The following is a 288,358-nucleotide window of genomic DNA, read 5'->3' on the forward strand; positions in this document are numbered from 1 at the left end:
CAATATTTGGCTGCTGGAATTGTCAGCAAACGATCATTTAACAAGATTGGAACTGTAATACAATGTACAGAACTAAATGCTATGCAGGAGTCTGAAATGTACCTGCACAAAAGTTAGCATTGTATATCTGTTCTTGGAAATGATTAAGGGTGGCTCAAATGAAAAATGGTATGAAGATTATATCATCTCAGACAGTATCAATTCATGTGTGAGAAGGCTTTGCTTTCATCATACTTTCTAAAGACTATGCTGATCCTGGAAGAAAATGTAACTTGTATTCCTTTGAGTAGTTCAAGATTTGAAGCAGGAACAAAGATGAATGTCCAGTCCAATACTCATTTGTTCCTAAATTATGTGAAGTGATGGGCCAATTGGTTTCAGCACATTTTTGAAGATCCCAGCCTTCTAATGGTGTGGAGTATTTCTGGCAACAGATGAAAGGTAATATGTTTATCTGGGATGAATTGGAGGACCAGCTGTTGTACTGATGTGAAGATAATGCATTTTGGAGATGCATCGGGCAGGGAGAGGGGAGGGACAGCGTCTTCTTCAGCCTGGAGCCCACATGTTGATTGAACTAAGAAGGATGGAAATTACTAGTTCACTCTTGCGAAAGTTAAAATCTTCTGTAATATCCATTTCAATCACTGTCTAAAATACTGTTTAAGAGGCTCTGATTGTTTTTGTAGCATTTATTCATTATCAAATATCCCCACCCTCTAGTGAGAGTTAAGTGAATTAGGTTGCTATTTCCTTATAGATAAGCATTAAGAGCTGTTTTCATTTCAGAAGCAGAAATTGCAGGTGTTTTCCATAGAATTTTCTGCACAAGCTTGTCTTAATTTATCCTACACTTGCCTTAAGGGTGTGACATTCTGCATTGCGGTCCAAAACAGAGTTATACTCTTCTCAACTAATTGATTTCAATGAGCTTTGAAGGGATGCCTCTTCTTCAGATGGCACTGCTGTAGACTTAAGAGATGTCTTCATGCAGCTTACTTCACACTCTGCTTGAGTAACTGGATTAAATGGAGATTTAGTTACATTGGACTTTACTACTGGGACTAAACTCCCACTACAACAGAAGAAAACAATAAGTTACAACTTTTTTGGGACAATAAGACTTTCTGGGGCAAGAATTTAACAAGTCTGCCACCTTTCAGTATCCAACAACCCAATTTACACAAAGGATTATTATACTCTTTTTCTGGCTACAAGGATAAAGACATGGATATAGTATGAAATCAACCTAGTCAGAATTTACCCCAAATTAGAATATGCATTTTTACTTAAACAAGAGAGACTTTATTAAATACTCAGAACATAAAGCTGCAGATAGAGAAATAAAATGCCAAACATTGTTTGTAATTTAACAGTTGCCAGTGTCATCATTCCTAATAGTAAAGTGTTTGGCCCAATTTTGGTCAATAATGCTGCAGAACCACGCTACCCACAAACAAGGTGGGGTTTCTACACACTCAAGTGATTCTCCCTGAAGGCAGATAAATATGACTTTGAAAAATAAGAAAAAGGAAAAAAAGAATCACAAGAACAGGCCTGAATGAGGACTGAATTTGCTCCAGGAGGACAATTACCGTAGTCTGTTCAAGCCCCTTACATCATGCAGAATCTTCAAGGGAATGATTTGGGGGACTGAGTAGCATTTTCAAATTGTTTTGTCCATTCCACAATTCTTTGCAGTTTTTCAGTTTGTACTTTCTAATAATAAATTGGCTCCTGTACCAACCATGAAAGGAGACGCAATGGCTGCACACTTATAGAACAATCTGGCTATTAACCAACTGCAGGGTGCAATGCAGCACCGGATGGTAAAATTCAATCAGGTGAGTTCAGGCATGTCAGGGCAACTAACACACATACAAATTGTTTTTCTACTGTCTGAGGTTCACTGAAACAATGGGGCAGGAAGAGACAGCTTACCTTATGAACCAGCTGTTAGGATCAGGCATTAGCTATGTGCCATCTGGCTGCTTCAGTCATGGAGGTGGTTTGGTTCATTGGAAACTTAACAAAAGACAGCATTTAACTCATATAAAATGAGTACATATTCCAAACTCTACTTTACCAAGCCATATGTTGAGAACTTAATTTTAAAACCTCTTAACTTTAGATGTAGTAATCAATAAATGTTGCATTGAGTTTTGGATCAGTTTTTAATAGTGATTCCGATATCCATCCAAGGAGATTAAGGGTAGTGTGCATAGTTATCTCTATGCCCATTGTATCATTACAGTTTTCTGAAGTAGCTTAAACTGAGTGAGTGACAGGCCCAAGGTCATCCTCTGAGCTTCATGGCTGAGCATGGCTTTGAACAAAGTCTCTCCAGTTCAACATTGGGCTTTTATGCTTGTATAGTTTCCTTTACATTGAGCGTACATTCCCTTCAGGTTTGATTCTTGGTTATGCAAACATTTTCCCCTCTTCGGCAGTCAACCTGTCATCAGATCAGAGAATCCTGGTGGTTTCTGAAACCTCTTCAAGTGAAGCTTTTTATCTCCCTTTGCAAGGAAAGTGAAGAAGATCCACATGCATTAGGCTTTTTTTTATTTTTTTGTTCCTCCCCAGCTCCCACACCCACACCATAGCAGTTCTTCCCACTCTTCAAACCATTTCAAAATCATCAGAAGGACTTTTAAAATTTTAACATTAAAGGTAATTGCTGGAGGGATAGACCATGTGAAATTGACATGATCAAAGTCTGCACACATAAACAAAGGTGACAGGCAACCTCCCAAAATGGAGGTTGCACAGAAAGGATAAGTAAGTGGCAGGCGAGCAAAGGACACTGTGGGAGAAAAATCCCCGCTCACCTTTTAAAACATGTGGTCAGCACCAAGAAAGTTGATGGGAACTCCTGGTACACAGCATGATATTCCTTTTGATCTCCCTCCCCAAATTCCACTTTCCCCAGGCACCACCTGCAAATTCCCAGGAATTTCCTAAGCTGGAGCTAGCATCTCAACCCTGCAAGTAAACTGGTAAACCCATTTACTTTAAACACACTGATAAACACACTTCATTTCATTTTGAAAAGGCAACTTAGATTTTGCTGGCTAGGCAGGTCCATGATAAAGCTATGCTGTCAATATTCTGTTGTGAAAAGTCGAATGCAAATTGTCCTCCTGTTTCTAAATGCAAATCAAAATGAAACTTACCAGTCGAGGAGTGTAGAGATACTTCACACCCACAGAGACAGCATGCACTCATTTTTGTAAGAAGGGTTAGAACAGGAGGATCACATTGTACCGCTAAGGTCCTGCAAAAGCAATCTCCATATGACTGTATGCAAAGCGTGTTTTTAAACCTCACGACCACACAGCATTTTAACTGCTTATTAATAAGGCCAGTTTTCACTTTTTTAATATACCCTTCCACCTTTTCAAATTTGCTGACTGCTTAGAAAACAAATTCTTTCTAATTAGTTCAAATATAAATGCATGGTTTTAAAAAAGGTTTTAGGTGACTTTCAAATGTATAGAAATGTATAATGAGAAAAACTAATAAGGGCCAGGGCCAGTTAAGTTATTTATACACAAAGGTTCCTGGGGCTAGCTGCTTGGCTTCCTTTTTGAATTGCCCACTGAGTACATAAGACAAGGGGATAAACTGAAGCAAGACAAGATGGGGAAGGGGCATGGCTCAATGGTACAGTATTTGCTTTGTTAAAGGATCAGGTAGTAGGTTATGTTAAAGACCTCTGCTTGAGACACAGAATAGCTACTGGCTGCTTGTGAAGACAATACTGACCTTGATGAATCAGTGGTATGATTCAGTATAAAGAAGAAGAGGAGGAATAGGAGTTTGGATTTATACCCCACCTTTCTCTCCTGTAAGGAGACTCAAAGTGGCCTAAAAACTCCTTTCCCAACAATAGACACCTGAGGTAGGGGGGGCTGAGAGTTCTGAAGAACTGTGACTAGCCCAAGGTTATCCAGCAGGGATGTAGGACTGCATAAACACATCTGGTTCACCAGATAAGCCTCTGTCACTTGTGCGGAGCAGTGGGGATTCAAAACCAGTTCTCCAAATTAGAATCCACCTTCTCTTAACCACACTGGCAGTTTTATGTGTTCATGATAAAAGAGTAGTGAGAATAAAGGAGAAGCATGAGAGTTCCTTCATCAGTTTTCTTGATACTGCTTTAAAGGACACCTCACTAGAGGCTAATGGATGCCAAAGATGGGTAGTCCCTTCTTTATATGCATGAACAGTGAATTGTTAGATCTTAAATCTTAACTTACTCTTAGGGTGAATGGGTCATGCAGTTGGATACATTATTCCCACTGCACTCTTGAATCCTTACCATATGACCGATTACACATAATGTGCTTGCTGCGTGATGGGGGTGAATGTCCATCAAGATTTCTTGTACAGACCTGTTTCCCCAATCCCCACCTTCACTTTCCATTATCTCCGCAGCAAGGGATACCACTTTTAGCACGACTTTTAAACTGCTTTGCTGCCAGAGCAGGGAAATTTGCCAGTTAGATAGCTTTGCCCTGGATATCTACTTTCCACCCACAGCCAGACTTCCTTTTCCTTCACGCTGCATGGCACACCTTTCCCCATGGCCCCCCTTCCATGTTTCCAGCTGCTTCAAGTAACAGAAAACAACCTCAATATCAATATAAAGAGAACTTGAAGATAACAAGCTCTTGTCCTCTGACTGAAGCAGCACCAACAGCAGGAAGTGTTATGAGGAGGGGAGGGAAGAGGGGAAGAATATCTGCTCTAGGGTGGTCCTGTTCTTTATCAACCTGTGGTCCAGTGAATTGGTTTGCCTCTTTCATTTGGTAGGGGTGGGGGGAGGATTTGTTTTGGAATGGTAATATCAACATAAGTGCAGCTTAAAGGGCTAAACCAGCAGTCTTGACTACCGGGTGTAATGAGATATGTGTCTTTAAGAATCACTTGATGGGCAGAGGCAAGAGAACCAGGTCTGGACAGCTCTCTGCAGAAAAACTCTGGAAACAGAAGAAAGTGCCTTCTCATGTATCAACAGAGAAATGCAAGGAGAGCCCTCTGCAAGCCCACTGTGCAGAGAAGAGTCCTGAGGTAAGCATTCCATGCATAATAGGCTGAAGTCTCTTTACACAAATAAAACTTGGAAGCTCCTTGTCTGCCTTGTTTATGGTAAAAATGGCTTGGTTTCATCTGTACAATGAGGTTATAGATAGGCCCATTCCACACAACACAAATAAAATGTTGTGAGGCTGATATACAAAACATTTTCAGCTCGAATTCTGCACAGCTTTTCCTGCAAACATTTGGAAGACATTTTATTTCCCCCCCTCAAACTAGTCCTTTGAGCAGCTACGATTCTCATATGGTGTTGTTGTAGCTATGCAGACACCTCAAAACAAAAAAGAACAACGACATTGCACAGTATCACCAGGGAAAACTAATGTTATTCATGTACTTTCAAAACAGAAATAGCAAGCTGATGAGCTGCTAGCAGAGAAAACCTCCAGGGGAAACCTTCAGCAAATGGAGACAGGCATGGACAATCTCTACAGCATGCACAACAAAAATGAAAGTAAGAGCTGGAGAGGGGTGAGGAGAGAGGCAGGAAAAATAACTGTTTTGGCTTTCAATGCTTTTATTTCGCCTGTGCTATGAATGAGAAAGAAGCCAAAACGGTTCTTTTTAAAATGTCTGCAAGACATTTTAATTCCTTCATGCAGAATGGACCACAACTAATCCTTCCTAAAAAATAAAGCATAAAAATGTCTATCTTGTATAGACAAAGACTTACTAAGCCTGTATGTTGCTTACATTAAAAATACAAGCTTTTGTGAGACCTGCGGGAACAGGCATATTAAGAGGTATCTGTAATCCCTGTGCAATATTTTACTGGAGGTGCTCTTTACATACAGAGGGCTGTATTCAGCCACCTTTTTTTACTGGTGAAAAGGAGAGGAGAGGGACTTCTTTTACCACCAAAAAAATTGGCTACACTGGAGATCATTGGACAAAAGCTATGTGGAACAGGGGCTTTAGGCGAAAAAACAGTTGAATCCTATCAATTGGTTGCTATTTTCCTTGTTTAATAATGCTGTCAATTTATTCACAGTTTTGTCCTCAGTCATGAACTCCAGCAGGTTTTGCCGGTGATCTGAGAGAAACATGCTTTGGCTTTTCCAAAGCAACAAAATCAACAGCTGCTGGGCCACTGAAGCCTGATATTGCTGGTTATAATTTTCATTGCCTTTTGACTAGAATGTGTTTTATGAAACATCTTCTGAAGCTTACAATGACCCTTGGACATAACTCTCCAGCACAAGAGAATTTCCTTGCCAAGTAATGAACTATGATTTATGATGGCAGTGGTTAATCTAAAGTGTGCATGTATGTGCATGTTTTTAAAAAATCAGCAATTGTTCTGTAGAATATCGGCCTCTAATGTGCATCATTTGGCACATTTATGATGACGGTGCTCTGGTTTTCTTAACTCCACAGTTCTGCCCTGGCAGTTTTTCAAATTTTTGAGACAGATGTTTCAATGAATTTAAGAGGACAGAGAAATTCTTTTAAAACATCATACAGAGTTGAGTATCTCAATATGAAAAGGAACATTATTTCTTTAACAGTTCTGATAGGAAGAGATGCCACATGGCCCATCCTGCTTTAGATCTGCTTCCAGATTATAGAAACAGCAAATGTGGGAAGTGTTCCATTGTATTAGCACACAGGGAGACATGTAGGTTTTGCTGGTGTAAAAAATAAGTGAACTTTTCTTATTTGGATAGCAATTACTAAAATGGCTAATCACTTTATCTCTGCAAAGTGATTTTCAGGTGTGTAGAATTGTGTAGAATTGTCATATACTATGCTTAAATGCATTTAGCTCATCCATTCCCTTAAGTGTGTCTTCTGTGAAGGAATTTCATAAACTCTGAAGCACCTCTCTTTGTTTGCATATTAGAGGGGAAAAAAAGCCAAGAATCAAGGTCAAGGTACCCAGATCAGTACCCAGGTGAAGTACTTAGGTGGATTCCACATGGGCATAATACAGTGCTCCGAGGTGGTAAAAATGTTGCCCCTAGAGTGCTGTTTGCACAGCTGCCGCCTCCATGTGGCAGTGCTGTGCTTACCTCTCCCCACCCCCCACGGGTGGAAACAAGGCTTTTGGGAAATGAGCAAAGTTTTTGGGAGGCTTTTCGGCGTCTCCATTTTTCTCCACACTTACCTTCTCTCCCTGCAGAGCTCTGCAGGGAGAGAAAGAAAATGTGGGGAAACAAAACAGAGGTACCTCCGCAGGCCGTGGCCACTCTGGGGCTGGTCGCACCTCAGCGTGCAAACGGCCCCGGGGCTCCACTGGCATCATATATACCGGTGAGAAGTCACTGTAGTGGCCCATGTGGAATCTGCCTTAGAATATGAACCTTTGCCCGACGTCTGAGTGACCCTGTTAATGACTATCATGATTACTCTGTACCACAAAGAAACAATGGCATATATCTGAAGGACAAGGGGGAAAATCCATGGCTCATTCCGCACACGCAAAATAATGCACTTTCAAGCTGCTTTCACAACTGTTTTTGCCATTCCGCACAGCTTCAAAGAGCCCTGAAAGCAGCTTGAAAGTGCATTATTCTGCGTGTGCGGAATGAGCCCATGTGTCTGAAGAAGTGATTCATATCACCTACAAGTGAAAGTCAGTCAACACTGGATTTGTGTCCTCAGAGTTCCAGTAGTTGAACTGTGACAGTAGTTGGATAGCCTAACTAAATAAGCTCTCTTAACAACTTTGAATGAGTATCAACATTCTGAAATGGTTTCTTATTGTAAGAATCCAAAATGGTACTGTGTATTTTCAGACAGAAATTAAACATACTACATGTATAAAAAGCCCCCTGAATCCCATGATGGTCCATCTGAAGTCAAAGTCGCTAGCCAAGATGACTCAAGAACAGGAATATAGCTAAAGAACTTGAGATTTTTTTGGTACAGGAATTATGTTCCATCGATTTAGAATCAGTTTGCTTTCCAAGAATGACATATAATCTCTCATCTTGCAAATGTGAACATTATTCAAAACTTTTCAACAATTCATAGTTTGGATCCTCTACCTTGTTTCTTCTTGTAGTCCTCTGTCCATTGTAGAAGTGGTGCTGTGCTGTGGAGGTTGCATTCCTCTGGTGCTAGGCACTTCTGCTCATGCAAGAGCAGTATCTTTCATGGAACTGAAGAGTGTCTATAGCAAGAGGAACACCTTCCACAGCAGAGGAATGACTTCACAGTTCACATAAGAGCAGTAGATACCAAAACAAAGTAAAGGCCCATGACACATGGAACACTTACGTCGAGCCTGTTCTCTGTGCAGTGGGCTCTCCTTGCATTTCTGTGTACATGTGAGGAGGCAGCCCACAGCCTGCAGCACAGTTTGTCTGCTGAGCTCTGCTAGGTGTCTCCTTCTCCCAGTTCCCTTAACTCTGCCCATCAACAGCCTTACAGGCACAGAGCTGATATTCTCTCCCCCAATCCTTTCCCTTCGCACTCATGCACTCTCTCTACCACTGTCCCAAGGGAAGAGACTTGTTTTAAAACCGAGTCGACTGAAATAATGTTTTAAAAGCCCTCTCAGCCATCAGCAGAAGCAAAGCAGGGGAGGTGGGGCAGAGCCAAAAAGATGCCTGCTTGCACTGTTCCTTGCAAAGCCCTCTTTGTTGTTACTTTGTAGTGAAAGATCGATCTCTCAATCAGTGCACTTTAGAGAAACAGGAAGGAGTCAGTAACATGGAGAAAGGAGTGAGGAGGAAGTCTCCAGGTACCTGGCAACTAAGGCTGTGCTGGTGGAGGAGATACTGAACACAGATGTTAAACAGAGAGGAGGAGGGTTCTCCCCACCACTATACATATAGGAGATCAATCTATCAATCTCTTGATCAGAGCACTTAGGGAAGCAGGAAGGAGCCAACAGCATGGGAGGTGTGTGTGGGGTAGGTGTGCCAAGTGCTGTGAGGGAGTGAGAAGGCTGGCCAAGGGCAGAAAGAAATGGTCCAGGGCAAAGTTGTGCCCACTGACAAATCTGTCCTGCTCAGGCAGCCAAACAAGATGTAAATCATGCTATAAGTGGTTTTGCTTGCCCCAAAGAGAGTGGAAAGTGAAAATGGAGCTGCAGAAAATACATCTGTACATAATCAGCCATAGGTTCCAAGCCTATGCATTTGGCCCAAGGAAAATTAATTGGACATCCAGGAGCCACCAATTGTTTGTATAAGAAAATCATTAAAGACATTGGTAAAGCAATGAACATTTTATATTTAATTTACATTTTGACATTTTGCACATAAATAACAATGTAAACCAGTACGTAAACATAAGATAGTTTGTTCTAGCAAAGTAAAAAGCCTGTTAACTTTGGTCAGAGCCTCTTCAAAAAACACTGATTGTTGCTACATTCACATGTTAAAGGTCCTAAATGGGGAGAAGATTGGACAGAAAAGGAGCAAAACTCTTAAAGCTGCATATAAATCTTTGTAAAATTTGTATCAAATACAAGAAAGCACTACAGGCAATTAATAAAAGCAAGTGTGTGTCCAGTGTTAAGAGTAGTGGTACTTTGATTAATCCTACAGTTAAGTACTACATTTATGAAACGTCGCTACATTTAAAAATGCTTGCCTCACAATTTACGGGAGCAGAAATGTAATGAACTGTAGTTCTTCCTTCAAAAGTTATATTTAACGTTGTTACTGAGTTATTTTTAGGCCATGGATATGTTTGGTGTTTTAAATAAGGAGGCATTAGACTGAGATCATTTCTGAAGCAGTCTAATCCCTTAAGACTATAATGAGATAGGAATATATACACACAATGGTAAAGAGTATAACAGTGTTGGTTCTTTTCTCTGCTATGTACATGTGATCATGCAGCTTTTAAAGAGGCAGAGAAAATGATAGTACTCTTCTCCAAACCCTTTAAATAGCTCATTCTACTTTTTACCAGTTTGTATCATATTTATACCATATATAGGTGGGTGAGATTTGAGGCGAAGGGTTGCCCCAGCCTAGATTTTCGGTTGTTGCTTTGTTTCAAAGCAAGAACTAAGGGGATAAAAGACTCAGCCATACAACCTTCAAAGAATTCTTTGCGTCTACTATATAGATAAAAGTATTCATATTGACATCAGCTTGCAGGATCAAACCTCAGGTAAAATACTGTGCACAATATTGACAAATGATGAATTCCTTAGCATGTATTATGATTTAGTGACTGATAATTCAGCCCTTTGTAGGGTGAAGCTGGTTATGTAAAATAGGTTTTATTACAGAGTTCGGCTCACAAACTTAAGTAGTATAAAATACACATACACACATGGACATTCACACATATATGGTATATTGGTATAAATATCTATAAATACACATGTATTCTTTGCTACACCTTGTATGCCAACATGATATCTTTGGGCTTAGCAACACAAAAAAGATTTAAAAAGTAAAGAATGTGCATTCTGTCTTCTCCACTGCACATTTTGGTTTGTTCTCTAACGTAGCACAGCATTAGATAAAACAGCATTTTCTGCACCACTGGACACACTCAATGAGGTAACTGTTGTTCAGCAACTTTGCAATGCCCTTTTAATCTTTAATTAAATTAACCACAAAATGTACTAATACAAATACTGAGAGAAATCTTGAGTCATACAGGAAAACAAACAAACAAAAAACTGGTACGCCAATTACCAGTTACCAACTTCTTTCCAAGGAAAGTGGCAGACAGATGTGGGGAAAATCCATCACATTTTCTTCCCCTGAGAATCCATACATCAGATTCTCTCATAAGACTTCATTGGTAAAAGCCTTAGCAACAACTTCCTTCACAGGAAGCATCTTTGGGGTCTTTGTACACATACTTGGGAGGGGGGAAATAAGTTTTTCCCCCTTGTAATACTATTGCTCAAAACTTCGTGATGTACAATTACTTCTTTCAGAAGTATTCTTTCTGGCAGAGCTTGAGAGAAAACACCTCTCAACTTTCTGTCTCTGCCTATACCAGTATGACATTCCCTCTCTGGGGATAATTTTATGCTCCAGTTCATTCTTTCTGGTTACCTAGCAGTGTTCCAACTAAAGGGATTCTTGGATTTTCCTTTGGCAAAACAAAAACTTCATTCTTGAAACAGGTACCCCCACCCCCTGCCAATCTTGAGTTTTTTTAAACAGATGTGCAGGAAAAAAAACTACAAAGAATGGCCATAAGACAAAATAAAAACACATATTCAAAATTACAATGAATTTTCCTATCATGGTAATTACTTTTTTGCTATTGCTTTGGAATGGTAAATTGCATAATAAATTAGGAAGTACTATTACTGACAAATGATTATGGGACAGAGATTGTCCTAATTTTTTCAAAGAAGCTGGGAAGGCAATATACAGTCTTTGCCTATTTTTATACCCTGAGAATAACAACTTTGGAGTTCCTTCTTTCAAATGACCTTTAGAGAAACGACCGTAAGCCAAGATTGCTTTGCAGCATTGACACTATATACAAGCAACTGCTACAGGCACCCTGACTTGCCAAGTCATAAATTAAAAAAAATCATTCATTTGCCATGCATACAAGCACATGTATAAACATGTGCACAGACACACAAACCCACACACAGAGTTTAAGGGTCCATTGGTTCAACTGTTTCTTGCTTGACCTTTATAGGTATCCGAGGTAGAGGATGACCATGAGGCAACTTCACAATATCTGATGATTCATAAAGATTGCATCCGGAGGCGATCAGTCCATTTCCCAGGTTCCTCTGCAATGAGGCTTTAAGACTGGCTCCTTCCATCTCTCTTCTGAGCACAGCCAATATTTCTTTTTCAACTACGGATGCCATGTCAACATTGTCTTCAACATCGTCTAACCTGTCCGCACTGTCACTGATGTCAAATTTCTCTATTTCTTCATTGATCCGATTCAGGTCCTCTGTGGAAAGATTAGATGCAGGGACAACTGGGCAGTTGCCCTTGAGGTGGACTTTGAGGCTACAGCGGTGGATGTAGCTCTTATGGCAGTGGATGCACTTATGCGGGCGCTCCCTGGTGTGGAGACGTTTGTGCAACTTCAGATGCACGAACTGGGTGAATTTAGCAGGGCAGAGTTTGCACTGATAAGGCTTCTCTCCAGAGTGGAGCCGCAGATGTGTCTTCAGGTTGCTTGTGCTGCTGAATCGTTTATGGCAAACCTAATGAGAGAGAAGCAATCAAGGATGTGAGAAACAGGAATGGAATGTATGTGTATTTTTAAAAGGCAATTTAAACAGGAAAGCATAAGGGACTGAATTTTTTTAAACGCCATTTAGTCTTTGCCCTCATTTAATGGCACACCCACTTCCCACTTGCTTTTTATCTCTGATGAATACTATATAGTGCTATGGTTGTTTACGATGTCACATCAGCCAGCCTTCTAAATAGCCAGGGGTTAAAGCAGGACTCATGACCAAAAAAAGCAATCTGTGTATATATGGCAGGGCAGTGCATATACCAGAACTTTCTCAGATATTCTTGCTGCTACAGTGGCTGCCGCCAAACACAAAATAAAATTTTGTTCAGCTGTAATAATCTCTATGGAAATATTAAATATCAAATACCCCAACTCAGTGCAGTTCAGCTCAAATAAAATAATACTCCCACTCAGCACAGTTCAATTCTGCTTCATGTGCCAGTGCATATTCACCACCAGGGCAGATTTTGCATGGCCCAAAAACAGCAGTGTGAAAACAGTGTAAACCCTTTTACGCTGTTTTTGGCCAATGCAGAATCTGCCTTGGTCTAACCCAGGGGTCTGCAACTTGCGGCTCTCCAGATGTTCATGGACTACAATTCCCATCAGCCCCTGCCAGCATGGCCAATTTGTAGTCCATGAACATCTGGAGAGCTGCAGGTTACAGACCCCTGGTCTAGCCATAATTTCCGCACAGAAACTGCTACATACCTGACACTCATGGGGCTTTTCTCCTGTGTGTACCAGATAGTGCTTTTGGAGGTGAGCCAGCTGAGTAAATCCTTTATTACATGTAGTACATTTAAATGGTCTTTCTCCACTATGTACTCGGAGGTGAACCTTTAGGGAAAAAACAAATATTCATTCAAGCCTTACAACAATTTTAAGACTGTATGCTAAATAACAATATCATTTACTAGTTGAGAGTTCAAAATGCCAAACACTACAATAATGACTAAAGTAGCTATATTTAATATACTATAATCTAACTATAGACTAAGCTATAAACTAAACTATAAATTAAGCAGGCTTTTAAAAAGTTAAAATACAATTTTTTAAAAGCAATAACAATACCGTTTTCCAAACATTCTACACACATTTTGTGTTTTTATTTTACTGATGTTCAATAATCAACTGTGTGTGTGCTGTCAAATCACACCTGACAAGGTGACCCTTCCCCTACCCCACCAGGGTTTTCAGTGCAAGAGATATTCAGAGGTGGTTTGCCATTGCCTGCCTTCACATTCTTTGGAGGTTGCCCATCAAAATACTCACCAGGGCCAACCCTGCTTAGCTTCTGAGATCTGATGGGATCAGGGAAGCCTGAGGCTATACATTAACCAGGTTTGGGCCAACTTGTGCAAAACAATTGGAGCTGTAATACAGCTTCTTGGGCAGCCCCATTCAATGGGCTGGGCGCCTAGTCATGGTGCTGCAACCGCACCAGCTCACCACTCCCATGAAGGCTTCCTAGCTTGAAATGCAAAAAAGCCTCCCTGCCATAGGGAAGCCTCCATTGGGCTTAATGGACTTACACCACCTTTTTGGTCCTGGCTGCCAGCACAATGGGGGCAATGGTTGGTAGGAATCTAACATTGGTTCCTCCCCTAGCCATGTCCCTGGACCACCCCACTATGCAGAGGTGCAGGGATGCTGGTGCAGCATCTAGTGCTATATCCCACCCCCCCTTGAGAGAGGACTGGTCACCAAAACAATGGAAACAATTGCTGGGTGAATGCTTGCATGAACTGAGTCAGCACAGTTTAAGAACAAAGCCTGTGTGGTTCATAGTGCCCACTACCAGAACAAGTGATGAAATTAACGGCCTGTGGTAAATGATTCTGGCCAGTATGTAGTTTCAGAACTCCATCTACATTCTGCTTCTGCTCCACATTTGCCTTGGTCACTGCTTAGACCCAGTGGCCTCTTCCTACATTCTACCCAGTATTTCACAATTATTAAATAGGTGCTGGCAAACTAATAGCCCAGCCCCAGCCTGAGATCACTACAGGTTGGAAGCTAAGCAGGGACATGGTAAGTACTTTGATAGGAGATCTTCAAGCAAAACTGGGATACCTATGCAAAGGAAGGCAATAACAAACAACCTGTGCTTGCCTCTTGTCTGGAACATCCTGCGGATGGGTTCACCATGTGACTCAATTGCACGTTTTTCTGCTAAAAAGATGCTGAGTATTATCACCAAAACATATGTGCCACGTGATTATTTCAAATCTGAATTATTTATGCTATGCGGTTGTCCACTTCCTCACAAAAGCTAATCAAGAGAGACTTGAAAGCAATTTAAGTTGAAAGTGAACAACATTATGGTTCCCTCCTTATTTTTAGTACTTTACTCAGTGACTGCGGAAAATTGCATACGAAATCAGTTTTGGCAAGCAAGCTATTGTTTCTTGACCCATTTCAAATGGTTAAGCAAAATGAGTGGTCTCATCTGTTCTGTCCAGAAATAAGATGTTTCACTTTTAAAACCTACTTTTAAATTAGAGAGCTGGCCAAAGGTTTTGGAGCAGACGTTGCATTCGTACTTTATCTTCCCATTCTGTTTCTTCAGTGGATATGGAAGTGTTTTGTAACCAGTCATATTTCGCTTGCTCTTGATGAGATTGATGGCTTCCTCACTGCTGGTGGCAGCCAACCCCGCTGAGGTAGGTTTAGGTTGTATAATATGTTCTGAAGTGGCTGCTGTGCCAGCTGTGGGTGATCCACTGGTTGGGCTGCATGGCTTGTCTTTCATGCTGGCAGCAGCTCCTGTGATGGAGAAGGCACTATTATGTGCAGGGATAAGGAAGTCCCGTCGATGGTCAGATGGTAACAGCTGACGTCTCCCATCAGATGGCAATGAACTTGGAAGGGAAGATGGATTCAGCATATGATTAGAAAGGCTTCCTCCATTGAATAAGTTGCTGTAGAAAGGATACATCCTTGGCAGAAGGTTGAAGTTGTTGATGCTGTTCAAAGTACTGAGGCTGCCACAGCTCATGTTGTAGGGTGGTAAGAGGAATTTATGATAGGGGGAATTGTAGGGTATAAAGGCTTGTGAGAGATGGTTCGAGGTTGCATAACCAGTATATGACCCTAAGCCTTCTGAGCTATAAGGTCCATTCAAGTAAGGATAAGGTTCTCTGTGCTCTTGAGACATAGGAGCCAGGGGCGAAACTGTAATCCTTGGGCTGCTGTGAGGGCTTGAGCTTTTCAAACTTTGGTCTGGGCTACTTCTTGCTGAAGGGCTTGGTGTGGTAGAAGCCTGGACGGGAGAGTGGGCAATGTAACTAGGCCTCTCCATCCCATAAGATAGAGAAGCTTTCAGGTAATCTTCTGGAATATGAGGTCGAATTGGATAGACAACACGTGGGTAGAAAGGCCTTTCAGGGCTACAGTTTTTTCTTAAGCCTTCAAAGTCTTTTTCTTGAATATGTGGTGAAATGTGGGTGAGAAGTAAATCCTTTCCTTTAGGATGGCTGGAATCATTTTTCAGGATTTCCTTCACACTGTGCTCTCTTTTGGGGACGTTTTTCTGATGAAATCCATCTTTGCTATTTGTTTGCTGCTTTGGGCTTGCATGACTGTGTGCTGAAATACAGTAAGACAATAGATTTTTCATTACCAATGCAAAATCTATTTTTATTCTATTAATTTATGAATTTGCATTGGGAGAAGGAACAGCACCAGGTTAAACTAAATGGGAACAAGACATATTACTACCTATCAAATACAAAAATGATTATTCCAGACTTTTGGGACTCTTATTTTTTTTTAAAAAGCCTTTCAAGCATATCGAGGGTGCTTATTGGAAAACTTTCAGAAACGTTGAGTTTCAAACAGAGGCGTAGCTAGACCAGAGTGCACCCGGGGTACACTCTGGCTTTTGTGCCCCCTGCCCCCCCCTCCACGACGCCCTCTCCCCACGCACACCACCCCAGTTACTTTTAGGAAAGGCGCAGGCCAGAGAAGAAGGCCGGAAGCCTGCCTGCGTTGCCTGGGCCTGGTGGGAATACATTTCCCCTGGGAGCCCCTGGGAAATCTAGTTCCCACCAGGCCCAGGCAACGCAGGCAGGCTTCCGGCTTGCTGCATTCCTAAATATCATACAGATATATTAAAACAGTTAAAAATCATTACTAAAAAGACTTGGTTTAGAATCGCAAATTCCAGCCAGTTTACAATGGATGCTAGTTTTGTTCTTTATAACTTTGTACAGTACACTGAGCTTGAAGATTTGAGTCTTCAACTAACATCAATTAGTTTTGATGTCTGAGTACAGGTGCCTTTGCGAACTGAGGCTTATTTTCTTTCTGGTAACTGGGATTCTTAACTATAGTTAAATCCTGATTAAGTATCTGAATTACTGGGAGAAAGCAAATTTCAAGCAGGAAAAGCTAAAGAGTCTGGGATTTTTCAGTTTAGAAAAAACAACAACTAAGGTGGAACTTTATAGAAGTTTATAAAATTATGCAAGAGGAAAAATAAGCTTTTTCTCCTATGATACTAGAATTTAGGGGTACCCAGTGAGGTTGATGGACAATAGGTACAGGACAAACAAAAGTAAATGCTACTTTATTCAATGAGTAATTCAATTTACTGCCAGTAGATGTAGTGATGACCACAAGCATGCCTTCCAAAGAGTCCTATAGGTCCAAGAACTGCTACTAGCCTTGCTAGGGAACTTCTGAATACCAGTGCTAGGAAAAAACTTCTTTGTCCTGTTTGCTGACCCTGAAGAGCAACTGGCTAGCTGATATTTGAAAAAGAATGCTGGACTTGATGGACCACACTAGTCTGATCCAGATACAATTTTATGTTCCTAACTGAATTTTGAAGAACTGTCTCCTACGTTGCCTGTCTACTAGCAGCCTGAGAGATTTTTATTCTATTTCTTTCCCCTGAGACCTTGAAAAATAACTGTGGGTGTGCAAAGTCATTTCGGAAGTAAATGCTGCTGAACATTTTGAATGATGAATATTAATAATGCTGATTCATATTTCTGATCTAAATAAGACATGTATTTTGCTAGTAGAAAGAGAACCTAGAAGTTCTGAGGTAGGCAAAAAAAATTCCACATAAGCTAGAAATAGAGACTAAGATTTACCATGACTTCATAATCGCTTTTCTAAATGGGTCATGAGTAGCCTGTCCACTTCGTAACCTAATTATGTTGATGTCATTGTCCCTGATTCAGAAGAACCACAGGTACTTTTGGAGCCAGGCTGCTAGTTATGACACATTAAAATCACAATAAAAGCTTTAATATTCCATAGTGAAGCAAGATAAATCCTGGTTTTGCTATGTATGGCCAAGGTTTGCTGGTAGTGTAGACTTTGGCTAAAGGTTTGGTTCCACTGAAGTTAATGTGATTAAAATAAGTTTAATTTACAATATGTCTAATTTTAATTGGTTTCCAAATCTTGTTGTATAGCACTACCACAGGCCAGTACCACTGGGCAACTTCTATTGATTGCAATGATTGCTGAATTGTCATTCCTCTAGAAAGCATAGACTGACATTTTAGTGTCAACAATATATGAAGGTAGTCTAAGAGAGAAATTCCCTCCATCCTAAGCATATAGCCATCTAAACCCTGAACTTAGGACAGCACTGGTAGAGTGTTTCATACCCAAGCAGTGATCTGTGACTGGATTTCCTTCATAAGCAACTAATTCTCCAGTTACCCCACAATAATGAAACAGGCACTGGGGTGTGTTTTGCCACATTGGAGAATTGCTATAGTAAGATACAATGCATGACTGATCAGTACTAGCTTTTAACCATTTCTACATATTTTTTAAATCCTCCATTTCACTGACTGGGCAAATTCCACATAATAAACTGTCACTGTGAATAGCTCTTTAATATAGAATGACTACATTTAGTCTCTACTTGGATGCCCTTTTCCCACAGGGAGAAACATATACTATATAAAATGAGAATCTTCATACTTTCTTAGGCTCATTCCGCACATGCAGAATAATGCACTTTCAAACTGCTTTCAATGCTCTTTGAAGCTGTGCGGAATGGCAAAACCCACTTGCAAACAGTTGTGAAAGTGATTTGAAAACGCATTATTTAGCGTGTGCGGAAGGGGCCTTAGATTATATACACATTTTGTATGTCAATATATTTTATGAGCATAAGATTTACTATCTCAAGGATAAAAAATGCCCATAATACAAACTTCCTTGGTTCATAATATTTTTTTTTCTTATGAGCCAGTCCTATTTTTTCCTCTGATAACAATTATCAATTACATGGCTTGGTGAAGGTAGCCCATATAGTCACTAGAAATGGGTTACTCTTCTACCAGGCAGAACAACTGCAGCAGTCAAGCCATGTCATAGGGGGATAGGGCTGTATAAAAAACGAAGAAATAAATAAATAAAATAAAATGTGCAGCAACTAGCAACTTTGCTGCCATTCAAGCTACTGCCTCATCATCCTCATAAAGGGATCAATTCAGGTAAATAAAAGTAATATCAGTCAGAGGGAAAAGAATCATCATGTAAAACATACAATGAAGGAAAGGGGATGGGATCATGGTTTCCCCTTATCATAGTGTTTTCTCTTAAACTAGAATTCCCAAGGGGCAGTAAGGAAGCATATATATGTAAACTATTCACAAGCCAAACTGAAACTAATTTTTCAACAAGCTAATTTTACAGCATTCAGATGCCATTGGCAACCCAATTGCGCTGCAAGCAGAGGCAAATTCACATATTACTAATCTTTACGTGTATTTCCAAATCATAGGCTACTATTATTATTCAAGATCTCAGAGAAGTCCATAACCCATTAGTCTGGAAATAATATATTCATATTATATATTCAGTCTGGAAATAATATAGTCATGATTCCTAAGCAAATCCCTGTGGCAAACATGTTGGCATGGGCTGTGCTCTACTGTACTATAAATATTTAGATTTGATTTTTATCAAATATTTTTAAGATTACAGTCTAATAAGCATTTGAATTCTTATAGCCTGATGTCTCACCAATCAGGATGTTCAGGATAAGTTCTGAAACAGCCATAACAATGCCAAGTCACAAACAGGATGTTTTGCTGGCTCCGTTCCAGTGTTTGGCTGGCACTAGAAGCTGATGTGCCAGTACACGTACCAAAGCTTATGGTACCAAACTGTGTTGTTTTTAATCAGAATTCTTTAAAAAAATATACTGCATGACATACCTGTTTTACCAATAACGATGAGTCACTTGTAATTATCCACATATATTCGATTCCACATGTGAGAACATCTCTCCCCATATGAACCAACTGGACATCCCTAGCCCAAAAAGTGTCTGGCTGTGCCAGGAAAGAAACATATCTCACTATGACATGCCTCTCAAGATGCCACCATTGATGAAGGTGAAATGATAAGAGCAAAAGAAAACCCACAACAGTGTGTCCACTTGTCCTCAACATAGCCAGAGCCTTTTCTGTCCTGGCTCTGGCCTGGAAGGATGCTCTGTCTAGTGAGACCTGGGTCCCGGAGAACTTAATTCCATAGGGCCTGTAAGTTGGAGTGTTCTGCCAGGCCCATGGTTAAAAACAGCAACAGTTTTTTCCAACTTAGCTAGCCTCCCTTTGCTCACTCATCCTCTCCATTTTGTTATGGATTGATAATTGTATGGGGATATGGGGAGAATGCCACAATATTGAAATTAGAATAGTTTAGTTGTTTACACTCATGGGAATTGTTTTTAAGGCAACAAGTTTTATTGCTATGTTGTTTTATTCTTTACCGTATTGTTTACTGTCATATTTTGTATGGTGTGATATATATTTTATTGATATGTATATACACTGATGTCAGCTGCTCTGGGCTGGTCGTGACAGCCAGAGCAGCACAGAAATTAAATGAAGGAATGAATGAATGAAAGAAAGAATAAATAAAGATGCCTTTTTTGTATGTATGTTATTTATAAATCCACTTACTGATATTCATCACCAGGTCTCCAGTAGAAGGATAATGCAACCTATCTGCAAAGTCCCGGCAATACCACACAAGTAATTCCTGGTTGGAGGGGATGGGTTTGATGGTGTAGAAGTAAATGTTCATTCCATTCTGACAAGCAGCCAGATTCTGCTCCTGAACAGAATGAGCTGGGTTTACATAGCGCATCCAATTGCTTTTTTCTTCATTAAATCCATCAATGAAGTGGTGAAGCTCACCACCATCGGAATATATCTATGGAAAAAGAGGACATTATTAATGGTACAATGTAAAACAAAGATAAGAGCCTTTTAAGGAAATTAAATGAAATACATCAATAAATAAAAATGTCACCACCACTCCCTTTTGAAGTAGGAGATGCTTACAATTGCAAGGATGAGAAACACAATAAAATATGCTCCATAACCTTTTGATTTCTTTGTATTTAATGATAAGATTTACTACAGGGCATGAATACAAATGCGGGGCATGAAGTTCAACAGTGTTTCTCAGAATCCTCTTCAAGCCTGTTGGTCAACAAGGGGAGCAATTACCAACTTAATGTCTGTGCTCATGAGAATATAATGAATCACTTTTGCAAGACTCAAGGTAGCCTTTATTGGCATACAAAACAGAACAAAATGTCAAAGCAAAAAGGATTTAAAAACACAACTGAAATTACTAATTTCCAGAATAAAATTTGCAAGACTCTATTATGTTACAACCAAATCTCCTTCTCTTCTATAGCCTCTATACTTGGTAGTTTCCAGATCTCTCCACACCTATCTAAATGTTAAAGTTAAGCAAACACCCCCGCCCCACAAATCCTAAAGTAACACTTGTTTATACTTGGAATCGAGTCCTTTTGTTGAAATACTGGGCAGGATAATGTGAACGAATATAAGTTATAGCTAATTGGAGATTTGAAAGGGGGATGGGTCTTGACAGTGTGAAAGATGCCTATGTCTTTCTCAACTGATACATTCAAGCAAATAGGACTTTCCAGCAGCTGGTTACAGAAAAGCGAACAGTATAGTAATTGAAAATATCTTTGGTTTCTAAAATGTTAGAAATATGAAAAAATAGAATTAGGCTGAAAGGCTACATATAGACAGTAATGTAAAATGAACATTCTTTTTCTCTGACAGAACACTCTTCAGTTTACCACAAGAACTGCATAATTTAACTGTTAGCAACTATAAAAATATTTACTGCAAAAATTATTATCAAATAGGGTTTTATCCAAATGTTCAAAGCAAGTGGCAATATACATTCTTGTTTCTGGTTGAGATTTCCATAAAGTTGCCCTATAAACTTCAAAACGAAGAAGGCATTTGAGAACTTTGTTGTCCTCTTTCTTCATGCCATACTGGGAAATTCTGCTGTGGGCTTCTTCACATTCATCTTTAATTTCATAATGATTGAAATAAGAATTGACTGAGGACCCTTTTTTATAGGAAAAAAAAGGCAGCAACAGCAAGTTGGCCTTTTAACACAGGCAGTAAACACCAGAATCACTTTCTTACTTCCTGTCATTTGAGGAGGAGGAAATACATGTGGCTTCATCAAAGAGGTTTAAAAGATTTTGCGGTGTATTTGTTATGAGAATGATGGAACAAAGCCTAAAAAATTATGCTCTCAACATGAGTTTTTAAGTTTGTTAACACCAATCTGCAAACATCCAGGAACTTGGAGTTCCATTACTCTGCACTTCTATTACTGACAGAAGTTTGATTGAGTGACTTCCAGTTACCTTTCCTTCTCTTAACACAATTTACTATATGCTTTCTTCAAAACAGGTATGTACCCTACTAAAGTGAGGTCACAAATCTTCACACAGCCTTATTTTAACACACCAGATTTCCATATAACACAAAGATTATAAAAATGCCAAGTCACACTGTGGTAATTACAAGAAATGACATCACCCTAGAGTTTGCAAAGCGTATTCATGCTTTCGCCTTTTTGAGGGTGTAATTTGAATGGAACATTTATGACCACATACAACAAATAGTTCTGTTCCTGACAGCCAAATCAGGATGTCGTTTATGTAACATGTGGGAAATGATCTTCCAGAATCTCCTTTGCATGTGCAAGACTGTTTTTAGACCCTCAGAAAATAATCTATTCTACTTGATGCTGTGTGAGTCAAATAATCACTACTGGCAGACTGAAAGGCTTTTCAGAAAACAAGTAATGCATCTACAATGTTAGCTCTTGGAATTAGTTTGGAATAAAATCCTGTGGCAATCAAAATTATCCCCCTAGGTACTTCAGTTCTCTAATTCTCACCAGATAACAGGCAAGCTTTTTCTTGGCTCAATGTTAGCAGCAGTGTGAAAAGAGAATTTAGGTTTTTGTGTAAAACTTCATGGTTAGTAGTTAACTCCAGCAAAACATGACTAAGCATTATAATAAAGAAAAACAAGACAAAGAATACTGGTGTTTGTAATGAAACATGATACAGGAATGATCAGATGCAAGGCTGACACTTAATAGGCTAGCTTTGAGAAATCTTGCCAATTACACATTTGAGGTGGCTTCTGACTGCTTTTAAGTAGACACTTGTGTCCTTGCAGTCCCAAGTGTATCTTAAAAACATGAATAGAGAAGTGTCCTACTGCTATTTCTCATCAATGAAGCATCTTGTAAATCTGCTAAACCCTTTACAATCTTTATTGCATTCTCCCTTATACAATGAAATATGCCATGATTATTCCAAAGGGACAACAGAAGAGGAGAGGTGACCGAGACATTAAAGTTTCCATGACCAATACAGTTCTTGAATCTACATCTGAAATTCCAGACCAGGGACTACACTACCTCTCAGAAATGTTAAGATCAGTCTTGAAAGTAAAATTAATATGGGGAAATAGTAGCTAATTTTTGTAGCAAATATAAGCAAGAATTATCTATGGTTGTTTGAGACAATTTTTATGAATCCAGCCAGTCCAATCTAGAGAGGGCGGCTAATCCCCATCAGAAGTCAGCACACCCTTGTGCCAGTGGAAATGCCATTTCTGCCAGGCCAAATGTACTAGCAGGGAGACTATTTACTCAGTTGCGCAGGCGCCGTGCGGCTCCTCAGTGCCTGACCTGAAAGCTGCCTGTCCTGCCCAGGCCCACTGGTGCAAAACGCTGCACTAGTGAGGCGTATCTTTGCTTTCCTCTATAGGGGATTCCTGGAATTTTTTTTGAGCTTTCCACATTGCGGGAAAGCCCTTTGGAAGGGTTGGGGTGCCGTCCCTGCCCTCCAGCCCATTCTGGATTGGGCTGAATAGGTAATAAGCTCAGAGTACACATGCTAACTTTAATTGCACAACAGAGGAAAAGCCTCATTTGCACGTAGCTTCAGTATGTTTACTTCAGACATCATAGAGTGCAGCAGTGTGCTTTGGGCTCACTTTGGGCTCACTTGTTCTTTATCACATATGGAATCTTTATGGGAGCTGAGCATTTGTAGTGAGAACAACCAAAGAATGCATTCATCTTTGAACACTCTTTCACATAAATATCTAGAAAGTTATGCTAGAGCTCCTCTCTCTGACATGATATTTTTCCATGCCATGAAATTTCATTTAGTATGGATAAGCATTCTAAAACTTGTAGTTTGACAGATGGTATAGCAAATACTTTCATAGCTCATACTGTGTAGGTTGGATTTTACTTTTAGAAAGGAACCAATTTCAAGTTGCATGAGACCTTAAACTGCATATGTGCCACTGGATGTTATTTTTCCCAGTAATATTTGTGCCCCACTTTTTCTCCAAAGAAAAGGCAGAAACATTTTTGTCTTCAAGCAAGGTAGGTTAGGCTGAGAGACTTGCTCATTGAGTGAACATTAAATCTAACACTCTAGGCATAAAATGTTACCGGTATTCCTTTTGCCACCACTATTGCTATGCACTGAATCCATTATAAGATAGAAGGATAGGCAACATAAAAAAAAACTTTAGTAATTTCTGTAACTGAAATTGGACATGAGATAGACAGTCTACTGTAATAGTTCTGAACTTTTAAATGCAATTAGTAATTTAATTAAATACAGATGGAGAGGTTAAGCAATAGAACTAATTAGTTGTGCAAACTTTATAGAATAAGAGTCACTGCAGCAAAATAAAAGACACAGCATAGAATGATTGGCACTGTACAGAAATGTATATCAACGGGTTTTTTTAAAAAAAATCTCATCTATTTCTGTGGAAAAATAAAGCTCATGTACAGTTGCCATTCTTAGTCCATTAGTCTTTTATTTAAATTACCATACTATACCAGTGTTGTGTAAAGAATTTTTCCACAACCCATTCCCAGCACTCCAGCAGGTTTCAAAATGCAAGTGTGATGGCATTTCTTAAGTGCTTATACTTCATTTTATTTTTGGTACAACTACTGACACTCCTGGTTTAGATCCAGCCCAAGCACTGAAATTTGTTGGGATGGGCTCTATGTGAGTTGGGTGTTTATGCATTTTTAAGGGTGGGGCGAAGCTAGGGTGGTGGATGGGGATGGTTGATTAAGGAGTTTTTAGGATGGTCTTATAATAAACCTAGTTATGTGTGTGTGAGGGGGTGTTGGTGTTTTTATGATTGTATTCCGCCAAGGGTCTCTGCTGATAGATGAGAAATAAATCAACAGAAAATAAATACTTGGCAATTTATTTGCACAAAACTGGTTTTTTTCTTACCCGCCAAAAATATTTTCTGCTTGCGTTTTTAGGAACAGTGTCAGTGGTATAGATCTCTCCAACCAGAGGTCCAAAACGTGTTCCTTTAGGGATATATTCTTTGCTAATAACTCCAATAACCTGAAAGAAGAGCACAAGACTTGTCAATTACAGTGTTTTATATATTTTAAATTATATGTTGAGAGTTCAAGCATTTAGAAAAAATGATATAAACAGCAATCATACATAGTGTCCTGGGGGAGGGGGAGGCATTCGATGTACCATTGGGAAAAAATAGAATTAAAAGCAGGAGATTCCTCCCTCCCCCACACCTTTTCTTCAGAGAGGCACATAATTTGGCATGAAGATTAGCAGCGTTCATTTTTACATGCTACGTTCTTGTGATAATAACTAGGAAAAGCAGCAGTTAACAAATAACATGACCAAACAACAATACGTTCAAACACATCTGAACAACTATGTCAACATGACCTTATAGGTGGACATGTATCACAAGTGGACATACAAACAGTTTGAAATAAAGAGGTATTGGTAATCAACGGCTTCATAGCCTAATTTTGTTCTGTTTAAATAGAAGTCTCCATGACAAAAAACCCTTAGAAAGAACTGGCCTGGTACTATGTGGAGATAACTGAAAAAGCAAGCACAAACTTGACCTATGGAAATAAAAGCCAATGGGAGTAGGGATATGACCAGTATAGTCGTGTACTTAGTCTGCTTTACTAGCAACATACACATGTACTCATGGTTTACATGTGGTCCTTGTGCTACCAAATATGACGAGATGAATATAATTTAATATCTAGACATTTTTCATCATAGATGCCTAGAGACTTTTCACAAAAGCACGCTCACTTCTTATATTTGAACACAGACCTTTAACTTGCTGATCTGTAGATCTGATCATGGAAATTCAGGGACTGTGTATGATATACTGGCATGTCCAAGTGTAAACTATATTGGTTACCAAGCCTCCCCCTTTCCATTAATTATGTAACTGACCACAAATTAGGAATCAATTTACTGTTTGTCAGGGGAGGATGCCTGTGAAAGACTCTTGCCCCCACTTCCACTAAGTCTGCTATATTTTAAATTGTTCTAAATAATGTATGATAAACAGAGCAACTGAGCTAACCAGGAAACATGAATAAACACTTTAAAAGGATGGGTGTCTGCTGCTTAAATGGAAAGTGGGGGGTGGGATGATGAGAAGACATTTGTTCCACAGAATTACTAAGCATTCAAGGCAAAGCTAATGAGTCATGTTCCTCTCACACTAGTGACTGGTTTCATTATGCCTGCCAAAATAATGACTACAAATGAATGATAGATTCGTTGTTCTAACTCTGATCATAAGAATGTTAACTAAAATACTATTGTACAGCAGCTTGATTATGAGTGAGTGTAATATCTTTAGTGGATATCACAATATTAACACATTTTGCTGCACAATACTTAGCCATATTGACCTTTTTAGGCCTTAGAGAGTAATTTTTTTAAAAAAGGACCACGAATTGAATCTAAGAGCTTATTGTTTGCAGTCTGAGGACTGTATTTAATTCTGTTAGAATTTTAATTCCCCCCCCCCAAAATTCAGCCTCTGTGGCTTTTAGAAAGAAAAGAATGGTATTAGGGAAAGGGGGCTCTTTGCCTTTTTCCTCCCCTGCCAATTTCCTGATTTTGAAAAACAACCCTGAGCCATTTCCCTCTTGTTTAAAAACAGATAAGAGCATTTTAAATCAGAAGGTATTTTAAAGGTAGTTTAAAAGCCCCCCCCAAACAACAACAACAACAACAAAAAGTAGTACCAGAAGTCGCTTTTGGAAACGTCTTACCAATTGCTGGATGGTAAGTTACATTTAATTCTGTCTCAAGACAATTGTTTCTTATGTGTCTGAAACCTTAACAAAACCTAATGAAGTGTGCATCTGCACCGATGGCAAAATGAGCAGGGACTTTCAAAAACCTAAATCAGAACAAATATGCCCATTGATTGTGTTTATTTTTGTAACTCTTGCACATTTTTCATAGAGAGGTGAAAGAGGCAGATGTTCTTTAGCTTTCCCCATCCACCTTCATTTACATTCTTCTAAACTTTCAAGAAAAGTTCACAGTTAGTATATAAAATGTGCTTGCAGTTTGACCATAAGGTAGGTTAGGCTCTTGTGTACTTAAATAAGCACACACAGAGAGATATTTTAGTTTTAATTCAAACTTATGGTGAAGTTCTCAGAACATCTAGGAATCAGTATTACTCGGAACATGTCAAACAGAAACACTTAGGGGCTTTTTAGCACAATCATTCAAAGTGTGCCCCAACAGTATTTTATTCTTGAGCAACAGTCTCTCAATGCCCTTTACAGGAACAGTAGTATGATATTCTATCCCATGAAGTACTACAGAGATATGAAAATGGCGGTGGGGGAAAACGTAGGATATGCCAATCTGGGGAGATGGGATAGGAAATAATACTTGTAATATTTCACCATAAGTCTCAATATACATACCAGTTTCAACTACGTTTCTTGGTTGAAAGAAAAGTTCATAGCTTTCCAATATATATTTTTTTCAAAATACTTTTACAGAAAAATTAATTGGAGGAAATATTATTGCTTTGGGAGTGGGTTGAAAAGAGATGGAAAGGAGTATGTTGGAAAGTGGTATTCTGCACTTCAGTTGTTTTTAAAAGACAGTCAGATGAATGTTCCTAGACTAACTGGTCTTGCATAATGGGAGAGCAGGGACTTTTAAAAAATGAATGAAAACAATGACAATTTCGAAAAATGATGTCTCCAAAGAGCACAGACATAAGGGAGCACAGAAAAGGATTTGTTAATAATCTCATAGCCAGCAACCAACAGCAGCTGCATAATATTTGGCAAGGAAATCACAATAGCAATGGGGACTCCACTGGCAGACAGCCACTCAGGCAGCTTAGCAAAGGAGAATGAGCATATGCATTTACAAGGTCCTTTAAATCAGTATGCCAGGTATAATTGTCATCTGATCCTTCCCCTCTAAGACTCTAGTGGTGGCTAGCCATGATCCAGCTTAGCAGGAAAAAGGGAAGTGAGGCATAACTGCTACCTGCTCTTCCTGAGGGGGAGGCGAGACAGAGACTTTAACCAGTATGGCACTGTCTACTGGTACTATTTTAATCACTTTATATCCAATACTGGATGGATATTTATATTTTTTTATTGTATTCTACCTTCTATATTATGTCTCCAATACTAGGGAAATATGCCACAGAACTGCATGGTTATTGCACTGAAACTGCTCATCTGGGAATGTCCTCAGGAGAATGGCCTCTATGATACAATACTACTCTGATACTGTAAACACAACTTAACTGTTGCATAATAAGTAAGGTATTACTGTAGTTCAGCAATCAGTAATTAAGCAGATGCTTAAACATTCCAAAATGTTAATCTCTAAATTATGCTTCCAGGGCAAAACAAATGCTGTATTTATCGTAGGAAGACACTCCTGAATGTAAGATGACCCCCTTCAAATCTAATGTAGAAAAAATACATTACTGGACATAACTGTAACTTGTATGGGAATTCTCCTTTGCTAAGTGGCCTGAGTGGCCCCTTTTAATGGCATACCTGTAAAAAACTTCATCTTGTACTTGAGACAGTAATATTAGACAGATTTAGAATATTACAGAAATACAACTTTTAGTCTCAAACTAAGGTAAAGAGGTTGGTAGGAGTTCACAAACAAGACCAAACAAGATCAAAGGTTAATTAGCTGCATTTTAATACTGAGGTTGTTTTTGTGAACAACCAGACAGGCATTAGGCTTAACATAAATACTACAATAACAAAAAGCCCAGTAAGGGAAGGGGTTTTTTGCCAATAAGTGACAGCTGACTTATAACAACCCTGTAGGGTTTTCAAGGCAAGAGACATTCAGAGTTAGTTTGCCCACCTCCGCTTCATGATCCTGGTATTCCTTGGAGGTCTCCCATTCAAATACTAGCCAGTGCTGATCCTGTAAGATCCAACATGATCATGCTAGCCTAGACTATTCAGGTCAGAGCTAAAGGAAGCTAGTTAGGCCTTACTTTCTAATGAAATTGGAACAGAACAGATATTTCAAACTTGTCCACAAGGTGTCATTAAACACACTTCTACTTTGTAATGATGCTCTATCGAAATACATCTTGCTAACACATTATGATGAACTCTGTAAACGCAAATGGAAATTAAGATTTTCTCTTTAACATTATAATCCCTGGTGAAATTATATTCTTTAAGAAAAAGAGGTTGCTAGAAATGACATGTTAAAAATACTCTAAAATGATAATGCATCATCACATATCCTTTATTTTCTCTAAGACACAGTAATATAAAAATATTTAATACGGGAAAACCCATTCCACCTATTTTTCCATGGCAATAATACTCCTGCAGTTGCTGCTATCAATTCTCTCCCTAATACTTAGAAACATACATATGCCAAATACATGATTCCATATCACAAGAAGTTTATATTCCAATATTCCTTGCCAAGCAAAACACAGTCATGTACCACAGAACAGCATAAATACTGTGAATTCATCTTATCACAAACTGTTGAAAGCCAGTTACAATGCAGGAAACAAGGAGAGTATTTTCCTTTGCAAAAAGGATCCGAAGTAGAAATAAAAAGATCTGAAGTCTCCCCATTCACTTCTGTTCATATAGAGACTATTGCCATGTTTTGACTGGCATTTCATGTGTTGAAGCTACAGAACTGTTTTTCTACTACTGTGTTTGAACTTAAGTGGTGCTTAAAATGCCATCTAAAAGTTAGCACACCTACCAAACCCAGGAAGAAAGTAACTGCTGGAACTGACCAAGGTCCTTATGAATTACTGCTGGAGTAATGCTACTATGGGCCTTCTATAAACACTTCAGCAAGCAGCTGAAAAGGTTCAGCACTGTCATGCTTCGTCTGCCCCTACAGAAGCCATTTCCCTGGATGCTTTATGGACATCACTGACCTTTCTGCCATTTCACCACATCCATCTCTGTCAGCAGACTCTGTCACAGAGCACATCCTGACAAGCTGGGACCTCAGGACAAGAAACAGCACTCTTCGGTTTTCTCTACTAAGTATTTTTTTAAAAAGAGAATATGCACACCAGGGGCCAGGGCATCATTATTCTTTAAAAATAACTTTCATTAGACACAGAATGGATCGATCTAAATGTACATGGCATTACTTCTTTTAGTGGGACTATCATAATACCAATCCAAACTGAGCAAGTAGCAGCTGGATCAATGACCAGGTGTCCTGAAGCAGGAATGATTTAATTTTAGTTCCTTGGTATTTTAACCTTCACTTCCCCAATAAAACATGATGACTAGTTTGCTTAGCATTCTGTTTTGAACAATGCAAGCTTTTCCTCCCCGTTCCACTAAACTGACTAAAAGAATGATACGGCTGAACAGAAGAGCCTGCATCCTATAATGTATTCTTTTTTTAAAAGGTGGAGTAAGAGGAAATGTTTTTATCTTACATGTACACAACTACAAAATTAGTCTCTGCCTTTTATATTTAAGGCAGATGTGCAAGTGAAAGAGTTTTATAGCTTATAGGTCAACATAATATTGTCTTATATCCAAAAGTTATTTGTTGCTGGACACTTTCTACCAGTGGAAGGAGACGTTTTTCATCTTCCCACTGTAGACGCCTAAATTGTGCCCAGTGCTGTCTCAGATTTCTCCTAAACATCAAGGGCATATCAGAGGAGTGTTAAAAGAATCCCCAACTCTAGGTGCTCAGTACATGGTTCCTGTTGGATATAAAACATCATGCTTAAATGTTGGTACTGATTTTCTGTGAGATTCCTTCATCTTCCCATTGGTTGGAATGGTGGTTTATACAGTCCAAACTGAATATTTATTTATTTATTTATTTATTATTTATTTTTTTCGATTTATTATACCGCCCCATCCCCGTAGGGCTCTGCATCCTATATATAATTACTGTGGAAAATTATTTCAGTCAATCTCAAGGAACTAAAGCTATTTACAATATAGAAGTCTACTCTTAGCTGAACTTCTTCTAGTTAAAAGAAAATGTTTAACTTTAAAAACTAAAAAAAAGAGCTGAACGTAAAATATAACGAACATTGTCACAGAGAGGAAAAAACCCAAATATTAAGAATTGAGTCCAGTAATTTAAAGAAGCCAATACATAACAAAAATAGTCTTTAAATAATCTCTAACAATGGCCAGTTGTGGGATGATATGGACTTTCCCCCCACTTCTAAAAAAGGATGGAACTATGGGATTAATAAAGCAACGAGTGCTAAATAAAAACAATACCCAACATACACAAATGTACACACAAGAAATAGGAATCTCTCTAGTCTTCTGAATATTATTCTAAACACACTGCTAATGATAACATTAATATTTCATGTATGCTTTTCTACAAAGAAAACAACCTATGTGTTGACCTTCTAGTCATTCCCCAAAATGTGTAAGGAGACAGTGCTCACTTATCACTATCAGCAGATGTTTCAAACCCACACAGACTAAAGTTTCAGTTCTCAAGACACAGCTCTGAAGACACCCTCCCCCCATGGAAGGGAAAAACCAGTTTCAAATCTAGACCAGTGAACTGAGTGCTGGAATGGGCCTACACCTTGGATCCAAATATTGCCTCAGCTATGAACTATCATTTGGCAAACCACAGTTTCAGTCCTACTCCTATCAAATGGCAATTCACAGTGATCTGGCCTCTTTCTAAGGCTCTGGTGATAATGAAATAATGTATAAAGCACAGTGTATCTTGAACAAAGCAACAGTGACCAGAATGGAAAATGAATGGAGGATACCATCTATTTAAAGTCATCACTGGTAAAGGATCCAGGAATTAGACAATTTATGAGAAACAGCTAGAACCGTGGTGGCGAACCTTTGGCATTCCAGATGTTATGGACTACAATTCCCAATTGGCCATGCTGGCAGGGGCTGATGGGAATTGTAGTCCATAACATCTGGAGTGCCAAAGGTTCGCCACCACTGAGCTAGAGCTTGCTTTGTCTCAAACTTAAGCAAAATAAATCCCAGGCATATTGTTTGATTGCTACTGCTTTTTATTCTGCCCTGACCTGGATGGCCGAGTCTAGCCCATCTTGTCAGAGTTAAGATACAGCTTCAGCCCTGGTTAGTACCTAGATTTGAGACCATCAAGGCAGTCCAGGGTTGCTTTGCAGAGGCAGGCAAGAGCAAACTGCTTCTATTCATCTCTTGCCTTGAAAACCCTATGGGGTTGCCATAGGTTGACTGTATTTTCCACCAACACTTTTTATTCCCTAGCTTGTGATTATACTGCTTGCATTTAAACTCTTTTAGCTCTACTTTATTATTCTAACCTGTGTTTCACTATCCGCTGCTGCTTTTAATAGGAGATTGTGTAAGTTATTTATTGCTGGTAAACCTTATTTTAGGGTTTTTTAAAATCTTATTTTTATTAATGTGTTATTTTAAGGATATTTTTGTGAACTGCCTTGGGTGTTTTTAATAAAATGTGGAATTCCAATATTTCACATGAAAAGTGAAATTTAAATATTTCCAAATAACTCCAAAGTTTTAAATAAATATATACACCAAGAACAAGCACATTTAAAAATATATTTTTCAGTATGAAATATAGTAATGGAAATTAAAAGTGGAACATGTAAACTGATGTTAGAGGGGTTGCTATATTGCAGTCCAGAGGTGAATCAGTATAAAGTGTATGACGTTACAACTTTACCACCCAAATCAGGAGCGCTGTATGAACCAGGAAAAAAAATTAACGCTTATATTTCTTTCAGTTACTGGAGGGGAGGAAGGAGAGGGGCAAGGAATTTAGTTAAGATGAGTTTCCTATTCGTTTTCTGGGCATTCTAACAACAGTGCTATTTGGTGCTACTTTATGCTGCTGTTCACAAACCTTTCTGTGATGTTTGTTTTAGGAGGATCCTTTTAATAACTAGAAAGGAATGAATTTACACCCTTCTTTAGCTCTGTGGTCAGTTCATTAGCTACAGTAGAAGCACAGGTTATGGCTGTTCCACCACAAGCTGCAGGACAGGGACAAAAATGATGGGCTGTCCCTACCATTATAGCCAGCTGAACATCACGCCTAGTTATAATAGCTACTCTATATGAAGGAATAAACAGGCAGCCAATTGCTCATCCAGCCTAATTTTTCCCAGCCCTTCTGAAACAACAACAAAGAATGTACTCACTCCAGAGACAAGGACTGAATACACCTGTGTCCAACTACAAATAAAAGTATATTGCCCTAAATAAACAGGTCACATAAACACAGGATACTAATTCAATGAACTTGGCATAATGTTATCCTTTCTTCTCAGAACATCCCCCGTCCCAGTGTAATAGTGTATGAAAAAGGCAAACCTATTTCCAATACAGTTTAAACTATGGTTCTTCGGACCCAGATACTACTAAGAAATTAAGAGATAGGATCGCCCTGTTCACTGTCTTGCATTTCATGCAAAAACTATTGTTCTGAGTTGGCTGCAATGGAAGATTATGGAACAAAGCTTTCTCGTCTGCCCCCACTAGTCGTGGTCCTCCTTCTAAGCTCTCCAAAATGTGGGAATGGGGCAGGAAAGCCTCAAGAATAGTAAACAGAAAAAAATTGAGATTTGCAGTGGGAAGAAAGAATCAGTATAAATAGTCCCCTCTCGGTCAGTGGAAAATGACTTTTGGGTCCAACGCTTTATTATTTTAAATACCTGAAGTACTTCAGGAGTACCTGAATGCTTGATAATATGTAATTTATCTGTGCTCTCTACTGAACTGAAGCAGAGTCACACTCATATAAGCCCATTGACATTAATGGGCTTGTAAGGTATAACTTGATTTCAGATTGCTCTGAAAATCACTCAGGGACAGTCTGCATTTTCCCATGAAGGATAAATATAATATGTTCATATTAATACCTGGAATATTTCCACAATATTGGCTTCAATATAAAAATTAATGGTGCTTAGGCATATTTACAATTGAAATCAAAAGGACATTCACACTTTTGACAGAAATGAGATTTGACAGTCAGGCTTTTAACCATACTTTGACACACATCTTACCTCTTTGCAATTTCCAGCATATTTGAAAATCAAGTTCCTTGGCAAGGAAGACTCAGCCTGGGTTATGGTGCCACTTTCAGTACTGGAATCCGCAGGGTGATCATTTACAATATATGTACACTTCTCTTCAAATTCAGCCTCTGTCCATAGAGTCATGTCAGCGTCCTCCATGTCCATTTTCATTATCAACGTCCCTTTTCCCAGAGCTCCGTGATTTATAATATGTGAACTACACAATTGGGCAGCCTGGAAAAGAAAATCACATTTACTTCTTATTTTAATATTAAGACAAATATGACTGAAATGGCAATCTAGTGGCATTTTTGATAGAAATGTTTGGCTAGTTGGGATTACTTGGAGATGCAGAATTAACTGAGCTGTTTTCACTGAAGCACTGGTTCAAAGGCTGGACTTTAGGGAGAAAAGTCATCAAAAATAATGGGAAACAAACTACATTTTCTATTGGAAGGGTTTTTTAGATCTTGCCTCCATACCTGATGGGGGTAAGAGATACAAACAACAAGCTCAGGGTGTATATATAGGAAAGCTTAGGGTCACAGCTACAAGACCACTTATTGCCTGTGGAAAAGTTGCTTTCAAAAAAGAGTCATAAACAACGAAAGGAAAAGGAAGGAACTGCAGTCTGCGTCTGAATGAGCTAAAAATGGAAAGTGCATGTTGGTAGGCCGGAATCCAGCCTTGTCTTTTCCAAATGGGGAAGGCTGAACTTTCCCACCAGCTTCTAATACATAAACAACTTTCAAAAACAACCCCACTCCCCGTATTGACATCCTTTGGCATGGAAAGCACTGGAAAGCTGTATCCTGCCCGCACTGCTTCCCAAACAGCCTGCCTCAAATTACTAGAAATAATGACAGCAAGAAAAGGTGAAGCTTTCTATGGCTTCTTACAGATTTAAGACAAACCACTCGAGCAAAAGTGATTATCCATCAGAGGAAGCTAGACTAGGACTACACTGGAACTGCTGTAGGGTAGCAACTACTCAATATGAGCCAGGAAGTTCCTTATTCAAATCTTAGTTATGTACTCACTAGGCATCCTCAGGCAACCCACAGTGTTGTGTCAGTGCTCCATCTCCACTATGGGAGCCATAATACTGACCTACCCTACAGGTTATTATTATTATTGCTTATTATTATCAGAATCATGAATGCTCTATTTGAAGCACTGGTATTAAAGTTTAAAATGGAGAGGAGTGTTCACATTTTGTGAAAAATACAAGCCTAAAGAAAACAGCCTCCAGTCACTTCAACTACTGTCTTATTCCAGCGTCAGGAACTTGCCCATTAAAAAATCCAATCATCATGTTGTTTTCTCTGGTGTAGAATTACTGGATAAACACCAGCTTCCCCCAAACAAAGATCTGTGGCACTAGCATTGTACTGCTAATCCTACTACTATTTTTATCTGGATTGGAATAACCAATTCAAATAAATGTTTTGTACACAGCAAAGATCTACAAAAAGACATTACCTTAACTCCAGAGTTCCTCAGATTTTTTTTCTTCTTTTAAAATTACTTCCTCTTACAATCCTTATGAGCTTGTTAAAATTGCATTTCCCACTCGTACAAGTACATTAATCCTCTAGAAGACAGACTAATACTGAAACTCCATGAACTGGCAGTTGCCACTATCAGCAAAAGAATTAATCATCAAAAGGTTCCTTGAACTGAAGAGAAAGCCTTCAATGAGAAGTTTTGCCACTGACAACGTGCTCATAATGCCATATTCATTCAGAAAAACAAACAAACCTAGAATGTTTTTCTCTTCTGGATTCAAAAGAAGGAAGGAAGCTGCTTACCAAGGTACAGTCCACAGATATTTCCAGGTGGCAGCTCGGCGTTTCAGGTAAGCCTCACACATAGCTAAAGAGTAAACATTTCTTCTTGCTGGGTTAACACTGACTCATGCGTAGAGCCTCCTTTTGCTTCTCTCGCTCTCTCTTTCTGTCAGACAGGTGCTGCTGCACTTACTCCTTTAACCTCTTTGAAAGACTGCAGGGCTGAATGTTACAATCTATGTTAACCAAACAGGTTTCCTACCAGCCACTCAACTCTTTTACTCAGAGTCACTGCTGCCAATAGTGGGGTGGAGCTTTACCTGCAACTCACACACAGATTATCCAATGAAACTCTGATCTAGTCAGAAGGAATTTCTCTTTTCTACCTAAGTCACACCAATGCAGCTTTTCCTGCCAACACACACAGCTGTAAGAACCGTGCTGGAACACAAATTCCACGGAATTTAAATTCCCTGGAAGAGAAAATGTGATGTGATCTTTGACTTCTAAAATCCCATTACCGTACTATAAGACTTAAGCTACAATAATATGATGCTTCTATCTGATCCTAAAGTCTATCTTTATTAGGCATTTTTAAAAGTCCACGCCGGTTTACTTCCAAAAACAAACATAACACTTGTTCTAATTTTCCATGTGTTAGTTTGTGTGCATTATTTCTCACAATACTCATAAGAACTGACTTCTTATTTTGTTTCAGTTACTTTTAAAAATATCATTTTAAAAAATCAGTGAAGTTTTCCCCTGCTGGTGTCTTTTTAGAGAATGGTTCACATGTTACTTAGTATGGAGAGGAAAGCTACATAATTAAAACTTTTATTAGACATGATCACTTCAACAGCATATTGCTAATGAAAGAAGTATTAGCAAGTAGTAATTAGTGGGATATGCACTCTTGCCATTTATTTTTCCTCCTTCCAAGTTAGTGTGCTGCCTTGAAGGAAGGACATCCTGTGATGATGGCATACAATGTCCTGTTTGTTTATTATTAAGCACACAGACCTTGCATTCCTACTTCTTATTACCAAACAAATCAGATGCCTAACTTCCTTCAGTGGTCCTGGCCCTTCATTGAGGAATCCTTCTGCTAGCAACAGCTACGATGATGCATAGCTCCATTTATAGTCACTCACAATGTTACAAACACCAGTCGAGTCAGTTCACCAAAGGACAAGTCTCCTACTTTTCCTTTTTACATCACATCTGCAGACATGTTTTTTATCATGCCTTTCCTCTTACGCAGGCAGAAACTTGTTTTGACTTTGTATAAAAACACAAACAAAAGAACTTGCTTTTGTGTGGGAGGGGTTATATCATTTAGATAAATGATCACTCCCTTTAAAAGTTAAAAATCATTCTCTTTGACATACATGTTATACTGTTTTCCTCTTGAAGTTCTTATGGAAGGAGGTGAAAGGGATTATTTGTCATTCTAGGCGACACAGTACTGAGAATAGCACATATCTGTGTAAAGACCTTGGCATCTTCTAATGAAGAAGTACTCATGCTGTTGGACATAAGTAGGACAACAGCACCAAACAAATGTCCTGGCTTAACTGTTACTTGTACGTAATTCCACAAGAAAGGTGGCAAGGGCATCACACTGATGGGTATAAAGGTAATTGGATATGCAGTTGGAAGAAATATTCATTCAAAGGAGAGAAATCCAGCCACCTTGACTTGGGCAATTAACATGCTGAAGGCAGAATCCAATGACTGCTAACCATACAGGGGTTGCTTAAAAATGTACTCTGTGTTGGCACAGTCACCTGGATATGTGGCAACCCAAGTATTATCATGTTCTTGCAATAACTTAGAAGTGAGGTACCTTAATAAAGTTTTTCATGCCAGTGTGGTGTAGTAGTTAAGAATGGTGGACTCGTATTCAGAGAACCAGATTTAATTCTGTACTCCTCCACAGTCAGCAGTGGACACTTATCTGATGAACATGATTTGTTTCTCTGCTCCTCCACATGAAGCCTGCTGAGTGACCTTGGGCTAGTCACAGTTCTTCGGAACTCGCTCAGCCCCACCTACCTCACAAGGTGTCATGGAGAGAGGAGGGAAAAGGAGTTTGCAAAGGCAAATCATCTCTGAATGTTTCTTGCCTTGAAAACCCCACAGGGTCTCTAAAGTCAGCTATGATGGCTCTTTCCACCATCACTATTTTGCTTATGGTTTCAACATGTTTGACAGTTGACTGACATGGTTACTTGGTCCCCAGTGGCAAGACTGGATGCAGGGATATGCAGATGGGATGAACCTAGTATGGGAAGTAACCATATCAGCTACTCAACCGTATATGATTACTTCCTACTAATGTTGCTGCTGGGAAGCTGCCATATGGAAGCAGTAAACATGAACAGGCTCTGAGTCATTTCATGTGAGGTGAAACACAATGCAGTCATGCTGAAGCTGGCTCTTTTGCCCTACAGACATAATCACACACATACACACACACACAAAACCCCAAACCCTTTGACATAAAAAAGTCTCATGGCACAACCAGATGTTATAAGTGTCCATGGTTCTGACCCAATGAGACCCCATTTTGTAGCCGAATTTGGGCCATTTAAAAATTCTGCAAATTCAACAATAAAATGACAGCTATGTCCACAGGTAGAAACCATGGATGCTATAATGTATAGTTGAGCCCTATGATCTTTCAAGTTCCTTGTTCATTTAGAAACGCATATTCCAATGATAGCAATGGTAAATTTGATGAACAATATGATCCTTCTCAATGTTTACTCAATCAAATATCACAAGTGTAGGGGAATAGTGTTAGTAGTAATTTTTTGTCAATCATACAGCTGGCAGTTTTGTTTACAGAGATGGAAGTAACTTCAGGCACAAACACTATTAAAAGAGTAAATACTGCTGGTTGACCATTAATGGAAACCAAATCCTAATGGCTCTGGACATGGATGATATAAACCAGTGGTAACACTGCATACATTTCCATTTTTTAGCACAGTTGCAATTCCTGATCATATATATACATATATAGTTGGGAGGAATAAAAAAAGACTCCTAGTGCTATTGCTGTTTGAAAACATCCTATAAAGTTGTGACAATAATGACAAGAGGACATGCGGCCACATTTAGACATCACTATGAATTCCTACTTATCTGGGACAAGGACAAACCCAGCTTGTTCTCATGTGGTCCTACCCACTTTTCTCTCCTCTAGATGTATGTAAAGCTGAAAGTGTTTTTGTTTGGGAAGCCTCAATCGGAACCCTATTTTTTCTGTGATATCTGAATGCAAGCAACTATTACAGCCTGTCTATTCCTCATAAACCAGGATTCTAAGTCCAAACTGCATCCCTGCATTTGGAGCCATAGTGGAAGTTGACTGGAGGTCTCCCAAAGAAGCTGACCATTTCCAGGTAGGGCCTGGAGATCTTCCAGAATTACAACTGATCTCCAGACTAGAAAGATCAGTTCCCCTTAAGAAAACGGCAACTTTTTACGATGAACTCAATGCATATTATTTATTTATAAGTATTTTTAGCCTGCCCTAAACCTAAAAGTCTCAGGGTAGATTACAACGTAAGATAAAAGTCATAAAATATTGATAAACCTAAAAACAATTACAAGGTACACAAGAGTGAAACTTATTTAAAATCCATAAAACCTCTTAAAACCTATTGAAATGTATAACACTTATTAAAATTCACAAAACCTATTTAAAAACTCATGTTACCAGAAAGGGGAATCTTAATTATACCATGTTGAGCTTCCCCTCCCTCCCCAAATGTCCCTCTCCCCAGGTTCTACCCACAGTTCTCCAGGAATATCCCAGCATGGGGCTGGCAACTCTATGTGCCCAAACTAGGAGGCTTGCAGTAATGTTCCATGTGGCATGGAAATACTGATATACCAACAGACTTTCTGAATGTTTTACATGTTTTATTACTTAAACATGTGCATGTCTCTGCTTATAGCAATATCTCTCTAGCTTACCTGTCTCTACTTGAGTGGCAGTTTTTGCCTTTGCATACGATTCTCTCATAGTAATAAGGGCTTTCATCTGGAATTTGCAGTCTCAGTGTTATTCATTTCAGAAAAAGTCCTTTTTAATCATGTTTTTATTTTTCCTCTTTGCTCACAGAAAACCTCAATTGCCTTATTAGTCAGCATTTCTCAAACACGTCTCTCAGAGCAGCAGCGTAGCCCTCAGCAGCAAGTCATGAATGGCTCTAACAGCCCTGATGTCAGAAACTCTCCCTCTTTCATGCACACACGTTCCACTTCCTCTGATGCTATCACCACTTGAGCACAACAGAAAGTTAATTCTATCCCAGCAGCAGTAGCAGCCGCCTTCTGTGCATGTGTGTCATGTACAAAGGGGCTGTGGATGGGAGGAAAGGAGCAATGAATCTGAGAGGCTAGCCTTCTTCTGAGGGGTGTTAAAGTGAACAGATTAAAGTGCAACCATTTCCCCCTCCTTACACAAACAAGGTCAGAGATGGCCTGACCACATCAATTGCAGCAATGATCCTTTCATGTCCCTCTTTCTCCATGAAGGCATCTTAATCTTCAAACATTTGAAGCACAACAGTGATCATGATGCTAATAATTATGCTTCAGGATTCTATTGCTGAATGCTTTACATATGAAAGAAATTTTGCCCGATTTCTAAATGTTACTAACCTAAGCTGACTCTAAGATAGTTAAAAAGAGAAAGAGAACTTTTATATAATTATTTTGTGGCCTTCTCCCCTGACATCTGTTTGAAACAGCTTATGTCCATTCAAGACACAAAGTAAAATAATAAAATCAGCAGCTAGAGAAGCAATATAATACAGAAAATATTCTAAGTCCAGAAAAAGATTGCAGGAACACATCAAAACAGACAACAGCCAAAACTAAAAATAATATAAATTAGCCATGTAGTAAGAGAAAAATCCATCAGATAATTGCCAACTTCACACATTCTCAGAATGATCTGATCTTCAAACTTCAAAAGTTATCTCAGGAATGTTGGTGCTTCAACATTACCAGACTAAGCAAAGTTATATCCTTCTAAATCTATTAAAGTAAAAAAGTTTTGAAGGGTATGGGTGTTTACAATTAACCTGATTTTGTTTCTTTTTAAAAAAAGCAAACAAGAAAATATCGGAATGATTGCATTTCATAGCTACAGGGGCGTAATGCCCATTGGGCAAGGTGGGCAACTGCCCAGGGCACCACCTTGTGGGGGGCATCAAAATGCAGGGTTTGTTTTGGGGCATTTGTAGTGGTTTTCCATTTTTGGCCTGCAGGGGGCACAGTTTTTAGGCTAGTTATGGACCCTCAAAAGGGTAGCCCCCATCTCCTTTGAGGGTCCATAACTTTGGGTCCCCTAAACCAAACTTCACCAAACTTGGGGGGTCCCATCAGGACAGTCTCCAGATGATACCCTGAAATTTTGGTGCCGACAGATCAAAAAATGCGCCCCCTGGAGGAATATCCCAGAATTTTTGCCAAGAATCTTTGTTCTGCATTGAGTTTTCTGCATTGCTGTCAATGGGGGTTGCAGGCTGGGGGGGCACATTTCTGAAGGCACAGTCTCAAAACTTTCAGGGTCTCATCAGGAGACTGCCCTGATGATACCCCCAGGTTTGGTGTGTAGCTCCCATCTCCTATTAGCTCCCATTGGAAACAATGGGGGATGGGGCACCCCCTTTGGGAGTTCATAACTTTGGACTCCTTGAACCAAACCTCACCAAACCTGGCGGGTAGCATAAGAACAGTCTCCTGATGATATGCTGAAATTTTGGTGCTGATATGTCTAAAAGTGCACCCCCTGCAGGTACCAATGTCCTGGTGCAAAAATTTTTTGGTCATGGTGGAGTGGCCGCACATGGGGGGGGGGCTCCAACTCAGGTTTTGCCCAGGGTTCCGGTTTGTCTCGTTACGCCCCTGCATAGCTATGACATTTCTGACAATATATTCAACTTCCAGAGCCTGCCTTTAATTGCTAAACACAGATTCACAACACTTCTAAATACCTTAGTATTTATTTTTGGCTTACCTGCATAATAACAAGTACAACTGTATCAGAAATAGTCTCAAATAGCACCATTCTAAAGTTCAAAAAAGTGCTCATAGTGCCAATTTATCTCAAAATTTATCTCATTACACCATGGACTACTTGCCATAGGATCTAGCTCATCATGCAGTGGACTCCACTCAGGAGATTGGGTTTGATTTCTCACTTTTCCATATGAATCCTGCTGGGTGACCTTGTGCTAGTCACAGTTCTCTCAAAACTCTCTGTCCCCCCTACCTTACAAGATGTCTGTCGTGGGAAGAGGAAGGGAAGGAATTTGTAAGCTGCTTTGATAATTCTTATGGTTGAGGAAAGTGGGGTATAAATCCAACTTTTTCTTTTTTAAATTCAGTTCTGTTCTAATGACCTTTGCAATATCCTTTAAAATACATCAATACTTAACAGAATCAGCTTTTTTTGCACTGTTACTAGTGATTCCAGCATCAGGATCTGTTAGCTCAATCACTAGATTTAACAAGGCAGTAAGATGCAGAAATGAGACACATGTACTGCTGAGAATGGTATTTGCCAATGTCTGACAGATCACACCTGAAATGCCATACTCTTTAGTTAATGTCTGTTCAGTTTCAGCTCCATAGCATATGTATAGATTACCTGATGCCTTTACCATAATAGAGTATTGCAAGGAAAACAGGCAGTAAATTAGAAACCTGAATAAAGAGATGTTCTACCTAGCCATGAACGTTGGTGCTAGCTGATACAATTTCTACTTAAAGATGATCCAATCTGGATTTCTAGTGTGGCCACAAACTTGTATTGGTTTTCTATCAATTTTAACAAGTCTGTCAAAGAATCCTGAGAATGGTCCAATGCAGATAAAAATTTCCTGTTAGAGTTGTGTAGTCTACAGTTGCTAGGATTCCTAGAGGGAAGGGGATTACCATAAAACCCACATAAATTTGTAATGTACATGTGCACATATAGAGAAATCCTAAGTGTGTCTACTTGGAATTCTACTTAAATCTTATTTACTCTCCAAACACTGTTATTAGTGTGGGATGTTCCAACACACAACAATACATGGAACACTTATTTAGAGCTAAGTGCTCATAAATGAGAAGAGAGAATGGTGAGTTTCAGTTGACAGCACTACACCAAAAGCAAACTAGCAGTTCAGTGCAAAAACAGCTGATTATCGTGAGTATTAGTATATACTGCAAAGTATGAAACTGATTTTTTAAAAGTTTCAGCAGGCATAATGAACCTAGACCCTCCTACTTTTGGGTATTTAATAATATGAAAAATAGCTATAAGAATATAGTAATAATAATTACTATTTTCCATAATATTGATTAAAATACCTCTAAATGTGTTAAAAGTACAGGTTGTTCCAATAGTCAGCTGTGTCCACTTTACAGATCCTGGATTAAGGCTGAAAAACAGCTAGCTGCTGCCTCCATGGATAAACAAGCACCATGGATAATTTCAACTCAGGCCAAAGTTCACTTCTCTGTTCACTGTACTGACTTTTAATTTCATGATGGTGCTCTGATACTTTATATCCTAGTTTTTTTTTAAAAAAAGTTTGCAATATAGAGTCAGAAGTAAATGTGGCATGATAGTTGCAGAGGTGTTAGATGAGTAACATTTAAAGAAAAGTAAAAGTAGAAAAGAGAAAGGCTATTGGTTTTTACATAAGTATATGCCTTCATGCTCCTTGATATAATATTCTAAAGTCCTTGGGAGAAAGAATTCTTCATTGATTTTAACAGATGTTTGCCTAAACTACTAAGCCTTTCTTCTTATTTCTCTGGACATTTTGTAACTTCTTACTTATATGGCAGTAACGATTCCATCTCCTTTCACCCACGGAAATTTGGCATATATAAAGAAGATAAATTCATCTGTACTCATTAAATAGCTGACACCTTTTGAATACTGTCAATGTTTGCTTTGCAAAATCTAGGAAAGCTTTCTAGCTTTGCAAAATCCAGGAACAAAAAAGGAGCTGAGAGATCCCCCTTAAAACTATGCACCCTTGCTTATCTACTCCTTTATCAACGGGCCATTGTTTTTCCCAATAAGGCTTATTGTGGAAGGCTGACCAAAAAAGGTTAATGTTCAAATAGGTGTCTCACAGTTCCACTAAAGGAATACAGGTTGCTGACAGAAAAGCATCTCAGAGTCTTCACCTACTTCCTGAGGAAGCCAACATGTCAAAGGAGGAGAATGTGTTCCTGTAGGTGATTGAAGAATACTTAAGTATTGAAGCTGCTTTTATTTTCATTTTTTCTTTCCTTCTTTTTTCTTTGCATCTCCCAGAACAACAACTTTTAAAGAAAGACACTGTCCCCTGGAAGGGATAATCCCACAATGGAGAGTCCATTAAACGTATTAAGGCACTGCCAGCAGCCTGATCTATAAGAGCAGCTCTGTCCTGACAATAGACAATTAAAGCTGATAAATCTGCACTACTTGTTGCCATTCTAATTCCTTGTAATTGTGTGCTGCTTGTCCCTGCCTCCCGCACACAGGGATGAAGCATGCTTCTTTAATCTCCAGAGTACCTGACCTAGTTCCTATGTGGTCTTTTCAGGACCTGTTTTCTTCCCATCTGGACCTCTTTCCTCCTGTTCCAAAGCACTGAGGAGGGACAGTGCCGAAAATAAGAAAAAACATCAGAACTCTGTACCCTGATCAATATTTCTGAAACTCAAACAATACATTAGTCTCTAAACAGACAGTCATGTTCAATTTGACGCACTAGTGACTAACAGTACTTTTCATTATTAAACACTCAACAAATGGAGCATAAACACAATAAGACAATTAATGTATCAATATTGGCTGTCGCTAGCATATGCTATTTATTTAACTTCGATTAATAAGATCATTATGAAACTACACTGAATACTTTTCCTTGAATGTATTATTTTTTCAAATTAGTAGTCAATGGTCTCATATTTCCAAAATAAATTAAAATAAATAATCTATTTATCACTCTCAAGCTGTACAAACTGCTAAATAAAATTCTGGGGTTTTTTTCCATAAAATTTAACCAGGACAGGTAATTATTTGTATCTGCTAAAGTACATAATCATAGAGGAAACTTTGCAAGTCTGGGATTCCTAGATTGAAAACAGGATATTTAATCCTCTTGTTGAGCCTGGTTAATAATTTCAGAATGCTTGGATTGGCTGCATGGCAGATTAATAAAAGATGATCATAACAATGTCATTTGGCCTCAAAAATCTATCAAATTATTTGAACAATAAATTTGTAACTATTCTCACAGACCCATCTTGCCAAGCTAGAGGTGCTTTTTCTTAGACTGTTATTGCCATATGCTCCTTATTCTGCCACAACTGAAAACCAATTGTTAAAACGCCATACAATGAGTCAGTATCTATTGTTTTAGACGTAACATGGCACAACTTATTGTGGAATCTTAATTGTAAAAAAAAAAAACCCACTAAAAACTTTGCTCATAATTTTGCCACAAAATGCTCAGTAACTGAACTATTCTCTTTCCCCTCCCACCCCACCTCAAATGTTTAGTTCAATTGTCCAAGTCAGTTTGACTGTCCTCTGATAATGTTTTCAGTAAATTTTGTGTATTTTCTGTAAGTTCAAACAAAATAAGTTAGTAGGGTATTCCTGTTGCCAGCATTTTTTAGGACACCCCCTCCCCCCCGAGTTCTGATTAGGCCTCCTATTTCACTTGCAATTTTATTGCAGCCTGGAAAAAAAGAACCCTACCAACAACTTTCCATCTGAAAAATTAACCTCTTTAACAAAAGGAAGATATTTGGAGGACACTACAAATGAGACTGCAGTTATTATTTTAGTACATGCAGCTATAGCTAGTTAAGAGTGCTTGCAAACAAAAAAGGCAGAACAGACTGTAATAGCTAATGCCCTGGATCTTTTGTTTCCACAATGGATAACAACTGGGCTTTGCAAAGAAAAGGCAACAGTCAGTTTATACTTCAGGCTAAACTGGACCTACCAACTGCTAGTTAGAATATTGCAAATAATTTACTTTCCATGATAAAAGCAAAGACAAGCAGCACCCAGCAGGGGCCAAGCTGATAAAACTGTATCAAACTCAAACCATTTGTCAAGTGGGAAGAAAAGGAGCAAGCTGAAAGATGGACTCAGGAAGCAGATTTATCTGGCACAGCACATTAACTAGTATAAATAACAGGGGGGGGGGGGGGGAAGTAAACACATTTCCTCAGCAGTGCCTTCAACTAGCCAGGAAGTATTGCCAATGAAACTCACTTGTCCACACCACCCAAACAGTCATTGGTCACGGAACAGGAACATTCCCTCCCCCTAGGCATTTAGCTGTAGTGCCAGTTAACGAATAGCACTGAATAATTTTAGCAACACATACACAAAAGTAATTAGCCAAAGTAAGAAGTAAAGCAAAACATTTAGTTTCCCAGCACTGAAATCCTTTGGTCATAAAACACATGAAGTAATTTCTTCTAAATCACCACCCATATTGTACAGGTTTGTTAGCTGATACTGTCATTCCACTAAAAACTAATGTAAAGGATGATGCCAAAGAGGAGCAATGCGATGCATTGGGCATAATATACCAGTGCGGTCCAACTATGCCAGGCCCATAGAATATTGACAAACATGTCCATGGCATTTAAAAAAGGCTGACCCTTTTCTTTATAAACACTTCCGATTCCTTTAGTTCCCTGCTCCCACCCCCCACCCCCACACCACACACAATAGTGTCCGTTGTAAAACTATATTGTGGTGGTAGAAAACAAACAAATATGGGATATCAAAAGAGAATGAAAAGTATAAGCAAGAGGTTTCTGCTCCTTTAAAAATAATTCTTACAACAAAGTAATATCTAAAGATGTCATGATAAACAGCATACGCAATATTGTGACAGCAAGTTAATACAAAAGTGGAAAAACAGTGCATTATTTTGTTAATCTGTACCTTTGTTTAGCCATATAGGTTTGCTCTTCAATCTCCAGATCATGCATCCCAAGGCTTTAGTCCGTACTGAGTGTTTTTCTCTTGTCTCTCAAACCACACATTCATGCATGCATCACTCACACACTGTAAACACACACCACACATGCTCCGTCTTGCTCTCTCTAACTCTCTTACTGAGACATTCTCAGCTAACCCTGCCTGGAACTGAGACCTGGATTTTAGAATTTCCTCTTGTGAAAGGCTTTACCCCTCCCCTTTCCTTCTGCTCCACCCCCATGCAGTAATTAGGCTTAACAGCAATTAACAAAATAAACGTTCCTTAGGCTAGTGGCCTAATAATTATGACTGTCAAAACATCTGGAAAAAAATCAGTTAACTGTTCCAGTTGGGGGGGAAAGGTAGTCTGTAACAATTATCTATCCGATAGCACCTTTTATTATATAACAAAACACTTAAACACAGTTTTTTTGCAATCTTTCTGAGATTTGTAAAATAGATAATTTTACATATATAATTGTATTGTTCATTTATGTATTTTTGTTTACCAATATAAAAACAGACTCAGACAATACTCATATCTCATATTCATAATAAAAACAAAAAATCAAAACAGAGTGCCCCTTTGAAACTACTTAAGTACAATTTCAAATTAAGTACAATTTCAAATTTCAAAGCCTTGGGATGCCCATAACTGTTGAAATTAATTGTGAAGATTATTGTTTTGAGAGGGAAAAAAAACTGGGATCACAAAGGTTTGTTTTTAAAAATAAATTACTGATGATATATCAGTAAACAGCTATTGTAGACAGATGGAAAAGCACAGATGTAAAAATACCCTAGTACATAGTACCTTCCTTCTTTTTAAGCTTTTTCTAATGCAGTAGTAAGCAGAGTTATAACCTTCTAAGCCCACTGATTTCAAGGGTTTAGAAGGGTGTACCTCTACTTAGAATTCCACTGTTAGTCAGTGAGCACACCCAACAATCTGGCAATTCTTCGGTAATCTTTTATATATGCATCCCACATTTTAAAACTTCTGTATTGCTCACAAGCCCTGCAACATGCACACAACCTTCTACTTTTCTGATCATGCTCTGGATTGTTGTATTATGCATCAGGTAAAACACACTGAAGAACAGTATGTTTCACTTCACACATATATCCACACACACGGGGCGGGGCGGGGGGGAGAGAATGCCCCTGTTTGGGAGTAGAAGTAGTTTCTGTTGATGACTTCCCCTTCAGACAGAGGTGTATCATGGGGGAGGGGAGGGGGAACAGGAGGAAGCATTCTTCCCAGGCACCATTTGGTTGGGTCATGTGGGGGATGCATTTTGGCCACCTGCCCTTTCCCCCACACAGGCCAGGTCAGGCCAGGCCAAAACAAGCAGCTGCTAAAACTCCTCTTCCCTCCACCAAACAAAACTGAGTGGCACTGTGCTCTACCTGGTGCATGCAGAAGAAGAAACAAGGCCCCAGCAGGAGAGCAGCACCTTTGAGGTGAAGAAACTGGGATTGCACTAGGCGACCCGCAGCTCTATGGGCTTGTTGCTCTGGTCAGCTTGAGAGGTGGATGCGCGGAGCACACTGTGAGGTGACCATGAACCACCCATAGCTGGGCTAAGAAGGACCAACCCAGAAATTCTGCCCCCCCCCCCGCAACTGGATTGACAAACTCTCTACTGTGGTTGAGGGCACCCTTTCCCTTTGCCCGTACCCAGGAGTTGCAATTTTGAGGGGAGGGCACCAATTGTCCTTGGTGCCATTTTCTGTGGTATGCCGCCGCCTTCAGGTAGGGTGGCTGGGAAACACTTGGAGATTTGGAGGGTGAAGTCTGAGGGGTTGTGATTTGGGGGGAGGGAATTCAATGGTGTATAATGCCATAGAGGTCACCCTCCAAAGTGACCATTTTTTCCCAGTAAACTGATCTATGTCACCTGGAGATCAGCTATAATCCCAGGAGCTCTCCAGCTACCACCAGAAGGTTAGCAGCCCTAACTTCATGGCATGCAAGAAGGCTGAGGAAATTTGTTCATAGTGCTGTTTTCTGTGATCACTTATATATTAAAAATATTCATATCCCACATTTCCACAAGACGGTTCAGAACAGAGTGCCAGAAAGAATAACAACACCTTCCCATCATATCCACCTCACTTCCAAAAGACTAGACCTACATTTATAAACAACAACAAAAACCTCGGAGAATAGAATAGTTTTGCACAGACTAACACTGCAGGGGTTCAAACCTTCTCTACCTTCAACTTCACTGCAGGGGTTCAAACCTCAAAGCTTCAACTTCACTTGTTCGGTGGGGGGGGGGAGGAGAAGAAGAATTTGAAATTTGGAAAGGAGGACAAGACTCCGATCATAATAAGATAATTTTACAAAGCGCTTTGAATTCTGAGAATGCAATCTAAACACTTTGAAAATAATAACTTACCCCATCCAGTACCAGGATAATACTATACAATGAGGGGTCCATCCCCTAACTGTTGTAGGGTCAGTCTCAGAAAACACACCACACCCACAAACAGCTGGTACATGAATTGGTTAATTTTGAATGCAAACTGCATTATAAACTGGTACTGTTTCCCTACTGCCTGCCAGAGTCCTTCAGAGCACTTCACAGGTCTGGGCAGCAAAAGTGTCAGGCTAGGTGGGGTCTGTTCCTGCCCTGACTTTCTTCCCCATCTGTCTCCTTTTCCTCTTCCTTGATCTGTTGGCACTTCAGGCACTCACAGTAAGAATACTCAATAAGAATCTTCTTGGGTTATATGCAATGTACAAGCTGCCCCTTGCCAGCTTTTTGGCCACTCACCAAAGAAACTCCTGTGGTTTCTTCCACAGAACCGGTAATCTACAGCTGTGTCTATCTCCTCCAGTCCCCAGAAATTCAGCACCAGCTTCAGTAAGAAGTACTCACTTCCACCCTGGGCTATGCCTCTTAGTTTCAGGGCTGGGCCTTCTCTTATCTTCGGGACCGCATCACCCCACACGTCCCAACACGGCCTCTTCGCTCAGCAGAGGCCAATCTACTGGTGGTCCCTGGCCCCTTGATGATATGGCTGGCCTCCAAGCGGGCCAGGGCCTTTACAGCCCTGGCCCCAGCCTGGTGGAACGCTCTTCCACCAGCTGTCCAGGTCCTGCGGGACCTTATGGAATTTCGCAGGGGCCACCCTGTAAAGGGCCGAGGCTGTTCAGCCCGGGCTTTTGGAGGGGTACCAGCCGTTGATGGTTACCCTATAGCCCATACATCTGGGCCTTATCTCATCTTGGGATTGCTGTCCTTCCCTCCGGCAAGAGGGTTTGAAATTGAGACTGCCGACGCCATTCTATGAATTAGTTTAACTATTATAGTTAGTTTCCTATTTTACTGCTGCTTTTAAAGGTTTTTTTAGTTGTTTTTTTAGCTACCGCGGTGGATTTGCACTGTGATTGTACACACCTTAGAGCCCCTAGGGGATGGGGGCGGTCCTAAAAAGAAAATCTAGAAAAAAATAAATAAATAAAATAAATAAATAAAGCTAGCTCCCAAAAAACTATTTCATACTGGGACAGGTTGCCAATTTACTCCCTTTTTGCACTGCCTTCCAAAGTGGTCCCTTCCAAAGTGGACAGACAAGCATTCCAATTCCCAAAGGAGAACCTCACATCTCACATAATGCCTCTTTTTCCTTACCCTGCTTCCCCAAAGGACGTTTAGAAAAGTTTCAGAGAAACTCAAGTTCTTGACGTCACCACTGAAGTACCTTTGAATCTGAGCCATGTAAGACATGTGGTTTCTCACTGACTGTCAAGAGATAGCCACACGATCACCATTGATTTTTTTTTAAAAAAATCTATACTTTTGAGAGGCTTTTTAAAATTAATACTAATAAAAATAATAACATTTTCATTTGAGTTTGCACATAATTCTGCCTTATACTGATTTACACCACTGGTCTATCAAAGTATTGCCTACTGAGTGGAAATTAGGGATGGGATGAAGCTGTAAAGGAGGGGAGTGGCCAGCGAAACCTGCCCCTCATATAGCTTACTCAAGTGGTGCCCAGGATTCCAGCACCCTCATATCCTTCCCTCATTACACCACCGTTTCCAGAGAAATATAAGAAGAGCAGCTTAACAATTATCCTGACTCCCTGACTCTTCATGACAGCCACCTTGTGAAGTAGGTGGAACTGAGAGAGTTTTAAGAGAATGATGACTGGCTCAAGTTTACCCAGTAGGCTGCAAGTGAAGGAGTAGGGAATCTAATCTGGTTCTCCAGGTTAGAGTCCGCAACCTATGTGGAGAAATGGGGAATCAAACCCCACTTGCTCTAAACCATTGCACTATGAGCTAATAGCTTTTAACCACTACATTATGCTAGAAATGGACTTCAGTCCACTTTAGGAATCACTTGAAACTCTATGGTTTTTACCATAGTTTCTAATGATTCTTAGAGAGGTATGGCATAACTTCCAGATTTTCCCAACCTGATGGTAGTTCAACAGGTCCTCATCATGTTCCCAGTTTCCTAAACTCCCACCAGATGCCAGTCAGAGGCATTTCACAGTGCTGGCCACCTTATATCCAGAACTTCTGAAAAGAGTCAAAGGGTAACAGTATAATTTAATATTTTCTGACAAAAAAAGTGGTGGGGAGGGACACACAAATCTTCAGTTAACGAGAAGAGAGGAAGGTTATGGCTACAAATCAGAATATACTATGAGGAATCAGATTATATGTGGTAAAATGAAGACATTTTTATTTATTTAAAAAACAAACCAAAAATCTAAGGTATGCTATGTCACTGTTCTTCCTAACTGATTACTTGTGGCATGAATTTATTTAGGCAAGAACCTACATTGTGATATGCCCAAATAGATAAAGCTTTTGTACACAGCTCTGAAATTTAGGTTGTACATGTGGCAGGATACAGAAATTAGCTCATATTGAATGTGAAATGGAGCAGACACACATTCTACACAATTAAATCCCAGTCACACAATCCATCGACTGCAACAACAAAAGGATGGCTATATCATGTGAAAGGGGTATTTGCATGTGTGAAAGAGGAACAGGTCCTCATTATGGGTGGGGAGTTTGCATGGTTAAACTATGTTTAATTTGTTCCAAGGAGCATTTTTCTAAAGGAATGATGTTAATAGTTTCAATGTCTGTGAAAAATCTTACACAATAATCATTACATTATTTATTATATGTATTAAACTTATCCTCTATTCTTGTAGTTCCATTTGAATGAATTGTTTGTATAGACTATACTGTTTTCTTGCATTTTTTCTTAATTGTATAATCCACCTTGAGTCTCAGTGAGGTGGACTGTAGGTCATGTAAGTAAATAAAGTCTGCACCCAATGATATTGATGTTTTTTCTCATAAGGACAGGTTTTTGCAGTTTCTCCACTGTTGCTGTGGCTGATAATACAGTGCAGCAGCTATAGGGCTTCCACATAGCTAGTCAGGGCACACATTCAATTCAATAAATTCATGGAAGTTAGGTCCATCAGTGGCTAATAGCCATCATGACTAAATGGGGCTACTTGTTCAGAGGTAGAAAATCTCTGAATATCAAAGTTAGGAGACTATATCAGCCTTAGCTTCTATGCCCTGTTGATGGCCTTCCAAAATAACCTTTTGGCCTCTGTATGAGACAGGATGCTGGACTAGATGGACCACTGGTCTGATCCACTGGGATTCTTCTTATGTCCCTATCTTCTACATACATACTAGGGACGCTCCTGCATGGGCCAAAAAAGCCAGTAAAAGGACAATAAAAACAGCATTATGGGTGGGGAGTTTGCATGGCCATCACTGCAGAAACTATGCTGCAGCAATGTGGCAATGCTCCAGTGGGCCCACAACAGATTATTTGAAAATCGCTCACTGAGCGTGTCTTTTCAACAACAGTGCACCGCAGTCGGCGTCATGCAATGCACCCACCAAGAATCGGTGCTACAGAGCCCGCCCCCCACAATGGCGGCCCACACTGGCCAATCCTGGTGCTGAAGGCCTGTGACGTCTACTCTGGGGGGGGGGGGAAACGCCGTTTGCAAAGTGCAGTCATGCAAAGCACCAGGGTTAAGCTGATGCGCTATTTGTCTACAGAGTGCCCGCCCATACGAATGCTCCATTGCTGCAGCATTGCCAATAACACCGACAGCACAATGCTGTAATTGGCTGTGCAGAAATGGCCTAGGATTAAGCACCGGTAGACACTACAAGTAAATTTTGGGTTTCCATTCTTTTAACTTTGAAATGTTTGAATTCTTCTCTCCCTTTCATGGGGGGAAAATGGTGGGGGAAGAGAACTGTTCCTGCTGGTGGTTCTCAAGCTTGCATGCAGGATCTGACCTGTTCTCCCCCGCTTGTCCAAGCCCTGAAGGGTTTAGAAAGCAGAGACAAGGAGGATTTTGCATGTGGGTCTTCTCAACCCCACATGTAAGATAAGACCAATTATCCCCCTGTTCCTACTGTCCAAGCCTTGAAGAGCTTGGACAGCAGAGATGGGGGTGGGGGGGTAATTTTGCATTTTGGGCTACTTAGAATTGGGCCATTTCACCCCCACCCTTCTACTGTCCAAGCTTGAAGAACTTGAACAGCAGAGGTACATGTGTGTGTGTGTGTGTGTGTGTGTGTGTAGGTGATCTTGCATGTGGGGCTGCTCAGTTCTGCATGCAATATTGAGCTATTTCTCTCCCCGCCTCTGCTGTCCAAACCCTGAAGGCGATCTTGTAATGGGTAATTGCTGTCTCTCCCCCTCCCCACGTCTCTGTAGACAGAGATAGTGGAGAGATCTGATCTTAGTCCTGCAGAGCATTCAGATTTCTCCCTCCCCATCATCCCACTTCAAAGGCAATAAAGCCGAATCATTGGCCACGAGGCTATTTGGATCTGCTGTTGTTTTGGTGAATTAAAAACTTTTTCCCCAGGTTTTTGGGTGATTCAGATTTACCAAATCACCAAGCCTAATACATATGCCATTACAAACTGGTTTCAAAAGTTATAGGGCAGGAGAAGTAAAAAGAGCAAAGTTAAAGAGTAAGACACAATCCCCAAACATTGCAGAATTGTTTACACAGTATCCTAGACTGTAGCCAGTGTCTTGTAATGTTACACTGCTATAAAACAACAGTCCTGTAAGCATTTATATGCTTGCATAGAAAGCCGTATGACTGAGCTGTTAACGTTTAAGCATCTCAGGACAAATTTTGTTTCAGAATAGTTAATAACACATATCGTAAGATCTCGGGAAACACAGCTGTAAGAAGAACTGATACAGCAGTGAGACGAATGCAACATTAACAAAATAGTCTTACCCATAGCCATAGACCCATGGCTTCTCTAAGGTACACATTGGGTCCCCAATTGAAAAAATCCTAAACTATGTGTTAGGAAATATGTTAGGAACAGTGATGACTTCACAAACTGAGAGCCATGTTGCTCCTAAATGGTCAGGCCGTTTCCGCACGGTGGCTGAAACGGCTGGGTCGGCGCTTCTTGCGCCGACCCGAAGACGCTGGGACCGTCCGCACGGACAGTCCTGAGAAGAGGCGGGCAGCCGGCGCCGCGGAGCGCTGGCGCCCGCACGACCCGGCTTGCCCCTGGGCCTCCGGCCTGTCGCCGAAGCCTGGGGACACGCCCCCCTGGCCCTGCACGCCTGCTTGAGCTGATTGCAGGGCAGGGGGGCGTGTCCCTAGGCCGCGGCTGGCGCGCCGGAGAGCCAGGGACAAGATTTCGTGAGTCTGCCGAGGGTCAGGGAGGTGCGCATTGAAGCTGCTGCCGTTCGGCAGCAGCGACTTCACGGCGGCGTATTCAAAGAAGCACGCTTCTTCGTGTTCACCGAATGCGCCGGCTGCGAACAACCGGAAGCGGCGGCGAGGCGTAGCGGCTGCGCTGCACCTTTCGCCACCGATCGCGAATGGCAGCCTGGAGATGGCGTTTTTACCATCTCCAGGCCGTCATTTTCCGCCCGTGCGGAAACAGCCTCAGTTTTAAGATTCAGTTTGTAATAAAAACCTTAGGGTATAGCCTCATAGAATGTAATTGGACCATACAACTGATTAACCAGATTCTGTCAAAGTCTGACAGCATATTGCAGAAGATTTTAAGAATCATTTCCAAAACATGAACAGACTCCCACCCAGGAACCTTCTATGTCTTCATTAAACTCAGTTACTATTGAACAATCTACAAACTTCTATTATTTGATAGGTTCTCAAATGGTTGATACATACAAATATTAAGGAAGAACTGGGACTGTTTTTTTAAAAAGCCTACAGTGCTTTCAATTACATTATTTTCACCAATCAGTCTTAGGAAACTAACACTTCTATTAATCATTTCAATTAACTGCAAACTCCACATGACACCAGCACCAGTAGCCCATATGTTGTGTTCCAATCACCAAATATTAAAGCCTTTTTAATTGATTTATCTAAAGAACATTCAACAGATTCAAGGTGGCAGACAGCCAGGAAATCCTAAAAGAAGATGACAAAAATGTAGGGGTGCTAAACCAGTTTCCCAATTTGTTTTTCCTCTTCCTCCATGGTTCACTGTTAATCCAATCATGGTCCATAAGGCTCCTTTTTAATAAAATAAATAAATAGGTAGATCAGGGAACACACATGTTGGCTCTTTCTTTCCTTGCGGGAGTCCCCTCTGATACAGTCATACAGTTCCCCATTTTAAAGAGTGCTGCTTACAACAGACATTTTTATCCAGCAGAAATATTTAGCTTGGCTACCTGCCAAGGAATGCTGGAAGAAGAGAATGAATTAGGGGATTTACCTTCCACGTGTTTGGCACGCGTCACTGAAAGCTCTGAAGTGCTTGTCTCTTTTTCTCTCCCTCCCCCCTTATCCAATATCTACTATAATAAAGATGAATAAACTGTAAGCGGAGTAGATATTTTAACTGCATTTTGTCAATGTGACACTACTCTGCTTAAGGAGAAGACTTAAAGCCTACAGTTAACTGATTTATCATGTGTGGGCACACACAGACTATATATATAAAAATCACCTTGTACTGCAAGGCATTTATTCACTTCATACAGAGGTTCCCTGCATCAAAAAAGATTATGATTTACAATATGTATCCACAAGACATTAATATACTAAATTTAGCAGTGAAGATATAAACAAGGTAGATCGTTCTGTCCCATGACTTCAGTGTGTTTATATAGGCATTTCCTGATCTCTCGATAGGACTGATTTATTTATATTACCTAAGAGGAACAGTGTTCACAAAAGACTTCTAGTCCATGTAGCACCCTACATTGCGTAGCAGGTTTTAATTTGAGCAGCTAAGATGATATTTTAATAGTTGAACAGATGGTGCTACCATACATATTTTACAGAGGCAAAAGAGGGCTTCACCAGCATTAAAAAGGAGAGCCGTTAACCAGATAGATTTAATTCAATACATTGCATATGTCCCTCCTGTGTTTGCTTTTCATGCTGTCTAATATTTGGAAAAAACACGGATATATGTTGAATTAAGAGAGAATAGGTAGAATAATAAACAAGCGAACTATTTTAGGAAATGCAAAGCAGAGAGAGGAATCAAAACCCTGATCATTCAGAATTCTACTTAGGTCTATTCAATTATGCTGATTCCTGGGAGGTTTCTTAGGACTACAAGTGCCCAACTAATGTCCAACAATTTTGCATTCATTTTTTAAATGGGTCTCTCCCCACCTTTTTTTTTTAAAAAAAAGAATTCTGTGAGGTGGGTTGGCATGAGAAAGAATCACTAGCCCAATGTAACCCAGTGAACTTTATTGCTGAGTGGAGTTTTGAATCTGATACTTTAGATCTCAGTCTTATACCACTACACAACACTTGCTCTCCGGATTATCCCAGCCACTGAAAATCCCTAATTAGAAGACTGCTAAAGTGTGGCATAAATTTGGTATAAGGATATGATGTCATGTTGCAATTGAATGCAATAGTTTTGTCCCACTTGACTAATTCAGAATGCTGCCATATCAATATCTATTTCCTTGGAACCCAACAAGCATTATAAGTAGGATGCTACAGTAATTCAGTAAATTTAATTCATGACTTCAAAATTGCAATTCAATTGATATGAACAAATACCAAAATCACTTTCAATTCATGTGAGCAAATTCATGAACTAACCAAGAATATAACACAAAGCCCTGCTGGAGAGATCCTATGAGTGCACATCCCTCTGAAGAAACAGACAGCATTCACAATACAGTGCACATCTAATTTATGATCTCAGTTCCTAAAAACAAGCAATGTACAGACACTAAGTGGGACCCTAAGCAGAGTGAAATCCATGGAGTTAGAATTCTTCATTTTACCTTTCCTTCCTGCTGCAGCTGACTGAGCCCTCTGAAATTCTGCTCTTGGGGGTCAAGGAAAAAACAGCATGGATGGACAAAGTAAGAGTCTGAATAGGGTTTCAAAAATCCCTCATATGTCAATGGAAGTGATATTACAGCAGCAGAACAGCACCTGAGGATCCAATCCATTCTGCAGAGTGTGGATATCCAAGATTTGGGGTTAGGTCTATTCTTGATGCTGCATCGTAGCACTGGTATCCAGAGGTTTGCTGCCTCTTAGTATGAAGATACCTATATCCATATAATTAAACTTCCCTGTACATTGGAACACGTTATTCTGCACCCTATAAATGATATAATCTAAGCTTGAGCACAAATATAATCTAAGCTTGAGCACAAATATTGGGATAACCATATTGAAATAATTGGATCAGGCCATAAATCAGGCAATACCACCATTAAAAATGCACTGAGATGCATACTGTTACCAAATCCTGGCAAATCCTGTTTTGACGGTTTGATGTTTCTACTAATTTCTAATGATTCTGCTTATATCATTTTTGCACCTCACTATTGGATCTGTGAGGAATTTTGTAGTAATACCGGTACCTGATCTCCCAATTATTTACAATCAGACTTTACAGAATTCATTCCCACCTCCAATTTAACGTATTTAAGATAAGATGCTACAATACTGATCTTTATAAGTTAATTGACACAACATGGAGTGTTACATTCAATCAGCATCAGCAGCATCTGTGGATAATACACCATTTTTTAAAGTTGTCAGATACCCCCACCCAATTATTAAGTGGATTGTTTTTTATGTGCATTAAAGATTGACCTATTGCAATAATAAGCATGTTATATAACATCCAACACAGTACCACTGAGGATGCATTGTATTATAATAATGATACATTCTAGCGTCTTTATTTAATGATAGCACACATTTTGCTCATCACTCAAGGCTACATCTCTGCGCAAAAGACCTGCAGTGCATAATAAGGTTACTACCCTTCAGATAGGGCCTGGAAATCTCCCAGAATCACAGCTGATCTCTAGAGTACTGAGATCAATTCCCCTAAAACAGTGTTTCCCAACCTTTTTTTCACTCACGTACTCCTTGGCAACCCAATTTCCCAAAATTATACTTCCATGCCAGCCAAACCAATATGTATTTTTTCTGCATACACCCAAACTCTCTGGTACGTACCCCAGGTTGGGAACCATTGCCCTGGAAGACACAGCTGCTTTGGAGGGTGGATTCTACAATATTATACCACACTAAGGTTCCTCAAAGCCCACCCTCCCCAGGCTCTACCCCCAGATCTTCACGAATTTCCCCATTCAGAGATGATGACCCTAGTTCTGGCCAGGTAAAACCTCAATTCCTCTCCCCACTACCCAGCTTTGTTTGCCAATGCAACAACAACATCTTCATAGATAAAGACTGCAGGTTTTTTGGTACTGGTGGCAAAAAGGTTGCCTGTGCCCAATATAAACATAAGCAGATAGAGTGTATGCAATCCCTGCATCTTTGTGGAACGCAAAATCCGTATAAAGGCCATGTATACAGTGGAATATATTCTTCTGAGCCTGTATTAATAACAATAGCCTGAGTCCAAACATATACTAAGTTGCAAAACTTAAGTTTCTTTGGGCATGTTTGTGTGACTTTTCTTGATTCCTCTTCTTGCAGCCCGCTGAGCCCCTCCGTAATTTCATTCCTGGGGAGGTCAGTAGAAAGGAGAATTGGCAGAAATCTGTATCTTTTAAAGAAAAGTTAAGGGCCTGTAAATCTTCAGAACATGGCTGAATGCACGTTTCTTGGTATCAAACAAGGTATGAGATTAGGGAATTTCTACCAACTTTGTCTCTGAAATGGCGACAAATTAAATTGTTATACTGATAGTCAAAAAAATTCAAAAAAAAGGTCTGCTTTGCCATAGTAGTAAAAACAATAGTACAGTTCAACTGCTCCCAGTCAGATGTTATTTTTAAATATATTACTTGAAATGTGATTACTGCCTTCTGTATTTTAGAAACCAATATAATCTAAGCTTTTTATTTCTTTCAACCTAATTTGCAGGTTTACCTATAAACATCTAAAAAAAAATCAAATATGCTTTATTCTGCAGCAGCTTAATATTCCCCTCTGCAGGAACAGGAATTAAGAAAACCCTGTTTTCTCATGGAAGTTATTGAATCACAATGCAGTAAATTGTCCTTCTCCGAACCTGCTTTCTTCATTAAAATCTTATTTGCTTGGTAATCCCCTTTGATCGCTAAAGTTATAAGACGCTCCCTCCTCTTCTTTTGATACTATCAGTGTAGCTTTTGACCAGGGAGCGTGATGAATTAAATGTATGACAGATATGACAGGTGAGGAGTGCTCGAAGGGGGCTTAAACAGCAGGGATAAGACAAAGCCCCCATTTAAGAACAAACCCCCCACCCGATGACTAGTCCATTAATGACCAGCCATAAAATCGCTCTGTTTGCCATGTTGGATGAGGAGCAAGCTGATACTACAAACAAAGCTTTGTTAGCCACAAGGCAGTTGTTCAATCAGGCCACAGAGCCAACTAATTGAAAAGGCTATTCCCTCCCCCCACTCCCTTGGTATTTGATATACTGGACATCCACAGGTAAACCGCTTCCTTCCTGCAATGTTGTATTAAGTCAGCCACCACAAGTTTATGGCTGGACTAAGTGGTATTACAGTTTATAAACCTGAAAATCTATCTGCAGGGGACCCAGATAAGCCCCAGAAAGAAACAAGTCCAGCATTACAAATCCAAGGAATTTTGGAAGTCAATCCATTAGGATTATTGGGCCCAAGCCTCTGATTTTGGAAGTCACGGGCTCAAAAATACAGAGGCAATGAACTCTTTCAATCACCCATTATTGTAACCTCTTATCCAAAGGCTTATTGACTTATTTTTCCCCACTATAGATGAAGTTATAATAATTTGCAGTGATATTTGCAAGAGATTATTGCTCAAGAAGACACAGTTTTGGATATCCAACAATTCTGTTCAGATCAAAAACTTTCAGTAACTGACCATATTGCTCATCAAACTGTGATGATCTTTAAAAGCTCATTTCAGATATAAAAAGCCCTTTAAAGTATACATCAGTAACTGTTTTGCTGGGTGTTAATCATTGATAACTTTATTGTATGGATTTATTGCATGAGCTACCTCAAACAAGTGTCTGGAAAGTAGAATGCCAGCAAATGGCTGCATTTATGCATATTTTAATTTATATCCTGCTTTTCTCCTCAGCTAGGATTCAAAGAGGTTTAGAACATTCATCTCCCTGCCTCCTTCCTGACAACAACAACCTGTGATGTAAGCCAGGCTGAGAGTCTGTCATAGGCCCAAGGTGAGCTTCCATCATAGAAGTGGGGATTTGAACCTGGGTTGCCCAGAGTACTAGTTTACCATTCTATCTGCTATACTGCACTGACTGGAACCTAGCAGGAGTTGAGTGGATGGGGACCTGGGGCCTGACACTTGCAGCATGATGTCATTTCCAGGGAAAATCCAGAAGTGAAATCACACCTGCTTACAAATTGCTGGAAACTCTATGATAACAACCATAGAGTGATTCTTAGAATGATATGATGTTACTTCATATCGTCACAAAAGTGATGTCCTGCCATTATGCCACCAGTAATTTTGTGATAATTTTGGCAGCTGAGTGGAAACTGGGGGTTGCTAACAGAATGTCTTCTGCTACAGAGAGACATCTGGCAACCCTACAAAATGTAGCATATATAAACAAAATATCATCATAAGTAAATGTAACATATGCCTAAGGAAAGCGATAAATAGGACCTTGGGGACTATGAACACTACCACTATCTGTCCTAATTACTGAAATACTGCAGGAAGCATATTAAGTTCATTATAAATCAATTGCTGATTCCGGATGTTCTTCCTCAGTTGCTAAAGGAAGTGGTTATTCTTCCATTACTTAAAAAAATTGAAATGGAGAAGAAGATTGTAGCCAATTATCACCCAGTCTCTTATCTGTCTTTCTGGGCAAGATATCTATTGAAGGGAGTGGTGATGAAACATCTGTTGTAGACCTTTTTCAATCACTCTTCAGGCCAGGCTATGGGACTAATGCTGATTTCTACCTAAATGCTGACAAAGGCTGTGCCCCTTGGTTGTTATTACTGAACTTAACAGCAGCCTTTGAAATGGTGGACCATGACATCATTGAGAGATTTAGAGGTTTAGATTGGTTCAAATAATTATTTATGGTTTGGAGTCATGGGATTGCTATTGGAGACATTGGAAGGATTTAAATCCCCTTTTTATGCTGGTCTATGACTGTGATAAAGGGAATTGATGTTTCCTTTTTTCCTCTAAAAGGGACAAAAAAGCTTACAAGTAAAACAAAACAGTCAGGAGTTCGTGTCTGACAGGGATAGCTTCACCAAGATCTGCCATGCTGGTTAGCCTTGACACAGGATAAACCATTTGATTAGCTGTTGCAGAATGTGGCCCTAACAAAGTCAACTTGGAGTAGGCCATCCGGGAGGCATCTGGCAGGTTCTTGGCTGCAAAGCCAGCAACAGATGTCAGCCCTGCTGAGCCAAGGCAGAGCCAAATGAGGTCCCTGTTAGTGGCTAGGCACAAATACCCAACCACTAGAGGGCCAGACAGGTTCACAGCAGCAACAGGCAAGGGTGGGGGAACAAAGGGAAGCCAAAACAACAGAGTTGGGGGCAGTGTCAAGCTCTAGGACCCTGGGAGGCCCTAATAGAGAGGTTGGTGGGACAGGCAGCCCTGATCCTTTAAAAGCTTATGAGGCAGTATAGGCAGCCCTTTAAAGAGGTCTGGGGAAACAACAGGCAGAATTGCTGGCCCAGGAGGGAGAGCCATTGGTCCTGGGACCCATCACTTCTCATGACCCGATAGGGGAAAGAATTGGCAGCTCCTGGTGTTGTACCTCTCCTGGGCAAATGTTTAAGAGGTGTGCCCTGGTCTGGCTGGGGAAGACAAGTCAGACCCATTCCCAAGCAGATGGGAAAAGGGACTTAACAGAGTGTGAGAACCAGGTGAAGAGGACCCCCTCTTGCTCTGTTTTCAGGCTTCCCCTGGGAGTTGGTTGTTACCAATATGACAAACCCCAAATCTCTCTCTCTCACACACACACAAACACATGCACACACACACACTCTTACAGCTTAGCAATAGACAATATGAATTATACACAGCAGTATGTTCCACAGTCTCCAATCCACCACTTTAGGTCTCTCTCTGAGCTGCTACGTTACCGTTGTAAAAAGCCCTCTTGAATAATTCAGCTTTGCATAACTTGTGGAAAGCCAGGGAAGTAAGAACCTTCCTGACCTCACCAAGCAGATCATTCTACAAGGCAGGGACCAAAACAGGGAATAGATGAGCATGGGAAGTTTTTGATTTTGCCCATTTGAAGGGTATTACCCAGAGAAGGCTCTGCTCAGATGAGCGGTGCTGTCATGGTGGAGCAGAGGGGGAAGCAGTGTTGTAGTATGCAAGATCATGGGGGGCAGGGCGGTGGACTCTGTATAGGATAGTAATTGAGCCCAGAAAATGATGGGCAGTCAGTGCAATGACTGCTGAATGTGAGTAATATGCATGCCCCATCTAGCTCCCAATAATAACTGAGCTGTGGCATTGTGTGCCCACTCGAGTTTCCAGATTAATTTTGACAAGAGATGTATGTAGAGTTTGTTACAGTAGTGTAGTCTCAATGTTCCTGTGGCATGGATCCAGGTGGGCAGATCATCCATATAAAAATAATTGTATTTATACAAACTTCAGTCAACAATAACGACTAGTTTAAGTATCTGTTATGAGAAAACGTAATCTTATATATTACTAAGAGACTGAAAAGAAGAAAACATAGCAGATGGCAGTTGTGAAAGCCTTCCTGAAAATGCCCTCACTGGGCACAAATGATTCAAACAGCTACTAACTACTAGTAAAAGTCTAATTTTGGGAACAAGACACCTAGCAACCATTGACTCCAAATTTCCAGGCTTTCATGAATGAGGAATTATCTGGACACATTTCAGTTGGACTTCTAGGAAGACTTTAAAACTAAAGAGCTGTTGTTGCCCTGATTGATACTTTGCTAGCAGTCCAATCCTTGGGGGATGGGCAGAGAGACGGGTTCAGGAACCACGCCAGCAGAGAGAGCAAACTTGCTGGTGGGCAGGAGATGCACAGCTTTGCAGCACCCAACCCTGGAAGGATCCACCATTCCAAAGCATCGGAGAGCATGCCAGTGCAGCAAGGGGTGAAGTCGGGAGTGTTCCCCGAGGTGAAGTCAACTTTAGGCGGCTTGCACGGGCTTTCAGGTTAGGAATGCCCCTTTCTCCAGGCATAGACTTACACCAGTCAAAAGTGTGGCTTCAGTCCTTATTGTCCAGTGTGTGGTTTTCGGGCAGCTGGAGGTTTTCTTGCTTTTTCCTCCACTTCCCATGCCACCTGAAATCCCCTTGGAGGCAATACAGTGGTGCAGCAGCAGCACTGTCCATAGCTGCCACAACCTTTAGATTGGGCTGTAGGTAACAGGACTGACAGAAGTACTGTATTCTTGTTGATATTCCTCAGTGGCTTTTGATACAGGCCAAGTCAAATTCTTTATTGCACTCAAAGACCAGCACATAATAATACAAACTGAGAAGTGCACTTATACACAGTCGATGACTGTTTACTAAAAGGTCAACTCACGAAAAAGCAAGTAATAGGTAAAATACATTTGATTATGACAAAAGATTAAAAAGTTAATATAACTACACTTATAAAGTGCCTGTGCAGTCTTGCTAAAAGGCTTTTGATACCATTAATCATGGCATTCTTTAGCCTGACTGACTGAACGGGTACCAGGTGCTCCAGTGGTTCAGGATCTGATGGCCTGGTTATAGATGGTGATGTTCAATGTTCTGGCAATGTGGTACAAAGTCCATTACCCCACTGCACAGATGGCTACAGAAACAAGATGGTAGGTAATTTTCACCAGTTCCTATTTTGTGCAACAGTCCGAAATATACCTTGAAATGCTCCTCCTGGGGGAAGGAAACATCGTTCTCCCAGGTATAATTTAAGGATCAGAGATCTCTTGTGAGAAACAGGATCAGCAAAAGCTGCCCTCTCCTTTGATTGTGGCTGTAGCATTTTACATTTTTTCTAGTTTTACTAGTCATTCTTTTTAAATGACAAATTACCTAAAGAACTATTGGTTAATGCATTTTAAAATAATTAAGAAAATTAAGTTCTGTTTAATTGCTGGATTTCACAAAATTTATGGATAAGAATGAATGACTTTTTTATTCGAAGTCGCAGATGGATGAACAATTATTATGAAATATCCAGCAGTTTCTTTTAAAGAGACAATCTGTCTTTTCTTGTATGCTCATGTGGCACTCCTGTTCAAAAACTTGATTGAAATAAACTTTTTCCCCTAAGGTAAAAGTCTTTTTACACACTAGCTAGCTGTTATGCTCTGACTGTTATAGAAGTAAATGCTACTCCCTAATTTGAGCCACTTGTCTCTTGTGATCTTCACCTCTTTACTATAGATCTGCAGTCAGAGATGTGAAATGGCTAGTATCCAAAACATAGCCACAAAGTAGTACTCACTGCTCCAAAAGCTGTCAATATGCCTGGACTCTGTCTATCCACAGCTCTGGATTGATGGAGGACATCTGACAAAAGGGCAAGGAAGACATCCAGGAAAACCTCTTTCAGATCTTATCTGAACAACAATACTTAACTTTCACCACCTAGGTATGGCTTTCTAGCAGAAAACAATAATATGCATTGTTTCTTTCTGGACAATGATTCGTAAACAAGCTTCCAGCTGATGCTAAATTATTTTTTTTAAGCCTGTTTTTACTGATGAAATTATTCCCTCATCTGTGAGTAACATACTACCCTTTTCCTCAGTACCACAAAGCAACATAAGTATGGTTAATATAATGCAAACATTAGAAAAATGGGCATTATGACTTTTGCAAACTATTGTGAACTCAACATTTTAAATTTTATATCAAACCTAAATAAAATTGTTCAGTTATTTTTTTTTAATCAGCATGGACACTAAAATTATATTTTCTAAAAAGAAGAAAGATAATGGATAATAATTCCATGAAACTCTTACTTTCCTATCTTCTGCCAATAAAATCTAAGATTAATTTTAAGACATCATGTGAAACTTTTTTCTTTTTAATACAATAGGTTTTTTTAATTCCTTCAGTTGAGGATAAATTGTTATCTTTCACTCATGAGGATGATAACCAATTTGTATCTCTTAGATTATTTTTATTGCTGTTGTAATGATAAAAAATAAATTATTTTTAAAATTTATTTATGCATTTATTTATTTTGGTGACTTCTATCCCGCCCATCCGAAAAAGGGCTTAGGGCGGCGATATTAAGTACTATATGTAAAAAAAGTTTATTATGGTTTTGGAGACAAAGTATGAAAATTATTCTAATGCTTCCTGGAAGGCATGTGTGCGTGTTTGTGTGTGTGTGAGGGGAGGGGATGGTTTACTGACCAGTGCCTTGGCTATTGGTCTGTAGAGGTCTTCAGGGTTCTCTTTTGTCCTCCATTTTGTTTAATGGGAGAGAACATCTGCAGATTTGGAGTGAGCTGTTACCAGTTTGCTAATGATACCCTTTCTCCTTCCCATCTAATTTTAGGGAGATAGTAGAAATGCTAAACCAGTGCCATGCAGCTGTGAAGGACTAAATGAGGGTTAACAAAACCTTCTTCTAGACAAAACAGAAATGTTTTGATTGACACAGAAATAGCAGTACAACAGCAGGCTTGCCATTTCTGGTTCTTCCTAGAGTTTTTTGTCCCTAGATAAAAAGTTGATGAAGGTGAGAAGAAGAAGAAGAAGAAGAAGAAGCAGCAGCAGCAGCAGCAGCAGCAGCAGCAGCAGCAGCAGCAGCAGCAGCAGCAGCATTGGATTTATATCCCCCCTTTCCTGTAGGAAACTCAGAAATGCAATTCTGAAAATACTTTCTGGAGAGCACCACGGAATGAAACTGGTCTGACGACTAACGGACCTGCTTAGGAGTACTTCCTAGGCATGCTTCTTATCAGCTTATCTATGCAAAAAAAAAGGTATTTCTGGCATGGTCACACATCCTATAGTATCCAGACAGTACTACTGTAACATGGTGGGACTGCCTTTGAACACTGTTCAAAAACAATAATTGATTCAAAATGTTGTTACCAGAATGCTTACTGGAGCTTGATGCCATAAACATGTCACGTTATTACTCTTACAACTGCTTTGGCATTCAGATTTGTTTCCAAACTAATTTTAAATTACTGGTTTGAAGATTTCAAGCTCTAATGAGCTTGGATCCCAAATACTGCATGGATCACGTCTACTCATATGCTCCTAAAACTTACAATATTTTTGTTCTAAAACACACACTGCTGGGTTTGCCAGCTTTCGAAAGAGAAACTGAGGGGCAGGGAGAAGGATCTAGCATGAAACTGGAAATGATGTAACTATTTTGGGATGCTGCTCTAGGCTGAATTCTATAACATCATGCCAACGTGATAATGTCATGCCTGGTTTAAAGGCAGAATGAACTTGAACCCTTTCCCTATTTTCCTCTCACTGCCCTATTCAGTATTGGGAAACATTGATCCTGGCAGGAGGTCTCCATAACAACCAGTGAGAGGGCTGGAGTGGGGACATGGGGAGTGCAATGTTGGCTATGCTGCTATGTCACCTATGGGGAAAAACCTGGAAGCAAGGACGTAGGTAATGGGGGGGTTCTCGGGTTCAACCCCCCATTGCATCTCCGAAGCTCCACCCCCCGTTTGTGGTTTCTTGTATTTTTAAAGTGTTTTTTGGTTTTTGGCCTGCAGGGGGCACGGTTTTTAGGTTAGTGGCACCAAAATTTCAGGCTGTCATCAGGTTCAGGGGATCCAAAGTTATGGGTCCCCAAAAGGGGTGCCTCCATCCCCCATTGTTTCCAATGGGAGCTAATAGTAGATGGGGCTACCCTTTTGAGGGTCCATATCTGTGGACTCCCTGAATCAACCTTCACTAAACCTACGTGGTATCATCAGGATAGTTTGCTGCTGATACCACCCAGGTCTGGTGAAGGTTGGTTCAGTGGGTCCAAAGTTATGGACTTCCAAAGGGGGTGCCATCCCCCATTGTTTCCAATGGGAGCGAATAGAAGATGGGGGCCACACCTTTGAAGGTCCATAACTTTGGACCCCCAAATCAAACTTCACCAAACTTGGGTAGTATCATCAGGAGAGTCTCCTAAATATACCCTATACCCTGAAAGTTTGGTGCTGCTAGCTTAACATTTGTACCCCTGACAGCAGGCATCCCCTAAATTTCCTCAGATTCTCTTTCTAAATCCACCCCCTTCGGAATGGATTTAAAGGGAGAATCTGAGGTTCCCAGTTAAAACAACATTGAAAGTGATGCTGTTTGGGGGTGGGGGAGAATCCACCCCAAAGCAGCATCACTTTCAATGTTGTTTTAACTGGGAACCGCAGATTCTACCTTTAAGATGAATTTAAAAGGAGAATCTGGGCTCCCTAATTTAAACACTACTGAAATTGATGCTGTTTGGGGGTGGATTCCAGCATCACAACAGCCGCCCGTGGGGGGGGGGGGCATTGCGCAAACCTCAGATTTTGCACTGGGCTCCATTTTCCCTAGCTACCCCTCTGCCTGGAGGGAAGGGAGAAGGGACTGCCAGCTGTCAGCTGGGAGCCCAGCCAGTGGGGGGGCGGGGCAGGGAAGTCTGCCATCCCTTGCCTCAGAGAGCTGCTTTTATAAGCACTGAGGGCAGGGGCGGGGCTTGGAGAGGTGTGGCCATATCCCCAGGGGCGAGTGGGGATGTGGCCTTGCCCTTGAACCCCCCCTAAAAAATCTATACCTACGTCACTGCCTGGAAGTGACATAATGTAGCCCTAGAAAATACCATAGAGTAAACCACATAGTTGCCAGAGATTTCTAGAGCTACCCCACATCACTTACAGGTTCTTCCCAGAAGTGATGTAGCAGCATACCAGGAGACCTGGCAAACCTATTCCTAACACTGTTACAAATATGTTTAGCTGTAATCCAGGCAAATGCCCTACTACCACAAACTGAATCATTTCTAAGGATATTCAATTAGCACCTTCATTGCAGACCTTCTAACACGTCTAGTAGAGGCTCTTAGATTTTATCTCATTACTGTAATTTTGTAAGTGTAGATTTTAGCACGTACTCACAGGCATACACCAATTTGTAAATTTTATGAAAGCAAATATACTGTGTAGGGACAACTCTTCAGAGGCAAAGCAAAGTTTAGCATTTTGTTTCCTAGGCATCTTTCTCTTGTCTTCATCAAAGCTGGTGTGTTCAATTTACAATGACCTCTGACTGACCTACAGTTTTTAAAAGTCTCTGCCAGCCAGAATCAGGAAGTGCTCCTCTGGAAATGACCTTTGAAAAACACCACAAAGAAAAGCAGCAGTCAAAATGACCCAGCAGACAGTACCCCATCCTTGTCCAACGTAAGACAGGACCCCCCCCCTCGCTCTTAGGTTTATCCATCTTCATTTGCTTTTTCTTCCTGTCGTTTCCTCAGACTTCTCAAATACAGAACAGGGACATCTACTCTTTGTCTTCCATTGATCTTAGTACTCACTTATAGAGCAAGTAGCTGAATCAGTTCCAGGAGTTTACATTTTATTGTATCCACAATTTCTTCAAAGCATCTGTGACTAACAGTTACATAACAGCCCGAAATTTAGCTGGTAAAGAGGCTCACATCTGAGAGAAATGTTCATTTTTGAGTTTCTGCTAGACATGCAGTTGTTAAAGCACAGGAGCCCTACAAAAAAAGGGGGGGAGAAGCCAATGTTGCTTAGCATCAAGGCAGATCCTGATGGGTAGGATTCCACATGGGTAGACTTGTCAATCTCCAGGTGATGGCTGGAGTTCTCACACTATTACAACTTATCTCCAGGAGACATAAATCAGTTCACCTGGAGAAAATGGCTGCTTTGGAAGGTGGGACTCTATGGTTTTATACCCCATCAAAGTACCTCCCCACACCAAACTCCATCTCCCTCCGGTTCCATTCTGAAAATCTCCAGCTATTTCCTGACTCGGAGCTGGCATCCTACACATGGGTTTTCAGAAGAAGAAGAAGAAGAGTTTGGATTTATATCCCTCCTTTCTCTCCTACAGGAGACTCAAAGGGGCTTACAATCTCCTTGCCCTTCCCCCCTCACAACAAACAGCCTGTCAATAATAAAACCTGTCAAAAAAGGGAGCAAAGAAATATAACTCATCCACATCCAAAGACGTGCATCTTCCTAGCTACGTGCTTTGAGCACCCAAAAAATAAAAAGAAAAGGAAATGGGGCCATTCCTCATGGCCCCATTTGCTATGAATCCGTTCCCTTACACATTTGGATGAAATTGTGCTCACAGTCACTGTCATGGGGGGGGGGGGGAATGTGCTTGGGGGATGTTTCCGAAATGGTGGATGGTCACACAGTCAGTAGCTCAGCAGAAATGAAATTGACATGACGTAAGGTGGGAGAAAGGGTGGCAGAGTGAGAAAAATAAAATGGTTGGGCACCTGTGCTATTCCCCTGGGAGCGCATTCAACCTGGGATTTTTTTAAAAAATCGCAGTTTTGTCAATTTTTTAAAAAGTTGGGTTGAGGGAAATAACATGACAATCCCACTTTGGGGAGGGGACCCATGTGAAGTTCTTTCCCAAACTGAGAAATTTCCCTTCGTCTACCGGTTATATTTCTATCATGCAGAATCCACCACAGATACACACTTAGCAGGTCCAGCAAGTGGTACAAGAACCCAGCAGCAACATAAAAATAGCAGCCCCATGACACCTTAAAGACTAACAAAATGTATTATAGCATCAGATGAAGCGAACTCTGACACATGGAAGTTTTTCATGGAATACACACACGCACACATATGTGCCTGCACTAGGATAAGAAGTTATGATATTTAAGAGTTCTTTGTTTACAGTATTGTTGCAGATGCTTCATTAAATTTTGGCTTAGTTTACCCCATAACTTGTCTCCTGTCTTCCTTCCGGGGGGAAGGGAAATTGATGTCTCAGCATACTTGTCTGACCAAACATTGAAAATTATAGAGAAGTTCCAAAAAACAAACCCTGGATAATTATAAAGTAAATAAACTATATTCTCAGTATCAGGATAATCTTTAAACAATTTCTCACACTCCTGAATACATTCATCTTATGTAAAACAGATGTGTGTCTTTGGGGTAGACTTTGTCTTTCATTCATGCACTGTAAAATCCCATGTAATTATAAAAGGAAATACAAATTTCCTTGTCTGGTACTAAGAGTAAATCCTATAGAAAGCATGGGAAAAAGAATGGGAGTTTTTCCTGTGAGTTCTCCTGTTTTTTCACCAGACACCCAAAAAGGGAAACTTTGAAATGTGGAGGGACATTAAGGTTGCCAGCCTCTGGGTGGTAGCTAGAAGTTTCCTGGAATTACAACTGACAACAGAGGCGACCAAAATCAGTTTCCCTGGCGGCTTCAGAAGGTAGACTCTATGGAATGATGAGTTCTCTGCCCTCCTCAAATGCTACTTTCCCCCAATCTTCAGGAATTTCAGGAGGAAGTTGGGACCCCCTCCCCCCCCCACAAAATCTGAATAATGAGTGAAATGCTATCTAAAGCAGTGCTTTAAAATATTATTGTTGTAGCCAGCTCAGACTGTGGCTGAGATCCAAGATTAGGTTTGCCAGTCTCAAACTGGTGGCTGGAGAATTACAACTGGTCTCCAGGTTACAGATATCAGTTCCCCTGAAGAACATGACTGCTTTGGAAGGTGGATTCTATGGCATTATACTCCACTGAGGAGTATAATATACCACAAATAATTTTCACACCTGTCAAACTCAGGATTAATATCCCTGCTAATTGTTAGTTAGCTGCAGCCAATTTAATCTAGTTAAAAAGCTTCCACAGCGAAGGGAATGGCCTAGCATCAACACCAGTACTTGTTGTTACAATGCGTAGATTAAGTGGAATGCAACTCACACAGTTATACAATATAGCAATAATTCATTCTCCTAGACCTTTTTAATGATTATGGGGAATGAAGCACAAGTCTTATAGGAAGGAAAAATTCCAACAGCAAGGCACTACTTTTTTAAAAAGTATCATTTTCCAATCACATATATATCCTCTGTTAAAAAAGGAAAGAAAAAATTCCTTTGACAATATATATAAGTTTGTTAGTGGGGGAAAAACAAGTCAGCAGTTATGCTGATTTTTAAAAACTAGGATTAAGCAAAGTTCTGAGTCTGACCTTGACTACTGACAACTGAAGTGTCAATACCACCTATGGAACTTCTAAAAAATAAAAGTCAGGGCCCAAGGGTTATTCCCATGATGCGTTAGTAAACATAGCTGGAAGGTTAGTTAATAAACACCAACTAAGCCCTTCAATGACAGCAATAAATTGTTCAATTGGTTAAATGTCCACATTTTTTTGTTACAAACTCTATGGTGAACTGTTTAATCAGCAAACTGTTGCATCACTCAGCAAACAGATATTGGCAGCCTCCCTGAGACACAAGAGGGCCCTTCAAGAATTAGTCCTTGGTTGGCCAGGCTATTTACTCTCTTCACAACTTGAAACTGGAAAAAAAAAGCTTTCATTAAAATAAAAGCAAATGAACTTCATGTTCTTTGCTCTCCTAATCACAATTACTTTCTTCAAAAAGTCAAGCTGACATTAATGGGTTGTATCCATTCAACACTTTGAGGAAGGTGCTATTGACCATGAACTTGTCCTGTTTCCCCTCCACATAGCATTTTCTTTAGATCCCAGGAAAAGAATGCTGAGAGTCACAGGATTTATGTGGACAATTGGGTGGCCAGGCCATGCCAATTAAAGGAGGTTTCGGGATGGGAACATGGGAAGCCCTTAATGACATGTCCACCACTGCAACATTTACAAGGCAAACCTAGAAGTGATATGGGAAAGCTCTAAGAATCACCAGAAATAGAGATTCCCAGAGTTACCCTATGTCACTTCTGGATTTCTCCAAAAATCACATAGAACACAGTATGTCAGTATTTTTTTTTTATTTGGACCCCTTGGAGAGCTTTAAAGCCCTAAACACCTAAGACCACTGTACCTGTGGGACTGTCCCCCATTATACTTCCACAAGACCGCTGCACTTAACCGGAACAAAACTTATGGTGATCTCTGGCTTAAAATATGTCCAGTTGTCTTTGACCAGGGCCAGGGCCTTTTCAGCCTTTGGCCTTGACCTGGTGGAACTCTCTGTTGAGACCCAGGCCCTGAGAGACTTGACTCAGTTCTGTAGTGCCTACAGGTGAGAGATATCCTCCTGGTCTACTGATGAGAACAGCAACAGTTCATCAGTTGGCCTTCCCTGCTGGACCCTCTGAGGATCTGTATCCCCAATTGTTTCTGCTGTCTCATGCCACTCACCTACATGATGGCTGGAATTTCTTTCTTTTTAAAATGCCATTTGTTAAGGTATGATGTTAATGGTTTTATGTTAAGTATATTTAATGAATATCTGAGTTTCAGAGGTTAGTTGTCTCAAACCCGACCATGGTCGGGAAAGGATGGGATAAAAACGGAACAAATAAAAAAATTAAAATTCTCCCACTGCTGCTTGGAGCAGTGGTGGGCTAGAATGGCTGCCATGACATAGTGGAATGTCTGGCAGCCTGAATGCATAACAATTCATTGGGGGGGGGGAGCAGCTGAGAGGAGGGGGGAATCTGATTTAATAATACTAATACTACTACTACTACTACTACTACTAATAATAATAATAATAATAATAATAATTTTAAAAAATCGATTTGATAAACCGCTCTACTCCCGAAGGGCTTTATTGCTTCCTTGTGCTTCCATTTGGTAGACTCTGCTTGCAGAGAAAGAATGATTTTGCCCAGTTCCTCCTCCTCCTCCTCCTCCCTCTAGCCCCCAAGTCCAGGGGTGTACCTGCCAGAGTACATGTGGTGTCACATGTCCACGGGCACCACCCTTTTAATCATGTGGGGGCGAAAAATCTCTCCCCACACCTCTCTGGTGGAGAGGCGCCCCTGCCTGGTGCTCCCCCCTCCGGCAGTCACAGTGGCCCCTTCAGACTCTCCTGGCCTGTAGCGACCTTCCCGGCTTCGGCAGAGGAGGAGGCATGGCGAGGGACCATGCTGCTGCCTAGCCTCCTGCAGCCGCCAATGGTAAAAGTCCTTATTGGTGAATGGCCACAACACCATGGTGCATGCTGCCCACAGACCCTGCTCCAGCACTGCCCTTGGCCCACCCCACACTGGCCAGAGAGGCTCCCTCCCTCCCTCCTGGCCCCAGACCTTCACCTGGCTGAGTGCCTGGTGGCCCAGCACAGGATGAGAGGGAAGAGAAAGAGGGGAGGCTGGTGGCCCGCAGACAGGGAGGCACTGTCTGGCAGGGGCAGGGGATGGGGGGTGCAACGGAGCTGTGCAGCTGGACCCAGAGCCAGGATCAGGGTGGCGGGGAGAGGAGTAGAGGCAGATACCCAAGTTGAGAGTGCAGAACTTGTGCGAAGGAGCCTGGAAGGGTCCCCAGTGTAGAAGGGACAAGAATCGCACAGGGGCATCTTGATGCAGAACATGATGCGCAGGGCAAGTGTAGCCCCTATGTTCAGAATGAGTTGACCCAGAAAGGGGTGGAGACTCAAAGCAGCAGAAGGCTGCAAAAACTCATGAAGTTTGAGGAAGCAAGGCTACCAGGCTGGGACCTTGATTTATTTCTTTATAAGCTCTTAACACCTTGTTTAAGGTAACTGCAATGTTGTTGGGAACTAGTGGGAAGGGAGTTGTTTATTTTTGCTATATTGCAAATGTTAGAATGTATTGATTCAGGGCTTTCTGTGTATGTAGTTGATGGGAGTTCTTTTCGGGACCTTCATTATCTTGAATCCAGTTCACCAAGCCTCTGAAGTCTTCATAAGCCAACCACCAGCAGGAAGAATTGGACTTGGCATTACAAGACTGTAAATAGAAGGACTTGAAATGCAACTCAACAGGACTGTGAAGTGTTAATGTTAAATATTAATGTTTAATAAGTGTTATTTGTTAAGAAAAGTAAGAACATAAGAACAAGCCAGCTGGATCAGACCAGAGTCCATCTAGTCCAGCTCTTTGCTATTCACAGTGGCCCACCAAGCGCCTTTGGGATCTCACATGCAGGATGTGAAAGCAATGGCCTTCTGCGGCTGTTGCTCCTGAGCACCTGGTCTATTAAGGCATTTGCAATCTCAGATCAAGGAGGATCAAGATTGGTAACCATAGATCGACTTCTCCTCCATAAATCTCTCCATAGATCGACTTCTCCTCCATAGATCGACTTCTCCTCCATAAATCTGTCCAAGCCCTTTTTAAAGCTATCCAGGTGAGTGGCCATCACCACCTCCTGTGGCAGCATATTCCAAACACCAGTCACACGTTGTGTGAAAAAAATGTTTCCTTTTATTTGTCCTAATTCTTCCCCCCAGCACTTTCAATGGATGCCCCCTGGTTCTAAACAAAAGTAAACCATTTTGTTTAAAATTTAGTTGATGCAACTCCTTCCAAGTTCTGCCCCGCAGAACTCACAGTTAGAGGTTACACAAGCTTGCCAATGGTGCCTCCCCACAAACTTCCGACATCGCTGTGTACCTTGTTGAACTCCCTGTGTACCTCCCAATCCTAAAGCAGGTTTGTCCTGCGACATTTCCCTCATCCCAGGTTTTTCAAAAACCACTAAAATGTTGACCTTTTCCCCAAAACCTTTTCCCCAAAAAATTGAATCACTTCCGTGTGAAGGCCACAGGAGCAAAACTGATTTATTTTCCTTGTCCCCCCACCTAGGCTCCCTGCCTTACATGATGCTCACTGTGTTTCAGCTCACTCTCGCCAAGCGGCTAACAGCTAGCCCTGTCCTGCAGCTTCCAGCTCACATTCCCAGAAGGGGAGGGGTGGGGAAGTGCCTGCCTGGCAGGATGTTCTCATTCTGTGACAGCCCCAAAGACCAGTCAAATGTTATTTGGTATATCATGTGTGTGTGTGTGTGTGTGTGTGTGTGTGTGTGTGTGTGTGTGTGTGTGTGTGAGAGAGAGAGAGAGAGAGAGAGAGAGAGAGAGAGTCTCATGCTGTGGTTTCCTTTAAATGTGGATGGGACATAGTGCTCTGTCCAGTATTGGTCAAAAGTTTTTACTTTGTCCAGCACAACGTGCTTGCCATGTCACTCACTGCACCAGCTCCTTTCTAAAGCTAGAGAAAAGTGGGGGGGGGTGTCCTGCTTGGTTTTCCTGCTGTTGCTGTGGATCTGTCAATCAGAAGCACTGGGAGGGGGGAAGAGCCAATCACAATGCAGCACACTATGGATGTGTGCTGTACTTATGTTGTAAAAACAAAAAAAGTTGGGCTCGTGCGAAAGAAATCAGAGTATTTCCTTACAGTCTTAACTCGACTCCTTCACAGAAACAGGATAAAACAGACCCAAATTTTTAAATACCGAATGTAACCTGGTATAATTATGCTGTGTGGAATCAACCATAAGTGTGTTGCAGAATTGCCTCGTTTAACTTGGGACGGGGGCACATTCAATAAGAGACCATCTTTAGGTTTAACACACACATCTAGGAGAGAAGGGATTTCACTTTTCAACACAGGCAAGGCACTGCAAATATTTGAAACCACCATGTAATTGATAAAATTGTGGTAACAGTAGAGAAAAAACCTTTTTTCCCTTCCAATGATTATCATGATAAATGTAAGACTTTGTTCTTTGCAATCAAAAGTAGAATATTTCTTACATGGCAGATTGTTTGAGATTCTTTAAACTCATGAATAATAAAAAACTGTTCTTAGATATTCAAAATATCACAAACGTTTAAAACCAAACTTAATAAGTTACTCCAGTTTTAAATAAAATATGGCTAGGTAAAGCAACTCAGAACAAATTTGCAAATGGAATTCAGTGCAGAAGGCTGTTTATTGTTACATTAGACTTGTAATTCTTTTCTCTTAAAAAGTCCAACTTTATTCCATGGAATAAAGAGTTTCATGATTGTAGTTTAAGACCAGTCCCCAAAGAACAGCAACATTCATTCTACAGGCTAAAGGATGCTTATGTTTCTTGAATATCAGCCTTATTCTTTACACTGCAAATTATTGCCTTTCATTTTTATGCTGCATCTTATGCTTATGTGACATGAAAGGGAGAAATCACCGTGATTTAGAGTTCATTTAAAAGCCACTTTAAATATTTAAAAATCTGGAATAATTATTAATTTTTTATAAGTTTTTAAAATAAAACTGTTGGAAATATTATATTTACCTGTTAACTATTTCTGAGAATCAACAGTTAGCATTTTCATGGGATGATTTCTGCTCAACCCCTCAACTGTGCTCCAAGCTTCAAACATCCCTGGGAGATGGGGGACCTCCACTTCATGATGCACCCAGGGGTACTACAGGTGGAGGGAGATGAGAGATTTCTTCCTTGAGAGGTGCTCCACTGGACCTAAATGAATACAGTGATTGATTTATTTTTTGCTGTCACAGTTGATTTACGGCGACCCAAAGGGTTTTCAAGGCAAGAGATGTTGGAAGATGGTTTTCTATTGCCTGCCTTCGTGTCACAACTCTGGTATTCCTTGGACGTCTCCAACCCAAATACTAGGCAGGGTCAGGGCTGAGAGCGTATGATTGGTCCAAAGTCACTCAGCAAGCTTCCAAGGCAAGAATGGGGATTTTAAACTAGCTTTCCCAGGTCCTAGTCTGACACCTGAACCACTACACCATATTGACTTTCATACAGTGAATTAATATCCTAAATCATTTAACATATTGTGTTAGTTGACAGCAGTTATCATTTACCACTGTCTAGGAATTTGCAAATGAGATATTTACAATTCCAGCTAACCTCAATGTAATTATGTTTTGCAAAAGTTTATTTGTATGGAATATACTCTCTCTCATTTTATATGTATATATAGTTGTGCTTATATAAATATTAAAGACTTCAGCAAGTGTGTATCAAATGGCTAGTTATTTTCAAAGCTGACAACATAACTGCTTTTAAGCATGTTTCAGATACCTTCAACTCCCCCGACCTGTAATTTAAAAAATCTTCTATAAAGAAAGTGTGGCATTCCAACACCATACCAGTCCTTCACTCACTGACATCTCCAGTGATTCTCTACACAAAGCATGTACCTGAGGACCACCCCCTTCCCTTTCCCCTTGAAATGTGAAAACAGAGGCATGCAAACTATCCTGAGAAGCTTCATACTGCATCAGCACCTGCTCAGGCAGTGGTCAGTTAAACAAGCAAAACAACAGCTGAGTAAGTCAGGTCAGCTACCCTATGAACTTCAAGGCACACACTCTGGAGGCCTCTCCACATCACCCTTACTTATTTGAAAATAGCAATACTTAGTAATGTGATGCCTCCTGTATGTGTTTGAAGGGGCAGTAAAAGGCTTTTTGATACACTGCTGCTGTTTTGTCTCTCTTTCAAAAGAGGACACACAGTCTCCCAGCTGCATTGTCTGCAAGGAACAACACAACTCATTCTATCCCACTCTAGTAATGTTTGCTTAAGAAGCACAGGTTCAAGAGAAAACAGTAACCATTAACACTACAGAAGCCCATTAACACTATAGAAGCCCATTAGCACTATAGAAGCTCAATTTCTTTTGCCACACACACTTGTTAACAAGTTTATAAACTCCTGTGCAGTTTCACAGTAAGCAGCCAGTTCTCCCTTCAAACATCTTTAGAATGCTGGCATAGTACATTTTTAACATATTAATATATTAAATGTTAGAAATAAAACTTCAGTGAACTGTATGCTAAACACAAATACCAGCCTCTCTATGAGGTACCTAATTTGGTGCATTCAAAATAAGTATCATAGATATAAAAAAAACTGAAGTCTGTTTATCAACCAATATTGCCTCATGAATACAACTGTTCTAATCATAGTTGCACCACTACAGGGTTTTTCTGCCACTTCAGTATAAGTAATAGCTACAAATAACAGGAACGGATATATCCATTTCTTGCTTATGAACTTTCCAGTACAAGGCTAGATGGACCTTGACCTGTTCAACAAGTCAATTCTGATGAAGAATTTGCAGACTGAGGGGAAGGGAACCTATCCTCCCCACACCTTGCTTGCTCAAGCTCACACCACCTTCAAGGCCCTCTTTTTCACTTTTCCTGCCTGTTCTGCCAATATATCCCTCTGTTCTCTTGCTTCTTTGCTGTAATCCCCTCCATTCTGTCAGGGGTTCCTGCTATCCCTCCATCCTTATCTTCCTCCTCTTCTTTTCCACTGCCACCCACCTTCAGACTCTCTTCTCAGAGGTAGGAGCAGTAGCTAATGCTCGTCATTTTTTGGTCTGCTACCTCTAGTGTTTTCCACTCCCCCATCACCTACCTGACTTGCCTAACTGTAGCATCATTTCCCTGAATGCAGTGGGAGCAGAGTGGCAACTCCCTCTACTCCTTCCCACACATCTTCAGTACTGCTACCTTAGTGGTAACCGATTACATGACCAGCTCCTTGCCTGTCCACCATGGGCCTGGGACACACTTGCTGCACAGGTGCAGACAACTGTAAGTCATTCCGTTTTAAAAAAATCTGCCCTCCTTTCAAGGTTATTTTCTGCAAAATTGGATGTCTTCCCAAGTTCATAGGAAAATTTCCTTCCACACTATACAACCCAAATCTGGAATTAGATATATTGACAAAGGGGACACCTGCAAAGATCTGTAGGAGAAGAAAATCATTTACTTCTCCCCCACTACTTTCCCTTCCCTGGCAGCCCCCACAACTTCTTACTCTCTTGTTTCTTACTGATCTTCCCTCCCATTAGCCAACTTACTTTTACTTGCCCCTATCTTTAGCTTTTTTTTTTACTCCTACAGCCTCGACCTCTGAAAACTGGCAGATGCTCAGTGTGACTCCCAGTCAGGGGAGGAACGAGGGGGAACTGCGCCCAGTGCACGCTTGCGCCCTGTGCCCCTGCCACGCCCCATCCCGCAACGCCCCTGCAACTCCCCCACCATGTCCCCGCAGGGGTACACACAGTGGATTCAAATAATTTAACAACTGGTTCTGGTGATGGGATTCAAATAATTTAACAACTGGTTGTTTACAAGCACCATTTTAACAACCGGTTCTGCCAAAGTGGTGTGAACCTGCTGAATCCCACCACTGGGCGCGCGCCTGGTGCATCACGCAACCCCTTCCCCTTGGTGCTACGCCACTGCTCTCAGTTGTTCAGTGGGAAAACCACAAGGTCTTGTGAGGGGCACTTAATTTACCCCTACACCCCATTTTCACATTATTTCTTCCTTCCTTCATCCTGGAAGCTTCCATAGCTTCACTTTTCCCTGTTTCTCTTTTTACTTTCCACCCACAAACCTACTTTTTATCTGCTCCTCATCTTCCGCTATATTAACTTATTTTCATCATTTCTCCACAATGGCAACTGAATCAGAGTAGCGTCAATATTCTCGTTTCCATTTTATCATAATAACCTGGTAACATGGCTTTGACTGGGAATGTGTGAGTGGTACAGGGTCACTCAGTCAGTCCCATGGTAAACTGGGGATTTGAACCAGTGTTTCCCAGATCCTAGTTTGGAAGTCTAACCACTACATATTCTCACTTTTGTAGAGGGCTGCTGCTGTACAGCAACAGGTAGCCATTCCTAGATAAATTATGTATGTTGTATAGTATCAAGTTGAATGGTAGTTGCTGATAGGCAACTTCTTCTCTTCAGGGCCGAGACAGGCCTGGAAGGGACCTTCTGCCTCTCTCTGCCTTTTACTAATAAGAAACCAAGGCTTGAAGCCTGGCAATACAGATGTGGTTATCTAGAAAGCCCCACAATGGCTACTGCAGAGGATATTTGTTTCTTAGAAGTACAGGTTTACCACCCCCCCTCCGACACCACCACCACACACACACACTTTTTTAAAAATTAGGTTTTTCTATAAACCTAGGGTTTTATCCAGTTTGTAGAAAGTTCTGTCTTGTCGGTTCATAGTTCAAGTTTCCAGATTGAAGTATTCAAACATTAAGCCACATTAGGATTGCCAGTCTCCGGGTAGGCCTGGAATTCGACAATAATAACTGATCTCCAGACTACAGATACCAGTTCTGCTGAAGAAAACAATGGCATTATACCCTGAGGAGATCCCTTCCTTCCCCAAACTCTGCCTTCCCAGTATCTACCCCCCAAATCTCAAGGAATTGCCAACCCAAGGTTGGCTACCCTAGGTCAATTTTGCAAACCCCTTAGATCTACAAATCCCTTTTGTTAAATATCCCACAGAAAAATATCTAATGAAAGTGTCAGGAGTTTAAACTCTTGTGCTAATATGTTTTCAGAAGACATAAAATGTGTGCTTAGTGTACCTTTAAAAAAAGCTAACCCCCCAAAAAAGCTAGACCCCAAAAATGGGTCTAGTTCACAGGAAGGAATACTTTGTCAGATAATCCTCCATCAAAGGCTTTGTTTTGAAGTTCTCTGAACACTATGCTGAGCCAGATGCCTTAGAGAATGCAGACAATTCTGGTCTTGAAAAAGCACTTCAACTGAAGTGCATGTTTAGGTGGTTCTCTAGATGAAACTCAACTATTTGGCATATAGAGTCAAAGTCTGTACTGACAATGAATACAACTTGTGGGGGAAAATGAACTATATACTACATCAGAACTGGGACTGGATGTTAGCGCTCAGGAATATTTGTATGCAGGCACCTGGACTGATTCTTACTTAAATGGATAGTGTAACAAAGCATCATCTCTCACAGACTATTCATTTCCATATAAAGAACAGTGTGGCATCTGCAACTCACTTCATTGCATACTACTGGTTGTCCTAAGTGAGTTTTGAGATAACTGCATCACCATGTAACCAGGATGAAGAAGGAATTGACAAGATATCTAGTTATATCCCTTCAGCTTAAGCATAAATACGGGAAATGGAAATTTTGAAAGAAAACAATAGTGAAATATATTGGCATTAGTATCCTGGATGTGGTATGTGATTCAAACATCTGCTTTTCAGGGAATATGTGGGACTGATTCAGTTTTTGATGTGGAGTCACTAGTTTTAGATACAAACCTATACCAGTAATCATAGCTGGTTCTTTATTAAATGTAGGTCTGGACCCTAGGTTACTTAATTATAAAAGAGACAGGAATTCTGTACCAAATTCAGAGAAGGATTTCCCAATTATCACTTGACAAAGTATTTTTTCAGTGCAAATAGCTCTTCTACAGGCCGCTTCCGGGCATCGGCAAAATAATATGACGCCGCCGCGAACGGAAAAAAAAGAAGCCAGAGCTGCAGAGCTGCTCGCGAGGTGCGAGTATCGCCACTTGCCACAAAAACGCTAAACCGGGCGCTTAAGACGTAGACGATTCAGAAAACGCTTTTAAACCACTCTTTTTTCCCCATGTGACGCGATCGACGCCAAGACTGGTAAGCAACAGAAATGCCACGGAGCTGTCGCTGCCACAAATGTATGCTGGCCGGGCAACTGCATCGGCCGCGAAGTGCGCAGGTTAACGCCGCTGAGATCGGCTCAAGAGCAGCCCGCGCTAACCGGTCATTTTCGCGGCTGCTATGGCTATCACAGCCCTTCGTCTGTGTGAACGCTTTTTTTTTGGGATAAGCTAAGCCGGGCACTTTCATGCACGCCACATCGCTAAGTCCGCTGCTTTTTTTTGGCCGCATGGAAACGGCCTTATACAAAGTATTTTCTGGCACATTTGTGAAACAGCATGCTTTGACTTCTGCCAGATCAGAATTTGTGGGAAGATTACTATACCCTATTAAGGTCAACAATAAAATGCCTGCTGATTTTAATAGAGCTCTACTGTACTCACTTGGCATAATCTTAAAAACGTTAAGGTGTGCCAAAATTTTAATGAAATTAATGAGACTTAAATATGCAGATAAGTGTTAAGATCCCATTGATTTCAAATCAACTTATGCAGTCCTTTGTGGATTGCACACAGCATGTCTCTTGATTAAGAATAGGATTTTGCTAATTAAGAACATGTGTAACCATTCTTAGTATAACCTTAATATGGAGTAATTAGTTCTAAATCATATTAGCAGCATTATATGTTTGAGCTTGGATATTTGTGCCTTTAGGGCAGAAGTCTGAATCATAACACAGGGCAAAGGAGATTTTGAATTACCTCCAGAGATATACTTTTAAGAAGTCAGCATTTTTCTAACCAAACAGATTTGCTGATGGAGACAATAGTTTAAAATATTGAAGCTGATATGGTCCATTCCCCCCTCCCACCTCCAGTTCTGCCCCACAGACTAATGCCCTCCCACTGCTAAAGAAATAACTACTAGTGAGTTTGGATGACAAACTCACCTGACAATTTCTCCACATATCATCATGGTCAAGATCTGAAAGAAGGTAAACAGGAAAAATGGAAACCTACACAATGTTTTAAAATCCCAAACAATCTGCTCATTCATACAGGGTAACCCCTTGTGTTCGCATACAGCTAATTGGAGGAAGTAAATACAGAAGGATTTCAAAAAAGGGGGGAAAGGTTCTGAAAACACAACAGGTAAACCTTGCATATCCTTACTGCTCCCCACATACTATGCCAACGATACGTTTGTTAATAGCCTTATTTTGTTATACTTTTGCCTCCACTACCCTTCTGACCCTTCAGCATTCAATAAAACATGTTTCTTTAGTGATAAAACTCTATACTGACCAAACATACCCTTTTACAGCTGGGTTCACTGTTCAAACTAAAGACACCTTGTCTGCTTCAAGGATATCTATATCAGCTCAACTAAAACTGCCATAAAGTTGAGAAGTTAGGAAGATAGATATCCTGAATGTGAGGTGTGGAAATATTCTTGTTTTGCTACAGCAGATATTGATTTGGATCCAACGAAATGATGTGTACACATGTTCTGTATAGATTGAGCTGGAGATGGAAGGAGTTTCAAAGCTTGTTCAGTCCTGGAGGATCTACATAAAGTTCCTGAAAAGAGATACTCCTGTTTAGGTTTTAAACCAGTTCTACATACTACTAAAGGAAAGGGCACATTTTCTTGGATTATAAAATGATGTACACACATGTTGCACTGAACATCATCTTACTTATTTTATTTAAAACATTTCTATGCCTGTCTTTCTTCTGAGTGTCACAGTCTTAGATTAAGCATTCCTCCTGACTGCAAGAAAGAGATGAGAATGCCTCTTCCAATTACTGCTACAATTTGTTGTACATTCTTGTATTATTTTAAATGCTACTGCATAATTAATCATGGATACTGTTTCAGTTAATCAAATGATATTTATTTGATTAATCCAGCTGATTAATTCACAATGTTGAAGCCCTAATGGCTAGCCCTATTGTAATTATATTAATTATATGCTCACAGAAATGTGCCACATAAAAATCAAAGGCCAGAATTTGCAAAGTTAAGAATATTTAAGTACCAAAGCTCTGACAAACATTTCCACATATAAATTACTGTAATAAAGTAGTGGATTAGCAAAGGATTCAGAACAGAAAGTTGTACTAATCGACTATATACAGAGATCTACAGTGGGAATGTGCCTGGTAGGCCTTCAGGTCCTTGTTCAATGCAGAAGATCTAAAGCCAAAGCATTCTCAACAAATGGTTCCCCAGTTTCTTCCTGAAATCCTCCAGTGAGATAGAGCACCCTCTTTATCAGTAATGTGTTTCATTGTCAACCTGCTCTTACTGTTAGAAAGGTTCTCCTGAAGAAGCTTCTTCTGCTCTGAAGAAGTCAAATGAAATCTTTCCTCCTGTAACTTTAGGCCATTACATCTTTACATTAGTCTGGTGACAGACATTTAGGTACCTGAGGAGCACAACTATCATGTCTCCAGCCTTCTCATTCAGGTTAAACCTACCTACTTCAACCTTTCCTCTTAAGATTTCCCAAACCTCAATAATTTTTGTTGCACTCCTCTGAATATGTTCAGTATGTCTACATTTTTCTTGAAGTGTGGCACCTACAACTAGACACGGTACTCTACATGAGGTCTAACTAGTGTGGAGTACAGTTCTGAAGACTTGGATATTATTTTTATTAACGCAACCTAACACTGTTATCATACTGCTGATTTACATTCAACTTGTGACTGCAACCTAAGATATTTTTCTCATGTGTTCTTCTCCCAACTCAAGTAATGTCCACCCTACACCCTACATATTTGATTCCTTTTTTGCTGAATGCCTCTGTTGCATTTCATTTTGTTAGTTTCAGCTGAACCTGAACTGCATTTGCATTTTCTAAGACAATAGCTATCCCTTCCAGTTCTGTGTTAGTCACTAATTGATAAAATTCCTTCTATCCCTTATCCAAGTTACTGAGGAAAATATGGAGGAGTATTAAGCCTTTGGCACCTTATGCAAGTCCTTCCTCCTGATAGTGTTATTGATAAGCATTCAAGAACAGTTATTTAGCCAACTGTAAACTCACTCAACAGTGCTATCATCTAAACTAACCTAACCAGTTTTCTAACCAAAATATCATAAACATCCTTGTTAAATTCCTTGCTGAAATCTAGATCACAGAATTCACAGAATTGGTTCATGAATATAATTTGAAATGGATAATAAGACTAGATTGCCATTGTTTAATTCTTCAAAGTCAATATCTTGAAATATGGTGAACTATTGTTTTGTTACAGTAGTAATCTATTGCCAAACAATATGTTTAGGTTATTCAATGACATTTAGTTAAAATGTGTTTATAGTATTAATTTTAATATACTGACTATGTAGCTCTATGGTGTAGTGGTTAAGTGTTGGACTAGTTAGTATCTGGGAGAGTTGCATCCAAATCCCCACTTGTGCCATGAAAGCTAGCTGGGTGACCTTGGGCCTATCACACTTTCCCAAGCTAGCCTACCTCACAGGGTTGTTGAGGATAAAATGGAGGAGAATGATGCAAGCTGCCTTGGTCCCCACTGAGGAGAAAGGCAAGGTACAATTGAAGTAAATAAAGTAAATAAAACAAAAAGAAAACAAATTCATTTTTTGGGTTTTTATTGCATTTACCTAACTTACATTTTCCATAAAAACACCCTATCATTCCATAAAAACACCCTATCATTGTTAGCATTACTGTATAGTATATATTTACAATATAGTATATACCACATATACACACACACTTATTCAAATACTAAGGAATGCTAAGCTTCAAAACAATTATGCATGCAAATATGTACAAGAAAGATAAATAACCCTGATGTACATTAAAAAAACACGTTTCAGTAGTAAGCATATCCTATAAAACATAAAATTTAAAAATTATTTATATTCTACCATTATAGTCTAAATTTCAGCTGAAATATCTTCAGTCCATAGTAGGATTAAAAAACTGCCCCTACTCCCCCCCATGTTCTGTTCTAGTACTTCCTCCTAATATTAATAAAGTTGCTGTTTTATGAACAAGGATCATATAATATTTTTTAAAACAGAACTATACTTTTTCAAAAGTATCTTTGAAATATTTTCCATAACCCCCTTCCCATGTCTCCTCATTTTTAAAGATTATGGATACTTTATAGAAACCAGAACCATTGAAAAATAACGCATACTGATTTAATATCTATTTGTTTCGTAACTTAAGGTGGAAAGCAATGTAAAGGTGCTGTGTTAAAGAAATCAATCAAAGCAGCAGGAAGTTGTCAATCTGTCTCACTCTGTCAAATTAAGTAGAGTAGTCACTGTTCTTCTCTCTTCCCTTTCTTCTGAAGTGTAGAAAATGCTGCTAACAGACTTACATAAATAATTACTGAAAATATACTCACTTTCCCCCTTCAGAATAGCATTTGAAGCAGTTCATGGAGGACTGTACACTTGAGCAATGCTTCCCCCTTCACAGCACAGTGGCCACTTGCTGTTCTGCCTCTCTAGAATGTAGATCCTATAGTCTCCTGTGTCAATAGATGTATCAGGAGGTGTCACATGGCACGGCCTTTTGTCTCTGTCCTGACAGTGTGTCAGTGGTCATGGCCAATGATTAAGACAGAAGAATCCTTCGCAAAGCAATGAAAAATGTTGATCTCGACTCTAACTATCAAAGCAGCAAGACAGCTTGTGCCAATATTTTGTTTAGTCATAACCAGAGTTAAATTCTTGTTCAGATACACTGTACAGGGCTATGGGATAATCATAATGGCAAAACCATCACTCATTTCAAGGGCAATGGAAAAAAACAACAGCAGCAATGTGTGAATTTACCCCTGAGTAGTCTTTCAAATATCACTGCAACCACTCCATGCTTTTAGTTTCTCGTTTGCTGAACAGTACTTGGGAAACCCTTGGAGAACCGCAAACAGTCCATGTTCATAAAAAACTATACCACATTTACTTCTTCCATTTAGGCCTTCTATCAACTTAGCAAGTTCTAAGTAAATTAAATATGCTTCTGAAAAGACTTCATTAAACCTTCATTCCAACTGAGGAATCACTTGTGTACATAGCAACAATCCAAGCACTCATATAATATAAATCAGCCCATAATTAATGAGAAACATATATGTTCTGACATTAGAAGTGGCAGCTGTACAGTATTACTCAGACCACCTGTGCAGTATTACTGAGATTACTCAATGCTTTAGACTTCCAAGATCAGTAAAGATTGCTTTATTTTCTATACTTTAAAACTGTCCCTTAATTCTACATAAGCAACCAATTACATTTCCTGTCCTAACCATACACTAAGGTGTGCAGGAAAAAAACACAACCAAACAAATGGACTGGCCTCAAACCAGAATTTCCAACTGTTTCATTCTTGGCTATCTGTTCCAGTAGAATCACACTTAACAATGATTTATATAGTTTATATTGGTGATGATAATGTCTCAGTTGATAACTGTACTTACTCATCTCAGATTGGCACCTGTTCCTATGCAAACAGCAGCCTTTAAATTTATCTGATTAAAAAGCTAAGCTGATATTGGGAACTTGCAGAGAAGTGTAAAAGCAGCAATGAGATAGATTAATGAATAAACAGCACAAGAAATAAATGCATTATGAGTTGTAAGCAAAGATCTTCCTATGTGAATGAATGGCACTTTCGTTAAGAGACAGGCTATATGTCACTGATTTTCTCACTGGCTGCAGTCCTCTATACCCCCTAAAAAGATTTTCCAGAAGGGCAGAGGACCCTCTGATGCAGTGTACAACACAGTATGGGAAGCTGCAAATGTGGGGGAAGCAGTGAAAGTGCCTGGCGGGATGATAAAAAAAGAAAAGAAAAAATACATTACATTACATTAAAAAGAAAAAAGTGAGACATAGAGGTCTGAAAAAGATTTTGGTGTGCCTGACCTTCATATTCCCTCTCCCCTTTCATTAACTGTCTGCTTTAGTGATCTGGCCTGTCACAGAATTGCTCGATAAATTAAGGACTGCTGCAAATAATTTATAGCTACCAAGGTCTTGGCTGATTAAATCTTCCAGACTTGAGAGTAATCTCAGCGTCCACTCTCTTTTATTTAACTCACAATCCGCATCAGGCCAAATGATTAGGGGTGGTGGTGGATAAGGCAGCTTAGCACTTTTTCCTTTAAATTATCACACGATTTGATCAGTGCTATCTTCCTTTCATTTTGATTGGTAAGCAAATAAATGTTAAGAGAAGTGAAATAAGTTTTAAAGTTACTCCATATATACACAAAAGACAATTACCAGAGCCAGCCTAGGGAGTTTGTACCTTGAAAAACTAGAAACTTCCAAAAGTTTTCAGCTTTCTATTTAATTTTGCATGTCTATGAAGTCACTATGTTTTTAAACACTGAAACAATTTTCTATAAGTAACTGTATTATTTAGGGCCATATTTTTTTTTTACTGTCCTTGGGCAAAATTCTGTGGTGGAAAAAATTACAAGAATCGCTGATGCATGGTTAAACGTCCATGATCGTCTACAAATGCTGCTACAATATTTATTTATTTTATTTTAAATATTTCCCTACTGCTTTCCCATCCAATTCAGGTTTCCTAAGGTGGCAAACATTAAAACATTTCAAACATTAAAAAGCATTTAAATACAAATATGTATAGAATTTTTAAAATAAATCATTGTGGCATTTCCCCTAGCTGCCTGGTGCCCTCAGGCGGGTGTGCCATCCCTCCTTCCCTGACCTGGGGGTTTGCCTCCCCAGCTGATGTTCCTTCCACTTGGCCCGGATCTCACCCACAGGGCTGCATAAGGGAGCGCCCCTGACACTCTCCCCGCACCCTGGCCTCGGGGGCAGGGTATCTGCCTGGCAGAGCTTCCGGCACTCTAGGCTCTCCCTCACCCTGTTACTTCACAGAGCGGGGGCTCTTTGGCCATCAAGGCTCTCTCCCCGCTTCCCTGTTAGACCCTCACAGGGGTGGGGCAGGCTATTGGCAGGTATGGAGCCGTGGGTCCCCCAGCCTGTTTCACCACACAGCTGGGCTACAGCCCCCTTTCCTCTGTCCCTGCCTGTCTGTGCATGCTCTCTTTCCCTTCTCCTCCTCTCCAACCCTTGCTCCCGCCTCCCTTACACAGCCAACGCCCTCCCCCAGCATTCTCTTCCACCCTCTCGTATCCCTTTCCACCCCTCATTCCCCTTCCTTGCCCCAGTTGCTGCCCTTCATGCCCCTCTGAATTCCCTTCTACTGGGGCTGGGCGAGCCTGGCCGGGCACATGGCTCCGCCCCCTCCCCGCCTCCACATCCCGCGGATGCATCTGCTTTTCCTCCTTGCGAGGAAGGCCACCGGAGTTGGAAGGAAGACTGCCGGGGCCGTGCGGTGCACTGCCCATCCCAGCCAGCCAGCTCAGCCCCACCTTCCCCCGGGGATTGGCTGCTGCTGTCGTTGCCACTTGAGCCGGGGCTGTCCCCGTCTCTGCCGTCGCTGCTGCTTGGGCTGGGGCTGCCCCCGCCTCAACGAAGCAGGACGGCCCAAGTCCGGGCGCTGCGCTGAGGCCCGAGCCTGGACAATCATATAAACACAAACACATACATAGACAAACAGGAATTAAGGCTAGTAAGAATTAATGAAGGAATACCAAACAAACAAAAATGTCTTCACTGACTGGTAGAAGACAATGAGAGAGGGAGATACATGTCACCCCAGGGAATAGAACTCCAAAGTTCTGGCACCATGACTGAGAAGGCCCTTTCTTGAATTGTCACTATTTAGTCCACAGGTTGCTGCCTCTGGGAGAACCAAAGTAGGTCATCTGAAGATGACCAGAGTGCTCTGGTAGGTTCATAAATGAGTTGGTGGTCTTTGAGGAATGCTGGTCCAAAGTTGTAAAACTTTAAAGATCAATACTAACACCTTGAATTAGGCCTGGAAACAAAGTGGGAGTCAGTATAGACAAAACAAGATTATTATGATATAGTTACTGTGACCCAATCCAGTCAACAGACCACAGTGACAAAATATTTTCTGCCAAGGACCACCCACAGCTGGCTCCAACCAAAGCTGGTAAAAGGTGCCCTAGCGACTGCTACACCTGTTTATCCGACAGAAGGCTCAGGTCCAGCAGCACATCCAAGTTGTGAACTGCTCCTGTAAGGTGAATGTAATGGCATCCAGAAAAGGGGACATTCCCAGTTCCTGGTTAGACCTCCCTCACCTGTTCAAGTTTTCCTGGAATTAGGTTTGGCTGCTTATTCTTACACATCCCAGACAGGATCCAAGACCACTATACCTTCCAGGTCCTTCTTTCTGTCATCCATACCTCATGATTTCTGTCAGCCATGTTGCAGAATTCAGACAGGAAGGGAGTCTCTTGGACTTTCTCTGTGTGTCCAGCAGTCTCTCCCTGACTGACATGGAACAGGCCTTCCCCTTTAGCCTTCCCTGGGCTAACCTAATAAAGGACTGTTTTGGGGTAGATTGATCCTGGACTCTTTTTTCTGGTGTAGGTCCTTGGTGATAGGGTTGCAGGGCCTGGAGAGCTCCTGGAAATAGAACTGATCTCCAAGCAACAGAGATCAGTTACCTTGGACAAAATGGCCTTACAGTAGTTGGTCTCATTTCTCCATGGTCGGGGATAGCCGGTGGGACTTGGGAAAGGATGTCCCAGTGTCACCCTTTGCCTTGTGGGGTACCACAGGGGACAGTCCACTCACCAGTGTTACTTAACATCTACATGTGACCCTTGGTTTGTCCAGAGCTTTGGGTGGCATTGATGACTGCATTGTCATCAATATGCTTATGATACCCAGCTTTTTCTGTTGATGGAGGACCAGCCAGCTGCTGGCCCTGATACTTTGGCCAGGTGCATGGAAGTCATGGTTGAATGGAAGAAAAAAAGCAGATGCTGAAATTAGAGCAGTGATAAAACACACACACCCTTCCCAATTAGAGCAGTGATAAAACACACACACCCTTCCCAATCAAAAGCCTGGGTGTGATCCTGGAGCCCTCACTCTCTATGGACTTCCAGGTCACATACATGGCCAAAATAGTTTTTCCCCATCTCTACTAGGCTAGGCAGCTGGTCCCTTACCTGTCACACTCAGATCTAGCCATAGTGATCCATGAAATTGTCATCTCCATGTTGGACTACTGTAAATCACTTTATGCTGGCCTGTTCAGAAGCTACAACTGGTTCAGAATGCAGTGGCAAGAGCCCTTACAGGGACTCCGGTAAGAGCACACATTCAACCTGTGCTTCATTAGCAACACTGGTTACCGGTTGAATTCTGGGTCATGTTCAAGGTTTTGATGTTAACCTTAAAGGCTTTGAACAGTCTGGGACCATTTTATCCGTGGATCACCTCTCCCCATATTGCCCCAGAGAGCATTTCACTCTCCTGGAAGTAACCTTTTTCGGCTCTGGCCCTGGTCTTATGGAACTCTCTGTCAGCTGAGACCAGAGCCGTGCAGGACTTAGTTCAGTTCCGCAGGGTCTGTAAGATGGAGATGTTCCTCCAGGCCTTTGGTTGAGACAGCTATGGGGTTTTCAACTTGCTGGCCTCCCAATCTGCCCCTTCTCCTCCTCCTCCTTGCCCCCTCTCCACTGTTATATACTTGAACCAGATTGGGGCAGGAGTAAATCAGATAGTGATGGGGTTTTCCCCTATTGACACTTTGATAAACTGTTTGCCATCAAGAACTGATAATTTAATTTTATTGCTATTTTCAGTTTTAATTGTTGAATGTTTATAGATGATGTTTTATTCTTACATGTTAAACCCCTCTGAGCCCAATGTTTGCTAGGAAGAGTGAGAGAATTAAACCAAATAAATAAAAATAAATAAATTTTGAGAGTAGACTGTATGACATTACACCCCACTGGGGTCCCTCCCCAGGGACCACAAAATCTCCATGGATTTCCCAATTCAGAGTTGGCACCCCTATCATTGAAGAGAATCTGGGCCACTGGCATCCCTGGCTGGGCCATCCTTTTGTTCTTCCCTGCCCTTCCCATAAAGTTTCCAGAAGCTAGTCCAGAAGTCTTGCTTCCTTCACTAGCCTATTCCCAAGTGCAGCCTGAGCCACATTCCTTATCTGTACTGGGCCTGCCAGACTCTGCTCCTAGTGCATTTCTGGGCAAGGCAACATCTTTGCTCTTCTTCCCCACAGGCTCCTGTTGCACTGTCTACCTCAGTGGTTCCTGGGCAAAGCTGTCCCTTGCCAAAGTCTCTTCATACCACCTCTATGCAGTCAGCAGCAAGTGGGACTGAGGTGCAGAGACAGTAGTCACAGTTTCTATACACATATTACTCAATGCCAGCCCCACCTCCCTCTGCTTCCTGCTTGTCAGGCTTCACTTAACAAACTTGCTAGCCCCCTATAATTTGGAACCCTCCCCTCCAACCAACAGCTGATCTTGAGTTGAAGTATATGTGCATGTGTATATTTTGTTAAGAGAGCCAGCATGATATAGTGGTTAAGAGTGGTAGACTCTAATCTGGAGAACCAGGTTTGATTCCCCACCCATTTCTCCACAAAAAGCTGCTAGGCTAGTCACAGTTCTCTCAGATGTTCTCAGCCCCACCTACTTTATAAGGTGACTCTTATGGGTGGCGGGGAGGGGAAAGGATTGTAAGCTGCTTTGAGGCTCCATAAAGATTGAAAAAAAGGCAGGTGATAAAAACCAACTCTTCTTCTTAAAGCCCTAATAAAAGGCTAAAAGGGAACGGAAACACCAGAGCTGAACAATATAATTTTGAAGACCGCAAAAAGCTCCACAACCATCTCTGGACTGACTGTATGCAGGATAGCTTTCATGTGGAAGTTCTGACTGATGCCTCTCTCTCTCTCTCTCTCTCTCTCTCTCTGTTAAGTGCTGTGAAACCCCACAATCCTTTACCTAGGAGTAAGCTTGGTTGCTGGCAATGGGGCTTGCTTCTGAGTAAACCCTCCTAGGGTCGTGATTCACCCATTGGAAGAGTTGCACGGTTGCTTCAAAGCAAAACCACTGACTACCACCAAGCTTACTCCCAAGTAACGCATGCGGAGCCAACCATTTTTCTAAACTAAAACCTCAGTATTCGGGTTAAATTGCCGTGTTGGCACTTTGCAATAAATAAGTGGCGTTTGGGTTGCAATTTGGGCACTCAGTCTCGAGAAGGTTCACCATCACTGATATACACCATAGAAGTTTCCAACTCCACTGGCACCTTAGACTAAACTAAATAAACAGGGGCACTACTTGGTAATGAAAGGAAGACTGCCTCTAGGGGGATTCTCAAAGGGACAGGGTCTAACTAAAGTTCCCTCCCTTAGAACACTATACAAAAAGAGTGAAACCCATTGTAACTAAAGGAACAACTGAGACTTAATAAGAAAATAATACGAGCTTCTCTGGGGGCATGACAGTTGCTGATAGCCATCCAAAGCACTATAAATGTTCTTTTATCAAAGTGCTGTGTTTAACATTACAAAGGACAATGGTTTTGATGAAGCCTGTGCTTCAATACGATCCTTTGGTCTTAAGAGAGAATCAGGAGAGAGGGGAAGGCAAGCACTAGGACCCTGGTGGAGCAATCCTCCAGAAAAAAGGTCCAGGAAAATATGGCATATTAATTCACACATTTCTTGTTATCTTTTTGTGGAAAACAGTATAGCATAGCATATTCCGGTAATCTTTTTTCAGCACAGGAAACTTTACAAATCAGACCGTTAATGAAAATTTGAATACTGTTCAAGTAAGAAATTTTAATGTTGACAGAAAGTACATAAAAATCCCCTCTTCCTTTCGGTTAACCTCCCCCCCCCCCCAATCCTGAGTTCTTTAATCAAGGATCAAGAAATGTTTTGATTTGAAGTGTACTTTTGAAGACAAAGAAACTGAATGTTAGCCTAATTAAAAACTACCAAGAGTTTGTTTAATCCTATTCTGATAGCCACTTGAGCAGAACAGAATTCTTATTATGCATCAGTCATTCAAATCAGTCATTCAAATTCAAAAAAGCACTGCAGGATAGTAGAAGTTAACAGTTATTATTATTTTATTTCAAAATGAAGTGCTAGGATTCCATTTAAAATTAAGACATGATGAATACAATATTTAATTAATATAAACATGGAAATAAAGTTACCAGTTATATAAGTATTAAATATTTTCATGGCCAAAATATTATATGTTTTGCATTCTTTGTATGTTTGTGTGCAACATTAAAGTAGCCCTAAGTATAAAATGAAATGTTTTGTATCTCAAATGCATTCAGATGTTTTAATTTCCATGATGGATTCTATTCTTTTTTGCAAGGACATTTATACCTCATCAATATAGAAAGACTACCTTAAATCATATACATGACTTCAGAAAGAAAACAACATCTGTAAAATTAGAAGTGTGCTGTCAAAAAACCGTGACATTCATTTTCCATAGCTTAATCTCTACAATGAAAACAAACCATGAACCACACCTTCTGCATAAGTCAAAACAGAGGCCGCTAACTGATCAGCAGTTACCAAAGGTGTGAATAAGGGCACAGCACTTTCTCGCTGAGCTGCCTGCAAAGGGATGAGAGTCTTTATCTAGTGAGAAAGTAGAACAGAAGCAAAGGGCACATCTTTTAAGCAGGATGATTCCGAGCCTCTTCAATCCTTTTACCAGACACATAAATGCAACTCGACTAACTTTAAAAAAAACTACTAGTTAGAAAAATCCAAGAAAGGGGTGGAGTAAGAGAGACCAGCCTACCAGGTCGCCTTTTTGCCACCTATGGCATCACCTTGCTGCCCTGATTCCTTCATTAATACACTGGAACTGAAAACAATAGGCCTGCCATTAAGAATCACATAGTCCAAGATAAGAAAGTCCTAAGCAGATAATAATCAGTGCATTTCACTGGATTTTAAAACATTCAGCTGCTTAATCATTTCTTCCTCAATCCATGCTGCTGCCAAAACATACAGGGAATACTTTGGATGCCTTAGGCTATGGAAAGGGGGCAGGGAAGAATAAAGAGTTTGAGAATGGGGTGGAGGGGGAGGAAATTTCATTGACAATCCTCTCCAAGGGAAATGAAAACATTACTTTAATTGCCATAAAAGCAATATGCTAAATGCAGGCTTAGTAAGCTTTTAACAACAAGCAAACTGATGAGAAGAAATGGCAGCAGAAGCAAATTTATTTCTATCATACAACAGAGCGTATTCTAGCCTTTTTAACAACTGGGTTTAGCTTATTCTTGAATCACTAGGCAAGTGCCTATGATGTCACTGTTTTAAGTTTTCAATCACTGTCCAAATGCCGGAACATGGGCACATCCCCAAGTTACAGTGGTTTCTTCAGTTTCAAAAGCAAAAACTCAAAACTGCAGGTTATACTGACAATGGCTGGTATAGAAGGCACGGTGCACAATTTTTCTCAGCTTTGTAGACATTTAATAAGCATGTGTATAAAGTGTCATCAATTAGCAACTGACTGACGCTAAGCCCACAAGGGGCTTTCAAGATAAGTGAGGTGGTTCCCCATTGCCTTCCTCTGCAGGGTCTTCCTTGGTCGTCTTCCTGCCAAGTATTGACCCTACTTAGCAGCCAAGGTACGATGAGATTGGGGCATACCATTCAGCCTTCTGCCTCCACATTAAATATAACCAGAAGTAATAACGTAAGAAGAAAGGTGATGCAACCTTCTCCACAATATGATGCTGTTTCTCTAACACGTCTGCTGTGTATAAAGAGAAATTCTATCCGCTAGACTGATAGCATGTTTAGGAAAACTGCAAGGAAGTTGGAAAATTCCTGTCATTTTCTTTGCCACACTTACACATGTATGTACCTGCATGGTTTTATCATCAAAATAAAGCTAGACATAAAAATAGCTGTTTTATTGCATCTTAACCTAACATCACGATTTTACAAGATTACTGACATCCATACATCTTTGTCTCAGGAATTCGGATGCAATAATGCTAGATTATCCCATTATTTTTTGTCCTAATGATTATTTTTAACAGGGTGAGGGGCAGTTGGGTTATTTAATTTAAGCTCCTATTCCTAATTTCTGATTGAACATGACCACTTCCATAACTGGACAAATTATTAGGACTAGAATAGAATAGAATAGAATAGAATAGAATCTTTATTGGCCAAGTGTGATTGGACACACAAGGAATTTGTCTCCGGTGCATATGCTCTCAGTGTACATAAAAGAAAAATACATTTGTCAAGAATCATAAGGTACAGCACTTAATCATAAGGTACAGCACTTAATGATTGTCATATAGGTCTAGTAAGCAATCAGGAAACAATCAGTAGTAATGAAACATAAAATGTAAAATCATAAAATAAAATAAAATAAAATAAAATGTCAGCACAGGCTATAGTCATACAGTCATAAGTGGGAGGAGATGGGTAATAGGAATGATGAAAAAAGTAGTGCAGTAATTATATAATAAGTATATAATAAATAGTTTAACATTATCGAGGGAATTATTTGTTTAACAGAGTGATGGCATTCGGGAAAAAACTGTTCTTATGTCTAGTTGTCTTGGTGTGCAGTGCTCTGTAGCGACGTTTAGAGGGTAAGAGTTGAAACAGTTTATGTCCAGGATGCGAGGGGTCAGTAAATATTTTCACAGCCCTTTTTTTGACCCGTGCAGTATACAGGTCCTCAATGAAAGGCAGGTTAGCAGCAATTGTTTTGAGTTTAGCAATTGACTAAACTCAAGCAGTGATTTTTCTCAGACACTTTGTATTACAGTTTAGACTTGATCATCTAATTTCAGCTGCCATTCTTTGCATTTTAAAATGAGAATGCCTACATCCAGCTTAAATTGTTAGTATTTTAATTGTCATCTAATATTAAAACGTCAGCATTAAAGATAGCCTTCTCCCTAAAAAAAAAAACAACCCTGGTGGATTCTGCACAGCTTAAATATAATATCTTTCGGACATTATAAAGAGCATTTTGGGGAAGAACTTTACACAGCTCTCTTCCCCAAAACAACTTCAACTCATTTTATTTCTCTCAACCCAGGTTTTTTTAAAATCACTAACCAGTGATTTCCCACCCACCCACCCCACACACACCTCAAGCTGAAGATGTTTCCTGACTGCCTAGTGAACACAAAGCAGGCGGGAAATGCTTTATTTCTCCTGCCCAAACCTGTTACTTTCACTATTGCTGCTTTCACCTGTCCTTTGTGCTGCAGGAGATTCTCTGTGAAGATTCCCGCAAACTGTGTTTTGCCTAGCAATCCCAGGCAAGTGTCATTTTTCCTTTTGTGTGTTTCCTCAAACAAACAAACAAAAAAACAGACATATGCACAGGATCAAAAGACAAAACAAACTTTACTCATACACTTTTTACAGAGAAATCACGTGTGGATGAGCTGCAAGCACAGGAAATCTCTGTGGGGAATCTACATGGAGTATCAGCTGCAACATATAAAATGGCGACACAACTGTGAAACAGACAATAGCTCTGTGCAACATGTGGCAAAAAAAGATCTGTTCTTGTGTTCTCCCATGCTGTGGGAACACAAAATGGATTTTTTATAACGTCCTAAAGATGTTATATTTATGCTGTGCAGAATCCACCTCTGTCTACTTTACATCATTTATACCCCACCTTCCTTGCCAAGAGAGACCAATAGTGGCTTACAATGTTCTCTCTTCCTCCATTTTATCCTCACAAAAACCTTGTTTAATAAATACAGAAAAATTTGTAACTGTTGTTGAGAAGCATTTTTGCTAGATCTACAAAGGACAGCTTCATGGGAGCCACTGCTGTATTGCAAACAGGGTGTGCATATGTGAACAACTCACAAATTCTACACTGCAACCATAAATCAATCCAAATTTTAAGGGGAGTCACATGCCTTTATAATTCTTCTCTCATATTTTTTTAATATCCTGACAGTGAAACAAGAGATAGCATCTTTGTTATACAGGGATGTTCCATCCTCAATGTTCCATCCTCAGTATTTTGAGTTACCGTGTATCTGAAAATATATTTAGCAAATTGTAACTTACTGAAGGAATTAGAGAAATGGAGGAGGAGATTACTATCATGATAAAAATGCACTCTTCTGGAAAACAAGTTTGTCTAAATTAATTACTCATAAAATTGTTTGCTTGCTGTTGCTTGCTGTTTATCAACAGCACAGAACATATACAGTCTGGTAATTATGTTTTTAAACCACAGTGAGTGATTCATGACAGAATGGACCAGTTTCTTCCATGAGCCTATTTTCTTCCAGCAGATGAACTCTGTTGAATCAGCATAAACAAAACACTTCAGCGTTTCATAATCCATAAAATATTGATCATGCTAATTTAAATGAGCAACTTTATTTTAAAGACTGCTAATACAGTTTTTCTTCTCAACTTTTTACCAATAAAGTTAGTTCAAGATTGTATTACTTTAAAGAATTAATATAAATCTTACTCTGTGCTTTAAAGGAAGAAAATCTCTCAGTCACCATAAACCTTTCAAACTTTCATCCTCGCTCCCTGCCCAATTTGCATGGAGGAGTCTATTTTACAGCTTTATCCATGTAATGGTCCCACAGGCCTCTTCTTCATGCCAAAAATCCTCTTTGAAGTTTGCCCTCCCATTAGTGCTTCAGTGTAGGTATTCAAACTGATCACACAAGCACAGCAAAACTCCAGAACTGTCCACGTTCTGTCGGATACAGTTGTTTCATGTTGCCTTTGATTTACAATCTTAATTATTGCTCAGAAGAAGAAGAGCACATCTTTGGTAGAACTTCCCCCTCCCTTTTTCTTTCTTTCTTTCTTTTTTTTTACAAAACAGGGCTCTCGGGGTTTTGTTGGACATTGTGCAGGATGTCTTTTTGCCAAGCCGAATGGAGCACACTTAATACTTCTCCTTTATAACCTTAGTAATAAATCAGCTGCCACTCCATTTGCACAAGTGCAGCCATTAGTGTCCTGTCCCCTCCTCCCCAGCACTTCTCGAATGTTAAACAAAGTAGGAATAAACTGAAGTTGAGCAGAGTCCATGAGTCCAGTAAATCAGTTTAATGAGAACTGAAATTATTGCAAGAAATCCATTTCTGAACACAGGAGGCTCACCTGGAGCTTTTGGAAATCTGTTGGAGGGATATTGGTAAATCATTTGTAATTTAGTTGCAACGCATTTCGGCCATGAAGACTGTGCTATCTGAAGTTAGTTTAACTAGAGAGAGCTGTATACAGTATAGATTCAATTGCTTGGTTATATTTTCATGCTCCTATCTTTTTCACAGGTTATGTCAATTTGGCAAAAAGATCATCAGTTTAAAAAGGTGAATTTAAAATTTTCTTGACAGAACAACAAATTAATCTGCTTTGAGTATCAGTGAGAATAGCAGACTCAAAACAGTAAAGAAAGAAATAATGTGATATATATCAATGGCCTGGCACATTTTTCTGCTGTTACATTTTTAAAGCACCCTTCCTCCAAGAAACTCAGGTTAGTCACATGGTTTTCCATACTTCTGTTTTGATACTCAAGCAAACTCTATGGGATAGGCTAGGTGGAGAAAGTGTGACTAACCTGAGAAAGTCCAGAATCATTTGGTGAGCTTCACAGCTGAGCTGGGACTGTCAAATCCCAGTCCATTCTAATTGGAGTACTACACTAGTTCTCTATTTTGGGGGGTATTCCCTGATATATATTTAATTATTGCTCCTTTGTAGAATAAATCACAAGTGCTGGAGATATAAGAACTATTGCTGTCCATTCCCTAATTCAAAATATTTGGTTCTTTTTCTTTGCAGTAATCAAATTTAGTCACATGCAGGACATATTAGTATAAACTATAATTCGAGATCAAATTAGCAGGCATTTAGAGGAACAAAACCTGCTGATGGAAAATCAGTATGGCTTCTGCAAGAGAAATCCTGCCTCACCAACCTTTTGGACTTTGAAAAAGTGAGCATACAGCAGGGGCGTAACAAGGCAGCCCTGGGCAAACTGTAGCCCTAGGCAAAACCTGAGTTGGATGCCCCCCCCCATGGGCGGCCACTCCACCACGACCAATTTTTTTTACACCAGGACATTGGTGCCTGCAGGGGGTGCATTTTTAGACATATCAGCACCAAACTTTCAGTATATCATCAGGAAACTGTCCTTATGCTACTCGCCAGGTTTGGTGCAGTTTGGTTCAGGGGGGCCATAGTTATGGACCCTCAAAACTGTAGCCCCCATCTCCTATTAGCTCCCATTGGAAACAATGGGGGATAGGGGCACCCCCTCTGGGAGTCCATAACTTTGGACTCCCTGAACCAAACCTCACCAAACTTGGGGGGTATCATAAGGACAGTCTTCTGATGATACGCTGAAATTTTGGTGTCGATATCCTAAAAACTGCACCTCCTGCAGGCCAAAAATGGAAAACCACTAAAAATACTTAAAAACAAACCCAGCATTTTGATGCCCCCCACAAGGTGATGCCCTGGGCAGCTGCCCACATTGCCCAATGGGCATTACGCCAGTGGCATACAGAAGTCACGCTGATTTTCTGTCTCTTTCCCAGCAGACACTGAATGCTTGGACTTACAAAAGACTTTTAACAAGATATCTCACCAAAGACTCCTCAGTAATCTGAGAAGTCAGGAATAAGAAGTTGGCTCATTTTATGGATTAAGAATTGGCTACATGAAGGAAAGACAAGAACAGGAATAAATTAGGCATGAGCACCTTCTGACCAATAAATGTCAGGTTTAGATTTGTTTAACCCAGAAATTTTTGGTAAAATAAAATAAGGTTGATATCAATTGGCTTTTATTTGGCTATTACTGAAAATTTGGGGGATAAAAAACCTTAATTTTTTCAGCCCTCCCCCCATTCCCAAGGCATTTTCCAAGTTCTCTCTCTACATCCCCTGCCAGTGCCTTCCAAGCCCCTGAAGCTCTGGAAGGTGAGAGAAAATTATATGATGCACTGTGCAAGCCCAGAGGCCTTGGAAAGGATTGGTGAAGGACATAACTCCATGCCATTCTGAGCTTGCCAGTTGCGTATCTACCTAGGGACAAGGGGTACCCCTTGTCCCCGGGCGCCACTCTTCTGGTCACGTGGGGGGCGCAAAATTGGCCCCCGTGACCAGGAAGTCCTGCTGCCTCGTCGTTTTCATGTGCCTCAACCTATCCGTGTCAGTCGAGGCACGCAAAAACAATGAGGCAGCAGGACTTCCTGCTGCCTCCAAGAACCCTCAACCCCCCCTGGACTCCCCCTCCCTTCCTTCCTCCCCTCCCCAGTCAGAAGAGACTGCAGGCTGCTGGCTGGGAGCCCAGCCGGCAGGGGGAGGGGAGGTGGGCACCCTAGACCTTGCCCATGTCCATGGTGACATGGGCGGGGTCAAGGTCAGTGGGGGGTAGAGCCTGGGGGCATCAGGGTGCAGAGCCTGGGGGGCATCCTGGAGACAATTTGTCTCCAGGCGCCATTTACCCATGGTGCGCCTCTGGAGCTTGCCCAGTGTGTACAAAGTTCTCTCCCTTCCTCCACTGACTCTCAAGTCTACTTGGGCTTGGGAAATGGTGGCAAAGTGGGAAAAGATTTAAAAGCTGAAAAAGTCAGGCTCAGGTATATTCGGATTTTTGGATATATGCGGGTTTTTAATCAGAAAATGAAAAAACACAAAAAGCAGTTATGGCTTTTTTGCGTTTTTCTGTGATTTGGGTTTACTGAATCATAAATGACCTGGAACTTAAAGTGAGCAGATTAGTGTTCAAGTTTGTAGATGACACAAAAATTACTCAAGGTGATGAAAACCAAGGCCAACTATGAAAAACTTCAAAAGGATTTCCACAAATTGAGTAAGTGAATAACAATGTAACAAATAATACTGAATATAGGTAAGTGTAAGATGGTACACATTGGAACAAAAAATTCCAACTTTAAGTCTGAACTTGCAAAAATGGTGAGTGACAGAGACTGTGTAAAAGAGACTGTGTGGAAAACGTCAATCCAGCGTGCTGTAGTACTTAAAAAGGGAAAACTCAGGGCTATGGATTATTTGGAAAGGGGGTGAATATACAAGAGCCAATGTTCTCATGCTTCTGTATAGCTCAATGATGCAGCCTTTTGGAATACTTTTGGGGCATTCTGGTCACCAGTAGGACATTACAGAGATGAAAAAAGTTCAAGGGCAACTAAGGGCAACTAAGATCACCAGTGGGTTAAAGCACCTTTTTTTATGAGGAAAGGCTGAAGTGTTTGTGACTTCTCCATTTAGAAAAGAGACAACAAAGGGAGGGACATGATAGAAGTTTACAAAATTATGCATGGGGTACAGATAGTGGCTGAAAGAACTTATCCTTCCTTTCCCAAAATATTAGAATTTGAGGGCATTGAATAAAGTTGATGACTAGAAAATGCAGTGATGGCCACAAGAATGGATGACTTTAAAATACAAATAGAAAGATTTGTGGAGGTGATTTGTGGAGGTGATCAATCAGTGGTGATTGGCCATGGTGACTAAGTAGAATCTTTATATTTAGAGGCAGTAAACATCTGAATACCAATGCTAGGAGAAAACACTGAGGAAAAGCCTCACTCCTCCAGAGTTACTGGTTGGCGGCTATGTGAAACATGATGCTAGACTAGAGACAGATCACAGGTTTGATCCAGCAGAGCTCTTACATTGTTATTATCCACAGGCTCCTGACAAAATTCTGACAATCTAGGTTTTCTAAGAACTTTTCTAAAAAGCAAAATAAAATTGACTATTTTGGCTCATATAAACAAGTCATATTGAGTTCAGAGTCCCACCCTCTACCAATTATATTTTGAAATAAAAAGAAGGACCATAGCTCAGTAGTGGCTCAAATACTTTGCATAAAGATAGCACCAGGCTCAATCCTTAAAACCATCTCAGATAGCAAGACGTTTACCTCAGACCTTGGCCAGATCACTACCAGTCAACATGTAGGTGGCACGGAACTATGACATGATAATATTTATAGTCAGTAGAGAGTCAGTGCAGTGTAGTGATTAGAGTGCCACACAGGATATGGGACACCAAGGTGTCAATCTACATTCCATGGAATTTCATACCATGAAATTACATATCATGGAAGTTCACTGGGTGACCATAGGTTAGTCACTCTCTCTTGGCCTCTCCTACCTTACAGAATTATTGTGAGAAAGGGAGGGAAAAAGAGTGATGGATGGATTGATAGATAGATGGATGGATAGGAGCTTTCCTCTCTAATCCTGGAAGGTCTAAGTGATATGGGAGGGACCTATAACAACTCTTTTCCACCCAAGTGTTACTCCAAATCTTGGCAAGAGCCACACACTGTTGTTGAAAGAAGCCTTGTTGTTAAATCCAACTCTGATTTAAGTTGTAATATCAGACTCTGATTTAATTTGTAATATCAGAAATTGAACTCTTTATTAGAAAAATAAAATTTCATGGGCAACCCCATTCAAACGGGAGGCAGTGGACCACAGCACCAATTTACTAATCCATTCTTCTATTCAAATAGGAGCACTGCTGTAAATATTGTCATGAAAAAGTCACCTTTGAAATTAGAACTTCAAAATATAGATGGGAAACTGTATGAAAGTATCCCTACATCAAGATCTCTCTGCTTGTGGAAATCAGATATGGGGGAAGAGGTTACACCAAAAAGCCTCTTCCCTGACTTATAAGACTGCCTGATTATATGTGATTTGATGGGGGTCACTTTGAAAGAAATTGTGTTACATTCTTGCTACTGCTGCATTAGATAGATATTGTTTTGGACTTGTGAAAAGCCACTGATTATCAGAATACCTATTTATGTACATGAACCCTTAACATTTGCACACTGGGGGTGGGGGTGGGAATAGCATCTGCCTCTCCTTGGTGAATCCTTAGTCACTTCTGAATTTTACTGTTCCCAAGTCCTTAACACTAGTTCAAGTACCAAAAGACAAAGGCTGTTTCCGCACGGCCAGGATGCGCCCCCACGCCGCCAAGAGTTCTGGCGGCGTGGGGGCGCAAGCCCGTTCGCATGAACGGGTGAAGCGGAGGCCGGCCACCCTCCCCCCCCCCCATCCACCCCCATCCACACCCCCCAACCCTCAGCCCCCCCCCCCCCCCCCCCCCCCCAAGCGCCCCCACCCCCCCCCCCCCCCAACCACCCCCCCCCCAACCTCCCCCCCCCCTTCCCCCCTGCACCATCCCACCCACCCCCCGCCCCACCCCCCTCCCCCCCCCCACCCTCCCCCCCCCCCACCCCCCCCCCCCCCCACCCCCCCCCCCCCCCACCCCCCCCCCCCCCCACCCCCCCCCCCCCCCACCCCCCCCCCCCCCCACCCCCCCCCCCCCCCACCCCCCCCCCCCCCCACCCCCCCCCCCCCCCACCCCCCCCCCCCCCCACCCCCCCCCCCCCCCACCCCCCCCCCCCCCCACCCCCCCCCCCCCCCACCCCCCCCCCCCCCCACCCCCCCCCCCCCCCACCCCCCCCCCCCCCCACCCCCCCCCCCCCCCACCCCCCCCCCCCCCCACCCCCCCCCCCCCCCACCCCCCCCCCCCCCCACCCCCCCCCCCCCCCACCCCCCCCCCCCCCCACCCCCCCCCCCCCCCACCCCCCCCCCCCCCCACCCCCCCCCCCCCCCACCCCCCCCCCCCCCCACCCCCCCCCCCCCCCACCCCCCCCCCCCCCCACCCCCCCCCCCCCCCACCCCCCCCCCCCCCCACCCCCCCCCCCCCCCACCCCCCCCCCCCCCCACCCCCCCCCCCCCCCACCCCCCCCCCCCCCCACCCCCCCCCCCCCCCACCCCCCCCCCCCCCCACCCCCCCCCCCCCCCACCCCCCCCCCCCCCCACCCCCCCCCCCCCCCACCCCCCCCCCCCCCCACCCCCCCCCCCCCCCACCCCCCCCCCCCCCCACCCCCCCCCCCCCCCACCCCCCCCCCCCCCCACCCCCCCCCCCCCCCACCCCCCCCCCCCCCCACCCCCCCCCCCCCCCACCCCCCCCCCCCCCCACCCCCCCCCCCCCCCACCCCCCCCCCCCCCCACCCCCCCCCCCCCCCACCCCCCCCCCCCCCCACCCCCCCCCCCCCCCACCCCCCCCCCCCCCCACCCCCCCCCCCCCCCACCCCCCCCCCCCCCCACCCCCCCCCCCCCCCACCCCCCCCCCCCCCCACCCCCCCCCCCCCCCACCCCCCCCCCCCCCCACCCCCCCCCCCCCCCACCCCCCCCCCCCCCCACCCCCCCCCCCCCCCACCCCCCCCCCCCCCCACCCCCCCCCCCCCCCACCCCCCCCCCCCCCCACCCCCCCCCCCCCCCACCCCCCCCCCCCCCCACCCCCCCCCCCCCCCACCCCCCCCCCCCCCCACCCCCCCCCCCCCCCACCCCCCCCCCCCCCCACCCCCCCCCCCCCCCACCCCCCCCCCCCCCCACCCCCCCCCCCCCCCACCCCCCCCCCCCCCCACCCCCCCCCCCCCCCACCCCCCCCCCCCCCCACCCCCCCCCCCCCCCACCCCCCCCCCCCCCCACCCCCCCCCCCCCCCACCCCCCCCCCCCCCCACCCCCCCCCCCCCCCACCCCCCCCCCCCCCCACCCCCCCCCCCCCCCACCCCCCCCCCCCCCCACCCCCCCCCCCCCCCACCCCCCCCCCCCCCCACCCCCCCCCCCCCCCACCCCCCCCCCCCCCCACCCCCCCCCCCCCCCACCCCCCCCCCCCCCCACCCCCCCCCCCCCCCACCCCCCCCCCCCCCCACCCCCCCCCCCCCCCACCCCCCCCCCCCCCCACCCCCCCCCCCCCCCACCCCCCCCCCCCCCCACCCCCCCCCCCCCCCACCCCCCCCCCCCCCCACCCCCCCCCCCCCCCACCCCCCCCCCCCCCCACCCCCCCCCCCCCCCACCCCCCCCCCCCCCCACCCCCCCCCCCCCCCACCCCCCCCCCCCCCCACCCCCCCCCCCCCCCACCCCCCCCCCCCCCCACCCCCCCCCCCCCCCACCCCCCCCCCCCCCCACCCCCCCCCCCCCCCACCCCCCCCCCCCCCCACCCCCCCCCCCCCCCACCCCCCCCCCCCCCCACCCCCCCCCCCCCCCACCCCCCCCCCCCCCCACCCCCCCCCCCCCCCACCCCCCCCCCCCCCCACCCCCCCCCCCCCCCACCCCCCCCCCCCCCCACCCCCCCCCCCCCCCACCCCCCCCCCCCCCCACCCCCCCCCCCCCCCACCCCCCCCCCCCCCCACCCCCCCCCCCCCCCACCCCCCCCCCCCCCCACCCCCCCCCCCCCCCACCCCCCCCCCCCCCCACCCCCCCCCCCCCCCACCCCCCCCCCCCCCCACCCCCCCCCCCCCCCACCCCCCCCCCCCCCCACCCCCCCCCCCCCCCACCCCCCCCCCCCCCCACCCCCCCCCCCCCCCACCCCCCCCCCCCCCCACCCCCCCCCCCCCCCACCCCCCCCCCCCCCCACCCCCCCCCCCCCCCACCCCCCCCCCCCCCCACCCCCCCCCCCCCCCACCCCCCCCCCCCCCCACCCCCCCCCCCCCCCACCCCCCCCCCCCCCCACCCCCCCCCCCCCCCACCCCCCCCCCCCCCCACCCCCCCCCCCCCCCACCCCCCCCCCCCCCCACCCCCCCCCCCCCCCACCCCCCCCCCCCCCCACCCCCCCCCCCCCCCACCCCCCCCCCCCCCCACCCCCCCCCCCCCCCACCCCCCCCCCCCCCCACCCCCCCCCCCCCCCACCCCCCCCCCCCCCCACCCCCCCCCCCCCCCACCCCCCCCCCCCCCCACCCCCCCCCCCCCCCACCCCCCCCCCCCCCCACCCCCCCCCCCCCCCACCCCCCCCCCCCCCCACCCCCCCCCCCCCCCACCCCCCCCCCCCCCCACCCCCCCCCCCCCCCACCCCCCCCCCCCCCCACCCCCCCCCCCCCCCACCCCCCCCCCCCCCCACCCCCCCCCCCCCCCACCCCCCCCCCCCCCCACCCCCCCCCCCCCCCACCCCCCCCCCCCCCCACCCCCCCCCCCCCCCACCCCCCCCCCCCCCCACCCCCCCCCCCCCCCACCCCCCCCCCCCCCCACCCCCCCCCCCCCCCACCCCCCCCCCCCCCCACCCCCCCCCCCCCCCACCCCCCCCCCCCCCCACCCCCCCCCCCCCCCACCCCCCCCCCCCCCCACCCCCCCCCCCCCCCACCCCCCCCCCCCCCCACCCCCCCCCCCCCCCACCCCCCCCCCCCCCCACCCCCCCCCCCCCCCACCCCCCCCCCCCCCCACCCCCCCCCCCCCCCACCCCCCCCCCCCCCCACCCCCCCCCCCCCCCACCCCCCCCCCCCCCCACCCCCCCCCCCCCCCACCCCCCCCCCCCCCCACCCCCCCCCCCCCCCACCCCCCCCCCCCCCCACCCCCCCCCCCCCCCACCCCCCCCCCCCCCCACCCCCCCCCCCCCCCACCCCCCCCCCCCCCCACCCCCCCCCCCCCCCACCCCCCCCCCCCCCCACCCCCCCCCCCCCCCACCCCCCCCCCCCCCCACCCCCCCCCCCCCCCACCCCCCCCCCCCCCCACCCCCCCCCCCCCCCACCCCCCCCCCCCCCCACCCCCCCCCCCCCCCACCCCCCCCCCCCCCCACCCCCCCCCCCCCCCACCCCCCCCCCCCCCCACCCCCCCCCCCCCCCACCCCCCCCCCCCCCCACCCCCCCCCCCCCCCACCCCCCCCCCCCCCCACCCCCCCCCCCCCCCACCCCCCCCCCCCCCCACCCCCCCCCCCCCCCACCCCCCCCCCCCCCCACCCCCCCCCCCCCCCACCCCCCCCCCCCCCCACCCCCCCCCCCCCCCACCCCCCCCCCCCCCCACCCCCCCCCCCCCCCACCCCCCCCCCCCCCCACCCCCCCCCCCCCCCACCCCCCCCCCCCCCCACCCCCCCCCCCCCCCACCCCCCCCCCCCCCCACCCCCCCCCCCCCCCACCCCCCCCCCCCCCCACCCCCCCCCCCCCCCACCCCCCCCCCCCCCCACCCCCCCCCCCCCCCACCCCCCCCCCCCCCCACCCCCCCCCCCCCCCACCCCCCCCCCCCCCCACCCCCCCCCCCCCCCACCCCCCCCCCCCCCCACCCCCCCCCCCCCCCACCCCCCCCCCCCCCCACCCCCCCCCCCCCCCACCCCCCCCCCCCCCCACCCCCCCCCCCCCCCACCCCCCCCCCCCCCCACCCCCCCCCCCCCCCACCCCCCCCCCCCCCCACCCCCCCCCCCCCCCACCCCCCCCCCCCCCCACCCCCCCCCCCCCCCACCCCCCCCCCCCCCCACCCCCCCCCCCCCCCACCCCCCCCCCCCCCCACCCCCCCCCCCCCCCACCCCCCCCCCCCCCCACCCCCCCCCCCCCCCACCCCCCCCCCCCCCCACCCCCCCCCCCCCCCACCCCCCCCCCCCCCCACCCCCCCCCCCCCCCACCCCCCCCCCCCCCCACCCCCCCCCCCCCCCACCCCCCCCCCCCCCCACCCCCCCCCCCCCCCACCCCCCCCCCCCCCCACCCCCCCCCCCCCCCACCCCCCCCCCCCCCCACCCCCCCCCCCCCCCACCCCCCCCCCCCCCCACCCCCCCCCCCCCCCACCCCCCCCCCCCCCCACCCCCCCCCCCCCCCACCCCCCCCCCCCCCCACCCCCCCCCCCCCCCACCCCCCCCCCCCCCCACCCCCCCCCCCCCCCACCCCCCCCCCCCCCCACCCCCCCCCCCCCCCACCCCCCCCCCCCCCCACCCCCCCCCCCCCCCACCCCCCCCCCCCCCCACCCCCCCCCCCCCCCACCCCCCCCCCCCCCCACCCCCCCCCCCCCCCACCCCCCCCCCCCCCCACCCCCCCACCCCCCCACCCCCCCCCACCCCCACCTCCCCCACCCCCCACCCCACTCCCCCCCCCCGACCCCCCCCCCCCCCCACCCCCCCCCCCCCCCACACCCCCCCCCCCATCACCCCACCACCCCCCCCCCCCCCCCCCCCCCCCCACCCCCACCCCCCACCCCCCCCCACCCCCACCACCCACCCCCACCCCCCCCCCCCCCCCCCCCCCCCCCCACCCCCCACCCCCCCCCTCCCCCCCCCCCCCCCACCCCCCATCCTGAATGCCATCACTCTGTTAAACAAATAATTCCCCCGATAATGTTAAACTATTTATTATATACTTATTATATAATTACTGCACTACTTTTTTCATCATTCCTATTACCCATCTCCTCCCACTTATGACTGTATGACTATAGCCTGTGCTGACATTTTATTTTATTTTATTTTATGATTTTACATTTTATGTTTTCATTACTACTGATTGTTTCCTGATTGCTTACTAGACCTATATGACAATCATTAAGTGCTGTACCTTATGATTCTTGACAAATGTATTTTTCTTTTATGTACACTGAGAGCATATGCACCGGAGACAAATTCCTTGTGTGTCCAATCACACTTGGCCAATAAAGATTCTATTCTATTCTATTCTATTCTATTCTATTCTATTCTATTCTATTCTATTCTATTCTATTCTAGACTGCTGTCATGATACAGCAGGAAGCCTCAATATTACAGTATTTGCAGTTTGGATGGCATTGTTCCCCAAGAGTGGCCCTACTAACTCCAGTTGCATGTAAATGCTTCTAGGACAATCTAAAGCCCACTGCCTGATAGATTATCTATTCTACTTCTTAAATGCTACTACTAACTTCCTGCTCATAGCTTTAACCTGCTTTCCATACCTTTTATATCCACTGTATACACTAGACTGATTATAGCGATGTGTGATCATTCTGAAAAAAGACAACAGTACATTCTCTCATCTATAGCTGACCATAAATTTGTGCTGCTATAAATATTGTTTTATTATGCTATTACATCTCTTTCAGCTGCGTCACTGTGAAGTCACTTTTTGACCTAAGAAGAATTTACTGTAAAGTAATCGTGAATTAAGATGTTAAGAGTCTAATTATTCTGTTAATGTAATCTTTACTTTCATATGAATAAAATATAATTAATAGTATATAATTCAGGGCACTTCTCACCCCAAGGATCTCTGGAATTGATTGAGGGAGCATGTTAAACTTGCAGGAGGCAGTAGCGGATTTGGTCTTGGGGTTCTTTCTTGCAGACTATGGACCTAGTATCTTCTATGACAGCACTGGGACTCTCTTAATTTGTCTTGAGTCCCAGATATTGAGCAGGCCACATACTGGATCTGATGTTTGGATAGATGTGAATTGTCTCCATTGATAGCTTGCCATGGTCAGACCACTTTGCCCTGAAGAACCATTTGGGTATTCTGGCCCTCCCTACATAGGAAATGAACTAATTTATGCTCACTCACAGAGACTTATTGACTTGGTTTCCAGAATGTTTTGAAGGATCTGATATGTCCGGTGGCTTCTTGGATGTGCTGGTGGAAGACTGGCAAAGCCATCAACATGATTGCTCCCTTATATTTTCTTCACTCCTAATCCAAACTAACCCCATGGTATACTGCAGCGCCACAAAGGAGAAAGTAGGAGATTAGTGACATAACTAGACGGAATTGGTGACATAATCAATACTCAGCCACAAGTGATAGGACGCTTATCCTATAAAATAATGATGAAAAATGCTAAAAGGGATTATTATGCGGCCTTCATTGCATCCACCAGCTCTCTCCCAGTGCCATTTTCTAGAATAATTTGATACTTAACTCTCTCACGGGGAATTTTCAAAGTGATAGTGGTTCAGAAATTAGCTGTGTGGATTTTGTGACCTTTTGCAGATAAAATTTTGTTGCTCTGTTAGAATCTACCCACCAATATAGTGAGAGAACTGGAGAGCCAGTGTGGTATTGTGATAAAGAGTGGCAGACTCTAATCTGGAGAACTGAGTTTTATTCTTACTCCTTAACATGAGCAACAAAGTCTTATCTGATGAACCAGATTTCTTTTCCCACTGTTCCACAAGAAGTCTGCTGGGTGACCTTGGCCTAGTCACAGTTCTCTCAGCCTCACCTACCTCACAAGGTGTCTGTTGTGGGAGAGGAAGGGAAGGAGTTTGCAAGCTGCTTTGAGAAAGGCAGGCTCATTCCGCACATGCAGAATAATGCACTTTCAAACTGCTTTCAGTGCTCTTTGACGATGTGCGGAATAGCAAAATCCACTTGCAAACAGTTGTGAAAGTGGTTTGAAAACGCATTATTTTGCGTGTGCGGAAGGGGCCGCAGAGAAAGAAGAGGGAAAGGTAGGGTATAAATCCAAAATCATCTTCTTCAGATCCCATGTTGGACCAGTTCAGCTGACTCTCCTAGGTTGATGTTGGCAGGAACCTGGCGGCTGTGAATCCTATCACTTGCACCATGGGCCTGTATCCACTGTGGCTGGTGAAAGTTAGTGGTGATGGGATACAGCCCCCGCTTGGAAGACATAAGTTTGGGGGTGTTTGCTGGGGTTGAAAGAGGCAATGGTAAGACCTCTCTTTAAAAAGCCATCTTTGGATCCTACTGATCCATCTAACTCAGTGGTTCTCAACCTTCTTAATGCTGTGACCCTTTAATACAGTTCCTCATGTTGTGGTGACCCCCAACCATAAAATTGGTATATATAACATATAAAAAGACCGTTTTCTGATGGTCTTAGGTGACCCCAGTGAAAGGGTCATTCGACCCTCAAAGGGGATGCAACCCCCAGGTTGAAAACCACTGATCTAACTACTGCCCAGTGTCAGATCCTCCATTCCTGAATAAAGTAGTTCAGAGAATGGCAGCAGACCAGTATCAGGCATTCCTGGAGAACACATCAGCACAGCATTTCCATCTGGTTTCTGAATTGTACATGGGATGGAGGCGGTGCTGGTTGCCCTAACAGACAATCTCCATAGACAGCTGGATCAAGACAGGTCAGCATTGCAGCTACTAGTTGGTCTGACAGCAGCATTTGACACAGTTGATCATGATTTATTGGCCCACAACCATTCTGACTCTGGTACATGTGGAACAGCCTAGTCTCATTTCTCCAAGGTCAGGAACAGAGGGTAGTACAAGGAGAGAGGATGTCATCATGGCACCCTTTGCTGTGTGCAGTCCCTCAGGAGGCAACCCTCTCCTTTTAATATCGATATGTGCCCCCTCAACTAGTCTGGAGTTTCAGGCTAGGTTATCAGTATGCAGATGAAACACAGCTATATCTGCTGATAGACGGCTGGCCAGATATCAGTCAGGTGATACTGGCCAGATGTTTGGAAGCTGTGGAGAAATGGCTGAGAGCAAGTCAACTGAAATTGAATCCATCATAGATGGAGGTCCTGTGGCTGGGTCATAGAGATTTAGGATTTACAACTCTTGATAGTATGCAACTAACACCAGAATCGACTGCCAGGAGTTTGAGAGTAAAACTGGATGCCTCCCAATCAATGGAGGTACAGATCACAAATTAGCCAGAGTGGCACTTTTTCACCTTACCAGGTATGGCAACTGGTCCCTTTCCTGCTTTGCTCTGACTTAGCCACTAAGACCCATGCAATGGTCACCTCCAGGTTAGGCTACTGTAACTTGCTCTACCCTTGAGACTGCTCCAGAAATTACAGCTGGTCCAGAATACATTGATGCAGATCTGCACATGGTGCATATTCAACCAGTGTTCCACCAACTGCACTGGCTCCAGGTGAAGTACCAGATCAGGTTCAAGGTTTTGGTATTGACCTTTAAAGTCATAAACAGCCTGGGAGTGTTGTACCTGCGAGACTGCCTCTCCTGATATACCCCCAAAAGAGCACTACACTCAGCAAAAAATAACATACTGGTGGTCCCTGGCTCTGGCCCCAGTCCGATTACACTCTGTATCTAGTGAGACATGGGCCCTACAGGATCTGTTGCAATTTTACAAGGCCTGTAACACAGAAACATTCAGCAGGCCTGTGGTTAATGACATCAATGGTTTCCATCTAGCTGGCCTCCCTGTCCGCCCGTCCCACCTCCCTCTTCCCTCACCTAATTATTACTAAATTCATGTTTACTTTCCTTTTTCTCTCTGGAGTTTAGTTGTTCTTATTTCTTCCCATAGTTCTGTTATTGTATATGTTTTATGGTGCCATCATAATTTTTAGCATTGAGAAACATTGAGGATTTTAAATGCAAATGTGTAATTTAAATTGCTTTGTATGCCACCCTGAGCCTGACTTGCTCTGGAAAGGGCAGGTTAAAAATTAAATAAATAATTAATTTCATCTAATCCTCCTCTAATACAGCCAAAATGACCTTCTTGTGGAAAGAAAAGAAAAGTTTTGACTGCTTTTAAGAAGTGAATGTAAAATTATTTATTAATTAAATCCTGCTTTCTCCCCTCCCCCTGAATTTTCTGACTTTACTTCTCAAAACTGTGGCAGTTTACATGATCCTCACCTAAATTGGGAGAGTTCAATAAAAGTTTTATTAGCTAATTCGAGTAATATTATTAAATCAAACATTTATTCAGAATACATTGCTCCAAAAGGTTGTTTATATTAAAAAAAAATAGTTCCAACCCAACTCTAGTGGGGTTATATTACTATACATGCTATTTCTATAGGTATCCTGTATTACATATTCCCAACAATGATTTTGATCTCCCTGAGTTTTTCCATAGGCAGAAGAATTTCATTCACACTTCTTCGCCTTCTCCCTTTTCAGAAAGTATTTCAGGTGGGGGTGGGGAGTAGGTGATGAGACTGCTCCATGGAAAATCTCTAGGGTATCTAAACTGATGAGTAAAAACTAAGGGAACATCTGATTCCAAATATCTTAGTGCTGCCAAAATATGTTGAAGCAAGATAGGCACTAGTGATGGCACTACCATAACTTATAGAAGTTTATGGGCTTCTTTTCTTGTGTAACTACTACCACTAATCAACAGGAGCATCTGATGTCCTGCCAGTTTTCTCATATTCACCAAAAAAAACCCATCAAAAGAAATAATCCCTTATTAAAAGTCATTTTATACATGAAGCCTTAGAAATATCTTCCCCACTCGTGTAATTCTGGCTAATTACAATGTTTACCCCAATGATAGATATTGACAGACTGTATATAATGGAGCGGAGAAAGTGCATTTCAGGATTCCATATACAAGAGGTGCCAGGAGAGCAAAAGGAGAAAGAAATCACTTTAAATCAAACAGTTAACTTAATGGCTCCACTAATTACAGGCCACTCCTGCTCCTGCTGAGCCGAAGAAGGTGGAGAGACTTGTTGTCAAGCAGACAGATTATCCACTGTTAACCATTAAGACCACCATTTGAGTGTAGACAGAGACACAGAAGAAAACATTAAAAAGCAGCATGTGCATAACCAAACAGGCATCTGTAGTGAAAAGAAACCCCCTTAAGCCACTTTCTGGCTCATTAGCACATGAACACAAGGTAATTGAACACTTCATTCTCCATCAAGAGTCAAGATCCATCATTTATGGAAATTAAGTTTTGATAAGGTGGACTGCTGAAAAATGGTGAAAAGATATCTTCAATTATGCCAGTCAAATTACCCAGAAAGATATATACTGTCATAGTTTGAATGAATGAACACATAATATATGCACTGACTCTGTATCATCACAAACTCCTTAAGGATACAAACATTTAAGGGAAATGAATAAATGTGGAGCTTAATGCGAAAGATATTCTGATTCTAGAAATTCTGTTTCAAAGGATTTCACATCTATTTAACTTGAGAAGCTCCTACTTGGCTCTTATATTCTTATCTGTATTTTTTGCCTGATGGACAAAATATCACTGAAAGTAGGGGGATGGGAATAGGGTGAGAAATCTTTTTTTTTTTCAAAATCAGGATTGTAGGAAATAATGGGCATAATCATATGACACTCAATATCACATTATCTCAAGAATAAAAGAACTGAAATATGAAAACTGTCACTGTGAGTAAATAAATTTTATACCAAGACTACTTCCGTACAAAAGGATCAGCAAGAATGAATTGACAAAACAAACACTGCTAGTACTTTAAAATACCAGTTGTTCCAATAAAAAGTTTTGTCTCATTTTCAAAGACAAAAGGAAATAACTCATGGTCTCTAATAACTTCTGAAGGTTCTTTTTGTCTCATAGTAAAATTACAGACTGTTCCTCACTCTCTTGCATTAAATTAACAAATTAAAAGTTTATGCTTATATTGCTGATGAAAAATTGCAAATAGGTATGAAACCTTTAAAAGAAGGAAGTAAGGCAGTTGGCTGGGGGAAAGAAGGCAAAGGCTGGCAGATTTTCGTTTATGCTAACAGTATTGTGGGAAATTACTGAACTTAGGTGATAGACAATAGAGATCAGTGAATTCTACATGTTGCATCCAGCAAGTTATGTCCAAGCTGATACATGACTAAGCAGATGCAGTAAGCAATAAAAATGTGATTTCTAAATATGCACTTATTGTGAACTGGGCTCAATGCAGGTGGATTACACAACAGTTTACCACAATATTCCACACAATACAGAATCCAGTAGTTACTAAATAGAACATACCAAGAAAGGGTGGAAGATTCTGGGCAGTAACACTTTTGGCCTGGGCAGTAGCACTTTAGGGTAGAGATACACAGTTTAGTATTTAAGGATTCTTGTCTTGTATATTTTCTAGATAAAATCCCCCTCCTCACAAAAAAGCTTGAAATGAGGACTAGAATCATTCATGAAGGAATGATGGGAAACCTTGGGAATGTGATGTGGTAATATTGTGATGTGGTAATATTACTCGAACTGGAACCCAGAAGTTACATGGTTGCCAAAGGGTACAATTCTCTAACCATCTCAGATTCTAGAGTTTTGGGTGAATGGTAAAGTGATACATGTCACAATGATGTCAATTCCAGGATGCAACAGAAGAGATATCATAGCGCCAGTAGAATCACTCCTTACATGAACACCCTCAACACACACACAAGCACACAACATTTTTCTCTTACTGCTCAGCAGAAAAATAGCAAGGAGAACTGATGGTGTCTCCCTGGGTTCCCTCAAAGTGAGGGAACGGAAGATGGTTATGGCCATTTCCATATGCACAGTTTACCACAGATTTTCCCAGTGGTGAAACCTGGTGTCTTGGAAATGTTTTCTATGAAATTATTCTGTACGCTTCCTGTCCGTCTGTTGTTTTGTATATTCCCCCCCCTTGTCTCTTCAGTTGCTTTTATTCCACACGCTACTTCTGAAAACATGTTATTTTGATCATGAAGCATTGTCATCCACAATACAGAAGAACAACCCTCCCTAGTTTTTTCTTTTCTTTTGCATAGAGGCACTCTAGCATTACTAAACAGTTACATCGCCAAGCAGCAATGTAAAAATGTCTCAGGCTCCATTTCTACTATTATGAACTACCAACCCAAAATGGAAGCCAAAACAAATCCCAGTGCAGGCACCATTACCTAAACGTACAGAAACACATAGCCCACCCTCCCCACAGATTTAATCTGAAGCAACACACAATCATTACTGCAGCAGTCCCCAATTACATGCAGTGATTATTTCTATTACTCTTTTTAATTGTCCCCAGGCTCAAAATCTCTCTCTGTCCTAACATTACATCGGTAGTTTGATATGAAATTGACAAAGGTGATCCAATCAACCATACTAGTTTGTATCTCTGACTGAACTATTGGTTGATATCTTCAGTGTCTAGAAAGTATTTACTCTTTACCTTTAACTACAATTATTTTCTAAAGCTCTGATTTTTACTTTTTTCCAACAGAGCTACTTTTTCAGGTGACAGAATGGCAGAGGAGGAATATTCTAAACTTTTCTAATGCTGCTTTCTCCCCTTAGTTGCTTGTACTTATATTGAAGAAAAAAATATCAGGACCCATAAATTTTCTCTGGTGGAAGTAAACAGCAGCTGGGTGGAGGGGGTTCAGCAAGAAAATAAGCAGGGTTAAAAGTTAAATAGCCCCCAACCCCATCCTACTTCACCCCCCATCAAAATGAGTCCTGAAGACTAGTTTAGTCCTGGAGAACATTTTAAAAGTATTTGTAAAAGGGGGGGGGGGCTGCAGTAGATTAAACTGCTTTTTAAAATAGCCATGAATCCTATGTTGTTTACACTCATTTGTGTGTATGCCATATCCACAAGTTGAAAATTATAATTAGCTACTTTTTTGTTTCATTCAGCATCCTCTCAGTTATTCTTCCTTCCTAATGTTTAGTTTTTATGGCTTTGGATGTGTACTTTAGCTCTAGTTGTAATTGTTTTTGTTAGTTTTAGTGGTTTAAGATATGATTTCATTATGTATGTTTTTGGAACCCCCTTGGTGACCCATATGAAAGCAAAAAGTAAAGACGTATATTTGTAAATACATACATAAATAATAATAATTACAACACGGCATAGAATGCTCAAAATTATCTCAATCACTTGCAATATTTGCTCTTTCTCTTGAAGAAAGCTGTAAATTAATAACTGTAAATTAATTAGATTTTACCTGAGCAATTTGCTTTTACTCAACTTGTTTTAAATCCTTAAAACCATATATACTAGTTAAAATCATGGGCTTGTCAGTACGGTTAATTTTGATTGTAACTTCAGTGCCCCAGGAAGTATCAACAGGTACTGCTGAAAGATTTCTGAATGCAATTATAAATGCTTATTTCTACTTTCTCTTTTCTTCGCTTCTCTTAATTCCTATCACACTTCAGTTTGCTACATCCTGAAAAGATTAAACACCCTATAATGCAGTCTCCAAAAAAGGGAGAAATGATGTGTCTGGTTTCTGCTTATGACCAGCTTTTACTGAACATGTTCTAACCATGAGCAAAATTGAAAGGTCAGAGTAGTTAAACTGTGCAGCCCCTTTCCCTTTCCCTTGCAAACAACAGTCGCCAGACTTTTGCTCTAACTGTTGGTGGTAGAATATGCAAACAGCCACTCCTGTTCTTAAAACAATGACTTTCAATTTAGTTAAAATGTATCGTTAAAAAAGAAACTATTTCCTTCTCATATCATAACAAAATTGAGATTATTCCCTTCTCATACCACAGCAACTATGAATAATTATAAGAATGATTTATAATATTCTCTACAATTTATATACAGCTTGAATTTACAGCCAATTAGTGGCAACCCTGTAGGATTTTCCAGGGAAGAGACATTCAGAGAAGGTTTGCTATTGCCCTGCTTCTGCATTGCTTCCCTGGACTTCCTTGGTAATCTCCCATCCAAGTACTAACCAGGGCTGAACCTGATTAGCTTCCAAGATCTGATAACACTGAGTAGTCTGGGCCATTCATGTGAGGGTACTCTCTGTATTACACTGAAATAATTTTAGAAAACTTTTTTTTAAATTCCAAAAATATTCCATATATTTGGCAAAGAAAAGTGATATTGGTCACAGACACTACCTAGCAAATGCTGATGGCAATATTTCCTAACCTTTCCTACTGAACTCTGAAGTATGGGCTTGTTTTGACTTTTCTGAGGTAAAGCTTGAAACACCATGAAAAAATTTAAAACAAAAGATCACAGAGAGTCACCAAAATGATTGCATGCATTGAGACAACTGCAGCTCTTCAACATTCTATTTGAACTAAATAAAAACTACATAATCTACATCCTATCTTAAATGCCAAGGACAAGCTGGTATATTGTAAATGCACCATCAACATGTGGTAGAATCAATGTATCCCACATACCATTATCCAATGTTATTGCATTATAAAATGGCTGAGTACAAAAAATTGAACACAAACCTGTCTTTGGCTCATTCCGCACATGCAGAATAATGCACTTTCAAACTGCTTTCAATGCTCTTTGAAGCTGTGCAGAATGGCAAAATCCACTTGCAAACAGTTGTGAAAGTGGTTTGAAAACGCATTATTTTGCATGTGCGGAAGGGGCCTCAGTTAGCATTGCACCATGTCTTTAGGCTAAGCACATGAACTGGAAACAGGGGTCACTACTGACAGTTATGAACAAAGCAGCCTAGCATCAAGTCTCAGAATGGTCACTATTTGAATGAAGAAGAAGAAGAAGAAGAAGAAGAAGAAGAAGAAGAAGAAGAAGAAGAAGAAGAAGAAGAAGAAGAAGAAGAAGAAGAAGAAGAAGAAGAAGAAGAAGAAGAAGAAGAAGAAGAAGAAGAAGAAGAAGAAGAAGAAGAAGAAGAAGAAGAAGAGCAGGAGCAGGAGGAGCAGGAGTTTGGTTTCATACCCCCTTCTTTCCTGTAAGGAAACTCAAAGTGGCTCACAAACTAATTTCCTTCCTCTCCCCACAACAGATAAAAGTCCACCACTCATATGGAGGAGCAGGGAATCAAACCTGGTTCTCCAGATTTGAGTCCAGCTGCTCTTACCTGCTATACCATGGTCCTGCTTGGCAAGAAGCAACATGAGGCAGTTATTATGAATATATATAGTATCATCAATATTCATGGTGCTTCACAAAGTAGCAGCATCAGACTTTAAAGAAAGTGTCATATTCCTATTCCAACTTCAGTAGTTTAATTTAAAAGAAATTATCCATTATCCATAACAAAATATTTTGTCCCATCTCTTTCCTTCCCTTACTTAATCCAACACTTGATCCTTGATTCATGCAGTCTCTGCTAAAATTCCAAATCCAAAATCTTAATAATCTGTACCCAAACTTTGCTGAGTTGCTGTTGCTCTGAAAACCCATTTTGCAATAACACTCAGATTACAGCACAAAATAAATTATTGTGCACCATGAGGAAATGAAGTAGACTTACTATGATTAGTGTTATGTATTAAGAAAATACTGTAACAGTCTGATACGCAACACACACCTCTTATTTCTACAGATTTATACATTATGAGTTTGAATGCACAACATTTGCAAATGGAAATCTTTAGTCAGAGTTACCACAAAATAGTTACACAATCCCAATCCCTGTTTCAATTAACTAGAAAGATCATTAGAAGCTACTTCCCCTGTAAAACAATCTTGTCCAGTAAAATCCTCATTTCTATGCAACATCATAGAGAGAGAACTATTTTTTTAAAAAAGAAAACATCATACTGCATATTTTCTAAGACTCATGCAAAATGTCTGCTACTTGAAGCAATGGATATTTTATATAAATCACGTAAAACAAAACGTCAAAATTTTGACATTTTAGGAATGAGACAGTGCTCTCACCCTTTTCTTAAAATTATTTTAGAATTTTATTGTTAGTTAAGAAGTAAATTATCCTCACCTCAGATCTTAAAAGCTACGCAGGGTTGACCCTGGTTGGCACTTGGATGGGAGACCACCAAGCAACATCAGAGTTGTTATGCAGAGGGATGCAGTCGCAAATCACCTCTGTTAGTTACTTGCCTTGAAAACGCTATGGGATCACCATGAGTTGATTGTGACTTGATGGCACTTCACACACAAGGATCAAATTTTAAAAAGCAAAAATAGGTAAAGCAGACATCTCCATTTCTAAATTTGTTACATTGGCTATAAATCTACACAAATATATTTACTTTCACTTTCACGAATGAAAGGCAACATATATAGTTATTTACATTTTGATTATTTTAAAGGTTTAAAGGCACCTATTGTTCTACTAAAGAAAACAGTTTCATTTAAAAGCTAGCATAGATCCACAAATAATCTGCTCATGTTTGAAGAAAAAAATGAAGTTAGGACAGAAGCTCTTCATTCCAAACTATGCCTATGGTTTTCTGTACTTCTGAATAATAAAAACAGGGCCGAGAAGCTATTAAGGGGTTATAACCAGAATTTCTCTTCATAGTCATTGGGAAAGTTTATCCAATGATTTTAAATCAGTTTAGGATTTAAATGCATTTATAAACTCAGACACTTAAACCACATATAACATTTCAGTTGAAGTTAAATTTTCTAGAACATCTGAAAAAAAAATCAAACCAAGTCCAAAAACAGCCTGGGGGCAGGGAATATATTGGCTGAATTCAACCATGGTTTAGGTATGTCCAGTCAAATTTTTGATGTATAGCGTTTGGGGGGAATCACCAGATGCAGAGGTGGGATCCAACCAGTTCTCACCACTTTAGAAGTGGTTACTAATTTTTTCTGAGTGCTGAGAAGGAATTTATTTATTTGTTTGTTTGTTTGTTTGTTTGTTTGTCTTATATACCGCCCTCCCCTTGAGGGTTCAGGGCGGTTCACAACAAGGTTAAAACATACCTTAAAACATAATTTAAATATCAGTTACATAAAAACAGAACCCATGTAAAAATGTGGATGGCGTCCGGCTGCCCCCCTCCCCCCTTTTTGTGCCCACGGGAGGCCAGATGACATGGTAGATATAGGGACTGGAGGTGTGTGTGTGCGGCGACGCCACTGTTTGAATCTCACCACCATCAGAACCTGTTATTAAAATTTTTGGATCCCACCACTGACCAGATGCCTTTTTAATATCACCTTCATTTCGAAGTAGTTTATTGAATGGAAAGAAAAGTAGGAAGTGGTGAACTGCTGCTTGAGACATTCAACCCCAAACTGTATTTGCAATACTGTCATTCTTTGGACTCCATTCAAAACTATTAACAATAAGATCTTGTGCACTTTTTCTGAATTTAACCTGGTGTCCAAAACTAACATGTTGGAACAAAGTTTATCCAATATTTTCATTATTTTTGAATATTTTTAAAATATTTAAAATATTTTAAAATATAACGGGAAACATTCAGCCAGCATGATGCGAATTAAAGTCTGACTAGGATTTGGGAGACCCAGGTTCAAATCCCCCCTCTGCCATGGAAGCTGTCTATCATTCTCCCCCTGTGTAGCCTACAGCAATCTACAGAGTTGCTGTAGGTGAAAAAGGAAAAGGGGAGAATGCTGTAAGTGGTTTTGGATACTCACTAGGCAGAACTGCCTAACAAAAATTAATATAAAAAGAAACTTGATTCTTTACAAGTTGGCATTACATCAACATGACATACTGATTTTTGCCAGTTTATTTGCCTACTCCCTGCATTAATCAAGATCCCCTACCAATCTGCAGTGGGACAAAATAGGCCATGGAATAAAAACCACAAAGGTTGGGCTGCAAAAAGTAATATCCCGCATTCTTGATTTAGAGATCATCACATGAGATTCTGTCTCCATGCACTACTTAGCAATGTCTGATAAATATAACAGTTTTCCATGTGTGTTTGCCAAGCAACACAGCATATCCATATACTAGCGCATATAGCTTGTCCTCACCGCATCAGGTCTCATGTGCACAACATGGAGTTTTAAATTAATATTTTTTGAAAATAAGTAATAATCTGGAATGCAGTATTTTAAACATTATTTTTAAATTGTGCAGTACTTGTATTTCTACAGTCAACTTCACATTTTAAAAGGCCTATATAGCTGATCAAAATAGTATCAAACAAACTTTTTTGGTTGTACAAAGGCATACAAATTTGCAATAAAAACCACCTCTGTTGTTCTATCTTCTGGTAATTTTATTGCAAGAAAAGAATTTATAAATAAAAACTTCTTTTCACCCTTCTCTAAAAGCAAAACCTTGACTTCTCTAGAACAAAGCCTTGACGCTTTGAAAGGGCCAGGCATTGCAAGTGGTTTACATTCACTGTCCAATTACATTTGCATTTTCAAACAGTTGCAGTCAAATGACAGAATGGCAAGCAAATCACCATGCCACTGTAGCTTAAAATTATTCTTATATTGTCTCCTCTAATCAATTTAAAAAAGAGAAAAGAAAGGAAAGACAAGGATAGTTCACAAAACTATTTGTGGATTTTTCAAACAAATGCTCTTTACTGCAATCATATTAGTCTAAATAAAATCCAAGGAATGATGCTGATTATGGGTAAGATCTTGAAGGGATCCCAGGTTTATTAAGAAAAAGCCCATGTGGTGATGAGTTTGACTTTTCAGACATTCAGAAAGTCTGTCTTGTCTCTTCTCCTTCACTAAGGGAAATTTATGTACCTCAGCAAGTACAAGCAGAGCACTTTCTCCCAGAGTTTAGAAAGCACTATACATTCAGCCAAGATCCACCAACCAGAAACCCCAGAAACTAGTCTATGAACTTTTGCTATTTGAAGTTTTCATGTAGGTATCAAAGGATAAGATTCACCCAAGCATTCTCCTAACCCTACATTTGTTCTTAAAAGAGATCATATACTGATTATGCTTATAATTAATGAATCTCTTTTCTGCCACACCAAAATGGATGCTTGCATTAAACAACATAAAATGTAAGCCCTGTTTTCATTTACATAGACCAGTAACAGCAATTTAAACCCAAAGAATCATATAAGGAAAGTGCAAGCAGCGCAGGTAAATAAATTAGCAAGTCAAGTCCAGTATTACCTACCTGACTTGAATCTTGCTCTGACCAACACAGCTATCTACCTAACACTAATAAAGTATGTTGTTGTTATTAACCAATATTTTAGACTTTGAAAGTCAGTATCATCAGCATTTAACAGGTGTCTATGTGCTACAAGCCATAAAACAATCAGAATAGCATAAGTATGCTAAGCATTTTTTCTAAAAAAAAACTTAAATAACATTGGTATTTTTAGACTTAATTGATATCTAGGAACAATGACAGTACCAATACATTATTATCTGTTATATATATTTTCTTTCCACAGTTTTCTTTGAAAACATTGTACGAATCCATTATTGTAACTATACATTCATATTCCATTGTTTTTGTTTACTCTTGGTAAAATGGATTTTTTTAAAAAAATCAGCTTGCAATCAATTGCTTTCAGAAAAAGTACGTGTAACCTGTCATCTCAGATAATCAGTCCTTAAAACACATTACTTTCTTTCTAACTACCATTGTAGGTAGTTTTCAAAGTATATCATGGGACAGCAGAACCTGTTACTAGATTGCCAGAATTGAAGTGCTTTTCACAAGTCCTTAAAGATAACAGAAATCCTAGTGGTTTTTTATTCTTCTTTGTGTGGAAGGTTTACAAATTCAAAATTGTTATTTATTATAACAACAAAGCATGCAACAGTTCAGGACATGTAACTAACACAGATCTAAGACTGGCAAGGGGAAGGCTTATGTGCAGAGCTGCCTTGAAAATCCTTTACATCAAACAAGGTGATAATAAGAGGGCTGCCAACACAAATGTTCAGGAACCTTTCATCACAACCACAGCATCATCAGGAAGCCACTTATAATATACCTACATCTGGTAAACTAGAGAAGGTTGGAATCTCTCTCTCTTGTATGTGTGTGTGTGTGTGTGTGTGTGTGTGTGTGTGTGTGTGTGTGTGTGTGTGTGTGTGTATATATATATATATATATATATATATATATATATATATATATATATGTATATATATATATATGACTCCAAGGTGTAAGTCTTCCTTTAGGAGAATGATAGAAAGTATGGCTGATTCCGCACGGGCCAAAAACAGAAGTGTGAAAATGGTGTGAAAACAGTATAAACCCCTTTACGCCTTTTAAAATCCTTTTACACCATTTTCACACTGTTTTCACACTGCTGTTTTTGACACTTGTGGAATCAGCCCAAGAATAACAAAATATACATTTTAGTCATTAAAAATAGTTCTCTTAGGCCGTTTCCGCACGGCCGCCATGCGCCCCCACGCCGCCAAGAGTTCTGCCGGCGTGGGGGCGCAAGCCTGTTCACACGCAAGCGTGCGAGCAGGCCAAGCAGAGGCCCCCGCAGGAGAGGCGGCTCCGCACGGAGCCGCCTCTTCCCCCTTCGCCGCCCCACTCAGGATGTCGCCGTCGTCGCCTGCTGGCCGTGGAAGCCCCGCCCATGCTGCCCTCCGACCCCTGGAGGTCGGAGGACAGTGTGGGCGGGGCTTCCACGGCCAGCAGGCGACGACGGAGACATCGTGAGTGGGGCGGCGAAGGGAGACAGCGTCTTCCCGGCGGCACGGTTTGCACCGCGCCGCCGGGAAGACGCTTCCCCCCCAACAACAACCCTTTAAAGGGTTGTTGTTTAGGGCGGCCTGACACCGCCCTGGGGGGAAGGAAGCGCAGTCAGGTCTGTGCGAACGGCGGCCTGGGGGCGGCGTTTTTACTGTCCCCAGGCCGTCGTTTTTGGGCCGTGCGGAAACGGCCTTAGTAATTCTCTTCACTCTACATACATGGCTTTTGTCTATGTAGGTCCCACCACTATCAGTGATCAAAATAAACCTCTCTCCCACTTTCCCCAGTGAGAATATGGGAAAACACAATCCAATATTTTCACAATTATCTCTGCCACTTGAATTATGATTCATAAAACATTTTTTTTAAAAATAAGTTAGTATATATCTTTTACCAGAAACTCTGGAGAGCAACTAAGTACCAGCTACAATCAGTATTTTTCATCCTCACATTCTAGTCCTTTCTGGCATTCAGTCATATTCAGGTATTTGCTATGAGTTACTACAAGGCTGATGAACTGTGCCATAGCAAAGTCATGAGCACATGTTTAAACAAGTGTTTAAACACACACTAGCCCCTTCCTATGAAGAATTCATATACTAGTATGATTCTCCTGCAGGCTACCTATCACTGGTACATGAACAGCCCATCCAAAAGTAGCCAAGAGGACACAAGAGTACTTTAGATGGGCCACACAGAACTCTGACATTTTGCACCTCCCCCCTCTCTCCTGCCCCAATCTCTGATGTAGACTGGCATTACCTCTGTGTTTAGTCAGTGGAACATTCAGAATTTTTGACAGTAAATTTTATTTTGGAACTTAGAAGTGTTTAAAAAGAAGCTTGTAACGTGACAAGGAAGGTACAATAATATTCTAATAATAATAAAACAAGGTATTGGGGCAGCAATTACACAATTACTTCAAAATATATTCAACTAAAATATTTTGATTTACTTCCATGTAAACATGATTATGCTTGTGGTGTAAGAAGTGTAGCAACAATTTCTTAGTTACCACTGAAGTGCCTATCTGGTTTCATGCTCAGGCACATGCCCTCCAGATTGAAAAGACAATCCAAGCACTGAATAATTGGAGAAGCAAACATTTGTCTACCATTCAAACCCAGAAGAAAAAAGCATCAATTGTAAAGACAGCTGAGATGGCCGCCAGCAACAAGGGAGGTTGGAATATAAAACAGTAATCACTGTTTGACTTTAAAGCCAGAGATCAATGATAGCTATTTACCACATGGTTTACTTAAGCCAGAAAATCATTGACATAATATTTAAATCCTCCAGTGCCAAGAAAATAATGTTGATTTACAGCACTCCCATGTATAGTTATCAGATATTTATATTTCTATCAGATGGAATCACTTAGGGAGCAGCCCACCGACCACTTCCACCACACAAACTTCTGTTTAGAAGAGATTTACAGAGAGGCCATGTCAAAAATCAGATGGATTGCACCTCTTAATCTGTAGCACCAGGAACTGAAAAAAATACTTCTGACATACAAACCAATTACAATTCCCTGTGCAGTAGCAGATTTTTCCCCCATACAAAATTCTGTTTCAGTGCTAAGTACTTCAGACTCTGTTCAGACATTTTTAGAAAGCTAATGTTTAAATTCTTCTTGCCTTGGGAAGTAATGATCAGCCTTAGATAGAGCTACTATACTTGCCTTCCTGTATGTACACTTAGTTAAGAAGTTACAAAGGTTATGCTTTGATTGCTGTTACATAGAGTGTCAAGTGATTGACCACAAGAATAGTTGAGTTTAGCTGCTTTGTCACATCATTAATTAATAATGGATGATCTCAGTATGATTTTATAATGTAGTTTTCCGGATAATCTATGAAATCAGTGCACACTTATAAACTATACTGTAAATCTACTGAGTTATTCAAGGAAATAGTTATGGGATAATTATTGGGGGGGGGGATGTACAGTGCAGTCCTAAGCAGAGTTGTATCCTTTTATGTCCAAAGAAATCAATTTAGAATTATACTGTTACAGTGTTAATAGTGAATGTATGTCCAGAAACAAAGCTGAATAATCTAGGGGCAGGTGGTCAGGAACAGGATTAATTTGTCAGTAAGAGTTAACATTTAGAAGGTCAATCATAGCCTGATCCTATCCACTTTTGTTTGGAAAGAAGTCTATCAGTGTTTAATGGAGTTTATTCTCAAATAAGTGTGATGGGACTGCAGTCTCCTTTTCTTAAAGCCAACTACTGTGTGATAAGAATTGCCTTGAACTGTTTGCAGAAGCTAGATGACTAAACTGAGGCTATCATACTTTGGTCACATTATGAGAATACAAGACTCACTGGAAATGACAACAATGTTAAGAAAAACTGAATGCAGCAGGAAAAGGAAAAGACCCAACATGAGATGGATTGATTCTATAAAGAAAGCCTTCAATTTACATGACTTGCACAAAGCTGTTAATGATAGGACATTTTCAAGAATATGGACTCATAGGATTGCCGTGAATCAAAGCAACTTTACGGCACTTAACACACAAATGCTACTATATATGTCATTTAAAATAGGCGTTATGCCCATGCTTTCAGTCATATACAAACAAGTTCAGCTGTCACTTGCAGATGACTACATGAAACCACATTGAGAAAAAATACCAAAATGAACAAGAACTAACTGTAGGGCGAACAAAACATGATAGCTCATTTTTATAGTACATATGGAGAACAAATACTGTTCATTGTGCTCTTTTAGATTACAACACAATGAAACTGGCATATTAACTTACTGAAAACTATTTTTCCGCCTTGGACTGTAGTGCTGTGCACAGTCACCCTGGACCAAGCTGGTCTCCAGACTTCAATTTCTTGTCAGGCCCAGTTATATTAAGTAGACTAATTCTGAAATGCGCTCATTCAAAATAAAAGGAAAGCCTTTATTATACCATACAGAAAAATTGTAGGGATTTGTAGAGTGGTCATGACGATATTTACTATTTAAATTCACACCACAACTAAAGTGGAAGTTATTTTAGTCCAACTTTTGACATGCCCATTTCTTTAATGACACACACCCATTTACAACTCTTTTCATTACAGTTATCAGTAATCTTTAAAAACAAAGAGTGAAAGGACTTTTAATGGACATCCACAGAATGGATACCATGATTTAAGATGGAAAAAGCAAATAAACTATATAAATAAACATTATAGCTAATTTGTTCTCATGAAATGTGTGTTCCCACTCAAGAGGATTTCAGCTAAACAAATACAGAAATCTTACAGGGATGGTATCTAAACAGCCACATGGCATAACCTTGATTTTTAATCTTAAATTAAAGCATGTCTTACCTTTCCCAGATCTTCTTCAGTGCTTTCAAATGGCTGATCTATGGAAGAAAACAGACTCCAAATGGAATATAATATAACTTGCCTTTGGCCCCTCTTTCCCAATATATTTTCTTTCACTTCAGAGAAGTTAGTTAGCTTTTTGAACCTCACAAACAGCCACCTTTTTTCCTGACATTATTTTTACTGCACAACAATAAAAAGTTCCATCAGATGTCAAATCACGGCCACTGTAATTTGCATCAGCTTGGAGGGAAGATGTATAAAAATAAAAAACAAATAAAGGACTGGAGAAGATTCAAGCTCATTTATAAATTCACCGTTAAGGTTAATAGTTAACCTCCTTGTCTCTTCTATATGCACTACCATCCCCCATGAATGGAGACTCTCTTAAAGGAATTAAATGTTTTGTTCTCTTTTCACCCAGGGCCAGACAGAACTGTCACCATCTCTGCATTTATTTACAGGTTGAGCAACAGCAGTTCCTCAAACATTACCACTTTTTTTTACTCCTATGTTAATCCTGGAGATAATCCACTTCTCTAAAAGTAATAGACCTGACTACCTCAATGTAACTTATTTAAATCAAGGAGTCTTGTAAAAACGAAGTTTCAGATAGTCTTTGCCAATAATTAAAAGGAAAATCCCCCAAAATTTCACGTTTCCTTTCTCTATAGCCAACTTTAAATCCGGAAATTCTCCCACCTGCTCCAAAATCCAATAGGATTCCAAGAAAGAAAGAAAATCTTCCCAGTAGATCCTTTTCTGATCCTTTCTTTTGCTTTCAGTCTTGGGAGGTTTATACCTGAAAAACAAACATCTCTATTCAATTCAGAGTAAGCTGGGGTGGGGGGGGGGTGAGTTAATTCTCCATCAGACAGCAAGTCTCAGTGTCTGGTTACACAAACATACCTTCAGTCAGGTTGGAAAGAGATTCCTTAGAGGAGGGGGAACCTAGCCTGAAACAGAGGGAGATGGAGCAAAGAACAGGCTGGAATAAGAGAGTACTGAAGGAATAAGAAAGTGTTTCAAGAGCAGATGCAGAAGTAAATAGTCCAGAAACCAAAGGGGTCGAGGGGAGACGGTGACCCTACTCCTGAACAACGGGAAGTAAGTTTCATTGAAAGCTGTGGTATTTACTTTTTCAAGAAAAAGGACTGGAGCAGAAGCTAGGAAAAGCAAAAGGAAAAACGAGAATCAAGATTTTAAAAAGTGTTCTACAGAAGTCCTAGATCGATCCGTACATATTGCGTTGATTCGCCGCCACTGTATCTTAAATACATGTCCGTAGTCTTGCATATTCAAACGTGCACTTTTCTCACGTGCCATTCCTCCCTCCCTTCCCCCCCCCCCCGAAACAGGGAAGAGTTAAAGCTTCCTTCCCCACCTTGTCAAATAAATGTATCCGTACGTGAGCGACGGGCTCAACTTACCTGGATCTTCCTACCAGGCTGCGTGGCAGGGCTCCCACGAGCAAGAAGCCCCCCGCCTCATCTCACGGGACAACTGCGACATCGCACAAAGGATCACACAACTGCTGCCCAGCCGCGGCGCAGCCAAAGGCGCAACGACGGCGGGCTGCGCGGGAGCCCACCGTGCAGAGAGGACGGGGTGGAAAGTGGGGAAAGTTCGGCTCCGTGGGAACAGCAGAACTTTGAAAAGCGGCGCAGAACAAACGGGGAGTGGGGCTGGGATCGGCACTTCGTCAGTCTCCGAGGCAATGTTGCAGAAAACAAGAACTCAGAGAAAAGGGGCAGTGCCTTTTCCTTTCCGAGGCGCCCAGGGAGTATCTGCGAGGAGACCCACTGGGGGACTCAGCCTGGAGGGGAAAGAGGGAGGCGGGCGACGAACGCGGCCAGGAAAATGCAGTTGGCGTCCCCTTGCCTGTTGCGCGCGTGTGAAGATAGGGACAGGCGGGGGTGGGAAAGAGGTCAGATTTGGTGGACAGCGGCGTCCGGGGGCGCAGCCGCGAGAGGGGTGCGCTCTAACGAGCACGCACGCAGAACCCACGCGCCGAGTTTTTGCCCCGGCGAAACTTCATTGACAGGGTTTTAATGTTTCAAAAACTCTCTCCTCCGGGTTTCCCTGAGGCCCACCTCTGATTGGGCAGTTTCCCGGCCGTCACGTGCCAACCACCCCCGGTCCTTCCACCACCACCACCCCCTCCTTTTCAGAGCTGCCAAGTTCACTCACTTTCACTTTGGTCCCTCAGGCTGGATCCTGAGGGAGCGTAAAGGGGAAAGGGTTAGGGCTAAAGGGAGGTGGGAAGCGAGATGTTCTCGTCTGGGAAAGTGACGCTGCATTTTTCTTGGAAAAGGCCGGGTGTGGCAAGGAGCGCAGTTTACATAATAAGCTTCGGTAGAGTTGCATGTTTTATATAGGGAACTGAACTTAAACTTTCAAGAGTGTGGCGACTGTTAGTCTGCGCACTATGTGCCCCCCACCAAAACGCAGCTCACGATTCATGTAGCTTGCCATATGCCTACAGTTGCAAGCGAGCGGGGGAGGGAAGCTTTATAGAAGTCCCAGGACACAGCTATTTATTAACAGTAGGAGCTGCGAAGGATTTCAGAAGACTCAAGCCTACTCTAAACTCCTTCCTCTCTATGGCTCATTCCGCACATGCAGAATAATGCACTTTCAAACTGCTTTCAGTGCTCTTTGAAGCTGTGCAGAATAGCAAAATCCACTTGCAAACAGTTGTGAAAGTGGTTTGAAAACACATTATTTTGCGTGTGCGGAAGGGGCCTATGTGTAGTCTACTGAGTCCCAGGGCATGAAAGTACTGGCAATGCTTTGCTTGGAACCAAGGCTTGATTTCAGGGCCAAGCCTTGACCATGGAATAAAGGAGTAAGTCTGTGCACCGCCATTATCAGTTCTTCTGTAAGAAATATGTGTACAGCCAGTATCTCTATTATCTTTTGGTTAAGATAGGACAAACATCAACTGAAAGATTGGTTGTGGTGGGCTTTCCGGGCTGTGTGGCCATGGTCTGGTGGATCTTGTTCCTAACATTTTGCCTGCATCTGTGGCTGGCATCTTCAGAGGTGTATCACAGAGGGAAGTCTGTTAAACACACTTTGGGGCTGGGGATCACCAGAAGATTGCATGGGGAGATGCAGTCCTGCAGGTATGATGGTCCTTCCATTCAAGGCCTTAAAGGTTAGTTAAAAAACCTTGAAAATTATCTGGAATTCAATCTGCAACCAGTGCAGGTGATAGAGAACAGATCCTATGTGTTTCTCCAGAGGCATACCGTGGGAAAATGGTGCACGGAGACATCTGTGTTCTGGGCGGCCCCCCGCTATGCCTCGGGCGGGGCCCACCCCCTGGCCCCACCCCCTCCTGGATGCCAGCTCCAAGCTGGCAGCTGGCAGTCCCTTCTTGCACTCCACTCTGGGGAGGACCGAAGCAATGGAAGGCTCTGTGCTGGGGCTTTGCTGGGAGGGGGTTTGGGGGAGCCAGCAGCCAGAAGGGAAGCGAGGCTTGGAGGGGTCCTCTGACTTACTTGACCCCACCCATGTCGATGATTACATGGGCGGGGTCAAGGGCACCAGAAGATGACAAGGCAGCAGGATTTCCTGCTGCCTTGTCATCTTCCTGGCCATAAGGAGGGCAGATTTTGCGCCCCTCCACGTGACCCGATCAGTGGTGCCCAAGGACAGAGGATACCCCCTGTCCCTAGGCAAATACGCCACTGGTTCTCTCACTGGTGTACCACATTCTGGACCAACTGCAGTTTCCAAAGCAGTCTCAAGGGCAGGCTAGCACAGAGTGAGTTACAGTAAACTAGTCTTGAGGCTGCTGTCACATGGATCAGGGTGGTGAGGTCAGCGTGAGACAGGTAAACCTGGTGAAGATGGAAACAAAGCCAGCTTGGGTGTGTGTTGACATAGGCCTCCATAGATAGGGAGGAATCCAGGATCACACTCAGGCTTTTGACAGAAGAGGCCTCCCCACCCTACACTGGCAGCTGAAACCCCCACTTTGAAACACCCCAACCCAGCCATAGGACCTCCATCAATAGATTTATTTTCAGCCTGCTGTAATATAGCCATCCCACCACAGCCTCTAAATTCCAGGCCAAAATATTGGGGGGGGGGGGGTCTGCCAGCCAACCCTCCATCAACAGAAAAACCTCCAAATAAGCGTAGCCAGGGGTTGCATATAGATGTTAAATAATATTGTGGAAAGTTTTGCACTCTGTGGCACCCTACAAACAAGAGGGCACCGGCAGGACATCCTCTCCATAATGCTTTCAACTGTCAAGGTCAGCCATTTTAAGGTCGTCCCCTGCACCCTGATAAAAGTCGTAACTGATTGTGCCAAATGCTGCAGTGAGGTCTAAAAGCACCAGCAGCCCTGACCCTCTTTGATCCAGCTGGACGGAACTTGTCTGTGATGGCAACCATCATGGTCTTCATGCTGTGGCTAGGGCAACAACCAGATTGGAATGGGCCTAGGGCTGATATGTTATCCAGGAATGCCAGCAGCTGCTCCGCAACTGCTCTCTCAACTACCTTGCCAGAAATGGTAAATTCAAGACTGGTTGGTAGTTGTATGGATTCTAAAGGATCCAAGGATGGTTTCTTTAAGAGCTTTATCATCACTTCCTCCTTCAGCCCAGTGGCATATTTGCCTAGGGCTCCACTCTTTTGGTCATGTAGGGGGTGCAGAATCGGCCCCATATGTGACCAGGAAGATGGCAGTGGGGGCAGAGCCAGGCACCCTTGACCCTGCCCATGTCGATGACAACATGAGTGGGGTCAAGGACACTCAAAGATGATGAGGAAGCAGTACTCAAAGGGGCAGATGATGAGCTTCACAGCCATCAGCATCTTGTTCACATCAACCTCAGAGAGCAGGTACATGCATGGAGCTTCCTTTTTTCAAGTAGGGGTAACAAAACAGCTGCTGGAAACTGGAGACACAGTAATTTGCAGTACAACCTTGAACAGGTTTACCTGGAACTAAGTCCAATTGCATAGTGAGCCTTGACCTGAATTAATTGTGCATAGGATTGCAGACCCTGACAAATAATGGTTAGTGAAGAGTTGCAAAGGTAAAATTTGCATTTTTAAAAAAGGGTGCAGCAGAAGGGAAGGTTTAATTAACTCTTCTAAGACTGAAGAGCTGAAGAGTAGTGCATTATACTCCCATTACATCTATAAGTCTTTTTTCTCTCTTAGTGAGTGTTTTATCATTCTTTATACTGGTGGGGGTAGAGGGAGTGATCTGCAAATTATGTATTTTGCTAGATTATCTGAAATAATGTTCAATAGAAGTGCATCTATGTGACTGTTGATGGTTTCCTGCTATGGGAAATGCCTTCTAGTGTAGCACACTTGTAAGCAAATTCCATGATCCATATATAGAAGAAATAATCTTATGTAACAATTTTGAGGTACTATATGTGCATATGGATCATCTATTCTACCATGTGTATTTTAGGAGACTATACCAAATTATGTTTGGGTCTTTATACTCGAGAGCTCCTGCAAGATAAGCATGTTGTATTGTTTGCTGGATCTCTAGGATCCAGTGGCTGAAGCTGGTTGCAAAACGGCTCATGCCAATCACAGTTATCTACTGGGATCTGCCAATTCAGATACAAATTCACACCTGAATTTCTATGCATGAACTGCTGTGCAATGACCTGGTGACAGGCAATTAATGAATGCCACCGTTTTATGAAAGAGGAATATTGAGGCTAAATTATAATTAACCTTTCTTATTGACAATTTTAAAATATGAATTTATGCTGATATTCATATGTGTGACTTTACTGTGGAAGTGAATCTGCAATGTTGCCAAGGAAAGAAATCCTGAAAAACAGAATGGGGAAAAAAGGGCTCAGAACATTTCACTGAGCACCCCACTTCTCATTTGTTACACATAAGGATAGTATTACAAATAGGAAAACTGAGGCAGAAGGAGGGGTTTTCCAAAGGGTATGCTTGTTGTAATTAGAACCCATGGCAACTCAGCACTGGGATTGTTCCTAGTGCAATGCAATAATGTTAAGAATGTCATAAGTCATATGAATAAGCCTGTGCTTTCTGGCATTCTGTTAGGAAAGGCCAGGCATAGCATCTCTCACGTTCCTTGCCTTTATTTCAATGGCGTGCAGTTACACACATTCCCCAGGGATCTCATAATAAACACAGCAGTTACAGTCAGCACAGCCTGCGTCATTTCTTGCTAAGCATGGGATATGCATGTTGCAAAAGAACTCTGAGAGGCTCCATTAAGGATGGCTCTTCCCCCACCGCACTCCCTTAACACCACTGAATGAGGCATCTCTGAGATTTTGTACGTAAGAGAGCTATAAACGTCTTGGCATTCAAAGGGGCAAAGGAGAGTCACACCTTTAATGATAACTGCTGGTAAAAGTGCTTCCGGTAACGTATAAAAAAACCCCTCAGTATATGTTTTGCAATGCTTTTACTGAAGATGAATTATTTCCTGACCAGGCTTAGACTGGCATCATGAAGCATGAAAGCCTTCAATTATATTCTGTAGTTATTGAAACAGCAGTAAAAGTCTTGCCCATAAATGTTAATTTCTTTTTGATTCTATAGTGCTTCAATAGTCTCCTGTGGTAGGGAGTGCCACACAATAATGATGTCTTGCATGAACAAGAATTTCCTTTAAACTGTTAATTTGTCCATAAATGTGAACATTCTCTAATGTCTTTTTGTTATGCAAAAGTGTTCTTAAATACCTACTAGGCCTGCTTGATGATGTCTCGTTTGCCATTATATCTTCCTTGATTTTTCTCATCTTACTGTTCAGATTCAGCAAACTTAATCGCTATTAGGTATCATAGATTTAAAGGAGAAGAAGGAAAGATTCCACCAAATGCTCAATTCTGCCACTGCAGACCCTGAGACACCAAAACCTTTTGGGCCAGATGGAGTGCGTGATGTGACACATCCTCTGAAATCTGTGAATCATCGTGAATCAATGGATCATGAATCATCACAGAATAAGGGTCTTTCCAGGGAACAAAACAAAAAAAAAAGGGGGAGGGGAAGCCCTGTGCTTCTTGGCTAGTCTATATTTGTCACAGTGAGTATACACTGCTGGTAATACAGAACTTTCTCTCCCCTCCCCACCTTCCCACAAGAGAATGAAAAAGCAGATTTGTATGTGTAGCTGTATTTGTTTCATTGCAGAAGCATTGATCATTTTCATTGAGGAGGTTCTGTTGTGGCAAACATAAATAAATGAATATATTTGCATTTCAGAAGTACCTACAGACTCTAGTCTTTGCATTCTTGTTCCTCAATTTTGTAGAATTTGCTTTTGAGAGGTGCTATGACCATGGGTTTCGTTTACACCAAAGATGTAGAAGTAAAATGTTGTTTCACTAGAAATATAAATATATAACTCTCAATAGAAATTTATGTTTATAAAGTATTTGCTTTATTTACTTACTTTATGTAAAGCTTTGTGTGGGATTAAGATCTGTTTTCATGATAGCCCAAAGTTTTTGTCAGGCGAGTAGAAATTCTTTTAACTTTTCCCTTTGAATAATAGTCCTTGATGCTGTATCACCAAATACATTTGTAATTCCCATCCTCTTCAAAAAATAATTTGCCAAGTGGCACAGGAATATTAAGTTTGGATAAAAAACAAAAAGTAAGATTTTCCTCGGGTGTATGCCTTTGGATCCTATCTGTAATATTAGTCTATGATAGGAGCACTGCCAGACTACTTTTGTCTCTGATCTATAGACAGGTTAAGGCAAAGAACGTGGTTTTAAGACCATTTAAGTTCAGTTTCCATTGACTTTACTGTCACTAAATCCCAGGCTGTTCGTTGTTCTGTCTGAACCTATCTATGTACTGCTTACTAAGAAAAAAAAGTCGTCATCTCCACCCTTGTGTATGATGACTGCTTTGGTAAGTAAAACAATGCACACTGCTGTAAAGCACATTCTAATAAACTTCTCCCATGCTCTTATTCAGCATTAATCTATTTTTCCTGGGCTACAAACAAGTAAATTCTAATATTTTCCCAGTTGAAATGTAGAAACATCCTTTTTCTCTTATCAGCCTTCAATTATATTCTGTAGTTATAATTTACTGAATGGTGCAAAGATAAGGCTTTGTGTTCTCTGCTTTCCTGTCTCCGGAACTGCTGACTGTGCCAAGACAATGTTCAAACACTGCAATATCAAATAATATAACCCAGAATTCTCTATTGTTTTAACCAGGTGTCCATTCTCTTGAAAGTCACTCCTCATTATGTTTTGTGAAAGAGAACTCTTTAATCATTACCATGTGGAAAGCTCTGATCAAGGTTTTTAAAATCTATTGCATAAATAATAGTCCTTTCCTTATCCTTTGTACTAAGTGCATTCACTACAAAACTTGACATAATGCCTTTTAAAGAGCGTTAAGGACTTTATTATTGCAGGTGTTAGTTTTTTGGTAAATAAAGGAATTATTCCAATAGGCAGATATTTATGTTAGGAGAAATTCCAACATATGAAGGAACTTAACATGTAGTCTTATGAATTCACCCTGGCCCTCATGATGTTAAGGATCTGTATTTCGTTGGGATCTGAAAATAATATCCTCCCTTATTACAGCTTCCATCTACACATATCTCAAACTCCTGCACTGACAAACAGACAATGTCCACATTGTTCATAAGACCTGTCCTGTACTAATTTTAGTTGGTAGCAAAACTCAAGGACAGAAAACAGCACCTCTCTCTCTTTTGTGAGTCCAATTACGACAATGCTGATGTCATTTCAGTATATTATGTAATCCTATCAGTGGAGTAGAATTTTCAAGACAAATCTTTTCTCATATTCAAAACATACATACAAAGAAAGATTATTTTATTCCCAGTGTAATAGTAAGTATAAAATCACTAATGATTTAGATAATCCGTGTTGGGGAAATACGGGTCCAGTCCACTAAGTCATGAATATTACTGGGCAATATTCTTGAGCCACTCACTCTCCAAGTAACATTTTTGTGAGAATAAAAGAAAGAAAAAGATGTGTGCTGCTCTGAGCTTCTTGGAAGAGGGCAGAACAAAATGGTACTAAATATGCAATGTCTTAGCCACACCAAAATACACACATATACACACAGACTGTGGTGGAAGAGACCATTCATAGATCTCTTCAGGGGGAAAAATCTTGCCCAAAATAAAATGTCTTGGTGGAAGCAAGCTCTATTTCTCCCAGAGCTTGCATTTTTTTTAACTAGCAAGGACAACTTGCTGGTAAATTTATCTATAAGGGAGCATTGCAACTATAGATTTTCTTAACATAGAATTTATGTTGCTTTATGTGAGGTTTCAGGTTGAATGTGACAGGAAGAAAGAAGTGTCTAAATATCTGAAATGTCATCTCTTTCCATCCTATCCAGCTCCTCTCAAGCCCTGCTCTCCACTTTCAGAGGTGATGGTTGTGGTGACTAGAGACAAGGTATTTTCTGTGGGGCTCCCTTGCCTTTGAATCTCCCTTTTCCTTGAGGCTTGCTTGGCAGCTGCTTAACAATCTTTTTAAGTGTCAGATTAAAACACATATTTTTACCTAGTTTTTTAATGAGGGATTTTGTCTTACCCGCTTTTGAATGGTCTGCTTCTTTTTTTCACCCTCTATCCAAGATGAAAACTATGGCACAGATGCACAGTGGGGAACCTGCAAGGACTTAACTTCTCCATGCTATTTGTTCTTTCTTTCCACCTATCCTGCCCTTCACAGCTTCAGTCACCAGATTCAAGTATCCTCAGATTTAGTCGACTTGCCTATTAAAATATACAAGTGGGGACGTGCAAGAAACTTGCAGAGAGGGTGTATCCCTTCCTCAATATTTGCCCACCTACCCATCACTCTTTAAGCTATACAAACCTACCCTACTCTTGAAGTTCTTTCCCCATGTATCCACCTACCCACCCACCTTTGGTGCAGCATCTTCCTCTGCCCCCTTCCAGCACATCTGCACTCAGAGTGGTTGCCTCCGTCTCTTGCCAGTCTAGTGGCTGGTCATGCTTTGCTCAGCCATGCCAGTAGGGAATGGAGGCAGCCACTCTGAGCCTTGCCACATCATTGGGTTGGAGGCAGCTGCTCTGAGCCCAGCATTGACTCTAGGTTGCACCACACTTGCTGGGCTCCTCTGACATCAACAACTGCCTAAGTACACAGAGAACACTTTTTTATTTAGGGGGTTTAACCCTCCCTCCCTTTTTTTAAGCCAGATTTTTCTGCAAACCTAGGTTGCCCCTGAAGTTGCAGAGGCGTCTATTTGGGGTAAGCGTGGCCCTGACCTTCAGATTTAGTAGACAGAGATGGTGGGCACATTTGGAAATTAGATGTATAGATATGATTTCCTCAGATCCTTTCATCTAAAAAGTTGACTCTAGTTCATGAAAGTTCATGCTGAAAATAAAATTAATACAATTAATGGTTTAAGGTCCATTAAACTCCAGTATATTTTGTGCAACAGAATAACGTATCCACTTTTCTGGAACTGCAAGCTCTTGTTTACATATACATCTTTTTACATGTGCAAGTAAAATGTATCAATCCATTATGGCAGATGCCCCAGCCATTTGAGCCTGCAGGCACATTTTGTAGCTAGAATTCTGACATGACATAGTAGATACCACAATAAAATGGCTGCCACAAAATGACTGCCATAGGAAGCAGGGGCAAAATGATTGCCACAGTTAGACTCCAGTAAGACAATGTAGATCCTTGTGCTGTTGTGGCAGCAGCTGCTAAAACAACATTTTTTAAAATCTGCACAGCCAATAAGAAGCTCTGCCGGTCAAAAGGCCTATCTGGCCCCACCCCACTTCCTAAAAGCACTTGGTGTGCTCCAGAAAAGATCTGGGCAAGTGCCATGGCACCCCCAGGCAGTACGTTGGGGACCCCTCTATTAAGTTATGTTTAGGAACCATACAGTTCAAGGTGGTCCAGTTTTGCAGTCGATCTCAAAGGTCTCAGGCGGAGAGAATCTTTGCCCACTTCTTGGATCTTTTACATGGAGATACCAGAGCCTGAGACTAGAGCATTCTTAATGAAAAGCAGGTGTCCTATCATTGAACCTACCACTTAACCACAGGCCTTCTCCAATTGTGTTACTTCTATTACATTTTTACCAAGGATTTACTGAGGCCAAAGTTATTACTAGAGAAAAAAGCTGCTGTTTGTACTGTTAACTTCTTAAGTTAGAGTAGACTGATTACTGTTTGTAACGTAAAAGAAGCTCAGTATTAAAGATGAACCTGTCACCTTCCTGTCTATGAGTATCATACATTTATTTCTTCTGATGTAGGTAATGCCCAAACACCTTCTTCTGCTTTGGGAATTCTTGATATAGATATTGTAGGCACCTTCCCTCTGTATTAGTGTTAAAGTGAGAAACATTGTTTAAAGGCTAATAAAAAATCAATAATGTGTTTTCAAAGTAAATATGGTTTTCCCATGGAGTGCTGAGCTGTTAGTGCAATATGTGACAGCTTGTTAAAAAAAAAGCAAGCTTTTTCCGAGGATCAAGAACAGGTCGAGGAAAAGCACAAGGAAAAATGTCTAATAAAGTAATCAAGGCAAGCTGAGCTATCTGTTTCTCATATTTAAGGTGTTGCATCAACATGTACAGTGTCCTTAGAGTGTGAGAATGTGCAGCAAAATGGTAATAAAATACACTTTTGTAAGAGAAGACAGGAAATAGTTCTTGCATATATTCCGAAACAGTTGTCCCATCTGGCAAAATAAAACAAGACAGACATCTCAACTGCCCTCCCAAAAGCTGGCTCTCACTGCAAGCACCTCTTAAGGGAATGTGTAGGAATCTGTGTGTGCACTTATGGCCATTAAGATGTTATATATCGCACATAACAGTGTGGATAGGGAAAAACGTGCAACTCTAAGGATCTGTGGTTCCCTACATAAGCTGTAGGTTAGCAGGTTAAAACAAAACAAAACAAGTTTAATCTTCCTTTGTCAAAGTGGCCAAGCTAAGCTTATAGCTTAGAAGGTCACTTACCTTCACTCCGAGGAAACACATTTGCTGTTTTAACACTTCCCTTAGGGTTTATGGCAAGGATGATGGTATTTTCAGGAGTGATAAATGAAACTCTAACTTTTCTGTATATTTTAAGGGGAAATCTGGAAGAAGGAACATTGGAAAAGTATAAACATCGCCCCAGGCATAGATCTGCCAGGCTGTTATTGATAAATACCTTTATTATTAAATGGTGCCAGAGTACTTCTGTGTAAATTAACATGGTCATAGTTGAAGGTAACATTTTTTTAAAGTCAGATGAAATTGGCATTTGCAAATGAGTTAACAGCCGATGTACCTACAGATTTCTAGAAAAGTATGTTAAATGTACTGCACTCTGTTGCCTGACAAAGTCATTTGCTTATGCTGTGGTTATTTTGTGCTGTTCTTTAAATCAGGCACTCATTTCAGACTGCAACGACAGCAGGAGAGGACTCCTACTAGACTGAATTAGCTTTGTGAAGTTTTCACTTGTGATGTTCCTTCTCAAGCAATATTACAAGTAGGATAGGAGGATCTAGTCATCCTTAACTGAAGTAGCTGGTCAATATAACTTTGTAATATGTGTGATTGAAGATGATGGTTGGCAGATATTTGTAATACAATGAAGAAAGCAGAGACCTTTTTTAAGTGGTTGATAACGGATCTTGCCAGAACCAAAAGCCAGAACCTGCTTTTCAACCCCCTTGTGCAGCTCAGTGTTTTGACCTGTTTGCCAGTGACCAGAGCAGATCTGTTTTGACAACTAAACTCTCCAGCGGACTCTCAAAAAGGACGTGCTTGGATGACTCCCTGCTGCCTGTGTACTTTAAAATACCCCCAGGTGCTACTACTTTTTGGAAGACATGAAAGGGATTAAAACAAAACCCCAGGAGGAAAAGATTCCTTCTGTAACTCTTTCCCGAAACCGATCTCTGAGTGTTTATCTTAGCCATAGAAACTGCTTGATTCACTAGCCAGGGCAAGGCAGCAATTCTTCTGCGGTTTGCCATGGCCAGCCGTAAAAGCATAAAGTCTCGCAGGATACCTAAGCTCCACCACAGCCGTCAAATTAGTGTGCAATGGAGGAAACCCGCTACCGAACCAGCCTTTGATGGGAAAACGGCGCCAGTTACAGCTGCTGCCGTGAATAGCTGTGTGAGTAGAAGCAGCGGCGGCGTTTGCTAAAACCCCAAAGGACAATTATTCGAGCATCCCCCGTGTTCAGTTGTAAACGTGGCTTGGGTGGTAAAGTCCCAATTGAAGCCAATCCAAGTACGTCGGTTGAGGAGGGAGTTCCTGGAGTCATATGCGAAACGCCGGCATCTCAATCCCAAAAGGTGTTTGGAGGCGTGCAGCGGGGCTTCTTTTCAACTGAGTGCCCTCAGGGGTTTTGTCAAAACGGCCTTGAAGGCGATTCTGTTGTAATTGGAAAAAGACCCTCCCCAGCACAGAAAAAAAAGCCCCACAGTTTTATGGGGGCCACGGGCTTTCTTCTCCCGCATGTTTTAACCTGCACGCATATATTTCTGCAGATGGGCACGCACGCGCATCATGCTACTCTTGCGCTACTCTTGCCTGCTCAAGGTCTGGTGCTGAACTTTCCCGCCGCCCCTCCATGGCCGTCTGTTCCATACGCGCGTCTGCTGCGTCCTCTCATTTTGTTTGGGGGGGGGGGGACTGCCCTGCTGCCCCCACATTAAACGCCCTGCATTTTCTATTGAAAGGCCGTCATCCCTCCCCAGATGCCTGCTACTAATGTCACGACTGGATCCTTTTCAGGGCCGAGCTCTCCGTAGCCCCCAAGGGGAGCTGGTTTCGCAGGCATCTTAATAGCCAGCACCAGTCAGGATCGTTCCGCTTTCCTCCGCCGGCCAGTTAAAAATAGTGGCTCGGTCTGTTCTCACAACTGTCTTCAGCTGGGTTAAAGCGGCCTGCCTGTGCCTGCATAGACGGACGGAGTTGCGGAGGGAATTTCTTTTGCCTATTATTTCTTCGGTTTCTTATTGAGGTTTATTTCTCCGCGAAAGGACCACGTTGCACCCAGCAAGCGCCCTCTCTTTCTGACATTCACACCTAAGGTTCTTTCCCTGGTTAGATCCCACTGATTTCAATGGGGTTTTAAGCGGGCTAAAACCTGCTCCTTCTTCCTGCCCCTCAAAGTCCGCTTTCCAGAGAGCCTGAGTCGTTCCAGTCTTTCGCCCAGTGGACCCATCGCGTTAACCAAATCCACCTTTCTCGTTTGGACTATGGGACCAGGCCGACAGCTGCGCCTCAGCGTTTGCGGCAGTTTCAACTTGGAGACATCTGGCTCATTTCAAGAGGTTGAACTCTATTATGAATCTCTGAAACCCATCAAACTGGACGACTGCCCCCCTTTTTTTCTCCCCACCCCCCCTTTCTGCTGATCCTATAAAAAAGCGGATTCATTTTGAGTGCCTTAAAAAGGCCTTGTAACAGGAGCAGTCCTGAAAACGGCGAGATTGTACAATGTGTAAACGGGGCTTTGAATTTGTCCCTCTCTCTTGCAAGTCTCTCGCGGTCTTGCCCCCTCCTGTTCATATTTACCTGTGAAAGTAAATCCCGCTGATTTTCACCGAGTTTCGCCTAAAGGTTGTTCAAACAGATAGGCTTAACATAGTACATTTCAATATAGATCCCACAGAAGCTATAGATAGGCACAATCCCTGCCCCAGACTTGGTGTAGCTGTGGTGCTGTTAATGAGGGGATGACAGAACACGGCTACCTAACCCCCAGATTGCTGGTTGGTTGATTTCACACTTTAAACATCTGCGGGAATTCTAACACACTTCTGCCAGGAAAGGTGCGGGATACAAGTCTAATAAAATGAAATAATAAATGAAGCAGCCCACATCCTCTGTAAAGTATTTATTTCCTCACGATATGCTATAAAAATAGGACGCGTGATTATATTAACGCCCTTTACAAATATTGTGGAATATATATTTTCCAGGTTTCTTTTCCGCCTACTTGTGCCTTCCAATAGGTACAGAAGTATTTAGCAGTCTGCATTTCCAGACTTCTTCCTAACAGCAGTTCAGACTTAAATAAAGACCCAACACCACTTGTTGGGTTTGATTCTCTTTCCCACTTGTGATTTGTTTAAAATTCTTACTTTTTACACAATTTTTGTTGCTTTCTCAAACGGTTTTTTTGTGTGTTTAAGATTCAGGAGGATAGGTCTTTTGGGTTGACTGGTCAGATCAGAGAAAGGGTGCTTTGGTTCTCGAAAGCTTATACCCGAAAATCTCATTGGCCTCTCAGGTGCTGATGGATTTGAATCTAGCTTTTCCTCAGGTTAACCCAGGAGAACTAGGTCACGTCCTTCTACACCAGGGGTCTGCAACCTACGGCTCTCCAGATGTTCATGGACTACAAATCCCATCAGCCCCTGCCAGCATGGCCAATTGAAGAACTATCATGGCCCTGGTTACTCAGAGTGGCTAAAGCAGGTTAGAACCGTCCCTGGTGGGTCACCTTTCAAAAAGGTAGAATTCCCTTCTGATTTAAGCCTCTTGAAAGTCAGCAAGAAAAGATGATTAAAATGATGACTAAATAGATTAATCTGTTGTAAAGGATCCTAGCTACAAACCTGGGAAAAGTTGTGGTGGGGCATTTTTCACGGACCACATTTTTACCTGGCATAGATGCACATATTGTCAAGTTCCACAGAACTATTGTTTATGTTTAAGTGCCGTCAAGTCGCTTCTGGCTCATGGCGACCCTATGAATCAACATCCTTCCAAATGTCCTATTAATAACAGCCTTGCTTGGGTCTTGCAAGCTGAACAGATTTTTTTCCCAGTGAGATGCATTTCAACTGTTCTAGGTAGATGGTTGGATGGATACTTCAGGGGAAAAAACTGTGCTCCATATTTTTTTCTAGAATAAATGGCTTTAAATGAATAAATAAAATAGAGCAAATCTATTGAACAGCGTTGTGCCATCCCAAAGTCCAGGAAATTATAATGCCTCCTAGGAATATATCATTTTGTCTGCGAAAAGAAGGAAGCGATTGCCAGTTTCTGTCAATTGCACAGGACATATATACTGAAAAATTCTGATTAGTATCAGACAGTGTCTGATGCAAGATAGGGAGAGAACAGAACGCGACATTCTTTGTCAAGCGATATTTTCTTCTAGGATGCCAAAGCAACTTAATAGGTGCCGCGATAAATATAGCAAAATAACGAGTAACTCGTCGGGAACAAGAACCGAGCTGAAACACTTCTCGATTTCAGCGGGGAAAGTTAAGCACCTGCTAGAAATCTCTCCCACTGAAATCAACGGGAGAGGAAAGTTGGAGGCTGTGGGTGGTTCCTCAATGTGAAGTGTCATTCCACCTCCCACCCCCTTTTTTCCCTAGAGAAAAACGATCACCACAAATGAAAGGCTAATTAAACATCAATGAAACAGGAGGCGTTCAATAAACATGTCGGCATACACCAGACGTCGCTGAAATCCAGGGAACACCGACGATCGTAATGAAAATGTCAATATTTCGGAGGGCGGTGGGGTGTCCGAGCATTTAACCGATGCCAAACATCCTTTCGTGGATGGCATCTACCAGAAACGGGACGAAACACCACTTTTTGACAAATAAATAAATGCCTTTTGCAGGAGTAGTTACTACCCCATAGTAAGTGATTCAGGCGGGAGGGAGGATTCCCCGGTCCAGGTGCGCCCTAGGATTGAACGGGATGGGGGCAGGGAACCAACTCCAACTCGCTTGAAAAGGAGGGCGAAACAGTCAGTCCGAAGAGGATCCCGCCGAGTTCTGTTCCCCTGTCCTGTACACCCAGCCCAACCGCCCCTGGGCACCCCCACCCCCCTTTTGTTTCCCTTTAGGCGGGCTGGAGTCGGAATCATGCAACGAGCTTCAAGGCAATGACTGGGGAATAGAGCCGAGTTCTTCTCCTTCCCATCCAGGCGCTGGACTCCTTTCACTACGTCGGCGATTCATTCAGCATCAATAACTCTTCGATGTCCCCTGTGGGATGCGCGCTCATTCCTCGGCAGCGGCTGCTGTCCCTAAGAGGCGTCAACGACACCACGCCGGGTTGGCAGCCTTTCCGCGGGAGAATATGAAACCCCGGGCTAAACCACCAACAACGACGTCGCGGGACCATTGGAACGCCTCGAGGCCGCCCTTTATAAATACACACACCATAAAATCCACCCTGATGATTAGGTCTGGGAAACGTGAAAACTCTCACGCTGTTTACTGTCTTTTTGGGTTAGTCTGATCAAAGGTTTTGCGCATTTATCTGCATCATTTATAGTCCGCCTTTTCTCCCAGATGGATTACACAGCGCCAAAACATTTCAATCATCAGGAAGGGGACAGGCATCCAAGGAACCTCATTTATAAACCAGCATCAATAACCCTTCGAATGTCCCTTAACACAAGTTGCGCAGTCCTCGACGGGGCGCCTGCCCAGAAGCGATCTGTCGCCTATTTCTACCCAAGAAACAACTTTAGCCTTAGGGGTATATTCGTTGTTTTTTTTTTAATGAAGGGATCAAATTACTGGCTATATAGCTCAGTTCCATTTGTTTCGACACTCTTCGTCCCTTCTAACCCCGGGGTACGTCTCCCCTGCACTCCCAAACGGTCCCCCCCCCCCCAAGGTCTTTGGCAAAATTGAAAGGGAGCAGCAACATCAATTTGCTCAGGGAAGGTGAAAAGATCATCTACTGCGGGGGGGCTGCGGGGGGGGGACAAAATAAGGAAAACAGCCACCGTGCAAAAATACAAGTTCCAGTGATGCGTGTCCCCACCACCTCCCTCCCTCGGTAGCCGACCTAAGTAGAAGCAGAGTAGCTTTTTGGAAGCCCTCCTCACAAACCCACGAGCCCTTTGGGTTTCCATGGGAGGCTGCCTAAAGTGGTCTGGCTCAGCGGGAAACCGAGACTAAAGAGCGAATGTGTTTCCGTTGAGGGAGGGGGACAGAGCGAGACCACGAGCGAAGCCGCTGATCTCCAAGGAAGGGGCGAGGGCGACAACGCAGCCGGTATAAGACGCGGCTGCGTGCCTCCTGGACTGTTGCCTCATAACAGCTCGAAAAGCAATGAGGGGCGTGCACGGTTGCAACCTTCCTTAGGCTCAGGAGAACAATTCCCTCCCCCGCCCAAGACAAGACGTGAATCGTGTGGGGACTCGCTTGCCGTCGGCGAATAAAGTGTTGAATTTGCACGCCAGCGGAGGTTCCTCCTTTTGCTGGTTAAAGAACAGGAAGCATATACTGTTCCCCCTCCCCCAACACTATTAAAGTCCAAACAGAGAGCATGCTATTAGTTACACAATATAGAACCATGGAAAGACAACGTTAATTTACTAGTACCCACCTAGCTGTTTTATCTACACTACATTGACAAATCGGTTCTTGACTTCTGCATATGCAGAATAATGCACTTTCAATCCACTTTTACAATTGTTTGCAAGTGGATTTTGCTATTCCGCACAGCTGCAAAGTGCATTGAAAGTACATTATTCTGCATGTGTGAAAGGGGCTTGACTGAGTGTGTTTTAAAATAGATGGATTTTTTTGGCACCTAGCTGTTTTATCTACACTTAAGTTCTGGATGAAGTGTGTTTTAAAATAGATGAATTTGGCACACATGATCACAATACAGTTTTATATTCTCCCTCCCCCAGCCCTTCAGCTATCCAGGATAAATACAGATTATAGTTTACTACAGTATTCATTCAACCACTTGGTAAAACAGTAAACTTTATTGCCCCATTTACTAAAATAGTGATGAGCTTCTTAGTGTCCTGTTCCTCCTTTGGATTTCTCACCAATGTGGAGATTTTCCTTATAATTTGATAGGTCAACAGTGTTAAATGGTTTACCAAGAGGCACAGAGCTATCAAGCGTATTATACCTTAGCAAAATAGTCAGTTTCAGTTCTCAAGTGCTTTGCTTGTGGGCTTTGGATTTTGCCATCAATTGTATTGACCTTCAGTTTTAGGGGAAAACTGAGACAAATGAAAGTTAGCTATTAAAGGAAAAAGTAAGAAGATGGATACAATACTGAAATTTTTTAATTGAAATAATGACTGAGGCTCCAAAAGAAAACAACCTAGAGGTGGAAAAGTCCAGGAGACTGTTTTTCTACCACCTCACACTGTGAGATAGAAAAATCTGTCTACCAACTTCCAGCTATTAGCTGATAGTCCAGAGACCAAAACACACCAAAATCAGAGAGCAGGTGCATTCTGAAAGAACCTTATCAAGCAAATAGAGAAGATAGATTTTTATTCCAACAACGAACTGCTGAATAGTTATTGAGAATCCTGAAATGCTTAATCTACATTTTCCTAATAAGGAAGGCTCAGAAAGCACAAGTCACATAAATGGGAACTGCCACTATCACAATATACTCCTGACATTTTATTGTTGTGAATCTGGTATTGCCTTCAAGGATATAAAGATACAGTAAGACAAAGAAAGAAACACAGACAGTTCCATTTATTCAGAAGGAAATCCACCTTGCCTCTGATTACTCTATTCAGGGAATACAATATGTCCCTGTGTCTTTGCCCTGCTCAGCTTGGGGGTGAACAGAAGAACAAGGACTCGGCAGGTGAAAGGTTACTGGGCCTCTGGCAAGCCACTTCTCTTTTCAAGGTGCTTATTAAACTGGTATGCCCTGGAAGTAATTGGCAGTGGGCAATATCCTTGTGAATGTTACAAATGTTTCAGCCTATAACAGGTGACGATGAGAGAGCTGGCAGATCAGGACATTTCAGCACTTCGGGAATCTGCATTTCATCATGGTTAAAAAGGATTTTGTTATCTGAGGTCATAGAACTGCTAATAAAGAAGCGTCTGAGGAATTACTTTTATAGTATAAGATTGGATTGTTTTCTGAGCAGCATCAAGTTTACATATTCATTTTAAAATACTTCATTTCCAGAATAGAATACCCTAGAATTATATATAAACACTATGTCCAATAACAATTGCTGTTACATTCTGAGGCAAAGAAAAAATATATATTTATAATATGCTGAGCAATGAACTATAAAGGATGACAACAGTTACGTACAGTAAATTGTAATAAAATAATGGGCACTAAATAGTGACAATTATAATAATCTTAACAGAAATCATAAAATATCTCATATAATACTGACAGACCAATCCAGAGCTGTGAGGTGGGAGGGGACTTTGGCAACATTCCGTCTGCTTCAAAGGGCTTTCCCATAGCATAGGAAAACCAAAAATGGTAAAAAAGAACTCATCTCAACCCCCCAACCCCCACCCCCATGGGGCAAATTGAGATATACCATGAAAATCTTGGCATATCTCTGCCAGCGTATCCACCAGCGCATAGGGCCGATCAGGCTCTGGAGACCTACTAGGGTTGACCCTGCACTCCCGGAACATCCCATAGTACTAATGCAGCTGGGGGCAGTGTAGAAGTGCCAATGTGGGGCAGGGCACCACAGCCAGACATCATATGCCGCAGCAACATGCCACCAGTAGATTTGTTCCTCTGCTGGGGTAAGTGCCCAGGGAGGGCATTTCCCTCGCTGTAAGTCTGCATTGCCTCTAGAGGGGAATATGCCTCCCTCTGGATTGGGGCGTGAGTAAACACTACACAGTGGCGTAGTGGCTAAGAGCAGTGGCTAAGAGCAGGTGCATTCTGATCTGGAGGAATCGGGTTCGATTCCCTGCCAGGGACGTAGGTATAGATTTTTATGGGGGGGGGGTTCGGGGGGGGCCACACCCCCATCCACCCCTAGGGCATGGCCACGCCTTTCCAAGCCCCGCCTCCGGCCTAGCGCTTATAAAAGCAGCTCTCCAAGGCCGGGGACAACAGACTCCCCCGCCCTGCCCTCCCCTGCCCCCCACCAGCTGGGTTCCCAGCCAGCAGCTGGCAGTTTCTTCTGCCTGCCCCTCTGGGCAGAGGCATAGAGGGAAAATGGAGCCCGGTGCAAAATCTGAGTTTTGCGTCCCGTTTCCCCTCCCCCCCCGGCAGCTGCTGTGATGCTGGAATCCACCCCCAAACAGCATCACTTTTAATGGTGTTTAAACTAGAGAGCCCAAATTCTCCTTTTAAATCCACCTTAAAGGGAGAATCAGGATTCCCCAATTAAACAACATTGAAAATGATGCTGTTTTGGGGTGGATTATCACTCACCGTGAAACAGCATCACTTTCAATGTGGCGTAGTGGTTAAGAGCAGGTGCATTCTAATCTGGAGGAACCGGGTTTGATTCCCAGCTCTGCCGCTTGAGCTGTGGAGGCTTATCTGGGGAATTCAGATTAGCCTGTACACTCCCACACACGCCAGCTGGGTGACCTTGGGCTAGTCACAGCTTTTCAGAGCTCTCTCAGCCCCACCCACCTCACAGGGGGCTTGTTGTGAGGGGGGGAAGGACAAGGAGATTGTAAGTCGCTTTGAGTCTCCTACAGGAGAGAAAGGGGGGATATAAATCCAAACTCTTCTTCTACTACTACTAATGTTAAACAATATTGTCCATTGTAATAAAATAGTATAGATTAAAAATTGTCGTGGCAATTTTTATTATTAACTAGCGGGGCCCAGCCATGCGTTGCTGTGGCAATTGCCCTTCTCATCACAGTCCGCAACCCACACAGAAGTCCATGCAGGTCCAATGATCCCCAGCATAGTCTTTTGGGGTGGTGAAATAGAATCCCTCTTTCCCTTTTCAATTCACAATGTTATATGGTGGTGTCTTGGTTTTTTAGTATAAGGTAACCCTTTCCATTTTAGTATAAGGTAACCCTTTCCTATTGTATAATCACCCACAGATCTTTGTAAGTATCTTCAACCCCATCCACAGGAGGGGGGCTGAATCCACTTTTTGGTGATGTAAGTCCATTAGGCCCAATGGGGGCTTTCTGGCAGCAGGAGGGCTTTTTGTGTTTTCTGCCTCCCACACCACTTGAAAGCCCCCTTGGGAATGGTGAGACAGAGCAGTTGCAATGTCATGTCCAGGCACCCAGCACTTTGGATGGGGTATTCGTATACCATATAATTGTGTCCAGTCAATGTATTGTTGAAGGCTCTCACGGCCAGATTCAACTGGTTGTTGTGGGTTTTCCAGGCTGTGTGGCCGTGGTCTGGTAGGTCTTGTTCCTAATGTTTCACCTGCATCTGTGGCTGGCATATTCAGAGGTGTATCACATAGAGAAGACTGTTACACACTAGATTTTCCCTCATGGGCTCAGGGCAAATCTGATAAAGGTGAAGTTTCCTCTTCAGTTGTGTCCGACCCTGGGGTACCCTTGCAAGCAGTGATTTCATAGGCAAGCCATTTTTGTGGGGTAGTTTGCCATTGCTTTCCCCGGCTATTCTTTACTCCCTAGCTATGAGGTACGTACTCATTTACTGACGAAGGAATGGATGGATGGCTGAGTTGACCATGAGCCAGTTGCCCGGATATCTGACCCACAGGGGTCTCGAACTCCTGACCGTGTGAGTGGCAGTGCAAGCACTTAACCACTACGCCACGCGGCTCCTAGGGCATCTGAATCCAACCCCAAATCTGAATCCAACATCTTGGAGATGTTAAATCAAAGCCTGTTTAGTAGTGTTGGTATCTAAAGGATCGAGCATGTATGTTTATTACAATGGTGTTTGAGAAATATTTGTGACATTGACAATTTTATATTACAAATGGTTAGTTTTGTGACAAAGGTCAAGAGTAATATGACAAACTAGAATGTAGAATGAAACTAAATTTTACCCCCTCCCAAAGCAAATGGATTGACCATCTGATCAACCATGTTACGTGGAATATTTCTAAATGTAGTCTATCCACTTAGTCTATCCCAGGTTGGCAACCCGTGGCTCCGGAGCTGCATGCAGCTCTTTCAGGCTTATACTGCGGCTTTGCGAGGCCTGGAGGTTGGAGGGTAGCATGGGTGCATCCCTCCAGCCCTCCAGAGCAGCGCTGGAAGGAAAGGTGAGGTGAGAGGCCAAACCGGAGGTGGCTCCATGCGGAAGGGCGCTGCTTTTTGCATCCCCTCCACTTACCTTTCCTTCCAGTGCTGCTCTGGAGGGCTGGAGGGACATGCCCACATGGAGCCACCTCTGGAGGTCAGAGGGTAGCATGGGTGTGTCTCTCCAGAGCAGCTGCCATCCCCCCTCTGCCATCCCTGCAGCCGCCATCCCCTCTCTGCCCCAGGCTCTCTGTCCCACGCAGCCGCCTGCTCCATTGGGCAGAGGGGGTTTCCCTGCCCGGTTCCTCCGTCTCCCTGCACTGGAAGGAAAGGTGAGTGGAGGGGCCGAACCAGAGGTGGCTCCATGTGGAGCCGCCTCTCCGGCTTGGTAGATCTTTGGGGCCATGGAAAACTGGTCCAAATGGCTTTTTGGGTGGTAAAGTTTGCCGACCCCTGGTCTATCCATACAGCATGGAATTTTCTAGCCTTGATTTGTAATAGTGGTTTATATGTAGTACTGCAAGATGATGCAAAAGGTCACATATTATATGTAACTGTCATAATGGGAAAGTAAGTTAGTAGCTTTGATATCAGGATGTTGCATATTTATAGCCAGGCACTATGGTAAATCACGGAGATGACTTACTGGATAGCAGATTCTCTGAAAAGACTTTCAAACTCCACATCTGAGGACTAATCATTAGTCCCTATAAATGAATCCAGGTCAGACACTTGCCAAAGCATTATACTTTATTACTTCCAGCCTCCTCTCTCAGAAAAAGGGAGGTGATCTGGGGAAGAGAGAGGGTAGGAAATAAACAGAATAAGCAAAATTTATGGAGGAGCTTTCTGCAGTCTTAAAAATTGACAAAAGTGGTCAAAAGTCATTACCAAGTAAATGATGGATTCATTGGTACAATTACATATTTTTAGACCCAGCTTTAATAATTTCGTGATCTTCCATGCAACATGGATTCCACCCACTAACTGGCTAAAATTTATAGTCTGCAAGCTTATGCAACATACAGTGCAATTGTAAAAATACTTTCCTGCAAGTAAACCCCATTGAATAGATCTTAGTATCGTGAGTAGACCTGCTTTAAATGGCACTGCCACTTATGAGTGAACAGACATAAATTTTGCTGTGTAAGGCTGTAAACTGAATGTTAGAAGATTCAAAAGGAAGATTTAAACAATATGACAAATGAAGATTTTACTGTTTAAAAATATAAAAACTGATGCTGTTTAGTGACTGTAATCCAGAATTCAATGTCCCTTACCATGGAATCACAGCTAATTCCCTTTATCTGGGATTAAGGCAAAAGGTCCCAAACCATGATGGTGTGATCTCAGAGCAAACAAAGTCTTCACACAACACATAATTAACATCAAGATGTAGTGACAGACCCTAAGGTAGGAAGAGGGCTTTACAAAAAGGATTAGATACATTCACAGAGTGTATTCAGGGTTATTAAGTGTTATATAGAACTTCCATGGTCAGTGCCAGTATACCAGATGTTTAGGAAAAACAAGGAAAACCAAACATAATAGCCCTGGGGCAGAGGGAAAGATAATTGGGGAGGGGGGGTTGCATTGATGTACTGCAGAAAGTTCTATTGCAGTTCTAATATTGGGAAACAGGGAAGACTAAAAACTAATTAAGCAAATATAATGTTTTAAATAAGTAAATAAATAACAGCTAACAAGGGGGGAGAAGGAACTCTGCTTTTTAAAAGAAAGGCTTTTAACATATTGTCAAAACATGTAGCTGAAAGGGTGTTCAGTGCCCGCCCTCCCCCGCCATCCCCCAAAGGGACTTGCATGTTCCTGATTCTCAGTGGCTTACTGTAACGTTTCCTGTAAGTTGAATGGTGAGTCTACCCCTACGGTCCAGTCATTGCAGTGCCTCAGGCTGGTCTTGTCTGTCTGCAGTATAAAGTTCATATCACTTGAAATTATCAGGCAAATGATTCCCAGAATACTTCTATTGTTTCGTATATAATCCCACTCTTCCACATCCTTTTAGTTTGAAAGAGACAATACTCTGCAATACTTAGCAGACTGTTGCCAGACATTCCTGGTGAAGAAAGAGATCAACAAATAAGTATTCAGTCCTCTATGCTAATTTTTCAGGCCCTGGTCATTATAAGTCACAATGACTGTTTTTGGAAATTAGTAGTAGCAAGCATGTTGCAGTCTTATGTCTTACATTTATGTACAGCCTTATTAGCCCTCATTACTGGTATTGTCATGTTTTTCTTGTGGTACTATTCTGAAGAGCAAGCAGCATAACACACTTGTTTTAATAACACACACACCCCAGAATAAAGGCTGTGATTCAAAAAGCTGCTTAGATTCATCCAAGACGCTTGCACTAGGCCAGTAGAATGTTGTTGTTCTTTGAAATGCTGATCTGTTCACAAGTAAAGCCTGTATTTCATTTCCAGATTTCTTAAACCTCAAATTCATATATGGTTAGGTAAATACACCACTGAATAATGTATTTTGTATGTAATTTTAATGTAATTGTTTTTGGTATACCAGTTATGTCCTATACAATTGCTTGTGAAATTTCCCTTAACAGCAAAAGAAGTTTGGTATGTGCAGTGGTAGAAAAACAAGCCCGAAGTCCACTGGGACCTATGGTATGAATGTCATTGAGTATTTGCGGGGGAGGATCCTAGCAATAGTAAATTCAACTGTAAATAGTGGTAGTGAGCTATTGCGGACATTTAATATTTCAGAAGTTAATACTTTTGCCATACTATGTTTTCATTTCAGACGTAAGACCCAATATAACATTTACAAATAATACTTAATCTAACCATTGAAAGTGTGAGTTAAAACACCACAGCAAAGGTGGTCTGATCCTGGAAACCTTTTAAATGAATAGCCTGACATGCAGTAATTGCTTTTGTTAAAGTAAGAAGATTATTCCACTATCATCAGGTAATTGATTTAAAAGTGTTTCACCTTCTGTTTATTCTCAGCAGGAATTGGTGCTTCAAAAGATTTAATCATTTAATAGCATTAATCATTTAACAAAACCTGATGGTCATTGCACTACACTCCCTTCTAAACAACAACTTAATCAGTTCTTTCGGAGAGATTATATCTTATTTGCAATGTACAGGGCATTCATTATGTGAAAACTGTTCTACTTGCTATAAATTTAATTGTGGGATGTTGGACAGTGTGTGTGTGTGCGTGTGTAAATATACAAAAGTACACAAAATATGTTTTATTGCCTGAATCACCTTTTAATATGTTGCTATATCTTCTTGCTTTTTATATGGTATTAAAAATGTATGTTATTTATAGTTCACCTTTTTCAATAGAACTCAAGGCCAATTGCACGGAGTGAGTCAATGCAATCAACAGGGTGGGGCATTCAATAAACTATGCATAGGTTTAGGGTTGTAGAACCAACCAGAAATCTAATAACAGGAATGAAACAAAACCTAAATATTAACACAACACATTAAATGACGCACAGGTAACAGTAGGATCCTTCTTACAGCAAACTATGCTCATTATTATAGATCACAGTCTTTAACAATTTATCCAAATAATTTTGCGATTAATTTTGTACAGTGCAAACCTATTTACTGCATAGAAAAGCCCTCTTGAAGTAATTCAATTTTGCGTAGTTTGCAGAAAGCCTGGAGAGTGAGAGCCTTCCTGACCTCCTGAGGAAGGTCATCCCACAAAGTGAGGCCTCAACAGAGGAGGCACGTATACAGGTGGTTGTTGATTTTGCGCCTTTGCAGGTAGGCAACAACAAAAGGCCCTGGTCATACAACTGCAGTGGTTGTGGCAGAGTGTAGGGAGACAGGTAGATCAAAGGCCATGAAGGGCTTGTCTTCTGATAGCCAATACCTTAAATTGAGCTCTGTAACTGATGGGCAGACAGTAGATGGCACCTTTGATATCATTTATTTATTCAGAGAGTAATGATTATATTCTTGAAAGATTATATTCTGATTATATTCACCAGGAGAATATGTTAGAATAACCAAAATAATATTCCTGATTCAGGACATCTTTGTTTCAGGTTTTGATTAGTTAATATTTGAATGTGCATCCCTAATATTTACTTCATCATTTCCACCTTTCCAGCTGATACTTGTATGGGTTTAAGCTCATAGCATGATTGTGATCTGGGAGACTGTGTCAAGACACTATGTGATACATTACTATAAGGACACAACAATATGTTCAGGAACATCTATATGAAATTGATTCCCCTCAACCTTTCAAGGTCAAGAGTTTCCCTATATTTGTCATTTCACCTTTCTCCCAAAGAGAAGGGCGACTCTCAGAACTTCATATGGTTTACGTTTGTTTTAGAAGTCATCTTCCGCTTTCTGCGGACTGTAGCAAATATGTTTCTGTAATGTTTATGTAATAGTTACAATTTGGCTAGGATTAAAATCAGATTGGCCTTTAGCAGGGATCTGAGTAAATAAACATTTCAAGAGGAGAAATTATCAGACTTTAAGAGTGGGACTAAGGGGAGCAAATCTTGTTTGTTGGACTAATGAGACCGACGAGGCCTTTTAAATCAATTAGATGAGCTGTACCATTTAACTTCTAGTAAGAGAGATTTATGGTGATGTTCAGAAACCGGGGAATGTCTAGAGAAAATGAAGTGTTGAGCTCCTTTGAGCATATAAAATCCTTTATAGGAGTGAAGAGCATTTTGATTTAATCTGAGTAACATCTGTCCATTTCAAACCTGGAAACAGCCTAATGTTCACCTAATAGTCTTAGTGCATCTTGTAATGAAACTAATTAAGCAAAACAGCTTGGCTAGTGCCTCCCATGCCTCCCTTACAGTGGAAATGGAACAGTCTCGTATGTTCAAGGAATAGCTAAAAAGCCTAGTTTTACAAGTATTTTCCTCCCCTGTTAAACTTTCAGAATTGGAAACTTCATCATGAGGCAATTGTGCTTGACATGTTATAGCAAAGAATGGGAAAGGGATGGGGGAGCGAGATGGAGCTTTAAACCTCTCTGGGGAAAGAAAGTTTTTGATCTTACCAAACTTCACTTCCCCCTGCTCTTTGTTTCCAACATCTATAAAAGGCTTCTAGGCAAAATTAACTTTCAAGTCTATAAAGTTGTGATATATCATTTAATTCATGACTTTTATGGCATCTGTTTTTATTGCTGGAAAGGGGAAACCTATGAAATGGTGTGAAAGCATCCTAAGCTTTGAAGATGGCAAAAGCATTTCCAGTGCGTACAGTTATTAACATAGAATTAAAAGTGCTTGTGTGAGGATCACAAAAGCTGCTTAGAATCAGGAAAAGAGGCTTGCAATAGCTCAGTAGAATTTTTAACATTTTTCTTCAAACAGCTGAGCCCCTTCCCAGGTAGCACAGCTTGCTATGAAGTACAGGCGAAGGGGCTGCTGTCCATAAATAGTATATCTATTGCTTTTTGGGCTCATGGAATTAGATCATGGTTGTTTGAATTATGCCCTCATTTAATGAGATCTTCAATCTTTGAAGACCAAGCTAAGGACCTCATTATCTGAATTCCCGCTGAATGATGTAGTACGTATAGTGTCAGTATGTGCATCAAGGTGCTTCAGGGAATTACCATTGGCATCCTACCATGTGGAAATCAAAATGAAAAAAAAAGTGTACATCTCTTACACATGGTATTTATTATGGAGGTAGACAATATAACTATATTGTACCCAGAAATTCCACAAGTTAGGTGATCCTGAGCTACGTACAAGTGAAGTATTCAAGGAACAATCATTGCAACTAATATTCATCCTGTATTTTTAATAGCATCACTTTCTTTGTTCCATGTAAGTATTTTATGGACTATTTTTTCTACGGCATCAGAGCTCAACTCTGTTTCAAAATATCACTTAAAAAGTGATTGAGCAAGGTCACTCAGTGAGTTTTGTAGCAAAGATATTTTGTACATTACTTTATACAGTAGTACGGAGATAGTAGTCTGTCTTTCTTCCCTACTGGGATTGAGAGGGCGGAATAGACACTGGCAATATTTTTCCCTCATGTTGTGCATCTTCAAGCTATCTTCAGAGTGACACTCTAACCATTACATAACATTAATTCTACAGTTCTGACTAAGGCTGTCAGCTCCAGATTGGGAAATATCTGGGGTTTTGGGGGGTGGAGGCTTAAGAGGGTAGGGCTTGGGGAGGAGAGGGACTTCAATGGGGTATAATCTCTGAGGGTTCTAATACTTTTTGTAACAATGCTATTCATAGATGCTATGACAAGGGAAATATATTTCTTGTGTGATAGCAAACAAACACACAAACAAATAACCTCAAAACTGTATTGAGGTCAATCAGTTTAAGAAATGCTTATAGTAAAGGCTCCTTAGATTGGCTATTGTGGGTTTTCTGGGTTGTGTGGCTGTGGTCTGGTAGATTTTGCTTCTAATGTTTTGCTCACATCTATGGCTGGCATATGGCTCCTTAGACTGTAGGGAGGCTTCTGTCTTTGCTGAACAGAGTGGCTGATATGTCCCATTTACACCATTTAGAAAAGGTTTTGGATCCATCTCATTAAACCTTGCTAGTTGGATATGTTGTGTAGAGCTAACATTTTTTTAAAAAACTGGTATTGGATCCAAACTATTGTCAGCAGAGCTTTGCCAAGAGAATGGAACTGCCCCCACCCCTCCACAGCTCCCTTGAAATTCTGCTCCTGAGAGACAAGGGCATCATGGGGTCTTCAGTGGTAAGGTGGAATCAGTGAAAATCCCCTGGCATAGGGTCTTTATGCCATCAGAACCCACAAGTGTCTTTTAAATAGATGATGGCCATCATTCTTTGGAAAACACTGAATTCAGGTTTTAATATACAAAGTTTATCTGAAGTCATGTCTGAAGTCATGTCTGAAGTCAAAACCTTGATTTCAAGAAATAAAGATGAGATGCAGAGATCTGTTACTTGATCTCCTGCTGTATTTATGTGTGTGTGTGTGTGTATGTTTGCTGTGTAGAAGGAAAATTTCCTTTATGGAGAAACACCAGTAAATCAATGCAACATGCCACTTCAATGTACAACTGAATAAGTTGACATTTTTATAAGGACAAATATTTCATTTGCAGTATACATAGCTAATGCACTAATACCAACTGATGTGAAACTCTGGTAGCATGTTAGTTTCCCTTAATTAAAAATAAATGGAATGTAAAAATTAGGCAGCGGACTATTTAGAACATGACCGTAATACCAAATCTGATGTTTTCTTGGGCTGCCTATAACCTAATATCGAAAATGTTCCAGTCTTCTACTCCAGTTTTATATTTGTAATGTAGCCAGATATAGTCACTAGAATCTCTTGCATTTAGATGGCAACATCTTTTGCTGTTGTTCTTCTCTGAATACTCTCCTAGATTCAGATGCTCACTGAATCCTTCATCCAGGTTAGAATGTAATCTATTTGAAGGTTTCTTCCAGATGTCACTACAATAGCAACCGCTCTAAAGAGTTAATGCCGAAATTAAATAGGGTTCATCCTAGTATTACCATCCAGCCATATGTCTCTGTTTTTTCAAAAACTAAGAATGACTTGATGTTGCATTTCAAATATCTTATATATATATATATCACATTTAAAAATGGTTTGGTGAATATGCCAAGGAATTCTTTAAAATGGACACATTTTATGGCAAGCAGGTCCTTACTTTATTTCATTAATTACATATTATCACATCCCTCCTTTGAAGAGGTCAGAGAAGCATATATTGAGTTATAAAATTAGACTCTCATAACCATATGAGGTACGTAGGCTAAAATAAGAGAAAGTAATTTGCCTGTGGTTACCCAGTGAAACTTTTGGCTGGCTAGAGATCTGAATGCAGGTATTGCCAGCATAGACACAAAGCTCTCTATCATTGGATATTGTCATACAAATTGCTCTCTTCCAGCCTTTGTTTTCCATTAGTTAAACAGGGATAACAACAGTGATGGTGTACCCATATTGTTCTGTTGTAACAGTCAAACCAAAGACAATATTTTGGAGACTATTAACTGGATACTAAAAGTAATGACATTCATATCATTAAAACAAAAAATTACTACTTTCAAATGAGAAACATTATATTAGATACTGAACATAATAAAAAATGTTAACAAGCACACTACAAATATGGGAACTGATGTGAAAACTGTAATCCTAAGTATATTTTCCTGGAAGTAACTACATTTTCCTGGGAGTAAGCCCCATTGACAAGGCCTGAATGGGATTCTGAATAGACCTGCTTAAGATAGTGGGCTCTGAAGACACTGGGTGGAAAAAATGCTCTAATTCGAGCTTAGTTCTCCTTCCTTTTGCTGAGACAACGGTGGTTTCTGCCCAGCCCAAATATAATGGGCTGAGGAAACTATTTATCCCATCTTGGGGAAGAACTGCTTTTTGGAGAACCTGGGTAGAAGCAAACAGCCAGAAGTGGCTTCCGTTTTTCTTTTCTCACCCATTGCTTGATTTTTGCCTCTCCCTGCAATGGCCCACACACTTCTTTTGTTTCTGCAGCTGTCTGTCATTGCAGGTGATTCTGCCCACCCCTTTTATTCCCACAGTTCACAAAGCAAGGTGTTGGGGATTCTCTGACTGAGCTCCCTTTAATGTCCCATTTTTTTGGGGGGGGGGATTCTTGTTTATTTTTAATTTTGGATTTAACCAATACGTAGCCACAGAGATACATGGAGGATTTTTACCCCAGTAGCTACATATTCCTTACGGGCAGGGGGCAGGGGGGAGTGTTCTCATGCAAAGGAGTTATAGCAACCTGTTTGCAGCCACATCCTGGAGGGGTGAAATCTCCAGTGCAAAGGCAAACAGGGGAAAATAGGTTCATTAATAACAAGTTACATTATTAATGTGCTATGCTGAAACGACCATAGTCTGTCTTTATTCCTTTTACGTAGTATAAACATTAAGTAATACCTAAACTTTGTTATGGTTTGATATTACACCATTTCTTCAATTTGCATTAAGGTGATGTTTCACTTAACTGAAATGCAGTGTGGGGAAATCCCATAGGGCAAAAGCAATGATTTTTCAGTGAATGTTTTTTTTAAAAAACAAAGCCAATTCTCACATATAACATTAAAAATCACATTTGACTCTCTTTCACATATTATATATGGCACATATTGTTAATTTTAAAGAAATATGGAAAAACCCCACCAAAATACACATTCAAGCCAATGTATGCACAGCATACCAAAAAATTTAAGCATTGCACATACAAATAAATTAGATTTCTAAAATTTGTCTGACAGAAGAAAACACAAAGACTGTTTAATCAAAGGTAATCTCCCTAGTCCATGGATGCAAAAATGTTATAGAATTATATTCCAATTATGTATGACTACTAGGGTTGCCAACATCTGGGTGGGACCAGGAGTTGCCAAAGAGTTACAAGAGATCTCCAGGTTACAGAGATCAGTTCCCTTGGAGAAAATGGCAGCTGCAGAGAGTACCCATTGAGTTTCCTCCCCTCCTAAGTTCAGCACACACCAGGCATTGCCTACAAATCTCCATGATGATTCAAAACCATTACGACTTACATGATTTACTGTAAGTCCTTTCAATCCTTCTTTCATGTGTTAAAAAATAGCTACTTGCTAATTGTCACCTTTTTTTCTGACAGGATTTCTTGCCTTCGCCATAGGAATTTACAATTTTAATCCCTGTCCAATTGATCAGTCTTGGTACTTTGCACATAGGAACAGAGACTACTTCTCAATGTATAATGTATCAGAAGCCTTCCTATTTGCTGTCCTAGGTGCTACTGCTTTTCAACAGGGTCATATTCTCTAAAACTCTTGGAGGAAAAACTGGATGCTACCATAAGCAAATTCTTTCTCATAATGGAGGACCATGAAAACAAGCATCTGGAATAAGTATAGTAATGACACCAGTTCATCTAGAGAAAGATTACCAGATAGTTTTCATTGCAGGCACAATGTATGCACCCTCTGGACAGAATGTACTGTTAAATTATTAAGAAAATTACCAGCGGACTACTATCTTGAATGGCCACTGGTTGCCAGGATGAAGTTCGTCAGAAGAGTGGAGAACATAGTTTAGATCTGGCCAGTGTTAGCAACAATGGGGCTCACCTGTCACTGCCTCTTCCAACTCTACCTGCCAACTGTACCTGCCAGGGGAAAACTCATGTTGAAATAAATTTTGTTAGTCTTTGGGGTGCCACTGGATCCTTGTTTTATTCGGCTCAGGTCCTGAAAATAGCAGCATGTGAGAAGGTCACAGGACAGCATTTCTTATTAACATCACGATCAGCTATGCCCAAGATGAGCAGCCCTGCGCAAAGGCTGCTTCACTTGGTTTGGCTTGCTGCTGTGCTACTTGAATGGCCTAACACACCTCTGATTGGCTGGACCAGCCTGACCCAATCTCATAAGACCTTGGTTTAGTACTTGAATGGGAGACCATGTCTGTTCATCCCTTGCCTTGAAAACCCAAATGTTTTGCCTTGAAAACTCAAAGGGTTGCCATAGGTCATTTGATGGCACTTTCCACCACCACCACTGTTGTTGTTTATCAAATAATTTGCAAGATACAGTTATTTATTGTGCTTTTTTTGTCCTTCCTGTGCCCTTTTAGATACAGGGATTGAGATGATTGATGCATGATATATACAGTCGAAATTTGACCATTTAGTTCAGCTCTTTCAGATCCAAGGCCAAATCTAAAACAGGAGTCCAGTGGCACCCTAAAGATTAACATAATTTATTCCAATATAAGAGGAGGAGGAGTTTAAACACTGCCAGTTGGGAGTATTTGTACCATTTTGGAGCAGTGCATGCAGTATTTCATGCACAGGATGTGCCTTGTTAGGTTTGACTCATTAGAAGAGGTAATATGCAGTGTGACCCACTGTTACTAAATGTTTTTAGTTAAGATTAGATATTATTATGAAGGAAAGAAGTGCTGACTTCACTCTAATTGCACTCTGATGCATTTTGCTTTTTGCATAATCCTTGCAATCCCCATATAACAATACTACAAGCATTTACAAAAATTGTTATTTCTGACTTTCACATTTTCTCTGATCAAACAAATGGTTAATATGAGCAGGAAATGCAGGTGTAATCATGAAAGTTAAGTTTCTCATTGTGTCCACCATGATGGAAATGTTAAAAAACCGTACTCTATGGAATCTTCTATTTCCTAAAAAAAAGCATTTCTTACATATTGGCTTTTTAAAAAAAGGAAAATAACAGTTGTCTAACCATACAAATGCAGTAAAATCTGTTTAAAAGCTACTTTACATAGGCCACCTGTAAGAGAAGTGTGTAGCATAGTTGCCTGAAATGTATATGCAAAGGAAGGTGAGCCTTTTAGAGTTGTTAAAAACTTTTGCTAAGCCAGGGGCTTAAAAAGCTTCACGTTTGTGCTCCAGGGTATCATGGTACAGTGAAAGCAAGCTGATGGGGGTCCATTAGCATGAATGATGGCTTCCTTTTACACACTAGTCAATTTGCAGGTAAAGAGTTTCACATTGTCAAGAGATAAAGAAAGCTTTCCTGAAAATGTCCTGGAGCTGATCTTGGGGCAAAGGAGGGTCTCACTTAAGTCAAAGCAAATGTTTATTTACATTGATCAGTCCTTTTCATCCCCAAACTGCTGAGGTATTTTTTCAGGGTGACAAATTAATAAGTGGATTCCCAGGTCATCTGTGGTTTGACATTTTAAACTCTTGAGACAGGCAGCTAAGTTTTTAAACATTTCAGTATATAAACATTTTGGTCATGCTATGTAAGCTAATATTTTATTCTATTTTAGGCTTTAGCAGTTTTAAGAATGAATCTTTAATACTATAGAAGCAGTTTGATGTTTGCTATTCAGCTCCTGGAAAGAAGGTTGTGTTAATTGAGGAATATAGTATTATTTGTTTTTGTCAGGCTCAGTAGTAAGCATGCCAGAAAATAAAATCATTTAATTATCAAATATTTTTTAATCAATTGTTATTAAAAAATTTAAAACAGAGAAAATAATTCTGCAACGAGAATACATGTCAAGAATACATTATCCAAAGCAACTTTGCCTATGTACAATTGCTAAAATGATATTTAACATCTATAATGAAAAGGGATGTGCACAGTAAGAATAAAAATTCTAGGAATTAGGCTGCAGTCCAGATTGTTCCTGGAAAAGGATGCCAGATTTGGAATTCCATCAGCTAGCTCAATTACACTAGCATAATTTATCCAGTAATATTGCTGGTATCCAGTAATATGTTGGTATCCAGCATTGCTGGTATCTATGCTAACACCATGCCAATATAAATCCTACACCAGCATAATCTTGGTAGCATCAGGATTTGCTTTTGACAGTGTGGGACTTAGGCCCTTTTCGCACCACAATGATGCGGGGGTGTGTAGGCATAAACAATGCCGATGCACCCCCCCCCCCGGGACCGTTTACATGGACGGACTCTTGTCTCCTGGCTTCCAGCTTGTCGCAGAAGCCAGGGGACACGTCCCCGCAGCCTGGAGCGACAGCTCTGGAGTCGCAGGCTAGGGGGGCGTGTCCCCTGGCCTCTGCGACAAGCCAGAAGCCAGGAGACAAGGTAGGCGTTCAAGAAAGGGGGGGAATGGTGCCTTTCAGACACTGCCGTTCGCACGGCAGCGGTTGGAAGCCCCTGTTTCTGAAATACCTCACCCAGGGAGTGAGATTTGGAAACAGTGGCTTCGCACCGCTTGGGGGTTGTGAGGCCTCTCCCGCCGCGATGCAGCGAACCCCTTCCCAGGGTCGCTGTTTTTAGCATCCCTGGGTTGCTGTATTCCGCCCATGCGGAAACAGCCTTAGCTTCCTAAATTACTCCAGTCTCTGGCAAACCCTGGCATAGCTCAATTTGATCCTCTAGGCTGCAGACTTAATTGGTATTCTAAACTGTGCTGGTGTTCAAACAAGAAATAACAAATGCCAACTAAGTTGTCCTACCCTGCCATCGAACCCCAGCTAAGTTTTCAGTCTTCATAGTTGTTCATATTAGCCAATCACCACCAGATTAGCCAATCACCCCCGCCAGATTTCAAGGATGCTAATTTTAATTGTAAGTTATACATTTTAGTTAAAAGATCAGCAGCTTCACTGTAACTCTTATTGGAATGCCGTACATGTCTGAAAGTTTATCAATTTTAAAAGTACTAGTTAGTTTGAATTTTTTTTGAACTATTGGTACATTCTTGAGAACCAAACTCTGAGTCATAAATTACTTGGAAAGGAGAACATTCAAGAAAATTGGTAGAAACTTCTTCTTTGATTTATATGCACTCCTGAACTTTCTCTAGGCTTGAAAAACACCTTTGGGGCTGTGAAAAAAGCTATTTGTTGGTTCTTATGTTCTAAGCAGAATGTATATACTTATTTCTGTTGCCACAGCAGTGGGGGAGGAGGATCTCTGTCTTTTATTTTTTGCTAAATCCTCTAACACTGAAGTTGGTACTAATTCCTAATGGGAAGTCAAATTTATTTGATTTTTTTTAAAAAAATCCTTTCTTATTTACAGGGAGTTCTCAGTGGCATACTATCCCCTCTTCCCATTTTACTTTCAGAACAACCAGGAGGAACAGAGGTAAGAAATAATGACTAGTCCAAAGTCAGGGTTGGAGTTGAACCTCAAGAAGAATATTGTTTCACATATATGATACAAGGCCACCACTGCTATTAGTTCCTCCATAAGAAATATATGCACAGCCAGTATCTCCGTCTATTATCTTTTGATTAAGATAGCATGAACATCAACTGAAAAGTTGTTTTCTAACAATTTGCGGTATTTTCTGTTAACACAAATAGAAGATTAAATGATAAACCAAAATAATAATAACTCAGTAGACTGGGCCTGCCCTGCCCTGGATGGCCCAAGCTAGTCTGATATCATCAAATCTTGGAAACTCGGTAGGGTTGGCCTGGGTCATATTTGGATGTGAGACTAGGCAGGCAGTGACAAACCACCTCTGAACCTCTCTTGAAAACTACCGTGAAGGCACTTTACACACATTTTACATGGTCAACCTGAGCCTACTGATGGGGCTATACATAAATTTTCCTATCAGGACAAACAGCACACTCATTAAGTTCTGGTAACTGCTTTGAGTTTGCAGATTTTTTGCTTTGGCCAAGCCTTTCACTGTTTTTTGGTTATTCCCTTTACCCATCTGGGTGACCCCCACCCCCTCCCCGGACTCGCTCCCCGACCCACGGTCTGCGGGCGGGGCCCCAGCAATGCGGAGCGCCGGAGAGGAGGCCTGTCGTGGGGTCAACGATGGGCTCGACCGATGCTCTGCTCTTCCTCCGGGGGCTGTGACGGGCAGCGTCTCTGGCGACGGAGGGAGGCACGTCGTTCCTTCGGCGGAGGAATGAAGCCCCGTGAGCCCCGTCGCCGCGTCAGCTGGAGGAGGGGTGAATCGGGGGAGGCTGGACAGCTGAGCCCTGTTGGGCTGAAGACGGGAGCCGGAAGTGGGTGCGGAGGAACAGGGGCGGGGTTTTCAACCCCTCAGCTGGCCCAGGAAGGGATAAAAGGGGAAAACCCCAGGAAGGATGGGGAGAAGAACGAGGAGGGGGGAAGGGGGGAGAGCATGTGGGAGAGCATGGGAGTGAAGCAGAAAAGGGAGGAAGACCAAGAGAGACAGGGAGGGGACCAACAGAGGGAGTGTTTGAAGCGAGGAGGGCAGAGGACAAAGGGAGTGACGGCCCTGGAGAGGGAGAAGAGCGGGGCTCAGACAGAGGGGACACGTGCTGGGAGGAAGGGGGAAACCACTAGCTGAGAAGGCTGAGAAGGAGGCTTCCCTATTCACCCTTCCTAACGTGTTGTGGGCCCTATGGCAGTTGTGGGCAGCCGGGCCATCCTGTGGCTAAAACGGCTGTCCCACTTAGTCCACTCCCCGGAGAATGGGAGTGAGGCTGGTAGTACCAGCGGCCGGGCAGGGGAAGGCGGGTTAGCAACCGGGATCCCAGCGGGGACCCCGCCCCGGGCGCACGACACCATCTAAGAACTTTGCTTTCCAGAACCACAAATAGAGTGTGGTTTAGATGCTATATGTCACACTGGGAACCAGACAGCCATGGAAGTCATGGCTGTATACGTGCCATGAAGCTATTAATGGAGTATGACTTACAGTTCAGTCCTATGAGTTAACACTTCAGCAAATACTCTCCTGTCACAAATTGGCATATCTTTGTTATCTCCTTACTGTTCTCGATGTATAGCACGCTTTATAAATGACCCATTAGGAAAAGACAATATCTGCTGGCATGTCAAGGGGAAATAAATAAGTTTTTTTTAAAAAAAATTGTGATCCAAAGAAACTACTAAAGGTTAGATGGATCCAAACAAATTACTTGTTCAAATAACAATTCTTAGAAAAGATTGCTTTGAAGAGTGCAGTAATCCATGTCACTATATTTTATAAGTGTTATATTTTAATAATACTTATTTGCCTATTCTAAATAAAGGACATGTCCAGTTGCTCATGATTTTACTATTTTATTTTAGGAACTTGTGTTTTTGAAAGAAAAATAATTTTAGCACAAGAGTTTGAACAATTTTAATTTAGTAAACTATGTATCCATTCAACTTACAGGCTAATGGGGGAAGACAATATTCATTTTAGCACTGTTGCAGGCAAGAAGATAATGCCATGATCTCTCCCTAAACTACTGTTATCCAAACCAACCAAAAGTCTGTTTTCCTTGTCTTACCCTATTGGATGTTCAACTGCCCCAGTCATAAGTCTTTTACTTGGAAGGCAATAAGCACAAACAGAAGTGGTTTCTTTAGCATAGCATCTATTTTTGATGATCTCTCATTCAAGTACCACCCCTGGTTAGTTTTCTAGCTCTAGGGATCAGACTTATCTGGGCTGTTGACCATAGTACAGTGGAACCTCAGTTTTCATTGCCTTTGGTTTTCATCGGTTTTGGTTTTCATTGTTTTTTTCAGTGAAAAATTTGTCTTGGTTTTCATCAATTTGCCTCAGTTTTCATCAATTTGCAGTAAGGTGCAGGGGGTTGTGGAGAAAAATCACCTGAACAAAGCTGTTGCAGCCTGTGTCTGCAACTTGTTTCATGACAATGTCTTGCCCCATTTCAGACAAATCTTAAAGAGGCGTCAGAAACTGACCTCTTTGGACAGCTTTCTGGTGCGACATTGGTCCACTGGCTCTGAAGCTGGTCCTAGTGTTATCGTTTGTTACTGTTGTCAGCATTAAACACTATGTTTATTCACCAAAAATGTGTTTTTGGTATGTTTTTGGAGTGCCTAGAACAGATTAATTGGATTTACGTTGATTCCTATGGAAAAGTTTGCCTCGGTTTTCATCGGTTTCGGTTTTCACCGATTCTTTTTGGTCGGATTACCAACAAAAACTGAGGTTCCACTGTATCCCCAATCCGGTATTACTTTTCCTCTGAAGTTTGTATTTACATGTGAGTAACAGAGATTGATAGGTATCTTCCATTTAATAAGGCACTCTACTGGCATCCACATTCCTTAAACTTAAATGTAAAATTGAGTTATTCAGATTAAAGTCCCATTGAAATCAGTGAAGCTAACTTGTAAACAAACATGTCCAGCTAGATTCTTAGAAAGCAAGGAGGATGGTTAATGATTATAGGGAAAATGAAAAGACAGATCTTCATGAAGAGCAAGTAATGGAATTAGGACATTTTCCAGATGGAGTTTTTAAGGATTAGGTTCTAAGGCCCTAGTTAGCTAGACTGGCTTTGGGGGCTAAGCTTTCAAATAAGCTATCAGTGTTTTGTTTTTGAAAAAAGCTACAATTCTCTCTCTTCCCCTCCTAAGCAACTGTTGTTAGTTGAAAGTGCAATTTCATTTATGGAATTTATTTTCAAACAAGTTTCAATTATTTCGTAACAGGAAAAATATGCTGCAGTGGCAGTTAGCAGTTCAAATGTCATGGGACTAGGAAGAATGTATTCAGTTCAAACTTAGAAATCACTTTACATTTTATGATTGGTCTGTTTAAGCAGCATTGTACTGTCCATTGAAATCAACATGCCCAGGAGGGTGTAACTATTTCGGATTGCACTGTAAGGGAACATGACTTTGATGTTATTCAATAGTGCTTACTCCCAGGAAAGTGTCTTTTAGGACTATAGCCTTAACAGGAAAAAAGACACTTAAAACAACAACATTATAATACCTTTTTATTAGATCAATTAAAAATAATCACAAAGTAAACAAGCTTTTGAGCTTCCAAGAACACTTCATCTGGTTGGATGTTCTGTTCCATAAAAAAAGTAGAAAACAATATGCTGCTGAAGAAAATACAAAAACTTCAAACGTGCAATTTGTGGTACATTGAAATGGAAAACAGGGTGGGCCAGTATGTTTAATGTGGAGCCACTGGTGGGGCCTATTTCCTGACACCTTGCACATCAGTCTGTTTACTGACAACAGTTGAACTTCTTGGAAGTCTACTGGGAGGTGATTTAGAAGAGTGCCTGACCATTCCGTCATCCTGAAATGGAGGTTTTGTGAAAGACATCGTTATAACTTTTGTTATAACTTTTGTTTGCATATGTGAGGCCTGAATGTGTTGATTTGAAGAGGAAAGTGGCCTTAGGGATACCATGACACTTATTATTTTTGACACTTGCAAGGATGAGTTTTGAAATAAGGATTTGCTTGTGTGACTGGTTTGCTGATATCATCTTGTGGTTTTGTTTAGTTTAGGGAAGTGCACAGCTTAAGTGTACGAAGGCTGCCTTTTGAGACTCAAATCCTTTCTACATTTGCTGTCTGCTGTACTCCATCCATAAAGGAAAGTGGTTTTTCTGTGTGAAATGAAACTTTACCAATCAGCACTTTCTTAAAAAGTGGAAGGTGAAAGTGTTGTTGATGTCAGCTGATACAGGCAGCGTCTGGGAACCAAGCTTTAGTTGTATCAGACTGGAGTTTTCTCGATAGCTGCCACTAAGCACATTTCATGATAAGGCCTGATTGTCTGGCACAAGGAAATATTGCTCCAAACATTGCTCCAAATATTGCTCCAAACCAGCGAGCTGGCTGTTAGAGTGTTGAAACTATGTGGGAAGTCTTAAAATGCAGCAAGTTATGTGGTCTATGTATCAATTAATCTATCTCTTTTCATTCTTTATTGTGGAATTTAAGACAGCATACAAAGGGTTTCCAGGCACTCAATAGATCAAGACTGGGTTAACTCCATTTCCTGCATTATGTGCATTCCAACACCAACCTGGGACTCTGATTATCTTGATGGAGATCTTCATGTTCTGTTAGAATTCCTGGTACATTTTATTGCTCAACATTATTTGAAAGAGTATAGAGATTCAAAAGTTCAAAACATTTTTACTTAAGCACAGTACTGAAAACAAGACCAGCACACATGCATATGCGGTGAGAGAAGAACGCATGAAAAAGAAAAACAGCTACAAAGCACTTTACTCTGTCATTTGGAGCCCAACATGGTTTGAATATGGCAAGTGGATAACTAAAGTTGTCCTAGGATTTTATCTTGCTATTCATTGGTTTTAATGCTTTGAAAATAACAAAGGATACTAGGTAGATTGGTGGCTGGGGAGAGAAGCTGAGCAAGTGGGCCTATAAACAAATATTCTGGTAGAACTAGTAAAGGTAGATTAGGATTGAGGCTTAACTAGGACAATTCATTAAATTTAAGATTACATCTGTTGCATATTTCCTGCAACTTAAAAAAACATTCTAAAACATTGTGCGCATCTGGAATTCTGCTGTGATTTTGTCAGATTTGGCTAAACTATGAGTAGTAGAACATGGTCCTGTTCCTTGATACCTGGACCTGATGCGGTATATAAGGCTGTAGGTGCTGCATACCTACAACCTTATATACTGCATACAAATAATACATGCAGTTCCAGTATCCTGTGAAACTCTTTTGTTGATATATATAACTACAGAGGAAATTTACATTTCCAAAAGAACATTTTATAGTACACATCCACACCTCAAATAAATGTCTGCTTTTCCCCTTGTATGTTCACAAATTGCCAAAAGCATCGTCCTTGAAACAGGGGTCATTTATGCATGTGCAGTCTCTTTCTTCTTACACCTGCATTCCCTTTGGTTAGATCAGTGGTTCTCAACCTTCCTAATGCCGCGACCCTTTAATACAGTTCCTCATGTTGTGGGGACCCCCAACCCTAACATTTATCCATTTTACAGATGGAGAACACTGATGCAGAGAGTCTTAAGCGACCCCTGTGAAAGGGTCGTTCGACCCCCCCCAGGGGTCCCGCCCCCCAGGTTGAGAACCACTGGGTTAGATTTTCATTTGGGCACTCATTTTCCCGTGTTCACTGAGCCCACATTTGGATCCCAGAATCCTCATATTTTCCTGATCCTCTTTAAACAGGACTTTTTTCCCTTCTAAGAGAAAGCAAAGGAGATCACTGAAGATAAACGTTTCCTAAGATTTTTCCTTTCCACACCCCCCCCCCCGCATCTTCACCCACCCACCTCACTGCCCACCTATTTTCTACCTGCTCCCTCCATTGTGTGAAGATCAGCAAGGCTGGGAGGTTTAGTGCAGTGAACCAAGTGAAATCAACAAGGCCCAGCTAGTCATGAAAGTGCACATGAGCCTCCTGACCACAATGTTTCACTGAAAAATATACTAAAAGGGGAGGAGGAGGAAGTGGGGAGCTTTTTCCATTGAATGCAAGGCCAATTGCACTGGCATCACCTGCTGCTGCAGCCAGCCATTTGGCCTACTCACACCTTCACTATCACATAATATTGAAAGCTACACCCTCTGTGCTTTTTTCCCACTGGTCACAAACTATTGAAAAACCGGTGAGCCAAAACAGTTTTTTTTAACAGGCAGGGAACTTTCCATCATGCACAGGGACAAATCAGGCTAGCAGGCAAAATGGTGGATTAGACCAGAGATGGACACTTTGGGATACAGAAACCAGTGGAAACAGAAAATCTGGGTGGGGGGGGCTGTGCAAACAGAAAAACCTCACTATGAGGCAAAGATTGAACTGACTGAGAGTCAGCAGGGTGTAGTGGTTAAGAGCAGGTGGATTCAAATCTGGAAAACCAGGTTTGATTCCCCACTCCTTCACATGAGTGGCAGAGGCTTATCTGGTGAACCAGATGTGTTTCCGCACTCCTACATTCCTGCTGGGTGATCTTGGACACAGTTCTTCAGAACTCTCTCAGCCCCACCTACCTCACAAGGTGTCTGTTGTGGGGAGAGGAAGGGAAAGGAGCTTGTAGGCCACCTTGAGTCTCATAAGAGAGAAAGGAAGGGTATAAGTCAAAACTCTTCTTCTTATGAGCCATGTAGTAACTGGTAAGTACACAAGTGGTAAGTGAACAAGAGGACAATATTGGGTGATACATGCACTCAAAAGAAGTCAGTCATAATACAGACTTAAAATGTGCCAAGGAGACAATCCACAGACAGTTTATACTGAAATAAGTCACTGTTGTCAGATATTAGACATCTGTGAGATGATTCATGGAATTATTCCCATAGCATTCAAGATTTGTCATAATCATAACTTGGTCAGAGATGATTTCATGAACTGTGGCTGCCCAGAAATCCACACTCATGGACTCATCTATAAGAAAGTTGAATTGATAGGTGACTTGAGTGAATTACAGCACAATTCAGTTTGAGAAGGGGGAGCATTGCAGCAGCCGGAGTCAGCATGGTATGGGCAGCACCATGCTACCTCCAAAGGGACTTCCAGCAGCCCAGAAAGGAGAGAAACTCAAAATGCCATCCACTGTCAGAATAACCCCATTAGCAATGGTTTATGTCACATTTTTATTCCACATACCAGTAAGTCTAAAGGTCTGTGGGCCAGTGTTCCTGGACTGGAACACTGGTGGAAGCTATCTGACATCGGCTCCACCCCCAGGAGCACCCCAGCTGGCCCCCCCAAGCACAGGTGTCTGAGTGGACACTGGCATTGCTCCGTGGTGCCCTGGGCATCCAGGTTTTATCATTGCAGAAGTGCACTGGATGTTAGTGGCTCTGCTCCCTCCACCAGCGGGGGTGCCCTTCTTTCTGGTGGAGTGTGACGTTCCCTGCCATTCCCTGTGGCCAACTGGCTCCTCCATCTAGATTGGGCTGCCCATTTCATTTGTATGTATGGGATTCTCAGAGTCACCTTATGCCAGAATTGCACAATAACATTTAGTAATCTGTGAATTGCCAACCTAGTATAATAAGAAAAGAACAGTGGGAGCTGGAAACTGTGCAAGGTATAGAGACCCTGACAAATGAAGATACATTAAAACGAATTAAACACCATCATTCTTTACTGCTTATTCTGCTGCTTTCAAGTTGGGAACTTGATTAAAAGACTGAATGCAATGTGCCATCTAATTACAAGCAGCTGTCAGCCTAGTTTATCCAAATGTTTTTAATTCCCCTTTAGATAGGAATAAGGTTGCGGGGGGGGGGGGGGATTTTGTACTGTACTGTACATGAACTTGTCCTGTGCTTTTTCCAGGAAGTCTCAAAGTGTAAAGTCAAGCTGAGAAAATCCATCTGAATTGACTGCAGGTTTGTCATGATGCAATCACAAACATTACCAGAATACATAAGAAAAGGGCAGACACATTGTGGTAGATCAAATCCTATTTTTGTCAGCTTGACAAAACCATTTCGTATAAACCTTTCTCACAGCCAGAGGAGAAAGTGGTTTGAAGCAAATGGCAGGCCATTTCCAATTATAATAGAATCCCATGAACAACTGGTAGAAGGCAGTTTGGGGGAAAAAAGGCAATGGGTGAAGAGAATGCCGTCTTGGGAATAAATGGTTGACGTGGAAAATATTGCAGTCTGTGGGGGTTTTAGAAGTATGCTTCCTGTAAATCTCAAAATCTGTTCTGTATTATATAAATGCTTTTGGGAAGCCCAAAAGGGTTTTGTAATGTGCGTTCAACCAAGCTTCCATTCCCATGACATTATTGTCTTGTGCTATATTTGTTTTTTAAAGACAGGTGCAACCATTAGATTTTTTGGAGGTTTAAAACCAACATCATTGAAGAAAAGAATGGTTCTTAATATTTTTCTTTCTTGACTGGGGTCAGAGCCTTCAGCCACTAGGCCTCAGTTCCTGGAGCCCAGTGAACAGGGGCTTGGTTAAACCAACAAGGCTAACCCTGATTTTTAATGGGAGAGTTCAGTAGAGGATTTTTTAAAAGGGAGGCCCATAGATCTGTTTCTGTCCTATTTGAGACTACTAATGATCAGGGAATTTCTGCTTTCACTTGTAACAGCTGTAGTATGTTTGTTTTTTTGCTGGAGGATGTAGGCAGCTATACCTGCAGCAAGTGCAAGTTGGTTGTTCTATTGGAAGAGAAGGTCCATCAGCTTGAGGCACAAGTATCTGCTTTTCAGATAATTAAGAAGATTGAGGATTTCCTGGACAGAGTGGAGCAGATAGTACAGGATGGGGTATACACCAGGGATATATCTGAGGAGGACAGCGGCTCTCAAACAGAGGCAACTGGAGGAATGTGACACACAGAGGTAGAGGGACCAGACACCATTCTGTGGGTTTGAAGCTACAGAATCAATTTGAAGTTTTCTCACCGGTGAGGATAAGCGACAGGCACAGGAGCAAACGAGTAAGCCGCTGGAGAATGTACAAGTGACAGAAGATTCAGCCCATGGAATGACCCCTGCAATACCCTAGAGATGACCTGTGGTGGTGGTAGGGGACTCCCTGCAGAGGGGAACAGAAGCAGTGATTTGCTTCTGACAAGATGCTTACAGGGGACAGAGAAAAGGCAAAACTACCGAACACCTTTTCCCAAAAGGAAAACAGTACTCAATCAGGGGAAAATGGAACAGAAGGTACAGTAGGGGGAATTCACCTACTGAAGTAGTACAGGAATATCTGGATACTTCAAATATCCAGGGCCTGATGAACTACATCCCATAGTGTTTAAAGATTTCACAGAATCTTAGAACCACTTACTATAATATTTAAGAACTCATTGAGAATAGGAGAAGTCCCAGGGGACTGGAGGGGGCTAATGTTGTCCCCATTTTCAAAAAAGGGAAAAAAGAGGACCCAAACAGTTACCACCCAGTCAGCCTGACATCAATACCAGGAAAGATTCTAGAGCAGATCATTAAACAGACAGTCTGTAAGTACTTGGAAGGGAATACTGTAAATACTAAAAGTCAACATGGGGTTCTCAAAAACAAGTCATACCAGACTAATCTTATCTCTCTTTTTTTGATAGCCTGAAAAGCTTGGTAGACAAAGGAAATGCTGGGGACATAGCACACCTTGATTTTAGTAAGATCTTTGACAAGGAGCCCATGATATCTTGCAAGAAAGCTAGTAAAATGTGGGCTAGACAATGCTACTGTTGGATTTGTTAGCTGATGGAATAGAGGGCATGCAAATCAAATTTACAGATGACACCAAATTAGGAGGGGTAGTTAATACCCTAGAGAACCTGGTCAGAATTCAAAAATGACCTGGACAGATTAGAGAGCTGGGCCAAAATTAACAACATGAATTTCAACAGAGATAAATGTAAGATACTACACTTAGGCAGAAAAAATGAAATGCACAGATATAGGATGGGTGACACCTGGCTTGACAACAGTACATGTGAAAGGGATCTGGGAGTCTTAGTGGACCACAAACTGAACTTGAGTCAGCAGTGTGATGCAGCAGCCAAGAAAACAATGCAATTCTGGGATGCATCAATAGGAATATAGTGTCTACATTAAGGGACATAATAGTACCTCTCTATTCTGCTGTGGTCAGACCTCACCTGTCCAGTTCTGGCCACCACAATTCAAGAAGGATATTGACAAGCTGGAATGGGTCCAGAGGAGGGTGACCAAAATGGTAAAAGGTCTGGAATCCATGCCCTATGAGGAGATACTTAGGAAGTGGGTATGTTTATCGATTTAATTAATTGTATATGTGAATGTTGTACACCGCCCAGAGCCCCCAGGGGATAGGGCGGTTTATAAATCGAAACAATAAATAAATAAATAAATAAATAAATAAATAAATCTGGAAAAGAGAATGTTAAGGGGTGTCATGATAGCTATGTTTGCATATTTGAAGGGATGTCATGTTGAAGAGAGGTCAAGTTTGTTTTCTGCTGCTCCAGAGACTAGGAAAAGGTGTAGGAATAGAGATTCCATCTAAACATTAGGAAGAACTTTCTGAAAGTAAGGGCTGTTTGACAGTGGAATACACTGCCTTAGAGTGTGGTGGAGTCTCCTTCTTCGAAGGTTTTTAAACAGAGGCTGGATGAGCATCTATCAGGAGTGCTTTGACTGTGTATGCCTGCATGGCAAGGGTTGGCCTTGATGGCCCTTGTGGTCTCTTCCAACTCTATCATTCTATGAGAACCTGTTTTTTCATGACTAGTGACATGGTTAGAATTTCAGTAGACCAATCAAATTGTGAGGCTATTGAAGGCTCACTGGACATGATGAATTTATGGTGTAGTTTCTGGGAGTAGGTGGAGTTGGAGGGCATGGTGGTATCGTGGGCTTTTTCAATTTACTCAAACAGTGGAAAGGCTGACTCCAAAAGCCTCAGATCTAAAGCACTAGATTCAAACTGCCCTTATACATGGACAATGTAAATGGATAGTTGATATGATAGTTCTAGAATCCATTTAGAGGGAGCATGGATCATGTTGACCCAGTGCTATTTACAAAGCTTTTCCAATTAGCATAGTTAACATACTGTGTTTGTATTATCAAATCTTTTGATAATTCTTGTGAGACTCTACAGTTTTCTCAATGGAGGAATACACATGGAAAATGTTACTTTGGAAAGATCCAAAACTTGAAATTATTTCATTATGCAGGAAAAATCTTGGACAAGAACCTGGTATTCCATTTGCACCTCTTTCTTGGAAACTCTGTTCATGAAGAATGACCCTCCCCACAAACACATTTTCCTCTACAGTCTTCCTGTGTTAAGTAAAACATTGTACATTTTTACTAGCTCACACTGTAATAGGATTGTTTTGTATTTAATTTAGAATAATATCAATGATAATAATTGGTTTTGACAGGGGTTAAGCCACATAGGTGGAAAGAAACATTATGAATATGTTGGGCAGAGGTTGGTTTTATAAAGAACTTACATTTTAGGCTGCTTACTGCAATAATAATGGATTGGACCCAAAGTTTAATTTCAATTAATGAAAGGCACTTTGTCAGTGGAATGCAGAATTTCTGCTTCTCCTTTCCTCTTACTGCCCTCTGAGCTATCTAAAATGCCCTGGCCTTGCATAAGCAATATTTCAGGGAATGAGCAGTGCAATCCTGAGGGAGGAGATACTTATGGCATTCCTGGAGATGACGTAGCCAGCAAGCAACGAAGATGCTCTCCTGACCCCTGTGAAGTCCTCCTATGCAGTAGAAAGGGCTGTGCCTATCTTTTTGCCAGCATAATCGTGAGATAGCAAATGGCAGTGTTCCCAAGCAGAAAGGGCTCAGAAGGCCAACTAAAGCTGGCTCCACCACCGCGAACATCCCTTTCAATGCTAGCATGGGCGTCTATGTTAGAAAAGTGCTGGCCCCGTAGCTACATTGGTACCTGTTGGTTCCCCAACACCAGCATCAGTGCCCTTGTGCTGGTGTAATGCCGGCTTCAGGTTACCTCCTCAGCACTTTGGAGCCTGCAGTTCAAATATCTGCATTCCAGGTACAATAAAAAAGTTTGGTCTACCTGACATCCTGGAAAATTAGCTGCCAAACAGAAGAGACAGTACTGAGTTAGATGCACCAATGATCAGTGTTAGAATAAAGCAGTTCCATATGTTTCACATTTTCAGGCGTATTTATCTTATTGGAAAAAATAGTTCAGATTAATCTATTTTTTAAATTGGAAAATAAAACTTGTTGCAGCCTTATATTAAAAGATACTCATCTTTCACCTCTTATTCTTGTTTATTCTTAACATTTTGACATCCGAGGTCTATTAGGAAGATATCAAAGCCAGTGATATTCCATTTGCACACTGATCTGAACGACCACCAGACAACAAAACCGGGACAATAAATTAGCCAAGACAGGAAACAACTACAGCATAAACACATTCTCTGGTAAAAAATTAAACAACATATAATAGTGTATACAAAATGTGCAAAATACTATATTTAAAGTGTGAGGAAGATAATAGAGTTTTGCCTCCTTAAACTGGCATAAGTGAAAGATCAGGGCTACAGTTTCATGCAGGATCCTACTTCTAAGGTATGCTAGAACAGCACATTCCAGAAAGTTCAGTTACACTACTTACATCTTAGATGAGGCCTCAAAACAAGGACAAAGTCTTCCAAAGGGCAAATATTAGGAAAAGATAAGTGAGGAGCGAGAGCTATTTAGATTTAACAGCTTTTAACAGCTTATACTTGGCGCAGAGCTCAATACAATGGAGGAGGGGAAAGTGGCAAAGCTTCTGATTCCCTGTTCAATTGGGGCTACTAGGTGCTTTCATCAGTGTTCTGGTGTGGGCAGCTAATTGCCTGTGTGAGTGTGCCTGTGGCACACTAGGACCCCAAAACTAGTTTCTGTCTCTACCTTGATACCTCTTCACCCAATTGCAGGGTAGTTCTGTGATTAAGGTTGCTTCCCTGACATTGCCACACACTTTTCACATGAACCTTCACTGGTGTAGTTGCTACCTTTTACAGATATGTGTAGAGATTTTTGCCCACACAATTCAGCGCAAGCTTTGTTTTGAATGAATGGTACCTAGGGAGCCAATCATCCTGGGATAAGTCTTTGTATGTGTCCAGATTGATTCAGAAGCAACCATGAGCATTGTGATAACCATATTGTAAGGTCTTCAGAAGAACTCTTCTGGATCAGAACAAAGGTTGGTGTAGTCCACATTCTGTTTCCATAACTGATGATTTGGATGCCTCTGGGAAGCTTACAAGCAAACCACAATGATACTAGGATCTAATATTCAGCGGATATAATGCCTCCACATATGAAAGTTCCATTTATCTGTCTTGTCTAATAGCCTGACTGAATGATCTAGGATAACTAGTGTTAGACTGACCCTTACTTTGCTTGGAGTAACACCAAAACACTTTCCAAACCTTCATAATCCTTGTCCCTTTGCTGCTTCATATTACACTATGTAGTGCAAACCTCCAAAGAGCTGCCAGCAGTTTGCATGAGAACATTGTCTGCCCTCCCCCCACTTCCTTGCCAGCTACAGCCAAGCATTATTAGTTCCTTAAATACCAGAGGACAGTGCTTTGAGAAGACAGGAAACCAAACTTTCTGTTTTCTTGCCAAACAGCCTCATCAATTTCATATGTGGATGAAGGGGTAAGCTAACCTCAGGGCACTAGTGTCTTTATGTGAGTGATTATGCTTGGACACATTTTCATCTAAGGAAACCACAGGATAAATATCAGGAAAGGATATCAAGAGAAGAGGCACCAAAACTCCTACCCAAGTCCATTTCAAGGGCATTTCTTCTGATTTCTCAAGGGCTGCTTCAAAGTCTGCCCTGGATATAAATTCTATCTGTTCTACTTCCAGTGCACTGGAGTTGCTACAGTATCCAGTAGAAATATTAATAATACCTGTGATGACAATTTCAGAGATGTCTGATAAAATACGATAGCTATTATAATCTATTAGTAGCAAAGCCCATTGTGGGGGAGATGCAATGGACCCTAGCTAAAGGTCGAAGAGGAAGCATCTCCCCTGCAATAGGCTTTAGTGGGGCTGCAGCATCCCTGCTCACCTCCCCCACTCCCAGAATGACACCTACTGGTTTCTGGGTCTGCAGCTCATTAGAGGGCTTGGTTGGATGGGTTCTGGAGGGAGGGAAGGTAGGGAAGGCTCTGCAGCCTGGCAATAGCCAATGGGAGTGCAGGACTCACAGGATTGGGAAAATTGGCTAAAGCGTCATTGTCGTTTAATTTGAACCCTTCATTTGAGCCTTACATAACATGAGCCAGCAATGGCTTTCTTTAGAAAAGCAAACCTAGGAGATTAGTAGATGTTTTTATATCATACTTTGGACTGCGGGAACAGCTTTCTGTCCAATTGACTCAACACACCCCCTTTGATACCTACTACAGGCTCCAAGCATCTCAACAAGATGGTATGATCTGCCAGTGTGGTATGGTGGTTAAGCGTGGTGGACTTTTATCTGGAGAACCTGCTTTAATTCCCCACTCTTCCATATGAGCAGTGAATTCAGCTCTGGAGAACCAAATTTGTTTCCCCACTCCTCCACATGAAGCCTGCTGGGTGACATTGGGCTAGTCACAGTTTTCTCAGAACTCTCTCAGCCCCACCTACCTCACAAGCTATCTGTCGTGGGGAAGGAAAGGAAAACAACTGTAAGCCACTTTCAAGGCAAAAAACAGCTGGATATAAAACCAACTCTTCTTCTTCTGGGTTCTTAACTTTTTAAAATTATTGTCATAAATCATCCAGGGCAAAGGACAGCAAAAAGAAGGAAATTTAAAACATCATGGAACTGGAAGGTGACCAACAAATATTCTTGTCTCTGGAAGTTCTGATGTGTATGACTGATCCACATTAGTGTATGATACATCTCTGGCAAAGCAGCCTGAGAATGTTCCAGGCATTGCTAAGCATGCTGTGCCTGTGTGCAGGCATCTGACAGGTCAAACAGTCTTGCACCAAGCCATACAATGCACTGAAATTTTAACAAAGTGACTAGTCTGGGATGTCCTTTGAAGCCTGGAACAGACTCTCCAGATTGAGATCTAGCAGATTTACAGAGAAATCTATGCATTTAGACTGGTGTAACTCTGCATAGCATGGCACTACAAAATATGGTTTAGAAATAATAGTTCTGGAATGGAAAAAGCAAGTCCACTAATCTGGGTTTTTTTGCCAAGGAACCAGTGCCTCAACAATACCAGTGATATCTACCCATGCTTACTCAAAAGTAAGTTCCATTAAATTCAGTGGAACTTTGCCTACAATACTTAGGATTGCAACCTTAGAGGAATGTGCAAGTGCATTTCCCCCTCCCCACCAAAGTTCACACAATATATTTGAGTGTATTTTACCTTTACACTGGCAGGACTCCACAGGGGTAAAAACTGGACAAATGGCAACATGGAAGGAATGAGTGAAAGCAAAATGTTATACCTGAAAAACAGGGGCCCTCTCCCACTGAGGTCAAGTGAAAGACACTAGATAGGTTCCCGTCCTGCTCTTGCCCCAGCCACAGCCAAAGATGGGGCTTAATGCACTTTGCTAGCCCATTATGGGACACTGTTGTGGAATGTGTGGAGCAAGATGTGTGGCACAGAGAAAATTTCCAGAGATAAGGAAAGGGAATCATTGAAAAGGTGAGGGACCCTCATCTTCCTTGCTGTCATTGAGTTTCCAAATGTAGTTAAGCTCTCACCATGCTCTGATGAAGGCATTGGAGAGTGAACCCAAAGCATACCATTTCACTAATTGACAGACCTTGCCAAAAACTCATGATCCATTGTTCCTTGCAGCATAAGGACATGCACATAGAGCAGAACCGACACTCCCAACCATGGACAACAACTATTGTTGTAATAACTTAATTATCTTTCCCAACGGCTAAATCTCCAAACAAAAAAATGTATCAGCAGAATTGCCAATGGGAGAGTGGAAGGCATTCCAAGGCATGTGGAATGAGGATGGACACACCCTTTCTCAATTACTCATTCAATATACCTAATGAGCACCAGTCACTGGTCCTTATCTGCTGCATCAGCTACTTGTTATTCACTCTCATGCTTCTCTTGCCTCCTCACGGTCAGGTACTTCTTGAATTCAGATACAAGGATGTTTTCTACCCACTTTGTCATGCATGCCACCAGCTAGACTTAAAACAACAATGTGAAACAAAATGAAATCACCCATGCCTCTGTGGGTTGCCACACTTATCCTTTTAAGGCTCCTGTGTCATTCCAGAGTGCATAATGAACAGTAGTGCAATAAGGGCAGTATTATTCAGACTGGAACGCAATAATGGGAATAGCTGTCCCTGTTGGTTCTGTTTGTCATGCACCATTCATAATGACAGCTTGGGCCCAAAAGCTTTCTTAGCCTGGCACCGACCTTTAAATATTTTGATGCTAGACACATGTAAGGAAGAGTATTCCTAAAATGAGGCACCACAACAGAAAAGTCCCTGTCATTCATGGCTACCTACCTCATCTTGGAAGGCATGAGGTACAGAGTCCAGGATCAGCCCTAGTACTTTTGCACCCTAGGTAGTGACCTTTTCACACTGTGGGGAGTCACCACTCCCCTCCTCTCCCCCTGAATCCCAAGACACAGTGACTAGATGCCACCACTTCTGCCACAATGCAGCAGAAAGCCGTTATAACGCCGATATAACGTCAATATAACGCCGATATAATGCCGCCATTACGTCGCCATAACGCCGTTATAACGCCGATATAACGCCGATATAACACCGTTATAACGCCGCTATAACATCGTTATAACGTCGATATAACGCCGCTATAACGCCATTATAATGCCGATATAACGCCGCCATAACGCCGCCATAACGCCGCCATAACGCCGCTATAACGCTGTATAAAGCGGTTATAACGCCATTATAGCAGCGTTATAATGGCGTTAAAACGGCATTACAATGGCGTTTCAACTGCATTAAAACTCCGCTATAAAGCCGCTATAACGCCGTTATAACGCTGATATAATGCCGTTATAACACTGATATGCCGATATAACGCCGCCATAAAGCCGATATAACGCTGATATAATGCTGTATAAAGAGGTTATAACGCCATTATAGCAGCTTTATAACCGCGTTATAATGGGGTTAAAACGGCATTACAACGGCGTTACAACGGCGTTACAACTGCATTAAAACGCCGTTATAACCCCGCTATAACCCCATTATAACGCCGATATAACGCCGTTATAATGCCGATATAATGCTAATATAATGCCAATATAATGCCAATATAACGCCGTTATAACGCCTTTATAACGCCGTTATAACGCCGATATAACGCAGTTTTAACGCCGTTATAATGCCGCCATTACGCCGTTATAACGCCGCCATAACGCCACCATAACGCCACCATAACGCCCTAAACTCTGTCTGACTGCAGAAGTGGTGCCCATCTATGAAAAAGGGGGTCAGTTCAGATCCTTCTAATTTTCGCCCTATCAGCCTGCTCTCAGTAATCGGGAAGGTCTATGCCATGCTTCTTCTACAGAAACTTCAGAATTGGGCCTTACAATCACGAATAATCGGGATTGAACAAATTGACCATGCAATAGTCTTGGCACATTTAGCCACCAAATATTCATGCAGGCCACAAAGCAGACTTTACGCTGCCGTTATCGTTAACTGCATTAAAACGCCGATATAACGCCGCTACCTCCTCCCTGTTATTTCCACTGTGAAGGCATTCTCCTCCTGCAAAGTGTCCCTAGCTGAGCCGAGCTGCCATTTTGCCTGCCTGCCATTTCCTTGCTGTTTCCATGTAACCTTCATTTGGATAGGTTGCATACCACTTTTTTCCCCTGCTGTTTTTGGTCTAGCAACTAATTGCAAACTAATGCTAGACCATGTCAATTTTCTGTCACTTTCACTGGATCTTTCACTCCAGCAACAGACCTTCAGCATGGAAATATAAAAAAGAAAGCCCTGCTGATCTTTCTGAAATAATGGCCTAAAGAGTGGGATTGCTACTGTGGTAAAGCAAGGAAAGGTAGGGCAGAGTGAGAAAACCCAAAAAAGCTAGAGAAATGCTGATCTCCTTCACTTTCCTTGCAAATGGAAAGGAAAGTCACACTTACAGAGCTTTTGGAAACTGTGGGGATTCTCTATCTGAAAGCGGGGTAACTACCAAAGAGCAGGAAATTGTGAATCACACTCAAGGGGAATGCATGTCAATGTGAAGGAGACCACAAGTACATAAATGGCTTTGGACCCCAGTGAAGAAAGGCAGGTGATAGGGCTGGTTGGTGCCCCTGTACCTCTGGAGGCGTGACGCACAATGGTGCCTTGGATGATGGTGCTGATATAGTTTCCATTATTTACATGCCACTGTCTTGCTTGCAAAAAGCTCATCCACTCTAACAGAGATAGCAGCGCAAATTTGCTGTGTGCATTACTGAAGAAATTGTCTGCATGGAGGAATTATTCTCACAGTGGAACCCAAACCTTCCCCTTGCCTTGAAAGGCTTTTCCCCCTTCCAGTACAGGACTTCAGTTAGCAGTTGTACTGTAGGATGATATGGTCTCTTTGCAGCTGCATGGTTGTATGTGTCTGGGTGTGGAGGATGTATAAGTTTCAGCCTGGGTGATGTCATTAGGTCATTTAGCTATCATTATGCATTATTCAACTCTATCACCGTGTGTGGCTAATGTGAGGGTGTTGCTAATGAGCAGCACTGTGATTGGTGGGTGACACTGGACCTTCCAGGGACTCTGTGGGAGTAGTGTTGTTGCAAATATTAGCAACTGTTATTTGACACTATTTATTATTACTACTATGAATGCATAAGGTTATGTCAAACTATCATATGTCTTGGGAGAGAAGGACTATGGGACGCTCAACTCATGTGTGAAGTACAATGGAAACTAAACATGATGATCATGATTATCTATGTTCTTTCTTTCCAGTATATGGCTGTGCACTGCCTTTTGCACAGATGCATTACCTTCCACAAGACAACAGAGACAGAGTAACTCTTGCTGGGTGGGGCTCATATTTATAAAGGAGTGTACTATTCTTAGCTTATTCAACTGCATAAGACTTGCAAATGAAATGATAGCTCAGTTTAGAGATACAAATGAACTTTGTTTTAAACTATTTCCAGATACTCAAGTTTCCTATTTTTACTGATCGTGTAATCAGATTAAAAGGTACTAAGCAAAGGCCTTAAATTACACCTGCAACTTTATGCTATGGAGTTCCAACGTGGCTCTATCTTATCCACCACACTTGCTAACTTCTACATGGCACTTCTGCCTCCATCTGTCATTCAGTGTGTGAAGACTTATTCATTTTGTTTGGTGTTCCCTCATTTTTCATTATTAGTCCTCCTCCCTATTTGCATGTTTTTATATTTGGGTTATGTTTTATTTAATTGTTTTAAATATTTTATGCATATTTATATTTAAAATGCTGTTAAATATTTTAATATTTGGCATGTTTTATCTGGGGGGAGGGGGAATCACCTCCTAGATTGGGCACAGGCTTGCACTGGTGGATTTGCCCTTTGCAGGGCACTTACCATGGCAGAAAGGCAAAAGTGCTGGCAGAAAGATGCTGTTGCCTTCCAGGATGTCTGAACATAGCACTGAGTGCCATGTTGGTGCTCATGTGCTGCAGCCAACCGTGTCGGTGCAGCAGGAGCAGGCCAGAGATGTTCCTGGGAGTGGAGCTTACTGTAGTTCCACCCAGCCTTTAGATCATCATTCTTAATTAAGGGCCAGTGACGGGGTGATCAGATATTTTGAATGAGTAATTGAGAAAAGGTGTATCCATCCTCATTCTGTGTGCCTTGGAATGCCTTCTACTCTCCTGCTAGCAATTCTGCTGATATTTTTGTTTGGAGATTTATTTGTTGGGAAAGATAATTAAGTTATTACAACAATAGCTGTTGTCCATTGTAGGGAGTGTCTGTTCTGCTCCACGTGTATGGCTTTATGCTGCAAAAAACAATGGCAAGCTCTATAAGTGAAATGGTATGCCTAGGGTTCACTCTCCATTGCCAAAAGGGTGGCATAATTCCGTTCAGTCCTATGAAGGACTTTTAGGTGGCTGGATAGCCACCTAAATGAGTCAAATATATATATTTGACTGCATCCCCATGCTGCCTGAAAACCTGGTGGGAGGGAGGCTGGGAGACCTGTCACTTTTCTGCCAGGCCAGGGTTACTTGCTGGGGCAGGGGGAGGGAGGCTGGGAGACCTGTCAGCAGGATGGCTTGGTGCCATCCTTTTGAGCATGTCAATGCACACTCAACCAATGGGTGCAGCTGCGCCCACTGGGTGAGGGTTCATCATCCTGACATTAGCAAATTATATAGGGTAAGATATTTTACCTTTCTTCTTATCAAGAAATGTGAACTATTTAATTATTTCATTTATAGTCCACCTTTCTCACTTAGGCCCCTTCCGCACACGCAAAATAATGCGTTTTCAAACCACTTTCACAACTGTTTGCAAGAGGATTTTGCCATTCTGCACAGCTTCAAAGAGCACTGAAAGCAGTTTGAAAGTGCATTATTCTGCATGTGCAGAATGAGCCTCTGACTCGAGGTGGATTATACAAAGTGAGTCAATACAATTGATAGGATGGGGTATTCAATAATCAATATAGTAAGATTAGGGTTGTAGAACTAATCTGCCAGCTAAAAACAGAACTGAAACCAAACATAAGTCTTAACATGGCGCATTAAATGATTCAATCTTACATAGTAGGATCCTCATTTTAGCAAGCTAAACACACAGTTCCTAATAATTTATCTAGGTACCTCTGTGAATCATTTAGTGCAGTGCAACTCCATTGCCTATGTAGAAAAAGTTGTCTTGAATCATTCAGTTTTGCATAGTTTATAGAAAGCCAAGAGAGGGGAAACCTTCCTGACCTCCTCAAGCAGGTTATTCCATAAGATGAGGACCACGACAGAGAAAGCACATGTACAGGCAGTTGTTGATTTTGTCCTTTGCAGGTTGGTACTTGCAGAAGACCCTGCTCAGATGAGTGAAGCTGCCATGGCAGTGCATGGGGGAGAGATGGTCTTGCAAATATGACGCTCCAAAACCATGAAAAGCTTTGTATTCCAATTCCTTAACTTGAGCATGGAAAATGATGAGAGTAAGTTGAGTGGGCATAATATGTGTGTTTTACCTAGCTCCTGAAAGAGCCAAGCTGCAGCATTCTGCACCAATTTCTGAATTTATTTTGAAAGGATGCCATGTCAAGGTAAGGGGCCCTCTTACAGACTAGCCTGAGTTGGAAGCAGACATGTAGTACCAAGGGGGTGGCCACATGGGGCATGGCCGGAGCATTCTGGGGTGTAGCATGGCAGGGGGTGCAGGGTGCACGCACGCCCTGAGTGCAGTTCCCCCTTGTTCTGACCCTGATTGGAAGAAAACCTTCTTTTTGTAGCAGTGTTAATAGTAATAACACTGGGTCCAGTATAACCCCAAGGCTCTTAATTCAGTCAACAAGGGTCAAAAGTAGGGAGCAGAATGTCCTTTAAGATCTATGCTTTCCCAATCCCAACCAACCTTGCCTCTGTCTTTTCAGGGTTAAGTTTTAGTTTGTTTGCTTTTAGCTAATTTACCACAGTAACCAGGAAACAATTTAGGACTTTTAAATTGGATAAGGATATATAGGCAACATGGATACGGATATATAGAGTTGGGTATCATCTACATATTGATGACAATCAACCCCTTAGCTATGAATTACCTGATCTAAAGCCAAGGGGGATAGAACTGCACCCTGTGGAAGCCTACAGGATAGATCCCACACTTATAATATTTGGTTTCCAACAGCAACCCTTTGATCTGTCAGGAATGATTAAAACCAGTCCAACATGCACCTTCTGATACCTACCTCTGGCTCCAAGCATCTCAATAAGATTGTATGATCTACTGTGTCAAAGGCAGCAGATAAATTCAATAAGAGCAACAAAGAAGCATGGCCTTTGTCTAAACTCAGGCCCTTTCCACACAGCAAATATATAGCGGGTTGCAGCCATGATAAAGGATAATTCCTGTTTTCGTATTCACATGCATCTGTGCAGGCAGCAGTTGGAACCACAGAAACAATCTGGGTTGCTGTCGTGCCTTTGCACTGAGATGCATCTATTTTTTTAATTACTTCCCACACATGTGTAGCTATGCAGGCATACACAAATGAATCCCCACAGCCATGCCGATGTCCCACAATATGACCAGCTGCACCTGCATAGCTACTCAGATGCAAACCACAATTTTTTTAAAAAAAGAAAAGGGAGGCAAATAAAGTGCCTCCTGCCTGGTCATTCTCTCAGGATTGCTTGTTTAGCGATTTTCAAAAAAACCCAGGTTGGGGGAAATAACATGGGCAGACTCATTTTGGGGATGGGATCTGGCAAAGTCCCCCCTCAAATAGGTTATTTAGCATCCTATACCAGTGTTTATTGGCCTGTGTGGAAGGGGTCTCAGACAGAGGCCATCAGCTAAAGCTAGGTGAACCATCGCTGTCTCACAGTACTGCCTGATACCAGACCGAAAAAGGTCTATAGCAGAAGGAGTCTGCCTGCTACTGCTCTCTCAAACACTTTCTCCAGAAATGACAGGTTAGGGACTGGTCAATAATTGGTTACATCATTTTTCTGGAGGGATTTTTTTTCAAAAGTAGTGGACAATCTTTGAGTGGCTGACAGAAGGCAACAACCCTTTTTTTCTGTAATATCTGGGCACATGCATCTTGAAGTGAAGGAACTGGTGCCCCTAATTGGTGGCAACAAATAAATTAATAAAACATGGAATATTTGCCTTATTAGGATATCCTTATCCAAGCATCACTACTTTTGACACAAAATGTCTAAAGATTTTTTTTCAGAAAAGAAGGAAGTTGAAAAGAACAAAAGCTTGCATGCAAGCAAGCAGTCTGAGACAGTGACTCATTAAGTTCCTTGTAAATTATGGCTGTGAAGACCATACAAATCATTTCTCACAGTTTCAAACTGTGACACAGCGACTAAGGAGGAGCATCCAGAAATATTGGCTTTTTGCAATAATCATTGTTTGACAGACATTCTCATTTAAAGATCCCTATCTCTGCAAGAGCAGCTTAATTTGCATGCTGTGGTAAAAACCCTAAAGCAAACCAAGAATGTTTGCCCCCTTCCATACACTAAACACACGACATATACCTCAGGATCACATGCATAAACTGACCAGTTCTACTGCAGTGAAGGAATTTGCTCCAATAATCATTTGCAATCAGTGGGAAATTTTCACTATTGTGAGATATGATGCAAATAATTGCATTGAGCTCAATAGGACAGCTGTGTGCATAGCTTATCCCTGGTTTGCATCACTGGTTTCCAGTGGTTCTGAGGGGGACTTCAATGAGCAACTGATATACATGCTGGCCTGCTCTTCAGACCATATTTGTTCCTGACTAGCAACAACAGCTACCTTTGATATATTTTCTGCAGACAGACATTGTTGGTTTTTCCCATGTTTGTATTTTGTCCCATTGCAAGCAGTGGCCAGTGGATTATACTGCCTATTTTTCTTCCTCTTATGACCATGACTTGGAGAAGCTAGATGCTGTGTTTAGGATCAACTATAAAGACCTTCCTACAGTTAGCTTCCTCTTTCTCTCCCATCTGCCTAGGATCACACTCTTTCCACTGACAAGTAAGTCTGATGACTTATAAAAAGGGGAAAATTTCTACTATTTTGGGAATGCTTTTATCCTACTGCTAAATTCAATGTTAATCTTCACCCTTGAAATGACATTGTTTTCATTGACTTCACTAAAAAAAACTGCAGTTAAACACAAAGGTATAATTTGATTTAATCATGGATTATTTGCTGCATTTATATGATTCTATTTACGATCAGGTTGGGAGAGCACTAAGGCTACAAGAACTATATCACTAGGGCACACCAAAGTCCATCTAGTCCAGTATGATGTCAGGCATTATGGAACTGAAACTTTGGCTCATTCTGCACATACAAAATAATGCACTTTCAAACTGCTTTCAGTGCTCTTTGAAGCTGTGCGGAATAGCAAAATTCACTTGCAAACAGTTGCGAAAGCGGTTTGAAAACACATTATTTTGCGTGTGCGGAAAGGGCCTCTGAGTCAGAGACTTCAGGGGCTTGTCCACCATGGTATAAGAATTATGGGCAAAAAGCAAAAGTGGCTCTTCCAGTTTCTTTAGTCCACAGAACTATCTCTTTTTGTCATCTATCTTACTCCTAGCTTTTTGCCATTTTATATAAACTTATTTGTTTCTACCATTCTTTCAAGGTTTTTCCCCCCTGGTATATAGATTGCTAACATTTGAAATAGAAAATTTAATTTTGGCAATACATTGATTTTTATTGTAGAGATTCTTCCTAGTCATGAAATTTTTAGTTTAGACCACCTCTGCAGGTCCCCTTGTATCTTCACCCACATTGTTTTACAAATGTCTTTAAAGAGTGTATTCTCATGTCTGTTTAGGTTTATTCACAAATTATTTGACTGGATTTGTGGTTAACACACATCCTGTAGTTTTTCCTGCTATCTTCTCGTTCTTGCTTTGCTAAATTTTTTAACATTATTTTTGTTTAATTCTACTGCTTTTATAGTCCAAAAACGATTTATCAAAGGTTCTTTCTACAATTTCATGCTGTCACTGTGCATTTCAAAGAATGATGCTAGTAAGCACAGAAGATAGAAAGAGTTACTGCCTGTTTTGTTGTACCAGGACAGTCTTGGTATTTCAGTTTTGCTTAATTCAGCTATTACATCAAGCTAACATAAAGTCTGAATTGCTGAGCCTTTCAATGGGGACCTAAACTCAGGCCAACATGGATATTTTCAAGACTAACAGGCTTGTGCCCTTACATCACTCTTTACCCTTTCATACACAGTATGACTGGGGGCCAAATTCTACATTATGTTTGCCTCATAGTCATTACAAAGCCTTGCATCAGGATGCCAGCTGCAAGTTCCCCACTGGTGTGGGGCAAAGGGTTCTTCTTCTTCAAAATAATGGTTCCAGTGGCTGCATTTGGGACAGCAAAAATCATTTTGAAACTATCTATGAACTAGATGTAACATGTAATGCTACCTTAATGTTAGAAGAATTATAACAACAGGGATCAGTGGAAAGGAGTAAGAGCAGTGGTGGGATTAAAATAATTTACCGGTAACAACTAGTTGTTTACAAGCACCATTTTAACAACTGGTTTTGCTGAAGTGGTGCGAACCTGCTGAATCCCACCACTGAGTAAGTGGTCTCCTGAGGACTGCCTTGGGACTAATATCATCTATAAATTCATAAAATCGCTGGAGTCAGTGATAAATACAGACATGGTCAAATTTCAGCATGGTGTTAAGAGCTCTAAAAGGATCTTTTCAGTGGGAAACAGAATGATGAACAAGGCCCTGTGTAAATAAATGTAAAATAATGAGCACTGGGCTAAAAATCTTAAGCATATGCACATACAGTAAAGGAATCTAAACTGGCAGTGACTAATCAGAAAAAAAGAGATGTTGGGATCTTGACTCAACATGCAATGTCTATGAAAAAGGTAAATTCCACATGAGATATTATTAGAAAAGGAATTGAGAATAAAAATTTCCACATCATAATGCCTTATAGAAGTCGGGTGCAGTTGCTTCTGGAACAAAGTTCTGTTAACCCCCAACTCAAAAATTCTATCATCAAGCTGGAAAAAGTAACACCCACCGCCCCCAATAAGGGCAGACACAATTGGCTGGAGCATCTTCGTGTAACTATGTATTGATTAGCTGATTGGGAAAAATAAAGCATTTGGGACTTTTTATTTTCGGGAAAATAAGATGATACAAGCAGAGTGCAAATTTTACCTTAAAAATTAGAGAGAATTTTCATTTTCTTTATGAGCACATTGGAAAAATGTGTAGGAGGATGTGATGCTGCTATATGCCAAGTCACAGACTTATTTAATCCAGCCCAATATTGTTTAGTCTGACAGGTATTCTGACTCTCAAAGGTCTGAAGCAGATGTCTTTCTCAGAGTTATTACCCAAAGTCCTTTTAACTGCAGATGCCAGGGAGTGAATGTGGGCCCTTACCAAAGAGCCAGTAACCACAGTACATTCACAGGGAAGCAAATACAAAGACAAGAAAAGCAAAGAATGACAGTGATTAATTTGGTTTGTTGGGTGGGGACTGTACAATAAATTATACGCTCCCCCTAAAGATGTGGGTGTTTGTTTTTAAAGGTGGTAGAGAACAATAGCACTCCTATGCAAGGGACTTTTGAAGCAGAAAAAAATATCCAGGAAATTAGCACTGCCTCTATTTCACCTGTATTGACTTTGTAAAACTTGAGCAAGTGTAAGCTTGTGAAAGAGACAGCACATTTGATGCATACACAACAGTGTCATTCAATTCATTACTGAAAATCTTTCCAATATTTTACATACTACAGAATACTACATACTAGCACCCAATATTAAAATCAAAGTGGGAAAAATTGTGTATTTTCATATTCCTGATTTAGGTTTCAGCATTATTTTCCCTGTGATGAACACTTCAGCCACAATCAGCTGGAATTTACATTTTGCTTCATTTGCTTTGTCAGTTTATACTAAAACAGAATCAGATGTTTCTTTCCTCTGCTGTGGCTCATGTGATGTGAGGCAGCCAACCACAAGTTACACAAACAAGTTAATCACCATGACTTTATGAATAGCAAACTGCAACTTCAAAAACAGTGAACATCAGATTGCTATTTCTTTTATAATTAATATGTAGAATATGCTATAACACTGAAGGGAACCTTGAATACAAATTTTGCAAGATAGAAAAAATAATGTAATTGGTTGAATGTGTGGTTTGCTGCTAATACCAGTTAGAAATTGGTTGGCCAAAAATTTTAATCACACGAAAAAGATTTTATTTATTTAAAATATTTATTAGTCACCTTTCTACCTCACAGAACTCAAGGCAGGTTACAATATACATAAGGCAAGCAAGTCACACAGGGGCATTTTAAAAGTAACCTCCAATTTGGCTGTTTTGGAAAGCTGTGGGGAAAAGGGAAAATGATGGTGCAACGCAGGGCCAGACTCAGAATTTTCAGGATCTATTTTGATTGTGTTCAAGCCTGGGCAGGAAGGAGGCTTTGCTGTGGGGGTTCATTTGTTCATGCCTGCATAGCTATGCATGGGTGGGAAGTAATTTAAAAAATTGATGCGTCTCTTTGCGACGGCGCAGCAGCAACCTGGATTGTTTCCGTGGGATTCAATTGCTGCCTGCATAGATGCATGTGAATGCGAAAACAGGAAAATGGGTTCTTTTATTCCAACTGCAACCTGTTATACATTTGCTGTGTGGAAGGGACCTGAGTTTTTAAATTTTCTAGTTACTACCGTCATGCCTGAGAAGATGGACTTGAACAACTGTATGCAACACAAGTGGAAATCCAGAAGCCAGAGAGAAGAAACTGGAGTTCCAGTTGATAGTGGTATTATGGAATTTGCAGCAGTTGCTTTAGGGCATCTTTACAGCAGTTTGTAATGATAACAGTCCCTCCCTAAGTAGAGATACATCCTTAAACGTTCATTGAAGTAACTGGGCTTAGAAGGGTGTAACTCTGATTAGGATGGCACTGTGAGTTGGCCGAAACAGATGCCTTTCTTGGGTGCTGTGTGGTTTCCGGGCTGTATGGCCGTGTTCTGCTAGAACACGGCCATACAGCCCAGAAACCACACAGCACCCAAGTGATTCCGGCCGTGAAAGCCTTCGACAATACAGATGCCTTTCTATTTCATTGGCTGGTGAGTATGCTAGGACCCCAATCAAGCATTTCATAAACATACTGTAAGTTTTGCCTTGCAAATGGCTTCTTTGGATGGTAAATACTTTCTAGTTAATTACAAAAGTATCCCTTGTTGTTCTGTTCTCACAACACGGTAGAGAAGCAGGGCAAACTTTTAACATACCCTTCCCCCAAATCCCATCCGTGCAATCTCTTACATCATGACAGAAACAAATGTCTCTTTTATTTGTGAAATAATACAAATAGACCATATTGGCCTTCAATATGAAGCCTGAGCTGCCGGGGGGGGGGGGGGGGGAAGGTCTCCTGAATCCTGATCAGATTTTTCAGTCTGTCTGAGCTTTGCTCATGGTTGGAGTTTCACTGCCCTGCCCTTCCTGAGGGCCAGCAGTAGAAAAATAAATTTTGTCTGTTAACATTTCGCTTTTTGTATACATTTTCTACAGGTGCATTTTGCTTTCTATACATATTTTCTACAGGAGATAGAAATCAGTTTTTCTAAATGCAGGTTTTTAACGATGTCGGTAATGGAATACACACCTGATGTTAGTATAATCATAACAGAGTTTCATGTACTGAGATTTCCAAATCACGCTAGGGCAGAGAAGTGAAATCATCCTCGGAAGAAGGGAAACCAGTTCCACCAGTTATTTTGGTGTCACAACAGGTCAGTCAGGCTGCAATTTCATATAATGACAGTACCCCAAATTATACTGTTCTTCCCATACAGGCACCTGTACACTTACAAAGGTGTGAAATTCTTATCAGAGCCTGAGCTACATATTTTTGAAGAGGGCAAAAGTACAAAATGATGTCACCCATATATTATATACATATTTTTGTTATACATATGTATTTAATCAATATACATGATATACAAATACAATCAACAAATGCAATCAAATACATGATATACAAATACAGTCTTTTACACAATAGAACTCAACAAACAGAAGCAGGAAAAAATAGTCAGCTCTCATCTATGGCTACATAGTTTAGATTTCAGATGTATTTCAGAGTAGATCTACAGGGGAAAAGCTAATGGGAAGGAAAACAGGAGTGTAGAGACAAGGAGAACAAAAGTGATGTGTAGTCAACTCTTTTAGAATGTGACAAAGAAGAGGGAAGAAAATTGTTTACCAAATTTCTTGGAGATGAGGCAAGCAGCACAAAATGGATCAGACTAAGCAGTTGAAAGATCCATCCCATTCAGCTTCTTCGAGGAAAAGCCAGGGAGTAAAACAGTGGGCTTGGAATAGGGCTGTCACTCTCAGGTAGAGGCTGAAGCTCTCCTGGAATTACCACTCATCTCCACACAACAGAGATCAGTTTCCCTGGAGAAAATCACCGTTCCAAAGGGTATCAATGGTATACAATAGAATCTTGGGAAAAGGAATCCCCGTATCTCCAGGAATTTCCCAAGCCATAGTTGGCAACCTTAGTTTGGAAGTCTGGTTTTGAGAGAAGGGCTCTAGAAGAACACTCTCTTCATGTCAAACTGCAGCAAGGTTGTTTTAAACAAACAAACAAACAAACAAACAAACAAACAGAGGAACCTGCTTCTACCATAGATTGGACTAGACCCAGGGCTCCCTCTTTATCTGGGGTGTGTGTGTGTGTGTGTGATGATGATGATGATGATGATGTATGATGATGATGTGAAAGAGAGAGAAAACATGATTTGTGTGAGCAGTTCAGTGATGGGGCCAATTTTGAAAGAGGCTTCCCTGACTAAAGACTGAGAAGTAGGCTTCTACCTGGGCGATCTGGGCATGGCTCTTCCGTGAGCTTTAGGAATATGCAAGTTGTATATGTGGTGCTATGATGCTCAGTATGCATGTGTTATAGAAATATGGAGAGGCCATGGGTCAATGGTAGAACATCTGCTTGATATGCAGAAGGTCCTGGGTTCAGTTCATAGCATCTCCAGGTAAAGGATATAGCAGTAGGGAAAGATGTGTGCCTGACTCTCTAGAGCAGTAGTAGATGATGTCGCCTTTGAATCAGACCAAGGGCAACCTCATGTGTTCATGTGTATTTTGTGTGGTGGTGTTGTATGGGGGCGGGGAAGGAAGAAACATGTTTGTTAGGAGGGGTCTCTCTTTTTTACATGCAACAAGTTCCCCATATCTACTTCATCTCCTTCTATCTCCTCAAAATCTATGGCCCATTATACATGGAACACCTTGGGGCTTTTCAGTATTCAGTGGGCTTGTAGTGCATTTCTCTTTGTGTTTCTCTGTTTACACAGGAGGAGGCACTCACTCCTGCTTCACAGTTTTTCTGCAGAGACCTTGCCTTGGTTGTTTTTCCACTTTTGAATTCCCCTGTGTTATATCTGGGAGCACAGTTGCCATGGCGCTCTTTACCCTGCTGTTGACTTTGCACTGCTCCCCGGCTCTCCTCCATTTGCACCGTCAGGTCTTCGGCAATGTCTTCTACAAATCTCCCCCCTGTTCCCTCCCAACTCACTTTCACCAATTTAGTTGACTCTGCACAAAACAGGTGCTGGGAATCAGCACACTCGCCCCCCCTCTAAAATCCCTGCATGTGTGAGGAAATCACGGTACTCTAACCCCCCACCTTTGTCTAAACTCCGTGTGTGTGCAAGGGAATTGTTGTCCTGTTCGCAGCGCCTTTACACATTGCTTCTTTGCAAGGTTTCTCACATTTTTGCAAGGTTTTACAAGGTTTCTTCCTCAATGTTTTTAATTCCACTGCAGGGGGGGGAGGTGCCCATTCATTGGAGAGGCGGGCCAGAGCAGTGGTAAAAGGTAAAGTTTCCCCTTCAGTCATGTCCAACCCTGGGGTACTACTGCGAGCAGTGATTTTATAGGCAAGCCTCTTTTGTGGGATAGTTTGCCATTGCTTTCCCCGTTCATTCCTCTGCCCATTCATTGGAGGGGCGGGCCAGAGCAGTGAGGAAGGAAAAATAGCCTTGTTCTGCTGCCGAGGAGGTTTTTCGGCAGCAGAAGCCACCAGAGCCAAAGGTGGATTATAACAGCAGTGTATTCATACTAATACACTCCTTCACCAGTGGGTGGGGGATATACGGTTTGTTACTTAAGTGCATTTTCTTTTAAGTCTTTTTTATGTGTACTGTCAAAATTTCAATAAATATATTTGAAAAAAATAAAAGGTCCCCAATCTTTGCAGTTCTGTTGCTGTGGGGTAGCGCTGGGGCAACAGCGTGCCAGACATGCTGCAGCACAGGATGCTGTGGGGAACTCCCCATTGCACCAGGGCATTCCCTGTGCCAACAATGGAGCACATTTAACGTGCAAAAATCAGCCCTTGGCCTCTGCTTCTGCTGGTTCTTTTAACTCTGCCAATCAACTCCCTCTTAAAAGCACAGATCTCATCACATCTAAGTTCTTTAAATTACAGTTAGACCAATATACGTGGGATTGCAATTATATTAACATTGTAGCCCCTTCCCAAAAATACCCCCCCTCCATGGAAGAGGCAAAGCAATTTCCTGGACTAAACACTGCTCAGGAAGGGGACTATATTTTAGTGAGATTGTTAATGTTTGGGACATGTTAAGCAACTTACAAATACCTGTACTATGAGCTGAGAATGGGTAAGAGTGTCAACCCAATGCATGTTTACTGTCAAGTCAACTCTGCTTTATTTAATAGGGTTATGTGAGAGTATGCATGCATATATCAGTGCTGCAATTCAATTCTTGCTTGTACCACCAACACCTTCTGTGACCTTAGGCAAGCGACTCTCAGCTCTCTCCCCCTTCCCAATATGATGATAATACTGTCCTATATTGCAATACTTAGAAAAAGAAGAAGAGTTTGGATTTATACCCCTCTTTCTCTCCTATAAGGAGACTCAAAGGGGCTGACAATCTCCTTCCCCCCCTCTGCCCACAACAAACACCTGTGAGGTAGGTGAGGTTGAGAGAGCTCAGAAGAACTGTGACTAGCCCAAGGTCATCCAGCTGGCATGTGTTGGAGTGCACAGACTAAGAGGCTTCCCCAGATAAGCCTCCACAGCTCAAGCGGCAGAACGGGGAATCAAACCTGCTTCCTTCAGATTAGAGTACACTTGCTCTTAACCACTATGCCACTGCTGCTCCTTACATGTTCCTTACGCTAAAATATGGTGGGGAGGGGTGCTGAAGTAGCCTCATGTGTAGACTCCTCTTCCCCTTCCCCTCAAACTCCTCACATTCTCTAGATTTGGAGAATGAAAACCAAAAGCATCAGAAAAATATTTTGGGAAACAAATTTTGACAAGTATGTACTTCCTAGTAATAACTATGATATATATATAAAAGAAAATGGAATATAAATGTGCACACATAATGGACTGATAGAGATCTTTACACTCATCAAACCATCAACTTCTCGAAACTAATTTCACTGTGTGCAGTGATTGTCATATGAAGTATACAATTTTGATCTTTAATTTTAATGAGGTTAATTATATCTTTAGCCGAAAGATAAGGGACATAAAAGAGCCCAAAGCAACATGGTCACTGGCTTTCAAGTGATATGCAAATCTTGTTTGTAACTGCCTTTTTGCACACTATGAAATCTGACCATGCCATGCTACACCTACACAGTAGAGGGCCAGATATAGTGCTGGCTGTTATCTTGCTTTATCCCCATATAGATTCCTTAGTGCTGGTTTATATATGGTATTACTCTGTTCAGCTCCCATTTATTTCAGTTGAACTGGTACAGGAGAACTTATATGATGCTGTCTTATATAAACTCAGATTATTGGTCCATCTAATTCAGTATTGGTTAATCTGACTAATAGGCAGGGGAATGTCTTTCCCAAGAGATGCTGTCAATGACTGAATCTACGACTTTCTGTGTGGAACATATGTGCCCTACCAGTGGCTTTTCTGAATATCATAGAATATGCACATAAATACAGGAACATGGATAAAGATGGAAGAGGAGAGACATTAAGTCAGAGCAAAAATATAAGTCATTTTTTTCCATTGGCAGTTTTCATTCTGAACATAAGAAAGAGCCTTGCTGGATCAGACCAGAGTCCATCTAGTTCATCACTCTGCTACTTGCAGTGGCCCACTAGGTGCCTTTGGGAGCTCACATGCAGGATGTGAAAGCAGTGGCGTGCTGCTGCTGTTGCTCCCGAGCACCTGGTCTGCTAAGGCATTTGCAATCTGAGATCAAGGAGGATCAAGATTGGTAGCCATAGATTGACTTCTCCTTCATAAATCTATCCAAGCCCCTTTTAAAGCTATCCAGGTTAGCGGCCATCATCACCTCCTGTGGCAACATATTCCAAACACCAATCTGCTATGCATTTTGAAAATTTGGCTGTTAAATTAAAAACAGGAAACTGAAGCAGTCAGTTTCTAGAAAGTGAGACATCAATCTGCATGAACTAACTAGACTGAAAATGTATAATTATACTTCACAGGGAAGTAAGAACAGTGTAAACATTCTGATAATGGAATTAATGGAGAATTCTACCGCAGGGTCTGACAGGCAAATGTCAGTAAAAGGATTCTTTTCCTTGAAAATTATGATTTCGTTGATAAATACCTTTTCATGTATCTGCTGGAGACCTTGCGTGTAGAACTGGTGAGAAGTTTATTTAAAAGTATTAGTAGTTATGATGAACAGGAAACATGCCTTCCTTATGTCCGGAATCTGAAGCAGAGTCACATCCTTTAAAATCCACTGAAGTCAATGGTCTTAGAAGGTATAACCTTGCTTAAGTTGGCACTGTAAAAAGATAATATAAAGCTGTTATGTCATAAATGTTGTGATGGCTCATTCAAATGATGTCATGTTAGATCAGTAATATCTCCCTTTATGTCTGTTTATTTTTAGAGACCTTGAATATGCCAACAAGCATTTTTGCACAAAGAACACAAGAAAATAGTGCTTTACGTCTTTCTCTGGATAGAATTAATCCTAGCTCTTGTGTCTCAGTGATATCTGAGGATGTTTTTCCATTTCAAGAATCAGTGAACTGAGAGAATTACTCTGGAAATACAAGGCTGTGCTGGATTAGATACTTAGAATGTAGGCCATGTTCACATCCATTTGGGCCACAGCAGATGTGTGCTTGGAGTACCTTGTTCATAGATCAGACACATAGTATCCAATTTAGATCAGAATCAAGAGTGATGGGTTTTAACCACTCCCTCGCTTCCTGATTTGAAATATACATGGGGAACTGCCTTGTATCCCATTGGTTTAAACAAATGAACATTTGTAAGTTTTCTCCTACAGGGCAAAAAGTAACTACCTTTCTGGTTGGGAACCTGGTGTAAAAATAGAAGGTTTAAGTCTTCCATCTCAATATGCCACAGTTGCAATCCAAATCAGGCCTCACGTACATGAGAATTAACTCCAAAAAATTGTATGCACTTCTGAACTCCCAGAGAACCTCTGATTTGGCCTATATCATCCTTGATTACACATCTGGTTATGGGATATGGAGGGGAAAAACAATCTATAACAATCTCTCTCTGTGTGTGTGTGTGTCTCCTCTCTCTCTCTCTCTCTCTGTGTGTGTGTATGTGTGAATAAAGCTAAAATAATTAAAACTAAAAAATAACTGAACATGTATAACACATTTGCTTAATGTACAAACTTCGAAGAAAAGGCCAAATGTGTTTGGAAAACATCCTCATCAGTGGACAACTGAATTATGATAATAGTTTTATGATATAAAATTAAACAGTCCATTAAATCTGCACCCAGTATTAATGATCAGTTGACAGTGATCTTTTAGAATACCCATATATACCGGCGTATAAGACGACTGGGTGTATAAGACGACCCCCCCACTTTTCCAGTTAAAATATAGAGTTTGGGATATACTCGCCATATAAGAGTACCCGGCGTATAAGACGACCCCACACTTTACAGATGATTTCCCAGGGTTCAAAAGTAGTCTTATATGCCAGTATATACAGTATATCACACACACAGAAACACATGGCAGTCCAAAAATTAGCATACAAAAATTTGACAGTAGATTAAAACCATGCCCAGCTTGTGTTCTATCAGAAACTTGTTTATATGACTATCAAATAGCAAATCAATGCAATTTAATGGAATTAAGTACTCTGCTTTACTAAATTTTACTCAAATGGATGAACTATTATCTAAGGAATCTTGAAAAGGCTAAAAAAGAATGAATAGCCTGCAACTACACAATGAGGTTACTAGCCCGAGGAAAGGACTTGAACTCAGGTCTTCCCAGTCAGTCCAACACTTTTCACTGCATAGGATCTCCTTATAAAAGCTGTGTAAATATGACAGTGAATAACTTCCTGGGAGGTGCTCTCAGGCATTTCTTAGTGGCTTATCAGGAAGGCCTGAGGGCTGACTGCACAGCACTTTGCAGATGACCTGATATGGTTGAGTGCATCCTAACTGATACGTAAGGAAGATGAGTATTATGGATTTCTTATTATTAGTTCATCCCCCCCTGCACAGGATAGGCTACTTCAGTAAATTAGGCTTATTTGAATAAAGTCCAGATGGAGTGTGCTCTTTAATTGCAAATCAACACTGAATCATGAATACATAAAGCTGCCTTATACTGAATCAGACCATTGGTCCGCCCAAATTAGTGATATTAAGTCTGTCTGGCGATGGCTTTCCTGGACCTCAGGCCATTTACTCACTAACAATTCCTTCCCCCAGGGTTTGTGTTATTTTGTTCCAAAACTCCCCCCCCCCCCTTTGCTCAATCTGGGATCATTACTCACTCCCCTTTCCACTCCCCCTTTCCTCCACGTTTCCCCCAATATCTGCAGTGGGGCTTCAATTACTGGATTCCACCTTCCCCGTGATGTCATTCATAGGGGCATTTTATTTTTTCCATGCAGCTGAATCAATGTAACAGCATAAAACAACATTCTCATGTTCGTTGTGGGCGCATGCGCATAGAAATCTGAGTACTTCATATATGTCAGCTGTTTCTTTCGATAAAGGGATTTTAGTATCAAATCTTCTAGGTTACACTGTCCTGTGTGTTTTCTGTGACATCCTCCCCATCTTGACAAGCACCCTACAGGCTCCCCCCCCACTTTGCAAATTCAGGATCCAGCCTTGCACACGAGAGGAGGGGTGCCCATGGAGTTGGGGAGAACAGGGAAAAGAGTGCATAAATGGCCACAGAAGGTTCAGACTCAAAGTATTTCATACATATTGTTACAGAAATTCTAAATTCTAAACCACTATTTAAAAATCACAGTAAATTAGTATATGTTATGATGCTGCGTCTACTCTATCTCACAATCCTTGCCCAAGGGTATATTAGGGGCAGTGTGGAATCTGTGTGAGTGTGAAAGGTGTTGGATTCCCTCTTGCCCTCCCCCCTATTTTTTATTTGGGTAGTCACCATAACTCAAAATTTGCCCTTTCCCCACTATATGTTGTTTAATGCACTGAGATTCTCTGTATGTGCTTGTGAGCGACTGCACACCTTCTCTTCTCCATCTACTGGGGAAAAAAGTTTTTGATCTATGCATGGAAATCAGTTTGGGATACTGCGGGGTTGGGGGGGCAGATGGAGATTTTATTTGCTAAAATACATCTCTTTGCACTGGAGAACAGGAACCCTGCAAACTGTATCAAAACATTACAGAGGTTCTGCATGGACCGCAGGAGTGGCAGTGTACCAGCATACTTGATGCCGGTGCACCCCCCCCCCCGGGCTGTACGCACACTGTTGTGCAAACGGCCCTGGTGCTCCTGTGGCCCGTGGGGCAGCCTTTGCACGGGGCCCGCTGCTTTAGTTTCCCTCTTATCTCATCTCAGCTGCTGCTGATCTGCAAAGGCCAGGGGACACCCCCCATGGCCATGGCGATGCCTCCAGGGTCGGAGGCCAGGAGGCGTGTCCCCTGGCCTCTGTAGAGCAACAGCATCCGAGGCAAGGTAAAGGGGAGGGGAAATGGCGGCATCAACCCAGTGCTGTTCGCTTGGCACTGGGTGAACCTTGCCATTTTTCAAAAGACTCACTCGTTAAGTGAGGCAGAAAAACGCCATTGTGGGGGTTTTAGCCTCCCAAAACTGAACAAACTCTACTCAAATGCTCCAAAATACTCCAAAAACAGGCAAGGGAGCAAAGAGTGAGTCACAAAATGACACTAATGAGGAAGTGCAGGGAAGGCAGAGAGGCATGGGAAATGTCTTAAAAGGACCGCACAGGTACATTAAGTGCTTTTTAAAATGTTTCAACCAGAGAATTATTTTAAAAGGGATTCATTAAAATGTTTTGAGGCTGCAAATAAAACGTTTTTGGGAAAAAAAACAATGTGAAACTCCATGGAGGGAACATTTTATTTTTGCCTCAAAATGTTTCAAAGTGTCAGTGTGGAAAAGGCCTCTATGGCATATGAATGTTCTAAGTCAGGCTTTCTATACAAAGCTTTCTATACAAAGTGACTAATGTATTTTCATAATAGTAACAACAACAATAACAATACAGGTCCCAACAGAGCTTCACAGGCTTCGACTATGACAGCAAACAAACAGGGACATTTAAGAGAATTTTATACAATGACACCAGGTATGATTTAGCTCCATGTTATGCGCTGAACAAGACACAGGACTTACTATCTCAAGGGGAGGTAGAAATATTATTATCCTTCAAGTTAACACCCTTTGAAGGATTTCTGTGGCAGTAGGAACACACCCTTTCATTGTCTGTTTGCTTTTCTGGTGAAATCTTCTCTTCTTGCTCAGGCTTTCCTCTCCCCAGCTTCATTTCTTAACTTTCACAACACAGTTACATTTGGAAAGCACAAATGGCATGAAAGGATTACACTGCCTAGGTGTCTCAGTGCTGGATTATTTCCGCATATGCAACAATTAAAAGGGATTGAGGATTTTCTGCACATTTTAGCTAATAAACTAGGACTGGAGGTGAATGTGTGAATTTTTTAAGCAAGTTAAGATGTACAGAATTCTGGATATCAGAGTCCGCACTTGGTAGTAAAACTGATTATATTGAACAAAAACATCTCTAGTTACAGTGATACTATTTCATATTAGGACGTTGTATCTGAAACTATGACTTTTTCCACATGAGTTGTTTACAATATATTCTTGCCACCAAATGCTACATTTCCCCCTCCATTTGGTTTTGGACATATTGCCCTTCATTTTTCCTTGGTTGTTTTCCCAAGCACTTTTATTGCAATTTTTGATGCATTTTTGAGCCAGTTTCCCTTGAACATGTGATCATGTTGAAATGGCCTTTATTTCGCCACCCCACCAAACACCTGATCCTTGTTCATGCCCCCGTGTAGTTGTCTAGCTTCCCAGCCATTTTCTTTTCCCCATATTCCTCTGTTGTCAAAAGGATTTAAATCCCCTCCACCTTTGTCATATTGCATTAGCAATGTAACATTAGGGTACAGATACAAGCCAGGTCAATTATATCAGCTTTGGCAGTTTCATTTCAAATTGGCAAGGGAACATTAAGGGAAAGAAACACTGTGTTTTTAGTTAGTATCAAGACAAGGGAAGTTGTTTTTGCAGGAGAAAGTGACATGGGACTGCTGCAGTAATAATAATTGTGCAGCTCTAATTTGGCCAGAAATGTGGTGGAGTTTTTTTTGTGGGGGTGGATGGGCTATGTGTTTCTTCAGATCATGGTGCCCACTCCAAAAGTTTAGGTGTTGTTGGGGTTTTTTGCTTCCATTTTCTATGGGTAGTTTTAACGGCAGAAGTAGAGGCTAAGACATTTTTTGAATTGCCACTTCAATATAACTGCGTAGTAAAGCTACAGCACCTGTGCAAAAGGAAAAAAAGGGGAGAAGGCAGTTCTACTGAATCTCCCGATAACATTCCACTACCATTAGGAATAATATTTCCAACTGTAGCGGGTGGAATAAATGCAATTGATGAGACAAGGGGAAAAATGACAGGGGAAAAGAAGGTGTGTAGAATGATTTCACAGAAAACATTTCCAAGACACAAGGTTTGACCTTGTGGTCAAGGTAAGCTATCCATGCAGAAAAGGCCGATGATTCCTAAGCAGCATGACAAACAAATCACATGGACACATGATTGGTTGTTGAGCAAGAGTTTGGTTGTAGAACATAACATGATTCCCTTCAAAGTCCTTAAAAATTCTAGACAATGGCCCTTCCATCTAATACTTTTCTTTCTTACTAGGGCCTATGGCATAGGACAAAGGCCCCAGTACCACCTCCTGAAAGCTACCCCTCAGCTAGGACCAGAGCCACTGCAAAGTGGTGCCTCCCAATCCAAGTCTGAATAGGTTGTCCAGAAGGATACCATGTTCAATAGTATCAAAAGCTGTTGAAAGGTCCAGGAGAAGTAGCAGAGTCACACTTTGTCTTTCCTTCTCTTTCACAAGGGTGACCAAGGTTGTTTCAGTCCCATAACTAGGCCTGGAACCAGACTGGAAGGAGTCTAAAAAATTTGTCTCAACCAGAATAGATTGGAGTTTTCCATCTACCACTCATTCAGTCACTTTGCTCAAGAATGGACCATTTGAGCCAGGTCAATAATTATTGAGATCCCTTACATCGAAGGTAGATTTCTTTATGAGTGGATGCACCAGTTTGTTTCAAGACTGGGGTGATTGCTCCTTCTGTTAAGGAACATTAACTACATCTTGAACCCAGTCAGATCCCCCCCCACCCCACCCCACACACAAAGGTCTAAGAAACCAGAAAGGGCAAGGGTTATGCAAGTGGGCCTTAAACTTCCCAGAATCCTGCCCACATTCTCAGACAGAATAAGCTGAAAAGTATCCCAAACAATTGAACAAGTTGACACCCCAGCATCATCTGCAAAATGCTGAGCAAAATGGTCACAGCAGACTATCCACCTCCCCCTGCAGGCCAAATCTCAACAGGCTTCTGACTCCCAAAACAGCTCCACTACACTGCACAGGCCTACACTGTGAGGATGCACTGGTGGCAGAAAAGGGTTGTTTCTTTGCTGCCATAACTATCACAGGATATGCTTTTAAATGAGCTTTTGTCTGTGTCTTATTGAATTTCCCCTCAATGTCACTAGTAACTTCTAGGGTTACCGCTAGTATGATGTCTCAAGCAACTTAATGATCTAGAACTGAAGGTGTATCTCATTGATACATTTGGGAAGACTACAATTAAATTCTGCCTGAAATGAAACCTGCACAATACCTGGAATCCTGCTATGATAAAGTCATTTTCTGAAGTGGACACTGGATACTGTGTACAGGAACCATGTTTGGGTTCTGATTTCTGACCTATAAATCCTTCCATTTGCTTTATATATGAGAAGCATCCAGCAAGCTGGAGAACATGAGAATAATGGGGAATATGTGGGGCATATGTGAAAAATGCCTCTGAATAAATTTTAAATAATTATTCATGAGTTATAGGGTTTAACAGAACCCACCCTAAAACATCAAATGATGGGCATGTTACCTTCTTTTTATACACACTTTGAGGTGATGCTTGTCCACAGTCCTTTCAAGGACCCAGGTTTAGATAATTAAGTGTTGAACCAATTGGCATCTATTTGCATAACACGTACATGTCATTTGTGAGTTCTGAACTCTCATTATTAAGTGTTGCAAAAGCCCTGGGGAAGAAGTGGGTGTACAGACTCAAAGGATTTACTAATGGCACCATCAAGGTTAGAATGAAGTTAAAGACAAGGCGTGCTGTGAAAACTTTTGATTAAAAAAAACTTTTACTAGTAGGAGGGGCACTAAACAAACCCTGTTAACATCTAGCAGTTCATTTTTACTCCCTGACAAGCAACTTTGCCATTGCAGGTTAGGTCGGCTAATTTCCAAGTACTAGATGCATTAATCTTGTAAAAGGAGAATAATAGGTGAAAGCCAGGCATTGTTTAGCTCTGTTCGTTAGCTGGGATTCTGGGTTGAATCCAACCTATCATCACACTAGACTTCTTCACTCAGTTTCACCCAGTTTCCCTCTTTACTATAGAACCCACCTCACAAGGTTTTTGTACAAGGTTCTTAGTGTAGCCTTTCTGCATAGTCAGTGAGGATGCTTTTTCGTCAGTAGAAAAGCTGGGTGGATCCAATCTATCAACACACCTGCTCAAGCAGAGTGAGTCTTGTATTCTGATAAAGAGGTTCTGTGTCCAATAGAAATGCTTCACTGGGAGATGGTGAGGTCAATGCTCTGGTCTCTCTTATACTTTCAGTTTTGTTAGATGGAAGGAGGTTCCCACTCACTGGAAATGTCTAAGAATGGCATGGGAAGGAAGGCAGCATGGTGTAGCCCAATGTCAGAACATGGAAGCTAAGCAGGGTCAGTACATGGGATGGAGATCTCTAAGGAAGGCAATAGCAATCTACTTCTGCTTAATCACTTTCATCTTGAATTCGCAATGTCAGGCCAGGATATATTTTGCCTGCAGTTTGGAGAGTGAAATTGACAAGAGAAGTTGCTTTCCCATGAGGAAATTGACAAAGGACAACTACAGTAATGATTGTGTATTACTGCAGCACTAATTTGGCAGAAATTTTGGTTCTTTGTGGGAGGTGGGGAAAGTAGCAACTATTCCAGGAGTCATTTTGGCTTTGTTGGTAGTTCTCAAAAACAGAAATAAAGGTTGAAACGTTTTTGAATCGCCTCTTCAAAATAAGCATCACTACTACACAGTAATGCTAAAGCACCTGCACAAAAGAGAAAAAAGGGGAGAGGATTGTTCTTCTGCATCTCCTGATGACATCCCACCACCACCAGGAATAATACATTTTCAGCAGTAGCATGTGGAATAAAAGCAACTGAAGAAACAAAGGGGGAAACCCAAAATGGCCGAGGAAAAGGAGGCGTGCAGAATGATTTCACAGAATTTTTTTTCAGGACACCAGGCTTGACCACTGGGAAAATTTGTGGTAAGTTTTGCATGTGGAAAAGGCCATTGATAAAACCACAATTTAATGTAATTTATGAATGCAACAGTGGAGAGGGGGAGGAAGCAACTGACATACAGTTGCCAACGTCTGGTTGGGGACTGCAGACCTCCCCGAATTGCAACTTATGTCCAGATAACAGAGATCAGTTTCCCTGAAAATGGCTGCCTTGGAGGGTTGAATTCTATGGCCTTATACCATTCTGAGGTCCACTGTCCACCCCTGTCTCAGACCCCACCCTTCTCAGAATCCATTCCCAAATCTCCAGGAATTTTGCAACCCAGAGTTGTCGACCCAACCTGGCAGGAAAGTGACTAGCATGGAAAAATTCGGTGCCTGGCTATTAGTTTTTTATACACCGTTACCCTGCTCGGAACCAGACTTCCTTCATTTTAGAGGCATCAGAGCTTTATCTTTACACATATGCACAGTGCTCAAGTAATGAGGCAATGTTGAGATGGGTTTCAATGTTTTAGGATCCGGTGCTCCATACCAGCGGCAAGGGTGAAAGAAGGTAAAGTAGAAGAGACAGGCAAGATGCCTTGCATCACAGCTCTTGACAATAAGAAACCTGTCTTCCCTTCTTGATGCATGCCATGAAACAAGTAATATAATATACACATTAATTAAACCTTAAAGCTGTTTAATTAAATGATTGCACACAGATTTAACAGGGGAAGTGCCTCCAGCAGTGTTTGCTTGGCCATGTCGCTTGGACGAGTTGCCAAGCAAGACTTTATTCTAAGTCCATCACAAAGCTGCCGTAGTATTGGGCCTGTGGATTTCCTCCCAGTGTGCTGCCCTGATCCAGAGGTCTTGGAGTTCAATTATGAACCAGAGGTTTAATTGCAGCAGTGGAGTTCCCCTTGCCCTCACTTAAACAGAAGATAAACCAGAAAAGTGGAAAGTTCTCGGAGCCCTGCAGTAGGGTTGTAACCTGCCTCCCAGTCATAACCTTTGATGCATGTGGAAAAGAAAAATTCATGCCATCCACAGACAGCCTCATACCAGATCCGGACAAAAGGTTGCAATCCAAAAAAGATGCATGCTTAAATCCAAACTGTTGATGTCCACTCATTGCAGTATGTCTTGCATATTACTTGTATTCTCTGATTGATATTAGCTTGACTGTTTGCTACTAAGCTTGAGTGTCATTAATTTGAAGGTTTGTGTTCTCTTTCGATTTAGACAAAAAGCTGGAGAATTGAGCACAGTGGCAGACATACTGTGGTGCAGAGGTGGAAATGTTACAGTCCCTTTTGGAATTTATGATGAACTGGGCTCCATCGTCAGGAAGCGCGTGTTCCTCCTGTGCTGCGTTTTGAGGGAGTGTGCTACTGTAGAAAAACATCACTGTTTGAACATGCTTTGACTTTTGCTACATTGTCCTCAAGGCAAGATTAATTTGCGTTCTGCCCTAACCACTAATTGGGATTTATAGAAAGCTTTTAGAGCTGATTTATACGAAGTATGTAAAAAAGCATTAGGATGATAGACAGGCAAATGGTCTAGTATTTTTAGCACTAGCAGAAAGAAGAATGGCATACTCACTTCTGGATTTGGAAGGTGAATTGAAATCAGCCTTGCCTCTGATGGAACTGAGGTGATTTTTCCTGTGCTGCAGTTTCTAACTGATCATCTTTTTTTCCCCAGGGGGCAGAACTAGTGAATGGTTGAGTGTTTGCTGACATTTTCTGTACCTATACCTGAAAAAGTTGTATTTTTCAGAGGAACATAAGAACATAAGAACAAGCTAGCTGGATCAGATCAGAGTCCATCTAGTCCAGCTCTCTGCTACTCACAGTGGCCCACCAGGTGCCTTTGGGAGCTCACATGCAGGATGTGAAAACAATGGCCTTTTGCTGCTGCTGCTCCCAAGCACCTGGTCTGCTAAGGCATTTGCAATCTCAGATCAAAGAGGATCAAGATTGGTAGCCATAGATCGACTTCTCCTCCATAAATCTATCCAAGCCCCTTTTAAAGCTATCCAGGTTAGTGGCCATCACCACCTCTATGGTTCACAAGGCAGCCTTGGTGCACCATGATGAAGAGTTACTTTGACTGGGCTTTGACCCAGGAGCACAAGTGGCTACTGTGAGAGCACATAACTGATTGGCCTAGTGGTCTTTAAGTCATTAAACAATAATATTGAGTTGATCTGCCTGAGGGAGCTCTACTAATGCATAAATGAGGAGATCAGTCAAGATAAGAGCTGCTAGCAATCATGTTCAGATTGAAGTTTTGCACAACCTTGATTAAAACAAATGATACAAATTTCCACACAAAACTTTGAAAAACTTTCTCCTAACAAAAGATGAACATATACTGTTGTAAATTCACAAAATAAGTATATTTTTAAAAGCCCCGGTGCTCCTGCAGAAGGAGATTGGCCCACTGAAAATAAACTCTCTTTCTTCAGTCTTTTCCTCCTTCTTTCTTTAAAGGGGCATTTGACACAACTGGTTTAACCATAGTGCTCTGGTATGCTGATCTTGGTATGGCAAGCACATTGGCTACATACACTTAAACAAATATATTTGTGATGAGAACAAAACTGACTTATTTGCTGTTTTTGTGCCCAGGGAAAGGGCTCCCAGCACCCAACATCCTGTTTCATCCCTCTACTTGTCACAGATGCTCACCCAGGGACCCTGGAGTGCCCCACAACTGGCAGGCCTGCCCTTGTACTTACCAGCAAGAGCAGGGACCTCCAGGAAGCCAGAGGTTGGGAGAAACTGCAGAGAAATGGCAGGAGGGCCTGAGCAGCAATAGCAAGCCTCAGCAGTTCCAAGGGAAAAGTGGGAGATAGCACAGCCCTAGCCAAGCTACAATCAGTAGTCCTCTGCAGCCTTAGACAGAGGGGTAGAACTGACACATCTCCACCAGGCTGCAAACAAGGTGGAGGGCCAGGAAAGTTGAAGAGCTAGTATCTTATCTGTTCAATCATGGAGCACTGCTGGACTTCAGAAGTCTTGAATCCAATAGCAGTTGGACATGACGTCTGAATGCATCTGTCCTTATAAAGCAATAACATAAAAAACACAAGATCAGATATGATCATGCCTGAATTTATGCACTCATTCAGGATGATGCTGAACTCACCTGGTTCTGTCAGTGGTAATTCAACAAGAATCCCTTTTTTGTATTGATTAGTTTTATTTACCATAATTGTTAGTACCTCCAATATTATGAATGTTTAATCTAAGTGTGATATGAGAATAACTTCATCACATTCTCTGTGGATTGGCCCAGGCTATGCTTAGGCTTGCTGTTGAGTCTTGTTAATGTAATAAACACTGAATAACATGGCAACTAGGTAGTGGGAAGCTGGCTAATTCAATGTTGATTAGAGATTGTTATAGATAGTTTGAGAAGTGATGAAAAGGCATTTATTAGCTATAAACAAATGCTGCAAGTATAAAATAGGCCTCACTATTTATCAATCTCTATATCAAGCAAGTGGTCTTGTCTGACTACAATTCCAGTCTTGTGTTGGTGCTGTCATCTGTGTGGCAGATTTTTCTAAGTTATTTTGTAATTAAAGCAGAAAGCTCAAATGACCTGAGACAAACTACTGGAGTTTGTGGACTCTTGGGCAAGGTGTCCTTCATGATGATGACTTTCCCTCAGAGCTCCTTCTCCCCTTCCCACAATTCTGGCTGTGCTAGATGGAGCAGAGTGTGACCATACTGACTGCATTCCTTCCAGTTTCATAATCGATATAAAAAGAGTGTGAAAATGTCAGTCTTCAACTAGTCTAGGAAATGGGAGATTATCACAGAATCCCATATAATATTTCAGAACTATTTGGGTACTTATTATGTTCCAGTGAAAGTTTAGGAAGTAACAGTACCCCTGTTTCTTCATCTTGCCAGGATCATTATCCATTAGAAAAGGCAGAACAACTTGGTACCTATAATCCAGGATGGAACCTCTGCTGAGCTGCGGGCCTTGACCTTGCTATGCTGATCTGGAATTCTGATAGAGGCCCCACACCCATCAAAATTTCGTATTAATGTTCTGTTTCCCTGAAATGACCCCACTTTATTTTTAATGGGATGTGGCTAGCAGATTAGAATAGAGTTGCCAGCTCTGGGTTGGGAAATACCTTAAGATTTTGGGCGTGAAACCTGTGGATGGCAGGGTTTAAGGATGAGAAGGACTTTGATGGGGTATAATGCCATAGAGTTCACCTTCCAAAGCAGCCATTTTCTCCAAGTGAAATTATCACTGTCCCCTGGAGATTAGTTGTAATATCTGCAGCCACCACTTAGAGCAGAGGGAGTGAGGGGTGCCCCTCAAGAGCCGGTGGCTCACCCTCCCCCACTCACCCCTCTCGCTCCCGCCACGCCCACTTGCTGTCTCGCGCCCCTGCAGGGCAGGCGTGGAGAATGGAGCCCAGCGGCTGGCTCGGCCTACGCGGAGCGCCCGAGGCGAGATAGCGCCGCCCTGCTCCCCTGCAGGAAGCGGCGGCGAGATCCCGGTGACTCGGGCTGCGCCGGCCGCCGGGCTAAAGCAAAGCGTCCGCCTCTGCTCCTGCAGAGGCGGTGAAGAGAGTTCAGCCGGGCACCGCTGGCTCGGCCGACGCCCGGGCCAGCAAAGCGTCCGCCTGCTCCCCTGCAAGGGGCCCGGCGAAGAGGATCCCGGCGGGCTGCCCGACGCCCGGCCGCTAAGCCATCGCCCCTGCTCCCTGCAGGGCTGGGCGAAGGCATCCTGGGCGGGCGAGGCCTCCGCCGACAGCTGAGCAAAGCTCGCGTCCGCCCTGCTCCCTGCAGGGAGGCGGCGGGGATCTCCAGCGGGCTCGCCCGGCCGCCCGAGGGCAAAGCAAGCGTCCGCCCTGCTCCCTGCATGGGCGTGAAGTGGATCCCAGCGGCTCGGCTCATGGGAGCCAAGCAGAGCTGGCGGCGGAAGAGAGCCGCCTCGGCTTCCTTGAGCAGCAGGTTCCCAGGCTCACCCTGAGCTTCAGGACATGCTCTGAGTGATTAGAGGTACAAAAAAATCTGCCTACTCTGTACTTGCTGTCTAAAATAATAACTTCATGGTCAGTAATAGTGACCACAAAAACAAAATTATTTGCAAGGAAGAGTAAAGAAGAGACAAAGTATATTCTGTGGAGACACAAGGGACGGGCTCTTCTTGAATATCAGACTTTTAAAAACAGAAGCATATTTTATATTAATATAGAAAGAGTTCTATAGAAATGGATTTGTGAAAAAGCTGAAAAGTTTGTATTAAACAAACCACAGCATACACATCTAATAGAAGTATTTCCCAACCTGGAGAGGTAGCAATGGATATCAGGTATCACTCATTTGATCAGGTGTCATTTCCCAGAATACAGTGATGTGTGGTATCTTGGTGCATTCAGAAAAAAGCTTCCAAAGTGTTCAGTCTTACAGAACCTTTCAGCACAGTAAGAGGAAGGAGAGAAAAACTTAGTTACATCACATCCTTTCCCCCTCCCCACACTCCTTTCTTTCTGACCGCTATGCAGAGGTGTATCTAAGGAAAAATGGAGCCTGGGGCAAAATCTGAGTGTTCAGCCCGCCCTCCCCAGTAAGGGTGGCTGCCCTCCCCCACCATGACCAAACAACGTTTTTTGCACTAGGCCATCTCAAAGTCACCATCACATTATAGAACATGCCCAACTCACAAATCTGAACATAGCAATGGTCCATGTCACACAGTGGAAATTAAAAAAAATTGACAACATTTTCAAAATGTTTAACAACTGCTATAACTCTTTAAAGTGTTTTAAGTGTCATATAACTTAAAACGCTTTCAAAATGTTTTATTATTGCTGTGAAAACATCTTTTTAAGGCAGCCAAAGAATTCAGAAACTTTGGATGCCTGAGATTTCAGGTTCAGTCCTTGGTATCCCCAGTAGGTCCTATACAGGAAAGACTGTATAGAAATATGAAGCTTTCCTGAACAATTGTATTGTTGGTCCTCTCAATAGTAATGCCTGCTCTGATACGCTATGATTCTCTGAAGTCTCTGGCAGAGAAAAGCCTCTCCCAGGCCCTGTGGGATGGAATTGCACAAATTCAAAACCCTGGCAGGGAAGGCCAGCCTGCGTGACCATCACTGTGCCGTCTCCAGTGCAGGTATGAGCAGATGTGCAGCTGAAGTACGTGCGCCTGTATCCTCCAGACCAGAGATCTTTTAAAAATCCTCCATGTTGGAAGAGAAGGACTTTACGCTGTTTCCTGCCTCAACCTACAGAGGGGGTTTCACTAGATAGCCTGTGGCTAGATAGGGACCAGGAGTAGTTATTCCAACACTCCATGCAAGCTCTACCGTGGGACTAACAGTCCTTGCTTGAAACCTTTGAGAAAACTGGACTTGGCAGTATTATGGGCTATTGACCTGACTGGTGAAGCAACTTCCGATATATGACTGTCATCCTTGAGCATTGCAAAGTACTGATTCAGCCTGTCTGTCTTCTCTTCATTCAAGATGGCTCACTTCAGCATTTATTTGAGCACAACTTCAGAAGAACGAGTGCTTCTTGGCTAAACTTTCTCCTGCCTCCATGCTTTGAAACGAGAGAAGAGAATAAAACCAAATGCTGTTGGAAGGCTATACCCAGCATGAAGAAAGATTTATCCAACCAGCCTGAGAACAGCACCAGATTAGCTGAATGACAGATGGGGGCTGGAGATAGAAGAGGGAGTCTTTGTCTTCAATTAAGTGGACCATGGAGCAGAAGGCTCAGAGAGAAATGGCCAGAAGAACTCACCCCCTGTTGATGTGCAGAGAGGCCAGGACGCCCGGGAGGCTGCTGCTGCTGCCTCACAGGTCCAGCCCCCACTCCCCCACCCAGCTACACTTCCTCCTGCCCCGGCAACAGAGGGCAATTTCCCCAGTGGAGCCACCCTGGTTTCCTCTTTGCTCCCATGAGTGGGAAGCCAACCGGGGCAGCGGGGAGAAGCGGCCTTGGGAGGGGGCAAAGGTCTGGCCCATGAGGAGGGGCCCAGGCTGCCCCATCCATCACCACAAGCCATGGGCTCCAGATGGCTTGGGGGAAGCGGCGGCCTGCTGGGCCCAGTCCAGGCGCTGGAGGACTGCCCAGGCTGGATGGTGCTGGTGGTGCTGTCCTCGCAGACCCGGCCTTTGCCCCCTCCTGAGGCCACCTCGAGCTGCTTCTCCCCATTGCCCAGAGCCAGATTTCTGGCCAGGGGCATGGAGGGGAAATCAGGGCAGCTCCAGTGGGAAGTCGCCCTCTGCTGCTTGGATGGGAGGAAGGGTGGTGGTAGGCAAGGGTGGTGGTAGGCAAGCCACCTGTGCCATGGAGGTGGCATCCTGGGCATATTGGCCTCTTTGCCCTGCCTGAGGCTGGCTGGTGGCTTGGAGTGTGGGGGGAAAGGAGGAGGGGGTGTGGGGCAGTTTTCCACCCCACATGTGACTGAATGGCCTCCACTTGGGGGACATGTGATCCCACATGCACGTGCCTCTATGATCATTTCCGCACTGAGAAATTAAAGCCAGATACAACCAGGTTTCAAAAGAAACAGCACCTTTTCATCACGGTTTCTCCCTCCCCACTGCAGCGTGTGTCTAGTGAAGACCTCGATGTCTGTTGTGGATTCAAGCAATGCAGCACTCCCCACAAACACGTGATCTGCTCAGTGGATCTGTTCTTCCTCATCCTGATTGGCTGTTGTGTTGGGGTGGGGTGGGAACTTTTTTAAAAAACTTCTTTTTTCAGGCAGCTACGTCGTTACATAGATGCATAGGCAGAATTTCCCCACCTTCTGATTGGCTATTGTGCTGGACCAGGAACACTATTCCACTGGACGTTTTCGTAGGCCGGCCAGTTTTTACCATCAGTTTAATGTCCATTTAACATCTATTTTTGGCTTCCCAGGGGGTACATAATAGGTCAAAGTCGCCATCTGATTTATGGAAATTTTATACTGTTTTTAATACCGTTATTTATTATAGTTGATTATGTTTTTATTGTAATGGTTTTATATTGTTGTTGCCATGCTGAATCCTTCTGGGAAGGGCAGGAGACAAATCTAAACAAACAAACAAACAAACAAACAAACAAACAAACAAACAAACAAACAACAGTGAAGTTGGAATGTGGAGTAATGCATGAGATTGTGAAACAAGCTTGTTAAAAACTTACTTTTTGTCTTCTTTGACCATGAAAGAATCTGTGACAAAGCAAGCATTAGGCAACTTCAGAAAAAAGATACCTATGAAATCATCAGGGTAACTGAAAAAGAAACTTAGAATCTCAGCTGTTCTGTGAAAACTTCCTTGCAGTTTCGCTGTCTACAATTACAACCATATCCAGCACAATGTTTTCCTTTGTGGAAATAGAAACTCTAGGATAAGCCAAGGCATTTGTTGTAGAGCACTTAATGAAATGTTTCAACGAGCCCTGATATTTTTAACACAGATTATATAAGTTATTTGAAAGTGTTGTGTAATGAATGCAACAAAACCAGTGTTTTGTTAGTGGAGACTATTTTTCCCTTTGTTCAAGGTCAGAAGCAAGTCATGCATTTTATTTTGGGTGTGAAGCAATCTGGCAAAACAACTGAATCCAGATTGAAACCCAAGCACTTAGTGTGCTGTTGACTAGTATTACAATGATAGCGATACAAGGAAATAACAATCAATTTTATGTCTTTGATGATCCACATATGATGATTGTTTACCAACTTTGAAGACTGTTTTTAAAGGTAGTTACATCTGAATTGTATATAATGTATCTTCCATTCTAACTGCAGGCCTGAGGCTCTAGGGCAGGGATTCAACATCTTTAAGAATCTGTGGGTACCTTTGGAACTTTGACACAGGGGGCTGGGTACAACCACAAAATGGTCGTTGTGGGAGGCAGAGCCAAACAGAAAATGGTCTCCCCAGAAGGTGGAGTCCAAATGCAGGGAACAAGATAAGTAATGTTAAAATTAAACAGATAATTTTAAAAATACAGTAGGAAAGAGAAGAGATTAAAACCACTACTATGGTAGCAACAGCCAATCAGATTTTCTCTAGCCTCTCAGAATTACTGCTAGGAGTTAGCCATGCTAACTTTTAAAAAACTCTTGGATAGGTGTTGGCATGTGTGATGGCACTGGGTACTCCATTCTAGGGGTACAATAGACCAACTTGGTTTCTTCACTAACCTGTCCAGAAGATGCAGTGAATCTAGACCTGCAGAATTATCATGGGCCATATTTCACTCATTGGCTTCTTGATGAAGACCTTTCACATTGCAGATATGGTTTGCCTTCCCTCTGATGGTTGTATGGAAAATCTCTCCAGAAAGAATGAATAAACACTAGGAGTGTGAGCTTCTCAAAAGCAACAGAACCTATTAAAGCATTTCCAATATAATGTAGGGTCAAGCTACACATGATGCTGTTGATCTGTGATTGGATCACCACATGTGAAATGCAGGGTGATGCCTATATAGACCAGGGCTAGTACAGCACTTGATAAGAGAGAGAGTCAATTCTTCTCCCAATGTGCCATTTTTCCAATTGGAAATGACCCTTTTCCCACTGATCTGAACCATGATAGGAAAAACAGACATGCTGTGTTTGCATCTTGGATACACATCCAAGCATGGGTCTCCAAATCACCTGTAATTTGGCCCCAAATCCAGTGAAGATTGGCATCCTAGAAGGAAGTATGCCCCTGAAGAGTTAACAAGGGCCATTTCCGCATGGCACAATTATACCGGGTTTGAACTGGGGTCTTACATGCTGCGTCTAATTTATCCCTGTTTCTTCTTCAGCACAGCTCCCCGCTTCTTCCCTGGAGCAGAGTTAAGACCAGGAGGAAATGCTCCTGTTTGTTCCACAAGAGCACAGGACTTCTGTATTTACTTCAGAAGCTTCTCTGAGCTTGCCCAGTGTCCTGCATTCTGATTGGCTGTTGTTTTTTAGTGGAAGCTGCAAGCACCTCTTAACATGCCTGATGTCCCGCTTTCTGATTGGCTGTTGTTTTTGAGTGGCAGCTTGAATGAACGTCAAGTTGGAAAGATCAGGTGGCTGGGTGGGAAAAATAAACCGGTCCTGCTCCCAATTGGTTTTTGCATGGTAGCAGGCACAAGCAGGGTCACACAGGGATTTTTTAAAAAAGAACCTCCAAACTGGCAATTTTTCAAAATCCTGGGGTAAAGTAAATATCATGGGGCAACACCAGGGCAAGCCCACGTTAGCACCAGGAACCATGCAGAATTCTCAGCTGCACAGGGATATTTTTCTTGCTCACCTCGGGATATTTTGGCTGTGTAGAAATGGTCAAGGGAGAACAGGATAGCAAAACCACAAATATTCTTCAAGGCATGTATGGGAAGATCCTATTAAGGCCACTGCCTTCCGCTTCAAAGACTGCTTTGTTTTGTTAACAATTCCATGACAGAAAGAGGGTATTCGGGTTGGTTGCTGTGGTTTATTCTCTCTTCTCCTGCCTAATGAAGCAAGCTGCATTAAAATTCTGCTTTCTCCTAGATTCCAAGAAAACTAAATGCTATTTTTAAAAAGTAGTTCCCTTGTACTGATAATTGGTATGATCATGGAGCCACAGAACCACAGATGTGCAAATATAGTATTGGCTAGAAAGGAATGAGTGAATGAGCATTCTACTTCTCGATCAATCATAATTTAAAAAGGAGATGGGGGTAGAATCAGAGGAATGCTCATGTGAGGTGCCCCCTCTTGCACTTTAGGAATCTGCCTTTCCAAAAACATCATGTACCTTTACACTACTATTTTGTATCCAAGTGCTCCAAAGTCACTTAAAAACACTAATTAAGGTGAAACTCAAAACACCCTATAATTATCGTAACTGAGATTCATATTAAAATACAAAGTTACTGGTCCAGTTTTAGATGGAGATGGTTGTGCTAAGCATTGTATGAATTACTTCAACATGGCCTGTATAATAACAGTGGAAGGAACTGGACGGATCAGGGAAGGGACTGATGGGCATTGCCTTCACTGGTCCATGTTTACAACTTCCCTGTGGAACTTGGAGTTCTCCTGGGATTGCAATCGATCTCCAAACTGCAGAGTTCAGTTCCCTTGGAGGAAATGGTAGGTTCAGAGGACAGACCCTGTGGCAACACATTTCTCCACTCCCCAAACTGAGGTTATTTCTGCACAAAGTGTGTTCACTCCGTGTTCTCTGCGGGGTGTGTGTCTTTTCCCACTTACCTTAAGCCCCGTGCTACTCTCCTCAAGTAGCACAGGGTCCCCCAGCACTCCCCACGACAGGGGCGGCAACAGCGCAGCCGCCCCAACGCTGCCACTGTTGCGCCCCCTCAGCGTGCGGCATCCCTGGCGCTCTTGTAAGCGGCGCCTTGTGATGACCCTGCGCAGAGCGTGGGGTCATGGGGACGCCCGGGCGTGCGCCAGGGATGCTGTGCGCTGAGAGCAGTGCGCGGCATAGGGAGGATCACAGAAAGTGGGGAAATGCTTTGTGTTGCTACTACACTTTATGAAGACCACTTCACCACCTTTGATTAGGAAGGCTGAACAGCTCCATAATTTTGGGGATATCACAAGAGTGGAATGAGTAACTTAGTTATTATGAATGCTTGAATGCTCTGCACACCCATTTCTAGGAAGGTCTAAGGACAGGATAGAGGAAGGGTAGGTGTAAACCTCTGAAGACTGTTCCTTTCTTGTGACCACCCTTTTTAGCTTATCTGTATGAGCAGGAGTTGTGGCTCAGTGGGAGAGCATTTATTTTTATGCAGAATATCATAGTTTCAATATTTAGCATCTCCAGTTAAAAGTAGTCAGTGTAAAAGACCTCTGCCTGAGAATCCAAATTGCCACTGCCAGTCAAAGTAGACAATACTGACTCTGATAGACCCAGTAGTCTGACTTAGTGTAACACAGCTTCATGTCTTCATGTGGTCTTTGCATCCTCATTTTCAGGTATGGAGCAGAGGTTCCTAGTGAGTGTTTGCATCTGGAATCACAGTAGATTAGGAAGAGTACATGCTCAGGTTCTGTTCTTCCTGGCTGCTGGCTGTTTGTTAAATGGGCAAAGTGTCTCACCACCACACATATCACAAGTGTGTTCCTAGCTTTCTTGTCTTGCTGGTCAGACTGCTGTATGAGGATATCAGACATGGCTTTGAGTTGTATATTGATGGTAGTATATAGTGTGATTGGCTGCATTAGTTGGAATCCTAACCTGTATGGTGGCTGAGTAGGCGAAGAGGGAGGAGGTGAGGTCAATCATCTGTGATTTCCAACTGATTCTAATTAGAACGTTTTTACTTAATCACCTCCTTGGCAAGCATAATGCTATGCTATCTTGGGGAGCAAGAGCAAGCTTATGAGTGACTATAGGGTTCCAGCTAAGGTCCATTCCACCCTCACCACATCCTTGATCCAGCAATGTTTTTTCTCTTGAACAGGAAATATCTAGCCCATGGAAAGGTTACACTGGTGATAGTTTTTGGGTGGTGTGAGTTATTTTTCTACTGACAGAGAAGTGTGTCCCATCTTCAAAGGGAGGCTTAGACTTTCTCTACTCATGACAAAATCCTTGTGCTTGTTGGGAACAACATGAAGACTTTGTATCACATTGGAGACTGGATTTTTGTACCTTTGAGATTTACACCAGCTCATTTCTGTTTGCAACCACAGCATGCAGGTGGAAGCATCTGCAGTTTTGATCTTTAAGATGCTAGTGAACTCAAATCTAAACTGTTCTGCTGAAGACCAACACAGTGACTTTATGAAGTGATCTTTATGAAGTGGCTCCATTGTGAAACTTATATAAAGCCACCATAATTAGCATGATCTTTACAACAAGGCTAATAGCACCTCCATTGGGCAGTTTGAGAACCCAAAAAACAGCAGGACTGGAAGCAAAAGATGCTTTTTCTAGCAAACACCCACCACACATGAGATACAAAGTGCTTATGCTGTTCCCTAACAAACACAAGGATTTTGTACCATGTAGAGGCAATTCTACACCATCCAGTGAGCTTACCCAAGAACTGAAACACTCTAGTAACATACAAAGATGTGATATGAAGTTGTGAAAAGGGAGACTGGTATATGTTAAAAAATTCTTTAAAAGTAAAAAAAACAACATTTTTCTGTTAAAAAGCAACTGTTATTAATGTGCATATACTTCAATTTTTGCAAATGCACACAAGAATGTTAAGAAAATCTCCCTTTCTACGGGTGTTTCCGCACAGTGCATTGCCAGCAGAACTTGACTTGTATCTGACTCGGGTTGTCCGCACTGGCACAGTTTTTGACGCAAGTCCGACTCTCCTTCAACTTGCCTAAGCCAGGTCTTCTCGATCCCTGCTCCGACCTAGTACTTTCTGATGAACTCGTGTCGAGCTCACGCTTTCGCGGACAATCTGTTGAGCTCAACTCGACTCAACTCAACTTACCCCTCCAGCCAATCATGTTGTTCCTGTCTCTGCCCAATCAGGGCTTAGTTTCCCTTTTAACCAATCACAGTGTGCTTTTGGCCAGCCAATCATAATCAACCATTGAGAGCATGAGTACAGCTGGAAACTGGCGCCGCCATAAAGCAAGCATCAACAGGCCAGTGAATTAAACTGCCCGGCGGGCGAAGAAATACTTTTAAAAATGATTTTGGATAGAAACAGCAACAGCAAACAAACGTTCACTCAATAAACTGTAGGGGTGGCCCAGCTTTCCAAATACGACACATCCTTATGCAAAGATAAAAGAAAACGTGAGGAAGGACAGAATTGGGGGGGAGGAGAAGGAAAAGATTAAGGATGGAACCCTCAGCCAAGCGGAAGCAAACGAGACTTGCTTCCAAATATCCCTGCTACAAAGACCAAGCATATGCAAAGAGCATAAGATTTTTTGGGGGGAGGGGGGAAGTGGATAGAAAAATGCAGAGGACAATAAACTCGGAAAAGACTAAAGGGGGTCTTGGCTTGGAAGCCGAGAGGAGTTGGGAAATATCTCAAGGGAACCCGGGGGGGGGGGGGGGGGGGATGCCACCTGTCAACTCCAAACCACAGTGCAGTTTGAATCCCGAGTGGGGGTGAGCCAGAATTCACTCCAAGGCATGCGGCTTCTTTAGGAATTGCTTTCTTGGCAAGTCCTGTCCCAGGTTTCCTTGGAAAGCAACTTGCAACTACCCCCCTTCCCCCAGCACCCCCTCCCCAATATCTTATAACTCTCCTTACTCTCCAGCTGCAAGCCTTTGGGGGTCCTGTTTTATCTGCAAGGAGTCTGAAACAGAAGTTCTACTGGGGTTTACTTCCGAGTAAACACGGTTCCGATTGGGGTTCACGTCTGCCAAAATTGCCCCCATCCCCCAATTGACTTAACACTCAGGCGATTTCTCCTGTGCTCTCCCTCCTCCCTTCACAGTTTTTACAATTTTTTTTTCTGGAAGACTGGTTAAGATAGTTTTTAGGACCATCTGGGTGATTAACCTGGCAGCTGCTTAAACTCCGCAGTGGAAGCTGCCCTTAAATATTAGCATTAAAAACGGCCCCGTCTCTCTCCCAGGCCGATGGGCGGAAGGGATTGGAGCTGATCTGGAGGGCAGGAAGTGAGAAAGAATGGCTGGAGGATGATTACTCCAGAAGGGATAGTTGACTTGGAACAGGCAGCAGTATTAAGAAATACTGAATTGTGACATTGCAAGAGGATTGGAGGATCCTTGTGCAGGGAGGCTTGGTGTGGGGGGGAGGCGGTGAAAGGTACCAATCGGGGAAGAGGGGCGGATGACGCACAACAGAGTAGGAAGACACTGCCTTGATAGAGCTATTAAATGACAGGAGGGAGATGCATAAAATGAGATGTGAGATGAAGGAAGGAAGGAAGGAAGGAAGGAAGGAAGGAAGGAAGGAAGGAAGGAAGGAAGGAAGGAAGGAAGGAAGGAAGGAAGGAAGGAAGGAAGGAAGGAAGGAAGGAAGGAAGGAAGGAAGGAAGGAAGGAAGGAAGGAAGGAAGGAAGGAAGGAAGGAAGGGACATGAAAGGGTATCACAAGGCAGCAAAGAGCTCCTCCAATTCAGGATCCATGACGGTTCACCAACCTGCTTGTGAGGAAGCCCGTAAAGTCGCACCTTCGCGACGGTGTCACAAAGTCCATCCGACATTGCGACATGCACAAAAAAGAAGGAATTTCACATCTCCCACCATGGAAAGGGGAACCAATCAGAGCATAGGGGTGGATGACGCGCAAAGTTGAACCCGCCCAATAAGCTCTGGCCTTTTAATAAGCATGTTTCTGGATGGAAATAAATATAATGTAGAGATCTGGTGTTGGCAATTCATATAAAAATACAGATGTTCTGAACTGTAACAGATTCATCACGCTGTGGTGAATTCTGTGGTTTCAACAGGAAGTTGATCCAGCAACTTGCTTTGGTTCCTCCTTAGTTATGGACCAACTCCTGTGATAATAATAACTCTCATGCCATTTTGTGGTCACCAGCATTCTGTTTACTGTGATTTCTCCCTGGACTGCTCACCTGGTGTTGAACTTGCCAGCATTTCAGCACCGAGTCAAAAACCTTTGGCTGCTGCTCGTCAGGTTACAAAACTGTATAGTGTAATCAGCTGCATGTAAATTTTCACATACCTGATGGGAGTTTTACTTCCCCCCCAAAATCAACTGTAGATCCATATGACATTGCAGACAAATGCATGAATAAACAGTGAGCAAATCAGTCAGCTTCCAGTTATGAACATTGTTTTTTTTAAGTATCTGGTGTTCATTTAAGACCATGTTATCAGTTATTTTACCATTCACAGTTTTGCACAGACAGAATGGTGTAATGCTTAAAGTATCAAACTAAGACAAGGTTCAAATCCCTTCTAGTGCCATGAAAGCCAAAAAAAAAAAAGGTAGGTATCGTTCCCCCTTCATTTAATCATCTGATCCAACCACTCCTGACTCTTGATAAAATCATCTAGTCTACTGTGCAAAACTCCTGCAAGGCTAGGAAATGAAACCTCAACACCACAGTTACTGAGCAGCTGCAAGGCTATTTGACAGCTGTTTGAGGTAGCCAGTGGACAAACAAATATGACATTTAGTCCACCAGTGGTCACAGCTGTTCAAAATTCAGAGACCTTTATTAGGCAACAAAGGGACAGAATAGGAAAGTAAATCCAGTAAAAAACAGTAAAGGTAATGTGGGCAGAAGCCAAGGATACATAGTTCAAAACATGCAGTAAAAATTTGGCTACAGTTTCAGTTATTTCAGCCTCAGGATTGCTGAGCAAAAGAGTCATCTTTGTGTTGATGGAAAGATCCGAGAACCCAACCGAGGTTAAGGCAGAGAAGTTGGGCCTAAAGCTGTTGTTCTTCGGGCAGAAGAGCAAGATATGACCACAGGAGTTAATATAAGAAGGGCAGAAAGAGCAGTGTCTCTCATGCTGACGGTTGTTTGAGAATTGGCCTTGAAGTAGTGATGATGGAAAGGAATTGCATCTTGCTCTTGAAAATGCCCATCTGAGTTTATAATTAAGGAGTTGGTTCAGATGATGGGCAACACAGAGCTTTCAGGGAATAATCCCAAAGTACAAAGGTGAACAGGAATTCTGTGGTCACAGCTGTTGAATAAAATATATTCAACTATCACACATGTTCACCATTATATTTGTGGCATCCTTAATTATAAATATATACGTGTTTAAGTATGTGTGTGTGTTTGTATAAACATACAGTTAAAGAGCAAGCAGGGCTTCTTCAGAAAAAAAATCTTCATAATCTATAAGTATGGAGATTGTGGCATGTGAAGCCACATAATGAAAGCACCTCAGGTGTTTTTCAGTTGTAGAAAAAGTCCTGTTTTTATGTATCACATGTGAGTAAAAATCATTTCATGTACAGATGAAAATGCTTAGTAGGAGAAATGTTTTGAGAAAATTAGGACACAAGGTTCTCTTTTTTTTGTTTAATGACAGCCACTCCAGTTCCAGAGAAGGAAGACCTGCTTGCCAGACGAAACTTGCACACCTCTGCTTTCAACCCACAACCTGTTTTGACTTGTGTCATTCAGAATTCCTTGGATGTTCATTTTTTTTTAAAAAAAATAAAGGTTACTTAAGGAGAGGTTAAGAAAGAAAGCATGGCTGCTATACATGCAGCAAAAAAAATTTCTGTACTCTGGTGCTTAGCAAAAAGAGTCAGGGCTATTTAAGTTGAGCTGTTTGTGAATAATGAGAAAGTACAATTCCTATCCCTTTGATTTCCTTCTCACACTAATTCTTTTTTTTCAGTTATATTTTATATTGGTTTTCAAAATGTGGTAATGTACATAGTAATAAGTCAATGCAATATTTGTGGAGAACAGATAAGACATATGATATATATATAATACATACTATGAGTCTAAATGCTTGTTGCTTAAATTTAACATAAATAATAACAATTAATGCTGATGAGATTAGAAATTTCAAACAGTACATCTAAGTGTTGTAAATCAGATTCTACATTGCTATTATTAATGCCTTATTTTGGGGATCATTACTATACAAATATCGTAACGCAGGTTCCCATACTTTAAGAAAAGAATTGAGATATATTTTTCTTTAGAAGTATTGTTTGCTATTCTATAGTCCTGAATCTTCTGTAGCCATTCATCAATTGTTGGTATTTTGTGACTTTTCCAGTGCCTGGCTACAACAATTCTTGCTACTGTTGTCAGATAATAAAGTAATTTCTTGTGTTTTTGTAGGTTAGCGTCATTAGAATCCCATAAATCAAGAAGGTATGTTTCTGGGAGTATTTTGAAGCTGTAATTTATTATGTGTTTTATAGTTTTATGTATTTTATTCCAATATTACTTTTTTTTTGGCAAGTCCATCAGCAGTGGAATAAGGAGCCTTCCTTGTCTTCACACGTCCACCAGATTGGTGAACAGGTTTTGTACATTCTAGATAGCTTTAGTCAGAAGCGTACCTAGGCAAACTGGCGCCCGGGGACAAAACCTGAGTTTGGTGCTTCCCCCCCCCCCCGCCCGGCGTATGGGCGGCCAACCTCCCCCACCATGACCAAACAATGATTTTTTTGTACCAGCTCACAAAACACCTCCCACTCCCATCAAAACATACATGGCTCTCTCCCCACCAACTCTTTTCTTAATTTCCTAATCACAACAACCCTATGAGGTAGGTTGTTAGCCAGTGCAAGTGGGTATTAAGCCAGTGCAAGTGGGTATTAAGCATGTAAATTTCTCACAAATCATCCCCAGCAAAACATTTGCCAAACAAATGTCAGCATCATCTCTCACAAAACACCTCCAGTGGAATCCACCCCCAAACAGCATCACTTTCAATGGTGTTTAAACTAGGGAGCTCAGATTCTTCTTTTAAATCTACCTTAAAGGGAGAATCTGGGGTCCCCGGTTAAAACACAATTGAAAGTGATGCTGTTTGGGGGTGGATTCTCCCCCACCCTGAAACAGCATCACTTTTGAGGGTTGAAGATTCAGATGAAACAAATAGCAGATTCGGCTGGAATCTGGGCAAATTTGGGCACATTCGGACAAAAATTGTCTGATTATGTTCTGCCCAAATATGAACAAATGCAAATGCAAGGTGTTGGGTTTTTTTGGGGTATTTTTGGTGTTTTTTTCGGCCTGCAGGGAGCGCATTTTTAAAGCTAGCAGCACCATGATTTCAGGGCATCATCCAGAGACTGCCCTGATGATACCACCCGAGTTTGGTGATGTTTGGTTCAGGGGCAGCAAAGTTATGGATGCCCAAATGGAATGCCCCCATCTCCATTGTTTTCAATGGGAGCTAACCTGAGATGGGGACTACCCATTTGAGGGACCATAACTTTGGTCCCCCTGACCATAACTTCACCAAACTTGGGTGGCATCATAAGAATAGTTAACAGATGATACCCTGAAATTTTGGTGTCACTAGCTTTAAAAATACACCCCTTCCAGGCACCCCAAGAAATTTGCCCAAGATTCTTTGTTTTGCAGTGACTTTGCTCCATTGTAGCTAATGAGGAATTTCTGAGGCAGGCTGCACATTTTTGAAGATAGAGGCGCCAGACTTTCAAGGCGGCTCCAAGAGGCCTTGAGTAATAGCATCCAAGCTTGGTGAGCTTTGCTTCTGGAGTGCGGGGGGGGGGAGTTGAGAGAGTTCTGAGATAACTCAGCCCACAGGCTTTCATGTGCAGGCGCGTGGAAACAAAATAAGCCTTTGGGGGCCCATAAAATTGAACCCCCAGAAGCAAAGGTCTCCAAACCTGGATGCTATTACCAGGAGGCCCTCCTGGAGCCACCCTGATAGTCTGGTGCCTCTATCTTCAAAAATGTGCAGCCTGCCTACACACTCAGAAATTCCCAATTGGCTACAATGGAGCAAAGTCACTGCAAAACAAAGAATCTTGGGCAAATTCCTTGTGGTGCCTGGAAGGGGTGTATTTTTAAAGCTAGTGACACCAAAATTTCAGAGTATCATCTGTTAACTATTCTTATGATGCCACCCACGTTTGGTGAAGTTATGTTCAGGGGGACCAAAGTTATGGTTCCTCAAATGGGTAGCCCCCATCTCAGGTTAGCTCCCATTGAAAACAATGGGGATGGGGCACCCCCTTTGGGGGTCCATAACTTTGCTCCCTTTGAACCAAACATCACCAGATTTGGGTGGTATCATCAGGACAGTCTCTGGATGGTACCCTGAAATTTTGGTGCCGCTAACCTTAAAATGCACCCCCTGCAGGCTGGAACGTGAAAAAACACTTTAAAAATTTAAAAACACACAAACGACCCTGAAATGTTGGCGCCCCCCCACGTGACTAAATGGGGGGCGCCCGGGGACATAGGGTACCCCCTGTCCCTAGGCAGGAACGCCACTGGCTTTAGTGGTGTTAAGTAACACTTGTAAAACATTTTTATATTATTTTCTCTGACTTCAGCGAGAGTGTGTTAGTATTGAATTGTTCTCCCAGAAACATTCCCATGTCTCCAATTGAATGTTCTTGTTAAGATTTTGTGCCTAGAGTATCACATTGGCTCATTCCGCACATGCAGAATAGTGCACTTTCAAACTGCTTTCAGTGCTCTTTGAAGCTGTGCGGAATAGCAAAACCCACTTGCAAACAGTTGTGAAAGTGGTTTGAAAATGCATTATTTTGCGTGTGCGGAAGGGGCCATTGTCTTTGACTAGTTCTGTTTCTGTTTTGTATTCCAAGAGTAGTTTGTATATTTTCCTTATGGCCAATGTATTAGATGAGTTATAGATAAGGTCAAGGGTCATGTTTCAGTCTAAAACCCCCCAACGTTTTTGTCTTCTAGTAAATAGGTTCTTAATAGATGGTATATGTCCTGTTGACATAGAGAATCATTTATCAGTGAATTATCTCTTAATTTTAAACCTGGCTGGTTTTGTTATCTATAAGGATAAAACCAAAATACTTACAAAAAATATCTCAAAGAAGAGCAGAAAAAAGTTGGAACTCATTTCTAATTGCAAGGTTAAAAAAATATTAAATACCTAGGGGCAATTCTCAACAACAACAATAATCTATTTCAAGACAACTGTGAAGTCTTATGGTAACACATACAAAAGAAACTAGAAGATTGGGGGGGGGGGGGGAATCTATCACTACTAGGAAGGATAGCCCTGATAAAAATGCCAGTACTAAGGAAATTCATATATTTGTTCAATAATCTCCTGATCTACATTTATATATATATTTAATGAAGTGGAAAAGAGGAATCTCGAAATTTATTTGGAATGGCAGAAAAGCAAGAATAAAGTTCATACATTTATAGATTTATTTATTATTTACATTTGATAAGACTGCCCACCCCAAAAGGCTCTGGGCAGTGTACAGTTTGCTTTAAAAAAAGAAAATATAAATTTAAACAGTAAAACCAAAACACTAGATGAAAAAAGCAGAGGGGGATTGGTGTGCCCAGACTCTGGCCGTTTCCGCACGGCCCTTTTATGGCGCCCTGGGGACGGCAAAAACACCGTTCCCAGGGAGCCATTCGCACAGGCGGAGTTGCTGCAATGCAGCAGCGCCGACCTGGCTTCGCTCCCCCTCCCCCAGGGCGGCGTCAGGCCGCCCTAAAAAACAACCCTTTAAAGGGTTGTTTTACCAACAGCGCAGCCTCCCGTGGCGCGGTGCGAACGGCACCGCCGGGAACACGCTGTTTCCCTTCCCTTTCCCACTCACCTTGTCCCCGTCGTCGGCCTGCTGGCCTCCGAAGCCCCTCCCTCACTGTCCTCCGACCCCTGGAGGTTGGAGGGCAGCGTGGGCGGGGCTTCGGAGGCCAGCAGGCCGACGATGGGGACAAGGTGAGTGGGAAAGGGAAGGGGGCAGAGGCGGCTCCATGCGGAGCCGCCTGTCATCCGCCGGCCTCCGTCCCCACGCCGGCAGAATTCTTGCTGGCGTGGGGGCACCTGGGGGGCCGTGCGGAAACGGCCTTAGAAATGTATTACAAGGCATGGTCTTTACTTTGGGTCAAAGAATGAGTAACGTTACAAAACCCAACTCTATAAGAAATTGAAGGATATGATCTTCATATGATCTCATCACTATCTACAAAATACTCCTACAACTACAAAAGGCTTCTCCAACCACCCCTTAAGAAAAGGGCCGATAAAAATATGGAAGGAATATAGGAATATTATTTATAACAATAAGATTCCTTTATGGATTTCAAGACTAGAAGCACTAAAGCAAGCCATACAATGATTACAATGATTACAAGCCATACCAATGATTAGTTGCAATACAAAGGATATTTTAGTCAAAATAAACAAAAACTATGTTCTCACATTATTTCTTGCAGTGCATCATTGGATCTATGGACTTACTGCTCATTCAGCAACACAGGGAAACTGTCTTGGCAACATTTACCTCATTTCTTTCCTGTTCTCATAACAATTAAAGGGAGTTCTCCAATTCCCTAATGGTGGCAAAATTAATCAATAATATTTTATATTGCTTCGCTCAACTGCGTACTTACATTTCAGTCCCTTTAAGAAGACTTTAATAGCCTGAACCCTATCACACAGGACAAGAAGCATCAAAGTTCAAAATATGTAAACAGAACTGAAACTACATTTATCTGGGGGCTTGGGGTTGGTTTAACCTTATCTTCTGAATGTACATTTTCTAAACTTTGACATTATTTATTTGGTCTGATTAATGATTGCTGCTTCTGATCTGGATGGGAAACATTTCTGGATGTAAGGTTAAACTCCTTGACATCAGCTTGTTCTAGTGCAGGCACGATTGGATCTAGGAAGGGTGGTGAAGGGTGGCAGGTGCTCTGGGCGGCGAGCAGAGAGGAGTTGGTGACAGGGGATGGGGAAATCTCAATTGCATAGAAAAGATGGCTCATTTCTCAGCATGTGCACTCCTTTGCCTGATTAGGCTGCTGTTAGGATGAGGAACAGTTTAGATTTATATTTTGCTCTTCTCTTCTGCAAGCAGTCTCAAAGTGGCTTACAAACACAACAGACACCTTGTGCGGGGCTGAGAGAGTTTTGAAAGAACTGTGACTGGCCCAAGGTCATCCATCAGGCTTTGTGTGTAGAAGTGGGGGGGGGGGATCCACTTCACAAGATAAGAGTCGGCCGATCATGTGGAGGAGTGGGGAATCAAACCTGTTTTTCTCAATTAGAGTCTACTGCTCCTAGCCACTGTACCACACTGGCTCAGCTGGTGGAGGAATCCAGTCAAGATTCCTATTCTGCAGTACGCAGATCCCTTCCCCCGACTAGGCTGCTACTCTGGGCCTCAGAGGGGATTCACAGCCCTTTGCAAGGCAAAAGCTGTGCCTATTAGTCAAGAACATGTAGTAGAAAAAAGAACTAATGTCTCTGAGGAGATGTTCAAAGATGTCAAGTTCTATACAGTGGGAAGCATAGACCTCCAAATAACTTTCCCTGGTCTCACTAATCTCCCTCCTTCTCCAGCTGAGGCATCTTCCACTCTTCCAGCTCCAGGACCTTCCTGTTCCTTGTCTTCCCACAAGCGGCATGCATTGACAGTGGCCATAGTAGGCATGTCAGACTTGTGAGGATGGAATGTGGGTGGTGGCTAAACCCTAAACACTCACAAAGGGAAAAGCATTTTGGGGGGTGGTGACTGTTAATGGTTTAGAATGCTTGATGTGTCTCTCTTTCTTGCTCTGCTAGTTTGTGAAGTGCAGAAGCACTGCAAGCCCTGGAACAGTCTGGAGTTGAATGGGTGGAGGAGAAGCCCTCCTGGCTTTAAAACTGGGACAAGGTTATGCTTGGCTTTGCCAAAGGCTATGAGTACACCTGCCCCCTCATTTGATAGGCTTGGTTTTCTCTGAAGAGCCTGATTTCACACTTTGGGGTGTGGAGGGGGCGGGCAAAAAGAATGGAGGGCCTCTTCACATTATATGCCATCAAGTTGTTTCTAACCTATGAATCAATAATCTCTAAAATGTCCTTTCATTAACAATCTTGCTCAGGTTATGTAACCTGAGGGCTATAATTTCCTTTATTGAGCCAACCCCACTCTTCCCCCTTTTCTACTGTCTTTAATGTTTTTTAGCAGTATTGCCTTTTCCATTGGGGTTTTTTCCAGTGACTGCAATTTAGTCATTTTAGCTTCTAGCAGCATAATTACCAAACAAAACTCCTCTTGAGTTGTACTTTATCAGGCTGCAAAGGAGCTTGAGGTGTGTTTGTATTACCTGTGGCAAAATTATGTGTACTGTATTTAAAAAACAATATCTTGGAAAGGTTATGCTGAAAAACTTTCTCTTGGGTTGGGTTTTTATGTGTATAGAGAGGATAAGGGAATATTCAAACATCGTAGATAGATAAAATAATGTAAAAGTGTAATTATTTATTAGCAATCCATAAAGGTTGTCATGAGCCAGCCCCTGGGAGATGAGGAATCAGATGCAGAGCCAGAGAACACCATAGACCAGGAGCTGGTTCCTTGAGAGGAGTTGCAAGCAACAGAGCCAAGCCCTTCCCTGCTAGCTGAGGCTGAGCCATATGCAGTGCAGCTGGGAGATCCTTCAGCAGCCCCAGAAGAGCTAAGTGATGGGCCAGCTGCACAAAGAAGGCTGAAGCAGCAGCTCAATATTAAAAGAAGTGCCCGCATTACAGCTCAACATGACAAAAGGCTCTGTAAGCTAGAAACAGCAACATCTGAGGAGGTCTGAGCCTTGCAGGATTCTGGCCTCATTAGCAAGGGCATCATATATAAACCCTGTCTTGGACTTAGCTCTCCCTGGGTACAATGAGTGTACTTCCTGGTAAGCAGTGGTGGGATTCAGCAGGTTCTCACCACTTTGGCAGATGGTGCTTGTAAACAACCAGTTAAATTATTTGAATCCCACCACCGGAACCGGTTGTTAAATTATTTGAGCCCCACCACTGCGGGTAAACCTCATATATCTGGTCTTTTTTTTAAACTCCAGCTCTCAGCCTCACTGGCTGCTGCCTGTGCCTTGACTCTGGACCATTTGAGTACACCTCTGCTTGTCATCTGCCTTTACTCTGTACTGTTTGACTATGCCTTTGACACTGGACTGCCCGACCACACCCTAACTAACACCTGACAATTTATTTTATCATTTAAAAGAGTTGTTGATTATATATACATAATCAACACATATAAAGAAAAATATCTGCATAATGTATAGAAAGCATCATCTTGTAATTTTGTCCCCCTTAAAAAAAAAAGTAGATGTGAGCCTGGTCACAGGCTTTGAGAATCTCCAGGTGAAAGTAGGACAGGAGAAAGTGAACTTTCTCTATAACCTATATTTTCAATAAATAAATACTCAGTTGATTTTAATTTGTTTGATCCGAACACATCTTCTCAAGGAAGTACTTCTATTACAATTGCCAACTGGTCTGGAAAAAATTCCTGTCCTTTTAATGCATAGCAATGGGTAGTTAAAGCTTTTCATGGCATGAGGCAAATAGCATCACCTGGCAAAGAGCAACCCGTTCAGCCTTTATTAGAGGGACAAGGTATTTTTCTCCAGGCCTGTGGGCAACTTTCCTTACTGAGCTATCACAGTTATCTGAAACTCAAACCTCTGTTTCCATACCACTGCCAGGTCAATGTGAAATGCTGTTGTGAACATGTGATAGGTCATGTTAGAGCCCCATCCAAATGGCTGGGGTCCTGGACATGCAACCACAGCTGCTCTAATCCACCATTCCTAGGAGGGCTTTCCACCATTGGGAAGCCCTCCATAGGACTCCCATGGACTTATGGGAGAGCAGCAGTGGTGTAGTGATTCAGAGCAGGTGCATTCTAATCTGGAGGAACCGGGTTTGATTCCCTGCTCTGCCGCTTGAGCTGTGGAGGCAGCTGGGTGACCTTGGGCTAGTCACAGCTTCTCGGAGCTCTCTCAGCCCCACCCAACTCACAGGGTGTTTGTTGTGAGGGGCGAAGGGCAAGGAGATTGTAAGCCCCTTTGAGTCTCCTACAGGAGAGAAAGGGGGAATATAAATTCAAACTCTTCTTCTTCTTCTATCACTAAAAAGATGGCATAAGTCCAGGAGTGGATGCCAATGTTTCTGGCAGTGAAGTGGAGGTAGAAGCCAACTAATGTCGGTTCTGCCCCAGCTATGCCCCCAGAATGCCCTGCGATGTCAGTATAGGCAGCAGGGGTGCAGGAGCACTGGTGTGGCATGCACCACCATGTCCAGCCATTTTGGCAGGACATGGTGGCCACTCACCAATGGATCCACCCCTCCTCAGGGGCAAGTGCTCTGTGGAGAAAAATCCACCAGAGTAAGCCCACACCCTCTCTACCAATGGATTTGCCTCCTCTTTAGATGGGGTCATGAGAAACACAGATATTTCCCATTCTTCGCTGGACTACAGTGTATCATAAGCCTTTAGCAGTAGACTTTAAGGAATCCCTCCTTTTCCCAAAAACATTTTGTTTACCTGTAATATTTTGGCCCAAATCCAGTGCAAGCAGTGAAATTTGTTAGGTGTTCAAGTTTCATGGCTGAATATAGGTTCAACATTGAATATTCTGTGAAAGACTACAACTTTGTTGCAATTCATGTTCAAGTTTATTCCTAGGACTCAGTTCAAGGGAAACTTTTTCTTCCTGGTTTCTGGATTCGCACACGGCTTGTATTGGCTGGCACTTGGATCATTCATGACCTATCCCCTGTTTATCTAGAACAGAGCTATCCCCATGCATTGGATAGTACATGAATGGATATGCTTAGCTTTGCTATAGTGAAAATGGCTGTAGAATGGGGAAGTGGAATTGTCTATTTACAAGGTGGAAAGGATGCTGTGTAGAACAATTTTTAAAGCAAATATACAAATTGATATTGTACTGAACTGCTTCAAATGAAAAACATATTTATTGTAGTACAGAACAGTCCTAGGCAGTCAATGTTCTTAGAAGGATGTTAATTCCTTTTAGGATTGCATGGTTAGTGCTAGATCATTACCTCCTAAAATAAGACTGTGTTTAAAACAATACATTATGTGATTCATTCATATTTAATTGGTGTTTTTGAAAGATCTTCCTAAATGTATGCATGCTATTTTATTATATGTATGCAAACTTATGTATGTATATGGATGCCTATGTCCATATATCATGTCAATTTACATTGTGAGAGGAAAAAACAAGAGATGCCTAAAGGGCATTGCTTATTGAGAGGTAAAGAAAGCAGCTGAGGCTGGAAGTCAATCAAGGGTGGAGTAGGAAAGCCAAATGAACTCAGGATGATGGAACTGTGTACCATATTTCTAGTCCTCAGACATTCAACTCAGTACTCAGTCAGAAAAGCTGGTGAGTTAGGTGAAGCTCTCTCAGGTAAATAGTTGTGGAACAATGTCCATGTAGTTAGAGTTTTGGAAATAGATACTTAATAAATGCGTTCTACATAACCAAGCTGAATGTACACTTACGTTAGCTTGATAGCTCTTTGGTTCTTGCAGTCCCAGGAAGAAAGCAAATAAATAAATAAATAAATTATGGGACCTTTAGTGAAAGGCCATATGTGGCTCATAGACTGCATTTCAGTTTGGTGTGCTGGCCTGAGTGAAATGTTTCAGGAAAGTAAACAAATCTGTGAAGTTATGAAGCAAATTATCCACTTAAGGCACAGATGTTGCCAGAAGGAAAGGACCTTACCTGAGATACTTATTCTAGCTTTGTGGGTGTGTAGCCAATCAAAGGAAGCAACTTAGAGCTATACCAGGGGTAGGGAACCTTTAACATTCAAAGAGCCATTTGGACCCATTTTCCACGGGAAAAGAAAACACTTGGAGCCGCAAATAATTTTTGACATTTGAAATAAAGATAACACAATATATATAGGGGTTTTTTTAACCTTTTACTCCGCTCATTCTGAGAAGCGCATGGATGCGCCCGCCTTGCTGCCTGTAGGGCGGGCAAGGATGAAGCCGGTGGCTTGGCCTCGCCGGCCACCAGGAAAACGCCCGCCCGGCTCCAACGGGGCGGGCGAGAGGGGAAACCCGCGGCGCAGCCCAGCCAACCGTGGGCAGTTGGTGCGCCTGCCCTGCTGCCTGCAGGGCGGGCAAGGATGGGGCCGGCAGCTCGGCTCGTGGAGCCACAGTGCAAGGGCAGAAGAGCCGCATGCGGCTCTCGAGCCGCAGGTTCCCTACCCCTGAGCTAAACTAACTCCCTGATGTTTCCTGGCTGATTATTATTGTCAGGTAGACCTCCCAAAGTACATTTATACAGTATCTGGCACTATGCTTCTCCCTCCTCCCCCCACCCCCATCATCGTATAAAGTGGATAGGGATCTAACATACAAGATGTTAGCCAAGAACCATCACTGAAATTTTTCCGCCCACCCATATGGGATGAAATTCTTAGAGAATGAAGAATTCTGATGCTTAAATTTTACTCAAGAAGAGTAAATGTCCCTATTCTAAAGGCCAGAGGCATATCGAGGGGAAATGGTGCCCGGAGACAAATTGAAAGCAACATAGGTGCCTGGTGAGTCTTATGGGAAGGACATTACACATGTGAGGTGTCCTAATGAAAAAGCCCTGTCTCAGGTTCACAGTCACCTCATCTCTTGCTAGAGCTCAGCCTGGTCTGAATGGAATCCTTGGGAGGAAGACTCAGATAGAGAAGAGGGGACAGTGTTGGTTCCAGAGTCACAGGCACTACCTGTAGATGCAGAGACTGAGCAGCCAAAAGTTCCTGCAGGACCAGGTCCTCAAGCTCAGGCAGAGTATTCAGGCTGGGATCCACAGCCAGGTCCAAGCGTTGATATTCCCCAGCAAGAGCTTAGCTTCTTCAGCCCCTTGATACAGGGCCAGAGGGGACCCTGACTGCTCCCTCAACCCCCTCCCCCGCTCTCCAGAGCCCCAAGAGCAACGCAGGAGGAGGCTGTGTGCTAGCTTGCAGAAGAGGTGACACAGCAGCAGGTTAGCAGCTATGAGACGAGCTAGAGTAGATGCGTAGTCTACTCAGGAGCCAGACTAGAGCAACCCAGCTGAAAGAGGTTATTGCACAAGGGAATGGGACGCTGGCTATAAAAGAGAAACTGCAGCTGAGCTAACTTGTGGCAGCGTTTTAGATAGCAGGTTACTATTTTTGTTTCTTGTCTTGTCTGGATTCCTTGCTCTGTGCACATTTAATGTTTGAACCTGCTAAGACCTGTGTGTGGACTATTCTTGGTTCCTGAGGGCCTGTCCACGACACCTCTGAAGGCAGGAGCACAGCGAGCAAGGCTTGTGAGGCAGATCTCAATTGGACAATATGTAGGACTGCCAAGCCTCTTGCTATGATGAGAGAAATTATATGTATCTATATAGAGTGTGTGTGTGTGTGTGTGTGTGTGTGTGTACACATCATCATCTTGTAACCCTGTGGTATATTTTTCCATTCTTGTACTCAGGCTAAAAATTCATACCTGGAATAGCTCAGGCAGCTAGTTCTTCTACATATAAAGAGTGATAGCTTTCACACAGTTTGCCTAGCAATGTAATTTGGGGGAAAGGCTGTGCAAAGAAATACCAACCAGGGACACAGAGGTGAAGCTATAAGGGGGAAGTGGCAGGGGGTGCGCCATGCTCTGGGCACACACTTGGGTTGGAAAATCACCCCTGACCTCTTCCCCCACCCCCCCACGGTGCCCTGTCCCCTCATGGCACCCCCCACACCCCCTTACACTTTAGTTTAACCTGAAAAAGTTCAGGCTGAAAAACTGGTCTATTCAGTTCAGGCTGAAAAAGCACCCTGGTGGGAACTACATTACCTAGGAGACCTTGTGAGCTCCACAAGGGAAGTATAGTTCCCGCCAGGGGGCTTTTTCAGCCTGAACTGAACAGGCTGCTTTTCAGCCTGAACTTTTTCAGGCAGAACTAAGGTAAGGGATGCATGGGGGGCTATGGGGGGGAGGCAGAAAACACAGAGTTTGCCCCGGGCACAGTTTGGCCCAGCTACGCCTCTGCAAGGATAACACAGTGTAACAGAAACTAAACTGAGGCAGCTACAGTTAACATCTGAGGTGTCCACCTCACCTTACATCAACTTTTATTAATTTTTACCAACTTTATCTATTTTAACTCTCAACCATTAGCTTTTATTGCTATCATCATTACTTGATCCATCGTTTATGCTTGGTGTGTTAGTTTTAAAATTGTACTGGTTTGGAATCAGTCACCACTTGATAGCTTGTATTATGTTGATGACATTTTTAAATGTTTTTTTTTATTGTTTTATGATTGCTGTAAGCCACCCTGATAGGGGACAGGCATGATAGTAAGCAAACAAAACAGAAACAAATAAATAAGTGTTCTGGTTGAATGACATTCCTGTCAGGCATATTTGTGCTGAATTACTGTTGACTGACTGATTGACTGATCAATTAGACTTGTAAGGGGCCCTTCCCCTGGCAGGCGCAGGGGCAGCTCCAAACAAAAAACATATACAATAGATCCAATACATATAAATATTATTAAAACACAAAATGTTATGATCAACTAAATTTATCAACAGATGGCATCTAAAAACATTCCAGCAACAAATATAATACTTTTCCCTATGGCAGCAATGCCAAAAAGGAAGGGGGGGAAAAGGTGAAATCAAAAGATGAAACAGATGTTACCCTCTTTCTGCATGAAACTGAAAAGATCACATTTGGAAACAAATACTGAAAGCAGAGTCCAGCCGTAAATGTCCTGATGCTGTCATAAAACCAGCCAGAAACAATAAATTGTTGGAGAAAATTTCACTTGGTTATTTATTGTTCCGTAGTTTACATGAATGGTTGCCAACCTCTAGGTAGGGCCTGGAGATCTCCCAGAATTGCAGTTGATCTCCAAATCAGCTTGCCAGGAGAAAATGACCACTTTGGAAGTTGGACTCTATGATATTAAATCAGCTGTGATCATTTCCTTCCCCATACCCAGTCTTTCCCAAGCAGTGCTCAAAATATCCAGGAGTTTTCCAACCCGAAGGTGGTAACCCTATTTACAAACATAGTGTGTACCAACAAGTTTCTGAATAGCTATTTTCTGAATGAACTTCTGGCATGAAGGTCTGTATAATTGAAGATAATTGCAAGAGATGTTGGCATATGCCCTACCTTAGGTTGAGGCTCCTTCAGGCTGAAGGAAGTTCCTCTAGTCTAAGAAGTCTTCCTCCAGCCTAAAGAGTCTTCCTGTGAATTAAGTAGCTCTTCTTCCAAGAGAAGAGCCATTTAAGTTGGAGGAAGCCTCCTTGGGCTTGAGGAAGTCAACTAATTTTGCTTATTAGAGTGGTAGGATACATGTCATTGTGGTAAGTTCAGAAAGCAATGAGAAAGAGGACAAATTTTCCTCAATTGTGAAAATTCTGTAATGCAACCTACAATTATTGAAGAATACTAAAAGATTTTTGGTCCATATCACAAAAAATAGTTGCTTGATATAATATGTGGAAATAATGTTACTTGTAAATGGCAAAAAATGTTGAGAATCTATATATCTAGTTCCCACATGAGCTTCCTGCCTGCGGATATTTGACTACAAAGATAGGGGCACGCTCACCCAAAACAGGTCTGCAGAAAATCTGGCATTAAAAATGTTTGTGTGGGTGGGAGATGGGGTAAATTTCTTATTCCAGGCTGTTGTGGTAGCTCCCAGTGGAAACCTCAGTGCTTCTGCCCATAATGCATGAAACTCAGTGTACCATTCAGAGAGAGCTTTAGAGGCGGAGCAAAGAGGACTGCACCTGGGGCGCGTCCGCTCCCTTTTCCCCTGCTGTGGCACCACCCACCCCTAAATGCCCCTGCCACACCCTGGCCATGCCCCCACACTAGGGCATGCTTGGTGCTTTGTGCCCCACTGCCCCATGGGTACTATGCCACTGGAGAGCCTTGATATTATTGAGAAAGGGAGGGGGAGGGAAAAACATTGGGAAGGAAGCTTTGGTACACCTCTGAAGGGGAAGAAGGGAAGGTAGAGAGCTGTCTTTCCATACCTATCTCTGCAAGCTTGTTGTGAATCCCCAAATTTTAAGTCAGCTAAATCTGAGGATAGTTAAATCTGCTGATTGGAGTTATAAACTGGTGAGACTGTTCTTTCTGCAAATCTGAAAAAAATATGCTGAGAAATATTAAATCTTCACAAATAAATTGAGGGATTTAAAAGATCCAAAAGATAAAAGTAGAGCTTGTAGCTTTAAGCAACAGATTTCCTCAATGATTGTTGCTAGGCAAACACAGTATTCCAAAGCTTCATTTCTATGAATAAAAGGCAAGGGGATAGAGTAGGGGCCTCTCCAGGCCTATTTTGGCCTTTGAGGGAGGACTCATTGGTGCCAGGCCTGAGTGTCTAGGGTTGCCAGTTCTCAGTTGGGAAATTTCTGGAGATTTTGTGGTGGGTTCCTGGAGATTCTGAGGAGGGTTTAGGGAGCAGAGAGGCCTCAGTAGGATGTAATATCATAGAGTCTACCCACCAAAGCAGTCATTTTCTACAAGGGGATTGATCTCTGTTGTATGGAGTTCAGTTCTAATTCCTTTTATGTCCTCAAGATTTGTTTTATATTCAGCAATTTTCTAAAGAGCACAATTTGATTGTTACACATATTGATAAGTTTCTGATGAATAAAGAAATTTATTTATTTATTTATTTATTTATTTATTTATTTATTTATTTATTTATTTGATAAACCGCCCTACCCCCGTAGTGGCTGTTTCAGACTTATATTTATTGCCATAAGACCTACATTTATCACCATAAGATTGTGGTTTTCTCCAGAGGCAGAGTGAGGGGAAACTGCCTGCGCCCCTGCCGTGGCATCGCCTGCCCCAGCCCTGCCCCGGAACGCCCCCTCCATGGCCTGGCCACGCCTCCACCACTGTTTCACCATGGGTGCTACGCCACTGGTTTTCTCCATTCTGCCACAAACTTCCAACAGGTAGCAGGCAGACAAACAGTATTCCTGGCCAATCCATGTTGATAGTCACTACGTACAAGAAACTCACTAAGAGAAGGCAGTCATTACATGAGAAGTGAACCTGAGTCTTTCTTACTTGAAACAGTCATTGGGCCAAAAAGCAGCTCTAAGGCTGCAGTTCAACACACACCCACCCACCCACCCACCCACTCATATACATACATACAAACATACAGAAATTGCCTTATATTGAATCAGACTACTGATCCATCAAGGTCCACATTGTCTGCTCAGGCTGGTAGCAGCTCTTCAGAGTGTCAGGAGAAAGTCCTTTACATCATCTACTGTCTGGAGCTTTTAACTAAAAATTACCTGGATTGAACGAGGGACCTTCTGCATGCGGAGCAGAGGCTCTTCCACTGTGCCACAGCCCTTCCACTGTTTGTTATTTTAACTGGCTGTTTGGGAGGGGGCTAATGAGTGTGGGGGCATACATATTTTAAAAGTAAATACATCACTTGCAAGGAAATCTCACTGAAATTAGTAAGATTGTATATACATAGGTAAACTTGACTGTACATTTCAAAATGCAACTGACTTTGCTTTGATTCAGGCTACTTCAATTTAAACTATCTTTGCCCAGTCCAGATCAGAAGCTGTACTTAGCCAAGGACACAAACAACTGAATTTCCAAAGCTGGTTTTGAAACCACACCTTATGTATGTATAGCAATGCAGGAAAAAAATGAAGCCCAAGAACTATCACAAACAAAAATTGGTTCAGGCATTTGAGAGTAAGTCTGATATCACTAAAATTATGAAATACTTACGTAGCTGTCTATCATATACCAAAGAGCTAATTTGAAGTTAGGCATTATAAAAGTGGAACTAGATACAAAGATTCCAAAGCAGAAAGTCAGATGACGTGGAGAGTTAATTAAATAACAGGCAGTTTCAGAACATAATTTTTACTGGGTAGGAAATTGTTGTTTATGTTGCACTGAGTTGTATCTGCAAGACATTAGATGAGACTTATATTTTCAGGCTATTTTTCTTTCTTTTGTGCCTGAGTTCTGAGCAGCCTTGGGGAAGAAAAGGAGTCTAAGGACAAGTTGCCAGTGTCAAACATAATATAGGTAAAGCTCTAGCTTCTACCCAGGAAAATTTGACATACCTTTAACATCTGCCTACTTTACCATTGAAATGGCCTCACAGTGAGATGGAAAAAGGCAGGATTTTTTAAAAAAAATTTAAATGAGGAATGCCATAGGTCAAAAGTTTCTTTAATTGAGCAAGACCTGAGCAACTGTTAAAAGGTAAAGGTTGTTCCCTGTGCAAGTAGCAGGTCATTAATGACCCATGGAGTGATGACCCGTCATGGTGTTTACTAGGCAGTCTATGTTTATGGGGAAGTTTGCCATTGCAAATGTTGGGGTTGACAAAATACAAGTGAGCTTGGAAATCCATGGTTCAAATCTCACTTCAGCCATGGACTCACAAAATGTAGAAATTACATATGACACATTTACATTGTGATGAAAACTCAAAGCCTGATCAAGGGGTGAAATGGGAGCACAAAAGGTCAAGAGCTTGCTTCATCCTTTTCTTGCCCACTGGTTCATTGCTCCAGATTCCCCTTAATGAGTAACTCAAAATGAGGTTTGGGAAAGACGTCTTGAACTTGGAACCTGGCAAAAGGCCAGGAGTGATTTTCCCACTTAGGCAATGCCTCAGTCAGACACCACTCTTTGCTGCAGCTGGAGGGGTGCCAAGCCAGTCTTCCCTACAGCAGTCATGGCCTGCTGTGGCAAGCAGCTGCCCTGGCAGTGCCATCAGTGTGCCTGAGGCAGAAGGGAAGAGCATTTGGTCAGGGCTCACACTTGACCAAGCTGCACGTGGCAGGATGACTTGCTTGCTCACTTTCCCTCTTTCCTTTGGGAGGTAGAACTGGCTTAACAAGTTGGCTTGTACACTTGCTAATTCTCCCTTCCTCCTTTGGAAGATAGGGTCTATACCTGACCAAGCTGTGCAGCCTGACAAAGATACAAACAGAGCTGCAGCAACAGCAGACTCCCCCACCCCAGGAGCTTTTGATCTTCTCAGCTGCAGCTGAGCTGAACCCTTTACAGGGATTTGGTGGTGGTGCTGCTGCTGCCATGCTGCCCCAATTACTGCTATGCTATGCAGTCCTGCAATGCCTAATGCTTTGGCAGTCTCCCTTGTCCTTCTCTGGCAGGGGTCCTGCTGCCCTCCAAGCTTGGCACTTCCCAAGCATTGCTGACTTCCTCTTAGAAAGTTGTCCAGCCTAAGTCTGGTGGATCAGTGTGTGCCCAGGCCATGAAGTGTGTGAGGGTACCTGGCTAGCAAGCTAGAGTGGCAAGGCCTGACCAAGTAACTGACAAAAGAGCTGGTGGAGGGCAGCATGTGGGGGTACATCAGTGACAGTGTGATGTCACTTCCTTGGAAAACCCAGAGATGATGTTATGCTTAACAAGAATTGCTGAGAAAAACCACAATTCCTAGACAGGCCTGACATCACTCCCCCCCCCCTTGGTTTTACCATAGATTGTCTTATGATAACTATAGTGAAAGTACACTGCAGTAGTATTTGTTTCCATAGCATGGAGGTTAATAACGTAACCTGGTTAAACACATCCCATTAAACTTCAATTTACAGGTGTATCAGGCAGAGACATAGGTGGGGGGGGGGGTCATGGGTTCAAACCCCTCCCATTACATGTCCAGCTTGCTTGAAACAATGCATGGAACTGAACAGCAAGAAAGTCAGCTCAGTCACAGAACCCACCCCATAAAAAATCTATACCCACATCACTGGTATCAGGAGAAAACCTTGAACTGAATCGGCTTCTAGAAAAGAAACTAAATTGTAACTAGAAAGCTAAATTGCTAAGAGGCTGGATTCCAGCACTTCCTTGTATGGCAAACTCAGTGGACCAATATGCTACACTATTGTAAGCCTGGTGACTCTTAAATCCATCAAAGAAATGGGACAAAATGTATTTGCTACTGTTCCAATCATTTTTCCTCAGTGTTTTAAGCACCCACCACCTGCTGAGGTAAGCAAGCTTCCAAGTGTGTTGCAAAACAGGCACAGGAAGATAGAGAAATGAACTAGGGTGGAACAGATGAGAACAGATAGTGGTTGTCTTGTATTTTGTGTCACTGATGGTTCCAAAGGTACATAGTAAATCTCTGGGCTGAAACTTGGCAACCACTTTTATTTTATTTAATGTATCAAAACAAGTCATTTGAAAGACAGATATTTTACTGGGATTTTTTTCTTTGCAAGAAGTGCATTTGGTATCTTATTTATAAACTATTGTCATATACACCAATGTTCAATTTTAACAAAACCTGCACCAGGAGCCATATATTATGTGCTTTGTTATACAATTCACAGTCCCTGAGCATAAAAATTGGGTATTGGGAAGTTGAGGGTGGTGGCCAGGGTGATGGGACAATTAATATGGTGAACAGGATATCCAGTCAGCGATTTAATAAAACAGAAGCTACAGTTCCACAGACTTCACTTGGACTGTTTACAGGTAGCATTAAACATAATAGAACTGAGATATATATGTGGCTTTTTATACTACTGATGGGCATAAGCTAGTGAAATAATTATATGGAAGGAATCTGTAGGTGGTTCCACCTAATGACTTTTTTGCTCTGTTGAAAGCCCCCCCCCCCCCCGCCATTAAGGTAGAAGTAGATTGTGGGGTTGTGGCAGGGATGCAGGGCACACACATAGTTCCCCCTCGCTCCGGCCCTGGTCAGAGGAAAGGAGAAATCTCAATAATGCAAAACAGCAAAAGCTACAATTGTGTTTTAAGTTTTACAAAAACCATCACAAATGAATTCTTGAAAAGCACAGAAAACACAGGGATTATTTGAAAACATTGTTTTTAAAAGCTGTGTGAACAAATTGTGGCAATGTCAGATCATATAATTAGTCTGAACCAGTTTCAGTTAAAGTGATAAAAACTCACTTTAAAAAAAAGACATGCGTGGAAATTGCCACAAAGGCCCCTTCCGCACATGCAGAATAATGCACTTTCAATCCACTTTCAACGCACTTTGAAACTAGATTTTACTATGCAGAATAGCAAAATCCACTTGCAAATAATGGTGAAAGTGGATTGAAAGTGCTTTATTCTGCATGTGCAGAAGGGGCTAAAGATGCCATGTGAAATGAAACACTGTTTGAAATGACTCCTCATTTAGTTTGGCTATGTGTGATGGCATAATTTAAATGGCAAGTAGGAGTCTACTACATAAAAGTAATTTTTCTGAAGGACTGGCCTATAGGCAATTGCTCTGTGGATTTGCTCACGTCCCATGACCATTAAATCATCCAAGTGGACAAAACTGACCTTGATGGACCAATGGCTGGTTCAATATAAGGCAGCTTCAAGGGTTCATCACAATTAGCTGAGCTTCTGTCTCCTTCCTGTCTACAGGGACTTACAACATGGTGTGGGCAGAGGAAGAAGCTCATGAGCTCAAGCTGAAGGAGAAAAGTCAAAAGTCTCTAGCCATTGGCTCTTAGCCTTAGACTTGCCTTAGCATACAACTGCCAGCCCAACAAATGAGGACTTGCGCAGGATGTGCTTATTTTTCCTGCTGTCTTGATTGTTAAAATTATATTGGTTAGTTTCATTTTTTTCAAGGGCAAGTCCCAGTGGGCCTGGAAGGCTACCCCCACTTCTGGGGCCATTCCACTCTAGGGTCCAAATCCTGCTGGGGCCTGCCTTGACCCAAAGAAAGAGGTGGGTTCAGTCTGCCACCAATGCTCGATGTATGTGGAAGATGACACCTGGCCTCACCCTGCCCAGCACAGTGGATGATGCAGTTAGTTTGTCCTTTGCTGCACACAGCCTAGGGTCACTCAGGGCAGTGAGGGACATGCCTGACTAGCCTTGCTGTGATGGGAAATGTGCTCCTTTGGTCGAGTTTGCAACAACAGCAGACATGCCTACCCAGCTTGCCTTGAGAGCCAGCATGGTGTACCATTTAAGAGCAGGTGGACTCTAATCTGGAGAACCGGATTTGATTCCACACTCCTCTGCATGAGTGGTGTAGTCTTATCTGGTGAACTGGATTTGCTTCTGCATTCCTTCATTCCTGCTGGGTGACCTTGGGATAGTTCTTCACAACTCTCTCAGCCCCACCTTCCTGTTGTGGGGAGAGGAAGGGAAAGGAGTTTGTAAGCTACCTTGAGACTCCTTACAGAAGAGAAAGAGGGGGGGGGGGTTATACGTCCAAATCTTCTTCTGCCTTGTGAATGATGCACCCAAACAGCCCAGCCTCACCACTGTGATGGACATACCTGGCCCTGCCTTGAAAATTCTGTAAAAGGGCCTCGCACCCTGAGGGCAAAGGAGGGGTTCTGCCTTGCCCTGGAACATAGCCTGGCACCTCCTGCTTGGGGCTGGCCTCAGTGACGTAGAGCCAAAGGGGTGGGGGGGGGGCATGCACCCCTGTGGGGACATGGTACAGCGGGGCGTTCCAGGGCAGGGCAGGGCTGGACGTGGTAGGGCCGCAGGGCGCATGGATGTCCTGGGCACATTTCCCCCTCACTCCACCCCTGGCTGGCCTTGCAGCCACTTTCCTGAGAGGGAAATCCAGGACTGTTCCCTCCTTGTCTAATTAGCCTGTTTGTTTGGAAGTGTCTGTCAGCTGCCTTGGGTCCTTTCAGGGACAAAGGCAGCATAGAATTGTCATAATAAATAATAACTTTGTTGTTGCATTCTTGCATTCTGTTTAAATAGGAACAATCTACCATGCTCCCATTTTTCCTTCTTTATCTAAAATAGGAACACAACAAAAATGTGCCAATTGCACACTATGGAATTCTACCCTTGAGCAATCATTACTGAAATAAATGGAGAATGAAGTGAAACGAGTGTTTGGTGAATTACTGCACTGGTAAGTCATGGCAATGAAATCTCCATCCTCCTTTTCCTTACGTACTTTAGCCACCTTCTCTGAGCAGTCTATCCTGCTGTAGGCAAGTCCTTCCTCCTACAGAGTAAGCAAACACTCAAGAGCTTACATCACCTCTGAATGTTTCTCTCTGATTGGATCTCTAGGGAGTATTGCTGTACTTGTTGTACTGTAATTCCAAGTAAATGAGTTGGTACATGACCCCATTTCCTTTATGCATATTTCATAATCCTCAAGAGGTTCAATTCCCTATTGTAGTTCATGTTAATGGGAGAAAGTACTCTTGAGATTGATAACAACTTGGAATCAATGCAACAGTGTTTTTGGCTTAGCAGAGTCTGGCTTAATGTTTCCAGTATGGAGTGAAGGAGATGATTATGAGCACATAGAAAGAATTGCTCAAACTATTGCTCCTCCTCGCCTATAGACAATGTTCAGTTGATTACACAGTAGCTTCTTAGGCTTGTTAGGCTGCAAGGATAACTAGGGCTACCTCAGATTCAAGAATCTTTCTGGATGACTAATTTGTTGTTCTTGTGGAAGAATCCAGACACCATCTCTCCAGAAAGCTCTTCCTTTGAGATTCATCCCAGATTTCAAAAACTGAATGTTTTTCTGGGAAAATATAAACCGCATCCCTGATTCCTGGGCAAATGTCATTTCATGGGCTGAGTCAAAATGTGTCAATTCAGTATCCTACTCATGCAAAGCATATTCCATTTTGGGGGGTGGGGGTGGGGAGTTAGAAGTAAACTGTGAACAGGCAAAATGTTCACCCACTGAAAGTGAGCAGGAAGCAACATGAATCTAATTAGACTTTGAGATGTCATCACATAGCCAATCTTGTTGACTACGTGGAATAATCAAAAAGCCTATTCAGATCAAGGACATTCTTTCTGCCTACTCTCTTGTTTGACTTTGTGATAACAACTCAAACCCAAGTCTGATTGGTTGCATGATACTGTGACATCTTCATGCTCGCTACTGATTCCTGATGGGCAGGGAACTATCCATAAAGAAGAACAAGTTTAAAAATAATAGTGTCAAAGCATCTGCTAAGACGGGCAAAGAATGATATGGAAAAATCCCCAAATATCACTTTCACTTTAAAAATATTTACACACACACAAAAATCAATTCAACTCTAATGATAACTATTGTTACCATTGTGTGGAAAGTGACTGTGGCTCAGATATTACTACATTGATCTGTTATGCAACCTAGCTATCTCTTTTCTCCAGTTTGTAGTCACTTGAAGGACTTTGGCCATGAATGCGAAGTATAAGTTTTAAAAAGATTTTTAAAATTCAGTGAAGGCTACTGGGAGACATTGAGCTAATCATTTTCTCTCAGTTGAATTTACTTCATAGGGTAGTTCGAGGATAAAATAGGGTTGGATCCACCAGAAATTTCTGTAAGCAGAACAGTTTCTGTCCACATAGCATGATATTTTTCGCCTCCCTTCCCACTTCTGCCAAAATGTCCCCCCACAAATGAAGTTGATGGGGATCCCCTATTCTCCAGGAGCAGTTGAGGTCAGTCAGGCATTAGTGGAATGGGAAGGTGAAACAAAGAGATCCACCCATGGAAAAACTCTAGTGAATGCAAGCTACATGCTACTCGGAGAATTAAATCTAGAGATTTTATGGCCATTTTATTATTTATTTTAAACTTTTCTATGCCACCTATCTACCCAAATAGGGTTTCCAAGGCAGAGAATATCTAAAACCTTTCACTGTTGAAAACATTAAATATAGAGTATATATACAGTAATTCAATACGAACATGTAAATACATATAACACAAAAACCAGGGAGGAGGCCAACAACAGTTATTACAGGTATGTCAAACATAACAAAGAAGTCTTTATCTGTATATGGGAAACAACAAAAGCAGGAGACAGATGAATCTTCCTGAAAAGGCAAATTGCCCTGGGGTCTGCTGCCCCTGAGCAGGGGAGGGAGAAGTGTGGGTGTACATAGTAAACTGGGAAGAGGTCACTTCTCCATCAGCTCCATCAGCTCTCAAGGTGTGCCAATTATTTTCTCCTGTTTATTGGCCAACACAGCTACATGCAGTTCCCTTGCTTGAGTTAACCCACTCTCTGCTGTAACTGCCTGTTCCCTCTTGTCCTCTGTAGAGTCAAGCTGACCTCTCACATGTTTCACTGACTCCTAGTTATGACCAGCTTTAAGTATTGCCTATTAATTGCTGTTGCCCTGCAAACTAGGGCAAGAATTCTGCTCACCTACTTCCATGTTACCTTTGTCAGTCCAATGAAATGCCTTCCCAGTCAGGGCAGCCGCTGACCTTAACATCCAGCTGCATCCAATGCAATGCTTTTCAGCCCACACCCAGGCTGCTACCTTAACCCTTGCAGAACCAACTCCATGCCATCTGCTTATTCTCCGGCTTCCTGTATCTTCCCACTGGTCACAATGGAATTACAAGGTTTTGGTGCCATGACCAAGAAGGCCCTTTCTCAGGATGCCACCCATTCAGCCTTGGAGGCCTAAGACAGTGGCGGAGTGGCAAGGGGGAGGGGGTGCGTTGCGCACCGGGCGCATGCCTGGGGTGGTGGAAAATTGCCCCCTGGCCCCTCCCTTTTTTCCTTGTGACCCCCCGCCCCCCATGCAGCCCCGTGCGGCGCCCCTCCCCGCCCCCTTTCCACATTTACCTTAGATCCTTTTCTTTTTCTAATACTTTTTCAGGCTGAAAAAAGTGGCCTGTTTACAGTTCAGGCTCAAAAACTGCCTGAGGAACGACAGTTCCCAGGAGAGCTTGGGGCTTACAAGGTATATATATCACATCTTTCTCTCCAGTAGGGATCTAAAGTGACTTAAATCATTATTCTCTCCTCCATTTCATCCTCACAACAACCCTGACAGGTAGAATAGGCTAAGAGACTGAGACTGACCTAAGATCACCCAAACAACTTCCATGGCATGAGTGGGGATTCACACCCAGGTCTCTGAGCTGCTAGTTAAACACTCTTAACTAGTGGCAGAGCTATAAGGGAGCAGGGTGTGTGCCGTGCACCGGGCATGTGCCGGTGGGGGCGGAAAATTGCCCTCTGATCTTGCCCTTACTGTAAAGGTACTTCCAAAATGTTCAGGTAAAACAATAGTTTACATATATTTAATTGTAGAACAAAGGTTACTCTTAACCATGCAAGATCAGTCAAGTGACACTCAGTAGGCAGCTCCTCCACTAGTTGCCTGAAGGTAGCAATGCTGTCACTGTTACAAATAAACCTAATTACTCCCACTACAAGAGAAATTAGTAAGGGGAAAGATCTGGCATGTGTAGACAAGACAATTAGCTCTTAGTTTCACTTTTGCACATACTTTTCATTCTGGTTGGTTAAGGTCTCGCTGAGTTACATGTCTACTGGCACTCTAGCACTATTTTTCAGACCTTACCTGGTAAAGAACCATTTTACTTTGTTTCTCTTGAACCATACAGCAAGGTTCAGGAGAACATTTTCTTCTGATCTCTTTGTACACTACATTCCCCAAGAGGCTAAGATTAAGATCTTGATTGGTCATGATTATAGATTATGATGATGAGAATGAGATTTAACTCATCTTGTCAATTGTCCTCTTTATTGGTGCCTGTCTTCAATGCTATAACGTCCCTGTCATGTTTTGAACATGAAATAAAAATGTATCGACTGATTTACTTCAGATATCTGAGGTTGCTGCCAGGCTGGTCCACTTATAGATGCAGATAGGCCTTTAATATGAATACAATTTAGTTTTGATGCTCCTTACCATTCACGTAGCAAGAGCAGAATGTTGAAGTGAACTAGATCTCTCTTCAATTACCCCTGCAGTCCTCAGCATGACCTAGGCCTGGAAGTATAATGCCTACATGGTGAAACATAGTCCAAAACAGGACTACTCATACCCTTAATCTTGTTTTCTAATGAAAGTCCTACATATGTGACCCATAAATTATTTTGAAATGCTAAAATATTGCCCCAACAATACACAACTAATCAGGGATGCTTTAGGCAGGAGGTTGAACTAGATGGGCTGTATTGCCCCTTCCAAATCTATGATACTGTGGTTCTATAATCATTACAGAATTTGGACATAAATGATAGCTGATACATTGCATACACAAATAAGTATGGCTAATGCAATATGCAGCCTCTTTTGTAAAATGACCTGGGAAAGTTTTTTTAAGGTGTTATGTGAATTTAGCAGAGAAAAATTCCTAACCCTGTCTGGTTGGACTAGGTTTACATTATGTGTTCCAGTCTTTAAAACAATAGATAAACATTCTTCCTCTGCAGTTCAGTAAAACAATAGGGTAGAAATTAAATAAACCTAGATATGATGAGGTTTTACTGGATTTTTGTCATTCCCCACTCCATTTGCACAGTTCACTTTGCCCATCCTTATGTCAAAATTGCCCTGATCCTATGCAATCTGAAATTAACCTGGAAAATAGCACCTTAAGATTCACCTTGATGAGAGGGTGGAGAGGGTGAGAGGGTGATTTGCTTAATTATTTACACACACAGAGTACCAAGGCATGTGGCAATGGCAGCAACACCACATGGAATTAAGCTGGAGGCTGCATGAACTCTTACTCATCCTGAAGTGTAGTGTAGCCATTTGCATGCTTGCTCAATGATGAAAAGGTTCATTATGCAACCTCCTAGAAGACCTGGAAATGTTGTTGGATGCTACCTCCTTTCGATGTTCTTTAGGAACTCACTTCAAGATCTAAGTAACCAGTGGCAACTGTATTCTTAAGACCAGAATGTGTTTCTTCTTAGAGCTAGATTTAATTCTCTACACAGTCACATCAAAAGACAAAGAACTTGTTTACTTTAGGAGTGAACTAAAGCCACATGTTGTCAAAACACATTTTCTTCCTGTATGCAATAATATGCATGTACAGCAAATCATTATCACAGGAGCTAAAATTATCTTAATGAAGGCAAGAACGGGGTCTTCAGTTGGATGACCAGAATGAAAACTGTAATAAACCTGTTTTGACATCTCATTGGTAGGTGAAATATGAAATAATATGTAATAATTGTCATTCTGTGGTATAAAACTGACTGAGTCATTTGTTTGGGGAACCATTTTAAAGGATTTGTCTGAAGCAAGACACTTTCCTTAGGTTGTTTGTTTAAAACAATGAAACAACCAGATTTTACATTCTTTACATTCTTTTACATTTCTTTAATAAATAAACTTATTAATCCTATGATTAATTATAAATTATAATTATTTTCCTACCTACTACAAATGGTCTTTTGGTTTGTAACATTGAGCTATAAATCACACAAATAGACTGATCAAATTATTTAGTCTTAACGTATCAAATTAATCATCTTGGCGGAGTTAATCATTACCACTCTCGGAGTACTTGTTATCATTGTATGAATTAGTTAAAGTATTATGTGCTAATAGATCAAAATGGTATTCCGAAAGCCTGACCATCAAATAAGAGAATTACATTTTTAAAAGAAAAGGAAAACACAGCTAAATAACTTACAGCTCAGTTCACAAGGTGGGACCCGAAAGTGGAATGGAAATGGTGTGACCCCAGTGCCAATGCAAATAGCACTTGTACCAACATAAAGGGCATTTATGCCATTGCCTGGGCACTTACACTGGCACCAGGGAGCAATGTGGGAGGGTGTTGGTACAGCCATGGCAGTGGAACAGCCCCAGTACAGAGGCTTGCAAAGTGCCAAGGGCTGACATTAGTCGGCTGCCTGAGCTCTTTTGACCTTTCCTGCAAACAGACCACCTTGGGAAGGCCATTCCAAAATTGCTGGGCCACCATCACCAAAGAAAAGTAGGACCATCATGTGGATGAACAGATGGCTCAAAGAGAGGGTTAAGAGAGAAGGCCCTGAGTGATTAACAGTCTCATAACAAGTAAAGGCCATAAAAGCAGCACTTCAGACATGGCACTTATGATGTGTACATACAGTCTAAAGACTCAAGGGTATATTCAGTGAAACTCTTGTGCCTGATGTTCATCAGGCAACTCCTTAATGCTAGTTTTGATTTTTAGTTCCTACGTGCCACTTTTGTAAGTGTCTGAGGGAAACCCTAGGATCTTGGATTTTATCCTTAGCATGGAAAGGAGTCTAAAGTAACTCTCCTTTATTTGCTTTAAAAAGCCACTGAAAATGGCTGTCTAAAGCCCCAAATGTACTCTACTTGCTCCCCAAATTCTGCATGTACCCTCCATATTTGTAGATTGCCATGGGGGGGGGGGGTCTATCTATTGAGGACCCTTGGCTTAAATACATTGAGTGTAGTGAGGTATGACAAAGGAAGGAAAAGCTTTTTCAGTTCACTCATCCTTTCTTTTTCATACCAAACGCCCCACAGACCTCCCCACCTTATGCTTTATCCATATAGATAGACAAATAAATGGATAGACAAATTAAAAAGCATGTTCTGACATAGTTTTTGCATCTGTACAAAGGAGAGTCCAAAGGGAATGAGACATTCCTGAAGGTTTACCTGGCTTGCACTGTGTTGAGGTAGCAAGGGCCGAATGTTCTTTGTTTATAACATGTCCCAGATCTTTGTCAGTCTGCTTATCTGCATTCCTTCTGAAACTTTGCAATTATGCCTCTGACTATGTCTTATTGAGCCTAATAATAGACATTCCGAAAATTACCTGCACTTATAGTGAAACCAATGAAGCGATGACTCCAGCACAATTGTGGCTGCTGTAAATATCCTCACCCCTCCCTACCTGCATACAAATGTATTATTAAGAATGAAAACAATCTACCTCATGCTAATTATCTACCCCCAGAATGGGCTTGGCTACTAACCACAATCTGAATCACTGGTATGAATGAAAGTGTTTTCTTTTTGTTTTCATGTTGTCCTTTGACTATTTTAAGGAACATATTGCATGAGGTAGGTGTGTAGCACTGCCCAAACAGCCATGCCCTGCTACAGTATTTGGCAATCTATCCATAAGTCACTAGCAAATATTTTACTTTTAGGGCAGGAACCTGCTCTTCATATAGGATGGCTGTTAACAAGTCTGTAAAGAAAATTAAATCACTAGATCATATGGAAGACTTGTGAGAGCACTGGAAGAACCATTGGTCCATTCCACACAGCCTAAATAAGACATCCCGAGGACACAAAAAAAGGTGTCATGGAAAGGTACTCTGCAAAGCCTCTTCCCTCTTATTTCTGTTCATTAAAAGTGCCTCAAGTGTACCTTTCCCCTTTAAGCTCCCTGCAAGATGTCTCCTGTCTGGCTGTGAGGAATGTAGAGCTCAGGAGGCATCTTATGTTTCCTGCCCGACTGTTTTGCTCTTTGGTAAGTTAGTGCCTGCTTCCATTTAGTGAAGGTTGTCCCAGGATATTTGCTCTGCTAGCTCTAATCCTGGGCCCAAAAAGTACGTAGTTGTACTCAGCTAGTCCTGGCAATTCTGGAAATATTTAATTTTCCTTCTTTTTTTTTGAGGAGCTATTTTTGTAGCTACACAGACACAAATACGAGAATCTTAGCTCCTCAGAAGACCTGTCTTCTTCCCATTGAGAAGCATGGGTTGACCTGACCACCATGGACCAACTTAGTTTTTTCTTACTGCCCGAAAAAAATGTTGGGTGCAAGCTGAGGGTGAAACTGACCAGAGAGCAAAAGGGTCAGGTGGGAAACAGCCTCTTCACCCCCTAATGCCTTTGCTGTCTAGAAAGTATGGCAGAAGCTGCCTCTTTTAAGACGTCCCACAAACATCTTTTTTGGGCTGTGTGGAACGGACAATCCACTGAACCTAGCCTATTTGTTACCTAGTGTTGTTATGGGTTAGGGAATTTCTTTTTATGAAGTTTAGTTAAAAATAGCCAGGTTTTCCTGTCCTCCTTTTTCTTCTTTTAAAAGAGAAATTTCCCTTTTATTTCTCTTTATAGAGAAATTAATGCGCTCTTTTGTAATTTCAGCCCACACAATAGTTTTATGTTACATACCACAGGATGTGCTTTAGCATGGGGACAGGAAGGTTTGATAAGACATTGCCCCTTTGTGCACTTACTGTTTGCAGCATGGCTGTGTGCTTCACAGTGGTCATTTCCTGTGTTTCTTTGTTGACATTCAAGGAGGTGCCACATTGCTTCCCCCAGGCTAGCTGCCACTTTAATTTCCCCCTGTTGCCAGGTCAAGAAGTTGTTTGCTGCCTATTTTTGTTTTTCACCATCTATTGCTCCTGGAATAGATCGAATATATCACTTTTAAAAAAAGCCCCTTTGATCCCCCAGAAATCCCTGTGGGAAAATGAGCAGAACTGCTCCTGCATGAGCAGGGGAAGGTGGGGAGGAGCAAACAACCCAAAGGAAGCAAAACATATTGGTCTGCTTCACTTTTCCAGGGCAGGCAGGGAAAAGATTGCACTTTGCTCACTTTCACAAACCGTGGGGCTTGTCTGATTTGTGACGCAGTGAGTTATAAAGAGGAAGAAACATGGACGTTAACTGAAAATCAAACCTGAAGGGAATGCATGCTTTAAGTGAAGGAGACCACAAATGTGTAAATGGTCATTGCCTGCCTCTGAGCATCTACAGAGTGAAATTCTGAAACTGTTCTAAACCTCCCTTCCTGCCTTTCTACCTCCTCTCTACAAATTTTTCTTAATTAAAACAGAATTGATTAAAAACTGACTCCAGATTCCCAAAAAGAGGGAAAGCGATGGAGTGTTGAATGTTAGGGAGAAATTGGATAAAAAATAATGAAAGGAATTTCTCTTAACATTTTTTTCAACAACGAAAAGGTAACCAGGCAACAAGACATACAGGCAATACAGTGCTCCTATATTTGGTTACTCTTGAATGGTCTTCAGAAGTAAGCTGGCACATCCCTGACCACTCCACTGAGCAAGGAGCCACTTAAGTTGGAGGAAGGTTCCGCAAGGTAGGATACATGCCACTATCTCTGGACATAGGCCAATAGCTGTTGACAGTTCCATCAACCACCATCTCAAGTCATCTTCTCCATTTCAATATTGGTCATGCTATGCATGGTTAAGGCTGTGTCATGAAGGCACAGCTCATTACATTGCTTAACAGCATATTTCTTATTGTATTAGTATTTGTTGTTGCCGTGCAACATGCTTGGACATTTTGTGTACATACCCTGCTTATTCAATATAAACATTTCCTCTTCCCACAGTGATTGGACTGTTCACTCCATTTTTGTTGAGGCCTTAGTGGTTTTGAAAAATTGTGTACAACTGGGTGTATACTCTGTGGAACACACAAAGCAACATTTTTAAGGAAGGGAGGAGACTTTGAAAAAACATCTCAGTAAGGAAGTACAGAATATGTGGGCATAAGTGGGAACAAAAGAAAGGCAAATTAGGGAAGAAAAATCAAGTGTATGTGTAACCTCTAACTGTGGGTTCTGTGGGGCAGTACTTGGAATGAGTTGCAACAACAATTTTTAAACAACAAAATGGTTTACTTTTCTTTACAATTAACACTTTTAAAACATCAACATTTAACGTTACAATTCAAGGTCCTGTTCAGGTTGCATTTCAAGTCCTTCTATTTACAGTCTACTGATATTGCCAAGTCCAAATCTTCTTTGCAAGTTGGCTGGCTCCTGAAGACTCCAAGGGCTTGATGAACAGGTTGCAACATGATGAAGGTCTCCAGGAGAACTCTCACCCATTACAACCACAAAAGAAACCCTGAAACAATAAACTCCAACATTTACAACACAGCAAAACAACAACTACCTTCCCAGTAGTTCCCAACAATATTGAAATTACCTTAACAAGGTGTTAAGGGCTTATAGAAATCAAGGTCCGAGTCTGGTAGCCTTGTTCTTCTGCAAAAGAGCTCTTTCAGCCTCTCTGCTGCTCCGAGTCTCCACCCCTTACTGGGTCAACCCATTCTGGGCCAACCCATTCTGGGCATGGGGGTTACATATGCATTTAGTTCAGTCTGACTAACAGGTGAAAGAGAATGTGGTAAGCAGCTAGATAGGCTGGAGTTAATTACAAAATGTTGACATTGTGGTAAAGGTGGCACTTCTTTTCTAAGGTATGGATATTAAAGCTACCACCGCTGTCTTGTGATTGTAACATGTTGTCTTAAGTATGACATTTTACTCCATGTGAGCTTTTGTGCCACTGCAGTTAATGGTAACAAGCTTTCAGTTTAATGTATGCTGCTTCAGTGTGTAGTGTTAAGAGTGGCACACTCTAATCTGGAGAACTTGGCGTGATACTCTGCTCCAACACATGGATCCTGTTTGGTGACCTTGGGCCAGTCACATTTCCCTCAGAACTCCTCTTAGCCCATGTGGAGGCAGACAATGGCTAAACATCTCTTGCCTTGAAAACCCTACAGGGTCACCATAAGTAACCTGTGACTTGACAGTGCACAGACACACAGCTCACTGGTACCTCAACTGTGACTAAGCTATGCACTAAGATACAGTTTCCATATTGATCTCATATTAGAGACTGGCTTATATTTGTGCATGTGGTACTTTCCTGTTACCTACAATTATATATGCATCTTGGACATGTGCTAACTGATAGTTTAAATATTGCCTACTGGGATGAATTGTGCTCAAATACCAACCTACAGGTGGAGCGCAACTGTAAAAAAAGATTGTGACTAATTAGGTCAGGTTTATGTGTACATCTATGCAAGCCTTTCTTTTACTAAACCATTAATAATTGAGTTCAGTACTTCTGACTTTGATTGACAGCAGCTGCCCTAAGTATTGTCTACTTTGCCATACCAGTATTGATAATCAAGATGAATCTGGGACTTTCTGCATGTAGTATGCATACTCTTCTACTGAGCTATGGCTCTTAATACTTGTTGACTCAGAGCCAAATCTGTGAACTGATGCTACTGAAAAGATTTAAATGAGAGGTGATATAAAACTGCTTTCTGTGGATTTGATTTGTGATGATTCATTCACAAGCAATTTTGTAATTGATGTGGCAGCCAGCAAATTATGAACATGCATGTATGAACCAGCCCAGACTGTAAAAGGATCTATTATTCCATTCATAAATATAGTCTCATTGGAAATTTGGTAAATGCTTCCATTTGGGACTCATAGTGATACATATGTGGGTTCAAATGTAGAATGTGCAAATAAGTTAATTCAAAAGGGGCACACATGGCATTTTTAAAAAGTGAATCAGATTTTGTCATATTGGATGTACTGAGAAATCAATCAATCCAATAATTTCCATCATTCACAAAAGGAAGTACATTTCTAGGTGTGACCTCTCATTCCCTCCCAACTGGGATAAAATTCTAAGGCCCATCACCACTAACCTAGAGGATCCTTCTGACTCTATTTAAGGCAAGTAAAAAAAAGCCCTACTTTTGGATACACACCTTCATGTTGTGAGTTTGTGTGTGTCAGTGAAGCTGAGAGCAATACTAGCAGAGTCATTTAAGGCAGAATGGTCATAACCAGAGGTGGGGGGGCCGGTTTAGGCCAGTTTGGCCAAACCGGTTGTTAAAAGTCCCCTCACTCCCCCTAGCCTTTTTAGTGCCTTGGTGCCCAGGGCAAGGGAGGAGAGCTTTGGCTTGGCTCTCCTTCTTTTCCTGGGCTCCCAGGGCAGGAAGGAGACTTCTTGAGCCAGGAAGCTGTTGGCCTAGTGCACAGCGGAAGGACTAGGTGCCAACTCACCCTTGCTAGAACAGGAGGTAACTGCTTGCAGTATAAGAAAAAGAAACACTCAGACAGTAGATTTAGTTCCAACAGGAATACTTTATCTCTTGTTTCTCAAAGGAACAAAAATAACAATAACTATCCACTCTCTACTCTGACAACAATCTGAGCCCGAACCTGAAGGTGAAGGAGAGGTACTGAATTGGGTATGCAGTCTTCTTATATAGTTTTGTCCAGCAAATCATTAGCTAGATGATCTAATCATCCTGGCCTGTGACCTTTTCACTTCTGCTGACTGTTACATGCCAATCACTGCAGACCCAGACAGAGAGGCTCCGACCTTTACAATTCTGCTGACTGTTACATGCCAATCACTGCAGACCCAGACAGAGAGGCTCCGACCTTTACAATTCTGCTGACTGTTACATTCCAGTCATTCTAGACCAGCATATGACCACCTTGCAATTTTCAATATCCTGACAGAAGCATGGGGGTGTGTGTGGAGGTGGCCGGGAAGTGCTGGGGGGGCCTGCCAGCTGCAGGGGTCTCCTAATCATCTCTTACCTTGAAAACCCTATGATGAAACTATTCAAAATGAATGGAGGTATAGTGCTAGAAGGCAGAACCTCCCAATCAGATGACACAGCTTTGGGAGAAGAGCAGAGTACAAGTAGTGCTATTCTTAAAGCTAAAAGGACGTTCTATTGCTGATGTGACTGGATGCAAAAGAACAGCCCACCATTGTTCAGTACATATGATTGGAACATACATGAAATGTGAGAAATATGAATCAAGATAAACTCAAAATCATAAAACAAGAAATGGAATATTTAAGCATTGCAATCCTGGGAGTGAGTGAACTAAAATGAACTGGATTAGGACATTCTCAGTTAGAAAATTTTAAATGACTCACAGAAGAAAAGGGGTTGCTTTAATAGTAAGGTGAGATGTAGCACAAATAATCAGTGGCTAAAATGCAAAATGTGACTGTACAATATCAATCAGATTTCATGAAAAGCCTATCAACATAACCATCATTCACGTTTACACCCCAACACCAGATACCAAAGAGGAAGAAACTGAAAGCTTTTATACAAGTGTCCAGGAAGAAATTGATCTGATGCCTAAACAAGATGTGCTGATAATCATAGCTGACTGGAACCCAAAGGTAGCAGGGAATAGAATCAAATATTGTTGATAGATTTGCTCTACGAACACAAAATAAAGCAAGAGAGCAACTCATAGAATTCTATGAAGACAGCAGTTTGTTCATTCTGAATATATGTTTCAGGTATCTGGATGGAAAACAGAAATAAAAAGCAGAAAATGGAGAATACTATCACTGCTAAAGCAAGGCCAGGAGCTAACTGTGGTACAGACCATGAAGTGTTAATAAAAATTAGAATAAAGCTGAAGAAAATTGCTAAAACATTCATAGAGCCAAAATATAATTTAAGCAACATTCCTGAAGAGTTTAAAGATCATATAATGAACAGATTTGCATTACTAAATTCAACTCAATGTAAACCAGAAGAAGTAAAGCTGGAAGTAGAGGTATTATCAGGGAAGAATGAACAAAGACTATTTCTGTAGCCAAAAGAAATGAAAAGTCTCAATGTATTCCAGCAACTAGCACATAGAGCCAAAAGAAAGTTATTATAATAACCATTGTAAAGAAATATAAGGGAACAACAAAAATGGAAGAACTAGAGATCTGTTTTGCAAGATCCAAGAAATCAAAGAGAAATTTAAACCATGGTTAGCCATGGAAAGATCAACATGGAAATATATTAACTCAGTAGAACAAACTAAAAAAATGGAGGGAACAATACATTGAAGAGCTATATAGAAGAAAGGAAAGAATGACAGATCCCTTCAAAGAATCTTTTGAAAAAGAACTTGGCATTTCAGAAAGTGAAATGAAATCTGCCTTGGGAGCAATTGGGAGAAACAAATCTCTAGGAATAGATGGGACATTAACACAGTTATTCCATCTGCATTCCAATTCTGTAATAAGGACATGCTAAAGACGGCTGCATCTAATGAACCATTGCATTAATTTCTCACACAAGTAATGCTCAAAATTAATGCTCAAAATCGTACAACAAATACTGTTAATATATATGAAACAAGAAATGCTTGATGTTCAAGCTGGACTAATAAAAGGAGAGGCACTAGAGATCATGCTGCAAATTTGTTGGTTACTGTAGCATATGAGAGAATTTCAGAAGATGATCAGTTTATTGTATTGTCAAAGGCTTTCACAACCAGACTCAACTAATTGTTGTGGGCTTTGTGGGCTGTGTGGCCATGGTCTGGTATATCTTGTTCCTAACATTTTGCCTGCATCTGTGGCTGGCATCATCAGAGGTGTATCACAGAAAGAAGTGTGTTTCACTTTTACAGGGTGTGTAACACACTTCTCTCTGTGATACACCTCTGAACATGCCAGCCACAGATGCAGGCGAAACGTTAGCAACAAGATCTACCAGACCATGGCCACACAGCCCACAAAGCCCACAACAACCAGATAATCAGTTTATGTTTCATATCTTTTGACTGTGTGGATCAAGACTGTGTGGATCAAGAAAAGTTATAGTTGGTTTTAAAAGAAATGGGTGTTCCACAATATCTCATAGTTTGTACGTGCAACCTATACCCTGGACAAGAGGCTACTGTTAGGACACAACATGGAGAAACTGCATGGTTTACAATGGGCAAAGATGTCAGACAAGGATTCATTGTAACTCCCTGTCTGTTCAATATATATGCAAAACATATAAGGAAAGCTGGATTATATTTAGATGAAGGTGGAGTGCAAATTGGTGGAAGGAACATTAACAATTTGAGATATGCAGACAACATCTTATCAATGGTAGAAACCAGTGAAGACTGGAAACTACTCCTGGTGATGGTTAAAGCAGAAAATGCAAAGAAGGATTACAGTTGAACATCAAAAAGACAAAAGTAATGAGTACTGGGGAATTACTTCACTTTAAAGTTGGCCATGAAGAAATTGAAATAGTTCAAGATTTTCTGTTTCTTACTTCCATCATCAACAAAAAGGAAAACAGCAACCAAGAAATCAAAAGGCAATTGAGAATGGGAATGCCAGACATGAAGGAATTAGAAAAGATCATGATATGTAACACCGTACTATTCCCCATTACTGTGTATGAATGTGAAAGTTGCACAGTGAAGAAGGAAGCTGTTAGGAAGGAAGCTGGTTCATTTGAAATGTGTTGGAGGAAAGTTTCATAGATACCCCGGACCACCACAAAGCAAAAACATACCAGAAGAAAATGGCACCCAGGGCAACCTTATTTTTGCACCCCCTGGGCCTCCAATAGAGGTGGGGGGAGGCAGTAGTTGGTACTGGGTTGCTGCGGCCTCTGATAGAGGTGGAGGGAGCGGCAGCAGCTGGCACCGGCCTGCAGCAGGCTCCCGGCCTGGTGCTGGCTGCTGCTGGGCCAGCCCCCACACCTCCATTGGAGGCCGTATACCTAAGAACATAAGAACATAAGAACATAAGAACAAGCCAGCTGGATCAGACCAAAGTCCATCTAGTCCAGCTCTCTGCTACTCGCAGTGGCCCACCAGGTGCCTTTGGGAGCTCACATGTAGGATGTGAATGCAATGGCCTTCTGCAGCTGTTGCTCCCGATCACCTGGTCTGTTAAGGCATTTGCAATCTCAGATCAAAGAGGATCAAGATTGGTAGCCATAAATTGACTTCTCCTCCATAAATCTGTCCAAGCCCCTTTTAAAGCTATCCAGGTTAGTGGCCATCACCACCTCCTGTGGCAGCATATTCCAAACACCAATCACACGTTGCGTGAAGAAGTGTTTCCTTTTATTAGTCCTTATTCTTCCCCCCAGCATTTTCAATGAATGCCCCCTGGTTCTAGTATTGTGAGAAAGAGAGAAAAATTTCTCTCTGTCAACATTTTCTACCCCATGCATAATTTTGTAGAAGCTTCTAATCATATCAACCTTCCTCAGCGCTGCTCATCTCCAAATCTAAAAAAAGGAGTCCCAAACGCTGCAGCCTCTCCTCATAGGGAAGGTGCTCCAGTCCCTCAATCATCCTTGTTGCCCTTCTCTGCACTTTTTCTATCTCCTCAATATCATTTTTGAGATGCGGCGACCAGAACTGGACACAGTACTCCAAGTGCGGTCGCACCACTGCTTTATATAAGGGCATGACAATCTTTGCAGTTTTATTCTCAATTCCTTTCCTAATTATTATACCTGAAAGAGGGACGTGTGCAATCTCCTTGACCATGGCTTGAAGCATGTGGGAAGCAGAATTTTGCGCCCCCACATTATCAAATAGGTGGTGCCCGAGGACATGTGACCCCACATGTCCCTATGAAAGGTATGCCCCTGCCACAAAGACAAATGTATGGGTTCTAGATGGAATGAAGCCTGAACTCTACCTAGACAAGAAAATGAGTAAACTGAGGCTATCATATGTTGGTGACATAATGAGAAGACAAGAATCACCGGAAAAGACGATAATGCTAGAAAAAGTTGATGGCAGCAGAAAAAGAGGAAGACCCACTATGAGATGGATTGACTCAGTTGAGGAAGCCAGAGCTGTCAGTTTGCAAGACCTGAGCAAGGCTTTTAATGATTGAAAGGTTTGGAAGTCATTAATTCATAGGGTTGCCATAAAGTCAGAAGCCACTTGACAGCACTTAACACACAAAGGAAAAAGAATTTGCCATTTTAAGGGTAATTAAAATCTTTACTTCCAGGGCAAGCACAGGCAGGCATGAATTAGCCTGGGAATGAGCTTTCACTTCATTTCCTCAAGCGTTATGTGGACATGTGCTAAAAACAAAACACACAGGAAAGGAGACCCAGAGCAGAGAACTCCCAGAGATTCCTTGTCACATTTCTTCTGCTAACTCACAGATTCTACTGAAACATCATGTGGAAAAAAATCACCATCTGCCCAGGTCCTCAGATCACCCCAACCCTTCCTTTAGGAGCTCTGAGGAGAAGTAAACCCCATCCTGCTTTTTCACTTTATTTTGCTACACTATCAGCTTTCTTTTCCGCATCCAAAAGGACTTAGGCAGGAAAAAGATGTGCTTCATACTCTGATGTGGGATAAGACAGAGACTGGCTCCCTAACCCACATATTCCAGTTTGGCTTCAAAATAAACCTCCTGATTTCTTTAAGCACAAATAAGCATTTCCCTTTTAGGGAGTTTGTAGGAGCTCGGGATGGAGAGGTAGATTTGTTTCAGGTGAAAGGTGCACCTGTTTAGTGAAATTAACAACACTGATTGTGTAAAGAGATCTCTGTCCATTTCTAAAAGCTTTCTAATTCAAATTGGGGTTATGTAGGGAAGGGAAGATAATGTATTTCTGAAGGATTTCACAGCTGAAATCAACTGACTGTTTTGGGTTTTCTGGGGTGTGTGGTCACGGTTTGGTAGTTTTAGCTACCAATGTTTTGCCCATATCTGTGACCTCCATCGCACTTGTGAGGTGGACAGATACCCAACCACACAAATCATTCCACAGTGTGCCACAGAGAGAAACACATCTTACCATGGCATGCCTCTGAAGATGCCAGCCACAGATTTCCTCTGCACCAAATATAGTCACACTTAAATGTTTACCACTTATTCCCTACTTACTGTCAAATTAGAAATTCTTAATTAATAGCTCATTATGCATGGAACCCTTACCTCAGGGCTCTTACCTGCACAGTGGGACTGCAGTGTGGTCTCCTCACATTTATCTGTTTACACACAAGAAATCATTCACTGCCTATTCTGTGGGGGGTGCATTTTGACCACCTGACCTCACCCCCTTCCTCTACACCAAGTTCCTAGCCCAGAGCCAAATTCACCTGACCCCTGCCACCCCTGTCACAAAAAAATTAATTTACTTTCCTTCACTCGAGTAACACCAAGGCCAGTAACAACCTAACAGTGGGGACAAGGCCAGAGAGGGCATGCTTCTTGTGTGTTACTGGCCTCAGTGCCAATTAGAGGAAAGTAAGGTGAATTTTAAGACACCATTGCTTTAAAATTCAGCTTACTTGACTCCACGTAAGTAGTAAGAATGGTGGTAAAGGGCAAAAAACGGGCCGGGCAATCGAGAAATGGGGAAAGGGCAAAAAATGGGGATAGGACAAACAAGGAATGGGGTGTATAAACAAAAAACGAGCTGGGTAAGCAAGGAATGGGGAAAGGGCAAAAAATGGTCTGGGCATTCAAGAATGTTGGGAAAGGGCAAAAAACAAGCCGGGCAAGCAAGGAATGGGGGGGGGGGGATTGGAAAAAAACAGGCCTAGCAACAGGGGCGAATCTAGGCAAACTGGAGCCCGGGGACAAAATCTGAGTTTGGTGCCCCCCCACCCCCACCCCAGGTATGGACGACCACCCTCCCCCACAACGACCAAACAATGATTTTTTGCACCAGCTCACAAAACACCTCCCACCACCAGCAAAACATACATGGCTTTCTCCCACCAACTCTCTTTCCTAATTGTGTCCTCACACCAACCCTATGAGGTAGGTTGTTAGCCTCAGAAAGAGCTCCAAGCCAGTGCAAGTGGGAATTAACTTTTAAGCATGTAAATCTCTCACAAGTCACCCCCCATCTGAAGGTTTACCAAGCAAACATCAGCATCATCTCTCACAAATCACCTCCTACCCCCAGCAAAACATACATGGCTCTCTCCCCACCACTTTCCTAATTGTGTCCTCACACTAACCCTGTGAGGTAGGCTGCTAGCCTGAGAAACAGCTCCAAGCCAGTGCAAGGGGAATTAACTTTTAAGCATGTAAATCTCTCACAAGTCACCCCCCATCTGAAGGTTTACTAAACGAACATCAGCATCATCTCTCACAAATCACCTCCTACCCCCAGCAAAACATACATGGCTCCCTCCCCACCACTTTTCCTAATTGTGTCCTCACACCAACCCTGTGAGGTAGGCTGCTATCCTGAGAAACAGCTCCAAGCCAGTGCAAGTGGGAATTAACTTTTAAGCATGTAAATCTCTCACAAGTCACCCCCCATCTGAAGGTTTACCAAGCAAACATCAGCATCATCTTCAGTTCTGCTGCTGCTTCTGGGCTCCCTGCTCAGCTGGCCTTTTCCGGTGCCTGCTGCTGGGGAGAAGGCTTCTGAGTAATGCCACAATTTAAGGCGAATAAGGCATGCTGGGTCAGAGGGAGGGGAGGCGGAGCTCCCCAGTCCTGCTCCTGGGAGCCCAGTGGGACTTCTCCCCCGCCCCCTGGACACTCCAGGCCACCGTACAGAGTGGGCGGGGCTACGACAGGCACTGGGAGCAGTCGGCTGCTTCAGTGCCTGCTTTCTAGAGCTTGCTCAATCCTTGGCTGTGTAGGGGGATGTTTTGGCGCCCCCCATGTGACCTCAATCCATGCGCCCGGGGACAAGGGGTACCCCATGTCCCTAGGCAGGAACGCCAGTGCCTAGCAAGCAAGGAATAAGGGGAAAGGTCATTAAATGGGCAGCGCAAGTAAAGAATGGGGAAAGGGCTAAAAACAGGCCTGGCAAGCAAGGAATGGGGAAAAGGGGCAAAAAACTGGCCGGGCAAGCAAGGAATAGAGAAAAGGTAAAAAATGGGTTGGGCAAGCAAGGAAATGGGAAAGGGCAAAAAACTGGCCGGGCAAGCAGGGAATAGGGGGAAAGGGCAAAAAATTGGCCGGGCAAACAAGGATTGGGGAAAGGGCAAAAATCGGGCCTGGCAAGTTGCTTTCCATTTCTTGCAAAGGAACTGTACTGCGATTAATCTTTCCAGGTATATATTAGCTAAATAGATGTCTTTATGCATCTTTACATAAAAATGTACTCTATATTTGTTAACATGGATAAAATGTTTGAAGCTGTTGCCTTTACCTATTTCTTAGTTTGTACGCATGCCAGATACTCACACATGCACAACATAAGACCAATTTTGTGCAAGGCTACAGATGGTAACTGAAAACCTCCCATCAACATCTGCAGGACAACACCACAGAACAGAGGAGTACGGTCCTCATTATCAATGAATACCACACAAATTGTGAAAGTTGCCTTTTATTTGCCTGTGATACAAAGATGTAACACTCTGCAAACATATGCCACACATAATAAAAGGACAGGGTACTTGGGAGATCATGGAAAAGAAACACAAGGCATCTGCTTCTAATAATCACTAAAAATGGTACAAGACTGCATTTCCCGTAGTGTTTCTGAATAGGGTTCCCTAACAGCTATGCACATGGCACAATCAGCAAATGTTAATAAAAGTTCTCGAGTTGCAAGGCCAAAATGCAGGTATATGTTGCCCCTTGACTAGTATGACAGCATTTAGGCAAAGAAAAGCAGTGGCTTCCACATGCCCTCTCTGTTGCAATGATTTATTATGCCTCTTGCCACTCAGATGTTTATCAGACATGACATATTCTGATTTCAAAAGAATAATGTGATCACAGTTCACCAGCATAGTTCATTGCTTGACTTGCTAGATGCTGTCAGATTCAAACCTGGAGTACAATCTCTAGCCTAGAAACTCCCATGGTGGAGGAAACTGGGACAAAACCATAGTGTCCAAGTCAAAATATGACATCTGGTGAGGCCACATGCAGCAGAGCACAACCTAGCACTGGAAGGTCCTGTTCCTGGAGTTATTATGCCTAGAGTGTAAGTGCTGTGACATTTTACAGTCAGAGAGTTTATTGAAGCCTGGGTGTAAGGATGGCAGTTCTGCCTGGTTCTCTTCCAGCCAGCTGGCCTTGACGGAATGCCTCCAGCCGGGCGGCGGGCCAGAATCGGCAGCAACAACCTTGGTGGACGACTTATCTTGCTGTCCAACATGAGCATTCCGTTCCCATGAGATGGGCCTGGATGGCCCAGGGAGGGGGAAGGGTTTGAGTACGTTATAACCTGAAGTTTGGGCGGGAGGTCTCATTCCTGTCATGTCGTGTGTGTGTGCTTTCTAAGATGTCTGAATAAACGGTCTTACATCCAAAAGCCTTTTATTTCTGCTCTTTGGAATTCCTTACATTATGACAGGAATCACTTTTTAACCTTTACTGTTACATCGAAGTGGATCTCTGGTGTTTCGACTATGCAGAGATTGAGTCACGGCTGTTGACCATGTGGAAGACGCACGATAGCCCCCCCATAGAGGGCTTCGAGGCCTTCCTTCCAGATTCCGGAGGATCTAGGAGGATGGAGAAGGCCCGATTTCCCTGGTGACTCTCTCCAGACCTAGAGACGAGTACAAGTTTGCCCTTGTTTCCCCATTGGGATGAACAAGGTGGGTTCGATCAGCGTGGAGATGCATGAAACGTTTGGTGCATTATCCATGGATCGAGGCTTGCTACTGTCGACCGATTCTGTTTCCCTCCGACAACGAGTGGATTACAAACCCCAAATGCAACCAGTCCCTGAGGAACTGGGACTGACAACCATCCATGCTGACACCCAGGAATCCATGGAAAGATTCCTAGACAAGTACTTTGATGATATTCCCAAGGAGCAGCAGTGGCATAGTACCGGGGCGCGTCCCCCAAGACTTCTACGGCTGAGGGCTGGAACAATGACAGCCGAAGTCGGATCGATGATCGGTAGAGGGTTCCATACTAAAACTGCGGCTCCAGAGCCGGGAGCAAGTGAACAGATGGAAGAGCTCCGTGGAGCGGTCGGAGGAATCGAAAGAAGTCCGTCTGAAGTGGAACTTAATCCCGACCCTGACCCGTTCCCAATGCCCTCGAAGGAAAGTTGGGACGATGAAGTGGCCCTGCTGTGTGAAGCCAAACTTGCGTGGGAAGAGGAACGCGAAAATCTGCAACGGGACTGTGAGAATCCAAATGGAGTTGGATCGCGAAAGAGAAGCATTGCGCCGACAGTTCCAGCAGAATCTGACAGTTCATGACAAAGTACTGGATCAATCAAAAATGGATTTACAACGCCAGCGCGAGGGCATCAGGGCCATCCAAACACAGAATGAACTGACTACAGCCATACAACGAGATGAACGAATTAAATTGGATCGTGAAAGGGCGGCCTTGCATGCGCACCAGGACGCCTGTACGTAAGGAAAGAGAGTTAGCCCGACCTAGAACAGGATTTGCGAAGACAGAGACTCACGCTGACAAGGGCTCCAGATAACACCCACACCTTCTACCGGGCGCCTACAGCCCCCCTCCCCGCTGGAGGCACGGTACTTCGAGGCCCGATTCCAGCGGCCCCCCAACCCAGGGCGCTTCAACCACTCCCGGTTCCTCCAGCCCCGCCACTGTACCCCTTACAGCCACCAGGCCACCTACAACGCTGCTGCAGCATGCACCTCGAGCTGTTGAGAGGGGATTTTACAGACCCCCCCATCCCAGCTTCGTTTTGGCGGGGACTGCATCGAAACTCCCCTACTTCATCTTACAACTCGATGCCCATATGCAAGAGTATGATGATTTATATCGTTCTGAACGTGAGAAAGTTCGAGACATTGGATCAGTACTGGATGGCATAGCGGCTGAATGGTTCGTTACCCTCTACGAATTACAGGCTGACGACACTCGTACAGTGGGGGGGGGTTCCTCCAGGCGTTACGCCTTCGTTTCCAAGACCCTGATGCAGAAAACATTGCTATACGTACAGTAAAAACCATCCAGCAAGGTAACCGTTCTTTCGCTGAATATGCCCGGGAATTTCGTGCAGCGGCCAGTAAACTTCCTCCAGACTGGCCGGAACGCATGAAATGTGAGTACTTTTTCGAAGGCATGGACGTCAAACTGCGCAAAACGGTTATCCTCATCCGGATCCCGCGGACAGTAGCCGAATGGATCGAACTGGGATCACAAGTCGCTGCCCGTCTTGCGCGCGCCCGCGCAGATGGCCGTCCGCGCCCAAAACCTGCCACAACACCAGCACCAAGTGCTCGCAAATCAACTCCTGCCGTCGCAACTGAAACCACTTCAGAACGCCGTCGCCGCTTGGGATTGTGCCTTTACTGCGGGGGACCTGGCCACCTGGCTGCCAACTGCCCGAAGAAACAAAAACCCCAAGTTCCAACTACACACACCGTGGCAGCCAAGCCTCCACGTAAATCAGGTCCGCCGCCTCAGGGATCATCTAAAGCTGCTATCGAGGAAGATTTCGAGGACGAGGATGTAGTGCTCTGCCTGTCAGCAGCACCCGAGGACATTAACCCTACTCCAGATGCGGTGAGTGAAGGCAGTGCTCCCATTACCATTTTAACCGCGCTAGCCAACCCAAGTAAACATACGTGCATTCTGGCCTCCGCACTTGTGGACTCGGGCTGTTCCCACTGTCTCATGAGACCACAAGTGGCCGACGAACTTGGTTTAGACCGAGTCCCCTTGGTGAAACCCATCCCCTTTACCCAAATGGATGGTAGCCCTCTAGGCGGTGAAGGTCCGGCACGTTTTAAAACCCAGCCAGTATTTCTCCGTTGTGCCGACCATTGGGAGAAAATAAGTTTCATTCTTGCTCCCGTTGCTAAACACTCTATTGTGTTAGGCATGCCTTGGTTGCTCTTACACGAACCAACCATCATATGGAAAGAGCGGATCCTCCAATTCTCGGATCCCCCCTGTGGAGATCACATGAACGGGGAGGAAAGCCCACCTCTCACTGAGAACGAGCTCATGGGTCCTAAAGCTTTAAATGTATTGTCTGCCCCTGGTCCTACGGAAATCCCGCAGGCGTATCAAGACTTGTCCAGAGTGTTTCAAGAACAGGAGTGCGACCAATTGCCCCCCCCCCATAGGGATACTGACTGCAAAATTCTACTGCAACCCGGAGCTCAGTTACCTAAAGGTAGAATCTATCGCATGAGTCCCACCGAGGAGAAGGAACTCCGCGCCTTCTTAGATAAAAACTTGGCTCGCGGATTTATACGACGAGCCACAAAACATACCCATGCCGCCCCTGTTCTATTTGTTAAGAAAAAGGACGGTTTGTTAAGACTTTGTACTGATTACCGTGGATTGAATGCAGTGTCCGTATCCAACAAGTATCCTTTGCCCTTAATTAAAGACCTCTTGGATGCATTGGGCAAAGGGCGGATCTTTACCAAATTGGACTTAAGAGAGGCTTATTACAGAGTCCGTATTGCGGAAGGCTATGAACACTTGACAGCTTTCAATACAAAGTTTGGACAATATGAATATTTAATAATGCCATTCGGATTAGCTGGAGCCCCAGGAGCCTTCATGGCCCTTATCAACGAAGTTTTACAAGATCTGTTATACAAAGGGGTGGTCGTATATTTAGATGATGTATTAATTTACTCACAAAACATTGAGGAGCATGAGAAGCTAGTACGAGAAGTCTTACAACGCCTACTAGATAACTCCCTCTTTGTCAAGTTGTCAAAATGCTGTTTCCATCGCTCCTCCATAGACTATCTGGGTTATCGAATCTCTCATGAAGGTTTGGAAATGGACCCAGCAAAAATAGCCGCAGTAATTGACTGGCCTGCCCCCACCAACAGGAAGGAACTGCAATCCTTCCTCGGCTTTGCCAATTTCTATCGTGACTTTATTCCCCGATTTGCTGAAATTGCCTTACCGCTCACCGATCTCCTACGTACCAAAGGCAAAGACTCGCAGGCTTCTAAACCCGGGGCTCCCCTTCTCTGGTCTCAAGAATGCCAGTCAGCATTCCAGCAGCTAAAAACAGCTTTTACTACGGAACCAATTTTGAGGCACCCAGACCCAGATCTTCCTTTCATCGTGCATGTGGATGCGTCAGATAAGGCGCTAGGCGCTGCCCTCTTGCAGAAAAATAAAGATAACAAATTGGTACCATGTGCTTACTTATCCAAAAAGTTTTCTGGGGCTGAATTAAATTGGACTGTAGGGGATAAGGAGACCGCGGCTATCAAAGCTGCATTGAGTATTTGGCGCCACTGGCTAGAGGGAGCCAAACACCCCTTCCAGGTTTGGTCGGATCACAAAAATCTGGCTGCCCTGTCCACACCACTCAAAATGTCTGCAAAACAATTGCGTTGGGCCGATTTTTTCTCCAGATTCTCTTTCACAGTCCATTTCTTCCCTGGTAAAAGCAACAAACTGGCTGATGCGCTGTCTCGCCTCCCCGGAGAGGGGGGGAAACATCGCTACGAGATATCCCACGCACAGTTCTCTCTCCCTCCCAGCTGGGATTAGCTGTCACCTGATCACAAACAAGCTCCTCCCCCTCCGGCCATCCCTAACATCGTCTCCCCCTTCCTCCAGGGATTCAAGGAGGCGGGGCTCCGCAAACTGTCGGCGGAGGAAGGGGATTCACAACTGCGTTTAGAGGATGGTGTTTGGAAATGGGGAGGGTGTTGGTACGTCCCTCCTCCTCTCCGGAGGCAGGTTCTCGAAATATGTCATGATGCCCGTCAAGCTGGGCACTTCGGATTTTTGAAAACGTTGCATCTGGCCCGCCGACAGTTCTGGTGGCGCTCCATGCGCAAAGACATTGAAACGTATATCAAAGGGTGTTCCGTCTGTGCGGAAGCCAAGTCGATACCGGGAAAGCCGCATGGGTTATTAAAACCCCTTCCTATTGCATCTCGACCCTGGCAGGTCATTTCCATGGATTTTATAACCGATTTGCCGGAAAGCCACGGGAACACTGTTTTATGGGTGGTGGTGGATCTTTTTTCTAAACAGGCGCATTTTGTTCCTTGCACCTCCATCCCGTCGGCACCTAAACTGGCCCGGTTGTTTATCCAACATATCTATCGCCTACACTCCTCTCCCGACAAGGTGGTATCTGACCGCGGTCCCCAATTCATATCTAAGTTTTGGAAGGCTTTCCTGGAGCTGTTGGGAACCACCCCAGCGGTCGCCGCCCCCTACCACGTTCAAAGTGACGGCCAATCGGAACGGACGAACAGAACGTTAGAACAGTATTTACGTTGTTATACTAACTATCATCAGGACAATTGGTGCGATTTACTTCCTTTTGCAGAGTATGCGTATAACAATGCCATTCATAGTAGCACGCAAAAGACCCCGTTCGAGATTGTTTCTGGTCGGTCTTTTCCACCGTTGCCCCAGCTGCCTGCAGAGGTACTGCAGCCTCCAGAGTTCAAACAATGGATTTCTTCGCTAGCCGAGGGTTGGAAAACAGTGCAGTCTACCTTACAGCAGGCCCAAGAATCACAAAAGGTTCAGGCGGACAAGCGCCGCTCGGACTTCCCTTTGCGTGTTGGGGCGTGGGTCTATTTGTCCACTAAAAACCTTAGAGACGTGCACAAATATTCAAAACTTGGCAAGAAATTTGTGGGCCCTTTTCGGATTACAAAGGTGATCAATGATGTTACTGCTCGTTTGGAACTGCCTAACTCATTAAGTAACATTCACCCTGTCTTTCATTCTAGCTTACTCAAGGAGGCTCCCGTTTCAGATGCCTGGCACGACCCTCCGGAGCCACCCCCGCCAGTTATAATTGATGGCCACAAGCACTTTGAAATAGATGCTATTCTGGACTCCCGCTTTTCCCGCAATCGTCTACAGTATCTAGTTTCATGGGTTGGCTATCCCTCTGGCCATAATCAATGGGTATATACAGAAAATATTGATGCCCCCTCCCTTATTTCTTACATCCAAAAGCCTTTTATTTCTGCTCTTTGGAATTCCTTACACTGGGGAAGTCAGATTTTCCAGAGATCAGGACACAGACTGCCCTCATGAGAACATACCCAGAACATGCAACATTTGAGGTGGTAGATTAATATTCCATCTCACTTACTAAAAGGGAATGGAATGAAAAGACTGCTGAAATGATCAGATTGTGGGACTAAAGTACAGGCAACACAGAGCAGTTGTGTGCATGGAGACTCAGAACTATTTGTTACAAGGATGGTTAATTGCCATATCGGAAGGTTCTAAGGAAAAGGCAGACAAGAGCCAGTGTGCTTCAGAAATGCCAGAAATGTTGTCAGCTGTGTAAATAAGAGAGGGCCATCAGATTCTGAATTTGAGAGCCAGTGTAATGTGATACAGTGATTAAAACGCTGCACTAGGATGGGGCAGACCCAGGTTCAAATCCTCACTTTGCCATGGAAACTTGCTTTGTGATCTTGGACCACTCACACAGCCTAACCCATCTCCCAGAGTTATTGTGAGAATAAAATAGAGGAGAGGAGATTGTTAGGCTACTTTGGGTCCCCACTGAAGAGAAAGGGAGTGTATAAAAAATTAAACAAACAAATTCTTGGCTGAAAGGTTATCCTGGGCAATTCAGAGGTGGATATGCAAAAGTATAATATATTCTATTCAGTTATTACAGTATCCCCTAAAGGCCAGAAGCTGCTTCATTTTTAAAATTTTATCTCTCACAATTATTCCAACAACAATGGCCAGCAGCATTGAAAGAGCAGTATGATACCTGGATACATTATGATCATGGCTCAACGTATCTCCCAACATCCTTGCATGGGGCTGCCCAGCATAAGGTGACTCTTGCCTTGCATGGGACTGATGGCCACAACAGGCCACAAATTGAGACCACTTTTCCCAGTGGTCTCAATTGCCAATCAATCTGCCCCTGGTTCAACTGCACAAGATCTAACTAATTTGGGCTGTTGTTGGGTACTTCCTAATCTGTGATTGCAGACTAGGGCCCTTTCCGCATGGGTCAATAAATACGGGTTAAAGGTAGGATAAAACTCAGGTTGGAAGGGAACTTCACATGGATCCTGCTCCTAAAGTGAGTCCTGGTTGTGCTCTCCCAACCCAGGTTTTACAAGAATCATGATATGTGCGATTCTTTTGTTTTAATGCAGCCGCGGCCGCTGCAAGGTATGTTAAGTGGTTGCACTTCGTTTGGTTTGTACCTCTTGGCTCCCATCTGCGGAGCCACACAGGCACATCTGGCTCCAGCAATGCTCTGGGGGAGCCTGTGTGCCTGCCTGTGTAGCTACGCATCAGTGGAAGGTAGATTTAAAAATAAAAGATGCACCTCCACATGAAGGTGCACGCCCCAACCAATGTGCTGGCAGTCCATGGGACACCAGCCATGCAAACAGCCTGGGGCTATGCTGGGTTCATTTATCCTGGCTGCACCCCACTCAGAATTTGCTGTGCGGAAAGGGCCTTGGATGTGTAGCTAGTTTGATAGCCACGGTTTGTATTAATGGTGGCTTGCTACGATGTCTGAACTCACAAACCACAGCTTGCTGTGGATGACACCACATAAACCACTTGGCTTGCAGTATCGGAATATGTGACTATATATGTGAGATGAAAGTATTAGCCAGTGCTGTATGCGCCAGCAAAGCCTTTCATGCCGGATAAAGCTACACTAAATGTTTCTCAAAATGCTCGTTTACTATTACAGGAAGAGAATTTTTTGCTTTTAGAAAAGAGAAACATCCAAGAATGAAATCTCTTCTCTTCAACAGCCAGAATTCAATAAATGTCTCAGTCAGGTCAGAGTGAACATGAAGTTTTGGAACATATGTACAGGATAGCAGAGAAGTTCTTCCTTCGTTTTGAAGAACATGGGCCTCATTAGCTCATGGTCTGAAGCAGCCTGTGTGGGCTCCTTTTTGAGATTTCAACAAGCTCTACATAATTCACACAGAGCAGAAACATACAGATCACCCGCTGTCAAAGCATCTGTGATCTTTTATCTGGAGTATATTTAACACTTACAAACATTTTGCATCTGTCACTGTTTTTATACTGTGTGGTAAACATGTGTACAACATTGCAGTTATAAATACACAGACATTTTACCTTAAGATACATAAACATTTTACCTTAACAAAAATGTTTTTAAAGGTATAATTTAGGTGGCATAAGAGAGTACATTTGACAAGAGAGCATTACAACTCTCCAGCAACAGTTGTTAACAAAATTCTGGGTAGCTTTCAACATGCAGGATAAGACATGTTGTATGAGACTATATTTATGATCCTTGTTAAACTGCACAACTGCATAATTCATTACAATTAGCTGAAATTTAAAGAAGGTTCATTCATTTTTTATAAACCTGTGTAATGTTGCCATGTATCATTTGTATTTTGACTGCCCAATCGACAAACTGATGAACCACATTATAACAAAAAGTAAATCCAAGTGATTGGACCACAAATGTCTAGATATAGCTAAAAACAGTGGTATTGAAGAATCTGTGTTACACAGCAAGTAGGAGCATTTTCAAAAAAATCTGTGACCTAGACCCAAATCCCTCTGTGGCTAAACAAAATTGCTTTATGTCCAAAGAAAATGGAACATTGGGAAATATGCCTGAGCATGCTTGGTATGCTTTTCCTTTGTGACAGGGATGCTTCCTGAGATTTTGTGGATGTATCTGATGACTGTTCATCTCCTAAGGAAAAAATGTTCCCATAAGTTCTGTCAGAGAGGTAGACAGGCACTCAATTGAATGGAAGAGGCCATTTTGACTCTGTTCTGGACTTTCCACAACAAATGAGTGACCAACAGTTCAGTCCCTAAACACATGTATACTCTTCTAAGTCCATTGAAGTTGATCCATACGTAGTCTAATCCAATGCATTCCACAAAATGCTGCTAGCTACCATTATTATGTTCTTCTATTAAAGGACAGAATTGGCTCTTCTAGTACAGCATGCATGCATTTGCACTCAAGTCTGCTCAGATCAGTATAGTTCTGGCTGGGTGGCCATCATAATTGCAAGCCAGTGACATTTGTGAAAGAAGCTTGTAATGAGTAAATACAGTGAAACCAATGAAGTAATTTATGGGTATGATTTGTTTCAATGGAAATGCACATCTGCTATAATCAAGCTTCACAAAACAAGATTCTTTATAGCCGGCCCTTTTCTCATGTTCCTCCTGTGCCATAAAGAGAATACCACAACAACCCCTGAACTTTGGGGGGAGGAGCAAACACTGAAGTTCTTCCTCACAGCAGGACTACAATTTCATGGTAAAGGAAAAGTTTTGCTACAGAGGCTCCTGTGAATTCCTTACCTTCCCATGACCAGTAAGGACTATCTTTAATAATGCTCTGGTACATGTAGAGCACATCCCAGATTATATTATTAGCACTGAAACCATTCTTCAATTTCTAATTATCAGACTTGTATAGTTTTGGTAGGTCACCTTGAAGATTCTGGATTTTTAGGATTTTCCAAACCAACCTTGCCTACAACTGCAGAACAATGAAGTGGAAGGGTACAGAGATTATAGAACATGCAGCATAAAACCTTTATAGGTAGAGGATTGCAGAGGACCAAATTTTGCACTGCTCCTCTGGAAACAGAAAATTTTCTGGAAACAGAAAATGTTGCACTGCTCCTCTGGAAACAGAAAACTAGCACAGCTTTATAGACAAAAATAGCTATATATTTGAATGGATAGAGTTGGAAAAAGGTTGTTAGATGCCCATGTATGCATGGTGTAACTGATGGTCTTTACCCTATGAATAATATGAAGTCATTCTTAAGTAGTCATCCTTGTTTCTGTATGCTGCCTTCATTCTCTCCTTGCCAGAGACAATTGCTAGTCCACTACACTGAAAACAGAATTTGGCCTAGATGGATTTTCAGTCTGATCCAACAGAATTTTTCTTGTGACTGTTTTCTCAGTAAAGAAGGTTAGTTATCCTTATAATACACATGTTTCACTGTTCCATTGAAATTAGTGGGGTTTAATAGTTCTTAATACTGATTGGATTGTGCCCAGATCATTTTTAAATCAGTGAATTTCTTTCCAGAATCTATTATTAATGTCAGTAAAATAATAATTATCACAAAGCTGTCTTACCAAGCTTCTTTTTACAGTGAAAGGAAAGGAAAGGATGGAATGAATGGATGGAATGAATGGATGGAATGAATGGATGGATGGATGGATGGATGGATGGATGGATGGATGGATGGATGGATGGATGGATGGATGGATGGATGGATGGATGGATGGGAAGAGTTGGGGAGAGTTGCTTTGGAGTTTCTCTCCAAAAGATTTCTAGTAAAAACAATAAACCCTCTTTAAATATTATATTATCCTTTTTCAAAGGGGTTTAATTACAGGATAAAGAAGGTTTGTGAGCTCAAACTCTGGGAATACAAAAGTTGTGAGTGAAGTTTTCAAAACCACAAGCTCTATGAGGTTCTGCCACTCTGCTCTGAAAACAACAAAGGATGACTGTATGAGGATTGTCTGTTGAGGATAAGTTTTATAATGATCATCTGCAACTTATTACTCCATAATACATGCCATTAATAAACTGAATTGCCCCCAAAAGTCTGCTGTGCTAGAAGCATTATATTTCCTGCATCTGCAGCATCTGTTCCATCACATCTTTGGATCAATTTTGAAAGCATTGTTGTTCTGTAGACTTGTAACATAAGTTTCTGATTCAAAAGCTAGGTACTGTTTAAAACATTGATTCACACTTTCATATTCATCACTCAGTACTTCATTGACTGATTCTTGTCCATTGACTGTTTCTTTGCCTTTGCAGAGTATTATATCCAAGGAGCTGTAAAGGTGCTGTTTGTGTTGGTTTCCAAGGGATGACTGGTGGATTCTGCACAGCATAAATATAACAGGCTGAGGAAGGAAAATATCCCATTTTGGGGAATAACTTTGCCCAGGTCTCTTCCCCAAAACATGCTCAGCCTACTATATTTATTTCAACCCAGGTTTACAAAAATGGCATTCTAGAGAATCCACACAAATGGCAGCCGCCATATTCACATGGGGGGGAGTTTCCTCCCCCACTGTAGCAGGGTGGGGAGAGTCTCAGTTGTGGGGGAAGAATGGATACCCACTATTTAAAGGTCCCAAGAATGGTGTGTGGCGGGGTGGGGGGGGAGGTACTTTTTTCTTCTTTTCTTGCCTGGGTACTGTGTGGCCACAGAGGTCCCCTAGAAGCCTCCATAGCTACATATGCAAACTGGGAAGGAAAATAAAAGGGACCCCTGTGTGAAGAAGATGTAGCATTGCTGCTGCTTCCCTATTGGGTAAGTGTCTCATGTGCAAAAGGGGAGAGGTGGAAATGTGTTCATTCATAATGAACCTATGATGCACCTATGATGTAGACATATAAGCCATGTGATTTCATGTCCATTGTCCTTCTGTACAGAGAAATGTGGGAGAAATATCCCTGTGTTTGTGTGACCAGTCCATCTATGTAGATAGGTAAAATTGCATCCTTACTTCCTCCCTTGGGAGAAAAGACTCACATAATTGGCTCAATCTGGAAGGTGATAGTTGCATAAATCCCCTGACAATGTGGGAAAAGTAATTCCCATCATACTGTATGTATATGAAGTGACTGTGAACTCACTTTCTTTTTACTTTATTACTTTTATTACTCAAAGTCAACAACTGTTAAATAAAAAAATAGCTCAGTATGCATTATATTGAATAGGAAAGCACCTGACTATGTTCATGATAGTTGCAAATTGGGGTATGGCCAGAAAAAAAACTCTAGGACCTACAGTTCCGTAATTTCTTGAATGAAGCCATGAGCCTTAAATCAAGCCAGTTTATTTATTACCAGATATGCCAGAACTGAAATAATATAAATACAACATATACAATAAATACAATATATACAATACAAATGTGATAGAAGGGTTTTTCTTAGTTTAACCTTTCTTCTTTTAAACATTGCTTAATTCTATAATGAATTGTAACTGTTAATTATTGTAGGGGTACCCATGTTAGTCCATCATAGCAAAATATAACAGGAATCCTGTGACACTTGAAGGACTAACAACATTTATTTCAATTTGATCTTCTGTTATATAAACTGAAACATTAATGATAGGATCCACACCAGCCTTTCCCTACTCCACCTTTTCCTCCCTCATTCCTCTGTGATTTCTCCCATAAATGTGTACAAAAAAAAGATTTCCTTTCTGAGGACATCTGAGGACATCTGAGCTTTTATTCACAGAAGCTCATGCCAAAGCAAATGCTGCTGATCATTAAGGTACCACTGGACTTCTGTTTTATTTTATTGTTAATCATGATGGTCAGAACTTTTTTTTTACTGTACATGAGGATGTAATATTAAAAAATCCTCTTTTCTGTTTTATCTTTCTCCTTCCCCAGTCTCTGTTTGTCCCTTGATAGGAAACATACAGATACCATATAAGTATTATACTCCCATGGAACAAATAACAGTCACCTCACTCTGATTCACCCTCACTTTTATGGTTGCATTTAACATGAAAGCAAAGCAACTCATAGGAGATTTTGTCACAGTTTTTTTTGACATCTCATCTAATTTTATTTTAAGAGAAAAAGCTTAAAAACAGCAAGCCTTTGGCTGAAATGTTTCTTATTTTGTATTGTTGAAGGCTTTCACTGTCGGAATCACTGGGGTGCTGGCATCTGTGGCTGGCATCTTCAGAGGATCAGATGCAGGCGAAACGTAAGGAGAGAATGCTGCTAGAACATGGCCATACAGCCCGGAAACCACACAGCACCCCACTGTTTCTTATTTGCTTGTTGTATACCTATTTACAAGTCTGACTGTTTTATTGTCTTTTTAACTCCATTATTTCATTTAGTAAATTGTATTACTGTATTGATTGGCTTGTTACTGTTTTACTTGTAAGGTCCCTTGATTAGGTATCAAGAGCTGGCGTACAAATTTGCTAAATAATATGTAAATCAATAACTTCAGCAGGTTGCTTTAGTCAAGACACTAGGCTTTATTGTTCTATCTGTAATCCTGTGCTCATAATATTAGCCTACTATTCTAGATGAAGCACATTTTCCCCCATCTTTCATCCCATATCTCACCTCAACCATGACCGCATTGAGGAGCCTCTAAGTACTAAGTAAGTACCTCTAAGGCCCGCTCCACATGGGTTGAAAATAATGGTGCGGGCCCAGTAAAAACACCGGTTGGGAGGAGAACTTTGCACAGCTGCCATCTCCAAAATGAGGCAGCATTTTTCTGCCAACTGAAGCTTGTCTATTTTGTTTTGTTGCACCAATGCTTTTGTGTTGCTGCAGAGATTCTCCATACTACCACCATTTACCGAAGGTTTCCCATGGAGGTTTCCTCTTGCAGCTCATCCACCCACAATTTCACTTTGTAAAGTACATGAATAAAGTTTGTTTGGACTCACAATCCCTCATGTGCTGTTTTTCCTTTTTTTTGTTTTGTTTTGAGGGAGATGTCTTCGAAGCTGTGATGACTCAAAATATACACATATTGTCAATTCTTGTATTGTGTTGTCATAACTTTGAAGACCCCTCCCTCAAAACAAAACAAAAAAAGGAAAAACATGTGCAGGATCATCAGTCCAAACTAATTTTATTCATGTACTGTACAAATTTTGTTTTGTTTTGAGGGAGATGTCTTCGAAGAAGACCCCTCCCTCAAAACAAAGCAAAAAAAGGAAAAAAACATGTGCAGGATCATCAGTCCAAACTAATTTTATTCATGTACTGTACACATTAAGTTTTGTTTTGAGGGAGATGTCTTCGAAAAAGACCCCTCCCTCAAAACAAAGCAAAAAAAGGAAAAAACATGTGCAGGATCATCAGTCCAAACTAATTTTATTAATGTACTTTACACACTGAAATCATGAGGGGATGAGCTGCAAGCAGAGGAAACCTCCACCAGAAACCTTCAGCAAATGGGAGGTGCACCAAGAGTCTCTACAGCAGCACAAAATGGCAGGCATGAGCTGTAGTGAAAATGAAAGTGGAAGCTGGTAAGTCTGGTGGGGAAAATAAAATGTTTCCTGCTTTCTGCACAGCAAGCAGAGAACATTTTAAAAATGTTGGAGCAGAAAAGAAACACTGTTTAGTGTTTTTAAAATAAAGCATTTTGAGGGGAAAAATAAAAAAGACTTCCAAACATTTGGAAGAAAAGGTGTGCAAAATTAGAGCTGGAAACATTTCATATATCAGCCTCAAAGCGTTTTATTTGTTTTTGGTGGAATGGGCCTATATGTGTCTAATGTATGGCTAACTGTTTTCTAGGTATCACTGGTATTCTTGCAGCCAAGGAGGTATAGTGCAGAAGTATTACCATCACTACTCGTAAAAAGGAATATGCCTTGTATAAGTGAAAAAACCCCACACCAAACCTTTCAACATGCAAAAATAAAAGTAAAACAACAAACAAACCCAAGACCCTCAAATAAAAGGAGTCAATCTCTTTTCAAAGAAAACTAATGGTTTAATGATGTGAGTAGTTATCTTCATTACTGTAAAACACATGGTTTCATAAATTCAAGAAACATGGTGGGGTATTATTTGTAAAAGCTGAAGCTTTTCTCTAACCTTAGAACTACTAGAAATATTAACCAATGATGAGAAGCAGATCTACTATCCATGGAAACAAGCTGTTAAAAAGAGCAACACACAATGCTCAAGTCTGCATCATCAATCCAGAGAAAGTAAAGGGTTCCCAAGAAGACGAATGTGTTGTTGAGTTGCAGCTGACTCATGGTGACCCCATCTATGGGGCATTCCAGGCAAGCACCAAGGAAAGGTGGTTTTGCATTGCCTTCCTCTGCATAGCAACCTAGTCTTCTTTGATGGTCTTACATCAAATACTGATTGTGGCTGACCCCAAGACCTGAGCCAGTTATTTAGGCTGCTGAAGGGTTTCTATGAACCATAGAAATCAGTGGTCCATGTTCTGATTCCACTGCTAATTTTAAAAGGCACAGATTTTAATAATAAAAGAGGTTCTCACCCTTGTCTTCAGACTAAAGTGTTCTTCAGCAAGGCCAGACATTGAGTGCAGTTCCTCTCACTATTCAGCTGGTTGCCACATTTGTGTCCATCCCATATCCATTTGTCCTATTTTTTCCCAGTGATGGCACTTGTGTCCATCCCATAATTATTCGTCCTTTTCTTTTCCAGTCATGGCAACAGGTCATATATAATGTTCTTCCTTCTATGGTTTCTTACTGTTTTGTGGTGTCTTTTTTTTAGGGAGTTTCTTCTGGGTAGAACCTTCACATTGGCCATTTCCGCATGGGCCAACAACAGCACCTCCCTGCACCGCGTTTCGCATGTAAAAACACCATCCCTGTAATGCTGTTCGCATGGCTGCTGGTGCTGCTGCAGCTCAGCAGCACCGTGCTTCCTCTCCAATAATGGCAGGAAAACGTTGTCTTCCCACCAGCGCTGTGTGAAGTGCACACGGGCATCGGAGGGAAGCGGGGGCATGTCCCTTCATCCATCCAGAACTTTGCAGGGAGAAAAGGCAGCTAAACAAAACAAACTGGAGAACCACCTGCACGGGACCACATGAGCAGTCCCAAGGCTCCACTGCCATAAATTATGCCGGTGGCCAGACACTTCTTCCGCCATTGCAGAAATGGCCATTCAAAGGCAGTAAACCTCTGGATGCTGGTGCCAAGAGGTAACATCAGTGGAAGGTCTAGGCATCTAAGCCCTGTTGTTGGACTTCCAGAGGAACTAATTAGCCACTGGGTGAAAAAAGATGCTGGACAAGATGGAGCACTGGTCTGATCCAGCGGAGCTCTTCTTATGCTCTTACGTGAAGCTCATACACTTCGAGGCAAGACGTTACATTGAATAGCAAGGAGTGGATGGACTGCTCGGAATATGACAGATGTTGTTTGAGGGCATGCCCCTCAGCAGCCTGCCCCCACACAAGTTCATGCATTTCAAAGTTGTCACACAATAGCAGTACAAAGATGATCCCTATCACTGTAATTGTACTCCTGTTACTGAACAATAGAAGAAAATCACAACACATTGACTTCTGAAAACAATTGTGATTGTAACAAGGAAAGAAGAAGAGAGCTACCAACTGTTACTGAAATCTGGAGCCCCTATTATAATTATGTGTTAGCTCAATGGCAATTATTCCAGAACTGGTGGAACCAGCCTGTGTAACAGAGCCTCCATACCGTCACCAGATTTTTTAGATCACAGCCTATAAATGTTATTGCACTCTCTACTAACTATGCCTTTGTCCTCTCCTTTATTGATGGTCTATTGTTGTTTCATTCAAACTACCCATAGGTACTGGCATAATTATATTCTGTATTAGCAAGACAACCACTTGTTGAGGTCTATGGTATCATTCTTGTCTGTAGATGAAACATTTATTGGTTGTGCCAAAGGTTATGACCAAAAGCATAGTCAATTTACAGTACAATTTTAAGCAGAGTCATACCATTCCAAGCCAATTGACTTCAATTAACTCAGAAGTGTGTAATTTTGTTTAGGATTGCACTGTAAGTCAATATTGTAACTCTCACTAGATTTAGTATGGGAAAGACAACATACTGCGTGGCAACAACAACAAAAATGAACTACAGAAATGGCGTAGTGGTTAAGAGCAGGTGAATTCTAATCTGGAGGAACCAGGTTTGATTCCCAGCTCTGCTGCCTGAGCTGTGGAGGCTTATCTGGGGAATTCAGATTAGCCTGTGCACTCCCACACACACCAGCTGGGTGACCTTGGGCTTGTCACAGCTTTTCGGAGCTCTCTCAGCCCCACTTACCTCACAGGGTGTTTGTTGTGATGGGGGAAGGGCAAGGAGATTGTAAGCCTCTTTGAGAAAGAAGGGATATAAATCCAAAACTCCTCCTCCTCCTCTTCTTCTCCTTCTCCTCCTCCTTCTTCTTCTACAGAGCATAATGTAGACACTGCTTTTGAATAGGTGCATTGATTTCTATTAATATCAACATCAATGGTATGATGCCTGTGAGTTCAAGAAATGGCACTTTACATACTGGAAGGAAAAGGAAAGGTCTCAGCAGGTTACCATTGCTGTAATTATACCCCAGACAGATTGCAGACAGGTGGAAGAGGATCTGTTTGTTATAATTCAACAGATATATAAATCCCAGGAAGCTCTGAAAATCTTGCAAGAGACGGACTCATTTAATGTTAAACTGTCTGACTGAGAGGGGATCAGACATTGCCTGGAAGAGCCCTAGCTGCAGAACAGAAAAGCAACAGTAATTGAAAACATTTCTCAACATCCAAAGCTGCTCTCCAACTTCACAGCAGAATGCTAAATGACACTAATACCCCAGTCCTACAACTTCGTTTAGAAAGAAGACAAGCTTGGTTCAGTGGGGCTTCATTTTAAGCATGGATAGCATTGCAGGGTTATGGTATCATTAATAAATCTCAAATTCTGTATTATTTCTCTTCTGGCTTTTCCCCTCAAATTGTTCTTTAAATAACCCAATTTTTTGAATAATTTTCTTATTCCTTGGTTCAGACTGAAGTTTCATCTCCAGTTCTTTATCTCCAGTTATTTAATATTCTTACCTATCTAACCCAGGGTGGTGAGAATAACTACATTGTCAGCTCTTTTTTTATAGTGTGCCAGGAACTCTTGGGCTTTCATGATGGTGTTGATGTTGAATCTTTTCTCCTTTAGAATTGGAGATTTGGATGTAACAAATACCAGATTTGGACTGAATCTGGCTGATTTCAGGCATGTTCAGACAAACTTCTGGGGGTGGGTGGGGGTATGAGTTGAGAGAATTCTGAGAGAATTCAGTCAGCAGGCTTCATGTGCAGGAGCAGGGACACAAAATAAGCCTTTTGGGGGCCCATAAAATTGGACCACCAGAAGCAAAGTTGGCCAAGCCTGGATGCTATTACCAGGAGGGCCTCCTGGAGCCACCTTGAAAGTCTGGTGCCTCTATCTTCAAAAATGTGTAGCCTGCTTACACACTCAGAAATTTCCCATAGGCTACTTTAGACCCAAGCCGCACCAGAACAGTAGACAGGCCTAATTTCGGAGGGGTGACTGTCAGGGGTGTATTTTTAAAGCTAGCAACACCAAAATTTCAGAGTATCACCCGGAGACTGTTCTGATGATACCACCTGAGTTTCGTGAAGTTAGGTTCAGGGGGGCCAAAGTTATGGACTCTCAAATGGGTAGCTCTTTCTCCTGTTAGCTCTCATTGGAAACAATGGAAACAATGGGGCACCCCATTTGGGAGTCTCTAACTTTGCCCCCCCCCGAACCAAGCTTCACCAAACCATTTGTGGGTCTATAACTTAGACTCGCCCTGAACGAAACTTCACCAAACTCAGAAGGAGTCTTCAGGACAGCCTCCAAATGATGCCCTGAAATTTTGATGCTGCTAGCTGTAAAAATGAGCCCCCTGCAGGCCAAAATGTGAAAAAACACCCCCAAACCACAACAAAATTCAAACGGACCCAAAATTTTCAGATTTACCCAAAAATTCGGACACATCCGAAAATGTTATGTGTAATTTTATTCCCCAAAAATTCTGAATCCGAATGTTAACGAATTTTAGTGTATTTACCAACCCTACGTTATAATCAAAGGAGATCCTTTCCAAAGCAGCCCATCTAAAACCAATTTCATTTTTAAAGACATCTATTATGAAGTTGTAGTCATTTTTGAAGACATCTATTATGAAGTTGTAATTTGTAACATTGTCTCTTTTTGTTTAAACTCTACCAAAGCTAGCATATCTTGCTGGTTTTCCAATTTCTTTTGCACCACTTCGTAATTGTTTTCTATAATTACCAAATGTTCTTTTATTTTATTTTATTGGTTCTTTGATTTGTTTAATAAAACTTGCCATTTTTTAAATCTGCCTCATTTCTTTTCTCATTTCTTGGAGCTCTGTCTCCAATCTGTTAAATCTTCCTTAAGTTTCGGATTGAAAGGAAAGAGTCAGTTCAATCAACTATTCCAATTTCTGCCCTGCACCCACTGCCATTTTTTTTCCTGAGGTTTTTAAGTCAACCACACTCTTTGTTCTGTTTCTCCTTACAGGCATTGTAGTATTGCAGCTCTGTCTATATAAGCTTCCAGCAGCTTTCTTCCAAAATGTAATCCTTCAAATATCCGTCTAACATCTTCCTCCCCAACTACAGCTATTTCTTCACTTCACCAGCCTGTTGCTTCTGAGTTGTCATTACATAATAACTTTTCCGGCTCTTCTAGGAAAGCCTTTAATGAATTGTATTGCTTTTCTGGGGCTGCCTTTTCCAATCAGAGTCTTTTTAAATGCCAATTTCCGTTTCCGGTTGACTCCCGCTGAGATGCCACCATTCTACATGCATTCTGAAGTCTATGGTAATTCTTCTTTTCTCACTTTGCGGCGTGTGTTGTTAATGTTTACTTCTTTTTTCTTTCTGATCTTTTTATAGCTCTGTTTCCTCCTGGGCTTGCCAAGTGGGACAAGTTCACTGGACCTTCTCCCTATCTTCTTCCCTTGATGAAATGCCACTTCAAAAGAAATTTATTTCAAAAAGTCTCTTACTTTCAAACTTAATTTTACATTGCAGTGAGTCAGCAGCAGCTTAAATGGCTCCCCTGATATACCAATGGTGGTCACGCCGGTATCCAAACTCTTCATTGCTATGCTGTTTGCTTTATGGGTTTCAGTTGGTCTTTTTAAACCTCTCTTCCTACACCGCCCCTCCCTGAGGAAGGTTAGCTTTTGGGGTGCACGAGGCCAACAAGAATATCAGGGACACTCTCCAAAGCAATGAAAGTGTGCAGCCTGCTTGGGCACTCACCAGAAGTCGACTTTTACTTTGAGTTTTAAGATCCTGTTGTAATTCTCAGTTTATCTGTAAAACAAATGCAAAGAATAGAATTATTAGAATCATTTCTTGTGATAAAATATTATTGCAAGTTGTTACAAAGACTACTTGTTTCATTTAGACCTAAAGCTATTGATGCAGGGTAGGGTTTGATTGCACCACCTGGAGGTTGGCAACATTACTTGGAATGGAGGTGGCCTCTAGGCATTGGTCATGGTGAGCAAATCAAGCTGGGCACAGAATATTATTTGAAAACACCAGAAATTCTGGACCACATTGACAGCTTCTGTCAGACTACACAGAGAAGCCACTGAAATCCACAAGCACATGGACAATTTCAACAGAAAGGAAGAAACCATGAAAATGAACAAAATTTGGCTACCAATACTTAAAAACACTAGAATCAAGACAGTGACTAATCAATACCACTCAAACAAAGGTTATATCCATGCAGTAAGCAATCAAAGGGCTAGAGAATGCCAGCCAGAGAAAGGATGTCTCTAGGCAGAAAGTAATCAAAGGGATCAAAAGACCAAGCTACTACAATGCAGATCCCCTCACTAATTGATTATGCTATCTTCTTGGTTATTCACATGCTAAATGAGTGGATCCCTCCCAACAAATGCAAATCAAGCTTGCTAATTGCACCTTTTACACTTATTAACAGACAAATAACTCTTTCTCCCACCCTGGACATTTCACAGGCATATATACTCCACTTGCTTTACTACCATCAGATCCTCTGAAGATGTCAGCCACAGATGAAGGCGAAATGTCCGGAGAAAATTCTACTAGAACATGGCCATACAGCCCAAAAACCATATGACACACCACTGTACTGATATTGTTAGATTGTCCTTTTCATATAGCAAGAAAAATATAAATGAAATGAAATGTTCAGTTTCTGAATATCTAACTGTAGTTTAAATAAGACAATCATGGTCTTCTGCTATTTGGATACCAATGTGATGAAACATTTCGCGGGTTTGATTAGGATCAAGGAGATCCAGGTTCAGATCTCCACCCTGCCATGAAGCGCAGTGGATAATACACTTCAAATAACTGTTAGAAGGATGAATCAGAGAAGGGGAGAACTTCTTGGTGGAAAGGATGTCTAAACATCTAATGAAATAAATAAAAATAAGCAGTGGACCAACAAAAAATTTCACTTTCCCCTCCCCCACTATTTCTTCTTTCTCTTCCCTGAAAGTTTCCATGTACTCTTCCCTTTTCCTGGTCCCTCCTCTCCTTCCCACACACCCACCAGCCGATCTAACTTTATTTGCTTTCCCATATTCAGTTTTCCTTCCTTCCTTCCTTCCCTCCTTTTTGCAGTCTCCACCTGGTTACTAGGCCAGGTACAGTTACATAGTGGAAAACTATCAAAGGCTTGTGGAGGACCCAATGCATGTTTCTTTCATTTTATTTTCACAATAACCCTGTGAGATAAATTGGGCTTAGAATATGTAACTGATCCAAGGTAAACTAGTGAGATTTCCCAGCAGAGTAGTGATTCTGACCTGGGTCTCTCTCTCAGATTCTGGTTTGATACTCTGCCCCCTGCACTACACTGGCTTTGGTGGAGTGGCCACTGTTGAACAGTGGTAACCAGTGAGGTCTGGGTGAATCATGTAAGGCAAATGGTAACACATAACCCAATGGTTGCTTCTGGGCTTAGCCCAATGACTTCTCCTTTAAAAGCTAAAACAGCCCTAGAGATGGCCTTGCCCCATCCTCCTTCCTTTTCTCACAGAAACCAAGGCCTGAAGACTGTTGTGGATGCCTAGCAAACAGTCACCGAGGGCACAGTCTTTACTAGCAAATTTTGCCCCCATACAAGAATATAAAATTGGTCCCCCTATGCTTTCATAGTAATTATTTTGGTAAAAAGGTCAACACGTAAATAATGAGAGTTATAATAATATTATGTAATTTTGCTAGTATATTCTTTTCCTGTGCCCCTCAGCTTTGTGTGTACTTAGGTATGCTAGCCTCCAGGTGGACCTGGAGATCCCTTGGGATTACAGCTCATCTCCAGACTGTAGCTATCAGTTCCCCTAGAAAATATGGATGCTTTGGAGGGTGGATTTTATGGCATTGTGCCCCACTGTGGTCCCTGTCTTCCCCAGGCTCCACCCCTAAAGCTCCATGAGTTACCCCCACCAGGATCTGGCAACCCTACCCACCTATCCCCTGCCAAAGGTCAGGGAAAATTAACAACACTACATGCAGTGGAGTGAGAGACTTAGTCCCTCATTTGCAGCTGAGGGTTAGCTTAGAATGGTTGGTGATGGATTGTAACCCTGTGCTTGTAAGGTTCACTCTGGAGTATTTTGCACATTTCTTTAATCATATTTATATACTCCACAAAGCGGGGCTCAGGGCAGCTTGTGTCATAAGATTCAACAATAATTAATAAAATACAGAGAACACAGCACAATTTAAAAATCCCAGTAAAGTACCATTTTGCTTTGGCTCTTTACCCAAAGCCTTCTTGTGGGACAAGTGCTTTAACAGACCATATGTGTTTCTTAAAGCTACAAATGCTCATCTTATCACTTCGGGTGGCTAACCTGCCATTTTATTTTTGTTTTGTTTTAGATTTTCAAAATTTTCTGCAAGTCTTGAAGCTTTCTCAGGTTTGTAGAAAGATCTGTATTGTCAGTCCATTGTCCCAGACTCTGGATTTAAGTATCTACAGATGCAGCCATGATGAGAATTAGGTATATTGATTATTCTGAGAACACATACACCACAGCCCAAAAAGAAACAGGGGGGAAAACATATTACTGTCCACAGCATAAGTATGCATGTGGTCCAAGGATTCATGCATGGAGATTCATATGAGCCACAAAATGTGTGCATTTATATATTACTTGACCTTATCGGATGTGGACAGAAAGCTTTTGTGTGCACAGCAAAAGTGTGTGGAGAAAATCAGTTTCTACATGTGGATTGTGATTGCTCTACTGGGATCTGAGTAGTTTGCAGATTCTATTTCTATCAAATGGAATGACCATTGGTTGCATGGGACTGGTTTGGAAGCCATCACTCTCAGTAATATTCCTAGTGACTTCATTAGCTTTAGGATAATGATTAAGAAATGAACTACCACTTAAGAGTATTAATTTCTCCGGTATTAGCTTGGAGTAAATCAAGTTGCAGCATCAACTGTTTATGGGTCGGGCATATGTTATGTGACCATTTGCTGTAAAGAATACTACCAGTAATCTGCTGGATTATCTCAAAACATAATTGCCTTTAGTATAATAAAGAAATAAGGCACAGATTAAGTAGCAAAGATAATTTAGAACATTGTTGGCCTAATGCCAGCTGGGCATACAGTTGGCATTTTGAAGCTTGTGTTACCAGCTAATTTTGGTGCTGGATAAACTCTCAGGCTACAACAGCGGAGTCTTTAAGAATCCCCCACATTTTGGTGCAGAGGTGCTAAGAGTTGCCATGGGGACCTAGATGAAGAGTTCCTCTTGCCCCGCCCCCTTTACATTCAGAAGAGTACACAAAGTATGTTTGTTTGTGGCAAACACATTGCTGCTATTCCCGAGTGGCATCTCTCCTGGCTTCCCAGGACCCCAAGGAATTTTGAATACTACTCTCCCCCTTGGACATCCCTATATCAGTGCTCTGCAGGGTGTAACTACTTGATACACCAAACACATATCATATCATGAGAAGGAGCCAGAGGAAAGAAGTGTAAAGGGCCTTTTTGCTGGCAAAATCCATGCTGGAGGGAAACTGGAAGCTTCTCCTTCTGCCTTGTAGCAATCCACCGCAGTACTGAACGAGCAAGGACTTTTTAAAAAGT

General features: G+C 42.4%; 1 protein-coding gene across 5 annotated transcripts; it reads right to left on the reverse strand.

Annotated features, from left to right (window-relative positions):
* Nucleotides 1-9,265: 9,265 nt before the first annotated feature.
* Nucleotides 9,266-129,928, reverse strand: PRDM1 (PR/SET domain 1). 5 transcript variants are annotated; one of them, XM_048493609.1, is made up of 9 exons: nt 129,918-129,928; nt 128,430-128,529; nt 127,728-127,765; nt 33,984-34,229; nt 24,878-24,997; nt 20,196-20,448; nt 14,744-15,840; nt 12,961-13,089; nt 9,266-12,211 (listed from the first exon to the last, which is right to left on the reverse strand). In XM_048493609.1, the coding sequence occupies exons 4-9, from the start codon at nt 34,164-34,166 to the stop codon at nt 11,642-11,644; spliced, it is 2,352 nt and encodes a 783-aa protein (XP_048349566.1). In that variant the 5' UTR covers nt 34,167-34,229; nt 127,728-127,765; nt 128,430-128,529; nt 129,918-129,928; the 3' UTR covers nt 9,266-11,641. The 5 variants fall into 5 exon arrangements, with proteins under 5 accessions (XP_048349566.1, XP_048349547.1, XP_048349576.1 ...); XM_048493590.1 differs by lacking the exon at nt 129,918-129,928 and adding an exon at nt 129,158-129,235; XM_048493619.1 differs by lacking the exons at nt 127,728-127,765; nt 128,430-128,529; nt 129,918-129,928 and adding an exon at nt 76,503-76,630.
* Between the last annotated feature and the right edge of the window lie 158,430 nt (nt 129,929-288,358).

This window comes from Sphaerodactylus townsendi, linkage group LG01, assembly GCF_021028975.2.
Source record: "Sphaerodactylus townsendi isolate TG3544 linkage group LG01, MPM_Stown_v2.3, whole genome shotgun sequence".
NCBI classification, from domain to species: domain Eukaryota; kingdom Metazoa; phylum Chordata; class Lepidosauria; order Squamata; family Sphaerodactylidae; genus Sphaerodactylus; species Sphaerodactylus townsendi.

Bases quoted from the DNA above. Each gene is read 5' to 3' on its own strand.
- PRDM1 (XM_048493609.1), bottom strand. From the start codon at position 34,166: ATGAAAATGGACATGGAGGACGCTGACATGACTCTATGGACAGAGGCT. The intron at 15,841-20,195 runs GTAAGTGGATTT...ACTGTATTTCAG, and splicing joins AGACCTGGTGATGAATATCA to CACACAGTCATGCAAGCCCA. The intron at 13,090-14,743 runs GTAGGTTTTAAA...TTTTCCCTAAAG, and splicing joins GCCAGCTCTCTAATTTAAAA to GTTCACCTCCGAGTACATAG.